The 288358-nt window shown below is 41.3% G+C and overlaps 4 protein-coding genes, 1 long non-coding RNA gene and 1 pseudogene across 16 annotated transcripts; 3 read left to right on the forward strand and 3 right to left on the reverse strand.

Annotated features, from left to right (window-relative positions):
• Positions 1-25198: 25198 nt before the first annotated feature.
• LGALSL (galectin like) lies at positions 25199-32466 on the forward strand. Its single transcript, XM_032653527.1, has 5 exons — positions 25199-25629; positions 26402-26473; positions 26614-26702; positions 27364-27541; positions 29387-32466. The coding sequence occupies exons 1-5, from the start codon at positions 25594-25596 to the stop codon at positions 29528-29530; spliced, it is 519 nt and encodes a 172-aa protein (XP_032509418.1). The 5' UTR covers positions 25199-25593; the 3' UTR covers positions 29531-32466.
• LOC116764702 lies at positions 29590-35119 on the reverse strand. The gene is made up of 3 exons (XR_004352980.1): positions 34910-35119; positions 32898-33074; positions 29590-29722 (listed from the first exon to the last, which is right to left on the reverse strand). It is a non-coding gene; the product is annotated as an uncharacterized LOC116764702 (long non-coding RNA).
• Positions 35120-47568: 12449 nt separating this feature from the next.
• On the reverse strand, positions 47569-81026 carry LOC116764552 (insulinoma-associated protein 1-like). 7 transcript variants are annotated; one of them, XR_004352928.1, is made up of 4 exons: positions 62671-70098; positions 61676-62330; positions 49120-49320; positions 47569-48366 (listed from the first exon to the last, which is right to left on the reverse strand). XR_004352928.1 is itself a non-coding variant. In XM_032653259.1 (2 exons), exons 1-2 carry the CDS (start codon positions 79933-79935, stop codon positions 76382-76384), a joined length of 612 nt encoding a protein of 203 aa, XP_032509150.1. In that variant the 5' UTR covers positions 79936-81026; the 3' UTR covers positions 70340-76381. The 7 variants fall into 7 exon arrangements, 1 of the variants encoding a protein (XP_032509150.1); XR_004352929.1 differs by lacking the exon at positions 47569-48366 and having other exon boundaries at positions 49049-49320; positions 62671-62895; positions 65617-70097; XR_004352927.1 differs by lacking the exon at positions 47569-48366 and having other exon boundaries at positions 49049-49677; positions 62671-70100.
• LOC116764551 lies at positions 57236-58925 on the forward strand (annotated as a pseudogene).
• Positions 79412-143652, forward strand: AFTPH (aftiphilin). 5 transcript variants are annotated; one of them, XM_032653258.1, is made up of 10 exons: positions 79477-79705; positions 106599-108562; positions 119006-119157; positions 120964-121090; positions 121496-121552; positions 124432-124554; positions 130138-130198; positions 131722-131805; positions 135679-135802; positions 142513-143652. In XM_032653258.1, the coding sequence occupies exons 2-10, from the start codon at positions 106631-106633 to the stop codon at positions 142655-142657; spliced, it is 2805 nt and encodes a 934-aa protein (XP_032509149.1). In that variant the 5' UTR covers positions 79477-79705; positions 106599-106630; the 3' UTR covers positions 142658-143652. The 5 variants fall into 5 exon arrangements, 4 of the variants coding, with proteins under 4 accessions (XP_032509145.1, XP_032509147.1, XP_032509149.1 ...); XM_032653254.1 differs by lacking the exon at positions 131722-131805 and having other exon boundaries at positions 79422-79705; XM_032653255.1 differs by lacking the exons at positions 79477-79705; positions 131722-131805 and adding an exon at positions 95674-95801.
• A 29659-nt stretch (positions 143653-173311) lies between these two features.
• On the reverse strand, positions 173312-287261 carry SERTAD2 (SERTA domain containing 2). Of its 2 annotated transcripts, none has more exons than XM_032652651.1 (2): positions 286580-287261; positions 173312-178562 (listed from the first exon to the last, which is right to left on the reverse strand). In XM_032652651.1, exon 2 carries the CDS (start codon positions 178556-178558, stop codon positions 177623-177625), a length of 936 nt encoding a protein of 311 aa, XP_032508542.1. In that variant the 5' UTR covers positions 178559-178562; positions 286580-287261; the 3' UTR covers positions 173312-177622. The 2 variants fall into 2 exon arrangements, with proteins under 2 accessions (XP_032508542.1, XP_032508541.1); XM_032652650.1 differs by lacking the exon at positions 286580-287261 and adding an exon at positions 195142-195484.
• Between the last annotated feature and the right edge of the window lie 1097 nt (positions 287262-288358).

Genomic DNA, 288358 nt, shown 5'->3' on the forward strand with positions numbered 1-288358 from the left:
GGTCACCCTCATATTGTAGCCACATGGCCTTCTCACAACATGGCATCTTATTTTTTCAAAGCCAGCAGGAGAATCTCTCTCTAATTTAGGGAAGACCTGACTGTCCTTTAAAGGACTCACCTGATAATGTCATGCCCACCAGGGCAATCTCCCTTTTATTAACCCAAAGTAACTGATTAGGGACCTTAATTACATCTGCAAAATCCCTTCACCTTTGCCATCTCACGTAACCTAATCACCCCAGTAAAATCCCATCATATGTACAGGTCCCGCACACTCCTAAGGGGAGGGACGTGTACACCAGGAGGCAGAATCTTGGGGTCCATTTCGAGGCCATTCTTCCTACTACATGATTCAAGCAAAAGTGTAAGCTTTAACATCCATGTGTTACACAAACCTTACTACAAATTCCATCTCTGTCTATAAATTTAAACCACTAGGACTATAAGTGGCAAAGAAAGTGATGGTGAATGTGGAAAGAGAGGTAGTAGATTGAACTTTCAAACACAGCTGTCACAACATAGTGAATGTTCACTACACTTAATACATATTCACTACATTACTACAGTAGAGTACATAGTACACTACAAGAGTGCACAAATGCACACACACACACACACACACACACACACACACACCACAGGCTGTTTTTACAATAGGACATTGAACCCTCCTCCTAATGTGTAGTGGGGTCTATGTCACCCCCTCTTGGACAGAATTTTGTAACTGCCTTGGCCAGTAGATTATGACAGAGTAACACTAAATGACTTCTGAGACGAGGTCATAAAAATAATATGCACTTCCACCTTATCTCTTGAGACGTTCTCTCTTGGAACCCAGCCACCAGGCTGTGAGAACACCAGTCTCATAGAAAAGCCACATGAAGGCGTTCCGGCCAACAGTCCCAGTTAAGGTCCCAGCCAACAGCCAGCAATAAACAGCAGACATGTGAATGAATGAGTTTCGGATGACTCCAACCCCCAACTGTGGAGTCACCCCTCACCTTCAAGCCACCCCAGCAAGTGCCATGCTGAAATCCCAGATTCATGAGCAAAACAAATGATTGTTGTTTCAAGCCACTTAATTTGGGGTGACTTGCTAAGCAGCAATACAGAACTGGAACACACGTGGAATGGCAAGCTGGACCCTGGCCGCTCTGTACACCCCCAGAATCAAAAGGAAACCCTTCTGTGGCCAGGAAGGTGGAGGTGTTAAAGAGTCTGATGCCCAGCATCCTAGCAATTATAAGCCATTCTAACCTTCCTTGCTTTAATCTGGGGCCCCCTCCACACAGCAGATTACGAACACTGAGCTGCTGTCACAAGGAGCTTGACATGCTGTTCCAAGGCAAAAGAGGAAGAAGGGCGGCTGGAGAGATGCATGAAGAACAAAAGAACCAGAGAAAGAGATGCAGAGGAAAAAAGAGGCTGACTTTTAAATTGGAGCCTGAAATGCAAATACACGTGTAAATGGGAGAAAGACAGAGGTTTTAATGTAAGATACCCCCTCCACACACACACACACACACACACACACACACACACACACACACACACGCCCTTAGCTGCCAGCAAGAGGTAGCCCAGCCTCTACCCTCTCTCGTCCTCTCAGGTTTGGGAAAAGGAATTTGGTTTTCAAACACCAACTGAATTTTTTATTGCCATGCCACGTCCCTGGTTCTCTACAAAGCATGTAATTCCAGCTGTTTGGCTGCATCTCAAGAGGCAGTGGAATAAGAAAGGCTTTTCACATGTGTTCTTGCTTATTTGGCTGGGTGTGGGAGACAGGGTTTCTGAAGGATCTGGAAATCTAGCATAGATGGGGCAATGGGGGGTCACTCTGGACAGCAAGAGTAAATAGTGCATGACACACCAAACGCACACATACTGTACACACAACACACGCACATGGCACACATAGGCCACATACACACAGCACATATACACTACACTACACCCACACTACACGCACATACGCACCACACACACACAGCCATTTAATCTTTGGAAAGAGAAACACAGTGATATGTAGGGTTTGACTTAAACACTTGTAAGAACCTAAGTAAAATTACAAATCCTAGAATTATAATATTTTGCAATCATTTAATCCAACCTCTCTATTTCACAGGCAAAGAAGCTGGGGTTTAGCCAGAAGTAGGAGGCTGGAGCTTTTTCCTCCCATCTCAGTGCTAGGGAAGCCCTCACTGTGCCTCTCCTAGAGTTTTAGAAAGATCCACTCTGATTGAGACTTCAGCCGCAGTCACGCACATACACTTATCTGTGCGACTGTTGTTTTGACTTAAGTTTAAAGAAAAAGAAAGGAAGGAATTTGTTGCTTCCTCTCATTACCCATGCAGAAAACCATGGGCTTCCTTTTGCTCCCAACACATGCAGTCTCGTCATTTATTTTTCAATTTGAGCACCAAATCCAGATCCAAAAACTCCAAGGATAAAGTTGCTGTGACAGCTGAGGCGCAGAGCAAAGTGAGAAAATGTAGGCCACAGGAAACCTCTCATCACTCAGATGCCACCCTTCACTTTGGGGCCCAAGAGACAGTGTCTGAGCCCCTGAACCACATATCCAGGAGGCCGGCCTCTCATTGGATCCTCTACCCAAGGCATCCTGGGACACCTCAGGAAGGCAAACCCATGGGTCTCTCCATGGATGGTGCCGCTCAGAAGCCCTGCCAGTCACTGGCCATTTCATCACCGGCTCCTCCCGGCCGCCCTGAGTCTGCTTAGACAAGGCACGTCCACATCAAGTCAACTTTTGAATCCTGGGCCCAGCGAGAGAAAGAAACCAATTTCCCCTCAACCTCGTCTCCCAGGAGCTCGGGCTGTTTCACAATCAGGTTAATCATTTTCCATAGAGACGCAGCTCTGCCCACCAAGAGAAACTTCTGCACCTGGAACCAGGAAAGCTCCCCCCAACTCCGTCCCAGCCCAGTCCGGCCCCACCTCAGTTCCTCTGATGGATCTTCCTCTCCACACCATCCTCACCCCTCTCAGGGCCAAGGACCTTCTGTTGTGGGGGGACTTACAAGCGCCCCGGGCTGTTGTTGAAGGAGTCTGCCGAGCTGCGGATGGAGCTCAGCAAATGTCTTGGCCATGGGAAGTCTTCTTTTCCATGGTTGATGGGAGACCCTCGCCAAATAGCAGGTGCATTAGTCTGCTAGGGCCACCATAACAGAATACCCCGACTGGGTGGCTTACACAACAGAAATTAATTTTCTCACAGTTCTAGAGGCTAGAAGTCCAAGATCAAGGTGTCAGCGGGCCTGGTTTCTCCTGGGGCCTCTCTCCTTGGCTTGTGGATGTCTGCCTCTTCACTGTGTCCTCACGTGGTCCTTCCTCTGTATACACACATGCCTGGTATCTCTTTTTGTGTCTGTGTTTTCTCTTCTTATAAGGATGCCAGTCAGATTGGATTAAGGCCTACCTTAACGGCCTCATTTTAATTTAATCACCTCTTTAAAGGCCCTATCTTCAAATTGAGGGCTTCAACATATGAATGAGAGGAGGGGACACAGTTCAGCCCAGAATAACGGGAGAAGACCTGCCTGGCACACAAGTGATATTCCCAGTCAAATGGTGCAGGATGGCCCTCGTAGCAAGGCACCCCAGCTCTCTCCCCCTCCAGGGCAGGAGACCCCCGAGTAGTCTCCCTGGAGAGTAGGGGGCTGGGCAAAGGATGGCTTCCCCTTTCTCACCTTTCTTGTCTGTGCCATGGCATAAACTCTGTGCACCTAGGCCCTCAGAGCCCTGTCTTTTGATTTGCAAAAACCTGATTTGGAAGTTTATAATAACCTCAATATCAGTATTTTCTTCTTTTTGTATTCTTACTATAACAAGCCCACTAAAAGAAGAACCCAGAATGCAAGGGGAGAAAGAACAGCACAAAGATTAATATTTCAAGACCCCCTTGCTTTGTACTTTTTAATGTAGAGCTCTTCAAGATTCATGGTCCTAATTTGGGGGGCTAATTTCAGAGCATTCCCATTATACTTTTCTTAATGACGACCAAAGACCTGAGAAACAGGAGGTTGGAAACTTTGACCAAGACTAACTGTGAGAATGAAATCAGATAATGGCTGAATATCAAAGTGCCTGGCACAGAGCAGTACCTAAATCTAAACCTCTCTGCACCAGATTTGCTCATCTGTGAAATGGGGATAATTATTAGGTACACAGGTTATTTTAATGCAGAAATCTCATGCTTCACACATAGTACATGCTCAGTAAATATTCATTAAACTTTTAAAACCTTCTATTGTTTCAGGACTCTGAATTATGTCCAGTAGTGTCCAGATTTAGAGCAATGATTACAACAGCAACACTGTAATTCCTTGGGGTTTATAGAGTGTATAATTTCTCCTTTCCCTGGAGGCCTTAGTATCAAGTCTTCAAATCAAGTACCACTTGGTTTTTTTTTATATATATATTTTCCTCTTTCAGCCTACAAAGGCAGAAGTAGTGACTCCAGAATTTCTATATAAGAGGTGTCAATTGTATTAAAAAGAGATTAGTCCAGGGGACTTGAAGATGCATTTACATAAAATATAGCTGTTTTACACATTCATATGCAGGTTTTTGGGTGAACATGTCTTGATTTCTCTGGGATAAATGCCCAGGAGTATAGTTGCTGGATTGTATGGTAGCTGCATGTCATTTTTTTAAGAAACCACCAAACTGTTCTCCGGAGTGGCTATGCCAATCGACTTTCCCACCAGCAATGAGCAAGGGACCCAGTTTTTTCATATCCTTGCCAGCATTTGGTAGTGTTGTCACTACTTTTTATTTTAGCCATTCTGATAGGTGTGTAGTGATGTCTCACTGCGGTTTTAATTTGCCTTTCCCTAATGGCTACTGATACTGAACATATTTTCAGATGTTTATTTGCCATCTGTATGTCTTCTTCAGTGAAATGTCTCTTCATGTCTTTTACCCATTTTCTAATTGGATTCTCTGTTTTTTTTTTTTTTTTTTTTTTTTCGGTACGTGGGCCTCTCACTGTTGTGGCCTCTCCCATTGCGGAGCACAGGCTCTGGACGCGCAGGCTCAGCGGCCATGGCTCACAGGCCCAGCTGCTCCGTGGCATGTGGGATCTTCCCGGACCGGGGCACGAACCCGTGTCCCCTGCATCGGCAGGCGGACTCTCAACCACTGCGCCACCAGGGAAGCCCGATTCTCTGTTTTTTTATTATTGAGTTTCAAGAGCCCATTATATATTCTAGATATTAGTCTCCTTTGTCAGATATGTGGTTTGCAAATTTTGTCTCCCACTCTGTAATGTGTCTTTTCATCCTCTTCCCAGGGCCTTTTGCAGAACAAAAATTAATTTTGATGAAGTCCAGTTTATCAATTTTTACTCTTATGAATTGTGCTTTTAGTGACAAGTCTAAGAACTCTCTACTTAGCCCAAGATCCGGAAGCTTTTACCCTATGTTTCTTTCTAAAAGTTTTATGGTTTTATATTTTACTTTTAAATCCATGATCCATTTTAAGTTAATTTTTGTAAAAGATGTGCAACTTAAGTCAAGGTTCAATTTTTTAGCCTATGGATGTCCAATTGCTACAGCACCATTTGTTGAAAAGTCGATCTTTCCATCATTGAACTGCTTTTGTACCTTTCTCCAAAATAAGTTGGACATATTTGTGTGGGCTTATTTCTGGGTTCTCTGTTCTGTTCCTTCACCATTATCACATAGTCTTGATTACTGTAGCTATATAATAAATCTTGAAATCAGGCAGACTGAGTCCTCCTACTTAATTCTTCTTTTTCAAGATTATTTTAGCTATTCTAGTTCCTTTGCCTTCTGATCTAAAATTTAGAATATTCTTGCTGTATCTATAAAAGCTCCTTTTGAGATTTGGACAGGAGTCACGCCAAGCCTGTATCCAGTTTGGGGAGAATTTACATCTTTACTTTGTTGAATCTTCTCATCCGTGGAAGATGGCATGTTTCCATTAATTTAGATATTCTTTGATATCTTTCATCAGTGCTATGTAGTTTTCACTATAAAGTCCTGAATGTATCATATCAGGTTTACACTTAAGCATTTCTCTTTTTTTGCGCAATTATAAGTAATATTGTATTTTTAATTTCAGTGACCATGGTTCTTATATTTCATATAGAAATACAATCTATTTTTGCATGTTGTTTTGCATCTTGTATCATGTGCATCTTGTATTCTGTGACCTTGCTGAACTTACTGCTTCTGGGAGGGTTTTTTTGTATAGATTCCTTGGGATGTTCTACACAGTCACTCGTGTTATTTGCAAATAGGGACAGTTTTATTTCTTCTTTACTGATCCATATGCCTTTTATTTCCTTTTCTTGCATTATTAATTTTTTTCCTTCCAGTCTATTTCTCTCTGTCATTCAGACTGGGTAATGTCTATTGTTCTCTCTTTCAATTCACTGATTCTTTCCTCTGTCTCTTCCATTCTGCTGTTGAGTGCACTCAGTGAGTTTTTTGTTTTCATTTTGTACTTTTCAGTTCATTTGTTTCTTCTTTGCATGCTTCTATTTCTTTTCTGAGACTTTCTATTTCTTTGCTGAGGTTTTCTTTTTTTCTTTTTTCACTTTTTTCAAGGGTGTTCATAATTGCTGTTGAAATACATTTTATCATGGCTGCTTAAATCTTTGTCAGATAATTCTAAAAATCACTGTCATCCCAGTGTTGACATCTATGTTCATTCAGTTTGAGATCTCCCTGGTTCTTGGTACAATGAGTGGTTTCTGATTGAATCTTTGATGTGTTCATATTATGTTATGAGACTGGATCTCATTTAACCCTGTTTTAGCCAGCTTTCTCTGACACAACTCTAGCAGGTGAGAGAGGAATGCCATCTCATGACTCCTGGGTGGAGGTAGAAGTCCAGGTTCCCTCACTCAGCCAGTGAAAAGGGAGGGCAGTGTTCTTTGTTACTGCTGGGCAGGGGTGGCAGTTCCAGGTCCTCACATGGTCATCACTGACACTGTGGTGGGGATGGCCTCATCACTGCTGTGTGATGGTGAAAGTCCTGACTCTTCTCTAGGCCTCCTCTGATACCACCCCAGCAAGGAGGGGGATGGGTACCTAATTATAACTAGGTGGAGGTAGAAGTCCAGGCTCCCCATGTGGTCTTTATCCAAGAACCCATAGTTAGTAAGTTGTGGAGCTGGGACTCAGGCCCAAGTATCTTAGTCTCCAGAGTCCAAGGTCTTAACTGCTCCATCATAATGCTAGAAACTGTGATTATAACTTTACACAAGTACTTTTATATATGGCCAAAGACTGGGGAGTTATGGAAGCATGAGAATAGTAATTCTGCTGGAGGGAAATATGATGACCCTTTTTATTTAAAACATATTTTAAAGTACTTTTGCCTCCAGGGAAATGGAGTAGACATACTGTTCTCTATTCCTCCCACTAGGTACTTCTGGATATTATATGTAAACCAAACATGAGAAAACTCTGAAAGGTATAGAGAAGAAGGCAAACAGGCTAGGCACCTCAGGGCCTGAGGAGTGACAGTGGTGTGTCCTCTGGTTTACGCTTAGTCTTCATAAGCCTATATTTCCTCATCTATGAAATGTATATACTAATAGTACCTCATGAGGTTACGAGGATTCAGGGAGAAAATTAATGTTAAATACTTGTCAGAAGGGTTTGGCCTGTAGGAAGTGCTTAATGTTAGAACCATCACTGTTATTAACTGTCATATACACCTGTGGGTCCAAGCATTGGCTTTTAATGCAAGGAAATCCCTGTTGCCTGTGAGTTGTTTTATCATTTTCAAGTTTTCCATTTCCATTTGGATCGATTCCACTAACATCTGTGAGGTTGTAGATTTTGAAGCTTTTTTCTAAAGCTTTTGTTGTCCAGCTGCTCTAAATGACAGTCTACTGGCTCCATCAGAATGATCTGGAGCCCTTGTTACAATTACAAAGTTCCAGGACCCATCAACCTACTGAATCAAAAAGTTTTTGGTAGACTCAATATAATCCCTTTCATTCTTAACATTCCTGGACTGTTTCCCCTTTGCTTATCCTTTTGCTTTCTTACTGACTTCTATGATTTAGAATGCTTCTTTCTTACTTGTTTCTGAAATTCTGGTTTGATAAAACTTCCTTCAAGTGAAGCATAAATTCTCCTATCCAGATTCCTTAAAAACAAATCAAGTAATGGCATTAACATTCTGTTTTGTTTCCATTTGAAGCCTTAATTATGTAAATTAAATGATTTTTAATAACATTCAAAAGTTGAATTAAGTGAGACCTCAGATCCATCATCTTGCATCTATTTGTGAAGGTTCATATTACTGGCCACTCTAAAACTTCTTAATGCCATAATACCTGTGCTGAATATTTTCCATTTGTCCTTCCATATCCATTCACCTCTCTTTCTCATCCTGCTGAGGGCTTCAGGAGATTGACCTTTACAGATTGCATTAACTAACCTCTGGCTGTTGGACTGGGTCAGTGGGAAGCACCCCAGGAAATCAGAGGGTGAGTAGAACTCATCAAGGTCAGGATATTCATTTCCTGTTCCCTTTCTGCTGGGTCACCATGGATTGACTGTGTCTCCCTTTGAAAGGTCATAGCTCTACAAATGGCAGGCAGCCATTTCCTACAGCAGTCTCTCTGGGTTCTATCTGGGTCCCCCCTAGAAATGGCGCCATTGTTGCTAGTCCTGGGTACTACACCATGCCCTGTTAGCTTCCCTTGGTACATCACACCTTTGAAAATATCCCCTTTATTAAGCACTCCTGACTATGCTGAAGAGTAAAACCTTGACTGACATAATATCCTACCCAATTCTGTGTTTTCTTTCAACATTCCAAGGGCGACTTCTATAAGCTTTTCATTTTAGAAAGTGAACAAATGTGTGATCAACAAGTTGACCTTTAAACAAGTATCAACAGGATTTCTCTATGAGAGGAGGTACAATTAGTAAAGTGAGCATGTGGAACATATTCAATATTTAGCCTCAATTGTTATCAAAACAATAAGCAACAATGAACTTTGTTTTCTGCTGGTCAATTCCCATTATGCTGGCAAAAATATAAAAGATAATGAGATTACTAGTTCCGGTGAGGATGCAGGGACTGGTACACTCATACTTTGTTAACAGGTATAACCCCTGGAAACTGTGTTAATTGATACAACTCTCACAAAGCCACTCAGCAACATATTTTGAAAATCATTCACTGTTCATACCCTTTGACACAATAATTCTGCCACTGATAGTTCATCTAAGAGGAGATAATTTATAAAAATTAAAGGGCTATATTAATGTTTAAGTTACTTAATTATTTAAAATAAAGCAGAAAACAAGATTGGAAATGACTTAGATGTCTACTGATTGAAAAACTGTTGAGTAAAGAAAATGATAATTAAGAAAATTAATGATAAGAAAATTAAAAATGAGAGGAAATTCTTAGGGTATAATGCTAAGTTCAAAAGCATACTTCAAAACTGTAATGATGCTATAACTATGTAAAATGATAAATACATGTGATCAAGGACTAAAATGGAACAATTAAAATAAAAAGAATTGATTTTTAAGATGATAGAATTATGGTTGAGTATTTCTTCATTTCACTGATTTTGTCTATATAACTAATTTTTAAGGGGTCAAAGGATAAAATAATAATATATATACAATATAGTATGTATTGCAGTAATATAATATACTCTATTATACACCATTATATACCATACTACATGGTATTACATTTGGCACTTACCTATAGCATGGATGCAATGTAATCCTCATTTCATACATGAGGAAACTGAGGCTCTGAGAGGTTAAGTAAACTGGCTCAAGAACACCATGAAAATAAGAAGTGGAGCAGAGAGTCAGCCACAAAGCCTGCAGTAGCACTGTTTGCTACAAGATCTGGCCCTGACCCAATGCACCCTTCTACAGGCTTTCTTCCCCTACTTTCATAGCACAGTTCTTGACTGTTCTCCTCTGACCGTCCCTGTTGAATCCCAAGAGCATGAGCCTAGAATGAAGGCATTTCCAAAGTTCTATTCTTGGCTTTCCCCCTCTTTAGACTTCATCTGTTAGAACACTGAGCTATCCCTAGAGCTGTAACTCCATTTCTCTGTAGATCCAGACCCCTTCGTTCTCTTGCATTTGAAACCTGAATTTCCAACTGCCTGGTAGGCCTTCACATATGTTGGCATCTCAACCTAAACACATCCAAGACCAGAGCATCCTCTACCTTCAAAGTACTTTCTTACCCCCCTAACCTTCAACCTCCATTATGATACCATCATTCTCCCCAGTGACCCAGGTGTAAAACCTCTTTGAATTCCTCCCTGTTCCTCCCTCACATTCCATCACTTGTCAAGGCACGTAGATTCTGGCCTCACTTTGCTTATTGCATCCTTCCCCACCTTTCCTATTCCCACTGCCTCTCTCCAAGTGCTGGTCTCATAAACTTTCAACTGGACTGTCATAATCCTCACAATTCGTTTGGACTCATAAGTTCACTAGTCTTTGCATCAGAAGTACACATACACACATATTCCCAGGCCCAAGGCACACCTACTGAATCAGAGCCCTTCGAAGTACAATAAAGTTGGGAATTTCTTTTTAATCTCCAAGTGATTCTGATATGTAGACAGGTTGAGGTGCCCCTGACTTACTGATTCCTTGCCTCTAGTTTTTTCTTGAAGCACCCTCTTCCCCAAATATTGATCCAGGTTGTACACGGCTTTCAGAAATGTTTCTAAAGCATCTGCTTACATTATTCTTTTCAAGAACTCCAATGGCTCCCCACTGCCCCGGCAGCACCTTCCTGCTATCAGGTGTTATGACGGAAGGAGGGTGGGAGGAGTCCTGTTCCTTTAAAGCAGAACTTCTCAGCCTTTAATAAACAATTATACATTGTGAATGTTCAAGAAGGAGAGATATATGTATAGTTCCCAAATTTATCTGACCATGGAACCTTTCTTTTGCAAAACATCTCATTGCTCTAGGGTTCTAAGAAAGCCTTTGGGAAAGGCTAGCACGGGATAAATTCCAAACTCCTGAACCTGGCCCAAGTCAGCCTGTGGTCAAACGCAAGTCTGCCTTTCCAGCCTTGTCACGCACAGCTTCCAAATACCCTACCCAGAATGAACCATTCACTCTTCTATCAACACATCTTGTTCTTTCTCTCTTGAGGTAGAAAGGGCTTTATCATGACAGTCAAACAGAAGTCCACCACTCTGGGTTCTTGTCCTCTCAATCACAGGCCCATTTCTACTTACCAAACTAAAATGTATGTTTATGCAATTTAAACTGACCTTTAACTAGAAAAAAAAGGCCAGGTTTCCCTTCTATACCTAAGAATGGTATCCACGATGCATGTGTACACACGCTCAGGTGCACGTTCACAAATGTGTACACACTAAGGAAGTCTTGATTATTTGGTGCTGCAGGGTATGGAACTGACTTTTGTCCTTGATATTCTTATTTGTTTACTAGAGAAACTTATTGGATTGTTGGGAAATAATGACATAAATATTACCAGGAGTTACTCAGACAGACTCCATAAAGTTATCTTCTTCCATTCAATTTCTGCAAAGTTGAGACCATCAGACAAATAACTCCTTGACTTCTGGGTCACAGGGACCACTGAAAACAACTTAAGGATTAAAAGAGGAATTTCAGAGTTTTCTTTCTTTCTTGTGGTTAATCAAATCCTCAGGATATTTGAAATTTGATCTCCCTCAAACCCTAAATGCAGTGACTTCTTGGGACAACTGAGTCACCCTTGTTTAGAACCAGGCTCCTTAGATAAGCACCCATGATAAGGAAATTAGGCAATGTGTATGAGTGCTTCCATTGCGTGAAACAGAAACCAAATTACAGTGCCTAAAACAAGCAGCTTATTTCCCTTACATAAGAATTGCGGGGATGGCACTCCAGGTTAGCCATCCAAGGGTCCTTGATTCCATCAAGGACCAGATTCCTCCTAACTTTCTGCTCTGCCATGATTAGCGAGTAGCTTCTGCCCTCATTATGTCCATGCTCCAGTAAGAAAGAAGGAGGGAGAACAAAGAACTAAAGGCACTGGCCAGCTCTTTATGGGGAAAACAGTGGCTTTTCTGAAAGCCCCATCAATGAGGCTTCCACTGAAATCACATGGACATTATATGACTACCTTGACAACAAGGAAGTCTGGGGAATAGAGCATTATAGCTGGCAAGTAGCCGCTCACCTCAAATAGGTTCTTTTTGTAAGGAAAGGAAAAGAAAGGGGGGATAGATATTAGGTAATCAGTGGGAAGTGTCTGATGTAAAGGAAGCACCAAGCTACCTGCACCAGCAGGCAAAGTCCTTGTAATTTCTATATGGATATAACCCCAAAAATCAGGCATCTAAAAAGCATCTAAATAAATGTGTGGTTCTGTTTACCTGCCTGTATTGCAATGTGCACACACACCCAGCTTGTATTCAGGAGTTCCTTCTCTATATATAACATTTAGCAAATTGCTTACGTAAGGATTACTGAACATTCCTGAGATCTCCTAGTCACTAAACATTTAAAATAAACTTTCAGCAAACGAAACATAAAGCATAGTGTGTTCTGAAAATTGAAGTTGTTATAAAAGCTGATCTGGGGGCTTCCCTGGTGGCGCAGTGGTTGAAGAGTCCGCCTGCCGATGCAGGGGACACGGGTTCGTGCCCCGGTCTGGGAAGATCCCACATGCCGCGGAGCGGCTGGGCCCGTGAGCCATGGCCGCTGAGCCTGCGCGTCCGGAGCCTGTCCTCCGCAACGGGAGAGGCCACAACAGTGAGAGGCCCGCGTAACGCATAAAAAAAAAAAAAAAAAAAAAAAAAAAAAAAGCTGATCTGGAAGAACTCCTTTTGCCCAGGGACAAAAAGATTGATAGACATTTGAGTGACAAGTTTTTTAGTGAATACCACTAATTCATGCATTGACACACAGCATGAAGAGGGGAAGAACTGTCTTCCTTACCTTGCTGTTACTGAATCCACTATAGTTTTTTAGTAGAAAATGTTTTAAAAGAGTCCAGTGTGAGCTGACCATGTATTAAATGACTTGGATTTAAGAATTTGGGCAAGCTTCAGACATAACTTCCTAACAAGGCAGACAAAAGAAATGTTAACAGCAAATAACTGGGCCAGTGAAAAGGAACGACTCATTCTTTCTGTAAAGATCCAAAAGAAATAATCATTAAAGACACACTCATTGGGACTTCCCTGGGTGGTGCGGTGGTTAAGAATCCACCTGCCAACACAGGGGACCTGGGTTCGATCCCTGGTCTGGGAAGATACCACATGCTGTGGAGCTACTGAGCCCGTGTGCCGCAATTACTGAGCCTACGCTCTAGAGCCCGCAAGCCACAGCTACTGAGCCCGCGTGCCTAGAGCCCATGCTCCGCAACAAGAGAAGCCACCGCAATAAGAAGCCCGCACACCGCAAAAAAGAGTAGTCCCCGCTCGCCACAACTAGAGAAAGCCTGTGTGTAGCAACGAACTGTCACTGTGTGACCCAACGCAGCCAAAAATAAATAAATAAAATTTATTTTTTAAAAAAAAGATACAATCATTTTCCAAATTGCTTTATTGCAGTTTCATGCAAGGCTTTCAGGAGCTTTGCACTCATGTGGTGTGACAGCCAAGCCCAGAGAATTGAGTTGGCATCCTTCTCCCTCTGTGACTCAGGCCGGGTAGCTCTTTTCAACAGCACTTGTTAATCTTGTTAAATGATAAGTGCCTCTTGGTTTTATGAACCATGCTCACTTTCCCTTCCAGCACTCACTGACCTTGCTTTGTGTGGCTTGAATGTCATCTCATGAAAGAGGTGTACAGTTAATTCTAGGACAATACCAGGCCGAAGAGTGTGTGTGTGTGTGTGTGTGTGTGTGTGTGTGTGTGTGTGTGTGTGTGTGGCTTGCATCACAGGGGAGAGGCACAGGGCCAAGGGTCGATATCAGATGCCCATCAAATTGATTTTAGATCTATCTGTGACCAAATATCTTTTAGAGATTGAATTTTGGTGACCTGGATGTTGCATTCTGTCTTTGTTTTTTAGAAGAAGAAAATAAATTTATCCTAGGGTTGGTTCAGCTGAGTGGAGATGCACCACACATGAGAGCAGAAAATGTATTTAGTTGGCCCAGCGGCACCTATAAAACTGCTAGATGCAAGTACCCTATAATCAAGCAATTTCACCTCTAAATAGTCAAATGCTTTGATTTTTCACAAGAATGTGTCCTGATTTTTCTGGTGAGTATAGTCTACGAAACAGATCACTTTTTGATACTGAATTCAGCTTCTGGAAGAGACAGATGTCCTAGAAGAAGTGGATTCCAAATGCAGTGTCCAAAGATTGAATACAGGCACCTCGATGTCCTAAAACAACCCACCTTCTGAGTGCTCCCTAAAATAGGGCTTATTTTCATCGGGTCCCAGGCACGATGCCCAGCTGAGAAATGACCACAGAAAGGCAAGTCAGAATTGTCAAAGGGTCAATAGGGAGCATGAAGAATTCCAAAATATCTCCTCTCCCTCCCATCACTCCAGTCCCTACCACTCAACGGTGACCTTCCACACTTATTCCTGCTTCTACCTTCATAAAGCCTGTTGCGTATGGGGAAAACGTTCTTCAGTAAAATCCTGGAGTTCAGAAAGAAGTTATTTGTCCCCCGACCCAAATACAAACCATTTAACTCCAGGAAACAACTAAGTTTCTCTGAAACCATGCTCATTTTCAAGAGGATGGCGTTAGAAATATACTATGCTCCAGATACAAATCCTCCCAATTTGGCACAGTGTAATAGATGAGTTTGAGTATATGTACTCTAAGCAAGAACCGTACTTGGCATCATGAGTTCTCCTGAAGTTGTAAGTTACTGTTTTTTTTTTTCCTTTGGCTGAGCCACGCGGCTTGTGGGATCTTAGCTCTCCAACCAGGGATTGAACCCCGGCCCGTGACAGTGAAAGCACCTAGTCCTAACCACTGAACTGCCAGGGATTTCTCCTGCAGTTGTAAATTACTTTTTAACATCTACATATTTGCTTTGCTTTGTGAATTATTTAGAGCATTGTTATTCTGTGGGCTGCAGAGTAAGTTTCTAAGATGGCTTTACGTGTTACGAAAATGGGCAAACTGTGTTGAAATACCCATAGATAGAGTATGTGACATGGGAAAAAAACCTGTTAACATTAAGGGTCAACAGTAGCGACGTAATCAGTTCAGCAGCCAGAATGACCTTTATTCATATCCCAGGTAGAATCCTTTAATCCTTCTGGCTCAGGGGACACATTTGGTCTGCTGGGAAGTTTACATGTCCTGTTGCTGAATTTTATCCCTGCTGACTATTTTTGCAAAGGGCCCTTAATACCAAGATGTTGTTCCAGCCTTTTGGAACATGTTTTTATATACAAATAAAGATAGTGAGGGGTTAAAACAGAATTTCTGTATTGTGTTTAAAGAGGGGATTTCACCAAACTTCAGAAAAAGAATGTGAAACCAGTTAATCCCACTGGAATGAAAAGTCTAAAGGATAATGACTTCTATTGCCTGGACTCTTACAGACAAAAAGAGAATTGCAAACAGGGGGAAATATGTATTCTACATCATCCAAAATAAAACTTGTCATCCTTGGATTCCTTCCTTATCTAAGCCTGGTCTTTAGAACTAAGAAATCTAATTATGTAATGTGGGAAATGGTTTTTAAATATCTTTAAAAGATCATGTATATGTATAAGTCCAAAAACAGTGATGGAAAAAATGTTCTGTTGCCACTGGGTTTTCTCTTTCCCTTCTAGGAGCAGCCTGGACTCCTTTTACCTCCTCTTCTGCCCTCCTGGTTCTTCTCAGTGTTGGACTGTCTTCCAGACCCTCTGAAGAGCACTCCGGGCCCACCCTGCTCACATATGTTAAACTCCCCTCTCCTTCTTTACCTTCTTCCCAAGGTGTCACCTGATTTTCCCTCAGGCCCTTATCTAACTAACACCTCGCTCCTGTGACTAGCAGAGCACAGAACTGGTTGGCCTTGCCCTGTATTTTATAGCCTTTCTTCCATCTACTCAATTCTCTTGACCTAAACTCCAAAGGGGTTGGCCTTTTCCAGGCCAACATGAGAATTTCAGCACAGGCTACCTTGTACTGGAATTCAAACCCAGTCATTACGTCTCAGCATCTAGTCTGGATACTTAGATTTTTACAGGCAGGATTTCATATTCAAATACGGTAGGCAACCCAAAATTATCATTCTTTTGATGCTGTTTTTAAGAAATGCACCAATACAAGGCAAACACACGCACACACACACGCATGCACACACTACCTTAGAAATAACTAAATAACAACCAATATTGTCACTGTTATTATTATTAGGCTATCATAAACAGTTTCTATGAAGCAACAGCTAAGACAGAATAGCTGAGCAGTTAAGAACTCTGATTCTGGAGCCACACTTCCAGGGTCAAATTTAAGCTCTGCTACCTGACCTAGTTTGGCAAGTGAACTAATTTCTCCATGCCTCAGCTTTGTCATCTGTAAAATGGGGCTAATAAAAGGGCCTACCTCTTAGGGTTATCACAAGGGTTAAATGAGTTAATATTTGAGCAGACCCAGAGGTGCACTTCAAGGGAGAACTTGCTGCCCAGAAGCAGGGAGGATGGGAAGCAGACAAACTCCAGCTCTCAGCAACTCCAGTGTGCCTCAGCTACACAGCAGCCTTGGCCAAGGCCATGCCCTTCCTGGGGGAGCCCACATTTGGTGCCTGAACAAGGTGGGGGTAGAAAGGCAGGCCATTCCAGTCCCATGCAGGACACTCTGCCAGGCAGCACATGCCTCAAGTCCCTGCCTGGTTCCCAGACTCCCTGAGCCTGTAGTGCAGTTTGACTTCTTGCTTTCTCTGCCTCTTCTTCAAAGGTGTTAATCCCTAATAAGCATCTTACACCCCAAACTCTGTCTCCACTATAGCTTCCAATGAACTCAACCTGAGACAGCTTTTGTCAAGTATTTAGAAAGGTACCTGGAGCTTGATGAACATTCTACAAGTGCTTGTTAGATAAAATTAAATAAGTAATCGGGAAAGGCAGCACCTTCATTGCTCACCCCTCTTAGAGAAGAAGCTATAGTTAACGTTCAATATCAGGTTACTTTAAAGAGCCTAAGCGTCTAATCTAATCAGGATGAGGAAACAATAATACTGCTAATAAAGCTACTGACATTGCTTTGTGCTTTGGGATTTTCTTTTTTCACTATTATCTTTCCTGTACTTGATCTTACCAATTCAACTTTTCATTGCTTATAAGTAACATTTAAACTTTAGGTTCAACAACCTTGCCTAATGTCTAGGACGAATTTATATGTAACCCATATGGCATCTAGAATCAAGACTTCTCAGTGGTGGAAAAGACATCTCAGGGCAGAGTCTTTATATGTCAACCCAAAGAGGATTGTTCTCAGGCTGTGTAACAGGGAAACGAGTGGACTCTGGCCTTGGGACTCTGGAGTCCTCAACAGCTCTGAGGTTTTATTTCATCTGCAGACGTGTGGCTGTGCATTATTCATTAACTAATTCATTCACTCATTCATTCAGTCAATAAATCTTTGCTCCCAATTTCATTTCACTTCATGAATTAGAAAGACAAGTGTCTGCTCTCAAGGCTCTTACCCTCTGATATGGAAAGATCACACCAGGTAATAAACAAGACAATTAAAGATTGAGGTAAGATGTGGAGAAGATGAGGATGCGCTAAAAGAACCCTGGCAGGGGCGTATATTAGGGAAGGTGTCTCGCAGAAGGTGACATTTGAGTGAAGAATTTAAGAATAAGAAACCAAAAAAGTGCCTGGGGAAGCACGCTCCCAGCAGGAGGACCAGCAAGTGAAAAGACCCTGAGGAATGAGTGTGCTCTGCTGTTGGGAAAACCCCACGGAGGCCAGTTTTGGCTTAAGAGAGTGAGCAAGGGAGAGGAGTACGGCCTCCAAGAGAAGGTGGAGAAAGAGGGCCAGACCCCACAGGGCTTTAAAAGCCATGGAAAGGAATTAGGGTTTCATCCTAAATACCATGAGAACCCACCAGGTGATTTTTTTTTTTTCCTTTTTTTTTTATGCGGTACGCGGGCCTCTCACTGTTGCGGCCTCTCCCATTGCGGAGCACAGGCTCCGGACGCGCAGGCTCAGCGGCCATGGCTCACGGGCCCAGCCGCTCCGCTGCATGTGGGATCTTCCCGGACTGGTGCACGAACCCGGGTCCCCTGCATTGGCAGGCGGACTCTCAACCACTGTGCCACCAGGGAAGCCCTGATTAATTCTTAAGTTTAAGAGTAACACTGAGCCAACCAAGGCCAAGGTTATGAATGAATGAAATGTGATGGGTTTAATCAGTGTAGATTACCAATTTGAACTTCTGCAATTTAAAACATTTTCTTCAACTCTTTAATTAATCTTTCTCTATGGAATAAATTAATCATTTGGAGGTGGAATGAAACCAGCCTCTGAATTCAAAACACTTTATTTTTATTTTGGGGGCTATGCTACCACGTTGGCAGTGGAGCTCTTAGACCCATTCTGAATATTGTCAGATGGAACAGGCAGTGTGCAGAGAGGAATCTACAATATGAGGAAGTAGAGATGCCCTGAAGAAACTCATATGGAAAAGGAGGGCAAGTATTTTAAGTACAAATATGTATATGGTTGTTTGGGCCTCTTTTAAGAAAGTAAAAAAGATCATAATCACAACTAAAACGGAGCCCAGCTCAATAAAGAATTGTTGAATAAATAAATGAAGTCTGTTTTCTCTGAATCTCTTTGGTTAGTCAAATTTGGATGCCCAGTTTAAATTCCCAGGTCCCTCCTGGATGGTGGTTTGTTCAGAAGCTGTCTGTGTTAATCCCTGCTCTGTGTGGTTCACCTTTTAAGAAATCTAGAAATCTGTGTCACTCAAACACATTTCCTCTAAAAATCAAATGACCACCTGGCAGCCTGACTCCTGAGTTTTCCTGCCCATTAGTCAGGATTTCCAGCAGACTGTTAATTCTGAATCTTCGTCTCCTTCCACGCAGCCAAGCCACACGAGTTTCCATGAAACTACCAAACTAAGAAATCCATTATGCCACTTGACACCAAGAAAGTAAAATCACAGAGGCAATAAAAAGGAGGACTATAAACCAGCAGATGAAAACAGAAACATCAAGCATAATGAGAAGAGTGAAATGAGGCCCGGGGCTCCGCCACATAGGCCTGTCCCATTCCTTACTGGTACAAGGCTGGCTGAGCACAGATCTGCCTCTTGGAATTGCTGAAAGGTAAGGCTGGAGAGGAGGCACAGAAGCACATCCTTGGCTCTCAGTCCCAGCACAAAGCCCTGTATCTTAAAATATCTTTCATTCATGCTGCCAGTTCCAAAGACTGGAAGCAGCATTCTTTTGTGCTTCTTTCTGGGCGAGGGCTCTTGCTACCTTCCACAGGAGTGAGCCAGCTTGGGGTGCACTCCTACGACATCTCAGACATGATAAAGGGCCCACAGTGACATCCCCGGGGTAGGAAGCAGTGCATACCTTTGAAGCCCTGAACTCCTCCTGGGAAATGGGCTCATTATTACCCTTTTCAGTCTGGAGGTTTTCTGCAATCAATCCTTCCTGCGCTAAGTAATTAAAACGCAAGCAGGAGTCTGGTTCTAGCTTCCTCATAAATAAACTGAAAATAATGAAATGTTAGCTACTGGCATTGACTGCCAAGTTTTATGGTTGTCCCCTAATTACACTGGTACAACACAAATTTTTGTGTGTGTCTAAAATAATATTTGATAACCGTGACCATAGTTCCTAGAATAATTAAGAACTTTAATCATGTACTGAAATACAGAAAAATAGCTTGATAACTATTTGCCCTCCTACCTAACGAGGTAACCAAAGAATGCTGAGTTTGTATATTTTCTGCCTACGTGAATATTTATCCTGAGCAGGACTGGCCTGACGAAAACAATTATGAAGAGTTGAAAGCCTGACCAGCCTGTAAAATGGTACATTAGCTTTTTCCTCAAAGTGGGCTGCAGCCACCTTTTGGGGTCTGGGGCAGGGAGGGAATCAAGCCACAGGATGAACAGGGTAAACATTTAGATGCTTTAATTTTGCTGTATTTATGGGTGTGGGGAGCACATTATGTTTATATCAAAAATAAACATGGCGATACTGTTGAACAGAGTGCAAAAGTCGCACAAATTTCTCAATATTACAGACATTTTGAGCTGCCAGCTACATCCACAGGGGTCCTCACAGGTCCTCCTTCATTGTAGGGGGTTCTCTGTGGAACCATTTGTAAAGTGCTCCCGTAATATCAGGAAGCAATGACTTGCCAAATAAAAAGGCAAATGTTTCTGATGTACAAGTTTCTACTCCAGATTAGATCAGATGGATTTCACATCATATATATGAGTAACAGGAATCTTAAAGCACCTTTTAGATAACTGGCTCTCCACTGGGGGCAAGTTTTCCCCACCCCACTCAGGGACATTTGACACTTGTCAATGTCTGAGGAATTTTTGGCTGTCACCACTTCCGGGGGGCAGCTACTGGCATCTAGTGCTCAACATCCTACAATGCACAGGACAGCTCCCTACCACAAAGAATTTCTCAGCCTAAAATATCAATAGCGCTGAGGACGAGAAACCCTGCTCCTGCCAATGTGTATATATACGCAGAAAACAAGTGGTCTGAAAGTCAAAGGCAGGCCTCGGGGATCGGGGCCCACAGTCACAGTGTAAAGGAAGAAGGCACATATCTACCCGGACCAGGGCAGGAGACAAAACCAGCCTCTGGAAACAGGGGTTCAGCTGGTGACCAGACCAGACGGAGTGCGTTTAGAAATCGGGCCACGAATAGAGCTGCTGTGCAGTCTTTGCAGACTTGCTTTGGTGGGATGGTGGAAGGGGCTGCCGTGCTTGTGGTCAGAGATGTGCCAGCTCCTCCAGACAGCTGCCTTAATCCTCCCAATGGGAGTGACTCTCCCCACTCAGTGCTCAGGTTGTAGATCTGAGGCCTTTATTATCTTACCCACTGCATTCTACATTGGACCCCAGAGTGAGTTGTGAGCTTCTTCAGGACAAGACCCATGCATTTTCATATATCTCTTCTTGGTCCAGGGTATCACAGCACCTAGCAATGCTCATAACATGGCTGCTGAATTGACGTCAATGCCATATTCTCCCCACAGTATTAGAAATTCTGCATGCCTACATTTGAATAAAACATATTAAATGGGAAGGAGAGAGAAGGACGTGATCTACTATTTTCATCTGGGAAGATCATTTAGCAAAGTCTATCTTCAAAGACCTGTGTATATTTCTTTTTCGATGCTGACTTTCTTTAGCCTTTTTAGTAGTTTCTAGCAGTAATACAGTTCACTGTTGCATTTCATAAAAGGGTCACAATCTTGGTTAATGTTTTTTAGACAAAAATGCCCATAATCAAAGCCCAGAGCAAAGTTTGCCTGTCCTTCTCTCTACAACTTTTTAAAAATTCAAGCTCTATAATTCATTTATTTGCTAATGAATTTCCCTGTCAGGGGTAGTGTGACTCTGCTCAGCTTTAATTATAACAAAAAATTCATTTAGGCTTTCTCCCTGCTCTCCATATTGGAAATGAACTGTTCTATAGAATGACTGAGAAGGAACAAAGCATTTTTGGAATAAAAGGCAATTTTCCAGTTTAAAATGTTCTGGGCAGGTTCAGTACCTTCCTGTTCTTTACACTCCTAAAATGTAAGAATTTTAGGAATGTAAAGAACATCTCAAGCAATCCGAGTATCTTCAACTCCACTGACAATGTAAATCAAAGGGTTATTCTTCACCCTACAAAACCACTTATTGAAAGATTCAACCCAAGGTTATTTTCATTCAGCAGCACCTACCATTTAAATTTAGATGGCCTTTACACAGCTTTTTTGCAGTACGCGGGCTTCTCACTGTTGTGGCCTCTCCCGTTGCGGAGCACAGGCTCCGAACGCGCAGGCTCAGTGGCCATGGCTCACGGGCCCAGTCGCTCCGCGGCATGTGGGATCTTCCCGGACCGGGGCACGAACCCGTGTCCCCTGCATCGGCAGGCAGACTCTCAACCACTGCGCCACCAGGGAAGCCCCAGAAGAACTTTCTAAGAGCTAAGAAGGAATGATGAATGAGCCCAACCTCTTAATTTTGCGGTGAGGAAACTGAGGCTTAGAAGTCAATTTGAACTCTCAGAGCTATGTAATGACAACGGCTAGGACTTTTCAAGGGCGCACAGCTTCTCTTATCTTCATCATTCCCACCGTTGTCTAAGCCACCATTATATCTTGCTTGGATTGCTGCAGGAGCTTCGTAAGTCCTGCTTCTACCTGCCTCCTACACACTGCCCTCCTCAGAGAGACCACTTCACACAGCAGCCAGAGGGATACATCCACAACAGAAGGCAAGCTATGTCACTCCTTTGCTCAAAAACTTCCAATATCTTCCCACCTCTCCCAAGGAAAAGCCAATCTTCGCAGTGTCTACATGGCCTATTCCATTTCTAATTACTTACCTCTTCCGTCTCTGCACCCCAGCTGCACCCAACACTTTCTTCCCTTACTCCACCCTAGGGACTTTGCCCTTGCAGTTCCCTCTGCCAGCAACCTCTTCTTCCAGACTTCCAAATGCCTCCCCCACTCCCTCCCTCCCTTTAGGGGTCCTCAAACTCACTCTACCATAGGTGGCTTCCCTGATAACACTGTAAACAGCATCGCCCCACCTCCTACCTCTCTCTTTCACCTTACTTGCTTTACTATTTTTTTCTAATACTTTTACCACTTGACATATTATATATTTATTTGTTTATTAACTGCCTTTCGCCATTAGAATGTAAGATCAACAAAAAAATCCCCACTGAGGTTCCTTAAAGAACTAAAAATAGAGTTACGATATGATCCAGCAATCCCACTCCTGGGCATATATCTGGAAAAGATAAAAACTCTAATTTGAAAAGATATATGCACCCCAATGTTCATAGCAGCACTATTTACAATAGCCAAGACATGGAAGCAACCTAAATGTCCATCAACAGATAAATGAATCAAGAAGATGTGTTATGTATATACAATGGAATATTACTCAGCCATAAAAAAGAATGAAATAATGCCATTTGCAGTAACATGGATGGACCCAGAGATTATCATACTAAGTGAAGTAAGTCAGACAGAGAAAGACAAATATCATATGGTATCACTTATATGTGGAATCTAAGAAAAAGATACAAATGAATTCATTTATAAAACAGAAACAGACCCACAGACATAGAAAACAAATTTATGGATACCAAAGGGGAAAGGGGTAGGGAGGAATAAATTAGGAGTCTGGGAGTAACAGATACACACTACTATATCTAAAATAGATAAACAACAAGGTCCTACTGTATAGCACAGGGAACTATATTCAATAACTTGTAATAACCTAAAATGGAAAAGAATCTGAAAAAGAACAGCTGACTCACTTTGCTGTACACCTGACTCTAATACAACATTGTACATCAACTATATTTCAATTTAAAAAACAATTTTAAAATAATAATAAAGTAGAAGCACACAAAAATGTCCCCCCTAGATTCCCCAATGCCTGGTACATGGCAAGCCCTCAAGATGCTTGTAGATATGAAGAGTAGCGCTTACTAAGTGCCAGCTACTATTCTAAGGAAGGTACAGGAACCAATTTACCTAATCTTCCCAATAACACAAGATAGGCACTATTGTCATCATTGCTGTCATCTCTGGTTCACAGATGAAGAAACTGAGGCACAGATAAGTTTAGTAACACGTCCAAGATCACCCAGCTAGTCAATTGTAGAGCCAGGATTTGAACCTAGGGCACACATTCTTTAACCACCATGATGTATTCTGTCACTCTTAGCTTAGCTAATGACAAAAAAAGACTTCAATGAGTGTCCCCTATACCAAACTCTCAGAAATTGAGATATATCAAAGTGTGCTTTCAAAATGTCAGTTGTTTCCTATGACTGCCTAACATTTTAAAATAATCTATAAGGTATGATTTTGAGCTAAGACTGGTAAACAAGAGCAAAAGTGTGAGCCACAGTTGTGCTGCACTTCAGCCTCAAGTTCAGAGCACACAAAGGATATGACTTTGGTTTACAAGCGTGTGCAGGTAATTCTCCCTACTCAACTGAGATTACCATGATTAGCTCTGGTCCATAAAGGGAAAGCTAAGACACAAAAGCCTCAGTGATGTTCCAGGCCACACAGCCAGCAACAGTGGCAGGAAGGGAGCCTCTGAGGGCCCCTCTGGGATTGCAGCAGGTCACACATGCTCCCTGCTTATTAGTATAAAACACCAGGGTGATTCACACAATGGAATGTTTAAGCCAAGATGTCACCTAATAGAGGTTATGTTGATACAGCTTTACCTGAGAAGTTACATAATCGTCCTACTGTGGAAACGCCATAAAGGAATTTGTGCCTTGGAATAAAGAGAGGTGGACCCCCTAGGAATTACTCCACAAAGGATATCAGGAGATTTTCAGTGTGAAATTCACTAGCCTAGACTGGACAGGTGACTTGTCAAAAACGGCCCAATGAAGACTTTCTGAGAGCGGTCACTGTGCCCAGTTCAATTTGGTAAGACTTAACCAGACCCCTGCCTGAGAGAGCCTCCAGGGACCCCCAGACTTGCCCATCTTTCCACAGGGGAGGGAGGTGTGCTCTGTACATCTCCTGTATAAATATAAAAGTCCCTACTGTGAGTCCTCTCTGCCTCCTGCTTTTAGATCAAATATTTATTTATGCAAGCCTAGAGGCCTTTCATTATCTTTCTACCCTAGAAAGCCGAATGAATCTTTCCTCGCTCTTTGTTGGCATTCTCTGAAAGAAATCTCGAGCTCTGGAATACCACCTCCACCTCCAATCCTCCCTTGACCTCGCCCTCCACTGTCCCACCTGCCCCAAGACACAACCTGAGAAGGAAGGCGGGGAGGTGGCTGGAGGGGAGGAGCGGTGATGTCACCAGCACCTGTCACCTGGCAGGCCCCAGCCCCACCCACCCAGCCGCCGAAGAGTGCCGACCGGGCGCCCGCCCTCCCGCACGCCCCGACCCTGGTAGGCCAGTCCCTCCCGCCCCAGCCTCCTGCCACCGTCCAATGGCCGAAGGGCAGGGCAAGCTGAGCAAGCCGCTGCAGCCCAGCCGGCTCCCCGCCCTGTTCCCGGTTCCCCAGCCGGGCTCCGGCGGCCTTTAAATGCAGCCCAGAGCCAGCACGGCGCACCCTCGACTCCTTTTTCCTCGGGCAGTAGCACCCCGAGGAAGAAAGCAGCCTCGACTCGGCAGCGCGGTCCGGGCTGCGGCGGCCACCTCCGACCTCTGGGCCAGCGCCGCCTTCCCGGCCTCCGCCTTCTCCTCCCCCTCCCCCCGGCCCCGCCAGCCGGGTCGGCGCCGGGCCCCCGGGAGTGCACGCCCGCGCGCCCGTGTGTGTGTGCGCGCACGAGCCAGTCTCGGACCCGCGCCCCCGCCCGGCGCAGGACCGCCTCTGAAGCCCAGCCCGCGCGCCGTGTCCCACGTCCCCCACCGCCCGGCCGCCAGCCGCGCACCCCGCCGCGCTGCGCGAGAAGATGGCGGGGTCGGTGGCCGACAGCGATGCAGTAGTGGTGAGTGCGGCGGGCGCACGCGAGGCGCCCCCTTCCCGCAGCCCGCACGGCCTCTTCGCCGGCTCCGGCTCGGCAGAGGCCCAACCCCGCGCCCCACGCGTGAGAAGGCGCCCCAGTACCTGGTAGCGGGAGCCGGCTGTGCGCGGCGGACGTGAGGGGCCGGAGGGCTGCCCCAGCTGGAGGGCCGCTGGCCGAGGGGAGGTGTTGGGGGCGGCCCGCGGGGTGGGGGTGACCGACAGTCCCCTCCGCGCTGTGCAGCCTCCGGCCAGGTGTGTGCATGTTGCACGTGTGAGTGTGCGCCTGTGTGTGTCCGGCGCGCGCGCCCCGCGCCGTTCCGGGGATTTCCCCCTTGGAAATGGGTCCGCGCCAGGGGCTCGCGAGAGAAGTTGAGCGCGGCCGCTGCACTCCAGCCATGTCCCCGAGGACAGGCCTGGGCGACGGCGGTTCCATGGGCGTTTGCGGTTGGAGAGGGGCCTTCCCTCCTTCGGCGCGGGGCTCTGGCTCCCCAGTGGGCCTCGACCTTCATTTTGATCTAGATCTGAAGGGTCTGAGGATCATCAGAGGCTTAGCTACCTGGTGGAAAGGACGGGTTTTGTTCCGGGAGTTTATGCGGTTATTCAGTGGGCTGTGAGGTGGGAGCTTTTGCAGAGGCTTCCTGTGTTCTATGGAGGACTGCTGGATTCCTCCAGATTTGTGTAGGTTCTTCCCCGCTCCCTCTAACACCCCCCTCCAAAAGCTTTTGGAAAGCCAATCTGTGTGCTTCTATTTTTAGAAACTAGATGATGGGCATTTAAACAACTCCTTGGGCTCTCCAGTTCAAGCCGACGTGTACTTCCCACGACTGGTAAATGATTTTGTTCTGTGCTCTGTGTCTGCCTGTACCCTCTTCTTTCTTCTTTCCTTAGGTCAGGTCCTAAGGATCTGAGGCCTTGGCTCTTCCCTAACAGGCTGTAAACTTTCTGTCTCTCCTCTCATCCTTTGCAGATCGTGCCATTTTGTGGGCACATTAAAGGTGGCATGAGACCAGGCAAGAAGGTATTAGTGATGGGCATCGTAGACCTCAACCCTGAGAGGTAAGGCAGAGTCCTTGTCACCTAGACCTATCAGGCAGTTACAAGGTCCTGCCCACTCCTGTTGTGGTTTACTGCCCCTCCTCTTCCCACCCCTGTGGCCAGTGTTGCTAGTTTGAAGTGCCAAGAAAGTACTATGTTCCCATGAAAAGAATGTGTATGAATCCCATCCATCGTTTCTCTAGACAGCTATTTATATCAGAGATTATAAATATAGACCCACATCATTTTCTCTTTGACCCTTAGGGAGGCTAAAGGATTTTTTTTTTCCCAAACATGGTGTTTGGAGTAAGAACTATCAGTATAAATGAGAACCAAACTTTACGAGATATTGTTTCCCCTGGTCAATTAATGGGGCTGTTTTTGAGTCTTCTGAAATGGATTAAGACACAGATGTGTGAGTAGTTTGGGGTATATGAAATGTCTACAGTTAGTTATTTTCATCTCCACTGAAGTTTTCACCAGGGCCTCCTCTGGGTAGCAAACCAGTTTGATTGTAATCCTATTTCTCCATAGTCTAAACCCCCCAACGCCTGCCCCCATATGAAGGGTAGTGGCCCATTAAAAGCTGACAAAGCCAAAGAAGAAGAAGGAAATGGGAGCCTGGGTCATTGTTAATGTTGTTTTGCTCAACCGTGAGTAAATGAGATGATTTTCTTTTCAGCTTTGCCATCAGCTTGACCTGTGGTGATTCGGAGGATCCTCCCGCCGATGTGGCAATTGAACTCAAAGCTGTGTTCACAGATCGGCAGCTACTCAGAAATTCTTGTATATCTGGGGAAAGGGGTGAAGAACAGTCAGCGATCCCTTACTTCCCATTCATCCCAGACCAACCGTTCAGGGTGAGTGCCTCGAGTGCTTCCGCTCCAACCACTGGCAGGATGGTGATGTTCTCATCTAGTATGTGCCAAGAACACTTTTAAGCAGCCAGAATTTTTGCAATTCTATTTAGCCAATACGTGTAAATAAACCCATATTTACATGTCTAGATTGTTAAAAATAAATACTTTTCTATGTAGTATTTAACATAGTACTAGGCATATAATAGACACCTGTCCCAAAATATATTTGATTAATAAATAATAATAAGTATCTAGAATTTTCCTCATTTTTTTTCTCAACCTTTAAGTAGCACCAAACCATATCAGTTATGTCTTTTTTAAAGAATCTAGTTGATTATCATTTTATTTTCTCTTGTTCCCTTTGCTAGTGAGGACTTAGTCATGTCCTTGTTTCCCTCTCTGGGTTAAGTAGCCTCAGTCTGTTTCACTGTCACAGTCTCTGTGGCTGACAGATTCCTTCCCTTGGGCCTGGATGAGTATAGATTTGCTCCCCACTGTCTGTCAGGCAGGAAACACAGCCCAAATTTCCATTTCAATCCAGCAGCATTAGCAGCACCTTCCTCTATGAAGGACAATACCAAGTAAGAGATGCAAGTCAGTAATGTGTTAGGAAAGGATTTACTGACGTGTCAGACCTGGTGATGAAGTGTCTACATTACGCCTTGTTAACATACATCACACTAATGACAACCCAGTTAAAAGCTCCCTGTTGCATAAACACCTAACAAAGCAGAACTACCCTTAACCTGTTGCTCCTCGTCTAAAAATTTACAGGGGCCTATGAATAAGTCATAATTTTTCTTCCCATCTTACAGTCTGGGGGGAAAGCAAGAATCCGTGACTGTCACATCAATGGTAGAATAGAGACTAATTGCCCTTCTAATTGTAGCCTGGGGAAGATACCCCTACCCTTCTCTAGAATGGTAATGACCCTGAGGCTCCCCTGAACTGTGTCAGTTTCTTACTGGTGAATCTTAATGCAGAGCTCGTGAGTGTGAGTAACCAAAGCTTCTGCCAGGAGGAATAGTGCTCCCCAAGAACAAAACTGAAATGAAATCACCCCTTCTTGGTGATATAATTTTAGTAATAATATGAATTAAATGTGACTGATATACGGAGTCTCTCCTTGCATGATGAATACAAATGCTTTTAATAAATACATAGCACAGGACCAATGATTAAACTCTATGGTGAATTACTTAAGTTTCAAAAAAAGAGGAAGAAAAAGCTTTTACCATATGGAATCAGTATTTCTGTTTGGCTTAACAAAGCCTTGTTAATTACACATCCTTGGTCAAATGGTAATTACTGTGTAACCTTCTCTCTGCTTAGTGTTTAGGGGTGTCTAGACTATTATTACATGCTACTAATGGGTACCAGTTCTGCTTTGCGAGGGGCCTCTCTGAAGGTGGGATAGAATTGTCCAGGGGATGAGTATGGAGGCATTAAGTGCCGTATAAATAAATCTCTGCCACTTTCCATCACTTTCTGGCATGCAAGGAGAAGGGAGAAACTAAAGCAATTTTAAATCTTTAAAGGACATTGAATGGTGTAGAGCAGTGCTTCACAAAGTGTGTTCCTTATTCTAGCAACACCAGCATCATCTTGGAACTTGATGGAAAAGCACATTCTTAGACCTTACCCTAGCCCTACTAAGTGGAAATTTTGGTGGGTGGCGTCCAGCAGTCTGTGTTCTAACACGCCTTCTGTATGATCCCAGTGCACTCCCGTGTTTGAGAACCACTGAGGATGTTGCCTTTCTCCAAAATGAAGTACTGTTTGTTCGTTTTCCCCAGCAGGGTTCATTGAAATTATGAACTGAGGTTATTTTTTTGTTTCTTCCAGGTGGAAATCCTTTGTGAGCACCCACGTTTCAGAGTGTTTGTGGATGGACACCAACTTTTTGATTTTTACCACCGCATTCAAACGTTATCTGCAATCGACACCATAAAGATAAACGGGGACCTCCAGATCACTAAGCTTGGCTGACGTTGTTTAAACTGCGTCTGTTTCAGATAGCATCAGGTGCCACAACTATATGACTGTTGGTCTGGAAGAAGTGTCCTAGCAAGATCTGAAGACTTAAAAAGAAAACAAAAACGAAAAGGGAAACTTCACCGTCTCTTCTTTCTGTGCGGTTTAAACCCAAAATGACTTCAACAGTGGTTTGCCCTTAGGAAGCTGTCGGAACAAAGACACCGAGCCATTATTTCCAGAACAAAGTAATACGCTTACGCTGGATTTTATTCAGACTAAACTGAACTGGATTTGTGATTTGGTAGTAAGTTATTCATCGTTTCAAAGCTGATGTTTAGAACAAAAGTGCTAAAGACTTAAAACAACAAAGACGGTACACAGCAGTCAACTCATTTCTGCACTGAAGTGTGTAGCACAACCGACATTTTAGTCAGGGTATTAACATAGAATGTAGGTTGTTCAAGGTTTGTTTTGTTTTGTTTTGTTGCACAGCATAATGTTAATTCAGATTTTTAAAGCTTTCTTGTAGTTATTTATTTCTACTCAGTGTATGAGAGAATGATTAATGTCTCAAGAACAGCAAGTTACGAACTTTTGAATGTACAATTATCTTAGGTCTGGGGGGAAAATTACCTATTCCATCATGATAAAGGTGAATTTCTACCTTAAAGAGTTGAGTCTTATCCTCCATACCCCTAAACTTAGGATATCTTGATATAAATTGCTGTAAGTGCTTTTGGGAAAGCTTTGCAACGTTTCGTAAGACTGCTTTTCAAGTTATTGATGATTATTTACATTGCTTTTTCTCCTTACTGTGAATTAGCACAGTATTGGCTTCCTTAAGACTAACTACTTTTCCCTAGACCTACATAATAGCTCATTAAGTTGTTATTAAGCTAATTGAAAACACGTAAGAAGTGATTGCATAGACAATTTTTAAATGACTATTATATAAACTTTTGAAAGTACAGTATGAAAATGATTCTGGAATGCAATGGAAAGCAGAAGCAAATGGCCCCAAATAACTTACCCGGAAATAATTTATATCAACTTAAGCTGTTAGCTCATTGTATCCCTTTTATTATGTGACCCTCACTGATATCCCTAAGCAATGCCTTTGGAGCTTCGGAGTAGAGGGTGCTTTCTACTGTGTTGGCTCTGCTGAGATATTAGGATAAGACAGGATCCAAATTAGGAAATGATCCAGTTAGTTTATCTGAAAAATTAACTCCCAGGACTCTAGCTCTTTGAGTCCAGCCAATAGTGTGAATGCTCCTAATTAAGCTTTAGGTGTTTCCCTGTACTTGTGGAACTGGTTAGACAGCAGGGAGTCTCTAGGAGAAGCCTGCAGTGATACAGATGTCACCGCACAGCAAGGGATAGTTGGAGTCCTGGGTGCTGGATTTCACAAACTCTACTGGCCCTGGAGAGAAGGACCCTTGGCATTGCTTTGGTTAGCTGGTGGGGAGAAGAGGGGGTGCTGGGGTGGGGTGTGTATTTATATATAATTTAGGTTTTGTCTGTAGAGCATACTGCATCTTGTTATGACACGTCCTTCTCCTGCTTTGCTTTTGAGTTTCTTTACACAACATGCAGAGGCACTGAAGTGACCATGTCATATTCATGTGTCGAGAATGTAGACAGTGTTTCAGTACCAAAGTCTAAGAAAAAGCAAACTAAAATCATGAATTTTTTATAGGTGATATATTTGGATTCTTCTCAACTTTTAAACTGTTTAGCACAGTTCCACTGTGTTATATAAGAAGATGCTTTATCCAACAAGGCTGGCTGAGTATTGAAAAGCTAATATGTACCAGCTGAGTTAAGCAGCCATATTCAGCCAGGAGGGCTGTTCTGTGGCTCTGGCTATTTTTGAGCCTGTGATTAACTTGTAGAGCCACTAGGTTTTGATGTGTGTTTGTAGAGAGACTTAGAGGGCACCCTGAAATATATTGGTAGGGGTTTTGATTCTCCTTATGGTGGAAGACCCCCACAGGAGGTTTCCTTTGAGTGGCCATCCATTCCCACCCACTGCATAATTCAGCAGAAACTAGAGGAGTTGGGAGTATAACTGTTTGGAACTGACACTGTTCTCTCTACCTATCAGCTAACTGGTTAGCAGCCAAGCCCTTAGGCAGCCTAGTGTAAAGATTCACTGTTAACCCTTCATTTCTGTATGGGGAACCTCTTGGTTAAGCCTACTGGAATTAATCTAAATGATGTGATGATTTGATTCAGGTATAGTTAAATTAGCAAGGGGCTAATCCAGCTGTACTAATCATTAGCTGTAAACTGGAAACAATGTTCACATCCTCTCATCAGCATGCGAGGTCTAAGGTGGGAATTCAGGATGGAAAGTGCAATTTTAAGCTTCACAGGAAAGCATTTCGGTATGTAAGGTGTTATTTATGACCAGAGCCCTAATTTTGCAATATGACCAAAACCAAGGAACATAGATAACAATCAGGCTCTGGGGGAATAATAGGCAGGCTTTAGACAATCTGTTCATTTCTGCATCAAAATTGGAGTGAATGTATATATCTACTTAAAAGTTAATAGAAGTGATTTCTACTTTCTGGGCTATCCCAGAATTGTCTTAATTTTTTTTTTTTTAATTTGAAACCCCATTTCATATCTTGCCAACCTCAGTTCAAAACCTCCTAAGAGATGACTCTTAGAATTATTGGTGATTTGTTAAAATGGCAAGTCCTTTCATTTGTATTAAAAAGCAATTATCCAAAAAGAGGGAGAGAGCCCTGTTGCCTTGGGAGAAACAGCCTTGGCATTTTCCAGCTACATTATTAATGTAGAAATAATGTTCCTATGATGACATATTTTTGAAGAAACACTTTCTTATTTACTGCGTGGTGTAAAATGTTGCTAAATGTGTTCTTACATTATTATGTCACTGCTGAAAGTTATTTGCACTATAATAAAGGAATTTTCTACAAAAGGGTTTCCAGTTTATAAGGTGCTAAATTTGGCACGGGGTGTAATGTACTTAGCATGGACCGTATGGTAGAGCAATCCTCCCTCACTTTCACACACACACTCCAAGACCACTTGTTTGTGGGTTGCCAACATTGATAAACTGATCAAGGGAAGGAAAGTGTCTGAACCCCTCAGAGACCTAATGAGTTCATGTTGTGTGTGCAATGGGTTCTTTTAAAATATAATTTGCATACAGTAAATTCACATTTTTCTTGGTGTGCAGTTTTACGAGTTTTAACACATGCATAGACTCACGTAACAATCACCTCGATCAGGATGTAGAATCCTTCCATCACCCCCCAAAAATTCCCTTGGGCTACCCCTTTGTAGTTAAACTTGCCCCCCACTCCTAGCACTAATCAGGCAACCACTGACCCATTCCACCTACCTGTAGTTTTGCCTTTTCCTGAATGTCATTTGAAGAGAATTATACCATATATAATCCTTGGAGATTGGCTTCTTGCGTAATGCATTTGAGATTCACATTGTGTGTATCAAGTTTTTCCTTTTTTATTGCTGAGTAGTATTCCATTGTGTGGATGTACCCGTTTCTTTATTCATTCACCTGTTAAGGATGCAGAGTCAGTTCTTAATAAATCATTAACACAGTCTTATTAGAACAGTGTATATACAAAAGCAAGATTGCATTTCTCTTGCCTTCTCTTTCCTGTGGTTTGAATGATTAGGAAGGAAACTTGATCCCTTAGCTATTTTGACTACAAATAAAACTGGCTTATAGAATTTTGCCTAGCTTCAGTTATGGGTGGTTTAGCGGAGACAATTTACTCAATATGCTGGATTTAGGGTACCTACTTATACCTTAGTTGGTTTTATTAATCCTTTATTTTTTTTTCATTTTTATTTTTTAAGGAAGCAAAGCTGTGAGGCCAGTCTTTGTCACGGCTTTTGCAGTGAAGTATAGGCAGGGAAAGTCCTGTCAAAGTGGGGACAATTTGCTTAGACTGTTGGGCAGAGATAGGAGAGCTTCCCCCACCCCTGTGGGATATAACATTATACTTGTCCTATGACAGCATTTTGAATTAGACAGTCTGGAAGATATGTATAACTGGAGCCTCCGAGTGCCACAAACACTTAGGACCTTCATTCATTCAGAAGGTATTTATTGAGCTCTGTCAATTGCCATTCTAGGTACTTGGATACATCAGTGAGTAAAACAGACTCTGGTGCTTTTAAACTTTAGTGTGCTTAAGAATCACCCAGGAGTAGAAGTCCAATCTCACCCAGGGAAATTATGTTTCAGTAGGTCTGGAGAAGGTCTCAGGAGTTTGTATTTTTAAGAAACACCCTGTATGGTGTTGGTGGTCCCAGATCCCAAATTAAGCAGCTCTGACTTTGGGAATTCCAGAAACATTCACTGAATCAAACTTGAATTGTGCCAGGCTGTGGGATTCTGATCTGTGGATATCTTTCTGTGGGAATCTCATTTCAACACTGGGGCATCCTGCTCTGCCAAAAGACAATCATGCAACTTTCATCGTAACTTTACAACCAAGTGTCTTCACCCCTGATGTAACCTCTCCTCACTCCCGCCCCTACCTCAATACAAACACTGTAGTAAAAGGAAGTGCCTTTCAGTCGAGTTTTGTAAAGAATCCTCCTTACTGGGGTTGGTTTAGGACCTCAGTAGAACCCTGACACCTATTGTAAGTAGTGGATTCTCTGAGAAAGATTAAGGTTCGTAAGCATTTCAATTAGGTATTCGTTTGCAGAATCACCACGGTGGTTCCCAAACATTCTGCAAGGCATATACACAAGGTGGCTTATAACTTGTGAAGAGGGCAGAGGGCAAGTGGTAATGGCCCAAATGAGCTTTTCACAGCATTTCAGAAATGAATTTCAAGTCTTCCTTTCACTAAATGCAGCTGAGTTTGTACAAGGTACTGCATGCCTAACTTGCTTCCTAATCACCATGTTAATTTCACGATGATTTTTTCCTAAAAAAGGAAAAGTCTCCTGCAAAAGGCAAAGAACTGTCTTGCAAGGCATATATTTCATAATGAATTTAAATGGGTATATACAAGGTGCCAAAGCAATATTCAACCGAGAGAGAGAGAGAAGGGGAAGAAATAGCCGTTGACAATTTCTCTTGCTTGGATATACATTTCCATCTCCCAGGGAAAGATGGTGACTAGGTGAGCAAACACAGAAGATAAGGAGGCATCGTTGTTTGACAGGACAACACAGACAGTTCTAAATAATGGGCTCCGGGAAGTGGCAAGCCAGCCACAGGCCTTGGGGATGATACGGGGTTTGGGGGACCTTCCAAGCTTTCATGAGTAAGAACAATAATAAACATTTGTCAGTAACTCTAGCACCTCCCTTTCTGTCACTATTCCGTCATTAATTCTAAAAAGACAGATGCAAACAATCAAAGCTTACCTGCACAGTTGGTCTTGAAAGGGGAAGAAGAGAAGCAGTGAGGCTGTGATAAGGTGAGAAGGAAGAGGCACCTGGGCCTCAGGGATTTGTTGTGTGTGTTCAGGCAGGCACTTAATTTTTTTTTTATTTATAAATTTTATTTATTTATTTTTGGCTGCGTTGGGTCGTTGTTGCTGCGCACGGGCTCTCTCTAGTTGTGGTGAGCAGAGGCTTCTCTTGGTTTCGGTGCGTAGGCTTCTCATTGCGGTGGCTTCTCTTGTTGCAGAGCACGGGCTCTAGGCGTGCAGGCTCAATAGTTGTGGCGTGCAGACTCAGGAGTTGTGGCGCACGGGCTTACTTGCTCCGCGGCACGTGAGACCTTCCGGACCAGGGCTCAAACCCGTGTCCCCTGCATTGGCAGGCGGATTCTTAACCACTGCGCCACCGGGGAAGTCCCAGGTGGGCACTTTAAATCTCCAGTCTTAATTTGCCTCCTGTGGGAAATGGAAATAATGAAACTTGTGACGCTGTGTTTGGAGAGCCATAGGTGACAACGGAGTAAAACATTTCTTACAGCTGATAAGGCCAAAGTTAAAATAATCATGATACCAATTTCTACAATACTCTTCCATGATTTTGTAATGAAACAGCATTAAAAGAGTTAATCCTTGAGATTGTGTCTAATCCATTGGAACATGCTTTTCATATCATTTCATTGAAGCCTATTTTATTTAAAATCTAGCCAAAATTAGCAGTGTATTAGGCAATATTTAGAATGATGTTTGTAAAACGTACTGAGGGATTTTTTACTCTGAATTATTACAGCTGTTCCAACATTGGAAAGCATGGGTTTCTCCTAATGCAATAAAAATGATATTTAGTTCAGCATAAAATGATTTTTAATGTTAAAAGGTGAACAAGGAAGATATGCACAACATGATGAGAAATTACTGAAAAGAAATAATTTTTTTAAATGAGAATCTTCCTGGAGTTGTGTGGTCTGTTACTCTAAGATTCTAATTAATCATTCATTTATCCCGCATTTTTTTAAACCCTCAAATGAAAAAAACAAAACAAAACAAAACAAAAAACCACATACAAGACCACAGTCTCTTTCTTTGAGAAGGTTAGAAACAGATCTGCTTTTTTGGTAAGGCTTTGATTAGTGGCAAATATTGAGGTTACCTCACCGTTTGGGGTTTTTTAAGGCAACTAACATACTCTTTGCTTTTGCAAATGATATAAATTCCTGACTTGGGAACCCCCTTGCAATCCTCAACTTCAAAATTAAGTAAATGATTTTAAAAATTCAGCTTCCTAAGTTGAAAGGGCAAATACTGGCCTTTTCTTGTACTTGGTACTCTTAAAGCATGTCTATAGAGTTAGTTCATATCCTGAGAGAATCACTCATAACTGTTGCTCATGAAGCTACATAGGAATGGAGCACTTTTATATGAAGGCACCGTGTTAGACACTGTGGGTTATAAAAAGAGATAAAAGACCTATGCCATCTGCCCTTGAAAAATTTATGATCAAACTGGAAAGACAGTTGTATGTATAAAATATACACAAAGATGACTGTCAATATATAGGACCAGACCAAGCGGGCAGAACATTGCACCTTACAGGAGTTCCCGGGGACACAGCTTGCCGCTTGCTGGGGTGACCCAGGAGGGCATCTGGGTCTAAAGGATTTTAGCTGGGCTTCCAAGGGCCTGAATGCCCCTTGCCCTCTGTGCTGCCCCCAAACACCCCAGTATATAGAACAACTTCAGGTTTGATCTGAGGGCCAGTGTTGTGTTTTCCAAAGCTCAGTGATGTAGTTGAAATTCTGGCCTCCCAAAGAAAGAGTTTAAGGAGAAGCCTGGTGTTTTTTTTTTTTTTTTCGGTACGTGGGCTTCTCACTGTTGTGGCCTCTCCCGTTGCGGAGCACAGGCTCCGGACGCGCAGGCCCAGCGGCCATGGCTTACGGGCCCAGCCGCTCCGCGGCATGTGGGATCTTCCCGGACCGGGGCACGAACCCGTGTCCCCTGCATCGGCAGGCGGACTCTCAACCACTGCGCCACCAGGGAAGCCCCCCTGGTGTTCTTTAACTACAAAACACATGGGTCTCTGGTGGAGAGGAGTCCCTTCCTTTAACCAAGCCCGCAGCAAAGAACGGACGGCCTCATGGAATGTGTGTGGGGAAATCGTATTGTAAATACGTTTAACGTACTCAACTTCACCTCTACACATTTGGCACCAAAGCATAAAACAAAAAACACCATATATATATATATAAAAAATATATTAATAAAATATATATTATATATATATATATATAGAGAGAGAGAGAGAGAGAGAGAGGACCCTTAAATGCTGTGGGCAATTCCACCTGTCATCCCATGGAAGTAGCAGAGAGCCTGAGAATGCAGATGTGATTCAGATGTGCCTTCAGGTGCTTCTGGGTCTCTCACAGTTGAAGGCTAGCTCCCTGCGGTGTCACACCAGTGTTCACAGATACCATTGATCTTTCTTGTGCATTGCTCCTAACTACAAATCAGATCCTTCTTCTTCTGCTCCAACGCTGGATGAAGTACTGCAGTCTTGAATTTACTGAGAGCTTGTCTCCAAAGTGACATTTTCCTAAGGGATTTTTCAAGGGAAAATTTGACATGAAGCCATTTTTGCCTTATATGCTGACTTTTGTGCCTAACCCATGAGTGAGACAGACTTCTGTTTATCCCTAGTGAATAGTTTTCTTGTTTACACATAATGGTCAGTTCTTTGATAGCAGAATCCATTTTATGAGCTCTGGCTCTAGACACAGGTCTGTTGAATAAAACTGTGGTGTTGGAGAGGTTCTATCTATAATCTGCACTGTCCAATATGGGCTATGAAGCACTTCACATGTGGCTAGTGCCACTGAGGAACTGAATTTTAAATTTTATTTAATTTTCATTAACAACTTTAAAGAGCCACATGTAGCTCATGGCTACCATATCGGACAGTTCAGGTCTAGAACATCAGGCCCTGTTGGGCTTATGTTTGGTCTAGATCTCCAGGGAGTATTGTAGTAGCAGAAGTTCCTGTTTGAACCTAAGCCATGTTCCCCCTCAAATTCAGGAAAGTCTAGGCACCTCCTCAAGGCTAGTAGAGTAGTGGAGGCCTATTCATAGAAGAGACCAAGGTGCCCTTGGGAAAGAACTCACCCCAGGGGAAAAAAATGTCTACAAGGTTTGTTTCAAGAAGACAGGCAAGCTTCAGAAGAAAGTGGCAGCTCTGTGGTCATTTCTGTGTTGTCACTGACATTGTCCCAGGCCCAGCTCAATGGAGGCATTCCTGAATCTCAGAACAAGGGGCTGCAATACACACCCTGCACCCCGTGATCCCCACTCCCTGGAGCATTGAAGGACAAGGCAGCGGCAGCGCAGGGAGCATTCAGTCACCCATTCGGCCAACATTTCCTGAGCTTCTCCTAAGTGCCAGGCATGGTGCCAGATGCCAGCAGCGTTGACAGCTGCTGCAGCACCTGCCTGGGCCTCAGCCTTCAGCAACCTCTGTACAGTTGTCAGCAGTGACACTGATGCCACTGACGAGCATCAGGGGCACCGCTGTCCATTTCGGAACTACAGTGATGATCAGAAGCATTTTTTCTTTTTATGATTAACACCACTGTGTTTATGTGTTTGTTTAACCTGTAAGTGGCTGGTCTCCTGTGAACAGCCTTGGGTTCACCTGAAGTCAGTCTTGAAGGAAGGCACATTCTCCTTTGTCTTATCTTCAAAAAGCCAACCTACTCCAGAAAGCATCAGAAAGCAAGAGATTTTACTGGGAGGAAGAGCATTTTACCACACATTACTTGAGAAACAAAGGACTAAAAATCCCTGTTAGATATTTTTTCTCCCCAAATTCTTCTTTAGCTTGTAGCCTTCTCCAACCCTCTCCTTGGCTGCTTCTTAAATCTCCCTAATTTCCTTCCTATGCAGAGCTATTTGACCTGTACCAGCTCTCCCAGGGGGATTTTTAAAGCATTCATCCAGCAAAGGTCATTTCCTCCACAGGGAAGATTCTGCCCCTAAGAGAAATAAGAATTCTCTATCATTTCAATTTCTAGTTTCTTTAACACCCTGTGTCATTTTCCAGAAGAACTCAAGGCAGCCAAAAAGTGAGGACATCAAGACGGGTGGGGAGGAAAATGCCAGAACCTTCTGGCTCTTTCTATCTTCAAGACTCAGGTTTAATGTTTCCTCTGCAACTTCCCCAACAACTTAATTTTAAAGAAGATGCCTCCTGGCTCTCAATGTTCTTTTACCTGTTTGTCTCCTTGCTTAATGTTCATCTCTCCTGCCAAATGATCATTTCCATCAGGGCGGGTACCATACTGATCGTGTTCACTACTGCATCCCAAGCACGTAGGTTGGGGCTTGTCACAATAAATAATGAATGGATGTCTGTCAGATGAATGAATGGTAGACAGATGCAGTATTCGTTATCTACTGCTGGGCAACAAACTATCCCAAAATTTATAGGCTTAAAACAACAATGAACAATGATTATCTCATACAGTTTCTGCTGGTAAGGAATCTAGGAGCAGCTTTACTGGGCGTTTCTAACTCAGGGTCTCTCACGATGTGACAGTTAAACTACCTGCCAGCACTGCAGTCATCTGAAGGCTTGGTTAGGGCTCCATAATGAGTGCCTTCTTTGTATCTGGAAACATTTTTTAGGGGAATCAATTTCTCTTTACTCAGAGGTACTGTGCAAAGGAAAAGAGCATTAGGACAGACAGAAGGGCCTTACCAACTCTAAGATCCCACCACTTACCAGCTCTATGATCTCTTTGTATAAGTTTTGACAAGTCTGACCCTCATTTTTCTCTTCTGTAACATGGGGTTGCACAAATCTTCTTTGCAAGACACTCGTAAGGATTAAGCAAAAGAAGGCTCATAAGGCAGAGTGCCCGGTGTGTGATAAGAGCTCAATAAATGGTTGCTGTTAGAACTACATCAGAGTGACGTCTCCCTCACCTGATGTTTTATACTCTGGACCTCAGCTTAGCAGTTCTGAGGCTACCTGAATAGTGGAGCTGGCAAGGTTCTCTTGTTGCCGATGAGAAAAACAAGTCCAGAGCACTCAGGGGGCTTGTCTTCACTGCTTGCTGCGATCCTGAGCAGGGCTCTCCGAGGACACTGGGCAGGAATCATTTCAGGAAGGGAGGGTCACCAGCAGCTACTGCTAGAGGCAAAACAACCACTTAGGCCTGAATGAGCTTGCTCGGCTGTGATTCTGGGGAATCCTGAGAGCCTTACTAATCATCCCGTCTTGTTATTGTTGTTGTTTGGGTTTTCTAGGTTTTGTTTTGTTTTTTGTTTGTTATGGTGTTTTGTGGGGAGGGGGGTTGTTCATTTACATTTTTTACGGTTTTCCTCACTGGGCAGGCTCCTGCTTTGATTATTCAACGAGGCTGTCACATCCTACTTTCTGGGTAGACGTTCAGCCACTTGCAAATGTGAGACTATGAGACGGTTTGCATTCGCCGGGGTTCAGACTGCCTTCCATTCACCTGAATGGCTTCCATCTTTAACCCAAAGAGCACACACTTCTATTCTGAAGCCATTCTAGAACCTATGACAAACCACCCAGGGCTCTAGAGGAGAAAGGGGCCAGATTTTCTCTTTCCCAGAAAAAGTAACTCCCTGGAGTGAACAAGGAACAAAGCACTGGACACTTTTTAGGTCAGAAGGGTAGGATGGAGTGCTCTGAACAGGCTTTTATGAACAACTCTGTATATGAGACACCACCATGAAAGTTAAAGAGAAAGTTGATCTGTGTTCACACTGCAATAGGATCAAGGTCCAGCCCACTCCACCCATGGCCTAAAAGAGGGAAAACTACTTATGCATGAAGTTGTACAAGTGGGGTGTCTATACCAGGAGAGCACCACTGAGACTAGCAAGTTCTGGGCGGCTGCTTGTTTGTAATGAGTGGTGGACACCACAGAATCAGGCTCCACAACATCACTCGCCCACCTGATGCAGGGTGTGCTGTTCCCACCAGGAGAGTCACTCTGGAGACGCGGCCCTCCCTCTAGAAGGCACCTGGGAAGAATTCAAAGAAAATGTCTGGAAGGACAGCATATTCGCCCTGCAGGACTGGGACTTGGAAGGCTGGTTCTAAGGTGAGAGAGGGAACTGACAGCAGGCATAGATCATTCTTAAAGTGATCTGATATTGCCATTTTAGAAAACTAAGGCCCAGGGAGATGAAGTCAACTGCTTAAAATCACAGTTTGCCATAATCCTGCTTCCTAGGCCAGGACTCTGCAGGAGAAAAACCAGGAGCAGGAGAAGGCAGCATGAGAAGTAGAGGTGAGATGGGAGTTTCCGAGGCTGCTGGAGAGGCACTGAAAGGCAGGGAGCTGGGCACTCCAGATACTTCATGTGTTTTCCAGGGATTATCCCAGTTTAGAGAGGATAATGAAGACAACCTTCCAAGAAATTGATTTTGCTTCAAGCATAAGGAAAAAAGATGCAGGGCTTCCCTGGTGGCGCAGTGGTTGAGAGTTCGCCTGCCGATGCGGGGGACACGAGTTCGTGACCCGGTCTGGGAAGATGCCACATGACACGGAGCGGCTGGGCCCGTGAGCCATGGCCGCTGAGCCTGTGCGTCTGGAGCCTGTGCTCCGCAGCGGGAGAGGCCACAACAGTGAGACGCCCGCGTACCGCAAAAAAAAAAAAAAAAGATGCAGACATAGAGAAGGGCCTATTCAATTTAGTTAGATGCCCAAAAAAGAGAAGGGCTGAGATGAAGTACTGTCTGGTGACCTTGGGAGGCTGTATGCAAATACAGTAGTCTGATGGAAGAATTGCAGGCAGTTCAGATCCATAGAGCTGTTTCCAGCAGAAAGTATGTTTTAAGTGAATAGAGATAAATTGGTCATCTGTGGTATCTAAGAATGACATGGTTATCCAAAGACAGGTGCCAAAGGCCAACTTTGCCAGGCATGCCCACCACCCACACTCCCAACAGCCATTGGCTTGCAGGGATGACTCACCCATGGGTCCTGAGATTCTCCACCTTGCAGAGGACTGCTCATCCCTATGAAATGGGGAAGGGCAAGAGTCCCTAAGGGCCTCCATATTAGGTCAGCAAATGGGAATATGGACCATGAGAGGAATGGAGTGGGGACAATAAGGAGGATGAGGATGCTGGACCCCAAGTTCCCCTAAATGTATTGGGATCGCACTCATACGCTGAAGCAGGTACCTGAACAGTCCATGTGGAGGAGGGACAGTGCATGTATTTGGCTCCCTGGCGGGCAGGAAGCTGAACTGAGGCTGAACTGCAGAGTCGAGCCTGCGGCATCTGTGACCATCACGAAGGCTGAGGAGAACAGAGAGAGGGCACTGATTTCTGCAAGGTAGACTTGGTTCTGCGAGGTAGACTCTTGTCCTCACAGCCAGACCCTCCAGTTTCTGGCCTCCTCTTCACCACCACACGCCCAAGAGGATGAGCGTCCTCCTTCCAATAACAGACCAGTAATTTAATGTGGGAGTTGTGGGTAGTAGTAGACACCAAGGCCAAGTGGAACCTGGCTTGGCTCTGCTGCTAGGGAACTTTCTCTCCATCCAGCCCACCCATTCCCCCGGCCCTCTTCACTTTAGACCGTGTGCTGCAGCCATAAACAGCCCTTGAGTTTTAGTGACTGAAAACACAAAGGTTTACATCATGCTCATCACTACATGTCTCTCTCAGGTCGGTGGAGAGTGTTGGGCTCTGCATCATCTTCATTCAAAGATCCAGGCTGAGGGAGCCTCCATCGTTTAGAAAGTCACCAGTCACCCTGGCAGTAAGCACTCAATAAATGGACCTAGCGTTCTCATTCTGGAGTTGGTTCTGTTGAAGATGGTGTAATCAGGGATAGAGAGGATGAGCATATTCAGCACAGGGCAGTGGGAAAGCCAAACAACAAAGGTTCAGGAGACTGATTCCCCCTTTTGAAACTGCCAGTTTCTAGCTGTGTGACCTAGGACACCTCATACGTGTTATGAACTGTTTCTGTGGCCTTGATTTTGGTCACTGTGATGATTAAATTATCCTCAGTGTGAGTGTGCATTAAGATGTAGGCTTTGACCATAAAAAGAAATGAAATTCAGTTATTTGTAGTGAGGTGGGTGGACCTAGAGACTGTCATACAGAGTGAAGTAAGTCAGAGAGAGAAAAACAAATACCGTATGCTAACACATATATATATGGAATCTAAAAAAAAAAAAAAAAAAAAAAAAAGTTCTGAAGAACCTAGGGCAGGACAGGAGTAAAGACGCAGACATAGAGAATGGACTTGAGGACACAGGGAGGGGGAAGGATAAGCTGGGACAAAGTGAGAGAGTGGCATGGACTTATATATACTACCAAACGTAAAACAGATAGCTAGTGGGAAGCAGACACACAGCACAGGGAGATCAGCTCGGTGCTTTGCGTCCACCTAGAGGGGTGGGATAGGAAGGGTGGGAGGGAGACACAAGAGGGAGGAGATATGGGGATATATGTTTATGTATAGCTGATTCACTTTGTTATAAAGCAGAAACTAACACACCATTGTAAAGCAATTATACTCCAATAAAGATGTTAAAAAATTATTTTTAAAGATGTAGGCTTTGTCATCAGGCATAACACATTCTGGCTCTCAGTTCATTGGTGATTCTCAGGTCATTGGTGATGAGCCTGGTCATCTAGAGCTTTGGCCCAAGCAGGACTCAGGCTCACCTCCATTCCCAGGTGGGAAGGAGCCAGGTGGCAGCCTTGTGTGGTCCTCGGACTCACGCTACACTCACTTGATCAACGAGAAATACCTGTAGCCATAGTATCCTGTGGCCTCTGGTCTCAAAAGGGTTCAATTTCTGCTGAAAACACTGTAAAAAGAAATCTCTCTGCTTGTCAAACAACACTTTGTAAGCTTCAGAGGGTGTGGACACTGAGACTTCCTTTCTTCTGTTCCTTTTCTGAAATGCAAAGGGCAGCTGATGGGCCAAGAGGCTGTTCCAGATCAAAGCCCTCCTGACAAGCTTCCCACGGACTTGCCAGCACACAGCCTCCTGAAGCACCAAGATGCCCGGGCCAGTCTTTCCAGTCAGGAGTCTCACCTGGACAGGAAGAACAGACAGGCTTCCTAAAAGCATTTGATAAAGCAGAAGAGAACATTTTTTAAAAATCAGACCTTTAAAAAGAGACACTCTCAAACAGCGCTAGGAGAAGCGTGCATTGGAGAGCCTGGATGGCAAGACGTTTGGCAAAAAGCATCAAAAGCATCAAAAGTGCATCTGCCATTTGAGCTGGGAATTCCACTTCCAGGAACTTACCCCAAGGAAACAGTCTAAGATATGCCTAAAGACTGAGATGCCAGGGAATACATTACAGCCTATTTAGAATAGGGAAAAAGCTGGAAACAACTTAAAGGAGAGCAGCTTCAATAAATAAGTGTGATCATAAGAGGAATCTTACCTAGGCTGCCACTACAAGTGATGCCCCAAAATATTGTAAAATGAAAGAAAGGAGAAAAGAAAGGTGGGGGGAGAGGAAGAGAAAGGTTTGTAAAAACGTATGAAGGACACATTTCAAGAGGTAGTTGTGGGATTATGTGTACATTTTATTGTCTTCCTTTTGCTGCTCAGTACGTTCTAATTTTTCTTTTCTTTCTTTTTTTTATTAATTTATCTTCAGGAAACATAAACACATTCAATCTTTCAACAAATATGTATTGAGTAACTACTAGGTATCAAGGGCTGTGCTAGGTTGGTACTGAGAGCTAAGATTCCTGCCCACCAGAACTTTTGGTTTATTAATACTTGTACAATTTTTTAAATTTTTAATTGTATTATTTAGTACTATAGTACAAATAGTACTAATCATACTACTTAGGTAATTTTCAGTCTAGAGTCCAGAAGGTGAGTTATACCAGAGGCTCTCCAAACGTTTTAGTCTACGAAGCACCTTGCAGTGCTGAAACCCGTGGCCCTCCTGCCTCTTTCTCCCACACCCTATTCCTGCTTGTCATGACAAACCAAGCAAAAGCTTTGGCAGGGCAGTAGGGAAAGCAAGACCTGCTTTTGGAGAAGGCTATACTTTTGTTAAATATCAAAAGGCATTACTAATTTGTGTGGAAAGCAGGATACCTGTGGTGAGAGATGGAACAATGGGATGAAGAGAAAGGGTGGCTGTGGTACCAGCCCTGCTGAGGCGTCTGGGTGGCTTTCAGAAAGTCATTAACGTCTCTGTGCCACACTTCCCTTGTGGGAACGTCTGCCCTGCCTGTATGTCTAATCGTATGAAAAGAGGAAAACATACCTGCCCTGTCTACCTGCATGGGGAGTTGCCCCAGGATGGGCCGTGTTTATATCCCGTGGCCAGAGCTGGTTGGACTGGGAGTGGACACCACCCTCACCCAGGCACAATCAGACTTCCTCTCCTGGGATTTTAGAATAAGCACCAGGAGGTTCAGGCTCAGTCTGGGTTGATTTTTTTTTTTTTAAACTTTACTCTTTTTATTAATACATCCCAACCTTTTTATTTTATTTTTTTACTGGAGTATAATTGTTTTACAATGTTGTGTTAGTTTCTGCTGTATAACAAAGTGAATCAGCTGTATGTATACATATGTCCCCATATACCCTCCCTCTTGGGGCTCCCTCCCACCCTCCCTATCCCACCCCTCTAGGTGGTCACAAAGCACTGAGCTGATCTCCCTGTGCTATGCTGCTGCTTCCCAGTAGCTATCTATTTTACATTTGGTAGTGTATGTATGTCAATGTTACTCTCTCACTTCGTCTCAGCTTCCCTTCCCCACCCCCACCACATCCTCAAGTCCATTCTCTACATCTGCATCTTTATTCCTGTCCTGCCACTAGGTTCATCAGAACCTTTTTTTTATTTTTAGATTCCATATATATGTGTTAGCATACGGTATTTGTTTTTCTCTTTCTGACTTACTTCACTCTGTATGACAGTCTCTAGGTCCACCCACCTCACTACAAATAACTCAGTTTCGTTTCCTTTTATGGCTGAGTAATAGTCCATTGTATATATGTGCCACATCTTTATCCATTCATCTGTCAATGTAAGGCCAGACACTATAAAACTCTTAGAGGAAAACATAGGCAGAACACTCTATGACATAAATCACAGCAAGATCCTTCTTGACCCACCTCCTGAAGTAATGCAAATAAACCCCAAAATAAACAAATGGGACCTAATGAAATTTAAAAGCTTTTGCACAGCAGAGGAAACCATAAGCAAGATGAAAAGACAGCCCTCAGAATGGGAGAAAATATTTGCAAATGAATCAACTGACAAAGGATTAATTTCCAAAATATACAAGCAATTCATGCAGCTCAATATCAAAAAACAAACAACCCAATCCAAAAATGGGCAGAAGACCTAAATAGACATTTCTCCAAAGAAGATATACAGACTGGCAACAAACACATGAAAGGATGCTCAACATCACTAATCATTAGAGAAATGCAAATTAAAACTACAATGAGGTATCACCTCACACCGGTCAGAAAGGCCATCATCAAAAAATCTACAAACAGTAAATGCTGGAGAGGGTGTGGAGAAAAGGGAACGCTCTTGCACTGTTGGTGGGAATGTAAATTGATACAGCTACTATGAAAAACAGTATGGAGGTTCCTTAAAAAACTACAAATAGAACTACCATATGACCCAGCAATCCCACCCCTGGGCATATACCCTGAGAAAACCATAATTCAAAAAGAGTCATGTACCACAATGTTCATGGCAGCTCTATTTATAATAGCCAGGACATGGAAGCAACCTAAATGTCCATCGAGAGATGAATGGGTTGATTTTTTTAAGGAAGAAATGAAAAACCTTAGTTTCTGGGCTTGGCCAGAGAGGAAGCTGGCCAGAGAAGAAGCTGGGCTACAGAAGAACAGAGCAGCTTGCTGGGAGAGGCAGAGCTGAGAGACAATCCTGATGGATTTCCAGTTCCTGAACCCTGGCCTGGCCTGGCCTGAGGCTAAGCTTTATGCCTATCTTCAAGTCTAAGGAAATGCTTTTATCTTTTTACCATAAATTCCCCAATTTTACTCATGCTAGCTTAAATGGTCTCGGCTTCTCATAACTGAAGAGCTCTAATGAATACCCTTGCTCACAAAGCTTCTATGAAAATCAGATAGATTCATTTTACAGAAAACATTTGAAAACTCCTTTTAAAAGACTCCTGAATTTGCAGTTAGGGCACGATCTCAGGTTCTGACTGTTTTTTTTTAATCCCCAAATTCAAAAAATTCTGCTGATTTCAATCCCACCCTCACCACAGGTTCAAAAGTGCATGTTGTATTCAATGTCTGGGTTTTCAGAGGGGAGTTGCTGTACCACAAAGTAACATGATCCTTGGATTCTGTATTACAGTTGATAACCCTGGCTGCTCTATCAACAGGCCCCCAATTCTCAGTGATTTGCAAAATAAAAAGTTAATGCCCACTTCCTGTCAAAGTTCAAGGGTGTTGGCAAGAAGCTGTGCTCCACCCCGTTATCTGGGAACCTAGGTTTCTTCTACCAAGTGCTCTTGCCACTTGGCATACCTTACTTCCAGAGTCTCAGAGTTCTCCACCGGATCCTCTGTACCCAGCCAGCAGATAAGGGAAGAGCAAGTGAGAACACAGAGATCTCCTGGGATGTTGTTAAGAATCCAGGCCTGAAAATGGCAGACTTTATTTCCATTCATATGCCACTAGTATTCAGAACTCAGTCACGTAGCCCCACCTAACTATGAGAGAGGCTGGGAAAATATAGGCCACGTACATGTCCATAAGGAAAAGGAAATGCTAGTGAACATAGCAGTCCCTGACTCCATTGTTCAGCCCTTCTTCCCCAACTCCTGTTTGGAGTTGTCTCTGGCCTGCTGTCATGGAACCAATAATCCAGAGACTGGCAAACGTCCTGTGGGTTAAATCCAACCCATGCCTGTTTTTGTAAATAAAGTTTTATTGGAACACAGCCATGCCCATATTGTCTTTGGCGGCGTTCCTGTGATAATGGCAGCGTTGAAAAATTTTGACGGAGCCCACAGTAACCCACAATGCCTGAACCATTTACTATCCAGACCTTTACAGAAAAATTTGACAATTCCTGCAAAAATACATCAGCTTTCCAAATTCCAAAAGTGTGTTGATCTCTCTTTCCCCTTGCAGTGCAGCATGCTGTGCTGGGCAAACCAGTGGATGAGACCACCTCTGGAGAAGGGTTCCGATGTGCTCGGGAAGAACTTGGATGCTCGCTTATTCCTCGGGTCATTGGGGCATTTTGGTCATTTTCGTAACATTGCTGAAGTTTTCCATGTTTTTAGGTTTAAGGAAACTTTCTGAATTCAATTCTTTTCACTTATTCAACTTCCAAATGAAGTTCCCGTATCACTTGGAAGTTTTATATGTTTTCAAAAATGGAAGAGAAAGCAGACAATGTGACTGTGGTAAACTAAATGACAAAAAAAAAAAAAACAGGGTTATAGGAAGAGCAAAAATTGGAAAGAGAGCTGAGAAATGTTATGGCAAGTCTCACAAACTGCAACCCCAACTCTACCCTGTAAAATCATTATTGTTGCTACTGAAAAAAAGATTAACTGCAAATATGATTTATTGCATAAGTTGTGCTATCTTTGTAAATTCAAAGATTATACGTCCCTTAGGTCATTTTTAACTAACAATAGCTATATGTTGCTTCATTTTCCTTTATTATATATAACGTTATTAAACTTTGCTCTATGATCAAGGCCTCTTGGATCCTTTATTTAACAAAGATTTTGAGACTTCAAAAGAGCCTGCCTCGGGCTTCCCTGGTGGCGCAGTGGTTGGGAGTCCGCCTGCCGATGCAGGGACGCGGGTTCGTGCCCGGTCTGGGAGGGTCTCACATGCCGCGGGGCGGCTGGGCTCTTGGGCCATGGCCGCTGGACCTGCGCGTCCGGAGCCTGTGCTCCGCGGTGGGGGAGGCCGCGACAGTGAGAGGCCCGCATACCGCAAATAAAAAAAAAAAAAAAAAAAAAAAAAAAAAAGAGCCTGCCTCCCCTCTCTGATGGCCTCTTCTTCCCTGGAGTTTCTGTGATTCACTGCAGCACCATCCAACTCCTGGCTGCTCTGCTGAGCCCTTCTGCGGTGTTTCTAAGGACATAGGTTTGGTTTCTAAAACACCAACACCTCCCCGCCTCTCCCAGTGCTCAGCAAAAGTTTCCACCTTCTGGTTTGGGGCTTTGGCCAGAGCCCACGCCCTGTTCGCAGATGCGCCGGAAGAGAGCCCAGGCCCTCTGGTGGAGGTGCTGTCTTCTCAGCCCATGGAGTGGCTGGTGGGAGGTGATGTGGATGCTGCCTCCCGAAAGTCACCGGGAGACTCTGGAGTTGGGGCTGGAAGATTTGCAGACTCTTCTCTGGCCTCCACCTGAAAGAGAAGTTCTAGGCTATGAAGCTTGTGACGACTTCTTGTTTCCTGCTTTGTGAGTCTTTTTCACTAATCCCCCTTTTTCATAGATCACAGGGCCACCTGGGATCAGAGCATCCCAGCACTCCAGCTGAGACCAGGGGAAATCTCTCTCTCCTCTGCCCCCAAAGGGTTCTGGTAAAATGTAAGCTTCATGAAGACAGGGACGTTTGTCTCTTCACTGATGGATTCTAGAACAGTCCTAGTACCTATTAGGTGCTCAATAAATATTTGCTGAATGAATGGCTCTTAGATGACTGACCAAATGGCACTTGGGAATGACTCTGTGTCTGCTTACTGATGATTCTTTTTTCATTTCTTAGACAAAAAACAAAAGCAAGAAAAAAAAACAAAACACAGGTTTTACTCAGGTAATATTTACACACAAAGAAACGTACAGGTCTTCAATGCACAATTTGATGAGCTTTGAAGATATATATTCCCTATGCAACCAATATTCCAATCAAGATTTATAATATTTCCATCATACCAGAAAATAACAGTGCCTTTTATTAATCAGCTTGGGGTCCTACCTTATATTATGTATTCCCCTTTAGAGTTCTCATTTCATTGTATCTTATTATACGAACTCATGTCAGCCTTCACCTACCAAAGTATAAGCTCAGTGAAGTTGGGGACACCATGACTCATCACGGCCTCTCCAGAGCCAGGTGGCTAAATAAATGTTAAAGAATGCACTCCTGGATAATCTGAAGATAAGGCTTACAACAAAGATGCACTGGGGTGCATGTGACCTATTTCTGAGTGAAGTGCTGGGTGGAGAGCACAGAGAGAAAATACAGGGTGGAGGAGAAGGAAAAGCCAGCTAAGTTGAAGACAGAACAGAACAGAGTTCAAGAAGTGCCAGACAATGGGACACACAGAGACCTCATAATTTTGTCGCAGGTCAGATCTACTTGCAAGCAAAAGGATTCCCTTCCCAATCATTCAATGAAAGATTAGCATGCTTCATCTCCACACCAAAACCCACACCCCAGGTTTGCTAGTTAACAGTGCTTTGCACCCCCAGTGGATGTTCAACACTAGCTTCTTCAATAGAATTTATTGAATACCTGTCTTATCCCACGATACAGCTGTACCTGACCCAAACAACTAGGACCCAAAGGACCCTTCAGGAAATGGACTAAGATCTGGAACCAACCAATAGCATCATGGTGCAGAATAGGGGCTTTGGAGCCAGTTGACTGCATTCAACTTCCAGCACCACTACTAGATTTGCGCCTCTGGGCTTGTTATTTAACATCTCTGTTCCACAGTGTTCGCATTTGTAAAGGAGGATGACCAGAGGGACAAGCTTCTTGTGAGGATTAATGAAAACAAAGTACATAAAGAGCTTAACACAGCCTAGCGTATACTAAGCGCGCAACGACGGTTCTCATTATTAGCAACTCTTGGAAAGTGAGCCTGACAAGAACACCCCCAGCTGCAGGAGCTGAGCAAAAAGTATCTCATCCATTCTGGGGTCAGCTACAGTATTGAGAAGATGTGGCCTCAGCAGGTCATAGTCCCAGCAGAGAGGGGACCTTGGAGAATCTGAAGGAGGCAGCAGAACAGCCCAACGAGCAGGGACAGAAAAAGCTTGGAATTCAGGGGCAGTGGAGATGGAAGATGAGCCTGGGAGAAATACTTAAAGAAAGGGTGGAAACTGAAAATGAGTGACTTGTCCAGAAATGTGGAGGCAGTTCTGCCTTCAAACCTAATACATCCAATTCCTTCCCCCCATGTTTTTCTAATTAGGCTACTGGTACACAGAAGGTATGTGCTCAACACTGGTACACGCACAAATACATCACGTGTTTGTCATGAGGAAAAGATTATGGTAATTAACACAGAATATTGAAAATACAAATGGAGGAAAAAGAATTTGTGATACATTTCCACGTTAGTGGTTCCCTGATAAAACGTGACTCTCAGCTCTATAAATCAGACTGATGATGAAATGCAAGTGTAAGTTGGTAAGGACTGGTGAGAGCTGGGGTCTGGAAACTTGAGCTAAGCATCACTGCATCCCTAGATCAGAGCAAAGCAGGGAGGGAAGAGGCATGTCTTGGATGAGAAGCTGGTTCCATGTAATTTTTTTCCTTTTTAGGCCACTTTCTCAATATCACAATTATTAATTATCCATTTCTATACTCCCTATTAGAAGGACTCCCTCCAGGGAAAAAGCAGTTGATGTTTAAAAAAATGTAGTTCTTTAAAGGCTTAGGCCTATGACTGTCCCCTCTGTGATGTTCTAAAAATGCTTCCCTTGGCAGTTCAGCTATGACTCACATGGCTCAGAATGGCATTTCAGGGAAATTGTTTTTCTCTGTCTCTGAAACTAGGCCTACAGTCTAGTCTCTGTTCTTGGTTTCTCTTGTTCAGCTGATAAGGCTTTATGGTGCCATCTTGGTGAAGGAATCAGAGTTATATCTGCAAATAGAACCCCTCCACTCCATCATGTGTCCCATTTGCTGTGGCAGAAGCCAAGGCTGAGGGCTCCCGCTTCTTGGTGAGTAGGCCTGGGACAATCTCTCTGGGCCCCAAAATTCCTGGTTGTCCTTCTCCACTGGGGTGGGCTGTTGCAGGCACCCGTGGGAGCAGGTGGCACTGCATCCTCCCTGGCACATTCAACTTTGGCTTAACACAGAAGCCATCTGACTTGGAGAATGAAGAAGGGATTCCTTCCCCAAGGGATTTGTTTAGCTGGCAGCAGTTCTGGTTAGAAATTTACCTGTTGGCACAGAAAGAAAAGAACAGAGTAATTCTGTCAAAGCTGTACAATCAAACTGGTCAGCCCTCTCTGAATGAAGGCCTAATGTTGGAGTTAGCTCCGTGCCCCCAGCAGGAACAAGTGGACCTATTATTGTATAAGAACAATTACCTGCATGCCAGGAGGCAGCGTGCTGCAGTGGAACCAACATGCTTTGCTTGTGTCCCATCACTGCCACTTTCCTGATAAGTGATCTTGAGAAAGTTATGTCAACTCTCCATGCTTCAAGTTTCTTATCTATGAAATAGAACTAGTAAAACCAGCCTCATGGGGTTTGGGGAGATGATTAAATGAGACGAGTCATGGAAAGTGGGCTGCAAAGTGCTTGACACATAGTAGGCCCTCATTATTGTTAGTTTCTCAACATATGTCTCTTCCCTGTTCCTTTCCCTTTCCTGCTGGCTCTCACAAAGGCAAGGAGAATGGAAAGAAATAAAAGTTACGAAGAATGAAAGGGTAACACAGGCAGGCAGGAAGACAGAGCTGGCAGGAAAAGTCTGATAAGGAAAGCTCAGGACATTCAGAAACCAGAACAATGATGGTGTTTTGTGTACTAGTAGGTTCTGCAGCGGATATCTGTGTATTTTTTCTGTCTGCTGAATGTCCTTCCTCCCTGTTTAAGTTTTCTGTTGCTGCATAACAAATTACTCCGAAACTTAGCAGCTTAAAGCAATGTACATTGATGACCTCACAGTTCCTATGGGTCAGGAATGTGAGTGTAGCTTAGCTGGATCGTCCAGCTCAGGGTCTCTCACAGGCTGCAATCAAGGAGTCGGCCAGGGCTGCCCTCACTCAAGGTTCAGGTGGGAAACATCCACTCCCAAGCTCTGTCAGTGGTTATTGGCAGGACTCAGGTCCTTGTGGGCTATTGGATTGAGGGTCTTAGTTCCTTACTGGCTATTGGCCAGAGGTGGTCCTCAGTTTCTTGCCACATGAGCCTTTCCATAGGGCAGCTTATAACATGGGAGCTGGCTTCATCCGAGTGAGCAAGGGAAAAAGGGGGAATCACAGACTTCAGTAAAATAATGTCAGAAGGAATATCCCATCACATTTGCCATATTCTATTCATTAGAAGTGAATCGCTAGGTCAAGCTCACACTCAAGGGGAGGGGATTACATGAAGGCCTAGACATCAGGAAGTGGTGATCTCTGGGAACCTAGAAGGCTGATTACCTCACTGCCCTTCTGGTGAGAGCAACCCTCCTCCCTCTATAAAGGCACACATGATTCTGGTAAGATCACTCTCCTTAATACCTGCCATCCCCACCCCACCCCACACTGGGATAACATGAGACCCAGGTCATCAATCATCACCACACATCCAGTTGGCCACGTGATTGGTCCAAGAAGTAGCCATGTGACCCAAGCTGGGCCAATCAGAGTCTCTCCCTGGGATTTATATATACTGAAACAAGGAGACAGAAGTTCTCTCTTTCACCTGAAATCACTAACATGGAATGATGTAGCCTGGCCATATCCTCTACCAACCATAAAAAAAGAACTCCAGTTGTACCAGGAACAATTGAAGACATCACATTTTGAAGCAGAGACAAAAGATCTGAGATTAAAAAGAGCACAAATAAACTAATGACATTTGTTTTTCACCCTTGAAGCTAGTTCCACCCCTGAAAGCTAATGTAACTCCCTTTTTCACTTGAGATAGTTTAAATTGGGTTATGTCTCCTGAAGCAAAAAGAAACTTGGTTAATTCAGCCTCAGTTTTTGCATCTGTAAAATCAAGGATCTAAACCAAATGATCTCCATGGCTTTTTCCACGTTTCAAATTCTAAGATTTGGACTTGAACCGTCTGATCATTTATCAAGAAACAGATTCTTCAGAAATGGGGAAAGAGTAGAAGGAGCAGCCTGAAGGAAGAGGAGTGCATAAGGGGGTCAGGGGCACTTCTATGACCTATGGAATCCAAAGACCAAGTCTTCCTTCTTCATAATTTAGCAAGGCTCCAAGTTTTAACTCAGAACCTTAAGAATGCCACCAAAAAGGACTCATGCCTTAGTGATCTAGGGTAAGACTCAGACATTTGCTTCTTTCACATGCTGCTGGAGCCATGATAATACTGTCTCAGGGACATGGGCTTTAGAGGCAGTAGCCCTGGGCTTAATAATTCTAATAATAAAATAATAATATCTAATGATTACTGAGTGTGTACTACACACATGGCAATATCTTACATCCCAGCTTCTTGACTTACTAGGTATGTGACCTTAGGCAAGTGACTTACCCTCCAGAAGCCTCTGCTTCTTCATCTGTAAAATGGGGGTAATAATAGTTCCTCTCACAGGGTTGTTGTGAGCACTCCTATGAGTCAATGGAGGTAAAGCACCAAGCACAGTGCCTGGCATGTGCTGTTCTTCTTCAAACGTTCTTCTTTGCCTTTTACACCCAGCTCAAATATCCTCCATTCCACAAACTGTCCCCAGTTGCCCTCCACCTCCTCTGTGCTCCCACAGCACTTTACTTCTGCCTGCTTTTCTAGCCCTATGGCCCTGCAATATATTCACCTATTCACCTAGTTATCACTCCTGGCCGACCATACCTTATTTATCTTTGGGTTCCTGAGGTCTAGATCCATGCCAAACACACAGTAGGATCTCAACAGATCCAAATGGGTTGATAAGCACAATATATATCAGCCTCTCAAGCAGAGGAGCAGACAGTCTGATTGGGAGCAGGACACACCCAACCAGGACACCACCTCGTTGGGCATTTAGGATTTTTGTCAGGCGAAATTCTGATGTGTGTCTGTAAAACTACTCCAATGAAACCACAATTTCTCAAGTGAAAAGTAGTAATTCCTCACAACTGGCAGGAGAACCCGTCAGTAGCCAGTGTGGAGCCCAGTGTTAACCAGGTGTGGTGCAGCTGGTTTGGAAGCCTACCAAAGAGACAGCAAGTAAACATGACGGTTGCCTGGGTGCACAAACACCAAACCAGCTTCTCATCACCTCATCCCTGAGACAGTCCAGTCTTCATCTGTGACACCCACAAGTGGTTACTTGTCAGCTCCTGTCAAGTGCAGCAGCAAGGGCCAACCACCCCCAAAATGCAGATCCTAAGGACAAAAACACAATAACAGCAGTTTTTATAGGAAGCTAAGCAGTGTGTGTGTGTGTTTGTGTGTGAGTGTTCAGAAAAAGTGGTCATTTTCTAAGGTGAGTATAAGACAAGGGACTGTGTTAAAAGAGGAAATATTTCTCCCCTTCTAAGACCACATTCTTCTCTCTAGCAAGAGGCTAGGCAGGGCTAGAAGGGAAAACTGGTTAGAATTTTGCACCCGCCCAACTAACTACAGAAAGACACCCTGGGGGACAGTCTGCTAGGCTACATGGAGCTGACCACATGGCACTTCATTTCTCACTCATGTGGGTCTCAGGGAAGCAGTGTGAAGTGCTCTTGGAATCTATAAGAAGAGTGAGGAAGGAAATTGGAAGCATGCCTGGCTGGGGTGGCATGAATAGAGGAATAAAAGATTTTAAATACAATTTTATCCCCTTGTGTGGATTGGAATTCAACTACAGGGCACAGTAGAGCTTACAGGATTACAGTGGGTGGTCTCCCCCATGACAGGAATTCAATAAAACTCTCTTACCCCCAATTCCTCTTCCCCATCTCTTTGTTTCTATTCATTCACTCATTCATTTATCTATACCCTGCCTGGTTCCCAAAAGCAATGCAGCCTCATATTCTACAGGCCCTGGGGAGCTACCAATGGTTTTTAAGCATGGGAGCTCCATGATCAAATATGACCTTTAGAGCATCTAGAATCAGTGATGAGGATGGAATTAGAGAAGACAGAGGCCAGCAGCCATCCAGATGTGTACTAACTAGTGGCTGTGGAGGAGAGAGGATGGAGATTATTTGAGAGGATAATCAGGATTTCTTGGCTGGGCCAGAATGTGGTTGGTGGAGAAAGAGCAAAAAATAACTAGAAAATTTCTTCTTTAGGTGATTTTGTGAATGATGACACTACCAAAGAAGATTGACAATACAGAGGAGGAGAATTTTGGAGAAGGGGAGATAAAAAGCACGAGGAACCACTTTAGTGAAAGATGCCATATAATGATATGTCCTGTTACCAGTGCAGGGGACAGATAATGTTGCTAACAGGGTCATTTTTTGCTCCAATGATCTGTTGTGGGTTGACCTCCAGCTGCATCATGTGAGGTTGCTCTGGTCCACATCTACAGCTGGTCTTAGATGCTGATCGTGCCCCATGGTATGATCACTATGGTCACTACAGGAACTTTGAGAGTGTAGGAATGGGGCAGTACAAGCCTAAGCCCACCCCTTAGAGACCACCCAGAAGACCTCTTTTACTGACAGTGGTCCCTGAGTGTACCACTTCCACATCTAAATATCTAGAGGTTGGACAGACATCCACTGGTAGTGGAAAACTGAGTACACAAGGGTAGGTAATCTGACTGTTGTGATCGTCCTCAGGCCCTGCCTTGAGTCTCTGCTCAAATCTGACCTTCTAGCCTGAAGGATGGAGGGGGAAGAGGAATCCTTTCCAAGCAGCCTAGTCTTCTCTCTTTTCCCCCCAAACACCTTCTGCCCATCTCAGAGCCCCTGCTCCTCCTTCCTTGTCCCCAGAAAGCCTTCCTTTTCCATACTGGGCAAGTCTATTAGCCGGGCAGCTTCCTGAGTGGGAGAGTTGTTATCTGTTGGAGCAGTCTACCTCTGGACTTGGTAGGCTGTCTGTCTCTTTGCTGCACACATAGAAAGCTTTCGTTCAGCTTGGAAGTTTTTTTGTTTGTTTTGTTTTGTATTGCTTATTTATTCTCACTTTGTTTTAAATAAAAGTTTGAGGGCTTCCCTCGTGGCGCAGTGGTTAAGAATCTGCCTGCCATTGCAGGGGACACGGGTTCGAGCCCTCATCTAGGAAGATCCCACATGCCGCAGAGCAACTAAGCCCATGCACCGCAACTACTGAGACTGTGCTCTAGAGCCCGCGAGCCACAACTACTGAGCCCACACATGCCACAACTACTGAAGCCCGTGCGCCTAGAGCCTGTGCTCCACAACAAGAGAAGCCACCGCAATGAGAAGCATGCGCACACAAGGAAGAATAGCCCCCGCTCACCACAACTAGAGAAAAGCCGGTGCGCAGCAACGAAGACCCAATGCAGCCAAAAATAAAATCAATTAAAGGGAGACCAGGCTAGGCGCGAGGACCTCGCGAGCTCCTCCACGTGGGCTCCCCTCCCCACTGCGGTGACCCCCGCTCCCACCGACTGGCCCCGAAACGGTGGCGGCGGTTTGTGGTCGTTGGTCCCAGGCATTTAGGACCAACAATTGAAGCCCCGAGGGGAACTGCAACTATGAATGAAGAAAATACAGATGGAACAAATGGATGCAGTAAAGTCTGAACTGGCACTCAGAATGAAGCAGCATTACTTACTTTGATGGAAAAGACTGGATACAACATGGTTCAAGAAAATGGGAAAGGAAGTTTGGTGGTCCGCCCCCAGGTTGGGAAGGTCCAACTCCACCTAGAGGCTGTGAACGTTTTGTAGGAAAAATACCTCGTGATATGTATGAAGATGAATTAGTTCCTGTATTTGAAAGAGCTGGGAAGACATACGAATTTCGACTTACGATGGAATTTAGTGGTGAAAATTGAGGTTATGCTTTTGTGATGTGTACTACAAAAGAAGAAGCCCAGTTAGCCATCAGAATTCTTAATAATTATGAGATTTGACCAGGGAAGTTTATCGGTGTGTGTGTAAGCTTGGATAATTGCAGATTATTTATTGGAGTTATTCTGAAGGAAAAGAAGAAGGAAGAAATCTTGGATGAAATGAAGAAAGTTACAGAAGGAGTTGTAGATGTCATTGTTTACCCAAGCGCCACTGATAAGACCAAAAATCGCAGTTTTGCGTTTGTTGAGTATGAATCTCACAGAGCTACTGCTATGGCTAGGAGAAAACTAATTCCAGGAACCTTCGACCTGTAGGGCCATACCATTCAGGTAGTTTGGACTGACCCAGAGAAAGAGGTTGATGAGGAAACCACGCAGAGTTAAAGTTCTCTATGTGTGAAATGTAATGATCTCAACTACAGAGGAAACAAAGCAGAATTCAATAAATTCAAACCTGGTGCAGTTGAATGAGTAAAGAAACTTAGAGATTATGCTTTTGTTCACTTTTTCAACCGAGAGGATGCAGTGGCTGCTATGTCTGTTATGAATGGAAAATGCATTGATGGAGCAAGTATTGAGGTAACACTGGGAAAACCTGTAAATAAAGAAAACACTTGGAGACAGCATCTTAATGGTCAGATTAGCCCCAATTCAGAAAACCTGATTGTGTTTGCTAACAAAGAAGAGAGCCACCCAAAAACTCTAGGCATGGCACCAACTCTTCCAGCTTGTCTCAATGGCCAGCATGGCCCAAGCCTCCCTGAAATTGAAAGATGCGCTTATCCATTTTTTCCTGGAACAAAGCTTACTTCAATTAGTATGTATTCTTTAAAATCCAATCATTTCAATTCTGAAGTAATGCATTTGGATTATTACTGCAACAAAAATAATTGGGCACCACCAGAGTATTATTTATATTCAACAACAAGTCAAGATGGGAAAGTACTCTTGGCATATAAAATCGTTATTCCTGCTATTGCAAATGGATCCCAGAGTTACTTCATGCCAGACAAACTCTGTACTACGTTGGAAGATGCAAAGGAACTGGCAGCCCAGTTTACGTTACTTCATTTGGACAGGGAACAAAATCTCTTCAGCCTGGACTTATGTAGAAGAATTTGGAGAAAATAAACAGGTCCTTTCTGATGTTGCTTGAGCTTATTCTCCTGCAGTTGATCTCATTCCTGTTGGCTTAATATTAAGTCCCATGACAACACTAAGTTAACATTCATTTTTAGCCCTCATTTATAGCACCAGGAAAATATAGAAAAAACTTTACCTGAGCATTAGATGACCTAATTTCTTCTGTTCCTAGAAACACTGTACATTTTATAAGTAATCACTTCATAGTCATTTTCACACCCTTGGCTTACACTACACCAAAGAACATAGCTGAGTTTTTGGAAAGTACAGGATTTACAAATTTGGTCTTTAGTACTCACACACATCTATAAACATTATAACTAATGAAGCAAGAAATTATTGATACGTAAAATGAATGTTTATTGTGGAACAGTAATATTTCAAATGTTGGTTTTTAAAGAAATAATTTGGTTTAATTTTTGGATTTTTCTGTACTGTAAGTTGATAATGGTTTCTTGAAGTTTATTTTATAAAGATGATTCATTTTACTGTTTTATGGTACCAGTAGGATTCTAATGTTAAATTGGTTTATTGGATTGTATAAATGTTTACATTAGTATTTAAATAATGAAATATTTGAGAGTTTTTGCAGTCCAGGGGTAAATGTTTCTGCTGGCTTGATACCTAATACAGTTTCAAAAAAGAAGCAAATATGAATTCACTGCTTATATCTTTTCTTCATGGATGACCCCTTAGTGTCAGTACCAAATTTAAAAGGAGCTTCATTGTGGATAGAGCAAGAGAAATCAGAGATTCCCTTTTTTGGTGATCATAAAGATACAAAACAATTAACAGATATCCAAGAAACAGATATCCAAGAATGCATTCTAGCAAGATCTCTGAAGCATTGTGTCAGTGAAAATTTACTTAATACTGACTGATGAAACTAACAGGATTTGCAATGCAGTGAATGCTGAAACAGTCTTTACCAGCAATATAAGATTATCAGGATTTTGAATGTTAGAACATTATGTGATTATAGTTTTAATGCTTTGTCTCTTTGAATTAAATTTGTAACCATAAAGATGTGAAGCATAATTGTTTTGCATTTATTTACAGACTACAATTTCTGTCACAGTTCAGTAAATAGTCTTTCCCCTGTTAGTGCTACCCTCTCTTCTGGGACTCCCAGTGTGCTTCCTTACACTTCAAGGCTTTATTCTTATCCAAGCTATCCTTTGTCACCAACAGTATCACTTGTTAATGGCAGCCATGTTGGACAGCGGCTATATATCTCCAATCAGGCCTCATTCTTCTGAAGAAAATATTGTAAACAGGAGTATGAAACTTTCCTTGTAAAGCATGCAAATTAAAATACTGTTTTATTTTAGAATCAGGTTTGTACATTTGGTTTTAAAATGATAATTATATATCTATTTCAACAGAGTAAATATCAATCACAATTCAGAATAACCTACTGTTGTAAAACTTGTAAAAATGCTAAGTTTTAAAAGTTACTCAGTGATTTCTCTTGATAAAGGTATAACAAACTGCTGTTCTTTTTAAACTTTTGGGATTTTAAATAACTTCTGATTCCTGAGTGGTCAGTAGAACCCAGAAGTTTACATTAAATTTTTTCATTATAACTTTGCTAAATAGAGTTTCACAAGTATTAAAGCACTTGCAGACACTGGTTACACTAGATTTGATTACCAAGGATCACTATCTGTATTAGCAATTAGAACAATTATATAAACGGAAGCATCTAATTATTATGTAGGAAGTAATGAAGTGCAAAAAGATTAAGATGCAAATTTTATGCAGTACTAAAGAAAAAGCAATCTACCATTGTGGTCCTTGAAAATAACTATAAATATTTTAGTTAATAATTGTTTGTTGTAGAAATAATCATAATTTTCCTGTTAATGTATTTAAGGTTTTTATAAGTATGCTCCATTTGTGTTTTTGATATTCATTGTCTAGTTCTTTGAGTAATAAGTGTTATGGTTTTTAATGTTGAAATCACGTGTTGTTTAATTTTTGTACTTGAATTCAAATTCTTTGACGTTAAATATAGGATGCTTCTAAAAAAAAACAAAAAACCTTTGTTTTAAATAAAAGTTTGAGGCATCTCTCAGTACAGTGGGTTTTTAAAAAAATAAGAGCAGAGGGACTGGGGGATAGCTTGCTTAGGGCTAAAAGCCCACGGAGCAAATGCAGAGTCTCCCCCTGCTGGCTGGTAGGAGGGAGAGGTACGCATCCTGAAGGCTGCAACCCTGGCTGGCTGTGCTCCACCTAGGTGACCTTCATCTCGGAGGGCTCCCCCAACTGGGCGATGCTCCCAGTGATGCTCAACACGTGATCCCCAGACTAGCGGCAGAGGCCACACTTGGGAACTCGTTAGAAATGTAAATTCTCAGGCCCCACCCCAGTCCTACTAAAAGGCAACTCCAGGAGTGGGACCAGCAGTCTGCTTTAGCAAGTCCTCCAGGGGATTCTGATGCACCTCAAGTTTGAGAACCACTGGTCCGGAGATAGCGGTGTGGCCACCTCTGGGGGCCCTACTTTATGGCTTGGCTTCATGAGACTCGGCACCTCCTGCCTCATATCAGCCTCAGAACCACAGCATTTCAGAGGTACCTACTGCAGACCCCTTCCCCTTAAAATGAGAACAATGAAGTGCAAGGGTGTGGTTTGCCCAAGGCAATCCTGTCTGGGAATTCTTCCCCAAACCTCCCAAATTACACGAGAGGAAAAGAAGGCCAGTAAATGTGACCCTCCCGGGGTTCCTCAGACCTACCTGCTCCGGGTTTGGGGGCTCTGCCCAGCGTCTCCTGCGGGTCTGGCTCTCCCATGCCTGTGCCTGGAGGACTCGGATCTCTGGGCCCTTGGAACAGAGCCCCTCCCCTTCCCTTTTCTTCCTTTGAGCCATGTTCCATTCAGTCTTCTTTTGTGGTACGCAGGCCTCTCACTGTTGTGGCCTCTCCCGTTGCGGAGCACAGGCTCCGGACGCGCAGGCCCAGCAGCCATGGCTCACGTGCCCAGCCGCTCCGCGGCATGTGGGATCTTCCCGGACCAGGGCACGAACCGCGTCCCCTGCATCAGCAGGCGGACTCTCAACCACTGCGCCACCAGCGAAGCCCAGCCTTCTCCTTTTTGATCACACTGGTCCTGCTTGCCACTCGGAGATGGAACAGGAAGGGCCCAGCTGTGAAAGGATCACCACAGGATTTGGTTTTGGTCAGTCTCCAGCGTCTAAAGCTACTTGTCAATCAGAGAGAGAGAGGAAGTCACTAGAAAGACAGGAAACATTCAAAGATGAAAACGCGTCCCCCTCAAGCCTGGTCCTCGGGCACAGATGTCTCTGTAGATGAGCGCCTGGGTCTTTTTGGGGGGCTGGAATGAAGGGCGTGCTCTGCCTGTCTCTCCTCACAATGTTCACAAGCCTTGGTTTTCTAGAAGGGAGATGAGGGGAGGGAAAAAGGAGAAAAGAATAGCATCGGTATTAATATGAGTATGTTTGTTAACATCATCAGAGGGCTTGGGTCCCCAAGGGAAGATTATACCTTGAAGACACAGCTTTCTCTCGAAGATTGGAAAAAACAATCAGCCCCCTTTCTAAATGCTGCACTCAGCCACAGAGTGTCTTGATACCTCTCCACTTGTTATGGCCTTTGCAACAGGTCCAACGCTCCTGTTTCAGAACATCACCACACACACTCTTCCACCCCTTACCCAGTGCGCAGGGTGGGTAGTGGAGGGGACTTTATAAAAAGGAAAAGCTGTCCTTCTCACCAAATGTGGAGGAGTCATTTTTGCAGGAGGCTTTAATTGAATGCTGCAGCTGAAATTATTGAGGAAACACTGGGGGAAATCCTCCAGTAATAGGAAGACAATCCTTTTTCACGTTTGCCGTGAGAGCTCCACTCCCTCCAGCCCTCTTGGGAGGTGGGCTTTGCGCAAGCCTGTTCCATTCAGAGGGGCTTCAGCAGGTATTTGTAGCATGGCTGGACTTGGGAACTGGAATTAAAGGAAGAAAAGAGACGATCTTGCAGTGGTGTGGGAAAGGGAGCTCAGGGTATAAAAGGCACGTTCATTACAAACACACTCACACTCAAAGCTAATTCTGCTTTGTCTTCTGGATACCCCACCTCCTCATTCCAAGGAAGTGGCCAATCCTTATATTTCTTAGCCTCAAGAGCACTTGCTAAGTGGAAAGGTGGTGTTCCCAGAAGATCAACTCTTTTCCTGGCCTAAATGAAAGCTTTAATCTCCTTGAGGATATTCTATTACTCTGGAAGTGGGCAGTGTTTAGGGAAGGGAATGGGGGGTGAGCAGAAGGAGGAGGGAGATTCATGGGTTCATTGAGGATTGGGACCCACACTGTACTCTCTTAATGCCCCAGGGATACAGCAGGGCCTCTGGGAGGAGTGATGCACCTCAGGAGGCTAGATGGGGGTCTGGGGGTACCCATTTCACACAAAGTGGTTAAAAGAAATCAGGTGGCCTGGGCTTAAACTCAAGCTCTACCACTGGCTGGCTATGTGCCATGGGATAGCTGCTTCCCTTTATGTGCCTCAGTTTCCTCATCCATGAAAATTAAAATCACATATTCCAAAGCATTTATTGAACTATATGCTAGGTACTGCTCTAGGGGCTTGAGAGATAGAAATAAACAAATAAAGATCCTACCCTCTTAGAGCTTACATTCTACTGGGGGGAGGCAGACAGAAAACACTATTAGTATGTAAATCATATAGCCTAGAATGTACTATGGGAACAAAAGTAGAGCAGGGAAAAGGGATGGCGAGTGTAGGGGATGAGGCACAGAGGCAGGTGGTCAGGATAGGCCTCACTGAGAACATAATATTTGGCAAAGACTTAAAGCAGATGAGGGAGAACTGTGAGTTATCTGGGAAAAGTATGTTCTAGGCCAAAGAGCAGTTGGCTCATATGAAATTATTTTTGTAAAGCACTACTGAGTCCCTGTCACTTTAGTAACATTCCATAAACATTGTTGTTGCTGTTATTGTTATTATCATTTTCATGCCCAAGTGTGGTCCAGCAGCTACCAGATACCAGGTTGCCATGTGGGCTAGGAAAAGAGCATATCCACAGTAGCCAACTTGCCCTGAACTGGGGGGACCCCTCCAAATGTTTTGCTCTGTATAAGAGCCCCAAAACTTTTGCCTGACTCTAGAATGAAGGGAGGTATCCCTAATAATGATGAAGACTGAATTTCTCTCCAGCCCTGCCAAATGGGGACCCAGAGGCAGACTCTATGACGATTTAAAGAAAATAATGTAGCTTTCTAACCTGAGTTGATAAAGTAAGCTTCCTACCCATCCCAGAGGAGCATGGAAGGAGGCAGTAAAATGGAGAACAGTCTAGACACACAATAGGGCATGAAAGATCTAAAAATGTCTGAATGTTGCAGATTAAGTAAACATGACTTTAGTGAGGCATGGGACAAGAAAGGGGAAAAGACAAATAAGAGCTGGGGTCAGGAAGAAGAAAAATGTGTCCACAAGGATCATGTTGGAGGACATATCTGGAGATACTAGAAGGACAATGCATGTGACTCTACCAACAGGAGCAAGTCCTGAACATGTGACCAGAAAAACCAACCCCCCCAAAGGAGGTAGGAGCAATAGACAGTCAGAGGGGCTGCTGGTAATGGGGGCCAAGAGTGGCATGTGGCTCCAGGGAACCAAGTTTGCCCACAGTCAAAAATGTCTGGGCTCCACAGATCAGTGACCTTAAATGTGTCAGAATTCTGAAATGTTAAAATCCTGGAAAGGGCTCTACTGCTTATCTAATCTGACCCCATCCGTTTTATAAGTGAGGAAGCTGAGACTCAGAAGCATGAAACAGCTCGCCCAAAGTCACATTAAATTTGTCAGGACTCTCATTCACGGTGACAGAAACCCAACTCAAACCAATTCAATAAGCAAAAGGGAATGTATTGGCTGGTGTAACTATGGGAACCACGACTCGTCCCCACACCAGGACTGAGACAGAAATTTGGCTGTGAACAATTCTAGGATTTTGAGCAGAGACAAGATGAGAAATAGTATTCTGTGAAAATACAGGCAGGCATGGGACTCCCTGGAATTTATAAGACTTTTCCTGAAACTCCTTGTGTTTTATTTCCCAGAACAAAATAAATCAAACATCTACTTTGTGGAAGGTGGGAAACTGCTTGCAGCTCTAAATGGTACTTTTCTCCAAGGACTTCTCAGTAAGGGTCTAAAACAGAAGTTGTAAACTCATGACCCATGAACTAAATCAGATCTCCAGCTATGCATCATCTGACCCACATACTGGCTGTTTTTAAAAATTCATTTACTTAACAAATAAATGTTGAGCATTTTCTATGTCCCAGGTACTATTCTAGGCACTTGACATACAAAAGTGAACAAAACAAGACAAAAAAATCCTTGCCTTCATATACTTTGATCATAATGGTAGAAATGTGCAGATCAATCAATAAGTTTTCTAAATTATCTATTTAGAAGGTAGTAAATAGTATGGAGAAGAAAAAAACAGGGAAGGAGGAGACAGTATAAGGTGGGAGGGAGAGTGTGCTGTGGTCTTAAAGAGGGTGGTTGGGAAAAGCCGAGAGGGTGACATTTGGGCAAAGGTGTGGGAGAAGAAGAAACAAGCCTTGCAGGTGCCTAGAGGAAGAACATTCCAGGCAGAAAGGCCAGCAAGTGCAAAAACCTTGAAGCAGAAACATACCTAAGACATTTAGGAAACAGCAAAGATGTCTGTGTTTTGGTTTTTTAATCCGTATGAACTGCCAGCATTTAAAAAGTTGGGAGATTTTGGGGCTTCCCTGGTGGCGCAGTGGTTGAGAGTCCGCTTGCCGATGCAGGGGACGCGGGTTCGTGTCCTGGTCCGGGAAGATCCCACATGCCGTGGAGCGGCTGGGCCCGTGAGCCATGGCCACAGAGCCTGCGTGTCCGGAGCCTGTGCTCCGCAACGGGAGAGGCCACAACAGTGAGAGGCCCGTGTACCGCAAAAAAAAAAAAAAAAAGTTGGGAGATTTCACATCAACATCCAGATTCCCAGCTTTTCTTGAGAAAATATTCAGTTAGGATCTGGCAATGCTGGCTCCAAAGTATCCCATAAGAGAATGAGCTAGATCTGAGCAGCAGCTCTTCCCCTGTAATGGGGCAAGCTTACTCCCAGAGTCAGGGTAGTCCCCTCCCCACCCGAGTCCCTGCTCTCTGTTAGGCTCTCAGCTACTTCATTCATTTCAGTTGCCTCCTGGTCAGGCCCCTGCAGGCATTTAAGCTCTTGTAGCTACGTAGACCAGGCTACAGTCATAGGTAAACCCCGACAGCTCAGTGGCTTAATATAACAGAAGATTTATTTCTTGTTCACACAAAATCCAACAGGAGTAGAGTGATTCTTCCAGGCATCTATCCTTTGTGAAGTGACTCCAGGGGCCAACTTAGTTCCATCTTGTGGCTCTGCCGTTTCAACTTGTGGGAGCCTAAAGTGTTTTGACTTTTACAGCACATGCAACTGATGAGCCAGTGGGAGAGAAAGGCGAGAGGCATGAAGAGCATGGTGTTATGGAAACCGTGGTAAGAATCCGAAGAAAGAGAGAACATCTAAGTTGTCTTCCACTCCTGGATATAGTGTTGGATTTGGAGTAACTTGGGTTCTTTAGATTAGATAAAGCTCACTTGGGGTGAGCATGAGCAATATGCCTAAGTCCATAAAGTAAGGGGAAACCTCCCTGTGGGCTCTGGGATGTCTGTTCAAATCCCCAAAGCAAAAGCCACATGGCCATTCCTCTGCCCAAGCAGTGCTGAACCCAAGCCCACCAGGATGGACAGGACCTTCTGTCTGGCTCTGACAGTAGGGCCTGGGAGCCAACACTGGCCCCTCTGACCCCACAAAAAGAACAAAGCCCAAGGGCCTGGTGTGTTCGACTCAGCTTTACCTCTTCAATGACTGCTTGCAAAACAGCCCTTCCCTTCCGGAATCTCATTTATGTGCCTCTCACTCTCAAATCTTCACTGTTCCCCTTTTCTAAGCATGGCTCATAGTCAGGAGTGTCAAGGACTGAGGTCATTGGATGTGCTATTGATGACTTACGATAGGCCAGTTTTAATAGAAATTGTGGTTGCAGATAAATTGACTAGAGCCTGGATTCTGATAGGGAAGCATAGTCATGCTATAGGTTTTTGCAGTCAAGACATCGGGGTATGTTTTCAATGAGCTAGAAGAGAACAGGATCTTGAAGATGCCAGAAATAGGGAGATAATGGTTGATGGAGGTGGAGATGGGGAGTTACTGGTAAAATCAAGAACTCCAGAAAAGGTTAGCTTTGGGAACAAAAATAAGATGTGGCTTCTCTGAAAATATGTAGAAAGAATGAAGGAAAAAAGCAAAGGATGGATGACAATGCAGATCAAATTGAGAGAGTGGAGAGGAGAGCTGAAGCCTTGATCCCCTCAGTAAACTAGGTGTGGAGGTCATCTATGGGGGTGGGAGAGGTCAGAAGTTCTTTGAGAAAAATGAAAAGGATTTGGAACACCTGCCTTGAAGAATTCAATATAAAGTTAAGAGGAATAAAAAGGCTACTCTGACAACAAAATGACTTATGAATTGGAAAAACAAACATGCCTGGATAATGCATTGGGTACAGATTGATTTCCTCCAGAAAAGTCTTTACAGGTCTCTGCTGACCGTAGTGCTGGTTCGAACATCTAGCTGAATGTCTAAGTCTGATAGAAATCTTTGGCAGAATAACTAATGGCTGGGATAACTATTAGCCTGCACTTCTCAGTACTTAGAGAAATGAAATGCTCCACTCACAGTAAGCTGTTAAAATCCTAATTATTCCCTTGGAGACCAGCCATCCCCATTTCAGAAACTAGCTCCTTTACAAAGGAAAGAAATCTCTGTCTCTGTCTCTCTCTCTCTCTCTCACACACACACACACACACACACACACACACACACACATACACGCACACATACCCATTCATACACACCATGACTAAAATAAATGGATCTTCATTTCCTCATCTGGTTAGATACTCTAAGTCACTCCTTGACGTGCTGACATTCTGCTAACCCTATCATTGATTGTTCCAAACAAAGTAAGCTTTCTCCCAGCTCCAGTGACAGCAGCGGCTGTTTTTTGTGGGAAGATGCATTTATATCAACACCAGACAACTTTTACTCCTTCATCACACTGTGGCCCATTATAAACGAAAGGCCAGTTCCTTTCCTCCTGGGCTTTTGTGGAGAGACTGAGAAAATCATTTCCTGGGGAAATGAAAGCTGAAAGCTCTGGCAGGGAGGGAGATAGGTCTGCAGAGAGGCATTGGAAAAGGTTGGCAGGGGGAGAGACGTAAGAGACTGATGCCAGAAACAAGGTACTGAATGATGACAGCACCTTCTTCCAAGCCTTAAAGGGCTTCTCCGTGGGCTCAGGCTTTTCAGCAAATAGCAGCCTGTGTGAAACAGCAAAGAGAGTTGCCTTTACTTGGTCCTAAGAACAAAGACTGAGTAACACAGCCTGCGAAACCCCAGGTCAACCAGAAGCCTCATGGCAGGTTGCCCAAGGGGGAACCCAAGAACAGAGTGCAGGTTGGAGGAGGTTTGGGAAGCAGAGCCATGCTTTAACCAAAAGGTGAACAACAATAGAAGGAAGGGGAATGAAAGCCCTCCTATGTGGTCATTCCTGCACAGAAGATTGAATTAATTAAATTAAAGGCTCCAGTAATACTCTACAAAATTTAGAATTTGCAGCATTTTGTTATTTGGGAACTGGTGTTAGATTGCGGTTAGACGTGTAGTTTAGTATATACAGATCATATGTGTTATAATTATTATGAATCCACTGATGGTAAAAAGAAAGAAAGAAAGAAAAAGAAAGGAAGGAAGGAAGAAAGGAAGACAAAAAAAGAAGGAACCAGCAGGGCTATAAGGAGGGAAGCTGCTATGGGGACATACTGATGGACAGTTAAAGAGTACAAAGAATGTGGAATTAAATGAATAGAATGGGGCTACCCCTGGGAGATAAACAACTGAGTTGAAGCACAACCAGACAGGTCATATATTGTGTTCTTTCCCAAGGCTGGCTGTTCTTTAATTGTGCTGTTTATCTCTTAAGAACACTTCGGTATTTGCAAAGTCAACTTCTGACCTGAGAACTGAAGAACTGTAAGTCCACTTACAGCCCCCCGATTGCTGTAGACCCCTTGGTGCAGAAGTAAAGGCCCTCCATGGATTGGTCTTAGCCTACCTTTCCAAACTAAGGCATAGAAGAGCTAGTTGGTAGGGCATTAGGTTGGGAAAAGATGAGTTAACATGGGCCTCTCTAATACCATGTTGGTAACTGATAGAAATTACTGGTTGCCTAAAACTGAGTGAGAGGGTGGGTGGGTGAGCTTGCCCATGGGTCCAGGCATTGTCCCACCTCCTCTGCTGCCCTCTCCACTTCCTCCCTCCTTCACTCTCACCCCATTTCCAAGGCATCCAGTTGCACTCTGGAGGTGCTTACCATCACATCCAAAACTAGGCTTGCAGCTCTTCGACATCCTCCAGATTACTACCCCCTTTCCTTCCACTTTCTGCCCCACTCCCCAGACAAATCCACCAAGAAATTATGGCATTATTTGTCACAGCAAAACACAGCAGAGACACCTTCATGCTAATCATCATGGGAATTGGTTAAAAAAATTATAGCAGCATATTATGGAGTACCATACCGGCATAGAAAGGGGAAAGCACTGTGTAAATTGATGGGGAAATGTCCATAATATATTGCTGAGTTTTTTCTTAGAAAGCAAATTTGCTTACATGAAATTTCTAAAAATCTTATATGCTCTAGTATAATGTTATAAGTCATAATTCTAGTTATTACTTTAAAATTTATATCTCAGAAATAACTAAATTTCCTTGTCAATTGCATTATTATGAACTTTCATCGAATCTTTAACCGCGGTCATTTTTAAGTCTTTTGTCATTTACGGACAGTTCTGGATGTACTCTGACGCTTTTGCAAAAATGTTCCTATAAAAGGGTTTCATCTTCAAGGAATTCATGGAAAAGACTCTGACAAGTACAGGTTTCTGGTATACTGCTGAACTGAATGAATAAGCGTTTTCAGAACTCTAACGGAAAACTGATCAATTCATAAAAGTGCTAACAAAAGATCAAGATGAAAAAAAATTAATTACATGGGACTGAATGAACTGATGATTATAATTTTTGTGACTTTCTGTTTGAATAATAATAAAAAAAAATCCCACAAGGACTCAGAGGCAAAAAATATACAAATCAATTTTCACTGCAAAGTAAAGGAGCTGTTACAGTGGAGGATTACTGGACTGAATGTCAATATTATGACATAGTATGAGTGTGTTTCGTGTCTGGTAATTGCAATCATTGTTGCTTTTGTTGTGGTCATCCATTTACAATGCTTGGTGTCAGTCTGTTTATCTCTTGTAAAAATAAAATATAGTGCGTGTGTGTGAAAAAAATTATTAAAAAAAAAGAAAGTCAAGGCTTTATTTAACATCTTAATTTTGAATATTTATTATTGGAATTTGCTACAGGTACCTTGATTAAATAAAACCAGTGTGGTTTGTTTAAATATAAAATTTACTCTTAATAGTAAATATTATTTAAATCATAAAAAAAAAAAGCAAATTTGCCCAAAAGTATGTCCGGAGTCAGATGATTCCATCTTTGTAAAATAAATAAAACAAAACAAAAAATGTATAGATAGATGTCTTGAGACCCCAAGGGTAAGCTTGAGGAACAGCAGATGGTCTGCTTGGCGAGAGCCCAAGACTCACCTTGCTGGGTTGGGTTACACACACTGAGTGGATCTAGAGGTGGAGGTGGTGGAGAACCAGAGTCAGTTTTCCCTCTGAGAGGTTACGAGGAGGTGGGTTTGGGAGGAGGATGGGCAGGAGAAAAGAAAGGGCTAGAGAGACACCATGCCATAGGGAGAGGAACTACTTCAGGGATGTCCTGACAGTTACTCTGCAAGTCATCAGGCCTGTGGTGTGATTGCCACTTTCTAGAGTCAGTTTCTCAGCTCAGATTTTTTTTCTTTTTTTTTCACACTATTGAAAAACAAAACTCCTCACTGGGTTTTAGGTTTATAAATTGTCAGAAGAACTTTCATTTACTCATTTTTAAACCACTCAGAAGGAAGACAACGGAGCTGGTGTTTGCTGCCTCAAACACCAGAAATCACACTGTATGGTGTTAAAGAAGAAAAACCTGGAGAACAGTGAGAAAGGAGGAGAAAAATGCTTTGAATTTAATGGAAGTTCATGTCTATATTTCCATGTGTTAATAATAGGCAATGTACAAACCATCATCTCCTACAATTGTTTTATTACCTTCCATGCCTCTCTAAGCCTTTATCACAAGCCTTCGTGTCCACACAGATGTAACAGGTTTACATTTTTAGAAAAACCATTTGACAACGATGGCAGTTTTATCCCTTTATAAGTAATGAGAAAATGTGTACCTTGATGGATATCAGTGCACAGACACATTTATTCTAATTTGAGACCTTCATCACTATCCCTGTAAGTCAGCTAACAAAGGTTTTTGGTTTAGTTCATTGGGTCTTCACTTCAGCTTCCTTATCAGCAAAGAGCAGGGCATTTAAATACAACATTGAATAAACAAAATATTTTAGATCGAAGTGATTTTTTTATAGATTCCATTTAATAAAAACTGATTCACGAAGGTTGGACCTTCAAGATGGCAGAGGAGTAAGATGTGGAGATCATCTTCCTCCCCATAAATACATCAAAAATACATCTACATGTGGAGCAGCTCCTACAGAACACCTACTGAACGCTGGCAGAAGACCTCAGACTTCCCAAAACGCAAGAAAATCCCCACATACCTGGGTAGGGCAAAAGAAAAAAGAAAGAACAGAGACAAAAGAATAGGGACGGGACCTGCACCAGTGGGAGGGAGCCGTGAAGGAGGAAAAGTTTCCACACACTAGAAGCCCCTTCACTGGTGGAGACTGCGGGTGGCGGAGGGGGGAAGCTTCGGAGGCTAGGATAGGTTTTTATATATTTGCATGGAAATAGGTACCCAACATGATTCCATAGGAAAAAAACAGATCATAAAATAGTATTTATAATATTATCTTACCTTTATTTTTTTAATGTTTGTGTTTATATAGGTCAAAAGACCTATAACTACCTATCTCGCCCCCACAGGTGTGTATATATTAGCAAGCTGCTAACACTGGTTATCACTAAGGAGGGAGAATTGTGGAATTACAGTAGGAGACACTTCCCCTTTTTCTGTATTTCCATTATAATGTATTATCTGATGAAAAATATTTCTGGATGTTTTTTGCATTTTTATAATTTTTTAATTTTTAATTATGTACATAAAGGTACAAAAATTACAAATATATATTGTAGGGACAAGAAAATTTGACAGGCGCAATTTAAACACAAGCCTTTGCTATTTATAAGAACTGCATTGCCAAAAGAAAGGAGGAGAGGGCTACAAGCCAGTGGCTGGGAACCACCAACCCCAATTCCTTAGTGCATTGATTTTATAGGTTCTCTTTTATACTCAAGTACCACCCAAGATTCAACCTGTCCCCACACTACTCTAGGAACTGCTCTGTGAACCACAGGAAAGGCCTTGTGACACCTGGAATATGGGTCCAAACAAAGCACCTGCTGTGAAAACATGGGCTATCCATCTCTGGCAAATGCCCAACCTGAAGGATAGAAGTGGGATAACAGAGACCCCTTCTCCACCCATTCTCAGAATTGGTGGACAGCATGGGACACATGACTCACCTATTAAAAAAACTTCAGACAGTTATTTGAGAGGAGAAACTGAGAGTATACATTTGAAAATGAAGGGAGTCACAGTACTTGTTCAAAGAACAAGAGTCAGTAGGACAATAAGGAACTCTGTTTTAACTTTTAGAACATGTAACATGAGGGTCTGTGATTATGGAAGCGCTGATTCCTCATCACAGATGCCTACTCATTTTTGAGAATATGCAGATATTAACATTTTGCCTTAATTGCCACTGATATTTCTCTGTTTAGTAAAAATAAAATGTCGCTTCTCTGGAAAGATGTAGAAAGAATGAAGGAAAAAAGCAAAGGATGGATGACAATGCAGATCAAATTGAGAGAGTGGACATACCAGTTAATGTTGTTAAGTGGTTAAATAATAAGTTAATAGCCAAAAGAAAAGAAATGGTCCCTTGTCTTAGTAGTTCTCAACTTTTGGTGCATTTTGCCATCACCTGTGGAACTTCGACTGACACAAACTGACGCAGAATTTTGATTCGCTAGTTAAATTTTTGACCATGCAAATATTTTCACTCACCTTTAACCCTATGCTCTTCTCAAATGAGAACATGTTTGCTTTGCTAAATCATAAGGTTAGAAGCTCCATGATGTGTATCTATCAGCTCTTTGCTTCTAAAATGATTTTTCTTACACAACTCTTCCTCTCAAAAACTTAAGGTACTCTAGGGAATATCCCTAAATGGATTTTTTTTTAGACCTACACTTTCATCATTTTTATATCAACAAGAATAAAAGTAATCATTGGAATAACAATGAAAATTTCTCTGGCACTTCATAAAAAGGGAATAGTTACTAGGTTGAAAAGGAATCCATTAAGATTATGGATATAAGTAATATCTAAATAATTTATAGGGGTATTTTATAAAAGCAATCCTTTAAAATTTGCTCTATTTTTATTGTCAGTAGAACCTTATCAATGTTCTATTATGACAAGCATGTAAATGGTTAAAAAAAAAAAGAGAGAAACTTTGAAATGATGCCTATTTGTGTCCAGAGCTGTTTTAACATACTAAATTTCATACCATCAATTTCATTCATTCAATTACTCATCCATCCAATAGCTGTTAGATGAACACTACACAAGGCACTAGGGATACAGAGATGAAAAATACAGTTCTTTCCTTTAAAGTTGTGAGTTTAATGGGGTAGATAGTTTAAGAAATTGGAAATTACAATGCTTATGATCAGAACAATATCATGGGTATACACGAGGCACTGCAGGGGCTTAGAAGAGGAGCAAAACCTTTGAGTAGGGGGCCCAGTACAGAGAAGATATCAGTAAAGGTTAGTAGGAGGAGTAATTCTTGATCTTTGAATTTTATCTTAAGGGAAAAAGAGAAGCCAGCTGGTTTAAAAGGAGTATCATACGTAATAATACTACTACTAACTAACTAACTAACTAAATAAATAAATAAAAGGAGGACTTCCCTGGTGGTCCAGTTGTTAACACTCCACGCTTCCTCTGCAGGGGGCACAGGTTCGATCCCTGGTCAGGAAAGTTCCACATGCCGTGCGGTGCAGCCAAAAGAAAAAATAAAAAAGCTGTATCATTCAGAGTTATTAGTCACAAGCAACCGAAATTGACATTGGCTGATTAAGGAGAAAAGAAATGTATTAAGATGATAGTAGATAGCTCACGGAACTTCCTGAATGACTCAAGAACCAGGCTCAGAGTCCATGCAGCCAGAAACATCCCCCCAAATCATGCCAGAGATCTAGTCCAGTGAGGATGCAGCTGAAGCTGGTATTGCCAGTGCCACTGGCCCTGGACATTCAACAGCAACTAGCCCCTGCTGCCTCATAAGTTCAGTCTTGCTGCAACTGCTACCATCACCATCAGCAAAAGTTCTCCACATTCTTTTTACTGTGTGTCATGAGCTCCTAAATGAAAGTCTAGAGAGAGGCATCTGGTCAGCAAAGCCTTGGTCACATGCTATACCTAGCTGCAAAGGAAGCTAGGAAAGTCAACATCTTCCTGTTTTCTTTACCCACTGCTGCCTAACAAACCACCTCAAAACTTAGTGGCTTCAAACATCAACAACAATTATTACAATACATCCCAAGATTCTGTAGGTTGACTAGGCTCAGACGGACAGTTCTGCTCCAAGTAATGTCTGCTGGGCCTAAAATCATCTGAAGGCTCATCCAAGATGGCTCACTCACATGGCTGGCTGTTGGCTAGGAGCTCAGCCAGCCATCTAATATTATTTTAATAAATTTATTTTCTGCTTAATTAGCCAATTTGATTGGCCGAGCATTACTTGATTGAGGAAAAAATAAGACTGAGGAAGAGATGGAACTGTAGCAGGTCAGTTCTCCTCAATGAGCCTCTTCACATAGATTGGGCTTTCCCACAGCATGGTGCTCTCAGAGAAGTTGTACGTTTCACATGGTGTCTCCCTTCAAAGTGGGAGCATTCCAACCAGCAAAGTCAGAAGCTTCAGATCTCTTAATGCTCAGCCTGAAAAGTTACACAGCACCGTCTCCACCACTTGTGTTGGTCAAATCAAGCCACTAGCTAACACACACTCAAGTAGAAGGAAGATAAACTCCATCTCAAAATGCAAAGAGGGGCAAAAACCCTGCAGCTGTCTTTAAGTCCCCATACTGGCACTTTCAGCTCTTATACTTGGAGGAAGGCTTTGCCTCCCACCTAGTCTCATAAGTTAGCAATTGTCTCAAACGTATGAAAAGGGGTTCAGATGCTGAGCTCTCAAAAAAAAAAAAAGTTAACTGACCACTGTAAGAAGCAGAAAGAAGGGCATTCCATGCGGAGGGAACAGTATTGGAAAGTCAGAGAGAGAACTTCAGTTGATACTGCCACTTAAATAGTGCAGTACTCATGATAACATAATTCTTGCTGTTTTCTTGCTAACGCTGCGTTAGAACTGCTCCTTGTTGAACAGAATTGTAATTCTACCATATTTGTGCATATTAGAGGGTTTAAAATAATTACAATTGATTTGGGAGTTGCAGTCCTTGCTTGTTTTCTCCTTTCTATATCTTTAAAACACTTTACAAGATCACTGTTTACAAGATCTGCTCCAGAATCAGAAATGTGTTTGACAATGATTGACTAGGGTGTGCAGTAATTTGGAAATAAATGTAAGGGAAATCCAAACCTCATATGCTCAGGCATTTTTAAGTCTTTTCTTTTACTTTTCATTATGAAAGTATTCAAAATAGAGAAAAGTAGAAAGAATAGTACAAAAAACACCAAGATATCCACCACCTTGATTCAATTCAATAATTGCTAGCATTTTGCCATATTTTCCTTATCTCTATGTACATGGTCTTTTTTTCTGAACCATTTTAAAATAAATTATACTTATTATATTTTAGTCACTTCCAAAAAGTAGGGAAATTCTCATACATGTCCATAATTTCATTATTATATCTAAAAAAGTTAATAATAATTTCTCAAGAGGATTTCATGGCCATCCACATTCAGATTTCCTCAGTTACCCCCAAAATGTCTTTTATAACTGCTTTGTTCAAATCAGGATCCTATTAAGAACCACGCACTATATTTGGTTATTATTTCCCTTGTCTCTTTTAATCTAGAATATCCCTTTTGAAGAGACCAAGTTATTTGTTTTGTCCAATAATCCAGGTACTAGATTGGTATGACTGTGTCTTTGTAGTCCTGTTCAACTGGTTCCTCCAGCATTTCCTGTAAAATGGAACATAGATTTAAAGGCTTATTTAGATTCAGGCTAAATATATTTGGCAAGAATACTGTGAACTTCTGTGATCTGTATGTTTCATCTGTGATCTGTGTACTTCACATTGCATCATATCAGCAGGCTCATTGTGGCCAATTGTCTTTGTCTTTTAGTTTGGGGAGGGGAAAGCAAAAATAATATATGCCAGCTTCATGAGGCAAAATAGTCTAAGACAGGGTCATGGCAGGACTAAAGGTGTGGAGAGGAATGATAACCAGCCCACAGGGATACTGTCTGCTTCTGAGCCCTAAGCTTCAGGCTTACTTGCTCACCTGAGAGACACTCATCTTGATGGTATTAATGAAGGGAGGAAAAGACCCTCTCTGGGATCTGAAGACAAGTCCTCTTCTCTAGCTTAGAGAAGAGAAAGATCCCAGCATAGCCCCTGAACAAGTCTTTCTTGCCCCATCCTGGGAGAAGTCTGGCCTGATTTTCTAACAAGGAAAGCAGTACAGCAACATTTACTTCATGGGAGCTACAGAGTTGTGAGAATTTAGGGTCTGGTGTACTTAAGTGGGCCCAGAGGCCAGAACACCAAAATTATTGTCTCTGTCAGCTCTAACACACCAGAAGAAGCCCAAAATGGCAGTAAGGAATCCTCTGGAAAGCTGGTGCAGAAATTTGGCTCCTGGAGTGCTTTTAAGTTTTTAGGTGCAGTAGCAGACACTTGAGGGGCCCAGGACTAACAGGCCCAGTGGACAGAATTAGCCAAAGCAGTACAGTAGCACCTGGCAGCTTCAGGGTGGCCTGGAGCAGGATTTCTCAACCTAGCAACTACTGACATTTTGGACTGAATAATTCTTTGTTGTGGAGGCCACCTTCTGCATGGCAGGATGTTGAATGGCATCCCTGGTCTCTACCCACTAGATGCCAGTGGCACCTCCACCCGAGTTGTGACAACCAAAAGTTTCTCCAGACATCGCTGCCGGTGCAGGGGAACTCTCAACCACTGCGCCACCAGGGAAGCCCTGGTCATAACTTTTAAAAAGCAAATAAAAACAATACTATCATTGGATGCAAATACAATGAATGTTAATGTTTTCATCATCTTCAAAACATTCAGAGATATTTTCCTTTTGTAATACAATTTCATAAGCATTGGAATGCTGTCTTCAGAATTATGTGTAAGATTACCAATTACAAGTTGGTTGATTGCTCACAAGTCAGCTGGCCAAACAGTGACTCAGTTTCTATATACAACGTTGGACACTGATTTCTGTATTGTTGTCCTTAAGTTAATAGAATTGGTTCCTGCATTTATTTGACAAAAACCATCATTTTGTAATCATATGTTATGTAAGAAATTAGGAAGATATTTTTCTGAACGCAGTTTTCTTTTTAATATTTTGATGTTTAAATTTATTATTTCCGTTTAAACATTTTCTTGATGTAGGGTCTGCTTTAGGATTTTGCCATATGCTTATTCTGATATTTCTGTTTAGCTGAGCTATCAAATTAGAACAAGCATGTGTTCATCTAAAATCAATTCATTTCCAGTATCTATACACACACACACAAATATTTTTGTTTCTTTCCTTCCTGGTCAATAAACACTTATAGCGACATATATATCGCGTATATAGCATATATATATATATATATATGGTTGCACACAAGCAAAACCAGCAGGGGGCGAAATACAATAGGATTAAATTTGACAAACTATATAGATTTTTCTTGCTTTAGTGACTGAGCAATAACAAAAAATCCAGCACCTCCACAAAACAATTGGTACTCCAATTTAAAGTGATGCAGTCTCCGTATATCTTACAGCGACTGAGTTGTAAAGAGACAAATGCGTGTCTATTTTAGCGCTCCAAGTTGTCTAGAACATTGCAGAGGCGGGATCAACCCTGATGAACTGCTTTTGTCCTTATCTTTCCCCTGATTTGTATAATTCCTCCACTCAAAAGGTGGCCACTTCCCTGTGACTGAGGGGGTGTTTTCCAACCTTGTTTCTTTGCGTAGCTGATGAGCTTTGCTATTCCGGAACGATTTTAAATCATTCAAATTGCCGGTGCAGGTTTGGCAAAAGTGAGCAGAATGAGCACGCGGTAGGGCTCAGGATTGCAGGAGAGGACCCCCGGGCTCATCATCCCGGACGATAACAATAATCCTTGCAGCCTGGCGGTCTGGTTTTTACAGTGGCCGGTGTTCTACATTACAAAGGAAGGGGAAAGGTTGTAAAAATGCAAATGACCAAGACTGAAGATAGAAAAATGTTATGACCGCTGTTAAAGAAACGCGGAAGTTGATTTGATTTCTTTAGTTTCATCGAATAGTCTTCCGCAGCATCTATGAAAAATGACCACCGTCTCAATACGTTAGCAAAATCCCCAATTTTTTTTTGTTGGTCTCGAAGACGATTTGTTAGTTCGGCAGCTGCTTTCCCTCTTGTTTTCCATTTTAAATTTGATTTAATTCTTCTTTGTTATTTCAATATGTCAGCTTCCTCTTCTGTCAGCTTAAATTAGAAAGAGGAAGGGACTTAGACGGTGAACGAAAAAGTCGTTTTTGGGGCGAAAAGGGCAAGCTGATAAGTGCTCTCCAGTAGGTTTTTGGTGGAGAAGATAGGGCTCCGTATTTCAAAACCTTTGCAATTCTTACTTAGAGAGCAAGAGACTTAACTCGGTCCTGAGCTGAACGTTGATGTTAGCCGGCTGAGGAGCACCTGTCCCTCTCCCGGAGCGCTGCTTCAGGAGCCGCGGAGGGCGAGAGTACTTCTTTCCCCCTCACAGCTCGATGACTCGCGAGGAAGTCAAGAAAAAGGGCAGCTTGCCCGCACCCAAAATGGCGGCCGGCGCTCTGAGCGACGGCGCCTGCGCAGGGGTAAGCGTGCAGTGACACTGATTCCCCCAGAGTGTCCTCCCCTCCACCCCCCAGCACTCACCAGCGCCCGGCCCCGACCTAGCCACCTGCGCCCGGAAGTGACGTGTCGGCGGCAGCGGTTCCCCCGCTGCATGATGGGAGAGTGTGTGGAGTGGGCGGGGGGTCTCCGCGGAGGAGGAGGTGGAGGAGGCGGCGGTGGCGGCGGCGGCGGAAGAGGGCGGAGGGTAATGGGATGGGGGTCTCGCGGCAGCGCTGAAACTCCGGGTGGGCGTCCATGGCGCTGCTTCGCTGACAGGGCTGAGAGCAGCCTGCCTTCCGCTCTCACCAGCTCCGCGTCCGAATAACCGGTCCTTCTCCGGGGAGCCAGTTCCTCCTCGGGCCCCTGAGCCATGCCCATCGAGGCCGCCCCGGACGAGCCAGGTAAGCGCCACCGCTCCGTTCCCCCAGCCGCGCGGGGGAAAGAGGATGGGGGACCCGGCCCAACTCACCGGTCGGATCCTCGCCCGGGCCGGGGGCACCTGCCGCGGAGCTGGGGGCTGCGGGGACGGTGCCGGCTTTGCGGGCCTGCGCGCTCTGGGCTCTGTCCTCTTCCACGGCGGGTGCGGGGACGCCGGCGGCGGCGCCCGAAGCACACGGCCCCTCCTTGCCATCCCGGGCACCGGCCGGGGAAGTGAGAGCCTTTCCAACGTCCCCGGCCGCCACCGTCTCGCCCTACCCCGCAGCTTCCACCTGCCCACAGCTCCGTACCGGCCGCTCCCTCCCTGGAGCTTGTTGAGAAGTTTGGGGCTTTGCTCCGGCTTCCTCTTTCTATCTCTCCCTCCCTCGTGACAGGTGTAAACACTGACTGCTTCGCCCAGGCCCTAGGCCAGCCTCGACCAGAATGTGATGCTTCCTAGGGTCTCTGAAGCAAGCGGATTTTGAGTCCTCCAACAGGCAGAGGAGACGGCACCAAAGGTCCATCATCCCTTCCTGAGAGGACCTTTTCTGCTTCCTTCTTGCACTCCTCAAGAAATAGTCTGCGTCCCCTCCCCAGACTGCGTGCGAAAAGTTGGACCATTATTCTTTTAAGTGTCCTGTTTGGCACGTGCTACGTCTTGCTTGGGCAGGGGACGGAGTATAGGGTGAACGGTGGTAGGATCCTTTCACCATTAGGAAAGTGCTGAGAATGACTAGGTTTTTCTCTTGTCGGTTAATTCAAGTTACAACTTGGTTTCCCACTGAATCTTCTATTGGGGCCGAGGGAGGGACTAACCCATACATGGAAATATTTTACTAGGGAGCAAATGAAACAAAATCAGTAGTTCCGTTTCAAAGTTCTCACTTTAGGAGAAGAAAAGTAAAACTTTACTTTTGAACTTTAATCTTCCCTTTCACCAGCTACGTTTTAGTTTTTTTGGTAGGATGGGAGGGGGAGACAGTTTAATCCTTGATGTTACCTTTATTTGTTGCTTTCTGTTAACCTTTTAGACGTGGACATATGCTGAACTCTAAGGGAAACAACTGTTTCAACGCTACTGTGTTGACATAATCTACACAGTTTCTCTACATTTTATATGCTTTGCCAACTTAAATATTGGCTTTTGTAGTACTCATTTTTAATTCTTTGCAGAAGTAGATGTGTTTAAACAAAGTATCTAAGGTAGTCTTCTAAATTTTGTCCACGATGATATTTCACATGTATTAAAACGCATATCCTGTGTAAAACATCTAGGCAAGTAAATGTTACCTATTAAATGCTCATTAGATCAAATTCCTCTGTTTATGTATCATTATATTATTAATCTTCAAGGCATAGACACCCTTTTCTAGATATCTATTAAAAGCATAGATATTCACATAATATGTAGGACATTAAATTTTAGTGTTTTCTGGTCTTTTGACCTAGAGACTATTATAAAAATAATCCTATAATCAAAACAAAGAAAATGTATCCACAATTGCATTGATAAATTTTGCAGAATCCAGTTGTCTACGAAAATCTTGTAATCCAGGTGAATCCTATTTTAAAACATCATTTTAAATTTTACTTTTTTTCTACTTACAGGAAGTTAAAAACTTGTTCAGAAAAATAGTGAAATTTATCAAATAATGTTTTATTTTGTGTGAAATTCTAAAGTGCCTCCCTTAACAGTCTAAGAAGTCTTTGAATAGCATCTCATTGAAGGATTACCCTACCCCTTCTCTCCCAAGCCTACCCCCAAAAGCTCATAAAAGGAGGACATTAAATTTTTAGGCATTTTTAAACAATCATACATTATTTAAATCAAACGTTGATATTCTGATTTAATTTTACCTACAATTTGTAAGTTAAAAAAATACCCTTTTCCTTATGCTTAGCACTTTCAGTTCCTCTTTAAGTAGGCTAGTGAACCTTTCCAGCCTGAAATTTATAAGTATTTCTAGTTTTTACACAATTTTGGAAACATCTGGTGTTATATGGAGTATATATACATTTCACTTTGATAATTAATCTTTTCTCGATCAGTATATATACACATGCCTACATACACATACACACACAATCACAGATTCATTTGCAACTTTATATGATAGTTACTAACACTGATATACACTACTTCCTGTGAGCAAGATACTTTTCTTTTTTTTTTTTTTTGGCTGTGCCATGCGGCTTGCAGGACCTTAGTTCCCTGACCAAGGACTGAACCCAAGCCCTCGGCATTGAAAGCTCAGAGTCCTAACCACTGCATCGCCAGGGAATTCCCAGCAAGATACTTTTCTAAGTGATTTATATGCAATATATTAACTCATTTAGTCCTCACAACAACCCTGTAAGCTAGGAGGTGGTATCCCCACTTTTCAGAAAGGAAACTTAGGCACAGAGATGTTAAGTAAGAGCCAAGATATAATAGTTTTGTTTTTCATATTTATATACTCTTTATATAGTTTTTAAAACATTCCAATGCGATATATTTTATGGGAATCGTATAATGTGTAGCAAAAGTATGAAAACATGCATTGGAATGATAAATTCCAAATCAGTAAAAGTTACCTCCGGAGAACTGGAGAGGAATAAGGGATCTAGGAAGAGTCCATGGTTTTTCAGCCCTAACTGTACTGTCTTTAAAATAAATCTGAAGCAGATTTGGTAAAGATTAAGATTTAACACAGCCAGGTGGTGTGCACTTGATCATTCACTGTGTGTATTTTTCTAAGCTTTGTTGTATGCTTGAAATCATAATAAAATACAAAGTTCAGGTTTTTCATTTAAAAACAAGGATCAGGGGGCTTCCCTGGCGGCGCAGTGGTTGAGAGTCCGCCTGCTGATGCAGGGGACACTGGTTCATGCCCCAGTCCAGGAAGATCCCACATGTCGCGGAGCGACTGGGCCCGTGAGCCATGGACGCTGAGCCTGCGCGTCTGGAGCCTGTGCTCCGCAACGGGAGAGGCCCGCGTACCACACACAAAAAAAAAGGATCACTCCTATCCTTCAGCAGTGTATATTTAAAAAGAGGACAGGAAGGAATTAGTGTTATTTTGTGTTGATTTCCTTTATATAAGGAGCTTTTAATTGAAAATATTTGAATTAAGAATTGTTGCCCTCCCAGGGGTCCTCTGCAGTAACTTCCCTTGCCTGGGCTCTTCTCTAATTGCTGCCAACCATCTCAACAGCCCTGTATCACACTTCTAATTTCTATTTCTGCCCTTAGCCTAGGGTAAGACTTATAGGTCTGGATTAGATGTATTCCCTGGGAAAGAGAAAAGGAAGACACTATATGTGGGGAAGAAGCAGGGAAGTAAGGAGTTTTGGAAAAGTGAAAAAAGAGGGAAAATAGGAGATTTAAGACTCCATCCTATCATTCCTCAGTCACCACCACCCCTATTCCAAATAACTAACTTAAGTAAACTTTGCAGAGACAAATTGCTAATAAATTAAAGGTTGTCTGTATGCTCAAAGCTTAATTTACAAGCACTATTTTGGTGAGTAGTTTCCATAGGAAAATTAAGTAGTAAATTAGAATAAATTCACTGCATGTTCTATTTATGTAAATATTTACAATATGCCACAAACCATTTCAATTAAATATCTACTAACATCATGGTGTTTTCTTCCTTTCATTCATACAGCAGATACCTATTGAGCACTCACTATATGTCAGGCCCTGTTCTAGGTGCTAGGGTCACTGAAATGATCAAATTAAAAAAAAAAAATAGCCCTTTTAGAACTTCACTTTCTTGGCATTTGTATATGTGTGTGTGCACATGCATGTTTGTGTATTGGAATCAGAAATTTAGAGTGTGAGAGGGCAGTGTTGTAGGGCTTTGTAAAAATTCTAATGTCTTTGGTTTTTTACTGTGTGAGATGGGAAGCTGTTGCAGGGTTTTTGAGTAGAGATGTGACATAATCTGTCTTTTAAAAGGATCTGTCCCGGGGCTTCCCTGGTGGCGCAGTGGTTGAGAGTCCGCCTGCCAATGCAGGGGACACGGGTTCGTGCCCCAGTCCGGGAAGATCCCACATGCCGCGGAGTGGCTAGGCCCGTGAGCCATGGCCGCTGAGCCTGCGCATCCGGAGCCTGTGCTCCGCAACGGGAGAGGCCACAACAGTCAGAGGCCCGCGTACCACAAAAAAAAAAAAAAAAAAAAAGGATCTGTCTGTCTGCTGTACAGTAAGTAGATTATAGGAGTGCAAGAGTGGAAGCAAGAAGATTTCATTAGGAGTTGGTGACTGATACAGCTAAATGATCATTTTGTAATGAATACAAATGTCAAATCTGTATGTAGTACCCCTGAAACTAACATAATATTGTACATAAACTGCATTTCAATAAATAAATAATACATCAAAAGTTAAAAATAAATAGATGAGGGCTTCCCTGATGGCGCAGTGGTTGAGAGTCAGCCTGCCGATGCAGGGGACACAGGTTTGTGCTCCGGTCCGGGAAGATCCCACATGCCGCGGAGCAGCTGGGCCCGTGAGCCATGGCCGCTGAGCCTGCGCGTCCGGAGCCTGTGCTCCGCAACAGGAGAGGCCCCAACAGTGAGAGGCCCATGTAACGCAAAATAAATAAATGAATGAATGAATGATAGTAGTGGCTTGAACCAAGATGGTAGCAATAGAGATGATGAGAAGTGGTAGGACAGTTACTAGAATTGGAACCTCTAAGATTTTCCCCATTGCTAAACTCAAAAAAACTCAATTGGAACCTCTATAAGATTTTCCCCATTGCTAAACTCATTGCTAAACTCTTTAAGATTTTCCCCATTGCTAAACTCAAAAAACTTCAGAGGTACATACTCCCTTCTGAAAAGTCAAGGCCCACACAGCCTACTTTCCCAGCATACTGCCTACTCGCTTCATATATCCTACATTCCAGCCAAACTCTATGATATGACTTCCTGCTCTTTGACAGTTGCCCCATGCTTTATCTTTAGCGCCTGCCGTTTCCTCTGTTAATTAAAATCCTTTGCATTTCAAATTCTCTTTCATGAAGTTTTTTTTTCTCATTTTCACCACTCTTTCCAGTCAAGTGAGATCTTTTTCTTAGAATCTTTAAAACCACATTTTACTTTATTTGGTGTTTATATTCTGCCTTGTATTAATTACTTTTACTGTCTTCCTATATTGGTCCTCATGATTAATTATAAGTTTCTTTAAGGTTGTGGCTCCATTACTCAGTCCTACCCCTTATAGAACCTATCGTATGTAGCAGATGCTCAGTAAGGTGCGTGTGTGTGTGTGTATAGTTTAATTTTTTAAAAGTCATTACAGAAGCATACAGAAGCATCGTAGAAAATAGTCAATCAAAAAAAAAAATTACACTCCCATTACCCAGGAATCCCACTGTAAACAGTTCAGTGCGTATCTTTCCACACATATATTTATGTACGTGTACTTTTTTACCAGAATGAAATCTTATCATACAGACTGTTATGTAGGTTGTTTTGATTTAGTCAGTTAGACTCCCTTACCACTTCAAGAAATTTTCATCTAAACTAATATTCAAGACCATATTCAGATTCTTCCCCAGTTAACTCAAAAATGTCCATTTACAGCTGACTTGGCCAAAACATTCACTCCATATTCTTCTGGTTATTAAAATTATGAAAGGGTAATATACTTTTACTGTAGAAAATTTGGAAAATGTGGAAAGTGTAAAGAAAACTGGTATGCCTCTTAGTGGCAAATATCCATCTGTTTTAACACTTGGGACAGAGTAGCACTCAATAAATATATATATTTAAAGGAATAATAGAAAAATATGTCAGTCATCACACTACAAAAAGATAACTGTAAACATTTTGGTTTACATTTAGTTTTGGTTTTTTCCCTGTGGATATACGAGTGTCATACATACATACATGTATGAATGAATCATATTGTATCTCGGTGAACAGGTTTGTAGGTAATTTGGTTATTTCCATAGGACTGAGTCTTAGAAGTGGAGTTATTAAATCAAAGGGAAAACCAATTGCTTTCTAAGAAGTTGTAATAAAATCACTCCTACTAGCAATAGTCGAGAGCACCCATCTTCCTGTAACCTGCTCAGATGGTCAATAAATATGCAGTTTTTAAATTGTTTACCTGAATTTTTATTTTGAATTTGGGCTTTTCAGTAGCATGGAATGTTTGCATAATTTAAAAATTTTTGAAGGGTTTAAACATGAGACATATCCTTGTTGATAGAGGTTAAAATTGTTTAATGTCATGCTCTTTTAAAAATAGCTCTGATTCTATTTAAGTACAAGAAATAGGATATTATTTTCTAGAACTATGTTGTGCAGTATGGAAGCCAGTGGCCACATGTGCCACTTGAAATAAAGCTAGTCCAAAGTAAGATGTGCATTAAGTATAAAATACCAGATTTCAAAAACTAATGTAAAATATAGATGTTACATTGATATCATGTTAAAATAATAATATTTTGGATACTTTGGGTTAAGTAAAATATATTAAATTAATTTCACCTCTTTTTAAATTGGCTACTGGGAAATTTTAAATTGTATATGTGGCTTTATTGTATTTTGGTTGGACAGTGCTACTCTAGAGTATGACATTTTTACCTATGGAAAAGAAATGCAAGATAACTTCATTGTTCTAGAAAGTAGTTAATAGTGTTCTTAAAGTTACTTCCTACATTTAAGCCTGTCAGTGTGTTTTTTCCAGTATACTCAGTTTGCACATTTTTCAAATTATGTTTTTTATTACAGACTATAACTTATTGCATTTCTTATGCTCTGAAAGAAATATGTGTAGTAGGTTGGGGGAGGGTGTTAGGAAACTTACTTGAGGAATTGATACCTCTTCTAGGAATTGAAGCATGTGTGGGCATGTTTTATGCAATAGGATTGTAGGTGCAAAGGCCTTGTGGCACAAAAGAATGTTAATTGTCTGACTCAAAAACTGAAAGAAGGCCTAGTTTAGAGCATTGAAAACTGTAGGGGGGAGAAGGAATCTGTGTTGGAGAGATGGGAATGGCTTAGACTTTATTAAAGATTTTTTAAAAGTCTTTATCATAAGCAGGGGATTGATGTGAACAGATTGACTTTTTTTTTAAGTTTATTTGTTGTGATTGTTTATGACATATTTTTATATATATATATATTTTTTAATTTATTTATTTTTGGCTGCATTGGGTCTTCATTGCTGCACTCGGGCTTTCTCTAGTTGCAGTGAGCCCTGGGGGCTACTCTTCATTGCAGTGCACGGGCCCTTCATTGCAGTGGCTTCTCTTGTTGTGGAGCACGGGCTCTAGGCGCGCGGGCTTCAGTAGTTGTGGCTTGCGGGCTCTAGAGCACAGGCTCAGTAGTTGTGGCACACGGGCTTAGTTGCTCCACGGCGTGTGGGATCTTCCCGGACCAGGGCTCAAACCCGTGTCCCCTGCAATGGAAGGCAGATTCCTAACCACTGAGCCACCAGGGAAGCCCAAATTGACTTTTTAAAAGATTACTTGGGTTGGGCATGATTGAATACTAATCAGGGAGACTAGTTTAGATAATGGAGGCTTACCAGAATGGAGTCAGGAGAGTTGGAAAGAGGTACAGGTATTCCAAAGTTGAGAGATTCATGAGATAAAAATAATTCTTTAGAGATAGTGGAGGGTGGGGAGCTTTGTCAGGAATGGCTCTGAAGTTTCTGGCTTAGTGACTGGGTGGGTGGTGGTGCCATCTGCCCAGGGTTAGAGAGCCCTGGATGAGAACCAAGTTTGAGGAAGAAAAGCTTGGGTTCTGTTCTTCTTAAGCCCAGTTCCAGGTCTTTGAGGACCTCAAATAGAGAGGACTGTAGAGAATTGGCTTGACTGGACTGGGTTTCAGGTTTGAAGGCTGGGCTGCAGGGAAAAATCTGGGAGTCCTAGAATGTACTAATTAAACCTTAGGTGGATGAGATTGTTTGAGGGAGAGTTGAGTAAGAACAGTGCCTAGATGAAACCTGGAAGAACTTATGCTACTAATTTGAGTATGTTCAGTACTTATAAGAAAATATCAGTTTGTTTTGAAGCCTTGTAAAAGTGAAAGTGAGGAGTAAGTTGGATCAAATAAGTTAAATACTTCTGTTTGACTTATATGTATTTGAATAGATAATCTAACACAATTCTTATTTGATTATTTGGAAACATACCTTTTTCCTGCAATAGAAAACAAACTGGGCTTCCCTAACATCAAACAAGCTGGGAATATTTATGAATAAGTATTGGTATTTTTGCTACATTAGTAGATCTAAGGAAAAATTATGTAATTACCTCCATAAATACTGAAAAGTCACCTTAAAAACCCATCTTCTGATTTTTTTTAAACAAAGCAACTTAAAATAAGAATTATTAGAAAATTCTGTAATATGATAAAACATATATACCTCAAACCAAAAATCAGTACCTTAATTCAGTATCCTAATTAAGGGGAAATACTAGATTCCTGCTGTCACCACTACTACTAAATCTGGTATTGGAGGCATTAGCCAGCACAATCAATAAGGAAAAAGAGACATACGAATTGGAAAGGAAAAGGTCAAACTACCCCAATTTGCTTATGATGTGATGGTATACTGTACAAGTAACAAGAGCTTTCAATTTTATAAACAGTACTCAGCAGTTAGAAAATAAGATAAATGAGCAGAAGAAAAAAAAAAGGTAAAGTCCTTAACAATAAACTTAATAATAAATGTAAAAACCCTACATAGCTGTTTCAGTTTTATTAACAATTCTGTGTTTAGGTAATAGAAATCATTCTAAGTCATATCTTCTTATTCTTTAAATGCTGACTTTAAATGATACTTTTCAAAGTAAGACTTCTAGGAGTAGGATCTTTAATATTTGTATACATCTTAATGAGACCACAGTTTTTTAAATGGATGAAGTGAATAACATTCCTGCCTCACCCACCCTCCCAAGTGGACATTTTTGTTGTTGTTTTCTTCTTGGTCATTGCTTATGTTTTGTAGTATTTTCTGTTTTGCTGTGATTTATCATCTCGCATAATAATTGTTTATTGTGTGCATGCAGAAATGTTGACCTGGAGTATTTGCAGATAAAACATGTCTGCTATAGCAACACTCAAAATCTGAAGCATTGATTAATTTTCTCTCTTAAAGCTTTCATTTTTAGTAGCTATTTATAAAAAGTAATGAACCTATCATTAAGAAATAATTTAACTCTCTTTTTTTTTTTTTTTTTTGGCCATATGACACAGCTTGTGGGAATCTCAGTTCCCCCACCAGTGATCTAATCCGAGTCATGGCAGCGGAAAGCCCGGAATCCTAACTACTAGGCCACCAGGGAACTCCCTAACTCTTTTTACACTGAATATTTTTAATAGCATCTTTGTTCCTTAAAAAAAAATTATACAAGAGATTCAGGTATCAAATTCAAATTTTCTCTTAGCTAAAGCCAAACAGAATGTTTGACTATTCATTACTTTTTACTTGTAGTTAAATCACGGTTTCTTCTTACTCCTTTGCATATTTCAGACTCCTCCCTCTATATCATAATGAGCCAGCAGATGATAGCGTTCTGTCTCATTAAGTTTCAGAAGTTTACTTGAAGCACAGTACAAGTGTTACACCTGAATAAAATGTACGGATTTTAATCAGATAACCAGTGAGCTTGGTTTCTGGAGGTGGAGAAAAATTTCTGTAGTTGCTGCTGTTCACATATTCATTTCTTAGTGTTCAGCTGCAAGTGAAACTGTGATTAATTTTTTAAATGTGGGGTTTTTTCCCCCAAGAATTCTATAACATTTAAATTATATAGATAATTATAAATGTTTCAAGGATTAGTGCAGTAATTTAAATTTGATCCTTTAAGGAACTTTTCCAATATTCATTTTTAAGAAAAGTACTAATTTATCGTGAACTCCTTGTTTTTGAAATCTTAAGAGAGTTAAATTTTGTAGTGGTATTCTCGTGTGTGTACTGACAGAACTTTAAGAAATATTTGTACAATCAAATCACTGTAAGTAAGGGAAAACTTTTTGTAAGAAAAAGTACTATTTCATTGATTTACCTATATTAATGAGTTCAGCAGTGAAGTTTAGAGATGTTTATGTTATCCCCAGAGTTATAAAGTCCAGTAATATTTATATTCTCTGGAAGCGTAACACAGTGGTTCTTAACCTTAGCTAACCATCAGAATTATCTTTGAAACTTTTTTTTTGAATACAGATATTCAGGCCCATCTATTCTATTAAAAAAATACTTAATACAAAGCTAAGATTGAGACACATTGGTTTATAGCCTACTAGAGGAGAAAAACATGGAAATAAATTTGATTCACTTTGTTAAATGTAATAAAAGAGATAGGTCTAAAGAAGAATTAATTCAGACACGCAACCTGACATAATGAAAAGAACACTGATTTTTTTAATGTTAGAGTCCTGCTGCATAACTCTTTGTGGGACCTTGAGCGGATTTTTTGACCTCTCTGAGCCTGTTCCTTTATCTAAAAATGGATGTTTGAGATTAAATTGGATAGTGTACGAATAAGTACCTTGCACAGTTCCTATCACATAATAACTTGATAAATATTGGTGATATCACTTCACAGAAAAACTCTATGCCTGAGTAGGGTTTTGAAGGCTTAGTAAATGGGTTTTCTGGACAGATAGGAATAGTAAATTAGAAGAAGTGGCATATGTGACAACCTAGAGGTAACGTAGTGCCAGTGGAGAACCGGGGGGTAGTGTTGTCTGGCTGGAGGAAAGAGGGAGTGTCTTAGCTCTATGGCTAAGATAAGGAGTTTCAAGTGGACTACAGGAATCCTGGCCAAAAATAATGAGGCCCTGAAATACGATATTGGTCTTGGGATATTAAATACAGTAAGAGTTGTTAAGGACTTAATTTGTGGTTCATTTAATTTGAGGGAGGGAGATGGCAAAGAGGGAGCAGTCAGAGGTAACACTCAGATTTTCAGACTTAGAATTCAGAATATTATAAGAACAAGTGGTTTCTGTTTGTTCTTTGAGTAGAGGTTGACTTCAGTTTGGGAATTGGAGGATATGAGTTGTATTTGGGACATCCAGGTAGAGAGATTCAAAAAGGCAGTTGGGTAGGCAGAGGTTGGGCAGCCGCAGATAGATAGAGGTTTGGCCATAGTGAACATATAATTATCAAACAAAATGGGGAAGAGATAATATCAAACAAAATGGGGAAGAGATCTCTCAGGGATAAGAATATGAGGAAGCCAAGGCCTGGGGAACATGGACATTAATGAGGCAAGCAGAAGAAACACATCCACTGAAGGAGGAGAAAGAAAGGATATGATAGGTAGGAGCAGAATCAAGAGAGAATGCCTCTTCAGAAAGGCTTTTTCACTTAAAAATGTGTTTTACACACCTTTCCCTATTAGCAATATAGCTTTATCTTTTTAAAAAATGGTTACAGTTTCTATTTACCCTAATTCCTTATTGATAGATATTTAAGTTGTTTTCAGTTGCTTCTTTAAAAACAAACAATGCAGGAATTAACATTTTGTGGAAATATCTTTGCATACTTATATGAATGCATCTGTTGAATGCATTCTTGCAGGTGAAATTGCTTAGTCAAAAGAATATGCATTGTAAAATTTCTGATATATTATAAATTGCCTGGAATATATGAACCAATATATACTCCCACCAGTAGTGTCTTTAATTTTATCTTTAAAGTGGCTTGCTTCCTAGATTGAGGGTAGTATGAAATTGAAAAATAATATTTTTTATTTATTACTTTTATGTAAAATTCTGTAAAGAGAAAGGGAATACTTTGATTTTATCAAATTACTTGGTTCATTCAAATAACATAATTTAAGAATGCATTTTGTCCTTGAATGCACCAGATTAAGGAGTTCTTTGTTTTAAAAGAAGCTCTGTTTCCTCTTATATGCTGGAAGCAATAATTGGATTTAGAGGAGGTGGATCAGAAGGAAGGAGAATGATAAAATTATTGTGAGGTGAATTAAACTTGAACAGAGTTAATGGATGCAAACAGTTCTTGTCATTGTTGTAGACATAATGACATAACCAACACAAATTCTGTGCTAAGATTTTAGACAGAAATATTTTGATTGTTTTTTCTTCTTATATAGACTTTAAGCAATGGCCCCAAGACTGGAAAATGAGTTATTCTTATAAAGCTGATCATAGGCGAGTCAGTGCCTTAGAAAATACCCAGAAATACTGCAGAAGTTTTAAGTTGCCCTAAATTGTACTGCTTACATAATTTAAAGGTAAAGACTATGGACAAATTTCACAGCTTGTTTTTATTTTGTTTAATTACCTTACATTGTTCATAGTACCAGTATGGAACTACCCACTGCCTTTTCCTAACTTCAGTGATGCGAGCAATATTAGGGGGAAATTGAGGTTAATTTTGGTCATTTTCTCTAAACTCTTTAGTATCCTTTTTGTCAGACTTTTTTTTTTTTTTGCACTTTGAGTTATGACCTGTTTCTGGTTTGTAAAATCCACTATAGGGGATCATGACCAGCTTTTAAGAAAAAATGCAATAGAACTAAAAATGTCAAGAGTACACAGTAAGAGTAAATACTGAAACTTTTTTTTTTTTTTTTTTGCGGTACGCGGGCCTCTCACTGTTGTGGCCTCTCCAGTTGCGGAGCACAGGCTCCGGACGCGCAGGCTCAGCGGCCACAGCTCACGGGCCCAGCCGCTCCACGGCATGTGGGATCTTCCCGGACCGGGGCACGAACCTGTGTCCCCTGCATCGGCAGGCGGACTCTCAACCACTGCGCCACCAGGGAAGCCCTGAAACTTTTTTTTTTAATGTATATATTTCTACTGTGAGTTACAGAGGGGAAATTTTTGAAAAATTCTGCTTTATACAATAGGCTAATTCTCAAGTCATTTGTAACCAAAGGTATAATAGTACATTGTAAATAATATTGTCTGTTTTTTGTTTTTTTTTCCTTTTTACCCTTTAGTCTTTCTACCTCTTAGGAGAAAGTAAAACTTTAAACCAAGCAATAACACCACTAAAAGGTCAGCTAGCTAGAAATTTGTTTGTAATGGGAATTCCTTCCATAGTTTCCATGAAGTTATCAGTACAGGTAGATCCACTTGTGGTAGTACCTGTATATCTCACACACACACACACACACACACACACGAGACACACACATACTCATGAGCACTGTTTTGGAATGTGTTTACATCTGATTTTTCAGATATACAAAGCTTTTGTTTTATGATAATTTACCCCAAGAATGCCATTTATGTTATTGTCTGTGAATAATTTATGACTATTTCTAAGCCTGGTTTATTGTCTGGTTTCCTTCTGTTACCTCATGTGTCTCTAGGTCATCTTCTTCTCAATTGATGGGTGGTCAGGGAACAAATTAAAGTAAAACTAGTAGTACTTGGGAAAGACATCATTTGTGAGGTAAATCTTCTGTTACATAGGTCATAGTTTAAGGCCAAATTTGTGAGTTTAGATTATCTAGGACATTGCTTTCTTTCTCATTAGCTCAGATAATTGAATTCTAACTGCATTTCATTGCAGTTTTTTAACTTTAGCTAGATGCTTTTTCCTCCAAAAGGTGAGTTGCTCTCATGGTAGGCGTTGTGATACAGAGAGTAACACTGTCAGGAGAAGGGCAGCTGCCAAGAGCTTCACAAGGTGTACAGATTTTAGTTACAGACTAAAATGATGTCTTTAGTTTTGAAAGCCCACAAAGTATGGTTTGGGGGTTGGTTGGTTTGTTTTTCCCAGAATACCCTGGGCTCTTGAGGTTTAACTTACCAGTCTTGACCAGAATGCTAATTTAAAACTTTACAGCAAGAAATATCTTTCAAAGTATGTCAGCTGTTCATGTCAGCTGATTGCAAAATCTGTGGGAAGATTTACATGAAGTACTAAAGAAGGTTGCTGGGAGCGGAGAACAAGAGCAAGGGAAATTAGTTGACTGCCCAGAGTAGTATTACGCTCTGGTGACACTGGTTGACACCTCCACTTATGCAGAGAAACGGCCTCAGATTGAAGCAGATATTTATATTATTTGGTCTATTAAAAACACACGAACAGGGCTTCCCTGGTGGTGCAGTGGTTGAGAGTCCGCCTGCCGATGCAGGGGACGCGGGTTCGTGCCCCGGTCTGGGAAGATCCCACATGCCGCGGAGCAGCTGGGCCGTGAGCCATGGCCGCTGAGCCTGCGCGTCTGGAGCCTGTGCTCCGCAACGGGAGAGGCCACAACAGTGAGAGGCCTGCGTACTGCAAAACAACAACAACAACAAAAAACCACACAAACAAATTTTTGTCCTTTGGCTGTTTTTTTCCCATAGCTGCATGTGAGTACTGTTCCTCTCCACACATTCTTTCCTCAGACAGGTTGCAGCAAAATGATTGGATTTGTTTTCTTTCACATGTGTCGTATTTCAGACCACCCTCTCTCAGATCACACTTACCTTGATTGAACTTAGGTATTTCCTAACTTCAGGTATTTCCTCACTTCTTTGGGTGAGCACGAGGAGACCAGAGCTAGGATTATAAGAAATCCAGCGAGGGCATGGAGGAGGTGGCAGCTCAAGAGGGTCAGTGGACCAAATGCCCCAGCAAGAACAAAAGTAGTGCATTCAGTTCCTGCTGTGAGCCAGGCCCTGAGGATGCAGTGGTCAACAAAAGAGGCCTGTGCCTGCACAACCTTTCTAGTCTTTTGAGCTCAAGTAGAGTCCCTCTTGGAAGAGCAGTTTCAGTGGAGTGGTAGGGTGAAGCCAGATGTGCTGGGCTGAGGAGTGAGTATAGGAGGTTAGGAAGTAGAGGTAGCGAATAGACAGGGCCCTTTCAAGAAGCTTGGTGGTGAGGAGGAGGAGGTGAGCTAAAAGGGCACAGAAGGGAGGGATTTGTTTTGATTTACTCTGATTTGTTTGAGGGTGGAAGATTCTTGAACATTGACAGGCTGATGAGAAAGCATCAGTAGTAATAGAGAAATTCAAAAGAGGCCCCTGAGCAAGCAGTTGAGAAAGAAAACAGAAGGTCCAGGGATTATCTGTAGACAATACTGTGGATGTAAGCAAGGTTTTAGTGAAGGGGCATGAAATTGAAGTAGTTTCTGCTTTTAGATTCTATTTTCAATGTAAAGTTTCAGGGATATTAGGGTGGAAATTTAGCGTGGCTAATTTATTCTGCAGCTATGTAAGAGCAGAGGGTACTAGGGGAAAAAATGGTTTTCTGAGGGCTAATGCATCTGTCCTCATTGCTGCTTCTGTTTCATTGCCTTTTTATCAACAGTTATCCAGTGTCATTTATTCAATTTTAAGTTGAAGTACCTTCTGGGAAAAATAGCTAGTAAACTCTCAAATATGGTCAGTTGATATTACAAGTTAAAAGTAAAACAGTTTCTAATGTTTTTATTTATCTTCAAGTTTTACTGTGAAACTGTACAAATAAGTAAAATACCTTATGGATTTGCATAGAAGGTTAAAATATACAATGAAAGAAAAGCTCTTTCTTAGGAATTTTTGAAAACCAGCTTCTGTAAAGTAATAACTTTTATTGCTGTTTAGCAACATTCATTGAAGAGTGAATATGTGCTGCTGCTCACATTGTCATTTACCTTATATATAGTATATTTGTACTTTTGTGACTCATCCTTATATTGAAACCAGGGAAGACATAATTTGGTTGTCACTTTTGGCAGTCTGGCCTTTTGAGGGTGGTCAACTTAGGTATAAAGATATTTTGCTGTTTATTTTCATTGTTTACCACGTTTTTACCACTGTGTACATTAATATTGAAACAAATTCACTTCTTGGCATTTTTGTTGGTTATACTTTGTCTTTTTTTTTTTAGGTGGGGGCTGCATTGGGTCTTTGTTGCCGAGAGCAGGGGCTATTCTTCGTTATGGTGTGCGGGCATCTCATTGCAGTGGCTTCTCTTGTTGCGGAGCACGGGCTCTAGGCGCGGCCTTCAGCAGTTGTGGCTCGCGGGCTCTAGAGTGCAGGCACATGGGCTTTGTTGCTCCGCAGCATGTGGGATCTTCCCGGACCCGGGTTCAAACCTGTGTCCTCTGCATTGCAGGAGGATTCTTAACCACTGCACCACCAGGGAAGCCTGATTATACTTTCTTCATCTTAGCTCGTAAGCACCTTTTTTTCTCCTTCCAAATTGTTATGGAAGTTTCAGAAAACTTTTAGGGAAGATTCTTGTAATTCTAATATTTGATGTCAGTGATTTCTGCGATAGGACATTCTTCAGATATTTTTATTAGCTTGTGACTGACTCACCACTTACTAGTTATACTACTGTGAGGAATTATTTAACCTCTTTAAGCTTTTATTTCTTCATCTGTAAAATGAAGATAATCATTCTTACCTCATACTATAGTGTGAGGAATAAATGAGATAATTCACGAGTGCTTTTCACATAGTATTGACACATAGTTAGCGCCCAATAAATATTAATATTGTTATTGATGGAAGCAGAGAATTAAAGTATGTGGAATATACTATTTATTTAAAAGATATTTTAAATAATATTGCATATTATTGATACAGTTGATGTCAGTGGTATCTTGGGTTTTTGTTTTTAAATTGGCAAGTTCTAAGGAATTCTGAAATCTGAAAAATGCTCAGCTTTGAGATTGTGGGAGTGTGATTAAGTAGCCTTAAAGTTTGTAGCCTATGTTGACAGGAGGATGATAGTCCTAAAAACAAACAACACCATCTTGCTCAATTCTTTACTAAAAACTTTTATTTTTAGGGGCTCTCTTTTTTTTGTTAGCCGTGAGTGAGCCAATATGCTGAGGACAAAGCACTCAAAAAGAGAAAAAATATTATCCTTTCGTAGATTCTAAATATTAGAGGCATGAAAACTTTTGTGACATCATATTCCAGTCATCTTTAGATGTATTGAAAACCAAAAAGTTAACTAAATTTAAATCTTCATATGGCTCAGAAGAAGGGCTTTCCATTTTGTTTCTTTGTGACAAGACGACTCTTAAGCAGGAATATGGGCAGGGCGGATTCATTTACAGTGCATTTTGATAGTGATAGTATCTTAAAACTCCCATGAGGATATTCCAGTAAAGATTTGAATAATTTGAACTACTGCAGTAGCAGGCAACATTTGTAATGCAAATTGATGTTGTTATTTGCTTATGTAATATTTTCACTCATTTTTCTAAAGAAAATACAGATTTTTTTTCATTCACCCAAATGATTTAACAAATGATTAATTATAAACCTCAAACATATTGTGGTAAAAAGGTAGTGATTTTGAGATTGTGTGTGTCTGTGTGTGTGTTTCATTAAATAAGGCTTGTTAGTGTGGTTTGTTCTACCTAAGTCAGTAGCATAACTTCAGATACAATTGTCTTTCTTCTCCCTTTTCTTACCACTAACCTTTCTGCTTGTGTTCTTCACCACCACCACCCACTTCTGTCCCAGTCCCTATAAAAATAAGTTTGGAGCGAAGGGTCCTTAGTAAAGCTGGATTGTATCATCTAGAAGTACTATCTGGCCTTGAAAGTTGATGTACACATTGATAAAGCTGGGCTGATGTCCTGTAAAAGATGGGAATTTCTCTCTGGTGGGTTTTTAGCTTCTCTGGAAGGAACTCTCAATGTTTGATTCTGGGAGATTCCTAGAGGGCCTCTTAGAGACCCCACCACTATCACCAAATGTGAGCCCAGGGATCTTTGGGGTAGTTAACACTTTGAGTAGATGATGGAGGGTAGAGGGTTGGTCGAGGATTAACTCTCTCTTAGAGGAATATGTGGAATCCTAATCCAACCAGGCACCTTCTTAGAAGCTTTTCTTCTTGTGGTCGTTCCTCTAACTTGAAAGTATCCACAGCCGTATAATTCAGGGTACTACTGGTGAGAACTTCTGGGTTGCCTTGGCCTGTTCCACTTCAAAACCTCCATCTTTTAACAGACTACTATTGGTCCCTTGAGTTGGTTCAGAGGATATGGTCTCAGTCCTTTATCCTTGGGCATTGTTTCCTATTTTCTAGGGATTGGTTATAGAAATTAGAAGTAAAGTCAACTTCATGTATCTTTAATGTGGTTAGTAATAGTTTTCTTTAATGATTTATTCTTTCAGTGACCTATAAAAGTATATGCAGAGTCATGTGAATGTTTGTGCCAACTAAGCAAACATTGGCTTAGATTTTGTTAATGGTAGACTATGATTTGAGCCACAGACTTGGTGCAAGTTCAAATGTGATGATAGTTTATAACTTAGTGCACAGAATGTGCCAGGTACTTAAGGTCTGTTATCTTTAATACTCATAACAGTATTGAAAGGTAGGGACTGCTAGCCCCTTTTTATAGATAGGAAACTGAAGCTCAGAGAGGGCAAACTAACAAACATAGTAAACGGGGAAACCAGAATCTGAACCTAGGATCTGCCTAACTCCAGATCCAACATCTTTCCCCCATACCATACTACCTCTTGAAGCATACATATATAGCCTTAAATCCCAGAATAAGGCAAGGTTAAACAAGCACTTTTTTTTTATAGAATGGTATATTTTTAACTCTGATCATATATTCATTACTTGTAACATAGCTGCTGTTAATCTAAGTATGTTGATTTTCTGAGAAACACTTTTTGACGTATAGCATACACACAGCAAAGCGCACAAACAGTAAATGTACAATGGGGTGAATTTTTACAAAAGTATGTACCTGTGTAACTACTACCCAGGTCAAGAGATAATAACATTATCTCTATTAGCATCCAACAGGCTCTTTTATGCCCCCTTCCAGTCAATACTCTACCCCCTCCCCATAAATAACCACTCTTCTGAATTACCACCATAGATTAGTTTTGCCTGTTTTGAAGTTCATAGAAATGGACTTACACAATGTGTATTTTGTGTGTATTTATCTGGTTTCTTTTATACATTATGTCTGTGATAGTTATCCATGTTGTTGCATATAGTAATAGTTCTTTTCATTGCCGTGTTTGTCTATACCATGGTTTATCTTAACCATTCACCTGTTGATGGACATTTGGGTTATTTTCAGTTAAGTTGTCATGAGTCTTGTGCATGTCTATTAGTGCATATATATATATGTGGGGTATAAACCTGGTATAGTTTTAGTAGATACTTCCAAAGAGAATCCCAGTTGCTCCACATCTTTGCCATCAGTGGCTATAGTTTAAATTGTTCTAATTTTAGCCATTCTGGTGGGTGTGTAGTTGTGTTTTGTGGTGTGTTTCTTTATTTTGGCTGCATTGGGTCTTCATTGCTGCATGCAGGCTTTCTCTAGTTGTGGCGAGTGGGGGGTTACTCTTCATTGTGGTGCACAGCCTTCTCATTGTGGTGGCTTCTCTCATTGCAGAGCATGGTCTCTAGGCGTGCGGGCTTCAGTAGTTGCAGCCCGCAGCCTCAGTAGTTGCAACACATGGCCCCTAGGGTGCACAGGCTTCAGTAGTTGCAGTGTGTAGGCTCAGGAGTTGCGGCATGCGGGCTCAGTAGTTGCAGCTCATAGACTGTAGCGTCCAGGCTCAGTAGTTGTGGCACATGGGCTTAGTTGCTCCGCGGCATGTGGGATCTTCCCAGACCAGGGCTCAAACCCGTGTCCCCTGCATTGGCAGGTGGATTCTTAACCACTGTGCCACCAGGGAAGTCCTTCTTGTTGTGGTTTTAATGTGCATTTCCCTGATGACTTTTCAGATGCTTATTGACCATTTGGACATCCACCTTTGTGAAATACTCTTTTGTTTAAATATTTTGGCCATTTTTCTTTTAGGTCGTCTCACATTGATTTGTAGGAATTTTTTGCATATTCTGGATATGAGGTCTTTGACAATTATATGTATTGCAGATACCTTCTTCCAGGCATTGGCTTGCCTTTTCATTCTCTTAATGTTGTTCTTTTGATGGACAGAAGTTTTTAATCTTACGTCCAATTTATCAGTTTTTTCTTACATGAGTAGTGCTTTCTGTTACTTGTTTAAAACATCTTGTCTTCCCTAAAGTCATGCAAATATTCTCTTAAGTTATCTCCTAGAAGGTTGATTGTTTTACCTTTCACATTAAGGCCTACAGTCTGTATGGAGCTGGCTTTTGGGTAAGATGTTAGGTAGAGTCAAAGACCTTTTCCCCAGTTGATCTAGCACCATTTGTTGTAAAGGCTGTTCTTTCCCCCTCACACTGCATTGGCATCTTTGTTATCATGTGGCCATATAGCTTTAAACTGAGGCTTGGTACCTGGTAGGTTAAATCCTCCAATTTTGTCCTTCTTGAGAAACTATTTTGAAATGGCTTAGATAGTCTTAGATGATAGCCCAATCCCTCTTCATTCCTCTGCCTTGTCAAGCCCACTCTGCCACTTAGCCCCAGAGCTTTCAGCCTAGAGACTCACCATCTTTTTCTTCTAAGACTATTTCAGACTTGAGGCTAGAACTCCTTAAGCAAATGTGGCTCCTCTTCTTGTGAGAGATTAATACTGAATCTCCTTCACTCATTATATCCCCTGTCACCTTGGCTGCTACTCTGGCACAGGGCTGCTCTGACTACCTTTAGGACTACCATTACTACTCAGTCATGAGAGCCTTGTGTATACTATGACTTGAATCTTTCCTGGATATCCCCATTACTTGTTTACTCTCCTCTAACAGGTCTTGGAATAAGACAAAAAAATGGCAGGTTGAGCACACCCCCTTCCCTGCAGACACACACACACACACACACACACACGTACAAGTGCTTGTTCAGGTTGTAAAGAAATTGGATGATTGATTAGGACTCCTTGTGTGTGGTGTAAGTAGTTCATTAAGGATGAAGAAACATTTATTGAGGTGGTTGTGTGCCAGACACTGTATTAAAGTAGCTCATCTATCTTTTTCTTTTCTCTGTTAAGTAGAAATAGCTACTTTAAAATCCATATTTTCCTGTGGTTAAAAAAAAAAAAGTTAAATTTGTCTAAGTCAGACTTAATATGTAAATTCATTATACAAATAATACTTCAGTTAACAATGAACAAATATACTTCAGTTAACAAATTTTACTGAATTGCCCTGGGCACAGAAGAATTTTCTGAAAAATTTCAGGCCTCCTCCACACTGGCTGGTTGGCATTCTTGGCTGAAACTCGTGAGCAGTGGCACTCTCTTAGGTTTCTGAAGGGTGAGTTGGGCCAGAGCCAAGATCTGCTGAAGGGGAATGTGCAGCCCACGTTCTTCCCATCGATAGGTGACACAGATTTGAGGAATGTGGAAATGTTCATAGTCTGGGGGGCTGATAGAGCCTGTTGCACCTAGGAGAAAGAGAGTACCTTGCCAGGGTGTGACAGGAAGAAAAAATACTTTGTGTTGTTGGATTGGTTACAAAGTTCCTGATTTCAGATCTTTATATTTGCCTTAGCATCTGAGTTTGAAGTAAGCCTTGAAATAATAAAATATTTTATTTTTCAAACAATAAAAAGTTTTAGAAAAAGCAATAGATTAACCATGAACAGATTCTACTTAAACATCACAGATGGTTCTTTAAAAATATAGTATTATGAGAATATAAAATGATACAGCACTCTAGAAAATAGTTTGGCAGTTTTTACAGAACTAAACATGCACTAACTGAGGACCCAGTGATTATACTCTTGGGCATTTATCCCAGAGAAATAAGAACTTATGTTCACACAAAAACTTGTACGTAAGTGCTCTTAGCATCTTTATTATAAATACTATTTAAATATACTATTAGTGTATATATTATTAATGTAGTATATATACTATTTATAATAGTAAAGTATAGGAAATAACCCATATGTCCTTCTGTTGGTCAGTGGTTGAACAAACTGGTATATCTGTACAGTGGAATACTACTCAACAATAAAAATAATTGGCCTACTGATGCACGTAATAACCATACATTGGACCTTAAGGGCATTGTAGTGAGTGAAAAAAGTCAACCTGAAAAGGTTACATGCTGTATGATTCCATTTACATAACATTCTTGAAATGATAAAACTATGGATATGGAGAACAGATTAGTGGTTGCCCAGGGACAGGAATGAGGTAGGGGAGTCGGGGCAGTTCTGTTTCTTGATAGTGGTAGTTTCATAGGTCTGTACGTGGGATAAAATTGAACTATACACAAACACAGATGAATGCAAGTGTTTTGCGTTTTTTTTAATGGTGAAAACTGAGTAAGGTCTGTAGTCTAGTTGATAGTAATACCAACATTTCCAGTTTTGCTATTGTACTAGAGCTGTTTGAGATGTCACCATTAGGAGGAACTGGGTGAAGGGTGTACAGACTTTACTATTTTTGCAATTCTGTTCATCTATTATTATTTCAAACTAAAAAGTTTTAAAAATAAGGTATGTTGTACACTCACATTCATGGCAGCGTGATTCACAATAGCCAAAAGGTGGAAGCAACCTATCCGTCTGTCGACAGATGTTAGTATGTACATACCATGGAATAATATTCAGCCTGAAAAAGGATGAAATTCTGACTCATGCTACAACGTGTATGAACCTTAAGGATATTATGCTAAGTGAAACAGGCCAGTCACAAAAGGACAAATACTGTATGATTCCACTTACATGGTTAAAATGGTAAATTTTATGTTATGCTTATCTTGCCACAATTTTTAATAAAGCATTATTATTGTATAAGTAACACATTTTTTATAAAATAGGCATATTTTAAATGCAAACATAAATCTCCTGGAATGCTTTTAATCTTTTTCATTTTGCAGTGATCACAAACTTATAAATAAGTTGCAGGTTCGGTACAAATAAGATTTTTTTCCAGAACAATTTGAGACTGTTGCCAACCTGATGCCCCATCTCTTTCAAATATTTTAGAGTGTATACCAAGGACATTCTCTTATATAACCACAATACTACCATCAAAATCATGAAATTAGCATCAATGTATTGCTGCTGTCTAATTCTTGGGCTCTTCAAGGTTCAGGGTCATCCCAATAATGACCTTTATAAAAAGGGGAGCCAGTTGAGAAACAAGTGTTATATTTACTTGTCACTTCTCTTTAGTCATCTTCAGTCTGGAACAGTTTTCCAGTTTCTTCATAACTTTCATGACATTGATCAATACTTTTGAAGATTATAGGCCAGTTGTTTTGTAGACTCTCTCTCAATTTGAATTTGTCTGAAGTTTCCTCATGAATTTATTCAGGCTATGTATTTTTGGCAGCAATATTCCAGAAGTGAGTCTGTGTCCTCATTGCATCTTGTCAGGTGATGCATGATTTCGATATTCCCATTACTAGTGATGTTCACTTTGATCACTTAAGTGTCAGGCTTCACCACGGTAAAGTTAACACTTGTTCCCTTTGTAATTAAGTATGTTGTAGGGATATTTTGAAACTATGCAGTACCTTGTTCCTCATCTAACTTTCAGTTTATTTCACTTATATGTTTATATCCGTGAGGACTGATAGTTTATTATTTTATTCAGTGAATTATAATCTATCATCATCTTTATTTTGATGCTCAATTTGTCCCTGATTTAAACAGCAGTAACCCCTTCAAGCTGGTTTTTGTGTCCTTTTGACATGCTCCCATCATTATGAATGCTTTTAAATTTAAAAAAAGGAATTATGATATTAATGAGTACATAGTATCCTATGTAGCATAATTTGCTTAAGTAATCCCTTTGGAGCATTTTGTTTTACTTTAAAAACTTTATTTTTATTTTTTAGTATAGCCAGATTGCCTTCTGGAAGCCTTGTAACAATGTATGCACCCACCAGTAGTATATGTGTACAAGTGTCCCTTTCTCCACACTTTCATTAACAATTGGAGAGTATTTTTAAATACTAGGAACTTCATCATTAAAGGGAAACTGTCAGAGGTCAAATGACCCTGTACAGCCAGCATTAGAAGGGGTATTCCTGCTCTAGACAAGGGAAGAAAATAGGGTTTATGTGTATCTTTTACTGTTTGTTTGTTTTTTTTTCTCTTTAAATCAGCAGAAAAGAAGGTGTCTTAGCACTAAAGCAGTTATTTCCTTCTTTATAATGCTGATTTTATAGGTAAACAATTTAAAGTAGATATGTTACAATGGAATGTTTTTTTCTCATGACTCCCTTGTTTCTCTCAGCAGCTGACCAGTCATTGACCTAAAGATCTTTTCTAAATTCTGAAGCCATTCTCTATTAACCAGCTGTATTGACTGTATTAACCAGCTGTATTGACTGTTGGTAAAGTTGCTGACCAGTAGGCCTCATTTTCCTCATCTCTGAATTAAATTATGTGGTTTCTAAGGTACCTTCTCTGTAAAACTGGAAGATCTTATGAAATTTTATCCTGAGAGTCGGAAGAAAGTTTTGTTGTTGTTAGCTTGCAAAACTGGTTGAATTTTGTAGTAAACGTTTTCCTTATGTGTCTAAGGACAACTGTGAATTGCAGTAAGTATCAATTCATTGTTTATGGGCTGTTTTTGTTCTAGGACTTTGATGTTAATCTACCCTTTGCTTTTAATGTTAAGTTTGTCTTGTGACACTTTTGACTGTTTAATAGAGAGGACCAAAATAACCCAGACATAGATTTCATTTAAGAATTAAATGTATAGAAAAAGAAGGTATCAAACTGGTGGACATGGGAAGGATTATTCAATAAATGGGATTATGATAATTGCTAGTCAGAAAAAAATTCACTTAGACCCTCCTTGCTTTAGACCATATGCCAAAATAAATTGTAGATGTATTAAAAATTAAATGTAAAAAAACCCCTCTAAGTAGAAGAAAATAAGTGAATATTTATTCAGTTTTAAGCTTATATGATAGCAAAATAATGAAGAAAATTACTAATGGAAAATTAACCAATTTGACCCCTTAAAAATTAACTTGGGAAAACAGTTTGGCTTATAAAGTTAACCACACACTTACCATGCGACCCAGCATTTGCACTCTTGGGTATTCATCTTAAAGAAATGAGAGCTCATGTTCACAGGATAATCTGTACACAAATGTACATAGCAGCTTTATTTGTAATTGTAAAATACAGAAAATAACCCAAATGACTTGAATGGAGTAAATGGAGAAACAAACTGTGGTAACATCTATAACATCCAACATCTATATAATGGAACACTACTTAGCAATAAAAAAGAATGAACTGTGGACACATGCAACAACATGGATGGATCTTGAGGGCATTAAGCTGAGTGAAAAAGCCAGCTTCAACGGATTACCTATTATATGATTCCATTTAGATAACACTCTTGACATAGCAAAATTATAATGGTGGAGAATAGATCAGTGATTGCCAGCAGTTAGGGTTTAGGGAAGGGCATGACTGTTAAGGGATAACACAAGGGACTTTCTTTATATTGATGAGTATTATTGAACTATTTTTACAACAGTTCTAATCCCCAATTGTAGTGACAGTTACTGAAATCTAATCTGCACATATGATCAATTTCATAAAGCTATACAGACACACACACAAAGAAAAAAAGTGGTGAAATCTAAAGAAGGTCTGTGGCTGAGTTAATAGGTTGTACTGATGTCAGTTTCAGGGTTTGATCATGTACTATTGTTGTTTACTGTATTATTGAGGGAAACTGGGTGGGAGTATACATGGGAACTCTCTGTACTATTTTTGCAACTTCTTGTGAGTCCTAAGCAATTTCAAAATGGAAAGTTATAAAAAATTAAATAAACTATGGTACATCCAGACAGTGGAACATTATTCAGTACCTAAAAAGAAAAAAGACCTATTGAGCCATGAAAAGATATGGAGGAAGAACCTTAAATACATAGTGCTCAGTGAAAGAAGCCAATCATACAGTGTGTACAGGCTACATACTCTGTGATTCCAATTATACGACATTCTGGAAAAAGTAAAACTATGGAGACAGTAAGAAGACCAGTGGTTGCCAGGGCAGGGGAGAGGGAGGGATGAATAGAATAGGTGGAACACAGGATTTTTAGGGCAGTAAAATTATTTTGTGTGATACTGTAATGGTGGGCACGTCTTTATGCATTTGTCCAAACCCATAGAATGTACAGCACCAACAGTGAACCCTAATATGAACTATGGACTTTGGGTAATAATGATGTGTCAATGTAGGTTCATCAGTTGTAACAAATATACCACTGGTGGACGATGTTCATAATAGAGGAAGCTATGCATGAATGGGGGTAGGAGATATATGAGAAATCTCTGTACCTTCTGCTCAATTTTGCTGTGAACCTAAAACTTATTTAAAAAAATAAAGTCTATTAAAAGAAAAAAATTGGGCTTCCCTGGTGGCGCAGTGGTTGGGAGTCCGCCTGCCGATGCAGGGGACACGGGTTCGTGCCCCGATCCGGGAAGATCCCACGTGCCGCGGAGCGGCTGGGCCCGTGAGCCATGGCCGCTGGGCCTGCGCGTCCGGAGCCTGTGCTCCGCGACGGGAGGGGCCACAACAGTGAGAGGCCCGCGTACCGCAAAAAAAAAAAAAAAAAAAAAAAAAAAAAGAAAAAAATTAACTTGGGTCAGAAATAAACATTGAAAAGTAAAGTGAGGAAAATATCAATATTCATAGCCATTATTAGAGATAAAATTTTCATGTCTTTTATTTATAAAGAACTCATACAAATCCATAAGGCAAGGCGTGAGTCCCCAATGAACTGGAAAGAGAGCTTAAGAGAACAAGCAAGTGCCCCAAGAGAAACTTTTGTACATATACTTTTGTAACTGTTTATTTGAAATTTTCTGGAATCCCCAGATTCAGTAACGTACTACCAATGCCCATGGAAACATACACTAGAAGAGAGTGTTTTTCTTCTTCTTTTTTTTTTTTTGCCATTATATTATAGCTGTGTAATCCCACCTAAGATAAAAATAGTTTAAAAGATAAAAAACAGAGCACTGTAAATTTGCATAGTTTTGAAGTTTCTTTGAGAGAATTTTGAAAGACTTTGTTCTATGTAATCAGTTCCCTAAAAAAAAAAAATCTTTTTTTTTCAGGTGTAAATTAATTATTTGAAAGCAATTGAACAATGGAGCCAGACATCATTCGAATGTACTCTTCATCCCCACCACCACTAGACAATGGAGCTGAGGATGAGGATGAGGATGAATTTGGGGAATTTGGTGGGTTTTCCGAAGTTAGCCCTTCTGGTGTAGGGTTTGCTGATTTTGATACACCAGATTATACTCATCCCAAGGAAGAGTTTGTACCTTCAAACCATTTTATGCCAATTCATGATTTCTCAGAAAATGTAGATAGCCTTACAAGCTTTAAGTCCATCAAAAATGGTAATGATAAGGACATCACTGCTGAACTTTCTTCTTCTGTGAAAGGACAGTCTGATATTTTACTTTCTACCACCAGCAAAGAAATAATTTCATCTAAAACTTTAGATACTTCCATTGATGGCATAGAAAGTCCAAGAGATTTAAATAAAGTAGTGGAGCAGAGACAGAATGTTGGAACACCTGACAGTTTCTCTCCAGGAGATTTTAGAACTGATATGAATGTTGTTCATCAAAACAAGCAGTTAGAGAGCTGCAATGGTGAAAAGCCTCCTTGTCTGGAGATTCTAACAAATGGGTTTGCAGTATTGGAAACTGTAAATCCTCAGGGAACAGATGATCTGGACACTGTAGCTGATTCAAAAGGACGAAAGCCTCTTAGCACTCACAGTACTGAGTATAATTTAGACTCTGCACCTAGTCCTGCGGAGGAATTTGCAGATTTTGCCACATTTTCCAAAAAAGAAAGGATACAACTAGAAGAAATAGGATGTGCAGTTTTAAATGATAGAGAAGCACTTACCATTCAGGAAAACAATAAAATTAATAGAGTCAATGAACTGAATTCTGTAAAAGAAGTGTCCTTGGATAGAAGCATTGGTGATAAAGGAGACAGTGCTGGAGAGGATCAAGTTTGTCTTTCAGAAATAAGCATGGTGAGTAATGGAGCTTTCACCAGTGAAAAACAAAGCCTTCCAACATTGCAACAGGATGAATTTTTAAATTCAAGTGTTCAATCAAAGGCTTGGAGTTTGGTAGACTCAGCTGAAAATTCAGAAGCCAGTAGGAGAGAACAATGTAAAACTGAGGAAAAACTTGATTTATTTACTTCTAAACGTGCTGACCTGTGCATGGATTCTACTAAAACTTATGATGCTGATGATGAAGTTGGTTCTTCCAAAGAAGAAAGTAGAAAGTTTACTGATTCCCAAAGCCTCAGCATTGATCCTACAGAAGAAAATGTTTTGGATGATTCTATGAGTGTAAAAAACGATGATAGTAGTAATGACTTTGTGACTTGCAACGATACCAATGAGGATGATTTTGGTGACTTTGGCACAGCCAGTGGCACGACTCCACCTTTTGTTACTGGTACACAAGATTCAATGAGTGATGTCACTTTTGAAGAGTCCTCAGAGCACTTTCCACATTTTAGTGAACCAGGTGATGACTTTGGAGAATTTGGGGAATCAAATGCTGTCTCTTGCCCAGAGGAAATTATATTTACTGAGTCAGTTCTAAAACAAACTTCTGATAGTTTATCAGAGGGATGCAATTTGTCAAGAAAATCTACTGGGACAGGCACTGAACCTGTTTCAGAACTGAAAATTGGGCAAGAAGGTGAGTTTGGAGATTTTGATTCTGTGCCAAATATTCAAGATGACTGCAGTGATTTTCAGGACTCTGATGATTTTGCGGACTTCAGTTCAGCTGGTCCTAGCCAGGTTGTAGACTGGAATGCTTTTGAGGATGGGCAGAAAGATAGCTGCTCTTGGGCTGCTTTTGGAGACCAGCAAGCTACTGAATCTCATCATCGAAAGGAAGCCTGGCAGTCACATAGGACAGATGAGAAGATTGATACTCCAGGAACCCCCAAAACGCACAGTGTCCCTTTAGCAGCCTCCAAAGGAGCAGTTGCTGGTGGTCATTTACAGGAAACAGCCACTTCAGCTCAGGTATTTACTCATTTTCTCTATTTTGTATGACATATTAATTGCTATGGAGGTTTCTAATTCAGCTTTTCAAAAAGTATTTTTTAATTGGGTACCTGTTAAAGGCATCTCTTTATGATACACAATGCTTGCCAGATTTGGTAGATTAGTTACATGTTTCACAATCATTTGGTTAACGTTAAAGAGACATTCTTATAATAATGCTTGGTAAGATTTTTCTTTATCTCAGTAGGTTTCTTTAATATTTACAGAAATATTAAATAATCATAATCATCAACTTGGTTTTTTGATAAATATAAATACCACTTATGTAAAAATTCATTAATTAGTGAACTATTCCAGCAAATCCTACAGTTTTTACCTTTATAGTGATTTTAAAAGGTTAAACTGAGATTTCAAAGATTTTTTTAAGCTTCAGAAAATAATGTCTCTTAATTTTGTCTATCAAAGACCTAGTTTTGATTACAAAAAAGAGCAAGCAGAGTTTGAAACCTCAATCTGTGCTGAAGGCTATAGGGACTTGAAGGATAGAAAAAGAATTTGAAAAAAGCGGATATGGGCCTCATAATTTAACAGCTAATAAAAGGCCTGAGGTGAGGGTGTCAGATGGATTAAGGGTTAGAGCTAGAACATGCAACAGCCATAGTTGACTTAGCCATACTGTGACCATTTATTTGTTTATAATTTCTTGCAAATATATATTTATGTTTACTCTTAGGAAGTAGGATTGTCAGGAATATTTTTACCCCTTAGCCCTTGTACTTTATCCTTTTCTGGTCCAGATTCTTTCAGAGAAGATTCATTAAGATTTATTTTGACCTAAAGTAGCCCCTAGAGGTGCAGTTTGAGATCCAGATTGTTCCCCAGTCCTGAGTTGTACCTTGTGCTAAATTTAACCAGGGGTATGGAAGAAAGCACTCCCTTGAATATAACTGCTTTTTATTGATATATGTAACACTTGGTCCACAGGCCTATTTTAAAAATACTGAGAATAAAATCAGAATCTATAAACTTTGCTTCTCCAATTATCTTTTGCTAGGCAAACCATTTTCAATTGGAAATATTTCCAGAGTCTGTTAATTAAAATGGTTATACATCATTGCTTTGATATTGCTGATACATTAAGGTATTGTAGAAATTGTGGTACCACCAGTTGGAGTGCACAGCTAATCACTTTTCATTTGACATTGAGTGTCTGAATAGCTTAATTTGCTAATTCAGTTATTACATGGTTTGGCTAATGTGTATTATTCCTGTTGAGTAATTCATTATTGAGGCAGAAGTTTACAATTTTAAACAAGGAATGAATTAATTATATAATGCAAAGTGAAGACTGTTGGTTTTTGAGCTAATCATTTCCCTGTTTAGTTTCATCTTATTAGAGTATAGGGTGACACTAGGATAATCATTAATTTATAGCCTTAGAACTTTTAACATCATCATATAATGTATTTTTTAAAGTATGACCACTTCAAAAAGGAATTTTTTGCATCATATGATTGAAGTTATTTATGTGTAATCTGATAACTGGATATAGGAGGAAATAAAGTACAAGGGCTTTATGGAATCTTACAGATCTGAGTTTGAATCTTGACTCAGAGTCATATAAGCGTTATAATTTTGGACAAGTTACTTCTGAACTCAGTTGTCTGTAAAAAGGAGGTAATATCTGTTGCAAAGGACTTTTGTGAAGATAAAATGACAGTAAATGTTAAAACGAGTGAAAAAAATCTATTGAAAAATAAGAATCTTGTAGTATGATTCTGTTTTGTAAAAATAAAACAAAAACTATATGGATTGTGTCAAGATGCTTTGACTTCCTGAGATATGTCTGGTTCAGTCCTCAGGCTTTTCTTTTTGCTGAATGGCTATGCAAAATGAGCAGAACTTGGAGATGCATGTTGGAAAGGAGAAACTGCTGGAAGGGGGCTAGAAGAGAAGTTTGGAAGGAAATTGAGGTGGGGAAATGGAAAGTGACTGAGCTGGAAAGTGACTTCCATTCTTATCCTTCTGTTGTAAAGGAGGGTTGTGACCTGTAGTTTCTTCCTTTTCCAGAATCTGCTGGAAATGCACATTAATCTAGTTCTCTAGGAGAGGATTAGATTTATTAACATTTTTCTTAAAATGTTTCTCCTAGTTGCTACCATTTTGGGGACAGCACAGAAATCCTCACATATTAATGACACTAAAAGTTAGATCTTTTTAATCATAAAATGATTTATCCCTGTTGAATCTTACCTGGATACAACAATTCTGTCTTGAACAGAGTGCCTGCAAATTGTTTTGACAGAATGTTGTGAGAGTCTTTTAGAATTCAGAGCTCAGTTAATGCAATTAAGCAAACATGGGGAACAATTCTTTGTGAAGTCAGACAAATGGTATAGTTGTCATTTCAAATTTCTTTGACTTTTTTGCTATGTATGTGACATTGTCCAGGTCCCTGTTTTTTTAGTACTTTCCTTTTTTCAGGCTACCAGAAGGATATCTTAACATTTTAATAAAATATATGTTCCCTGGGTCAAGAGACAATCAATTATTGTAACTTTATTGCTATAATTGGTTACTTAGGGAAAAGTCAACCAAGAAGAAATCTTTGAAACTTATAAAATGTTTTCAGTTAAGCCAGTTCTCAGATGGTGAGTCCAGCAAGCCTCAGAGGGTTCAGGCCTTGATGTAAAAGCCATAATGACCATTTATTGAGAAATAGTCTTCCCCTTCAGTGAATATTTTTTTCTGAGAATGCAGAGTTCAGTTTATTTCATTCTCCTGTTAACATTCTTATAAATTGTAGAGAAAAGCAAGTTAGTGGTATCTCTACTGTAGAAATTGGAAAAAGGTCAAAATTATTCTTCACTTTTGGGGCTGAGATTTAAAACAAAATAAAATGACAGTAACAAAAAACAAAAATCTCCTTACTTTGAAAGCAGTTCTTTTTCCAAAAGACAATTATATGTATTGTTTTAACAGTTTTTTTGTTTTTTGTTTTTTTTTAACCTGTTAATGTTCCAGAAAGGAACCTTGATTGAAATAGCCAAGATGCCTTTTCTTTGGTATAAGGTAAAGGAGATAATGTCATGAGCACTGAATTAAACTCTGAGCTTTTGTAAAATTTTCAAAATATTGCTCTGGGTGTTATTTGAGAATTTAGGTAATTGGTAAGTAATCTCCTTATATTAATTGGCTATAGAAAAGGAAGCTATGAGTCATTTTCTTTTATTAGCCATCTAGTTGATAATGCTACTGGGAAAATGTTATTAGAAGATTTATCTTGAGAGCTTTAAAAATTGAGTATCACAAAAAGGAAAAAGAAGAGAATCACTAATACTTTGGCCTATGTTATTTTGAGATTAAGTTATTGTTCACCAGAAAGTCAGCATTCTCAAACTGAGTGTAACTACATTTTCACCTTCATTTATTTAATCACCTGCCTAAGATTTGTGCAGGTTTTCCTTAATGTGGGTGAACACCTGAACTTATGACTGAAAACATAAGTAAGCAACAAAATAAATAAATTAAGTGGTCAAAAGGTACAACCTTCCAGTCATAAAATAAATAAGTCCCTGGAGGTACAATGTACAGCATGGTGACTATTGTTAATAATACTGCATTGTGTATTTGAAAGTTGCTAAGAGAGTAGTTCTTAAAAGTTCTCATACGAGAAAAGAAAAATTTGTAACTATGGTGACCATTTTGCAATATATACATATATTGAACCCTTACATTGTACGTATGAAACTGATATGTCAATTATATCTCAATTTAAAAAAGAAAGAAAGAAATGGAGATTTTGGCCGTATAGCTCTTTGCTTGCTTGAAGTATTTGGACAGCAATTCCTTTTGTTATTTTTCCCTCAGAAAATTTGAAATTCTGTCTTTAATTCCAAAATAGATAGAAATACTTTATTAGGTTTATCCAGAAACTGTGCAGAAGGGGCAAACTATCTTTTTAGAGCATAGTGAGTACTACAATTGGTTACTCTTCTTACATAGCTTGAAACTGGGGATTGATAAGTATACAGTTGTAGACTGTACTTGATATCTTACTTAATATTTAATGGTGGTAAGGCATAAGGTATCCTCTTAAATGGAAGATTAAATTGCCCAGTGGATTTTATGTTTCTTCTAAACTTCCACTTAAGAACAAGACCTAATTCTATCAATATTAAAACTATTGACATTAATCAACTACTGTTTATAAGGGAGAAAGGAAAACTAACTAGAAATATGTTGAAGGAATTTTAGAAATTACCCTAAAATCAAGATACTTTAAAGGGGATATGCCTTTGAGTGGCCTCAGAACCAGTCTAGGATCCTCAGTGCTGGTCTTATACACTCCTTTGGAAAACTGAATGAGAATTTCAATACACAATCTTTTTATATTCTACTGTAGTCATTTACAAAATAGAGGTGTATTAATCATGGTTCTCCAGAGAAGTAGAACCATGCATGCATGCATGCATGCATGGAGAGACAGACAGACTGACTGATGTATTATAAGGAATTGGCTCATGCAATTATGGAGATGATCACTAAGTCCTAAGATCTGTAGTCCGCAAACTGTCTTCAATTGATTGAATGAGGTCCATGCATACTAAGGAAGACAATCTGTTTTACTTAGTCTACTGAATTCAAATATTAATCTCATCCAGCAACAACCTCACAGACATATCTAAAATAATGTTTGACCAAATGTCTGGGCACCCCTTGGCCCTGTCAAGTTGATGCATAAAATTAACTGTCACAAGAGGGAACACCAAATATCCATATATAGCTTTCAGGATTTTTGGAAGACCTGTAACCTGTTTGTAACCGAGCCACGTCAGTTGAGAAGCTCCGCATTAGATAATATGACTTTATTTGCACCAGTGTATAAAATGAAAGGGTTTTCTTCCTCCTAACCCAGACATGGAGATAGGACAGAACTGGGAATGAGTATAAGTGAATTCATGCATAGTGCTTTGCCCTCATTGATGAATTAAAACATTGGGTAATCGTTTTTGCTTTTCCAGAAACACTGTATGGGTTGAAAAAAATAAAATATAGAGGGATTCAGGTAAAAAGGACCCTGATAGGAAAACAAATATATGAGAAATGAGAAAATTGGGAAAGATAGAGAAATCCTATAAAAGCCAGTGTACCTTTGGAGAGTAGTATAGCTAAGACCACATAAGACTTTTGTGAGCCCCTTCCCCATAAAATATATTTAAAATTCTATTTTATAACTTGGTATAAGGTTGAGTATGTTAATAGTAACTATTAAAACGTTTTCATGAACCCCTAAAATTACTGTGGACCCTAGGCCCTGTGCCTACTGCATAAGTTGACCCTGATTATAGTATAGTACCTAAAAATCAAGGCTCTGGAGTCACACTGCTAGATTTAGATCCAGCTTTCAGCACTGACTTGCATTAGCCACTTCTCTGAACCTGAGATTTAGAGAATAATAATAGTACTTACTTCAAAACTCTCATTGTGAAGATAAAATGAAATTGTGCATATTAAAGGTGCTTAGTGCAGTGTCTTGCACATAACTAGTGCTCAATAAATGTTAGCTGTTACTGAATAATCTCAGAAATGCACTTCTTAGAAAATGGTCTTCAAAGGTGCAAGAGGGCTTTCCTGGTGGCGCAGCGGTTGAGAGTCCGCCTGCCAATGCCGGAGACACAGGTTCGTCCCCCGGTCAGGGAAGATCCCACATGCCGCGGAGCGGCTAGGCCCGTGAGCCGTGGCCGCTGAGCCTGCGCGTCCGGAGCCTGTGCTTTGCAACGGGAGAAGCCACAACAGTGAGAGGCCCGCGTACCGCAAAAAAAAAAAAAGGTGCAAGAAATAGTGTTGCCAACTGGATTTTTTGGTGAATAGCAAAAAGTAATAGGGAGATAAATGAGAATTTGTGTGGGAGTACCCCTAGTTCAGCTGTATACTCACCTGTCAGACTATTTGGAGATCAACAGTGCTGCTTCTGGCTAGTTTACCTTCTTAGAATAGTTTTAACAGGTAGGAACTCGTCTGAGCCCAAGTGTGCTTGTCTGCAAGTAGCACACCTTCTCCTTTGGCTTCGTAGCGCTGGAAACGGTAGAGAAAATAAAAAAGGGAGTCTGGTACCTGTCTGGAAAAGCATTTGCCTTTCAACCCTGCATTTATCAGAGCCCCCTGTTCTTAAAATGTTTAATGGCCGGATATGCTGCTGTTTGCAGGTTTAGAATTTGATATGTGTTTGAATTGACAGACATGGCTCAATCACCAGTTTCCTAATTCCAAATACAAGGGAGAACTGATGACTATTTTTCCTCTTTGACTTTGAAGTTGAAGGCATTTGAAATTCAAGTAACTGGAGTGAATATTATTTTATTTAGTTTGCTATTTAGTTACTGTTGTAACCTCAGCTAAATATTTAATATGCTAAGTGTGTGTGTACTTATTTTGTTACCCTCACATTAATTTAGAGTGCAGCACTGGCTCTTTAGTAAAAATTTACTATTTGCTTTGTTGGAAACTATGAATAGTAGTGTTAGATGATAATTTGCATATGTACAGTAGAATAAATCGAAGTTTAAATAATATTTCACTTTACTGACTTTAAGGCTATTGCATGTGTTAAACTACCTTGGCTGACAATGTTGAGGAAAAAATTGAATATATTTTAAAACAATTAAAATTATTTAATAATCTTCAAGAAACAAAAAAACCCAAAACCTTTACCAGTATCAACCTTTACCTTTTTTATTTATTTATTTATTTATTTTTGGCTGCGTTGGGTCTTCGTTGCTGCATGCGGTCTTTCTCTAGTTGCGGTGAGCGTGGGCTTCTCATTGTGGTGGCTTCTCGTTGCAGAGCACAGGCTCTAGGCGCGTGGGCTTCAGTAGTTGCAGTGCGCAGGCTCTAGGGCGCACAGGCTTCAGTAGTTGTGGCGCGCCAGCTCAGTAGTTGTGGCTCCCAGGCTCTAGAGCACAGGCTCAGTAGTTGTGGCGCATGGGCTTAGTTGCTCTGCGGCATGTGGGATCTTCCCGGACCAGGGATTGAACTTGTGTCCTCTGCGTTGGCAGGCAGATTCTTAACCACTGTGCCACCAGGGAAGTTCCAACCTTTACCTTTTATCTCATGCTCAAATTTTATGAGTTTTTTAAAATTGAGTGTCTGATTACAGTGTTTTGGGAAATCTGTTTTTTTGAAAGAAATTTATCTGCTTGGTCATAAGAGAAACTATTCTTGTGGTAGGTTAGTTTCTCTTCTTCTGAGTGTTAATGTTAGTTATATTCTTGTACCTCTTCTACTTACCAAGTTACGTGGGCTATGTTCCATCGTATGTTTGAACTTTATTGTGCTTCTTGGGAAGTAAAGCATCTTAACACACCTCATGTGTGGTTTACACTCTTTGATTTTCATAATGTGATCAAGATTTAAGTCACAAATGCCAACAATCAACCAAAATGTTCACGAATTTTCAAAATTTAAAATCCCCAAGGGGTAGCAGTAACAGGTTCTCATTATATAAGCAGCTCTTAACAACAGATATTTTTTAATTAGGTCCCTTTTTCCCAACTTGATGGGAGGATCTTGGGGAGGATGCAAAATATTTGGATTATTTAATTTCTTGATGTAATATGTTAGAAATTGATGTAAATTGAGACAAGTATTTTCATAATGATTTAGAATGCTAAATAGTGGTGGAGAAATAGCCTTAGTGAGATTTGAACCTGGTTTTGACATTTATTCCTTGGCAGGCCACTATGTCTCTATGTATCATCTATATAATAACAACAGTAGTGATAAAAGCTACCACTTCTTGAGCACACACTGGGTGTCCAGCATTTACTCCTCTAATTTATTATTCACCTTGTAAGGTAGGCCCTGAGAGCTCCAGTTTATAAATCCTGAAACTGAGTCTCAGCCCCTTGGGTCCACAGTCCTCTATTGAAGTGTTATAATTACATCAGCTATTTACTTACTGGAATTAACTAGTAGTAAATGAAATTTGGCATTATTTACTACCATGAACAAGATAGTAGCCCTTTTAGCATCAAACTGGTCTTGTAGATAGTTGGAAATTAATATACTTTAAAAAGTAAAATGTTAGGAAATTTAATTTTAATCAAAATCTTTGTTAATTCTATTAGCTGCTTTCTTGTTGAATTGTTGAGGAGTTCCTCCTTGTGGTGAGTGGTGCTGGTCAGTTAGTGGATTCTGGTTGTTTGAATATTTATTAAAAAAATTTATATATGGCTCTACCTCTGGGGTCAGCAAACTATGGCTTAGCAGACAAATCTGTCCTGCCACCTGTTTTAGTAAATCAGGTTTCATCGGAACACACCCACACTTATTTGTTTATGGATGGCCTGCAACACAAAAATTATTCACTATCTAGCCCTATAGAGAAAAATCTACCAACTCCTGCTCTACCTCATTCAGCAAAAGATTTGAAGCAATTGACTCTAATATCTAATCCTAAAGACATATGGAACTTTCTTTTAAAATTTCCATGTTATTTTATTCTTTATGAGAAAAGGTTGGGAAGAAGTTTAAAACAAAGTTTAAATGTGATTGGGTTAAAATAATGTTCTATTTCCTCAAGTACATTCCACTAATTTGAGAATTTGCTCACTGGTATACCTAAGACCTGGTAGTTATGTGTAATGATTGATCCAAATCATTGAATATGTTTTGAGGTCCTTTCTTTCATCCTTAGATAAATGTTTTTTTCTATCCCATTAAAAGGATAACAAAGAGGATACAAGAAAGATTCTGTTTTAATTTACAGAGAAATAAAATTTGGTCATATGTGAGTTTTTGCTTACCCTCCCTGCCCAAGAGGAGCCAGTGCTTATTATGTTTCCAATTAGATGGTTATCTGATCCCTTTAAAAGTAATGTCTGTCCATTCCCTCTGTTGAAGTGAGTTAAGTATGGGTCCCCTTGATGCACTCAAGTTTCACAAGCCTTGGGATCTTGAGTCTACTCTTTACTGTAGGTTTCATAATTGATACTGAGAACCTTTTCCCATATCACATACATAAATATAATGAAGGTGTTAAACTTTTGTAGAGATAGCAGAAGAGTACACTGAGACCAATTATGCAGTTTCAAGTTTTTTGCTCTGATACTGCTTCCAAAAGAGATTTTGTTTTGGAAAATACGTATATGAAAATTTTTCCTTTTGTTACTAATTTTCCTGTTTGCTGACTATACTAAACAACAGAAATCAAGCATTAACTTGTTTTGTTACTTGGCAGGAAGTACCACCATGATGTGGCATTTTCTTGTACACAGGATGTCATTTCAGTAGTACACTTAATCTTCCAACAAGTTTTGACTTAAAAGGTTGTATTCCTAGTTGATGATTAAGTAGTAAGGTGAGCTGAGTTGAAAATATTTTACATGTATCTGAAATAAAGTTAGGAAAGTGGGAATAAATGTTATTGTAGGTTACACATGTAGACTAAACCTACTAGTACCCCCAAAATCTAAGTTAATCTAAATCCAACAAGTTTTAATTAATAAAAATACTCCAAAAATGCCAGTGTTCTCAGAGAAAATACTCTAGGGGATATGCAGGCTTTGCTTGGAGGAAAGGTAGTGTACTATTCAGAAATACAAATATGCACACCATAGAAGAGTAGAGAAATGGAATTTCTGAAAGATAGCACAGATCATCAAAATGATAAGCCATTGAATTTCTTGGTAAAAATTGAGACATTCTTTCCTACTTTGGTTGCTTCTATTAGCAGATATTTCTAAAAGGTTTTCACAACAAGGTCATTCTGTATAGCACAGGGAACTATATTCAATATTCTGTGACAAACCATAATGGAAAAGAATATGAAAAAGAATATATGTATAACTGAGTCACTTTGCTGTACAGAAGAAATTAACAAAACATTGTAAATCAACTATACCTCAATAAAATTTTTTAAAAATTAAAAAAAAAGGTTTTCAGGATTCACGTGTTCATATCCAGGTTCTGTTCAACTATAATAGTATAATACTTTTTGCAAGCATCCAATCTTATTGTTCTAAATATAGAGTATGTGAGTGGTAGTAAGAAACACCCCAGTGTTATGGAAAGATTATGAATACTGTCTGGTTTTTTTGGGTTTGTTTTTGCTTGCAGATTATTCAAACTTTGAGATTGCTTTCTCACTGTACAATGGGGTAGTAATTTCTTCTTTGTAGAATTTTGTAATGGATTAAGATAACGTTTGTAAAGTGCCAGGCATGATGCTTGGTGTGTAATGACATTTATTTGTCATTACACAATTATTTAAAGCTGTTCTATGAGTAGTTATTCTTCTTTCACTTAGTGTTTCCTGTATCTGACTGGTAGTTCCCCCACCCCATAGTAGCGGACAGGGTATTGTTGTATGGGGGGGGTGTGTGTGTAGTAATGATAAAGCTATGACATTATTAAAATTACAAAAATGAAAATAAACTTTTGGGGGGTGTTTTGATGCAGACAGCTTTACTAAACCGCCTGGAGCGAATTTTCGAAGCATGTTTTCCTTCCATATTTGTCCCTGATACTGAAGAAGAAGTTACTTCGCTGAAGCACTTGCTGGAAGCAAGCACCTTGCCAATAAAAAGAAGAGAGGCCTTAGCTGAAAGTGGGTAAGTAGTAGACACTTTTCAGATAGCATGTATATTTGTTAGTTTCAACTGTTCTAATTTATAAGGTTATCTAAGGTTATCTTAAACCATTAAGGTTCTAAAATATTACTGTGTTTAAAAAATTATATTGTGCTAAAAGATATGATTTTAAAAACTCTCTACTTGTCCATTTTTGAGCTTTTTTAAAAAAAATTCTAAATCGATATTCTAATCAATTTTTTATATTATTTTTTGATTTCCTAGTATGATAGATGAAAATTTAGATCTTACATCTGCTATTCTCTTCTCTTCATCTTCCCAGTATACTTATATCATAGTTTTTTGGTTAAATTGTTATTTGGTACTTTCATTATTACGATCATATATATAGTGTTCACAGCTAAGCCACTATTTTCTTTATAGTATACCTTTTTCCTGGATTTAATAATTGCCTCTCTTTTTCATTTACTGAGTCTTTCCCTACCCTCCAACAGCCTGTGAATATAATTTTACTTGTGATAAGACCTATCAAGCTGACCATTCCATGTTTTACCTGGAGTCCTCCATCTTCCAGTTCCTTCCAATCTGGAATGGATCAGTCTGGGCCCCCTAAACACATGTTGTCTTGGGACTTCCCTTCACTTAAATCCCATTTTGGTGGAGCACATCCTCTAATAGCCTCCTCAGAGAAAAAGGTACACAGGAGGTAAAATTTTACTTTATTCTACCCCTACATCAAATTTATAATTTAGGGTCTTTTGTTGCTGGTGTTCTGAAATTTCACAATGAAGTATCTCGATATGAATCTTTTTTCATTCATTGGACTGAGTACTAGGTAGGAACCTTTCAATCTGGAAGCTTCTGTTCTTCAGTATTGAGCAATTCTCTTATAATGACAATTACCTTCCTCCATTGCCTCTGTTTTCTTTCTGGAACTCCTATTAATTATTAGATGTTAGAGGGTCTAGAATGACTTGCTAATTTTATTCTTATTCCTGGATAGTTCTGTTACATTTTGTTACTCCCCACCTCTGGAGGCAGCATTTCTTAATTTCATTGAAGATGCAAATTATTTCTGCTTCTTGACTTTTGTTTTGGGGTGATTTCTGAGAACAGAAGGGGATAAAAAAGTTGATGTTTTGCCATCTTTAAACTGTAAATATTTTTTTAAAATACGCTAGCTGTACAGATAGTTCATACTCTTAGACCCAAGAGATTCATTCTCAGGAAATAACACAATTCTGCAATAACACACACCATAAAATACAGGAAGATATTCTTGTACTACTAGCAATAGGAGCCAAACAGTAAGAACAACTTAATTAAAACTGTATGATGATTGTGGCTAAATAAATGATGATGCATCTGTCTAATAGAACATTACACAACCACTGAAAAAGATACATATGTACATAAGGAAATGCTTAAAATCTGAAAAAAGAATACAGAATTTTAAATATGCTGTAATTGCAACTGTATTTGTGGGTCAAGACTCAAGGAGAAAACATATTAAATAGCTCCAGAAAGATGGTGGGATGCTGGGTAGTATCTTTCCTCCTTTTAAATATTTTTGCCTTAGAATTTAAAAAGAATAACAAACAGGCCAAATTTTTGCTTGATTGTTTCAAATGAATTTAACTTACTTTTCTAATGACTAAGTGTTGGCTGTTTATTTCATTCAGATAGTAGTTATATACTCATGTTAGACACAAGATTAATTGAAATGTATATTTCACAGTCACATTAAAAGTAGAATTCATGGTGAAAGCTATTGAGTAACCCATGAAAGCTATTGAGTAACCCATGGCTTCATCGTGACCTTTGCAGGGAACTGCTGGATGTGTGGGCTGAGCTACAGGACATCCATGATGCACATGGCTTGAGATATCAGTGGGGTGGCTCCCATAGCAACAAGAAGCTCTTGTGCTCCTTGGGAATAGACACCCGAAACATTGTGAGTTTATTAGTACCTTGGAAAATCCTTTAATCAACCTATGAATGTTTTTAAATTCTGTCACACTTCTGTTGAAACTAGTTCCTCAGAAAAATAAATATTAGTTGGTTTAACATGTTCATGTATTTTTGAATATGCCAACTTTTAAGCATAAATCTATCTAGATTTTTCTGCAATATTTCTTATTTTTAGGAAAAGTTGTTCTAGTGTTTTTCCTTAACTATAAAATGAAGGAATTGGGCTAGGAGATCAAAAATATAACCCCATAAGGGCAATTCAACAATTTCTTCAATTTACCATTCACGATGTATGTAATAAAGCATTACAAGCATATTTTGGAAACTTTCATTCTATGACAGATCATTCTCTAAATATATGTTCTTTCTCTCTAACATACGTATATAGCTCTTCACGGGCAATAAGAAGCAACCTGTTATAGTGCCCATGTATGCAGCAGGATTGGTAAGTACAAAGATGTCTTTGCATGTGTTTATCATTGCTGCATTTATTCTATAAAATCATCTTGCATAGCACGACATGGAAAGTGTATTTTAAGGGGCGTTTACTGTGGGGCCGTTAAGAGAATAAATACAGTATCCTTTTTCGATCTCATAAATCCCTTCAAGTCTTGATCTGAGGATATTTTTCTGTATTAATTATAGACACTTTTGTTTTAGATTGAAAATTATTTTTTATCATAGTAATATTAGTGCTCATAACTTTTTGTAAAATCCACCTTTGGAAGTCTCTCTCTTTTAATTTGCTTTTAAAAAGAAGAAGCTGAAGTATCTGAAGCCTTAGCTATCACCTGTTTTAATGCATTTGCGATTATTTTTAAGTAATGCAGTATTGAAGCCATGGATGTATATCAAAGCTTGGAAATACCAAATTATAACAAATGAAAATGAGTCAGAACCCATAATTGGTATTTAGTTTTTCCATTAATGTTTTAAACGTGTTGAATTTTGTTTTTTCAGATATGCCAGGTAGTCCAGGAAAACTGAGGAATTTTCATTCTGTACCTTATCAAGACTCAGTCACATTTTAAAGTTTGACTTGTTTGTGGTTTTTGGTGTGTCTTTGAGTTATTGGTGCATAAAAATGTCCTATCAAACTAAAAGTATTTTAAAATTCTTTCACCAATAACTTGAAAATAAGAAAAAAATACTGTGTTTAAGATAGAGAAAAAAATAACTGAGGAACCCTTGGTATGGCGTTTAAGTTTAAAAACCCTTTATGTGCATGTGAAAATGAATTTGCTGTGGAACTTGACCTTTTTTTAATCTGCAAACTTTTCCATGAATAAGCTCTAATTATTGTTATTGAATTGTTTGCTTTGTTTTGTTTTGTGGAATTGCACAAAAACTTCTGTGCTTGACCTCTTTTTAAAAAATCAGTTTCTGCTCCTTTGTGAATGGTTATCTTGTATTTTCAAAACACCTTGATCATCCCTACTCTCTTTTATGTTGTAGGTAAATGTAATCCAGAACGTTTCTTTAACTTTCTGGTTATGTGAATCTCTTTCCTCAGGGAGTAGCATTCTAGAGATTGTTGGTGGTGTTATTGTCACATTCTGAATAGGAAGTAGGAATTTAATTTGTGGGCACTTTTCATTCAGCATGTTGGCGACAGTAACCTACTTAATGCTCTGTGTTAGGGTCAGCACATTAGCCAATTCTTTAAGTTTTATGTGGAATTAGAGACTAATGTCTATGCTTTTTTTTCCTATCTTAATTACAACCTTTTATTAGTAATGTAATTTTACCATTTTTGTAAGCTTTTTAATACCAAAGTTGGTTTAGTGAATGTATCATCTCCTCCTCCATCTTTGTGATGCCTTATATTTAGAAACTTCTTCATTTTCATATCTGGTTTCAAATTTTAATGATACCTGAATTTTTCCCATGGTACTTTACGCACATGAGATGTTCAGTATCTTTTGATCTCATCTTGAGGAATAGTACCTGAAATTGTCATTTAAGTCACTGGCTCTGAGACTTTAATGTGCATTGGAGTGGCTTGGAAGACTCGTTAAAACACAGAATGCTGAGCACCACCCCCATAGTTTCTTATTCGGTAGGTCTGGGGTAGGGCTCAAAAATTTGCACATTTGACAAGTTCCCAGGTGATGGAGAAGCTACTGATGGGGACCACTTTGAGAACCACTGACTTAAGGGAGAGTTCATATTAGAAAAGTTGGCTAAGACTAGTAATTGTTTGCCAAATGCATGGAGCCTTTGTAGAAGGGCACACTAGAAAGCCTGTATAATGTGTATGGTATTGAATTAGACCATGAATTTATTTTCATTTTTCAAGCTGCTAGGTTAAAGCCTTTCACATGCACTGTTAAGAACTAAATCTGTAAATTGCTTATTTAGCTTATGCTTTATTTTATGAGGGTAGGGGGATTCTCCTGAAAACTTGGTTTTAGAAATGCATAGATTCTAACTATAAGATTCCTGACTTAGCAGCTTTGGGTTTTTTTCCCCAGTAGTAAAGGGAGACTTTTATTTGGTTGATAACTATTCAAGAACTTATCAAGTATTATTTTAAAATTTGTAAAAGCTTGGGCCTTTTTTCATGCCAGTAACCTTATTACCCATTATTTTTAGTGTTTGGTAGAACATTAATGCAAAATGCTGATTTTTTTTTCTTCTTCTTTGTTTCTACATCCATCTTGAATGTTTTTCTCTCTTACTCAAAAAGTGTGTTAGATTCATAGTGGAATATGTAAGATGTTTTCCCCTCTGAAATGACTGTCTCTGCTTTGCCAGTCCAAAGAACCAAGAACTAAGGTTCCCGTCTATAGTGGAGCAAGGATCAAACACTAAATTCACATTGAAACATGTAGACGTCATCACATTATGTGGTGTGTTTTAGAATCAGCTCTCACCTCTCCAAGCACCACCATGGTGTAATGTGTATGAAGAGTGCCCTTTCCTGCAGTTTCAGATCTGAAACATCAGAATAATGTTGGATTCTTAGGGCATGGATGTGATATACTGTTCTGCTTGCCTCTTCCCCGCTCCCACCATCCCATGTGCTTATGCTTTTGTGTGACAGTGATAACCAGGCACTTTACAACAAATCCAGTTCAATTACAACGTCTTGCTTCAAAAAGTTTGGATTCCAAAGGTATTATTATGAAACATTTCCCATTATGGTGCTGTAAGATTTTCACGAAGCAAAATTTAGGACTAGTTTCTTTTTGTCTTCAGTTCTTTTCAGATGACCTGTTTTCTTTCTGCTTTCTGCTAGGTTAACTTGCTTGTAAAAAAAGTTTACAAAGTTTATGGGCTGATCCTTCCCCCCCCCATTAATGGCTAATATGCCTTTTTCAGGGTATGTTAGAGCCCACCAAGGAACCATTGAAACCACTATCTGCTGCAGAGAAAATCGCTTCCATCGGTCAGACAACCACTGTGTCACCAGAAATGAACACATGTACATCTGACCAATTCCAGGTAAAAATATCTGGATGTATATAGATATTTTTATGCATGTATATACACGTATGTCCACACACATTGTTGTTTCCCTTAATATATAACTTTTAGTTTTTGAAATATTTTTAAAATTTAGTTTCATGACAGATGTGATTTCAGTTACTTATTAATATCCCTTGAAATATAATGAGCAAATTCTCTTTAATTTAAAAAAATAGAAAAGGCCATTTGAGAACTGGCTGGTTATGGGTAAGTCCTTTAAACCTATCCAGGACTTAGTCTTTTTACCTATAAAATGAGGACTTTGAAGCAAGCATCTCTAAAAATCCCTTACAGCTTGAACATTGTATGATCATTATTACTGACACACAAATCTGGTAAGTGCTAGATTTCAAAAAAATGGAAAACACTGCATTTATACCAGCTCTTCAAGTCTGCTGTAGTGTGTTTTTCCTGAAGCCTGCAAAAATTTTATAAAGTAATAAAATTTGGGTGTGTTTATTACATCAAAAACTGTTGTTTTGAGAGTTTGAATAAAGCTGTTAAGTTAAAAATGATGTAGCCTTTAGCAAAACATTCTATGGATTAGGAAAAAAAGAAAGCTCTCTTACCTTTCTTATCCTTTACCTCCTTGGGACATTTAAGCACAAATCGTATTTCAGTCTAATATGTTTAATATCAAAGCCTTCCCTCTTACTTTTTATCTGGGAGAACATAGCCACTTTGGTTTGCTTACTTTTTCGACATCGAATTGTTTTTTAAAATATTAGTATTCTTAATGAACATTACTATTTCTAAAACATATTCTTGCTGTGTTTGTCATTTCTTAACCTTAAATATCATCTTTGATTATGTCTAACACAGTAATGTATGTTTGGACAGCCTTTTCCAAAATGTATGTTCCATTGAACACTAATTCCCAGAAATGCTCCACTAAAGAAGGGTTCCATAGTGAAGTAAGTTTGGGAAATATTTCATATCATACCCTACAACCACCCTTGGAGATTCACAACCCACACATTAAGGACTCTGAAGAATCTTGCAGTGAATAACCCTATTTAATTTTACTTCATTTTCTCAAGTTTACTTGGCCACACGACCCTTTTCTGAAGAACATACTTTGGAAAATAATTTTGTAAAGCAAGGTCCTACTTTTTCAGGTGTGTTTCAAGAAACATCTAATATTACTGCTAGGTACCACTGTGGTTTATACTTGGGCTTAGCTTAAACATCCCTCTGAAGCCAGTTTATTACTGGCACTGAATTAGTGGGCAAGGGGACCTAATGTGTAAAATGCCTGGCCTTATTGATGGTTGGGCAACAGGCAAGGTTCCTTGGGCAAAATGTCTCAGTAGGTTGAATCTGTCCTTAGCTCTCTTCTTTTCATTGGCCTTATATTGCCCTCTGGCTATCAGTTGCTCTCCCAGGCCTGCCATGTCTATGCAGGTTCCAAAATTACTTCTCCCACAGCACATTCTCACTTCTGCCCCAGTCAACATTCGTATTCCTACAATGCTAGGTATTAGGAAAGTAATTCGAGTAACTGCCTGGTATGTTTTCTGGAAATGGAGCTGTTCTTACTTGAGGCCACTTGTTGCTACTTTTACTTGCCTCCTTCTCCTCTTCTCCTCTATCCAACCACTTCCACGTGTTACAGCCCCATAAGTTATTGCTTATTTTATCAGAGTTAGCTGTCACCTGTCATTTTTGCCTAGTCATACCTCATACTTATCATCTTTCTTATATAATTTAATTATAGACTTGATTAAAAGTCTAGATAACCTAAAAAAAGCATGTGTGTTAACAGAAGATTTTTAATAGAAATTAATGTGTGTTAATTTAATGGAGGTTAGTTGCAGCTCCATATGTATTCAGCTGCTGCCACCTCTGTGCATACATATACACCCCTATGTACTTGTAATCAAGGGACTCTCTCCCTATTTACAGGCAAGTGTAGGAATTTTCAGCAACATTTAAGCATATCTAACATTTTTGCTGGAAGATGGAACTTGGTCTCTTGCTACTTATATTTTTTAAAAGCTCTTTTTAAGCAAATATGTCCTTTTATTCTGTTTCATGCACACATTTCTCTTTTTAAAAAATACACATATAAATAATGAATTAACAAGTTTATTCTGTACTTTTTTATGGTAGTTTGTGATCCTCACTGGCTTTAGTTTTTAGGCTTTTGGGAAACCAGTGAAAATAATATTTCCCAGTGGAAATTCAAACTTATTTCTGAATTGACTTGAGCCTGTGTAGGTCTGCATTCTAACATTCAAATTGAAGATTTCAGCATGCGTATCAGAATTTTGTGCTGAGATGCCTAACCTCCATCACTGGATTGCATGACCTTTGCTTGGCTCCATACTTCTGATTCAGGTTAAGATACTTAACAAACATCTGAAATGCATTGTAAAGATTCTCTATATAAAGTGATATTTCTTACCACTATTCTTTGGCATGCAATGTATATATTATATATACATTATATAAACATGTATATATTTTTCACTTAACATTTTGGCCATGCAGTCTTTCTCCTAGTGATAATTTTCAGATTAAACAGCCATTAGTGCTAGAAGCTTAGCAAAATGTGTCAGGAAAGACCTGTTCAATACCTAAATTTCCCCGTGCCCCCGCCCAAAGCGTATAGCAGACCTTCCTCTTATGTTTTAGCATCATTGAACAGTGACTTTCAAACTTAGCATAGTTGTATAATTCTCATTATGACTGCATTCTTTTTGGCCTGTCTTTTCTATTTCAGTTTGGTACCCATTGAATTTTTATCTTCCACATCAGTTTGTACTCATCAGTCTTATAGCCATTGCGTCTCTTGTTTAGGAATTTAATATTTTACTAACAAATGTTAATGTTTTTTAAAAGATACTTTTACCTGAGAAAACAGTTTATAGGTAAAAAGCAGTAGTGATACTTTTTGTTGTTGTCGTTTGCATCTTTATCCACTGAATTTCAAGGTCACACCATTCACGGTGCCATTGATTCCCCTCTAAGATCAGTACTTTAACCATACTTTATTCACTGCTGAGTAAAGTCAGCTCTCTGGCTATCAGTTATCCAGCTAGTCACCACTAGCAAACTTCTTTTCTTAGGCTACTTTATGTTGCTATTTCAGTTGTGAATCAGAGTTTTAGAGATAGAAGAAAGAAAAAATGACTATCTAGCACTGTACTCTCTTTTTACACTTAGAAAAACATATTTGGAAAGACTAAGTGATTTACCCAAAAGCACACATCAGTGCTATAGCTAGGACTAGAGCCAGAGTCTCCTGTCTCTAGTCTTTTCTTTCCCCCTCTTTTTATTATGACCTTGTCTCCTTTCTTTTGTCTCTGCATTAATCATTCATGCCACATTACTTAAAGTTGTTTGAAAATGTTTCATTCCAGTGCTTTCTCTTTAAGTTGCCTACTTGTCTGTGCCTTAGTTAGCCTATAATTATTTAGGTATCTGTTTTTCATCTTTCTCTTTTCCACTAAATTTTGATTCATGATTTAGCACCTCATTATTATAATATTGGCTGTGTCTTCAAAATGCCATACACCTCTGTGAGAAGCTAAAATTCCAGAAAATCACTGAAATATTTCAAAACATCCAGCTACTTGACATCATTTAGGTAAAACATGTTAATGAAAGACCTTTGCTCCATATACCCAGAAACTTTGTTATTATGTAAATCTGGGTTTGGTCCATCCAGTCAGTGTTGAATAGTTCTAAAGGTGTTTCTGATCTAGAAGTAGAATAATATAAGTTGAATCTGTTAGAATGCCTAGAGCTTTTTGTTTGTTTTTGAGATCAGCTAAAGAAAATCTTTTCTAAATGTTATTTATCGGTCTTGCAGGTAGGTTATAAACTAGATTTTCACCAGGATTTTTTTTAATTTTATTTGAAATAATTATAGATTCACAGGAAGTTGCAAAGGTAGTACAGAAGAGGTGCCTTGTGTCTTCACCAGTTTCCCCCATGATTACATTTACATAATCATAGTACAATATCAAAACCAAGAATCTGACATTTGTGCAATATGTGTGTGTGGTTCTATGTCATCTTTCCATGTGTGTGACTACCTCCACAGTCAGCATACAGCATTTCTTCCACTTCCACAGCCAAGCCCCCGCCCCACCCCACTCCAGCTCCCACAACTCTCTCTCACCCCTGGCAACCACTAATGTTAGTGTTTTATTTTGTTTATACCTAGCCCCTCCACCTCCAGGCCCGACTTATATGGGGGAGACTAAGTGCTTATAGTAACATGCCTATAATTGGTTATCAAAGCAATTGTATTATAATGTCATGGGATTGAACTTTCAAAAATAGCCGATTCATGTTCCCTTCCTACAGGGAACAACATCTTTGTCTACACAGATAAAATGATTATAAAGTTATTGTTTTTTTAATTTATTTTTTTATATTTTATTCATTTATTTTTGGCTGCGTTGGGTCTTTGTTGCTGCGTGTGGGCTCTCTCTAGTTACGGCAAGCAGGGGCTACTCTTTGCTAAGGTGCGCGTGTTGCTCCGCGGCATGTGGGATCCTCCCGAGCCAGGGCTCGAACCCTGTCCCCTGCATTGGCAGGCAGGTTCCTAACCACTGCACCACCAGGGAAGTCCCGATTATAAAGTTTTAATAAGTGCCTACCTTACAGTAAAGCATGGTGGTGAGCAATATAGAAAAAAAAAGATGGCAACATGTTGATAGTAAGAGTCTAATAAAACACAGGTTATTTCAATAATTGTTGCCAACACCACCCTCAAAATAAAACAAGAAAATGAAAAAAAGGCATTTTTTTTTCTTGTCAAGAATATTCTTAAAATAAAGCAGTGATCATTTTTAAATGTTTTGTACTACCTTCCATCTTCTATGTATCATTTGCTCATTTTATCTTTATGTGTTTGGTAGTTAACAGAATTTTAAAACCTAGAATACTCAAATGAGTTCTGCGTATACTTTTCAGTACATTATTTTAAAAATTAAATTCTAATATTGATTATAAGTAATTTCTAAATTAAAGAAGATGATTCATTTTTTTTTAATTTTTATATATAAGGAAACCAACTAAATTAACCATACATGTTTATACAATAGTTACTTAGTCTTTAATAACCCAAATTGCCTCACTTTCAGTGGTACCTTCTCTATTGCATTATATTATCTATTAAGAAATTTTAAGTGGATAGTCATTTAAAATAAAGTGGATAGCTCTTTAGTGAAAAAAAAATCAGTGATGTTTTTAAATATTTTTATTGTAATCAAGCCAGTAGTTTAAATCATGATTTGAGAATGGATTGAAATCTTGACATAGGATCAGTCCATAAATTTCTGTTTGAAAATGTAAAGATAATTCCATTTCTCAGATACAACATTTTTAATGTCAACAAGCTGTACTGTTTATAAATTTTGCAATTTCAGTTTGTGTTAATATTTGTAGATAACCTTCTGAAATTGTAAATTATCCCAATTTTGTCTTTAGGTATCTTATTGCCTAATGATCTTGCTATAATAGTGTTTCGTTTTATTTTTAAGGATTCTTTATGTTGCTACAACCTATACTGATTAATTTTGATTTTTTGGTTTTCAACTCTAGGAGTCTCTACCACCCGTCCAGTTTGACTGGAGTAGCAGTGGCCTTACTAACCCTTTAGATGGTACGTCTCTCCGTAGAGCCTCTAGCACCAGAGCTAGAGTTAAGAAAGCTACAAAGTTCAGACAGACTTCTCTCTGCTGACTTCCTTTTTTGTTTGAACATAACTTCTTATCTTTGGAAATTCAGGCTTTCTTTCTTAATAGTGATTGCTCAAGAAACCAGCTGTTACTAGTATTAACAGTATTAATGTCCATATATAGGTAGTAGTAGCCAGATAAAATTTTAGTTTCTTTATCTCAAGACAAAAACAAGCTTCCTTATTTTTCACAAATATCTAGGCAGTTTAAATGATATTTTAGGTAAGACCAATTTACTTGAAATTTTTTTTTGTAGTCTTAGTTCATGGAATTTTCTTGGATGCAAAGTCTTTTGTGTAGAGGCTGCTTTAAAGCACAAAGCACAATAATTTAACCAAAAACAATGTGCAAATAGATCCATATTTATTGACTCAAAGTAGTTTTCAGATTTAATAATATTTTATAGTGCACTTATATGCAAAGGAAAAACGAATGATTTTCATGATCCTTTTCTAAAACTTATCTCAAAATACTAGTAGGTAGTTCCAGAAATAATTGGTTTCACTTATGGCTTTAAAAGAAAATCCTGAAAAAGGATTAACTGATTCCAATAAGGTGGGGTTTTTAAGTAATACAAAATGCTAGTTTTCCTGTGTGTTGACATCACAAGTTTTAATTGGACTCTGAGGTATAATTACTCTTACTCCTTATACTTCATAAGTTGTTTGAGCCATGGTCTAAAACACCTGCTATTCTATCAGCTTTGCCTTAGAGTGGGGGATCCCAGGATATCTGGAAAGCATCCAATTGAATATCCGTGCTGAAGGAAAGCCTGGATGCACCTTCTGCTGTTGTCTGGTGTCTTATTCAGTCAAATCATCATGCTTTTTATTAACAAACAACTTCTTTAAAAATGTATACTATTTCTGATTACTGTTTCAGAGTTAAAGGGGAACAGTACAGCTTGAGGTTGCACATCATAGGGCAGTTATGACATTCCTTATTATGTTATTTTATTTTAAACTAAGTTAATGTATTGGTGCCTGTCCTGAAACTGACAACTTTGTCACTTTTAAAAAGCATTAATTAGAAACCAACACTACTAACATAAAAGATTTATTTGGGCATGTACAGTGATTTAATGTTGGGTTGAGATTAAAGTATTGTTTCCCTTTAACGGGTATACTTTCCCCTTGGTCTTTCTGGTATGGCTTCAAGTTTCAATTGAAAGAACCGAACTCCTAACTAAAACCTTACTAAGTGTCAAATTATTTACTTTGTACATGAGAAAATGTACATTGAATTAAATTGTTACTTTAGAAATGTCCTTAGCAGTGAAAAACTAATACTGTACACATTGTTTTAATGTTGATTTAAAAATATGTAATGACTACTAATTATAACCTGCATGTTCAAGTGTGTGTCTTACCCCTTTTTACACATAACCCCTCCTCCCTTGGCTTACCTTCTGTGTGGCTGCCTACCAACACGGTCACTGAATTTCAAGCTAGTGGAGGTTCCACTCTTCTGAACCTTGATTTCTTTGGGCCCGTGGATGACAGTAGCTCTAGCAGCAGCACCACAATCCCAGGTCAGCAGAGTGTTAAAGCCATAATTCTAGTTTATTTACTAAAAGCATGACCACATCACTTGACTTTCCTATAAACAAGGAAACAAGTAGATTGTATTCTCTATAATGTCTACTACTTTTCTTTCATCTAACTACTGTTATTTTCTAGTAGTGTAACTATAACAAATGACTTATGTGAAATGTATTTTAAGGAAAGCTTTGTCAGAGTATAATATTCAGAGCTGAAAGTAGTTTCTAGATATAAAACAGCCCTAATGTCCTTACACAGTTAAAGGCAGGGGTTTTTTTTCCCCTTGTAAATAGAAAATGTGATATTTTATATGCTTATTTTTAAAGCATATTCTACAAAGCCATTTGAAAAAATACAAATTTAGAGATATAAGAATATTTTAGTACACAAAGGTGACTTTACATTATAGTGTCTGTGATAATTACAAATTCTAGCATTCAATTAGTTGTTCATTAGTGCTGCTAAATGTATAATTAGGTTCCAAAATGTTGGAGTCTAGCACTTAGTTATATAGTCCCACATAGAATTATTACTGTTTTTATGTAGCTCTTGAATAGAAAGTTTACTGTTTTCCATGGAGGAAAAAAAAATGTTAAAGATAATAATAGAAAATAATTGCTATGAGATACTAAAAGCCTGTTTAGTATACTAAAAGCCTGGAGTGCCTGTTAAATTAATGTTCAGCCTGGCAAAAGTTCAGTTCATTGACCAAAGGCCTAATGTACTTTGTCATTTTCTAACTGAATAAACGATTAAAATATAATGGCATTTTTATGTTTACATTTTATTTAATATGATTTTAATGGCTCCCTGTCATCCCAACTTGTGATCTGGTAATCATGCCCATTGATACCAGATGGCTGTTGAGGTGCTATATAGATGCTGATGCCCAGAATGCATAGGGAGGGTCCCTCTCAGTCCCCACTAGGATCAGTTAGACAGCCAGCCTGGTTCCTGAGAATCTGCTGGTTTTGTTCAGCTAGATAACCCTGCCGCCCACTTCTAGCAGTTTAGAAGCCATGATGGGAAATGGGGGAGATAAGACAATCAGCTAAGGGTGAACCTGGGACCCAGAATGCCCTTCTCCAGGAGCTGGTTATGGAAATCTGATCGTGCTATAAGGACATTCCAAGGCCGTTTCGTAGAATGACTGGATTCCGCAAATCTAATCCCCTGGTTATCATTTTCATTGTTTCCAAGATTTTACAAGCATACGAAAAACTAATGTGTCTGGTTTTGACTTCAAAATATTTCACTATTTAAATTACTTCGAAATACATGTGAGCTATGAAATGACCTGGGTGAGCTAATTAGTTTTTAATACTTAATGGGGGGAAGAAACCCAAAAACTTGTGTATCAGTTTCCTTATTACTATAATCTCAAGAATGAATTACAGAGCTCCTATTTCTGATTTGCTCTCAGCTTTGTTTTGTCATGGAATGTATCATAATTTAAATGAGGTCACTATTTTTGGGTGTCTAAAAACCTGGTTTAAATTTAATTTTTGGTTACATTTCAAACTCAGTTAAAAATCACCCATAAGAGCACAAATCATCTGACCATATAAAGAAGTACAGAAATGACCTGATAAACCAGGCTCAGTATACATACACAGCTTTGAGAAGAGCAAGCAGTTTCAGAAGCTTAGAGCTGTAATGGAAATGAAATCAGCATGGTCAATGGCGGGCCTCATTACTTTGGAACGTTTTAAATATTTTCCTTCCGTATTTTCATTAATATACTCTAGCTGCTGTGTAAACCTGATTACTATAAATTTGCTTTGGCTTGTTTTATTGCTATTGGGTTTTGTTAAAATTTACCATCAAGCTACAGGTGTCAACACTTTCCTGAGTATTCCATTTCACCACTTGCTTGCACTTTTTCTGACTTGTTTCTGGGAAAGTCATTTTGTCTTAGCTTGCGATTATTTAATTATTTTGTGTTTGAGACTTAGGAGGTTGGCATAGAACTTGGTTGGCTAGCTTTATTTATGTAACTAAACTATGCCTCATTAAGGTTCTGTTAAAAAAAAAAACTCTTCCATTAAAAAATTACTCTCCAGTTTTTTGTGTAGAGTAAGTAGTTGTCTTGTTTTTGAAAAGTATAAAATATAGCCATAGTACTTTTTTTGGTGATAATGGTTTTGGGGGGGTTAGGGGAGGTTGAAGGGTTTTTTAAAAAATCTCCCACTTCACTGTTTGACGGCCAAGTTGTCAGTATTGTATAAACCCAACCAAATTTTTACTAGCACTTTCCTGTTGCCAGTCAGAATGCAATTGTTTACTCTGCATTGTGCATTCACCATCTACTTAAATTTTGTGGTTACTTGGAATCTAACCTTTCATAGTGGAGGAAGGAGGTGCTTTGGGTTCATCTGGTCCCTTTACAGGCATCTGTAAATTTTTACATTTTAATTGCAACCTTAATACTTATTATAGAAATACAAAGAAAGGGCCTTTTAAATTATATTTTGAAACTGTACCTTAATGAAATACTAAAAACTTCGGAGAGTCAACAAACATTTTCTATAGCCTTCCTCCCTTGTTGGACATGGTAACTGTGGAAGCCGCTTGTGCTAGTATGATTTCTGTAAACATCTGAGATCTGTGTTTACATCTGCTAGTCAGCTACAAAGTTGGTTAATAGAAGGCAGTTCCTGATTTTTTTTCTTAACCTAGAAATATCCTAAAGGAGGAAACTTGTTTGTTAATATCGATATGGTACATGTATATATAATTTTATCTACGGGTCTTAGGGCTTTTTTAGAAATAATAAGTAGAAGTTGATGAAGCTATAAGACATTTGTACTTACAGTCTGCTTTTCTATTATACCCTGAAACTACTGAATTTGCTAAAACCAAAGAGTGTAGGATTAAAAATTTTTTATCTGATTATCTTTATTTTCCAACACTTAGCTTGAGTTGAAAATATTTAATTGTTCCTTGTTTTTTGTAGTCATCATATTTGATATAAATTAATATTCAAGAGAAGTTTTAAAATATGTATGTATATTTTAATGAAGTCAGATGGGAAGGATTTTAATAGATCTTACAATAAATCTAATTCTCTAACTCAGCTTTGTTTTGAATTTTTCTAACAAGATATTTGAACTGTTAGCCACTAGATTCAGCTGTGAGACAATAGAAGTATAACCCTTGAGACAATTTTCATTTTGTTCAAAAGTAGTGCTTTTATCCACTTTTTCTGAAAATATTTTACCCTCCCCACTTCTTACCTGAAGAAAGAACAATGCGGTATATAACTCTAGTAATAATTTGATACTTTGGGTAATATTTCATGTCCTCAGGTAGTCAGAATATATTTAAACTAACCAAATTATGTACTGTATCTGAGACTTTATATTAACTTACAACTTTGGGGATATGGATGAAAATAATGGAGGATAAATGGTCAGGGAGGTAAGGGAAAAGGGAGGTTCAAAAAATGAGGTTAAATCAGTCAATTTAAAAATTGAGGTGTCATATTATGTAACAAATCATGTGCATTCTATTTATAAAACATCGATAACCTTCATATCACAAACAAATACAAAATTTAGGGAGTTTTCTATAGCAGATAGAATTTTTTAGAAGTATTTTGATGGTATCGTCTACATAAACGTTAGATTAATTAAGGCTATATTTATACCAGAGTGGAATTTTAAGAGTATTTTCCTACTTTATAAAAACTCCGAAGAGTGGAATTTATAATTTAAAAACTAAATGCAATATTATAGTGTTCTAAAGATGTGCTGTGCTTATAAAGACTCAGATGTTTACAGAGTAATTGCCTTTTGCATCTTGGATTGTGGCTGAGTACCCATTGCAGCTTGCCATCACTGACTATCATTTTATACTATAAGGTGTGGATCCAGAGTTGTATGAGTTAACAACTTCTAAGCTGGAAATCTCCACCTCAAGCCTCAAAGTGACTGATGCATTTGCGAGACTCATGTCCACAGTAGAGAAGACAAGCACATCTACCAGGTAAAAGCTAGTGCTCATTACACCCTAATTTTGAATTCTGTGTTAAACCAAGTAGCCCAGATGGGAAAGCACATAAGTTGGCAGTATTTCAATATATTATATTAAAATTCACTTTACATTTATAAAACCAATAGATGCCTAATTCCAGAAGATAGTATCAAATTATGTTTAATTATGGATTTACTAGAGCGGAGCTATTTCATGAGAGACTGGAAAGGGCTGACAGATGTCGTTTTCTCTCCTTCCCTACCCCTACACCCAACTTTGTAGAGAAGAATCTGATAAAAGAATTGAGAGCATGAAGCCATTACAGAAATGCTCCCCCTTTTCTTTCATAACTACTGAGATGATCATCTTTGAGAACCCAGTTTCACACTCCCAGAGTCACCTAGGCTGATCCTTTCACCTCTGGGCTAAGAGAGAGTAGGGAATGGCCACTGTTTTATTTTCTGAATTTTCGCTAATGTGTAGCACCTCTGATTTGGGTCGTGAAGCCTTGCTTTTTTTTTTTTTTTTTTTTTGCGGTATGTGGGCCTCTCACTGTTGTGGCCTCTCCCGTTGCGGAGCACAGGCTCTGGACGCACAGGCTCAGCGGCCATGGCTCACGGGCCCAGCTGCTCCGCGGCATGTGGGATCCTCCCAGACCAGGGCACGAACCCATGTCCCCTGCATCGGCAGGCGGACTCTCAGCCACTGCGCCACCAGGGAAGCCCGAAGCCTTGCTTTTAACAAGCTTTCTGGGAGCCCTTCAGGGGCAGGGCCTTTAGAAAAGCAGTTATCTCAGATACAGGAATGTCATGTGGGCGTTGTGTGCAGGATTCAGGAAACCTTTAGTTTTACATAATTAAGCACTGGAATAATCCATTGCTTTGACATGTTAGCCATAAGAATAAGGCAGTTTCTAATAAGAAGGTAAGCATTATGAACCGGGAAGTCACTACTGCAAGAGCAAATACTGGTTGATCGGCATACCAACTCTGCTGTACCAAATCTGTCATTCATCAGCACTTTAAAGTGAAAATATTTACCTGTTTTTGCCCAGTTAGGTAGAGATATTATAGCTTTTCCCCCTATTTAAATACATTCTACTCACACATCAAACTCAGATTTATCTTTTAAATCAGTTCTTCTGTAGAAAAACATCCATTTAATAAAGCCGTGTTTTCCTTGCAAATAATAAATGCTTACCTGTCTTAAAACTTTGGCTTGAATTATCACATCGCCTTTAAAACTGTGTTTGTGCTTAAGTACCCATTCAACAGATATTTATTATTACTAATACAGTTAATATTTATAATCATGAAAATCCATTATTATTTGTTTTATAATTAAGGCTACCCTGAACTTTTCCCGGGAATGGATTTGTAGTCTGCACGTTCTTGTTTAGCCACAGATTCTCTCCTTTGTTCTTATCACCCCATTTCTTTGTAGTAACACTACCTGGCGCTGTTAAAGCCTCCTATTAAGTGAACTTGCTTGTAAGTGAAGCTAGTGTGGATTTTTTGCTTGCTTTCTAATTTCTCTTTCCAAATCGTATTTTCAAATTAATGTTCTCCTTATACAGATTTCTCATCCATTTTTTCTATATATGTTAACCAAAAGCTAATGACTTTTAAAACAGACAAACAAAAAACGGACACTTTTATCGTTTGGGCTTTCTCCTGCTACTTTTTGGACAACTTTTTCTAAGGACAGTCCTAGTGTTTCCTCACCTTTTTCCCTCTGCAGTCTCACTGAGTGAACTGTAGTGTTCAAAGTCCCGGTGGTGAGAATTCATTCTTTGTGCCAGTAGGAGGAGCTCTAAGCCACATTGTTAACTTGCTTGCTCTCCTAACTTTTCAACTCACCCTTAAAACATTCTGTATACTAGGGCACTCTTCCAACTCCTACCACTTGAAGTTATTTTCATTTTTTCTCTTATTCTGTATTATTATGGAATGAACTGAAACTATAGTGTGTATCCTGGGGTCAGTTTTGTAACTGCATTGAATTAGTCTCTGGTACCTGTCCAGCTTCACATTTAAAACAAAATAAATTGCAAAGAAAACAAGTTGTCAACTTTGTGTTTTCTCTTTGGAGGAATTAACTATTTGAAAGTGGTGAGAAGTGCAAATATTCACAAGTCTTATAATTAGAAGGTAATACTGTAAAGTGCCCCCATGAGTGATTCTCAGTTGTACAAGGGAGAGAAAGGTGGGGTGGCGTAATTCCAAAGGAATTTTAAGCATCTTTGTTGTTTTTGGGTTTTGCTTCATTTTTTGTTTTTGTTTTTGTTTTTGAATAAAATAAAATTTAAAGTGTACACCTCAGCAAAATCTTGGCTTTTGTCAATACACAGAAGATGGAGTGAAAAAGCACTGAGGAACTGTAGGGTAAGAAAAGGTTAAGAAACAGTGGTCTAGGTAGAGGAAATTTGCCATGTAACAAACAACATCCCATACTCTTTTCCAAATGCCTTTGCATATGTAAGAGAAAGTACATGTGCTCTTCACTTTCTAAACATAGGTTGTGAAAGTGACTTCTTATTTTAAAGAAATGCAAGTTCTTAGTTTTAAAATAGTTCCATCTTCTTGCTTACCTTTTCTAATACAGAGAAAAATTACTTCCTAATCTTAATCAGTGGGTAGCCAGCTAGTTAGTAGCCACAGACCTCTAACTGAAGATTATACAGGCCAGAGGACTAGTTGCCAAAAGGCATGCATGGTTTTTCTTTTCTTTTTTTGACCTTTTAATTGAGATATAATTCACATGCCATGAAGTTCACCCATGTCAAGTGTACAATTCAGTGGCTTTTAGTATATTCGCAAGGTTGTGCAACCATTACTGCTAATTCCAGAACATTACTATCTAATTCCTCCAGAACATCACTATCTAATTCCAGAAGATTTTTATCATCCCCCGAAAGAAACCCCGTACCCATTAGCAGTCACTCCCTATATGCCAGTTTTCCCAGCCCCTGGCAGCTATTAATCTGCCTTCTATCTCTGTGGATTTGCATATTCTGATTATTTCGTAACTAACAGAATAATACATTGTATAGCCTTTTGTGTCTGGCTTCTTTCAATGAGCATAATGTTTTCAAGCTCAGCCAAGTTGTTGCATGTATTGGCACTTTCTGTTCCTTTTTTATGGCTGCATAATATTCCATTGTGTGGCTATACCACATTTTGCTTATCCCACTAATCAATTAATGGACATTTGGGTTGTTTTCACTTTTTGACTGTTATGAGTAATGCTGCCATGAACATTCATGTACAAGTTTTTGTGTGGACAAATGCTTTCAATTTTCTTGGGAGTGGAACTTCTGGGTCACGTGGTAACACTGTTTAATTTTTTGAAGAACTACCAAACTGTTTTCCAAAGCAGTGGCCCCATTTTGCATTTCCACCAATAAAGTTTGAGGGTTCCAATGTCACCACATTCTCACAAGGCTTGTTACTGTCTTTTGGTTATAGTCATCCCAATGGGTATGAAGTGATATCTCATTGTCATTTTGATTTACATTTCCCTGATGGCCAGTGATATTGAGCAGTTTTTCAGGTGCTTATTGACCACTTGTATCTCTTCTTTAGGGAAGTTGTTGTTGTTGTTAAGAACTCTTTACATATTCTGCATACTAGACCTTTATCAGATACAGGATTTGCAAATATTTTATCTCATTCTGCAGGCTGTTTCTTCACTTTCTTGGTAGTGTCCTGTGAAACACAAAAGTTTCTTAATTTTGATGAAGCCCTATATACATGCGTATATGTGTATATATCTCTATATATAGATATACATATATGTGTACATAAATATGTACATATATATTTCATTGCTTGTGCCTTAGGTGTCATATCTAAGAAACCATTGCCTACTTCAAGGTCAGGAAAGGTTACATCTAGGTTTTCTTTTAAGAGTTTTAAAGTTTCAACTCTTATATTTAGACCTTTGATGTATTTTGAATTAATTTGTGAATATGGTGTAAGGTAGGGGTCCATCTTCATTCTTTTGCACGTGGATATCCAGTTGTACCAGCACTGGTTGTTAAAAAGACTGTTCTTGCCCCATTTCCCTCTTGTTGAAAATCAGTTTAACCATAAATGTATGGGTTTATTTCTGAACTCTTAATTGTACTGCATTGGCCAAAAGGATAAATCTTAACTAGGAAGAGTATAAATCAAAATTAGGTCACTGCCTTTGGCTTCAAGGAAAGGTCATGATGTAACTTTTTATTTTCAAATTCCCCTCAAGCATTTTCTTCTTTCTTATATTCTAAGAAAACTAGATCACATCAACGCATAGCGACTACAGATAAACGCACAAATTATGAACTACATAAACTTTTTTTTAATTTTTAAATACACCTTCAGACAGCCTTCAAGTAGTGTCTCTGAAATAAGGCAATTGGTAGAAACTCTAGAATAATATTTACCAACCATTCCTTGGGTGAAAACAACTTCTTTGTTCTCCTTCCCCACACCCCAACTGCACTCCACAAACGAGAAGTCCATTTAGGTGCAATTTTACTGGTTACTGTTTTTAATAATTTTTTATCTTTACAGAAGCAGTAAGAGTAGAAAGTTAGAAAATAGACAAAAATTTTTTCATGAAAGTATCACATTCTTACCAGTCAGATCACTATAACTCCTTAGTGCATATTCTTTCAGATCTTTGTCTTTGCAAATATACCCATATGAGTGTTGTTTTAACCAAAAAGGAGATTTTATAGTCTATACGGAATTGAGCCTTCCCTTGCAGTCAGTGGTCTCCATCTCCTGATTTCAGTAAATTTTCATTTCATCTAATACCCAGGCTATATGTATTCAAATTCCCCAACAATGTCCTTTCTCTCTGCTTTCTCCAAATCAGCATCCAATCTAGGACTATTGTACCTAGCTGCTATGGCTAAGTCACTTTTAACCTAGTATATCTACCCCCATCCCTTCTGTTTGCTTTTCAGTTTACTAACGCTAGCTTGTTGAAAAGATCGGTCCACTTGTCCTGCAAAACGTCCCAATCTCTGGATTTGTCCATTTGCTTCCTTCAAGTAGTTTTCAAATATTTCTCTATTCCCCTTATTTCCTGTAAACTGGACATTATATCTAAAGGTTTGATGGATTCAGGTAAAACCTTTTGGCTGGAATACATCATAGGTGTTGTATCGCATCAGATGACACATAATGTCTGGTTGACCCCATCGTGAGTGATGCTAAGATCATGGTGAGAGGCTGCCCTTTCCCATGTAGTCTTCCAGTTTTCTATCTGGTTTTATTTTGGAATGATGCAGATGGGCAACTTCCCATCAACCATCCACTTAATAGTTTTACCATGATTTAAGTGCAATTAAAAATGTAGATTTTAATCGGAAAAAATTTGGAGTGCTATTCCATTCTTCTGAGTTGATCTACTGATGGTTTCAGTGTGCCTGAAGCTGACCCCCATATTGAAGAACTTTGGTCCTAAAAGTCTGATGTTTGATTTTTCAGTCTTTTCGTAAAACCTTTTTATTTCAGCCTGAACAACAGAAAAGTCCAGGTTTAAAACAAAGACCTGCATCTATCTTTTCTTTCTTGTTTCATCTCCTGACCTCCTGCACCTCATCCCAAGGACAAAGAAAATACTTAGGTGGAAGAAATAACTTGTGTCGCAGGCTAATAGAGTACGAACTATCATTTACTGTAAAAGAGGATTGGGCCTTTTAGAGTCAACAATTTTAAATTACTTTGATCTAAAATTAATATCATTATGACTGCAGCTATCTTTCAGTATATTTAACATCCTAGAAAACATAAAGATTGGATTACAATCATGTGCTCAATTTGAGCCACATTCGAGGCTCAATTGGCATTTTCTGTGGCTCACCTGCTGGGAAGACCCGGGTCAGCAGGAGCTCTTCCTCTCTGTGTCGCCACGCTGATCACTTCTTATATTAGGGGCATTTCATCTATAGGACCCAACAGATTTCGAGATTTTCCCTCTCCCTGAGTCCTTCCTGCCCATGTGCATTCTCGGCATGAGTAGCTGGCCCTAGTGCTGCGGCCTTTGAACCTACCATCTATCTGCATCCCAGTGGGGCAGAGGCTGGGTGTTTTTGAGCTGAGGGCTTTCTGTCCTGGAATTCCCCTTTGGGGTTGAAGAAAGCCTGAGGTTAAAATGACTTACAAGGACCGTGCCAGACATACTTTGCTTTATGTTGAGGCAACGTTGGTGGTTTCTCAGTGGGGAGGGGGAAATCCAGTTGGGCAGAGTGTTATTAACTAGGGCTTCAGCATTATATTTCTGCTTCGTAACTTTTTCTTGGCTGCGCCACACAGCATGCAGGATCTTTGTTCCCCGACCAGGGATCGGACACGTGACCCCTGCAGTGGAAGCACGGAATCCTAACCACTGGACCACCAGGGAGTTCCCTAGTAACATTTTAAAAGTATGCCTAGGTAGATGCTTCTAAGCTTAAATAGAGCTGCGAGCTGTGCATAGGTGCACGTGAATGTCTATGTACCTGCCTAACTGTAATGAACGTACATAAATTCGGTGTGAATCTTCGAAGAGATTTGGCCTCTGGCACAGGAAGCACTCAACACAAAGGTATTATGAGGTTCAGGGACTGGCAGAGGGAAAGATAACTCAAGTCCCCACGGATTGCTGTCTACCTTGAGAGGAGATTTCCTCCCGTTTGACCTACAGCAGGTGTCACTTGAACACACATCTCTTTTTTCATTTGTCAACAGGAAACCGAAAAGAGAAGAGCACCTGAGTGAAGAAGCCATCAAGGTGATCGCCAGCCTTCCTGACCTGACGTTCATGCATGCCAAGGTGTTGATGTTCCCAACCACCTTGACACCTTCCACAAGCTCCCAAGAGAAGGCAGACTGATAACTGATGTGAACTGGACGGTTTCAGTTGCTTTTCCTTCCCTCCAGCCCTTCCCCACCATCAAAAGCATACCTGCTCTAATTAAAAAAAAAAAAAATTAAAGTTCAGCTGATTTGTTGGTAAGCCGCACTAGAAAGGTATACATAGTAATGTATATTTATTTACATACTGAAGTCCTAAATTTATATTAGAAACAAATGTAAATAATCGGGGTGAACATTTTTGAAGATTTATTCTTTTTGTGTTGCTGGGGTGTATACATTTATGTCTTTGTGAAATACACTGGTGGTGTCCTTCTTACAAAACTTTTGAAATAAAAAAATGAAAACTAAAAAGTCAAATCTCCACTGTCTGTGAAATCCCCTTCAGTCTTTTCAGATTGCATTGACTGTCCTATTAATTTTTCACATCATACACTGAATTACTTTTGCTCTCATAAATAAGCTCCAAGTCCCTGTTTAAATTTTTTTTTTTTTAAATTTTACGTGTGGTGGGTTTGTTTCAGATCTGGCTTTTGTTACCATTTTTGTGCTCTTGTTTAATCTTTTCAGTCTGGCCTGTTACTGTTTGACCTTTTGCAAGGTACTTTCATCGATTGCTCTTTTGTTCTAGGGTATGGATCATTGTCAGAACTTGATTGAAGGGGTTTAAAGAGATTGTGCCTGTCTGTTTTAAATCAGTTTGGTTTAGAGAAGGACCAAATTACATGAATGTCTTACCATGAAATTTACTTGTTACTGATTGTTTTGTTCTATCATACCACTATTTTTTGAGGATTTTGCACAGTGTAAAATGACATAATCATAGATTGCTATGGTTTAGGCTGTATATACAGTAAAAACTATGGGTTTTAAATGTTTGGGGAAATTCCTATGGAAAAAAAGAGACATGTAGAGGAACCTCTAACAAGGTTAACGTGCATGCCCAAGGTCTTTTGAGATTTCAGTGTGTAAATTTCCTTTTAGCTTACACAAAAATAAAATAATTTAAAAGAAGTTTAGCCTGGTGTCTGTACTTTGGTATCTGAGGGAAAATGTAATGAATTTGAACGTTAAGTTTTATTTCATCTTAATGTGTTTCAATCCAGAAGAAATCATTTGGTAGGGCTTCCAGTTTATCAAAACCAAGAAGAATGAGATTCTCACCCATAAGAATTTGAATCAACCCTTTAAGTAGCGGAGCTGTTTTTATGTAGAACATGAGATCATACAAGAAATTCCCATGATCATTATATCTTCATCAGAATTGGCAAAGTTAAATAGGGATTTGTAGGGAATTTTTTTTCTTCCCAAGGAAATATATGCATGAAATTAAGGTGAGCAGAAAATTTCTTAAAAGCACTTTTAAAATATTATTAGATTAGATGTTGCTTCAGCAAAAAGTCACGTGATGTATTTCAGTAAAAACAGGCAATCAGCCCAGCAGCAGTCCACCTCATCGGCTGTGGGAATGTTCCATTGGAACTCTTCTGCACCTCTGTCATTGACAGAGATTCCTGTGTCGCCAGGTTATTACACGGGCCATTGGAACAGTTGCCTGAGTGTAATTTAAGTAAGGCCTGGAGCAAGAATGCTTATCCAGTCCATCTCCTGCCGTTTCCCCAACTTTTTTTTTTTTTTTCCCAGAGAAGGCTTTCCTTCAGAATAGTCACAAGTCTTCAGTGCCCAGTGGACCTTCTGAATGGAAGGATAAAAGTATTCCTCAGCAGACCTTTACATGTTTCAGTAACTGAAGCTTAAAGGGCTGCTTCTGCAGTCCATTACAACTAAATGATAATGGTAGCCTTCATCCACCTAGGTTCAGAGCCCGTTTATTAGCTGTGTGTGATACCATGAGAAAGTTAATCAACCTTGTCTGAGCCACAGTTATATTATCTTTAAAAATGGGAATGAGGGGCTTCCCTGGTGGCGCAGTGGTTGAGAGTCCGCCTGCCGATGCAGGGGACACGGGTTCGTGCCCCGGTCCGGGAGGATCCCACATGTCACGGAGCGGCTGGGTCTGTGAGCCATGGCCGCTGAGCCTGCGCGTCCAGAGCCTGTGCTCCGCAACGGGAGAGGCCACAACAGTGAGAGGCCCGCGTACTGCAAAAAAAAAAAAAAAAAAAAAAGGAATGATACCACCTACCTGTGAGGTTGATGTGTTAAATAATAGATGTAAAACATTAATCACATGAGGAGACCGTCAATAAACGATAGCCAGAGCATAGAATCCGCAAAATCTATAAAGGCCCCTGGTGTCCCGGTAGATTCAAGAAGCAGTCACAGGAGATAGGATCGATTAAAATAAGTTATTCTGTTATAATTTAAAAGTAATCAAGTGGACATTTCTCATGAAAGTGCCCCTGCTTTAATGACACACAAAGTGGATAGTCCATCTTATAACCACTTTTCAATAAGCCAGATTTCCCTTTCCCTTTTGTGTGTCATATTGGCCTTTGATGTTTTAATCACTCAGTTAAGTTAATACTGGGTTGTCATAGCTTAAGTTCAGGGCTCTAGTGCTGAGGACCAAAAGTGCTCAGCTTTGCACCAGGTCAAGGCTCAAATTACACTGGAAAGCAGTAGCGGGGCTGGTGCGGGAAGAGCCATGAGCATCTCCATGCGAATCTCAGCTAAGGGAGAGCCTGTTGGTTGCAAGCTTGTCTTGGTCATCAGCTGCTTCTGGCAGCAGCTGTCATTTGTCCTTCTCAAAGTCAGCCAGGAGGACCCTGCAGAGTTGGGGAGAAGAAACCAAGGAGTCAGAGACCCTAAAACCAAGTTACACACAATGGAGACTGGCTTAGCAATCCCCTTTGGGTCTTTGACATCGTAAAACCAGCCCACTCATCCCCTGGAGTCTCATCTCACTTTATGGCCAAATCCAAATAGCCATACATAATTCCCCAGTTAATTCAAGCCAGACTGTGAAGTTATGGGAGAATCTTCCCTAAATTGAGTCATGTGTCACTACTATTTCTATGAGTCATTCTTTTATAGAGACTTGTTCTTCCCTCTACATGATTGTCATGCTCTTTATTTAGAACTTGTCTTTTTGCTCCCTCATGTTTCTTGAATCAGGATTAGGCTTGGCTATGAGTAACAAAAACCAAAAATACTGCGTTTCATGTAATAAGACTCATCCTTTTGCCACATTTGAACTTCTCTGAAATTGGAATGGGTTAGCTGGATGGGGTAGCTGTTTAATTTGGCAGTGGTTTCTTTTTCTTAGTGGTGTATGAAATAACGCTGTTCTTACATTCAATGACAGAGTTGAGGGAAGATGGTTAACGGTGGCTTCAACGTTAGGAGTTTATTTCTCTTGCCTGTAAAACATGAGGAAACAGTCTGGGGCTGGTAAAGAGGCTTCATAAGCTCATCAGAGATGCAAGCTCTTACCATCCTGTTCCACCCTTATCAACACGTGGTTTCTAGCTTATGGTCCATGGTGGCTGCTGGGGGTCCAGCCACCAAGTCTGCATTCCATCCATCGTGGGTGAAGGGCATGCTTCTTCCTGCTACGGACACTTTCCATAAGTCTCTCTAATTCCAACCTATTGGCCAGAACTTAGTTGCAATGCCATATCTAGCTGCAAAAGAGACTGGGGAATACCTTTATTCTGGGTGGCCATCTAAAAGGGACTCTAGCAGTAAGGAAGGAGAGAACAGATCATGTAGGACAACCGGAAGCCTGAGTCACTCCTGTTTTTCACTTCCCAGTCCATACAGTATTTCATGGAGCTAAAGTAATACACAGTGAAATGAAATCTGGGATCGTTGTCTCACGCTGCAGCAATGCCTCAAACAGGATCTGTTGCCTTCCTGGTGGTGCTTTTCCAAGGGGGGAAAGAATCAATAGGGGGCAGCTCAGGTTTACTGGGACCTTCTAGGGGCACAGACGCTAAGACAAATCATGGGTGGAAGTAGGGAGCCTCCTGGTGAGGTAGAAGGGGCAGCGGATCAAGCTAGGAGTTGTGTGTTCTAAGTATAGCTCTGCCACCAATCAGCTGTAAGATCTTGGATAAACCCCATTTCTAAGTCACAGGTACTTGATGCATAAAATGAGGGGTTGGAATCTATAGAATCAAAAGCTAAAGTAGGGGGCTTCCCTGGTGGTGCAGTGGTTGAGAGTCCGCCTGCCGATGCAGGGGACACGGGTTCGTGCCCCGGTCCGGGAAGATCCCACATGCCGCGGAGTGGCTGGGCCCATGAGCCATGGCCGCTGAGCCTGCGTGTCCGGAGCCTGTGCTCTGCAACGGGAGAGACCACAACAGTGAGAGGCCCGCGTACTGCAAAAAAAAAAAATGTACTCCTGAGACTGGGTCAGATGTTGCTTCATCACTAGCAAGGGGCTCATATCTAATTTAATTTCAGACACTTTTTTAAAATTTAGCCTACAATTACATTATTGTATAGGGCAATAATGTTGCCTCTTTAAATTGTGTAAACAGCCTTTTCTCCCATAACTGCCATCAAGCCAGATTTTCTCTATCATCTACTTGTGTACCTGAGTTTTTAGATCTGAAAACAGAGTTCTACATTTGTCCTTTTACAACTTTATTTTGTTAGCTCTGGATGATCACTTCAGCCTGTCCCTCTCATCAAATCTTTATTGTACCATCTAGCATGTAGTCTCTCCCTCCTTCCTCAGTTTTGTCATCCACAGATTGATAAATAACCTTTATGATCCAGATCACCGACCCAGATGTTGACCAGTACGAATCCTTGCAACTGCCCTCGCAGAGAGCCAGGAAGACTCAGCACACACCTTCCCAGCACAGTGACACCCACGTTTCTCTATCGTGCCCACGGATCCTAAGAACAGGCGAAGCCTTGCCGAATCCCTCACACTCTGCCTGTGGCAATTCGTGGGTACCCTGAGCATTTCTACACACGATCTCCAATCCCTCATCCAGCTTGATAATGTCTGTGCCCTAGTGCTCCCAAAGAAGCATAAGGGTGATAAAACTAGTAGGAGATAAAATGACATCTACTCGGGATGCGAGGTTAAATGAGGATAATCCATAGAGTCACTGGCACATAGTAAGAACTCAATAAATACTTTTGTATTATCATCACTCATCCAGGTCAGTACTCCATCACTGATGATGCAGATAAAAGGCTGATGGTGGGAAAAACAACTGTCTTCCTGTAAAGTCAGAAAGTCCACCCAACGTCCACAAACCTCAGGTTGCCCTCCGAGTATCTCATGCCTCAGGTGTCCGTCACTTGACCTCATCTTTTCAGGGGGACTATCTCTGAGGATAGCATTCATATCACTTCATACAATAATATTTTATTTTATTTTAAATTTACCTCTTTCAAGAACTGTTCCCTTCCTTCAGTTTTCCAAAATCAGGATTTAAGGACGACAGACCCCTTATCTATACCCTGAACTTGACTGTGAACGGTGACATTGGCTCCTTTGGCTTTCACCTCTGGACTCACCTTTGGACCACGCTCACGTGCCTCTCTGGTGTTGTCGTCTCCCTCCTGGGGGGTCAGTGACGAGGGTCACGAAAAATCACAAGGGTCAGCGGGTGAGAATGTCATCAGTGCTGTGTCTGCCGCAGGAAAGGGGCCACTCTGGTCACCTACATAGTGTTTCCCATATGGCTCCTCAGCCCAAACAGGTAACAAAGAGTCTTGCTGGAGATCCTTACCCTTGCCCCTCCCCCAGCTCTGCACCAGGATTTGATGGCCCCATCGCCCCCACCCAGATGGCCCACAGACCCCTGCACGGAAGCCCGTGTGCCACACAGCCCTGCGCTCCCCTGCCTCCACACCCCCGCCCCTGGCCTTGGTGGCCAAACTCCACGCTCGCTCTTGGCCTGCTCCCCTACCTTACCCCTGATCCTGTCGGTTCTGGAGTCCTACCAGCGTCGCCTCCTACATCCCCATCTCCTCCGTCTTCAGGGCCCCAGAGTCTCTTACGTGCCCACTGTTACAGCCCACGCTGACCCTCCCCGCCTTGCCTCCCTTCCCATCTAATCTTCTGCTGATGGCAGAGTGCGCTTCTCCTGTCAGAAAGCCTTCCCGGTACCCCTCCACCCTCCCGACAAAGTCTTAACTCCTTGGCACGTCACAGAGCACCTGGGGGCCCTGTCCCCTGCGCAGTGGGCTCTGCCGGGACTGCCGGCTGCTCTCCGGGACCCAAACGCCCCCTCCCAGGGTTGCTCTGCCTCGCCGTGCGGCCAGCGTCATCCTCTGGGAGCCCTTCTGGACCGCGCCCCTGGCCCGCCCCGAACAGCAGACGACTGGTCTCCAGCCACCCTGGGTGCTTGGCAAGCTTCTCTGATAATACTAGGTTTACATTATTATCATCAAACCAGCTTCTCTGCATTATTAGGAGCACCACCGTGGGCCAGGCACGTGCTTTGCACACGCTCAGTCTCTGAATCCTCCCTGGAACCCTAGGAGGTACCTGAACACCCCCAGTTTGCTGCGGAGGAAACCAACACCTGGAACATTGTGCAATTCCCCAAGATCACTCAGCCAGGAAGCAGAAGAGTCTAGAAGCCAGGTCCGTCTGACGCCAGAGGCCGAACGCTTCACAGAGTGATGAGGGCTGCCAAGGCACCTGTGGCCTTGCTTCATGACCGGTTTGCTCCTTTCTCCCTCAGGCCGTGAGCTTCTTGAGGGTAGGACTGTGTCTGGCTCCGGTTGGGCCCGTGGTCTCTGGCACAGGACCTGGCAGGTGGACGGACTTTCACCTTGTTTTCTTCCTGAACCTGTGAACGCTGAACCCCTCAGTGAAATGGAGGGATCCTTCCAGAACCTGTGCCGTGTGTGCCTTTGCCTGCAAATATTATGAGCCCTACCTCAAGTCCTGTCTGAATTTTTCCGAGATACCCTATGCCATTCATCACCAACTCGATTCTCCAAGCTCTGAAGCCGCGCCCCAATGCCAACACCAACCCCGTGGGGTTTCCATTTTGCCCAAAGCTGTCTGTTTTGTTTTGGTTTGGCCTCGATTCCTGCCTTGTGCAAGCAGCAAGTACGGACTGGACACGGGGGTATCTCGGCCGCCCCTGGGGCACAGCTCACACCGCCAGGTAAGCCCTGTTTGGAAAGCACACAGGTCTGTAGGAGGTTCCCAAACCCAGAATCCCAACCTTTCCCCAGAGGGGGCCCTCAGTGGATGGTGCCGAACAGTCAGCCTCTGAGCAAGGCCTGGGCGTACTCAGAGGGGCTCAGAGGACCACACTGAGGGGTCATCAGACAGAGCTTGATATCCCTGAAAGGGGGTGTCACGCTGATAGTTACTGAACTCAGTGGCACGACAAGGGAACCTGAAGGTTTTCTCCATGTTGAAACCTGCCCAGCCGGCTCTGGGCTTTCAACAGTCCTCCCACTCTCCACCCCTCTTTCCCTGTTCTGTTCTCCAAAGCAGTGCTTCCTCGTTGCGTCTGGAGGTGGTGTGGTCATGGCAGGGGGAATTGCTCTTGACTTTTCCGCTCTGGGCCCAGGCTCCCCATCGTGGCCCCAGCACCCCAAACCCAGCAGGATTACTGCCAGAGACAGCTATGCCAGGGGCTCTCCTCCCATTATAAATTCAAGCCTCCGCTGAATGAAGACATTTCACTGAAATCAGTATTTTTACTCAGAAGGAGCAGAGAAGTGTGACTCAAGGGCCGTCCGACTCCTGGCTTCGTGCTTTGGTCATGAGAAGCCTGGTTTGCATGGGTTATAATTTGTTTCACTTTATCTTTGCTGAGTTGCCTTGGGAGCCTGAACTTTGATCTGGGTGGGAATCACTAATTCATTGGCGCAAGGGAAGACAGAGACCAGTGTTCTACCTCCTGTCAGAACAAGCTACTTCCCCCTTGGCTCAAGGAAGCGGCCTGAACACTGTCCCCAGCACCCTGGCCCCATCCCACCCACCCGCCAGGCTAATCACCTTTCTTGGCTGCCTGGGTCCCGTCAGTGCCACACCAGCCACAACCAGAGAGCCGGGAGGCGTCGTTTCCCTTCAGCTACTATCTTGTAACTCCCTCTTGATTTACAATCTGTTTGCACTTTCAGATGTTTGGAAAGAAAATTCCTTAGTTAGCACCCCTGAAAAGCCTCATTTTCAGTGAAATCTGGATCCTTCTTTCCCACCCCAGTTGTTTTTTTTTTTTTTTTTTTTTTTTTGGTTTTGTGGCTGGAACCTAACATCTGTGAGGCAGGCAGGACCTCATGGGTCCTGTGTCACCAGACACCTGTTGAGAGGATGCATTCAGGGGAAGAAAATCGAGGCAGAGCCCACCAGTGACAACTGGTCTTTATCTAACATCAACTTCCACTGATGGGGAGATGGATGGGCAATCGGCCCTGAGAGAGGAGCAAAGATGAGAAATGGTCTATCCTAGCTCAGATGCTAGTGGGGACCCGCCAGGAACCCCTAATGACTGACAAGAAAGCCAGGGGACCTGAACATTTTCCTGGCTGAAGGGGAGTGTCTGCAACCAGGGTACCTATACCTCTGCAGGCTGGCCTCTGGGAAAGGGTCCTCCCAGGCACTTCCATAAAAGGTGACACATCAACCTGTCTGACTTTCAACCATCCTGTGGGTTGCCTCTGAGGATTGTGAAAGAAGGGGCATGAGCTATTATTCTGGATAATCATTTCAACACGGAGCTTGGACGGGAGCAAACACAAGAACCGGAGTTGCAGCTCTTGGGCCCTGGGGGCTCATGGCTTTCCCAGCTGTCCTCAAGCATTCACCAGCCCCACGACTAAGGAACCCTGAGCCTTCGAGGACCACAGAAGATGTGGCCTAAACGTTGTTCCTGGGAGAGAAGCAGGAATGAGGCAACTGGAGTTTGAATCCTGGTACTGCCACTTCCTAATTGTGAAACTAGGAACCGGTCTGCAAAATGGGGGTCAGAATTAAAGTAAAAAATACCAAAACAGGCTTCTTAGGAGAATTAAAGAAAGAATTTTGTTAAACAGTTAGCATGACACTTGGAGATAGTAAGTGCTGAATAAATGTTACATATTATTTTTTTATTAATTATTATTATTATTTAGGATACCAAGTTCTTATTGGGTACCTACAATGTGTCTCACCTGACTTGAGAGCCTTAAAGGGAACAGGGCTGTTTACCATGCAGCACCTGATTCGATGACATAATTAGGGACCAGCAGGCCAGCCGTTCATGATTAAATGATTATGAGCAACTGACTTTTGACCTGAACGGTGGGGCTACAGAAGTAGCTGAGCTCAAGGAGGCCTCCAGGAGATGCTGAAGGGGCTTGGAGAGAGGTGATGGCGGCGATGCTTGGAATCATCCAGGGAGACCTCAGAGGACCCTACCAGGCACTTCCCTCAAAGGTGATCCTTGACAGTCTGCCCATGTTTTTAATTGTCTTGTTTTGAGTTTGAAGGACAGTGGATGTAAACGTGGGAGGGGGGGTGGTGATCAGCCAGAACCTATCCTAGGGAGGGGTAGGGATGAGGAAGAAACAGCCCTGGGGGTGCTTTTGGCTTGGCAAGGAGGCCCAAGGCCACGGCCAGGAAGGACCTATGTGCCCCAGGAAAAGTTCCAGCAGAGGACTTGGGGCCTTCAGCAAACTTGTCATCCAGAAACCCCCAGCTGTGGGAACTGGTCCTGTGAGTCATTAGTCCTGCTGAGCTGTCCCAACCCAAACAAGACTGGCCACCTAGTGGGTGGCCCTCCTCCCTTCCTGGGACCCTCCCCAAACCTCACTCCTTCAGGCCTCTGCTCTGAACACTCAATAACATAGTGCCCAGCCCTCTCCAGCCCCCACCTGCTTTGACTTTCTTCTCAGCACACATTACCACCCAACATCTATTTATTGTTTATTTTGTGTTATCTGCCTCTCCTGCCAAGACTATAAACTTCATTAAGACAGGAACCTCTGTTGCCTTGTTCGTGGCTGTATCCCGGGTGTCCGGAACAGCTTCTCATATAAAGAAGGCACCTAATAAACCCTGAATGAATGAATGAATGAATGGGCACCACCCACAGCAAATAGCCCAATTCCAAGCACATAATTGGCCTCAAGGAAACAATTGTTTGAAGTTATCATTTTCCCAGGAACATGTACTAAAATTCCGAAATTACACTTAACATTAAGCGGGGGAAAAATACCCCATCGTCTGTGAACAACAACAATAAAATCTCCCCCTGCCAGTGGTCTGATCTCCCGGCCCTGGGTCGCCCCTGCCCTCTCCACTCTGCTGCCAGAGTTTGGGCAACTCCTGGATGGCTCATCTCGGTGAGTCCAGGGCCTCTTGGCTGTAAATATCATTTAGTCCCACTCAGTGAATAAGAGCCCCATGAATTATGGTGTTTGGCCTGGAGGATGATTCCTTCTGTCTGATTTTTTTTAAAGTTGAGTCTGTTTTTTTCTTTTTCTTTTTTAGCCCTCAAATGCCGAACAGGTGCTGTATTCAACTCCTCTCCAAGGTTTGCGGCTTGGAGTGGGCATTGAGCCAGGGGGCCTGGGGTGGGGGGTGAAGGTGGCTGGGAGCTGGGGTACCGCCCACTGAAGGGTGAGGGAGGAGGACCAGCTTTTGTTTTGTTGGAGTAAAACCAACAAATGAGACATGGGAGAGGGTGTCATCTAGAGAGGGGCTTCTTGCCCTGGTCCTCAGCGGGAGTCAGGGATCCCCTGAAAGTCTGTGCAACACATTGTGATGTTTGCTTCTGAGCACCTTTCTGGGGAGAGGGTCCGTAGTTTCCAACAGTTTTCACAGCCACCAAAAAAACACACACACACAAAAAAAAAAAAAAAATGAAAAAAAGGTAAGAAGAAAAACCCAGAGATGGCACCTGGCAGCTTTTTGGATACATGAATCAACCAAGTTGTGTCAAACTCCTGCTGTTCCCCCATCCCATCCAGGAGCTCAGGCTAATTGGGAAGATAAGGCCCAAAGGGAGAAGGCAGGTTGGGGTGTTTTGGTTTGGGTTTGGGTTTTTTTTTTTTAAGTTATTTCTTGAGGACTTCCTATATGCACAGTACCGTGTTAAACCCTACAACAACAATAATAATAATGGCTGGCTGTTACCTAGCACGTGGTAAGTGGCAGACACTATTCAAAGAGCTTTCTGTGTATTAGCTTGTTTAATCCCCCCATAAGTCCTATGAAATAGGCACCATTATTCTTCTCATCTTACACATGATAAAACTGAGGCCCAGAGAGGTTAAGTAAGTTGCCCCAAAGCCCACAGCACACCAGATCTAAACCCGGAGGGGCTGGCTGCCCTTCCATGTGTCCATGCGACGCCCCCAAGCTCTGCCATCGCATTTGAGCCTCACAACCCACCCCCTGAAGGATCTCCTATGTTATCTGCATTCTGCAGGTGATGACACTGAGGTTGGGCAAGTGGCCCAAGGTCGCCCTGGGTGTCACACACCTCCTGCTGTGAAGGCTGAGAGCCAAGGAAGAATCGGGGGAACTGAGAGGGGCGAGAGGTTACGCTGGGCAGGGGCAGTGGGAATCTAGAAGGCCACTCTGCTCAGAAGTATGTTCCAAGAGCTCGTGGCGGCCAACAGTCCGGCCCCATCGCACTGCCTCCCCTCTAGAGCCCCAGCCCGGAACGGTGGCCTGTGGAAGTGGGGATGGTCTCCAGGATGACACTCACTCTCGTTCCCCGACTCTCGTTCCCCGTTCTGCATCAAAGTCACAGGGGTTGTCCAAGGAGTGCTTTCTATAGGTAGAGAGAGGTCAACGAGGCGGCATGTCCAGCCTGTCCCCACCCCAGCCTCCTCCTTGGGCCTTGACCAGGTGCCTGTTTGCCCTTCTGCAGGAGAGCTCTCCCTCTCATGGGGAGTCCCCGTGGTGCCAAAACTCAGGCCACATGGAGACCGGGCTTATCAGGGCCACACGCAGGGCAACTACAAGACAAGCCAGGCCTGCTGCCCCTGACCCCTCAGCACAGATGGCACCTAAGTGCCCACAACCAACCAGGTAGAGGTGGAAGTGTGATGATTCCCACTTCATAGATGAGAAAAGTGAGGGCTGGAGGCCATAGGGGCTAGGTTGACCGGCAGCCCCCTCAAAAGAGACATCTCCCCCAAATTTTTGACTATGATCTCATTTGGGAAAAAAAAAAAAAAGTCTTTGCAGATGTAATTAAGGAGCTCAAAATGAGACATCCTGGATCAGGGTAGGCTCTATACCCAATGACAACTGTCTTTGTAAAAGAGGAAAGGATGTGAAAGTACTTAATGCCTTTGAACTATATGTTTAAAAGTGGTTAAAATGGTAAATTGTATGCTATGCATATTTTACCACAATAAAAAATTAAATTCAGGGGTTTTTTTTGTTTTTTACTTTTTGGCTGCGCCACGTGCAGGTCCCCGACCAGGGATCAAACCCGCACCCCCTGCAGTAGAAGCACAGAGTCTTAACCACTGGACCACCAGGGAAGTCCCTAATTTAGTTTTTTAAAAAGAGGGAGAAAAGGAAGGGAGAAGTGATGCACTGCGAGAAGGGCATGTGAAGATGGAGGCGGAGACTGCAGTGATGTGTCTTCAAGCCAAGGATTGTGTGGATAGCCAGCAACCAGAAGAAGCCAGGAGAAAGGCATAGGACTGTTTTTCCCCCAGAGCCTCTAGAAGGAACCAGTCCTGCTGACTCCCTGATTTGGATTTGAGGCCTCCAGAACTGTGAGAGAATAAATTTCTGTTGTTTCGCGCCCCCTAGTTTGTGGTAATTTGTTACTCAGTCGTAGGAAACTACCACATAGAATGACACTGGACCAAGGTCACATGGCTCCCCTTTCATGGAGGTCTGGGGCTTCTAACTACAAATCCAGTGCTTGGGCCACTCTGGGGATGTTCCCTGCTGCTGCAAGGCAGGCCCCAGTGGTTCACAGGGCAGGTGGGGCCTGAAGCAAGGCTTCCATCTGCGTTTACCACAATGACCAGTGCACCCCACCTTGACAATGCAGTGTGACCCCCAGAGAAATCAAGTCACCGTACCATGGCCGGTGGCTTCCATGAGGCCATGTGTGTGCAGGTACCTCAGGAAGCTCTGTTTCTAATCTGTTTGTAAAGATCACCTGGTTGTCCTGAATAACGGGAATGCCTCCAGAGCCACACGCACTGTGCACTGCACAACTCCAGGGGGCGCCTTCACAGAGTCAACAGCACAAATAGCACCTCCGGAGCTGCAGTGCACAACCCGCACCACTGCACACAGTGGCTTTGACCACTTCTGCTGAACAGGGCAAATTCTCACGTGGCCACCCCTTCGGGGAGGCTGGCCTCACCCTGCTGGTCCCAGCTCTCTGGCAGAACTGGCTGGTGGGTGCCAGCCTGAGAATTGTGTGGGCTTCATCAGTCCTGGGCAGTGGAGGTCCTTGTATTTTGGAACCATTACCAGGAAGTAGGCTCCCCATGCCCCATGCAGGCTCAGGTCTAAAGGAGCCTCTCCCCAGACCCAGTGCGTGGTGAAGTGGTCTGGGCCTCTGGCAGACCCTTCTCAGATAGGTTTGCTAAGGATCTCCTCGCTCTAAGATTTTTGGAGAAAATTTGCAGTGAGACTTTAAGTTGTTAAGCTTGGGAGCTGCCATCAGAGAGTCCTATCACATTCAGGGCCCAACAACATCCCTGTCCTTCCTACCAGTTTTTAACCTTTATTTAGACTCTGTGAGCCAAATACACATACAAAATACTGTCTATACTTATATATTTTATAGGTGCATATATCTTTAAGCTACTTGGAGAGGCATTTCTGCCACTTGCAAACAGACTTACATACTTCTCTGAACCATCTGGACATTTTGTGGGCGCTTCCCTTTCTGCAGAGGGGAGCAGGGGTGGGCTGAGGAGGATACGAGGTCTTCGGGTTAATGTGTTGGAAGCTGCTGCCAAGGCTGTAAATTAAGAACTCTTAATTTTAAACATCTATGAACTCATTGAGTAAATCTGTACAAAGATGGATTTAAGTTGAAAATAATATTTCCACACAATCTCGGGAGCACATGTGTGCGGCCTCAAAGCTAAAAGCTACTAGACTTTTGGCTCAGGAGCTCTCAACCCAGTGGCAGCTGTGCCCCTGGACGGGGCTCCCCAGGGTCCAGCAGGGCATGTGCCGTGGAGACAGGGCCAAGCAAGGCTTCAGCCTCCAGTGTGAGGTACAGTCAGGGCTCCTCCTGCCCAGCTGGATTTTCCAGTCCAGCCTGCACGTTCCTTCCTGTCCCTTTCCTCATCCTCTGGCAAACAGTGACTGCAAACCAGGCACCCAGCTAGCGAGGGGATTCCCGTGGGTGTCTTCCCTGGGTAGGGGCTCTGCCAGCCCGCACTTGGAGGCCAGGACTGAGGGTGGGCAGAGCTTGCAAAGGTACCTGGGAGGCCCCCTCCCGCTTCCCCTCTTCCTTTCCTCCACCACCTCACAGCCCCTACCCAGCTTCAACCATGTTCTCCCTGCACCAGACCCCATCCCACCACCTGCCACTCACAGGTCAAGGTGGATAGGATAGGAAGTTCAGAAACATCCCCCTCCAACCCAGTTGCTTTACACCAGGACAAACCGAGGCCAGGGAGCTGAGGTGAACTGTAAAGGTCACAAGGCTGTGAGAAGCCACTCTGGGGATGGAATCTGGGGCTCTAGACGGCGGCCTCTGGTGCGGGGCGGGTAGTGAGAGTAGCGACTGCATGTGGAGCGCGCTCTCCTGCCCCCGCCCCCGCCGTGGGCAGGGAGGAGAGCCCAGCGCCAATGACAGCCATGAAGGAGGAAGGGTTTGAGAAGCAGGGGCCCAGACAGTCTGGACATTCAGGAGGGACGCTCCAGTTCCGTCCCCCGTGGTGCCTTTGTCTCCCTTCCGGGCGGTGGGCGCAGAGGCCCGGGAAGCCGCGCGGGGCGCCCCGGAGCTGCCGCGTGGCCGGGGAGGGAGGCCGGGCCGCCGCGCCCTGGGTGGCCGGAGGGGTCTCCCGCCGCCGCCGCCAAGGCGCCCGCCGCCCCCGTGTCACCCGGACCAAGTCGCCGCGCCGCCGCCCGCGGTTCCGGCCTCCGCCGCTTCCTTCTCGGGAGGCCCCGGGCCCGGCCTCCGCGCCCCTCCGCCCCGGGGTGCCCCTGGTTCCCTCTCTCCGAGCTCCCGGGCTAGCGTCCTCGAAGTGTGACCCTGGGACCAGCAGCCTCGGCATCCCCCCGGAACTTGAACTTAGAAATGCAGACTCTCGGGCCAGCACTGGTCTCTGGACCCAGCAGGCTGTGTTCCCAGGTCCTGCCAGAGACCCGCACGTTCGCGAAGGTTGAGAACCGCCGCTCTGGAGCACGGACACCGCCCAGCCCAGCTCGGTGGGAGGGCAGGCTGAGCTCCTTGAGGACGACGATCCTGCCTGGGTTCCCTCAGTTAGTGGGCTGTTCTGCGCAGCCATCCGCCTCTGCTGAGTGTCGACTGGTGAGGGATTGGGGAGGCTGTCCCTACAGGCAGCCCTGGGGTTCTTTAATAAAAATTGTCTTTCCTGGACGATGACCAGGAGTGACTTGGAAATTGACACAAATTACCTCAAAGAATTGACCCACTTAGAATCTCTTTAGATTAAATCCCAAATTGTTTACAGTGGAGCTGGAAAAGCACTCTGGCTGTATTGGCCATGGCCTCTGAGGGGCTCACGGCACCTGGTGGCTCATATATCCAGCCCTGTGCTAGAGACCCATGGCCATTGCTCTATGGATGTCATTATAGGCTGAATGAAAATCTATCCAAGAAAGTGTTGGATACTTTTGAAGATACTGATCTAAAGGTTCACTAGAGGTTATTTCCCTTTCACAGAGACTACTTCCCTGACCTAGAAAAATGTGGGAAAAGGGAAAAGATGTAGGCATGATGTTTTGTCTTTTTTCCCCAGAGTAATCTTTAATATTTTTACATAATATATTCAATAAAATTAAAAACATGCATAACTTTGTAATGTCCCAATCCCTGAGGCCCAAGTCTCGGCTGTTAATCTAGTGACTAAGAAGATCTGCCTAGTGGCCATGGCTTAGTGGGAATGTCTCCAACTAGAAGTCCATTGTACAACCAACAACTTTTGAGTCACACTGCCCTTAACCCAAAGGAGTAATTCTGATGATGGAGTGCAGATCAGAGAGGGGTAGATTTGGGCATCAGTTGGCCAAGTCTCTCAAGTCCCATCTCCCAGGACCCTCCCACCTGCTTCTGACCATTTGAAAAGGCAGGGGGAGTCGAAATGAGAGAGGGGGCCCTAGGGCACTGGGCCTTCCAGCTAGTAGGTGAGTACATCTGGGTGGGTGGGCATGGAAGAGGGTTTGATAGAGCAGGGCTTTGTTCAGAGCCAACTGTAATGTGTCAAGAGCCTTGGAAATATCCTTTCTCTTTGTCTCAGCAATTCCACTTCAGGTATTTCTCCTCTGGGAATAATCAGAGAGGCTGTAAATGAACCACATTTGGAGTTGTTTATGGGAGTGATTTAAATAGGAGGGGCACCGTCATAGGAGAGAACAATCTACAGCCATCAAAAAACACCATTTTCAAAGAATTTCTAATGATGTGGGAATTGCTCATGATATAAGGTAAAAAAGCATCACAGGGACTTCCCTGGTGGCGCAGTGGCTAAGACTCCGTGCTCCCAAAGCAGGGGGCCCGGGTTCGATCCCTGGTCAGGGAACTAGATCCCACATTCATGCCGCAACTAAAAGTTCCCACATCACAACTAAGGAGCCCGCCTGCCACAACTAAGACCTGGTGCAACCAAATAAATTAATAAAATAAATATTTTTTTAAAAAGTCAGAAGCAAAGAGTACTTAAAAAAAAAGCATCATAGAAAATGGTATTGTAAGATGTCTCCTTTATGCAGAATAAAAACTATATACCTATAAATACTATATATAGAGAGAGAGACTGGAAGGAAATTTGCCTAAATATTAACAATAGTTTTCTCTGGGTAGTGAGATCATAGGTGATATTTCTTTTCTGCTTTACTTTTTCTGTGTTTTCCTTTTTTTTTTCCTATACTGAACACGTTACTTTAGAATTAGAAACATAATTTAAGAACCTACAGTGTTCTAAGCTTTGTGCCAGACTCAGAGATGAAGATACAAAGACACATTTTCTGTCCTGGGGGAACCCATGGTCAAAGGAGATGAGAGGTACCCAGAAAATAGCAAGGCAAGGCAGGGTGGGATAAATGGTGAAGAGGGAGCAGAGCAAGATGCAGTGGGAGCTGAGGGGAGGGAGAGAGAACATCTGCTGGAATTTAAGCTCCTTGGGGCAGGCACATAGGCAGTCAGTGTATATGATACCAAACACAGCATGGTGGCATGAGAATCCAGCTCTGTTCCCTAATGCCCTGTGATTTTACAAAGAACTAGTCTGACCTTCCTCATCTGTAAAATGGGGTAACAAAAATCTTCCTGTGAACAATTAATAAGGTAATGGAGTTGAAGCTTGGTCCCTGGCACAAAGTAAGTGCTCAATAAATATTAGGTTTACAGTATGTGTTTTAGTTAAGTCTGGTCAGGAAAGTGCAAAGGCATGGGATTCTCAAGGAGATGGTAGGAGAGAAGGCAGGGAGGTTGGGCGCAGCCTGGGCACAGGCGGAGGGGTGCAGCTTCCGGGGCAAGCTCCGCTCAGCGCTGGGAGCCTGGGGACCATGTAGGCAGGGCTGCTTTCCCTGTCCCTAAGAAATGGAATAAGTGCGGGCCATGGGGATGAAAAAGGGGATGGAGATTCCCGAGCTCGACTGGAGCCCTCAGCTCTGACAGGCGAGGGTAGGGAAAGGGTGTGGAGGGGCAGGCACAGAGAGGTCCTGGCATTTACTGAGGACCTGCAATGTGCCACATACCGCTTTTTTTTTTTTTTTGCGGTACGCAGGCCTCTCACTGTCGTGGCCTCTCCCGTTACGGAGCACAGGCTCCGGAGGCGCAGGCCCAGCAGCCATGGCTCACGGGCCCAGCCGCTCCGCGGCATGTGGGATCCTCCTGGACCGGGGCACAAACTCGTGTCCCCTGCATCGGCAGGCGGACTCTCAACCACTGCACCACCACTGCGCCAGGGAAGCCCCACATACCGCCTTTTTTAGTCCTCTCGGCAGCCCTGAACATCAGCATCCAACTCCATTTTACAGATGAAGAAACAGACGCTTGGGTTCACACACAGGCACCAGGTGGGCCAGGGTTCAAGCAGAGGCACGTGTTCTACCACCTTCGGGCGCGGCGGCGGCGGTGGCGGGAAGGCTCACGTTTGCTGTGCTCCGTGTGCCCGACCTGGAGTGGCACCAAGCCAGCCTGGGGATTTCCAGGGACCTTCCTGCCTGATTCACCAGAAAGACCCTTTCATCCCATCCTGTCCCCCAGGTGGGACCTGTGCGCCCTGCACTATGGTGGAGGGAAGGGGACAGAACCTTTGAGCTTTAACGGTACTCAGGTTTGTTTTGAGCATGTCATAACCCCCTTGAGAGGACTAGAGGTGGTGGAGGCAGCCCCTGCACCGACCCAGGGATCCGTCCCATCCCCAGGGCAGGCCTGGGTGCCAGGGGGATGGCTCCCTCCTGAAGGACCTGATTCCTCGGTTGCACTCCTCCTGTCTCCTGCTGACATCTGAAAGGAGATGAAATGCCTCAGATAAGACTTTAACTCTACACCTTGAAGCCCCAGAGAGGGCAAGATTGCTGTGCATCTGAAGGCAGATGCAGTAGAGAAGCAAACGTGTTCTGAAGAACACCAGCTTTGTCCCCTCCATTTAGGGCTCAGGCTGTCTTCAGGGAAAGTCTAATTGCCTGAGTGAGCATTTTTAATGCTTGTCAGAGAGCCTGACCGCAGTGTCTTCCTCACCCTCTTTCCTGAAACTCCAGCCTCCTCGATGGGATTTATAGAATTTGGGATGAGGGTGCTGTGTTGCTTCCCAGTTCTGCTGCCCATTTTTCACAAGAGAAAACTGGGTGTCAAAGAAATGAAAATAGATTCTGCGATGAAAGCATTTGGAGCCAGACAGTGGGAGAAATCTAATTTATAACAAGGGTCTCAGCCATGGCTGCAAATTAGAAGCACGAGAACACTTTAAAAAATATTGAAACCCAGGCTCCACCAAATATTTACTCAGGGATGGGGCCTTTTCCCTTTCTTCCTTCCTGCCCTTGTCATTCTTCCCTCCTCACTCCTCCCTCCCTCCCTTTTTTCTTTCTTTGTTTAAAGTCCTCCGGGTGATTCTAATATGCCAGGGTTGAGAACTACTCACCTAAATAGGACAACTGTGCTAAAAAGAAGCGTATCCAGTAGAAAAATGGACAAAGGACATGAACGGGCAACTGAGAGAAGAAATGAAAATGGCTAATAGGCACATGAAAACTGTTGACCCCAATTAATAATGAAAGAAATGCTAAATAAAACAATAATGAGATAGTATTTCATGTATCAATTTGTCAACCTGTTTTTTAAATGCAAGAATATTCCAGAAATAGCAACAGTGTGTGTGTGTGTGTGTGTGTGTGTGTACGTGCACGTGTGTGCGCACGCACGCACGCTTGCGGGCACTGGGGTGGGGCAGGGGCAGGGGTCTCCGAATACGAGAATAAATGGCTACAACATTTCCTGAGGGCTCTTGGGCAACACACACACACCTTTTGACTCATTAATTTCACTTCAATGTTCTACATAAGGATGTACTGAGATTTTAACTCGAGCTGCTGATCACAGCAGGAACAAAAAGTAGAAATTCCTAAATACTTACCATTAGGAGATTAGTTCAACGAATTACGGTACAGCCGTAGAATACAATGCCACACAGCTGTTGAATATGATATAGTGGGTGAATAAATATGTCCCTACTTAGGAAGATGTTTAGATAAATTACTGAGTGAAAAAAAATAAGCAGTTTCCAAATAATAACATTTTTACTCTGTTAAAAATATAGTGTGAAAAAGCATGTGCGTATATGTGTCTGCACTTAGAAAGTGCATATTGACAAAATATTTGCATATTGACAAAAATATATGCAGGGTTTTAGCAGTCATCACCTCTGAGTAATAGAAAGGCATTTTACATTTTTATTTTTGTGTCTCTGTATTTTCTGGCTTTGCTTTTGTTAAAAGGAAAAAAAACTTTTCCTTTTAAAATTTTACTTTCAAGAGCAAAATTTGCTAATCTGTTTTCTTCTGAGAGGAGAGGGGTCATCCTGGAGCAATAAAATCTCCAGATAATCTCCTGACCACTCATCTTCTTCACTGCATCTCATCTTTGACCAAGAGGCCAAACTAGAGGCTCAAACTGGATTTTTCCTCCTCTCCCAGGCCTTTTCCACATTGCTGGGCTGTGAAATGGCTGAGGGAGGTGGCCCTGGGGAAGTAGAAGATCCAGAGGTCTTGGGGATCCCCATCAGAATAGAGTAGAGCCCAGGTTTTGAAGTCCTGGCTCCACCTCCATTTAGCTATTTGATCTTGGGTCAGGCCCTCAACTTCTCTAAGCCTCGGTGTGCACAGCTATAAAGTGGGAATAATAATAGTGCTGACCTCATGGGTGGCTGCAAGTCTTCACAGAGCTAATGCAACGTAAAGAGCTTAGCATGCCACCTGGCATGTGGCACTCAATAAATGGCACTTCTGATCATTACTGATTTGGGAAGCCAGACCCTTCCTGCCCCAGGGGTGGGCAGATACACACAGGGAGCCTCTGATGGTCGTGACCCTCACTGAGGTCCTGTGACCATCTTGGGAGGAAAACTGGAGAGAGAAGCCGAGCCCCAGAGCCACGGAATGCAGAAGGGCCTGCCTAGTCTCTGCGCCAGGACCGATGACCTGTGAGCCGCACTTGGTGAGGTCTCCCGACCCCAGCCCTTCTCCACACCCCATCCTTAGATGCCCGCAGACCGGTACCCATCTTGACCTTCCCCCCATAGTAGTAACCCCATTTATCGCAGTCCACGTGCGGCTGCATCAGTGCCGCCCAAGGCCTGTGGACTCATCTTGCCGCCCCCAACCCCCGTCCCTTACAATGTAGGACAAAGGGATTAAAAACCACTTGCAGTCACTGATCCTCTCAACCTCCATGACCATCTCTGTGCCTCCAAGCCCCTCGCTGTCAACCTGGCGGGAAGCTCCTGTGGACGGGACCCAGTGCAGAGCGAGGTGTCCCCGGGCACGGGGTTTTGCAAGCGGTGCAGCAGCTGGGGTCTGTCACCCAGCCTCGGGGAGCCTCCTCAGCAACAGTGCAGGTGCTCTCTGACAAAACCGGGAATGGAGTGGCTTTCTGGCTTCCAGAAGGTTCCATCCCGGAGTTGGAGGAGCTGCGCCCGCTCCCTGACCCAGAGGAGGCCGTTGTCCTGGAGGCAGCACGTGGCCCACCTATTCTTCAACTCGCCTCTGGAGGGGGGCTGCCGGAGACCAGGTCCACCAGAAACAGTGCCAGGAGGAGAGAGACTTTATAGCACCTGTGAAATCCCCTTCCCCAAGGACCAGGAGAGAGTTGGGAGAACATTTGGGGTTTTTAGTACAGAGGACCTGGTGGGCCAGCCTGACTTCACCTCTCCTGAATGAGTGAGGGGATGAATGAACGAATGATTTGAGTTCACCCTTTTAGTTCTAGAGTTAATTAAGGTAGACTAAAACATCTGTGGATGTGCTAACAACCACTAGAAAATCATTCATTAAGCCCGGAACCTTGGTTGTAGCAGGCAGCTACATTTTGCATCTCCTGCCCAGCAGCTAAAGCAGAACTTGGCCTGCAGAGCAGTACTTCAGTCAACTACTGAATGAACGAATGAATATTACGAGACATCTCAGATAAGGTAGAGAAATGCGGAGGAAGCTCGGGGTATGTCTCCGCACCACATAGAGTTAAAACAACTTGTACTTCACTGTGTCACCCGACAGCTCCACAGCTCGGTGAGCCTTTGGGGTCAAACAGCCACAGATGGGGAGCGCATTTTAAAAAGTGAAATTCACAAAGCAGGAGGGGCAGGGGCAGATTGGCGGGTGGGGTTCAGTTCACACCTCAGACCACTTATTAATCTAGTAATGAGAGCAGAGCTTCTGCTACATAAACTAGTCAAATAACACCTGCCTGGGGCGGCAGGTCTTCCCGCTCAGAATTACTGGACATTCTAAGACACACACACACACACACCATGGCCCTGTCCTGGGCTATTCTGAGGGTTTGATGCCTCAGCCAGAGTTAAGGTTTGTGGGGACAGGAGTCCCTGGAGGCTGAGCATCTGGCCGGGACCATGTGCCCAAGGACTCCTCGGGAGAGCCGGATCCAGGCCACTAGGCAGCCCAGTGCCTCAGGCCCTCTGCCTTTATTGCTGTGTGGTTGACTTGGCTGGGGACTCCTGGGGACTTTGAGGCTCTCCCTGATCTGGACTCAGTCCCTGGGGCTTCAGCCTTCTGCCTGCTCCCTATTTCCTGTCTCCCCCATCCTGGACTTCCCTGGGTAGTGGGCTGCCCCAGTCTGAAAGAGGCGGTACCGGGGCAGGGCACAGGCCCTGTCAGGCTGGGGCCGAGACCCAGACAGCATCTGGAGTGGACAGCAGGCCCGTGAAGCTGGTGTTTTTCTCCTGGGGAGTGGCCTCTTTTGTGACTCAGACCCTGGGAATTTGGGAGCCCTGCTAGGCTCTGGCTGAAGTTGGGCTCCCAGGAGCCCTCACCAAGCTCAGAGTGAATGCACTTGGGTTTCTTAGCTCCCCTGGCCCCCTCCCATTCCCCTCAGTGGGTTCCTTTTGTTGTCACTAAATCCCCTCCAATCTCCCCTTCCAAAGGCTGGCAGATCCAAGTGGAATTCAACACCCAAACACTCACACAAAAGCTAGGATTAATAGCTGGCTTTGTCTGGGCACAGATGTGCAGCAGCTTGGAAGGGTGGGGGGACATTTTTCCTGCCACTTTAGTCAACTCGGCTGGCTCCACACTGGGGGAGGGAGAGGAAGGGAAGGAGGGACGGCTGCATGGACCCCTCTCCAGGGCACTGTGGCCCAGCTTCCTGAGCTGGTGTGCTCTTAGGGGTCTGGACCCACCAAGGAGGAGACAAAGGTCCTCTCCCACTGGGAGGCCCCTCAGTCTCCCCTCCTTCCCCTTCCAACAAGTCATACTCTGCAGCCAGCTGGCGCTCACACTCCCTGGACTCAGTCCCTGTTCTTCTGGAGCCCGAGCTCTGAAACAGGCCCCAGCAATCCTCGAAACCCCATGAGCTGAACAAACTAATGTGGGGGGGGGGGGGGGCGCACAGGAGCCTGTGAGCACAGGCAGTCAGGGGAGCTTCCCAGAGGAGGTGTGCCTGAACTCCAGAGGATGGGAAGGGCCTGGGAGGTAGGGAGGAGAAGAGGGTGTCCTAGGCAGGGGACTTTTGGAAGAGTCAGTGGGATGCGAGAAAGCAGGGCCTCGAAAGCCTGAAAAGGGGTTTGCATATTTCCTCATGGCAATAGGGAGCCACTAAAAGTTGTGCATCAGAGTAGGAGCTGAGGGGACATGGTAAGTGTGAGGAAAGCTATTCTATTGTTACGGGGGGACAGGCTGGAGGAGGTGGTAGCTGGGGCAAAGCTGGTTCCCACCCAGTCCTCTCTGCCTCCAGCCTATGCTGCTGTTCCACTCTACCAACGGAGGAGGCTTTGAACTTGGCCCTCAACCCATAAGGGGAAAATATCATGTTTCCCTATTGTTCTGTCAGGTAAATCAGGCTCTGTTCCCAACCAGAGAGCTGGCTGGAAATATGACATCAGTCAAATTTCAGGGGCAGTGGGGTAGCTTCCCCCTCCCTAGGGTGGTACAATTATCTGGGGTCCCCAGACCATCTGTTCTCTGAGAAGCTTATTGACCAAGACAAGGTCCCTACTGTCAGGAGGTTTATATACTACAGGAGAGAAAAAAAGAAGAAGAAAGAAGAAGGAGAAGGAGAAGGAGAAGGAGAAAGAAGAAGGAGAAGAAGAAGGAGAAGAAGGAGAAGAAGGAGAAGAAAAAGGAGAAGAAGGAGAAGGAGAAGAAGAAGGAGGAGGAGGAGGAGGAGGAGGAGAAGGAGAAGGAGAAGAAGGAGAAAGAAGAAGGAGAAGAAGAAGGAGAAGAAGGAGAAGAAGGAGAAGGAGAAGAAAAAGGAGAAGAAGGAGAAGAAGAAGAAGAAGAAGGAGGACGAGGAGGAGGAGGAGGAGGAGGAGGAGGAGAAGGAGAAAGCAAAGGAATAAATGAGATAACCTCACATGGTAATAAACGCTACTAAGAAAATAAAACAGAGTGATATGCCTAGTTGGGAGTAGGATGGTCAGTCAGGGCCACTCTGAAGAGGTGGCGTCTGAGCTGAGATTTGGAGGATGAGAAGGAATAAGATATATTAGGAATCCTGATATTTAACCTTTTTTTAATCTACAAAAATAGTCATTTCATAGGGTTCAATGAAATACAAAGATAGAGGGGAAGGGAACAGTAAATGCAAAGGTCCTGAGGCAGACCAGAGCTTGGGGTGCTTCACCCAAAACTCTGTTCTCAGAGAGTTGATTCGGCACTGATGTACAGAGAGGCTGAGCTTTCGGCATCAATAAACCACGTTTTGTTTATCCATTCACCTATTGAAGGACATCTTGGTTGCTTCCAGTTTCTGGCAGTTATGAATAAAGCTGCTATAAATATTTGTGTGCCGAATTTTTGTGTGGACATTATATTTCAACTTGTTTGGATGAATATCTATGAGCATGATTGCTGGATCACATGGTAAGAGTATCCTTAGCTTTGTAACAAACTGCCAAACTGTCTTCCAAAGCGTACCATTTTGCATCCTCACCAAGAATGAATGAGAGTTCCTGTTGCTCCACATCTTCACCAACATTTGGTGTTGTCAGTGTTTTGGGGTCTGTGGTGGTACCTCATTATTGTTTTAATTTACAATTCCTTAATTACATGTGATGTTGACCATCTTTTCATATGCTTGTTATCTGTATATCTTCTTTGGTGAGGTGTCTGTTCAGATCTTTCGCTCATTTTTAATTGGACTTGGACTGTTTACTTTGTTTTGCTAAGATTTTCTCCCAGTCTGTGGCTTCTTTTCATTCTCCTAATAGTGTCTTTTGCAGAGCAGAGATGTTAAATTTTAATAAGGTCCAATTTATAATTTTCATGGGTCACACTTTTGGTGTTTTATCTAAAATGTCATCACCAAACGCAAGATCACCTAGATTATCCCTTGTTATCTTGTAGAGGTTTTAAACAGTTTCGCATGTTACATGTAAGTCTACGATCTCTTTTGAGTTAATTTTGGTGAAGAGTATAAGGCCTTTGTCTAGATTCTTTTAGTGTGTGTGCGTGTGTGTGTGAATGGCCAGTTGTTCCAGCACCATTTGTTGAAAATACTATCCTGTCTCCACTGAATTGCCTTTGCTCCTTTGTCAAAGATTAGTTAACTGTATTTGTGTGTGTGTACTTCTGGGCAATCTATTCTATTCCATTTATCTATTTGTTTATTCTTTTTCCTATACTGTGCTTTCTGTCTTGATTGCTGTAGCTTTATAGTAAGTCTGGAAGTTGGGTAGTTAGGCCTCCAACTTTGTTTTTCTCCTTTAATATTGTGTTGGCTGTTCTGGGTCTTTTGCCTCTCTACGTAAACTCTAGGATCAGTTTGTCAATGTCCACAAACTAAGTTGCTGGGATTTTGACTGGGACTGTGTTGAATCTATAGGTCAAGTTGGGAAGAGCTGACCCCTAAACAATATTGACTCTTCCTCTCCATGAACATGGAATATCTCTCCATTTATTTAGATCTTCTGTGATTTGTTTCATCAGTGCTTTGTAGTTTTCCTCATATCAGTTTTGTACATATTTTGTTATATTCATACCTAAGTATATAGTGCTAATGTGAATGGTTTCATATTTTTAATTTCAAATTTCAAATTCATTCTAAACAGGAATCAGGCCACTTCCTGGCCCTCCAGCAACTTCCCATTGAACTTAAACTCCCACCTCCTTCCCTGACCAGTCCTGCCCTACCTCATTTTTCCAAAGCCCTCCCCAGCTCAGGGCTCTGCTACTGCACTAGAAAGGACAGAACAGAAGCTCTGAGTAACTTCAGTTCCCATTGAGTCTGTTACAAAGCTCCAAGGGATTTGTAACTTCTAGCTCCATGGCTGGCTGTTGACCATTATTTTTCATAATTAAGTTTCTGGCCAGTTTCTTTAAGCTCTGAAGCACCGGAAGGTAATAAATTTAGGAGTCCAGGGCCTGGGTCTGCAGCCCTGCCTCTCTGTGTGCCTCAGTTTCCCCAAGCAAGCTCAGCCTCCCTCCATTGCCACCCCCTCCAGAGTCGTCCCAAGAATCAAACAGCACAAATGTATGTGAAATGCTTCCTGCACCATTAAGCTATACACAAATGTCCAGGATCCCTGGAACGTCTCCAGGCCCAGGAAGGCGGTATTTCCCATGAGCGCGTGGATTGGACTGACTTCGAACAACACCATTTTCAAAGCACTTGGCCACCTGGCACTGTTTTCAGCGCTCAGCTGGGAGACAAGTGACCATAAATCCTTTTCTAGAGGCAGCCTGACGCAGTAACACTAACACAAAAAAACAGTGACACGCACATCCTCCAGTGATGACATCCCGGGAAGACAAGTGTGAAAAAGTCTGCTGGGGGCGTTTGTGCTCCAGCTTCTCCAGGCAGCCAAGCCCCCTTGAAGACATTTCCCCAGCTCGGCCCGCCCCTCCCCCTTTCTGTCTCCAGCCCTTCCCGGGTCTGGGCCCCTGCAGCCATTTCTTGTCACTACTGAACAATAGGCCTTGCTAGCAGCTGGCAGCTTGGCTTCCCCGCCTGCCAGGGGAGGGAGGGAGGGAGGGAGGGAAGCAGGGGCAGGCTGTGGGACTGGGACAGCCAGCCTGCCGCAAGGGGATTCCCAGCTCCAGGGATGGTGTGTGTGCCTTCCCGGTCTTGCACACCAGCAGCCGGGAAGGCTGGCGCTGGGGGACTTAGAGCAGCAGCTCTCCTCCCACCTGAGCGATTCCGTAAGATCCTGAGGCCTAGGGCTCCGTGCCCAGAGATGCTGGCGGAGGCCCCCATGCTTCCAGCTTGCAGCCAAGAAGAACCATGGCCCGAAGCATGTGGCATGCGTGTGCCTCCTTCCTTTGCCACCCAGCCAACTGAGTCCCTGAGAGGGGAAGCAGCCGACCCAAGGTCACACAGAGACTTCAGCCCTGTAAGAGCAGTCCCAGCTCCTGGTACACTGCTGGCCCCACTGGGACATCTTCCTCTCTTGTCCCACTGGCTAATGCTTCAGTGTGCCAGGAGGGAGCCGTACCCCTGTGGAGAAGAAGAAGGGTGAAGTGGCTTGCCCAAGGTCAGACAAGTGACAGAGGTGAAGCTTCGATTGGGACACCTGCTCAGCCTCCAGCCGGCAGCCTGCAGGTGGACTTGGATGACACCAGGAGCGAGGATGGGTGATGGGAGAGTGTGCTGAAGGGGTTATAAGGGCCAGAGAGGCCTGGCCTGCAATCCCAGCTCTGCCACGTGCCAGCTGTGTGACCTCTGGGCGGTTACTTAGCCTCTCTGAGTCTGGACTCCCTCCTCTGTAAAGCAGAGGTGGTAAGATAAACCTCAAAGGGCTCGGGCAGAGTCCACGAGATCCCATACACGGCACTTAGTGGTGTCTGGCTCATGTGAGTGCTCGGGAAGTGGTAATCCTGAATCTCCCCATTCAGTTAAGATTCCTTTCCAGGAGGAGCAAACATACATTAAAAGCAAAGACAGAGGAGACAATAGGGACTCTGGGACCCCAGATTGCCACACAAGCTTGGCGCACAGTGTCCTCAGTAAATACATAGCTGAGAGTCATGACCACAAGCGTGGAAATGGTGGTGGTCCCACAAAACGTGCCCTCCACATTAAGATGCCCCAGGTTTGCTTAATGGCCCAACCTAAGACCCCACACCAAGTGGAGGCCGGGATTTTAGCCTTGCCACTCTCAGGTTAGCTAGAGCTAACATTTGTGGACTTCTTGTTTTAATTCCCTAGAACTGTTATAAGTGCTTTACATGTATGGACTCCTTTAATCCCTATCATTGCATGAGATAAGCTCAATTACTACCCTCATCTAACAGATGAGAAAGCTGAGGCATAGAGAGGTTCGGGAACTTGCCCAAGGTTACAGGCTATCAATGATGGAGCCAGGCTTCAAACTCAGGTGGTCCAGTTACAGAGCCAAACTCTGAACCTCCATGCTATGCTCTCCCCCCTTAAACAAGAATCACTTCCCCTCTCTGTGTTTCAGCTTTCACATCTGTAAAACGGGGCCCTTTCCTTCCTAGGTGTTAAGCGCTGTGAAGATGTCCATCCTCGCGGGGCTTTTCTGGCTCCTCCGCCGTCTCGGACCCTCGCATCCCCGCCTCGCACTCTTTGTCCTTGGGATCCCTGCCCTCACCTCTGTACTGTACTCACTTTCCAGACCCCTCTCCAGACGTCCCAGTCTGTGTAAGCCCCTGAGCACAGCAAGTCTGGCCTGGTCTCAACTATGGTCAGACCCTGTTCTAAGCATTGCATGGTTTGCAAAGATCAAGGTTTGGTAAACTGTTTCTGTTAAAGGCCAAAGAGCAAACATTTTAGACTTTGAGGGCCTTACAGTCTCTGTGTCACTGTAGTAGGACAACAGCCATAGATAATACACACATAAATGAATGCGGCCGTGTTCCAATAAAATTCACACAAACAGGCAGTGGGCAGGATTTGGCCCAAGGGCCGAAGTTTGCCGACCTCTGACAAAGATGAACATCATGAGATAAAGTCATGGCTCCTAAATCTCTTTGAACTGCTCTCTAAAGAGCAGCAGCAGGGGGGTAGCACAGGAAACAAAGTTGCACAGCTAGCCAGAGACATGGCAAGGCTTGCTAAGTGCCTTTGCAGAGGCAGAGCCGTCCCGAAGAAGAGGAGGCTTCATGGACACACTTGAGCTCGGCCCGGGAGTGACGGGTAGAATATCTACAAGCTGAACTGCGGGCACAAGCAAGGGCATGCAGTGTGCTGGCAATGGGGGGCGTCCAGAGGGCCGGACGGGAGTGGGCCTGGGACCCAAACAAGGAAGACCACGCTCTGTGCTTCCCTCCTGCTGTAGAGGAGGAACCACAGGGGTTTTTTGTTTGTTTTTAATTAAACAAATGTTTTGAGTGCCTACTATGCACTAGGTGCAGTTGGAGGCATGTGAGGAGAGACGACATCCACAGCTTGTGCTTTTACTGCACCGTCAACATGTTCAAAGAGATTTAGGAGCCATGACTGTATCTCCTCCTCACAAGCACAGAGAGATTGAACGAGTCGCCAAAGCTCTCTCTCTAATTAATAGCAGATGCTCATATTCCAGAGACAAACCTCTCCAGTGAGCAACAGCTTCTTATTTCTAGCGGCCTAACGAGCATCTCCATTGGGATGTCTGGATTGAGCTCAGCCTCTTCTCCCCCGTGTTAGTCTGCTAGGGCTGCCGTAACAAAGTACCACAGAGCGACTTAAGCTATAGAAATAGATTGTTCTGGAGGCCATAAGTCGGAAACAGAGGTGCCAGCAGGGCTGTGAGGAAGAACTCTTCAGCCTGCTCCCCTGGCTTCTGGTGGTTTGCTGGCAGTCTTTGGTGCTCCTTGGGTGTAGACATGTTACCCTGATCTCTGCTTTCATCTTCACATGGTGTTCTCTGTGCTTGTATGTGTCAAAATCTCCCCCCATCCCGCCTTTTTTTTTTTTTTCATAAGGACACTAGTCATTGGATTAAGACCCACCCGAGTAACCTCATTTTAATTTCTCTGTAAAGACCCTATTTCTGAATTAAGGTCACATTCTGAGGTCTTGGGGGTTAGACCTTCAACAGATCTTTTTCGGAGGACACAATTCAACCTATAATACCTCCCCAACGCTCCCCGATCTGCCACCATATTCCACTGCTGACTGATCGGAACCCTCATTTTCCAGCCCCATTCCCTCACCAGCTAGTATCGTGGCCCAGAACTGCCTGGAGGAGGTGAGGCTAGATCACACGATGCCCTCAGAGACGGCCCCGCTGTCAAGGAGACTCCCCAGGATCTCCTCCACGACCCTGTGGAAGATGGTGGGAGGGGTGGGGAGCCGCACTGTGGAAATGGGGGTCGGGCTGCTGGAGGATGTGCAACAAATTCGTGAACCACCGGTGCTGTGGAATACCAGTGGGGGGCAACAAGGATGCTAGAGAAACAAGCAGGTGGCAGTGAAGAGCAGGTAGGAAGCAGATGCAATAACTGGAGGCGAGGGGGGAAGAGGGTCCGGGCTGCGGAAGAAGCTGTGGTAAGTTCGGAAAGGAGGAGGCGGAATCACACCTGGGAGAAGGGTGATGAGGCCAAAGAGAGGCCCAAAGGGGAAGGCCCAGCCCCGTGGGGGGAACGAGGCTGGTTTAGACCCACTGAGCGTGAGATGGCAAAGCTTGGCAGATACCAAGTCCAGAGCCTGGGAGAGAGGTAGGGGCTGGAAATACGTTTTCAGAGTCCTGAGTGGATTAGGAGCCCTCGGGAAAGCAAGCAGGAGTGGAGGCTCAGCAAAGAGCTGGAACACACCCCCCCCACCCGCCGCCCAATGTTTAGTAAGAGTTGGGGGAGGAGGTCCGAGAAGGGCCCAAGAGGCAGGGGGAGAACCGAGAGAGAAGAGTGCTCCCGAGAGTGAGAGACAGGGGGCGGGTGACAGCACCAACTCCAGCAGAAGCCGCGGGCAGACCGTTCCCTGACGTGGGAAGACGGTGACACATGAGCTGGCTGTGCTCCGGGCAGAAGGAAACTGCAAACACGCCTCTCTCATCTTTTAACTGTTTATTGTATAATATAAAACTACAAAAGTAAGACTGCTCATTTCCATGTACATTTAATCTGTCCAATTGTTTAGATTACAGCCCAAACCTACATGTGAATACAACCATCTGGGTTCCGATGTAACGTCTAGTAATATTGCATAGAAAAGGCACAGCTCTCAGGTCTGTGGGGGAAAGGTTACACCTCCTGTTTGACAAAAGCCCTCCTCAAAAACCATGCACCAAACATGTCACTATGTACATCTTTTCCAAATCTTGGTTGTTTGCTCGTATGGACCGACTTCCCTTCCAAACTTGTTATCCCCAAAAGACGTCCAAAATTTTTATTGGCTTTGCTTGCAAGAGCATTTGATCCTGGCTAATTCTCAAGAACCATTCAGACTCATTCTTAGAAGCCCTGAAAACAACTGTACATAAGCAGGACGCACACACCTCACTGCCATTGGCAGTTACTGGAAGTCAACCATTTCCAGCCGAAACAGGTTAAATATGCTCTTTTCAATTATTTTCAGAAAGCATATAAAGGTCCAATTTGTAACAGCAAGATTTTGAAATTAAGTCAATTCATACAGAGAATAACAATCGCTGCACGAAGTAGAGTCTCTCTCTCTCTTATTTTTTGCACCTGTCATTTGAGAAGGCTGCCCTGCAGATTCATAATTCATTGTTTACCACAAAGGTGGTTAATAAATTTAAGCTTTAAAAATGATCCGTAAGTTGACACTTTGGCTCTTTGGAGTTTATTTATTTAAGAAATTTCCTTGATCGATCTCAGGGCAGCTGGGACACTCCAAGGGGCTATGGCAATAAACAGCACAATTGAGAAAGACACTCCGGTGGAGGCGGCTGTGGCTAGCTCTCACCCTTTGGTGTGAGCGAGGGCGTCGGTGTGGATGCCCCTTCTGTCATAAAGAGAGAAAGTGCGACTAAAAAAACTTTAAAAAATATCAACCCTTTGATGCTTGATTTTCTTAAAAATTTGGAGGTATTAAAACATTCCTCATCCATACCTTTTGCATATTTCAAATCGACCCATATTAGAGGAGAGAGTAAAAATGAACGTGGACTGTGCATACGATGAGAAGACCCAGGGGTCTGGCTCGGACCCCCTTTTAATACAGATTGACATTCCTACAGGAGAATAAATTCCTACATACATTCTGCACATGTTACGATCCAGATGTTGTTAGAGCTCCACAGTAAAATAAATATATTTACACAGAAAAAAAGGAATAAATAACTTATGAAAAAAATCACTTCAAATTCAAAGCTCTTATTATTCTGCTCTCATCTTGTCACTTCATTGCACATCACTGTCAATAATTGTCCTCTCCCAGCCCCACCCAGCATGTCTCTCTGTCCCTCTCGTAAAGGCACCTCAAACTGCCTGCCTGACTCTGAATGCCACAGGATGTCCTTTAGACACAGGAAGGCACTGCTGCCGGGTGGCATCTGGAAGCACGTCCCACACTCAAGCTGGGACTTGGAGATCACACACAGGCTCACGTTCTTCCCTGTCGGGACATCACTTTGTAAAAATAAGACACAAAGATAACTGGAACACTTGATGGTTTTGTTCTTTTGAAAAAGGGCCACTAATTCCCCACGTCTTCCTCATTAGACCTTGAATATCAAGAATTTACGGTGAGGGTGTCCAGAGAATTAAAAAGCATTTGCGTGCTGCTGTTGGGGGTTTTTTGTTTTTGATCCTGAAGCCCAGCCTTACAAACGCGGGAGAGTCAGAGAACCACGTGTGGGCAACACTTCGCTGTGCTTATTTGAACTGCTGCCCAACATATGGGATTTGTTTAAACACACGATTTGCTAATCCAACCGAAGTACAGTTGTTCTAAGTTACTATCAATCAGTTTTTAACAATGGCAAATCAGCCGCCTTACCCTGTTATTGTCCGGATAATCAACACTATTGTGCATGTACACGTATGTGTATGCGGGCGGCATGTGGAGAGTCTGCCAGGTCCTTGAGTTAGCAGAAGCATGGAGTCTGGGCGGACTTGCTCTCTACAGGAAAAGGAAGCCCTTCAAACGGACAGGCACGGTGACACCGGAAGCATCTACCACAACCCTCACCTTAACTACATGGTCCCTGGTCCTATCAAAGGGAATGACACATCTGCAGTAGTAAGAGGTGTCCGGTGGAGGGTGCTTGCTGGAGAACGGTGCAGTTTGATCGGTTTCTCACTGCTCGCCTGATTTGATAATTAGCCTTTAAAAACACATTCAAGTTGGCGGGAGGGGGTGGGGGTGGGGAGTAAATCAGAACGTAGAAAGATTTAATCATATCATACACGAATCTTTTGCTTAGATGAGCAGTTCCTTCATCAAAATGTATTTGCTTTGCCATGTGTATTATAAAAATAAAACTATCTATGGCTTGTTTAAAGTGCCATTTTATAAAGCTGTCTTTTTTAATTGGCCAGAAAGACTCAATTTTATCCATGGCAAGAAGTGAGCAGAATTGGTGACTGAATATTGACAAATGACCAACAACAAAGACAACAACAACAACACAAATCCCATAATTTAAAAATTCTTAAATAAATATAAAAGTTATTCCTAAAGAAGCCACCTGCATTTCAACAATATAGGTTGTAACCAGCTAAAGTACCATTGGAAGGAAGAAAAAACTGAAACGGAAAGGCCATTAACAATTTCGGCAACAAGCATGATACATTGCAAACGTTTTAAAATTAAATGTACACCGCTAGGAATAAAAAGCTAGTTCTCAAGTTCTCCTGGCAGAGAGAGAATGGCAATGGGGGAGGAGGGGAACATGCATAGAAAGTCCTATCTGTGTATTTGGGTAAAACAGCCTTGTAAAGTGTAGTTAAAGCAGTTGATTTAAGAAAGCAACCAGATCGGAGGCCGTGACGTAATGGGACCAACTCCAGGTTCAGGAGCCATGCGTGTTACAAGAGTGCATCCTAGGCTGGGCCGAGGAGAGCTGGGCTCACTGTGGTGATCGTGAAGATGCCATTTTCAGCACTTAGCAACAGAGGGAAAGAAAGCTCTAAGGAAGGGAAGCAGGAAAAGACAACAGAGCGACATGATGGATGCCTTCTGGGGGAGAGTTCCTTCTTGACGAGCCCTAAGCGTCGCAACAGGGTTTAGTTCCATGAAGAGGTCAGTTGCTTTTCATAAAATTTTGTTCGTGTGTAAAATTTCAGGTCTTCATAAAAATTATGCCAAAAAGGGAAAGATCTGGGGTTTTGTTTAAAAAAATAAAAACAATTAAAAGCGCAGACTTGGCATAAATACAATGAGTACTTGGTAGCCTTCCCCTCCAGAGAGAGCTAAAGAGAACCATCACTTAAACCCCGAGCTCCATGGCCACCTCCCGCCAACCGCTTAATGCAAGTTTGATGAGCAGACGTGGCTCTGGCTTTGGAAGTCACAGTGCTGGCGGGTGTTCATGCCAGGGGGGGTCGGTGCTTGTGAAGTTTGGGTGTGATATCTCCTGGCCCTTCTTAAAGCGCTGCGTGTGTGTGTGTGTGTGTGTGTGTGTGTGTGTGAGCGCGCGCGCACGTGCGCGTATCTGGGGACATCGACTGCGGATTGATTTGATCCAATTTTCTCTTTGCACCAAACACATATAAAACATTACAACTCTATAAAAGTACAAGTGCAACTTGTACATCTGAAGTTTGCAGGAACTATGTGAGCAAATCCTATCAAAATAGCTATCTCATATGTATAAACAGCATTTGTTTTTAGAAAAACAATATCATAAACTGCGGAATCTGTACAAAAATATAAAATAAATTTGGGCAGCAGTTTCTAAACAGCCATGTAAATGCAACACTTACGAGGAGTAGTTAATGCCTCTAAAAAGGCTGAATTGCCAAGTCAACCTATACAGGGCGAAAATGCCGGAAAAGGTACTGAGATTATCTAAATAATATATATATATATTTTCTTTTTTTACCTCTTGCAATAAAACTTATAGAAAAAATAGACAAATATGCACATGCAATTTACAGCTTTTCCAACCTATTCCTTGTGCTTCACTTGAGCTGTTTATTTTTGTCATTCCACATAGTGACATTGTCTTCAAATGTATTCTTTCCTATTCCCGGGGACTAGGTCTCTGAGGAACCACTCAAAAAAGCATATTAAAAGTGGTCATACTTGGATGAAGGCACTCCAACTCTGCTCAAAGCAAAAACTAGTGTGATCCTTTTGTAGAATGTTCTTTTCCTCAGAAAAAGGCAAGCAAGGGTACATGCACAGTGCGGAGAGCTGTCGGGGTGCGGGGTGCAGGCGACGGGCCCCGGGGCTCAGGACCCGACCAGCACCTCCATGATGTGGTCCAGCTCCGTGAGGTCCATCTTGAAAGGCTGGCTCGGGGCGACGGGCTGGCTGCTGTAGGGGGCCAGCGTCTTGAGGAGGTCGTCGGCCGACACGGGGGACATTTTTGAGGATGTCCCCGACGCGGACGTGCAGGGGTCAAAGTCGTACATGGACGTGTCAATGTCGGCAAACAGGATGTCGTCCAGGGTCAAGTCTGTCAGGAAGCCCGTGGACGTGGTGATCTCAAAGTTGCCGGGCAGGGAGTCCATCAGTTTCGGGTCGTCGGGCCGGCCGTCCTGGAGCCCCTCGGGTCTCTGCGCGCCGGGCCCGCCGGAGTCCCCTTTCGGGTCATCGGTGGTGGCCTCCGCGGCCTCCATGGAGGTAGATGTGGGACAGAGCTCCTCAATCTCGTCCAGGGCGGAGGAGAAGCTGTCCTTTTCCGGCGGGAGGGCAGGAGGTGCGAGTCTGGCGGGGACCGCAGGCTGCGCGGCCGGGGAAGTGCAAAACGTGTCCTGGTCGTCCTCGAGCAGTGAGGCGGGGGTGAGGCAGGCCTCCAGGGGCGCAGCGCCGCCCAGCTCGCAGGGTGCGGGCGCGGGGTGGCTGAAGGCAGGCGGCGCCTCCCGGTAGCTGGAGCCCAGCGGGTCGGCGGGCGGCGAAGAGGCGGGGAACGCGGGCCTCAGGCTGCCCTCCTGCTTCAGCTCCTCCTGGATCCGCCTCAACATGTTGTTGATGAGCACGGTCTTTTGCAAGCTGGGCTCTGTGAGGGGCCTGTGGTTGTAGAGTTTCATAAGGGAAATGTTGAAGATAGTCTGGCGCTGTAAGGTGTAAGACACCTTGGACGGACCGTCGGAGGGGGACACAATTTTGCCTTCCAGCCCATCTTCATGCTCGTCAAACTTCCGTTTTCCTCCTTTCCCCAACATATATCTGCCAAGGAGAAAGGAAGGAGATGGAATCAATCCCACAAAAAAGAATTTCCACCGTAAAAAAAGACGTGGATTCAGAGGTCAGGACCTGGACTTGAGTTCCCTGCCCAGGGTTGGTTACAACAGAGGAATTCATTGGGAAATCTATCTTTGTGTGCCGGTGGAGCAATTTTTATCACTGGGTAGTCTGTTGAATGTATTTCTTGAGAAATGTGTACAACACAGACAAGTTAAACGTTACCATGGAAACCGTGATTTTGACTTTGTGCTCCTGGGCTTGCGTTCGCATGCCTACGGCGTTACCATGCAGGTTCAACTTCCCTCCCCCAAACAGATCTATTTTTAAAGCCCAAGAAAACACTGACAATACTATGACCTAAACAGGTAAAGGTATCATAGATTACAGCTTGAACACACCTAGAGCGATGAAAAGAACCCAGTTGGAGAAAAGGGAATATGTACAATTTTGGTAGAACCGCGTGTGCTTTCAAAACGCCCTTTCCTTCCTCATCACACATAGAGCCTTTCTGCCTGTTTGGTGACATGTGGCAGAGGGCTTGGACTGTGTTAAATGACCACAGTGATTGAGCTGCCACTGCTTTTCCGTCTAGAATCAAGTGGAGGAAGGTGGATTGCCCAGCCCAAGTTTTCCCACGGCTCAATTTCATCGCATGCAGCCATGCTTGAGTGCAACCGGACTAATTTAAAAGAAATTTGCTCTGATTATACGCATTGCTGTTTGGGTACTCAACACATTTCCTAAAACAATACCTACTGTGGTTCCAGCGGGGATTTCAAAGAAACAATGACCTCCTATCTCAGACCTTGAGCACTGGGGAATGGGTTGGATTTTAACTCCCGCCTACCTCGCCTGACACGCACAGCCTCGGAGGTCTCCTCGTGTGCTCTGGCCTGAGTGGAGACGCCCTCAGCTGTCTGTGCCTTCAGGAGAATGGCCCTTTATCTCAGAACTTCTACCAGCTAAACGGCAATCACAAGTCCACCCGCCTTTGACTCAGAGACCTCACTTTCCAACCAGTGAATCAAGAAAGCTGTCCTTACTTACGCCGTTGTTCAGACCAGCAGACATGCTTCTAATCAAGCCAGGCCCATGCTCACTCCCTATGCCCTCTACACCACTTACCCACAGGCATGTGTTAATGCTCTCCTCAAGGCCACTCACTCTTTCTGACATCGTCACACGCTAGAAAGTGCTTTGTAGTTATCCAGTTTTTCTTCTAAAGGCGACTTGCCTTTTACTGAATGGCCTCCTTCAATCCTTTAACTCATCCCGCATCTACGCTGTCTTGGGCACTCGGCCAGAAAGTGGGTAGTCCTGCACAGGAATAAAGGCTGGTCTTCAAGGGGCTGAACATCTTCGTGGACACCTCATTATCATTTTCAATTAGGAGTCTCATCCTAAAGGAATAAGGCTAACCATAATAAAACTTCCCAGAACTTCCTCCCAAGGCTTTGTGAAAGAAGGCCACGCTGCCCCTCCAGGCAGACGGACATGCAGGTGGACACAGAGCCTGGTGCACAAGTCCCACTCCGGGTGACTGCCTTCACGTGCCTCAGTCTCCAGGAGAGAAGGACGAAGACAGCTGCAAGCCATCAAATCAGAATCAGCTTGAGAATTTGTTAACACTCATAAAGAATGTGGAGTTGCTTGTAGGAAACACTTTCTCTCACTCTGTAAACATTAAGAAAATGGCTGTCTATCACTAGGACCAAAGACCAGTCCCATAATTAACTGTTCTCTGAGGCAAGGAAGGTATGATAGTAACAACTCCCTTATCTAATGCTTCACATGACAGAAACATTTCCTACTGTTCAGTGCTAAAAGCCTCATTTGTATATACACTTTGCACAGAACATTTCCTATCTAAAGTATCTGTGCCCATTTAAACTTGAGTGTGAATCAGAGAGGAGGTGACTTCATTTCACACTACAAAACACTTTCTACTTTATGCTTTAGAAGTATTACCGGACAACTGTGTTTTGAAACAGATAACTGTATTCACATATATGCCATTTGTATTTGTTTACAATTTAAGCATTTAATGTCACTTCTAGAAAAACTCCATTTTTACCAAAGAGCTCACCAAATGCATTTAATTATCATATAAAGCTGTTATATAATCTACGTTATATGCTGTAACTTGAATGTACCCAATACATCCAAACGTGTGCCAGAGTACACAAGTACACACGCACACACACTCTAAAACAGTGCTTCTCAAAGTGTGGTCCATAGATGGAACCAGTCTGTAAACTGTTACTAGTTCATGATGAGGTAAGTAAAGATACTGTATTGTTTAGAAACTTTTATAGCAGATTTACAGAGTAATTGTATCTCTGTAAATACAATTTTTTAAAACGAGGCTTCTATTTTTACATTTTTGTACTCCTATTTCATTTTTCTAGTAATTATTTTTGTCATGTTTTACTAAAGTATCAGTCTATAAAGGAGGAAAACACAAACAAGATCGTCCTTCAGCACAAAAAGTTTGAGAACCACTGTCCAAAAATGTAAACCAAATACACAGCTCAAAACAAATTAGTAAGCTCATCGCCACTTAAAATTCTTACTGGTTTTCTGGAGAAGTAACCCTTAGAAAAGACAACATAGACTTTTCCTTTCTTTTTGTCATTCATGCACAGCTGTCTTTTAAAGACTTGTTGACAGGAAAAAACAACAGGGCTTTTTCAATAACTCATACTTCTCTAGAAATAATCACTGAGCACATAGAACTTAAATACTTAAAAAGCACGTGGTACTAGAGGCATTTAGCAGAATTCCCATTGCTGAGGGAGATCTATGGAGATACTTTTCAGAGAGATTTCAACATGAGAAGTGCCTAATTTCCAATTAGAATGATCTAGCTGGTCATAGCTGTGTGATAATCTTAATGATTTAGGGAAAGCCTGGTAAGACATTCGTAATGCTCTCTGGAAGGGGACAGAGGAGGGCCCGTGTAAGCAAAATCTGTGAGCGCGAATAGGCAAGACGAATCGAATCCTGGATGCTTCTCAAATGTGTAAATAAGGACTCATGATAGAGTATGGCTCCAAGCAGGTTTGCCTTCATTTTTCTATTTCATTTTATGAGGCAACACTGCTCTACACACCCAGTAAGATTGCAAAATGCACACAATCCTGACTTGTAATCTGAAGTCTATCTACATTTTTACAGAAAGGAGTGAAAAACAACATAGTAAAATCTAATCCACACTCCTACTTAGAACCTTAACGTTAAAAAAAGTTTTTTTAATTTAAAATTTGTAAAAAAATTAAAGTTTTCCCAAAGTTTGCTTAACACACTGTTGAGAGTGCCGTCTGCCCACGTCAGAAGAGGCCTCCAGCTCCTGGCCTCCACCTCCTGAGAAGGACCCTCGCTTGGTGCTGTGTGAACGCCACACCTTGGAGCAGACACAATTCAAAGACAAGACGAGCTTCGCAGGAACCCAAGGGCCAGGCTGCCTGAAGCCTTTTCCTCGGGCGCGCTAAGACAACAGCAATAGCTCTTCAGGCCACTGGAGAGGCAGGTGACGTTTTAAAAGGCCTCACTTGGCTGCAGCCTGAGGATGGAGCAGTGGCTGGAGCTCATTAGGGGCTTCAAGCTGACAAGAGGGAAGGGGGTGTCTGCTGTTCCTGCCCGAGAGGCCCCTTGGCGGTGGACCTGGACACCAAGGTGGTAGCCTGTAGTTCACCAAAGGGGGCCTGTGATAAGTCGGTTTCCAGGCCACCCCAAGGCTTGGCGCCCCACTTTGCCTCCTCCTTTGGCTTGAGAAGACCCAGGCCCCAAAGCTCATGTCAAAGTCAAAGGCCCAGAAGGGGCCCTGAGCTTCAGGGCTGGTTAGAGATCCCCACGTGGGGGAGTGAGGTGGGCGCTCCCTCCCTTTCCTGCCCACCCAGAGGGGTCTAAAACTAACCACAGCCACTCTTTTATTGAATATTCACTGGCTCTTAATATAAGGGTCCAGATAAAACACCCTCCCTCCCCAAGAAGCTTGCTAGAAAGAAACTCCTAGCATTCTGATTTGCTTAACGTACCATTTTGGCAAGTAGTAACTGCAGCGATCTAAGTTTTGAAAATAGAGACCAAAACTCAAGGGTAGCGATACAAATGGACATTTCTCTGCCGGGGTTTTCCAGGAAGTTGAACAGTGAATAAAACTCTCCAGATACTAAACCTGGCTTGCAGTTGTGCCGCTTTCATTAGGAAGGACCCTGCCCTCAAAAGCTACAATCCACTTGGGCAGATAGTCAAAAGTAACATGTCACTGGGAGATTCCTCAGAAGAGAAAGAACCAGAGAAAACAGGAGAAGGTATTACCTGTTTGGGAGTCTGCAATTCCAGATTCTGAATGGCTCCCACAGCAGGGAGTCTGAGAGATTAGTACAGACTGAGGTGACCAGGGGACTTCCGAAGGGGATAGGATCTGAGGTTTCTGTTTAAGGCAGGATTGTCTCTCAATGTCCGTTTCCCACCCCAGACGGTAAGCCCTCTGAGGGTTTCAGACCGTTCCGTTCGTCTCTGTGTCCTCAGGTTAGGGCAGTCCCTGATACACCGAAGATGCTCCAGAAATGGTCACTGGATGAATAGTAAATGGAAAGAATGAGAAAAGACACTGAGGGACAGCCAGAGAAGGACTGTAAAACAAAGACAGAGATGTGTGTCTTTGGCTCTGACTGTAAACTTGGCATGGGAGGGAGGGTATGACAAAGGGGAAGGTTGAACGAATCTCAGAGGGCACAGCTGCACAGGGCAGACCCTGGGTAAGGAGATTTGTCAGTATCCGAGGCACAGCGGGTGGGCAGGGATGCCTCCCTCCATCTTTAGTTCCCAAACTTGGGGGAGCATCAGACTCACCAACGGGGCTAGTTAACACAGAATGCTGCCCCCTCCCCCCAAACACACACACACTATCCCAGATTCTCATTCAGTCCGTCTGGTGTGGAGGCCCAAGATGTGCATTTCCATCAAGTTTCCAGGTGATGCTGGTCTGCGGACCTCATTTTGAAAACCATGACTTCCTTTCTTCCCCATCCAGCTATTTCATATGTAAGCCTGAGAATATCTTTACTCAATTAAACTGGAGCCTAAAGGGCTTCCCTACTTGTGCCTAAGCAGGTAAGGAAAAAAAGAATGAGCAGCGTTTCTGTGATGGCAGCTGACATTAAAAAAGAAAGACTCCATGCAGAATTAAGATGTCTTCAGCTCAATTCTAATGATAAAGCTCAGCTTCTCAGACTGATATATCAGATCCCGACCTGCTCACTGGGGCCTAGATTCTGCTTGCTGTGATCACAGAGTGAATGGCAGTGAGGCCTTATGCCCAATGTCCAAAGAGAAACTGGAATAGTACCTATGTGTTAAAAGGGAGCATTTTGTAGCTTTTATATTTTTTAAGGCGTTATGGGGAAAAAATGCAAACATTAAAAGAAAAACACAAGCAATCAAAAATGTTCTTTTAAACTCAATGTTTTTCAACTGTTTAAAAGCTATGCCTTGGAAAAAAATTTTAAATCACTCTCCTTTAATGTTATCTGAGCTGTCAAAATAAATGTTATGATTTTTAAATTAAGAATATTAAATCTACTTTTGTAAACCACCACTTCTGTCATCCCCACTAACAACAACAAAATCCACTGCTTTAACCTGCAGCCCTCTGTGGCCACTAGTGCTTCCTAGAGGCCCAGAGCCTGGTGGCCGCTGATTGACAGGTGCACGGAGGGGGCTGTGTGGCCCCTGCGGGCAGCATCACTGCTCGGGCTTGTGAGAGGCCCAAACTGGGAGCCCTCCTCTGCGCATCACTAGGGCTGTCTTTCTGACTCGCTGCGGGTCAAAAAAAGATGCAAAAGACTGCATTATGCTTCAACTCAATTCATCCCCCCAAAGAGTGATCACCCCAGATAGAAGGAAAACCCTCCATCTCATCCTACTCAGTATCTAAGGGAATTAATGCTACAAAAGGCATTTAAAAGAAGGTCAAAATTGATAGCTTAGTTCCAATTTCTGAAGGGAGGAAATGACTGGGGAAGGTATGACTGACCACATGATCAAAGAGGCAGCTGAGAGCAGAGGCAAGTGGCCGGGGAGGGAGTGGAAATGGCTCCCAGCTCAGCCCATCCATCCAGGCGGAGGGATGCTGGTCCACACACAGAGGTGGGGCAGACAGGGGAGATCCCAAAAGACTCACTCCAAAACACCTCAAGGCCCAATGGTTTGTACTTCGTGTACATTTTCAAAAGCTTGTTCCAATTTCCTTTTGGAGTAGTAAGTGACAACTAGAAATCCAGGGCTTTCGAGTGTAGCAGGCTTAAGTGACGTATTGTCTCAACGGTCAGTTAACGAGGCAGAACTCAGCCCTGGTGTCTTCTGTTGGGGAAGGGTAGTTACTAGTGCGGCCCTCGGCTCCCAGAGAACTGGTCTTCTACGTCCTCACCACCAGGGTGAAGACCCTGGTGCCTGCTTTGGGATGAGTCACTGGTCTGCACACTTATGTCTGCGTCACTAAGTTAACATCTCTCAAGTGAAAGGCTCCTAATCCAGAGGGTCCCCAATCTCCTCAACTACACCATCCTGTGTGGTCACTGGTGTGATTACTGGTCGCTGAGGAGTCCAGAAGTGCCCATGCTGACACTAAAAATCATAAAAATGAGGCATTTATGGTAATGCCCATGATTCAGAATGATGATTTTTCCTCATGGATCTAGCCAGTTTGAAGAAAAAAGAAGCTAAGACAAGACATGTGACGAGTGTCTTCAAACAGGCTAGCAGAGGCTATTTCCTCACTCTGACATCCTGAGCCACCAAACCCAAAGTCCTGTAAGTGGAAACACGTTCTTTCAGTTTCTTTTGGGGGCCGTAGAAGAAGAAAGGAGTGCCCCTGGCAAAACTACTGAGTGTGCGACAGTCTTCCAAGAGCAGAAGAGAGGCTGGCCAGAAATGCTGGTGAGACAACTTCTGAAACAGAATATTCTCATCTCTCCTCTCCTCACCCCATACACCTGCCTTACAATGCGCTCTGGATCCTCAGAAGAGGTGGTCCAAATGGAGAGCCTCTGCTCCTAACCAGGACACCTCCCACCAGCTGTGGGCGAACTCTGGGAAAAGGCTCTTCTGTCAGACAGTCAGTCACACAGCAGCTCCCAGGAAGGAAGGAGAGGCCCCAACCCCCTTCTACGGGGAGAAACCAGGTTTGCTCAGACAACTTTCCACACTGTTAAAATATTACACCTTAAAAAACACCCAGGACTCAGAAATCTGATAACACCTATGCTTTTAACACCCCTCCTCCCCCAAGTAACAACAGAACCCACCAGGAGAACAGAAAGGCCACCCTGAAGGGACATGCTAGGTGGTGGTGCCAGCAGATCGGGGAGAGAGCTGACAGAAAGGGGGGTAAACCTGAAAGGATCTCCCAGCAGGGGTGTGCCATGTGCTGTGGCCGGTGCAGTTCCCCCAAAACCGGGGTGGTGAGCCTCCAGGAGGCGCTGTGGGTCAGCACTCCTGCAGACCCCAAAGTGATTGCCTCTGGCCTTAGGGAACGGCAGAAACACGGGCAAAATTCCAACGGGGAGGGCTTCCCTGGTGGCGCAGTGGTTGAGAATCCACCTGCCAATGCAGGGAACACGGGTTCGAGTCCTGGTCTGGGAAGATCCCACATGCCGCGGAGCAACTAAGCCCGTGAGCCACAAGTACTGAAGCCCGCGCGCCTAGAGCCCGTGCTCCGCAACAAGAGAAGCCACCGCAATGAGAAGCCCGCGCACCACAACCAAGAGTAGCCTCCACTCGCCGCAACTACGGCAACGGCAACGAAGACCCAACGCAGCCAAAGATAAGTAAAATAAAATAAACAAACAAAAAAATTCCAACAGGGAGAAAGCCTCTGCGTGTTTACAGACAGGGTGAGGACTCCCAGAAGACAAGGGAGGGTTAGTAACTGAACACCTAAAGCTGCCCGGATCGGGGAAGCTTTTTTTTTTTTTTTTAAACCCAAGCTCATCCAGGATGAGGTCCCTGCAGTAACATCCATGCTAATTGGTAAGTAAGACAAAGCCTTCCCTAACAAATCAGCAATGTAATTATGAAGCCAGTCACTAGATCAAGCCAGTTAGGCGCGCTCGCCGCGGCTCCGAAGCTGTAACCCGACACCACTGTTTGCCGCGGCGCCTCCCCGGGCTCTCCGGGCGGCGCGGGGGACACGGGCTCGGCCGCAGGCACTGCACGGCCGCGTAGCCGCGATCAGGCTCTGCACTTGGACCCGGGGCGCCGCGAACAATCCTCCTTGCTTTCTTGACAGCGCCTTAAAGCCTGGGAGACAAACATAAATTAAGCCAGGAAGGCAACCTCGAAGTCAATTAAAACAACAACTTTTACGGTTTGGGGATGTCTTCCTCAAGTCTACATTTTAAGAAACTCTAGCTTTCCCTCTCAGGATTTTTACACACTTCTATTAAATTGAAGACGGTTTCTGACGCTGCTGGTTTGTCATACATCATATTTTCTCTTGGAAAAAGAAAAGGACGTTTAAAAAATGTTGACAACTAATTTCATTTAGTAGGCAAATTCTGGGAGAGTGTGTTTCAAATGAATATTTCTTTGGAATAAATTACAGCCTTGTTAATAAACATCTGGAAAGAAACATGGGCTTTTTAGAATGTAACTGTTAAGTACTAGAAAATGTTTCTAATATCCTGTCTTACTGGTTCCTCCGCCAGCTGGGAATTTTAGGTTTTAAACCTAACTCTTAGGAAGCTAGGGACACCAGTCACCTCTTCCAAAGATACTGAGAATGCCAACAATTCTCTTATTTTACCTAACAATTCTGGCTAAAAGCACTGCACACCTAAAGTAAAAGATTGAGCCGAATTATACAGTTTCTAAACTTAAGTTTAACAAAAACATAACATGATACGATGCCTGGAATTTGCTTTAAAATGTTCTAGAAGAAAACGGCCGTGAAGATGAAACAAAACTGACAAAATGTTGATAACTGTTGAAGCCGGGTGATAAGCACAAGGGATGCATTGTACTCTTCTCTTTAAAGTTTGAGTGTGTTGGGAATTTTCCATAAGAAAAAGGTAAAACACACACACACACACACACACACACACACACACACACCAATACATACTTTTAAAATTCTACAAAGTAAAAAATCAAATAAGCACGATAAACTATTTACATCCTTAGCGAGAACTATTATATTAACTTGATAGGCTATTTTACATAGAAGAAAGCTATAAATGCTCTATGTAAACAAGCACGCCCAGTACAAGTGGAGACTCCTCTTAAGCTTTGAAAGAGCATATCACATCTAACCACGAGGGGGCGCAGCAGAGCAACAGGCACTCCTGAAGTCTGGTTATTCACTGCAATTTCTAACTAGAGATCTCTCAAAGCACGCACATTTCCAAGATTGTTCCCAAATTCAGGTCTCCATAGGACACTGCTAAGCAAGCCAAGAGCCCCGCAAAGACCAAACTAAATTATTTTATGCTATGGTTCAAAATCTGGAAATACTACATGTAAAAAAGGTTGTTGTCTGTATATAAGTAACACTGACGTTTCCAAAACCATGGTTAAAAAATCCATGGAGGACTCCTGAAGTGAGAACAAACACACAACAACAAACATACAACCCGAGTGATAAGATGTGGACTGGGAGAAGCCAGCAGTTCCGAATTTCCAGTGGGGGCATCCTAAGGTGATTCTCAAGGTTAGCAGTAGGAATTTTACTAGGATAGAAAAGCCTTCAATCATCCTATTGCTTCTTAATAACAGGAAATTACCTCCACACTGAACAGAAATGGCTTCAGGCAGTTATGTGGGAAAACTTCATAAAGAATATTGGGGAGGAGCCGTTTAATCGTAAAGTGTAACTCAGGTAACCTCAAAGAGATAATGAAGCAAGCTGATTGTATAACTTGCTGGAATTCTTCCTATTCAAATTACAAGTTGAAGTTCTATGATATTGTATGTTCAATACAGTGTTCATAAGACACGAACTATTACCACCAATCCTTCCATATGAAACTTGGCAAACATGAACTATTATAATGTTATTTTTATAAATAATATATTGTTGTAGTCATTAAAATTATGACGCTAGTCCACACTAATTTGGTGTCAGGAACACATCTTTAGCATGCTGAATCTAAAGCCTCATTATCATTAAGGGAAGGAATTCTTAAGATTTTAATTTCTTTCCCTTAAGATTATGTGCCAGTAAAGGCTAGCCAGCCTCACCCCACCCCCATTCCCATGCATAATGAAAATATTTTTTTCTCCAGTACTTGTAATTGCCTGGATTGGGATTCTGGTGTCAACCCTCCTGTACCATCTTTTCTCCAAAGATACCTTGTTTTTCCTCTCACACTAGAGACCCTTCATAAACAAGGTCAGGGGGAAAAAGCTTAGGGTAGAAACCCAATGCTTTGCCAAAAGTATGTGGCAGTGTTTTGGTTTTTTGTTGTTGTTGTTTTAAAGAGCGCTCTCAGATACATAAAACAGTCATACTAAAACAGGTAAATATAATTTTCTAGAACAAATCTGTGAAAAATAAAATTGCATCTTAATTAAAACAAAAGATTACCATCTAGGTTTTGTTAGCCAACTAACTTGCCACTGAATAAAACTAACAAAAACGAAGTATGGTACATCGGGAAGTGTTTTTATGAAAGTGTTCCTTACAGGTTATTATTAGTTTTTAATCTTCTTTGTTTTCAAATTGGGAATACTTTATTACTGTGAAAAATCACTTAAAAGAAGACATGCTTTATATTCCTCACAAATACAGAACATATTTCTTTTAACTTTCACATGCAATCTAAAGAGGAAAACCAGATAAATATTCTTTATTTACTTATTTACTCACTGAGTAAATCTAAACACTGTACTGTATGGTCTAAATCTGGATTCCTTAAAAGAAAACGATCACATTTTTACAATATGACATATGGGTATAAAAATTTAAGGTACATGATAAAAGACATATACTTAAGAGATGCATAAAGGGGAGGAGATAACTATTCTACTATGTAAATATCTGTTTCATATAAGCAACGTACATATTCAGAATGTTTACTTTAGTTAATTCTAAGAACTAGGCAGGCTCCTAGTTAAGGTTTTACAAAGACAATTTAAACTTTATATCATATACTTGAATAATTCACAAAGTAGAAAAAGGAAATGAGGATACAAACTATGCTTGAGGGCAGTGAATGATACTTAGTAAAGATGGCAGCCATTCAGTTTTAAAAATAATTATTTTGGGGCTATTTTGAGATAAAAGGTATTTCTTCCCAAGGACTTCTGGGTATTGATAATTAATGACCCACAGAACTTCATTTACACAAAGTCATTTAGTCAAATACAATAAAATTAATCAGAGCACCACACTGAATGTAATAAATATTTATTTTCTAAGGAAACTACCTGTCAGAACTTCAACTTCTATGATCTTCAAGGACCTTTAAGGAGACCTGCCTCCAACCCACCCCACTGCCACCCCTGAACATCCTGCCTATCTTTAGGGGCTTCAGAAGCAAGAAGGCAGGTGTCACTTGAGGAATCCACGCTATGAATTTGTTAACCAGCTACTGTTAGACAGCTAACAACCAACACCAGGTAAAGTCTATTTTATTTTATATTTCCGGCCATAATAAAAATATTTTTAAAAGCAGTCAGCTTAAAAAACTGTTCAGAAAAGACCATCACCAGGTTTGTGACAAGCACAGAGGCAACGCAAAAATTTCTTCATCAGCTACGGACCACGCATGGTGCTCAAATTCCTCCGCCAGTTGGGTTTTCTACGACAGCAGAGAAGACAGAGAAGTACACACATACATGGAGATTCCCTCCTCAAAAAGGGAAAGAAATCTGAAAAGCAAATCTGTATCATGTATTGTAAAATGGGTAACCACTAAGGGAGGATCAGATTAAAACAGTCACCACCTCGTTATCTCATTGGTGTGGCTAGAATTTTATGCAAACCTGTTCTGGTGCAGAGATGACCTTGGGACTTTCAGATTCCCAGAGTTTAACTCAACACTTCTAAACACCAGGGTGGGGTACTCCAGCAGGCTTGCCTGAAGCCCGGGAGCTGCGGCTGGCGTGGAGTGATAAGCAGTCAGCCAGGAGAGCAGAGCAAGGGGCTAAAGGTTGATTTGCAGCAAGTAACGCTTCATTATTTAATTTTCTTACCATGGCATGATCAAGTAATACTTTTTACTTTTGTTCAACAGGTTCACACAGACAGCTAGAAACACGAGTGAATGAGTGTGTGTGTGTGTCCTGAAGAGCCAGAATTCCTTCCCCTTCACTATTCTACATGAAACTCCTTAGAAGCACAAAAATGCCTGGTTTAGCGTCTTGCTTTCATTTAACCACCTATGAAGGTTTTTAAAGGAAAAAAAGCTTAGAATTAAATAGCAACTCTGCAAAGCTACAGGTTTTTGCAAAGGGACAGAAAGATAGTAATTCAGACATGAATTCCTTTTAAGAGCTGAGGTTTGCTGCTACCTGGAGTTACTGGAGAAACAAAGCTGCCTTTGGGCACCTAAAACTAGTCAGACCTGCTGTAGCAGCTGCACGGTCGGCTCCAGAGCTGTCCTCCACTCTTCTCCCTCCGGCCCCCACCCCGCGCATCCGCATTGCTCACTCCACTCGGGGCGGCGCCGAACGGGCACACTCAGCCCTCCTCTGCCGTCCCTGCTCAGGGGCAGGGCCAGCTCTGGACACACGGCGTGCAAGTGTAAGAGGAGGCCAGACAAGAGAGCAGATGCTGACTCCATTCTGAACTGAAAGCTGCAGTTGGTGCGGAATACAGCTTCTGTGTTCCCAGGTTGCTAAGATAGATACATCAAATTGTGGGGCTTGCTTCAGTGAATCCTGGCAGGGATTCCCAATTAAGTTGAGAGGAGGGACGGGAGATCTTGAGAGGAGACGAAGGAGGCTTTCCAGCTTCAGCAGCCCTCAGACCACAAAGACAGCAGAATTTCCTTCCAAAAGGGAGTTCTCATTGTCTCTATGTGGTGCTTGTTTAAATGATAAGCGTCTGTTATGTCCTATTAGGAATCATATGTTTTCAAAGATATTGCCATGTTTTTATTTTGAAATTTTTATTTGTATTTCAAAGAAAATTTTTAGACAGCCAAGCATGGTTTTGTTTGTCTCATGATCTTCAAGGAAAAACAAAACAAAACAAAACAAGGCATCTATTTATTACCCAGAATAGGAATGTCGTCTTATTGGCCTGACATATGCCATTCACAGATTCATACAAAGAATGAACTGCCACACAGTGCTCATGGAGAAAGACGCTGCTCCACACAATGAGTGATGGGCGCTCCGGGGGACAGGGCTGCTCACAGGGTTTCCCAGCATCTGCACGGAGGGCACAAGTTTGCCTTTAACACCAACCGCACTAGCCATTGGAGACAATAATTTCGTTTAAAAGATACGCTAACTTTGGTTAGTTGCTCTTTCCTTCAAGAATATTGAAACTAAATTACACATCCACCCATTTCTTAAGCAGGAGTCCTAGCTTGGGGGTTTCAGTCAACTGTTTAAGGAATAATTATTAAGTCAGTAGAAAATATATGATATGTGCATATGCAGTGGCCACTGCATTTTTAGATGTTCGTGTTCTGCTGGTCAGTGTTGATTAATGGAAAGACCTATGAAAGTAGCTGTTACCCTTATTTCAAGGCCATTTTCACTTAAAAAATGGAGCTTGCCCTCTGGTGCCTTGAGCATACACCTGATCTTTGCACTCAGCAATCAGAGACACCTCTCTCTCGTCTCTCTGCCCCCTCTCCCTCTCTCCTTTGGCAAGAAACTACTGCAACTACAGCTATCTCCTATAGGATAGGCCGTAATAGTAAATATGAAATTTCTATAGCAACAAAATTTTAAGAAGTTCTACAAGTGAATTAAAGTTCACACTCCTAAATGCCATATTTATCTATACATTTTAAAAATCTCTGTTGTAATATTGACAAAGTCGTCTTGTTTTTTATTGATATAAACAAAATATAAAATAAAGCTGCGTGCTTTTACTAGTGTTCTCTAACAAGGAACCACAGCAAAAGAAACCTCTAAGGGTTTCTGTTGTAACTTTTAACTTTCTTAAATAGCTAAAGTGTAAAATATTTTGACCAAAGGCAAACTTTTAGTATAATTTGCTACTGATAATTTGAAGTATGCTTTTATTTTTATTTATTATTTTCTGTCAGTTTAATTTTTGACAGAAAAAAATCTTTATGTATTTGTATGTCTGTATATATGTATATATCTTCAACCTCCCCTTATATGTTTTTTATCTGTTTTGTGTGTGTGCGCCTTTCTAAGTAGCATTGTAACTTTTATTCTGTCATTGGAACACTGTTTAAAATAGCATATGCCAAAAGCTATCAGCTGCTACACAAATTTGAGTTTTAAAATATCAAAATATATACTAAGTATCTCACTATTAATAATTCAGTGCATGGCAACTGGGTAAAATTTATATTTCAGCTTCTCAATTAAATAAAAAAGCTTTCAAGGGGACAATTCAGCAAATAGAAGTCTAAAGGTTTTCTAAATCTGAGTTAATATCCCTTTCTAGTTTTTTTAAGGGAAACAGGCCGGAGCAGCTGTTACCTAAGAAGCTGTGACACTCGCCTGACAATAAAACTGTTCCCTAGGACACTCGTGTCGTACACTTGGTTGGTATTATAAAATGTGAGTCTTCTCTCCCACCTATTGTAAAAACACAAGGAACAGAGCTGAATGTTTAAGAAAAAGAAAGGCTGTCAAATCCATTTCATAAGATTTCTCACCTGACAGCAACATGGTTATGCACATTTTAATTAGGGGAGAGGAAAGAAATAAAAATTATGTTAAAGGGCTCCAAACTTGATGAACAACATAGACAACTTTACATTAACATATGATATTTCCAAGTAAATCAATAAAGCTAAAGGAAAATTTCTAACATTTAGCTCTCTTCTTGTCATTTTTCCACGAAGAAATTGCTAAAATGAACAGGAAAGCGGAGATGCATGAACGAGCTCTTCTTGCTCGTGCCAGAAGCAGGGATCTTAGGATGGGTATTTTCATCCTCAGAGCACACCCTACGACACTCAAATCAGAATAGACAGCTATAAAAAGGGGGAGGACTGGGAGGAACTCTAGGGGTGAGATACGCCTTCTGAGTAGCTGAACAACTACCCCCCCCCCCCATCAGCAAAACAACCCAGAGGCAATCAGGTGGACTGTCCTCCAGGGGTTGAGTGCAGCCAAGAGCCCACTTCACTCTTGTCAGAGACTAGTCCCTAATTATAAAAGGCTACTTTGAACACTTAAGGCCTCAGGGATCCTATTGGCTACTATAACTTCTAGGCTCTTTACACACATTATGGACATTTCTTAACATATATTGGGAAATCAAACAGTATATTTCATGAACAAAGCTTGAAAACATATACTGTCTTCCTTAAGACCAAATGAGGCTGCCCAACTTGATTAAAATTAAAACCAGTATAGTCTGAGGCTGGATGTCTCGCCCTGCTGATTGTCCTTCCCCACTCAGTGCCTGTAAAAACTTCCTTTCCACCTCCTGAAACATCCTGAAATTAACCAGCTTGAAAGCAAAAAGTTATTCTAAAACAAATTATATCTAATCTTTTTGAGAAATTTAAGGATAAACACAGAACTCTAATCTCAATCTATTACTATTACTTCTGCTAAAAGTAAGATAACTCATGGCCAAGGGGGAAAAAAACCAATTTATGATCTTTCTCTCGATGCAGTGGCCCTCTGACGGCACCCTGTCTTAATGGTACAAAGTCCAGGGCTTGGGACAGCTGGCTCCCCTCAGCCCCCTCCCTTTCAGTCATAGGCGGTCACGACCAAGATGACTTGTAGATTTCTAACTTAAAAACCAATGAGACATCAAATTTAACATACATACACATTCAAAATCAATTCACTTGGGCACGGGCGAAAAGAGGGTGGAGAGGTACGTTTTTAAGCTAAAACACAGGGAAACTAACAGAAACACACTAAAGCAAGTTGGATGCAAACCCGGCCACAGAACTCAAAAGTGAAGCAGCCTTCGCGCCAGCAATACGAGCCTTAAAAAAAAAAAAGTCTCGCACGTTCACAACAACACAACCGCCACAACACGCACACATATCCCAGCTGTAAAAGCGACAGCTCCAAGCTCCCTCCGCCCCACCGCTGGGTTCTGGTTAGCTCCCGACCCCCTCCTGACCCCGGTCCGTGACTGCCCGTCCCCTGCCCTTCCCCCAGCAGATCTGCCCGCGAACGCTGGGGGTCCCCGACGCTGGCCCCGGGGGTCCAAGGGAGCGGGGCAGGGAAGTAGCCGGAGGGAGCGCTCCTCCCGGTACCTGCTCCAGCCCAGGTCCCTCCCGCCGAGGCGCCCGCGACCCTCGCGGCCGCCCGGGCCCCTCCTCCGCCCTCCCGGCTCAGCCGGCCCTGGCGAGGTCCCAACGCCGCCCCCACCCACCGGGAGCCCAGCGCATCCAAGAATCCCCTCCAACCCGGCGCCGGGAGAACTTACCACATGCAGCTCCACCTGGGAACTAACACATCAGGAGGGGTTTCTGCCCACTCCTCAAGCTACTCCCGCTCCATGCGGAATCCCCCGCTCCGGGGGCCCGAGGGTGGCTCCGAGGAGCGGGCTGGAGGCGAGACCGAAGCTAAGACTCCGCCGTCCTCTGCCTGCGCGCTCGGAGCATTATACAATGGTGGAGGAGGAGGCGGCGGCGGCGGCAGGCAGCGGAGGAGGAAGCGGGAGGCGGGCGGAGGGGGCGCCCTGACCGAGCTAGCGGCAGCTAGTGCTCCAGCACTCGCTGTGCAGGAGTGACGTGCGTCCAGCGAGCCTCCCGCGAGCTCCGGGCCCTGGGCTCAGCAGGCCCCGCCCCTCGGCCCGCCCCGCCCCTCGGCCACCAGGCCCCGCCTCTTGCCGGGCCCCGCCCCCTCCCCCGGAGGTCCCGGGAGGCGCGATAAATGCCTAGCGGGGCCCCGGCCGCCCCAGGAGCAGGAAGGGGCAGGCGGAGCACGCGAGACGCCGGGTGGCAGCGCCGCCCACGGCTCCCTTCCCAGCCGGGGCGTCCTTGATTTTCTCTTAAGGGAAGGCTTAAGGAGCAGGGGAGAAGAAAAGAGACACTCCGGCCAGGGGACCACAACTAACCACCAAGAATCCCCTCACACCACTCATGCAAATGACGGAGCCGCTAGTGACAAAGGCGGCGGCGAGAGCCGCGCGCGCACAGCCCGCTGAGTCGCGCGACCGCAAATATGACAAGCATCTGAGCTATTCTGCAACTTGGGGCCGGTTAGCCGGGCAGGCAGGGTCCCGGGGGGAAATGGGGGGAGAGAAAATCAGACCCCAAGGCGCGGCGTTTACGCTGCCAGCGGAGCTTTCGAGACAGGCGTTCCCGGAGGGCGGGGGCGGCGCTCCGGCAGCTGAGACCCTCTCCGATGCCCCAGTCTCAGGACGCACGAGTGGCCCGCAGAGACGTCCGAATGACAGGATGGGTGGGGGCTCCAGCTGGAGCTGGAGACAGAAAATTCCCTTTGCGTGCAGTGGCCTCAGCCCAACACTTGAAATGGGTCACCAAGTCAACAGTACCTTCGGAACAGGACGGAACCGAGTTGCATCCTTCGTGGCAGGCCGCGGCCGTGGTGCAGACCCGGCAGCCGGCCGCCTACCCTGGCAGAGCCCACGCAGGTAGGCAAGCCAGGCTTGGATACGCAGGGGATACCAAGGCGCAGTTTCACATTGCTAGCCTTTTCTCTCTCCTTTCTTGAACTACTCACATTTAGCAGGTAAATTTATACTAGTTGGGAGAGGTTGTGCGTATGGTAAGAATTTTAAAGCCCTAGGAAAGGAGAGCTCCCCTAGAAAATTAATGATTATTTTAAAAATTACATGCGCGTTCAGTGTAAAGATGTTACAAAAAGTAATTCAGGCACCTTAAAACTTTGGCCGCCACCCCAATCAATATCGTCTCAGATCTCTTTGGAGCGTAATAGTCCACTATACTAGTTATGTTTAAGGATAATAAAGCTTTAAGACCTAACACAAAGGTGATTATAGGGCTTCCCTGGTGGCTCAGTGGTTGAGGGTCTGCCTGCCGATGCAGGGGACACGGATTCGTGCCCCAGTCCGGGACGATCCCAAATGCCGTGGAGCGGCTGGGCCCGTGAGCCATGGCCGCTGAGCCTGCTCGTCCGGAGCCTGTGAGAGGCCCACGTGAGAGGCCCGCGTACCAAAAAAAAAAAAAAAAAAAAAAAAAAAAGTGATTATAAGTCGTTAACATCAAGACAAGTTTACATCTATTGGAACTGTTCAGTAATGATTTGTTATCAATCAAATCGACGATCTTATTGAAATTAAACCTGGGCTAAAATGTTGGTAGACGGAACAATGTTTCTTGTTTTATCTTTCAAGGGAATGAAAAAGGTTTTTACTGGCCCCTCAATATAATTAAAAGGTTACACAGATTTTTCTTTAAGTATAACCAATGCCAGAAGCTAATTATTTGTGGGTATCTTTGGAAAGTTGCATTACAGTGGCATTCCAAATTACACATGGTGGAAGTAGTGCTCAGGGTCCTCAGCAAGTCCTGTTCAGTTTGTGCCTGGGTGGCATAATATTCAAACATTTTGCCGTGAAGCCAAGATATTTTTCATTTCTAGAGTTCTGCCTTTCAGAGAGGACACTACCTACCAACAGTTTCCTAACAACCCACTCACTTATACTTTCAGCGCTCAGTTTAAGGAGAAGCCATTGAAATAGAAGCTGCAGTAATCTCTTCCTGTGATATCTCTGTAGCAGAGGCCAGAGGCTCTGTTGAAATTAAAATAAATTGAAACTGTTATTCATGAATTGAAGTGAGCAGCAAGTTAGACTTGCACAATTTTTGTGACGCTTGGATATTTTCTAGCAAATGAATTACCAAAAGAACTAAGATCAAAGAGACAATTTTTAAGTCTTCAGAGTGGACACTTGATTCTGCTAAAGTACTGTATTCTGTGTGCGCTCAGTAAAGGTTTGAGTTCTTAGGAAAGCAATCTAAGTTATGGGGGAAAATGTTTTTCACCTTTCCACACTTTTGAAGGTAAATATCTTATCAGTGCACATGTTATATATAAGTCCCACTTCCCCCCCTTCTAGATTCTGGCATCTTGTACCAAGAAGTCAAAGGATGAAGTGGCAGCTTCAACAGCTGCTGATGTAGTCCCACACCAGGTGGTTCATGGCCCCCTCCCCTGGGGCCAAGTCCCCCACAGGCCAGCAGAGCAATTTCTGCCTGGTCCTGGGAATCCAACACCATGAGGCTAAGGAAAGGCCCTCCTTGAGCTTTTGAAGTCAACTCCCTTCAGTATGCATGATTAAAAAAAAAAAAAAGTATGTGTGTATATACACACACACACACATATATATACATATATATATATATACACACACTCATACATACATATATATATATATATATATATATAGTTTATTCCTAGCAAATGAACAAGAAGTGCTTAGTGAACACATAAGTGTGGTTTTCACACTTTCACTCTGGAACATTTAAAAGTCCATTTACAATAATCCTACCCTCAGGATTTAGAGTTAGGAGCTTCTCCCTCTCACTTTCACATACAAGAAATTAGGCCAGTCATCCACATTTAGCTATCAGGAACATACCTGTTTAGGGAGAAAAGAAATATTGCTTTTGTAAGTATAGAACTGTGATGGTAATTTTTAAAAATACTCATGAGTTTAATTTCAGAGCTGTACTTCTCAACACTGCTTTGTAGTTCTGGGTACTAGTTTGCACTTCACTGCTTCTCTTGAAAGTTTCTGTGCCCTCACATCTTGCAAACAACCAGACTACTGCACTAACTGAAGGCCACTTTTAGCACTTAATTAGTATGCACCAAAGAACTGACACAAGGACAAGCTGTCTACATAAACTGAGAAAGACTTTAGGACAGTTTTCAAGCTCATTCTTTCTCCTTTATTACATTTTACCTTTTAAGTTCCACATGAAATACTGGTAATAATCATCCATCTATATACCTTGGAAATATTGGTCTTATGCCCCTACCCCCTCAATAAATGTTTCAGTTATTAAACACATTATATACAGCCAGCTGGGCTAAATAATCTTTTCGTGGAAAATGCAGAGATCCTAACTGAATGTGGACTTCCCATTCACTGATCACTGAAATCTATTAATAAATCTTCAAAATAAAGTCTGCACGTCTCACATCACCTAACTGATTATCAAAGAGTTGATACAGGATATGATGATTTGTTAAACTAAACACTCTCACAAAGATGGCATGGACAGGTTCAGTACTTTTCAGCCACTAGCAAGTTAAAACTTCACAGTACCAAAGGAGCCAGTTAACTTCTCTACTACTGCAGATTCTTCTCCATCTCTTTGCCCTACGTGTGTCAGGTTTTTTCCTGCCTCTCCCTGAAGTCACGCTTCACAAGAAGAGAGCTTCAACTCTGGTGAGGGGCTGCTCTTGCAAAGCTTCCCTCCTTGTTATTGGACTGCTTTGCAATGACTGCCCCTTATGTTCTGGGAGAGGGTCATTTTTCTGTTAGCAATACATGCCTTTTTCTCTCTTAAATATCTGCTAGTATTTAAATCCTAATTTGCAAGAAAATCTTAATGATAATATTGGAAGAAAATGCTCTTAAAACCATTTTCTTTTTTCCGGCATTTTTGATTAGTCCCTTCTAACCATTTCTAGAGGAGATGGCATCTGTTGAGCATGAGCTTCCTCCCTACTTCATTTGCCACTATTCTCCGGTAAAATCCTCAGATAAATGGTGAGGTCCACTGCAGAGCGGCCCTCCTTAGAGACTCCAGCTCTTGCTTTCATCCTCTCTCAGCTGGAAAGCGAAGGCCTTGCCTGGTGACAACTCCAGTGCTCCCTTCCTGCCAGATGCCACTCCGTCAAGACTTGGTGGGTGTTTCTCAGAAACCTCTCTCCTTGTCCCCAGTCCCCCACAGGGCACTCCTCTCCTGGTGGCCTCTGCAGGTTGACCCTGTACTTCCTGTCTATAAACCATTCTCCCTTCTTGAGCAGTTCACACCCTTCTCAAGGTACTCAGCACTCCGGGCTCCCCTAGAAAACTTCAATGAATGTTAGAAATCATGCAGCCTCCAGACCATCCTTGTCCCTGGGAACCAGCTTGGTGAGAGGAAGAGTCCTGGAGTAGGGGTTTGAAGATCTTGTACAAATAAATCTCTTAGCTATGATTAATCATTGACTTTTTAGTTTCTTAATCTGCTATGTCACAGATTTAGGATAAGCACTGGTTCCGGTGAAAAGAACACAGGTGGTTGGTCAGAAGATCTTGGGTCTAGTTCCTCAGCCAGTCAGCAGTGAAGCTGAATTAGGGCCTTGACATCATGGGGCCCGCATCCACACCCCACAAAATGAGGCACTAGGGCTCAGGGGTTTCTGTAGCCCCTTCCCAGAACTAAGAGTCTATGAAAAGGTGACTACAATGGGGACTGCCTTCACGGAGGAGTTTAGAAGAATATAAAACCAACTTCACATCCTATTTTCTGTGATACACATTCTCATATCTATTGTAGAAACGATCTAAGATTGTGTACCTTTAAATCACCTGTGAGTAAAGAGGTCATTTAAGAGAAGTATGATGATTTCGGGAATGTAAATAACGTATTTAAACCACTTTTTGAAGTCTCAGCTGTAGAAATTCTACTTTGAGGAGTTAAAAAAAGTCAAAGCTTTAATGTGTATAGATGCCCAGGAAATACCTCTAAGTTCAGGCTATGAAGTATCATTAAAAATAAACATGTGGACAGAGAACACAGTTTAAATGGAAATAGCGCATACAACAAAAAATGAATCAGCTCTTTGCCACTGTGAATTTTTATTGGTTTTCGGAGGAGATGTAACACTTAGGTAAGACTTTATCTTTTCTTTTAGTCACCAACGCAGAACTGTTCTTTAAAGACCTGTTGCCAGAATAAACAAGACTTTTTCAAAATTATCCAACTGTCCAATAATACTTGCTTTAAATTGAAAAATATGTATTTTTCAATTTAAAAAATTTTATATTTAAAATTTCAGAAATGCAGAGTTAAAGTCAAGTAGGAAGAAACTAAGGCAAACATCTCAGATAAACACCAATGCTATATTAGATACACTTGTGTAACTAGTCAATTGTTTTCCTAAACATGTTCTAAATATTGAACAAAAGATTTTATCTTGCTGAGTAATATTTGTTTCAAAACTGCTTTCTTAGAGAAGTCTTGTTTGAGGTATATGAAACTCCTTAAATGGGCAATCATCAGAGAAACTGGCTTTTAAGGAGAAAATAATAGTGTGAATGAGCTATATGTAACTTCCCTTTTTAAAAACAGAAGTTGAATCTGTAACACCAAATTTAGAAAGGAGAGTGGATGGCAGCAAATACCACGAGAATATCATCTATAGCATAGACGCCCACTGCCGTTCTGTTCTGTTACAAATAAATGTACACTCTACAAACTCGAGTTTGCTCAAACAATGCATGTATTTAATTGTCCCTAAAGATGATTACTTTCAAAGAAAACATACATATGAGTCACATCAAATTTAAAAGACTCATTTAAAAAGTGCCAGATTCCCTGACTTTGACTACAGTGATTCATTTGGCCTCATTACACAGAGGACAACATAGTCCATACTGGGACGGCTGATAAATAGCTTTTGTGGGAGTAGTATTGGTAATTTCAACACCATTTATATTTCCTTTTACTTTCCTTTAAGTTATTAAAGCCCAAATTATAGGGCTTCCCTGGTGGCACAGTGGTTGACAGTCCGCCTGCTGATGCAGGGGACACAGGTTCGTGCCCCGGTCCGAGAAGATCCCACATGCCCCGGAGCGGCTGGGCCCGTGAGCCATGGCCGCTGAGCCTGCGCTCCGCAACGGGAGAGGCCACAACAGTGAGAGACCCATGTACCGCAAAAAAAAAGTCCAAATTATAAAGGTTGAAAAGAATTTTAATGAATCAGACATTCATTTTTAATCGATCCTGATTTGTTATCACTTTAGAACTGTTAGACATGCTCTTAGTTTTAGTGATGAAAAAAAATAACAGCTATAAAGATAAAGACTCCAGAATTACTATTTTCACATTATAGCCAAAAATGAAAAGTGAGAAAATAGAAACCTTTCCAAAAGTTCATCAGATGAAAAGAACAGAATTAATGGGGAGATACACCATTTAGGGACAAGAATACTTAATACTATATAAATATCAATTCTCCCCACAACTCATCAGTAAATTAAATATGATTCCAACTCAAATCCCAATGCTCCCCTCTCCCCACCCATGGAACTTTAAAAGCAAATCCAGAAATCATCTGGAATAGCAAAGGGCAAAAGATAGCTGTAGTAAGTTTAAAGAACAAGATGGGAGATGTGTCCCATCAGATATCAAGGTTTATTATAAAGCTCTAGTAATTAAAACAGACTGGTGCTGGCAAGGGATATATAGATCAGCAGAATAGAATCGAGTGTGCAGAAACAGACCCACACATATACGGAAGCATAAAATATGACAGAGGTGAGGTTACAGATCAGTGGGAAAGAATAGGCTATTCAATAAATGACTAAAGGTCACCCGGTTACCTGCATGGAAAAATAAAATTAAATGAGGTACCTGACATTTTTAGAAAAAATACATTTCAGGTGGACTAACATCTAAATATGTGAAACAAAACATTAAAACTTTTAGGAGAGAATATAGGAAAATATGTTTATAGGCTCAGGATAAGGAATGTGTGATTTCTGTCTGTCTCCTAAGGTTCATTCTCTACTTGCCTCTGCTTTGCCCCGTACCTTGAAATGTTGACCCCTATGGACTAAGCTTCTTTGCCAACTAGCTTCCAGCTGGATTCTTCAACAGGAAGGCACCAGAAAGAGACCAGTGGGTCAGAGCGGAGAGAGGCTGGGGTATTTCTTCCCTGCTCCTTCCTGCTTTGGGCCCCTGTTATAGCATCACCCATCCCTCCAAGACCACAGCTTCTGCAGGCAGCCCCTTGTCCAGGGTGCCAACTCTCACAGATTATAGCAACACCATTTCCTCCCCTTTCCCCTTTAGACCTAAAGATAATAACAGCTTCCTACAGTTCTTGGTCTTCCATGCCTCAACCTTTGTCTCTCTGTCAAAAGTACTTTTTCATTAAAGTCTCTTTAGTTGAGTCACTTGAGTGGAATACTGTTTCCTGCCGAGACTTTGATTATTAAGAAACAAGACAGCCAATGCACAGACTATAAAGAAAAAGACCAATAACTTTGATTATATTAAAAATTAAACATCTATTAAACAAAATATACTATAAAGATAAAGGCAAGCTAAAGACTGTTGAGTGATATGTGATTCATATAATCAACAAAGGATTAATATTCAGAATTAATAAAGAACTGAATCAATTTTTAAAAAGTCATATAAACCCAATAGAAAAATGGGTAAAAGAGGAAGCTCAAATATCCAACAAATATGTGAAAAGATACTCAATCTCATCAGCAATAAGAAAAATGCAAATTATAAAAGGTTAGTTGGCAGCTATCAGATTGACCATTTTGGAGATAACGTGGCATTATCTAGTGGAGTTGGAGATGCACACACCCTGCCCACATACGTGCAGTCTTTCTCAGCTAGGGTTCCATAAGAAAATAAGCCCTACAGAAAAGAATTCAAGTGACTGTTTCCTCAGATCTCCCAAGGGTGGTATAAAGGTAAGAACCAGTGGTGTGCTGGTAAATGTTTAACCAACTGGCTGGCGTGTGGGTGGGGAATGGGGAAAGAAGGAAAGAAGCCCTTATTTGTAGAATTTGCTGATTTCTGTGGTGCAAATAACCCACCATGGCTGATTTCAAGCCTCCCAACTGAACTGAAGAATTAGAAAGATTGGCGTAATCGCTGGCTCTTAGGAGCAGGTATCAGTCTCCAGCTCCAGTCCAACACGTGAACCATTCTAGACAGAAAATAATTCATTACATACAATAGTTGGCTTAGGGGTTTAATTCTCTGGAAGAATTCTGGATGAGAAGGGCTAAATCTAGAATCTAGAGAAACTCTTGTTTTTATTCCCCATGGAGACATAGAAGAGTGTTTATTGTAGCTTTGCTTGTAATAGCTAAAAATCAGAAACAACCTTAATGTTCATTAAGATGAGAATAAATTGATATACTTGAAAGCTATGGTGGATAAGAAGTACTAAAGATACCAAATATCAACATGGTTAAATCTCAAAAACACAATGCTGAGTAAAATAAAGCAAGCTGTAAAGTATGTACAGTATAATATCATTTATATAAAATATTTTAATACATGCAAAACAATACTATATATTGTTTACCAATACAGACGTATGCAATTATAGAATAAAAACATTACAGACAAAAAACATTCATGAAAGTGGTTGACTTTCGTAAATGGAGGAGAATACTGGAATCAGGGAGAGACACTATAAAGTTTAACTTCTTTTTAAAAACATGTAAAGCAAACAAATATGTTGTAATAAACAATTTAAATTTATTGTTTTAGATTTCATCACATTAAAAAAATACATTTTTTCCCTTTCTTCCATATGGTTCCCATGAAGTAGAACTTCGTAAGGTTTTTTCCCACAATTTCTAATATCTATTAATAAAGCATTGGGTAATATTTATATTTCATGCATTTATTTATCCCCCATTATTTCAGTAATAACTTAATTCCTTTTACTCATTTGATATATTGTCCGTCTTCTCTGTCTCTTAATAATAGACTGCAAAATTCAATGATGATGCTACCGTAACCTAAAGTTTTTAATAGGAAGCCCAGCTGACAAGGCAGGTATAAGAGAATAATTGGTTTAAAGCCAGTATTTGGGGGTATATTTCTCACCTGACTAGAAAGGATAAAAACTTCCTCACAGAATATGTAAGGCTTCCTGTTACTTCCTTAATATACCAAATAATGCATGTAGCACTGAAAAGTGAAATCTTGTTTTCTGTTTTAAAAAACAATGGAAACACACTTTCCCCGTGAACTATCTTTCACTTGGTGTTCAGGTGACCACTTACTGCTACACCAAATGCATTCTGCTTCTCTCTTATTTGTGTCCCTCGATACAGGGTTATAGGAATAAAGCCCACACACTCTCTTGACCTTTGGGAATGTGATGCTGTCTCAGTGCACGGGTAGTGTGACTTTTTTTCAGAGATTGTCTTGAAATAAGCCTATGTTTTCAATACACACTTTTCTTTTTGCTAGCAGGCATTCTGAAGCTAGGTGGTTCTAAATAAAGAACTCTAGTCAACAACAGGAAATAACTCCCACAGAAAAAAGGGGCAGAATACAAACTCTCACCAACTCTTGTACACAGTTCACAACGGCCTTTTGTTCCATGCACATTAAGCCTGAAATCTTTACTCTTCAGAGCATGTTTGGGCCTTTGCAGAGCAATTAAACCTTCCTTTTCCTTTCGCTGGTGTCCTTGCCTTCTCTCCGAGAAAGTTAACCTTACAACGGACTTCTTACTATGAGGTAGCAGATCAGAAAATGGAACAGTTTCTATTCTGAAACTCAACATTTTTTTCTTAATGGAGCTTCTCAAGGGGAAAAAAAAAAATCAACTCTCAGTGTAAAACTCACTTTTCCTTCTAATACATAGAATACCACGTAAACACACATATATACGTCCCAAAGGAATATGTTCATCTGAAGTGTATGTTTCTAAATCTATCAACAAAGACATAATCATATCAACCCATAAATCTAGTGATGGGTTATCAGCACTTTGCCAGTGACATTTCAGCAAATCAATGCATCTAGAAGATACATTTATGTTCTATTCAAAGGCACCCATCTTGAGTCTTTAGTGAAAAAGAGGTTTCGAGAAAAATCTAGGTCCCAAACCAACCAAATAGACATGTGAAGGATGGTTTTTAATGTCTCAGTGACTCCTACTGGGACAGAATGGTGGCATTCAACCTACAGCATAGGTACTCCAGACAAGAAAATGGGGCTGAGTAAAACAGCTTAAATATGACTGCAGACTGGTATTTCTTCCTCTCCTATACACTCAGCCTTGCCCTCTCTACTGGCTCCGTCCTGCAGTCAATAAATTACAGACTCAATGTTCTCTCTCTTCACTTATAAAACAAGAAACAATCCTACCCTGCTTCAATGTTGCTGGCTACTTCTGTCTTTACCCTTCACAGCTTTAGTCCCACCTACTTCCTCTGGTTTCTGCAGAAAAACTATATTGATCACCCCCAGAAAAGAGCACCAGTGCCCCCTAAGTGCCAAGCCAATGGACATTTCTGAGTTCCTCTCATGACTGAGCCTCTCTCTCTATAGCATTTGACATTAATGACCACCTCCAACCATTTCTTTCAGTAACTCTGGCTGAACTACAGTCAGTCTCCTGGTTCCTATCTCTGTCTACGTGCAGTTTCCTTGGCTGGCTCCTCTTCCTCTGACCACCCTATAAATCTACAGTTCTGCACTTAAAAAAAAAAAAATCACCCCCTATTGCAATTTGGGACCAGAGAAGATTACAAAGGTGATTGGGGAATGGGGATGGTTAGTTAGGATATCAGAATCTTCAGGAAAATTTGGAGACGTGGGTGTTTTGAAAAAATTTTACCAGTTGATAATCACTATCTAAATGTTTGTATTCCCTATGGTTCTGTTTTGCTCCCTCTTCTCTTTTTCTCATCCTATAAATTCTCCCTGGGCAACCTCACCCACTCTCAGGGTATCTGTATGCTAAAGATTCATAAATCAATAATCACATTCCAGACCTTTCTCTTTGAGGTTCATATCTGACCTTTATATATATGAGAGACCATACATATTGTCATTTGTCAGGGTCATTCCTAGTATATGCTTGTCCTGGCATAATTAGTAATAACACCCTGCTTCAATCTCAAAATGGTCCTGGGTTGAACAATAAAAGTATATAATTAGCCTATTTCTATCCCATTGCCTATTAGACATCTCCACTGGGTATCATAAGGGCATCTCCAACTCACAGCACATCTAAAATTGTCCTAATTTTATCCTCCTTAAATCTGCTTCTCCTCCTGAATGCCTAAATATGGTTAAGGTACCAACAAGGTACCCCTGATGTCTAAGTTGGAAATTTAAGATTCAAAGTATCTTCTCTCATATTTAATGAGACATAAAGTCCTGTCAATTTTCTCTCTTAAATATTTTTCAAATATGTCCCCTTCTCTCCATTTTTACCACCACTGCCCTAGTCAAGACCCTAATATCTTTCACTTTGATTATTGCAACAATCCATCTCCCGACTTTCAGTCCTAGATATTCTCCTCTAATCCATCTACACCACCTACTGTGTGACAGGTAGCATGCTAGGTACAAGGAATACAAAATGAACAAGAGATGTTCCCACTGAGTTCACAGGGTAGACTAACTCATCACTGTGACACAGTGGGTTACGTGGCAATAGAGACAAGCGCAGGGTGACAACAGACACACACGAGTGGCCACAGAGCCTGGCCAGTGTGAAAACAGGGAGGTAGTGATGGATTTTAGGGTAAATGGGAGTGAGTCAAGGTCATTAAAGGCAGATGGAGCTGCAGAGATGGGGAGGTGAGAAAAAGCAGAGGATGTGGGTGCGGATCTGAAGCGTAAATCGCAAGCAGGGAATAACACTAAACAGGCCCAGATAGTCTGACTGGGCACGTCTAGGAAGGCCTTGGATACCACATTAAAGGGTCTGGCCTTTATGTTCTGAAGGTGGTGAGGAGTCATTAAAAGATTTTCCGGAGACTTCCCTGGGGGTCCAGTGGTTCAGACTCCGTGCTTCCACTGCAGGGGGCACGGGTTTGATCCCTTGTCGGGGACTAAGATCCCACATGCCACATGGTGCGGTTGAAAAAGAAAAAGAAGACTTCCCATGGGGGAGAGGTACAGTATGATTTTTATTTTAGGACGTTAATTCCACATCTATTCCTGAACTTAACAGAATGATCCTAAAATTTATTAAGAATAGCCAACAAATGAAAAAATAAAATAAATTTTAAAGAAGGTAGTAAAAAGCTGTAATAATTAACAGAGTTGGGTTCTGGCAAAAGAAAATTATAAATGCACCTACAATTGAAAAACTTGAAACAGACCTTAGTATAAAGATTTAGTATATTCTAAAGATAGCGTTGTTAGTGCAATAGTTTATGATTTAAGGGGAAAAATGGATGTCAGATTCTCGTATTGTCTCGTGACAATATGAAAAAACACAAGAGATTAACTAAATAATAGAATATATTTTTTAAAATGTAAGAGAACTAAAAAAAATTACAGATGAATAATTGATCTTAGAAGGAGACAAGATTTTTCCAAACACAAAGCAAAAAAAGGACTATAAAATTAAAATGGATTAAAAACCTATACATCAAGAAATACCATAAGCAAAATCAAAGGAAAAATGACAAACTTGGAAAAATATCTGCAAACCAGATAACAAAGACTTAGTAACCTAACCTAACCTAATTTTATGAATCAAGTAGAAAAACACCAATACTACAATAGGAAACACTGAAATTAAATTAGCAAAATGGGCAAAGGACAAAAGCTGATGATCACCAAATGAAGACATGCATGAAAAAACAAAGACAAATGCACCTAATCAAAGCAGTACAAATTAGAAATATAACTGCTACACACCAAGCTGGCTACAGGTGTGTTAAAACTGATAACAATGTGAGGACACAGTGGACAGGCTGGGCCATAGCCACTGATGAGAATGTCAACGAATTCAACCTTGGGAAGGCAGGGTTTGGACATCTGTATCAAGAACCTTTTAAAATGTCCATATCCTGTACTGTGGTCATTTCATTTCTAGGAATTTACCCCATAGAACTAATCAGAGCTGAGTATAAAGAATATATTCATTCAACAAATATTTATTGAATGCCCACTGTATCCTAGGTTCTAGGAGTTGGGAATGTGGCAGCAAAATCCCTGTTCTCGCGGCTCTTACATTCCAGTGAGGGGGAAGAGAGAAAATAAGATAAATTAGTAAATTACATGGCGTATTAGAAATTAGGTGCTCTACGGAAAAGTAAAACAGGGAAGAAGGATGGGGAATGTGTGCTTGGGTGTGTATGTGTGGGGTGGGGGCAATTCTGAAGAAGTGGTTTAGAAAAGCCTCGCAGAGAGGATGACATTTGAGTAAAGATCTGAAGGAGGTGAAGACTCAAGCCAAGCACAGTTTTCCTGGCAGAGGGAACAGAAAATGCGAGCAGGGCTGGAGTTGGGCATGTGCCTAAGGTTTCAAAGACATCAAGACAGAAGGGAGGAGTGGGGGGGGGGGGGGGAGTGGGAGGAGAGAAGGTACAGGGAGGAGGGGCAGGGTGTAGAGGGCCTCATATGCCAATGCAATGACTTTGACTTTGACCTTAAGTCAGATGGGAAGCAATTACTGCAATACTCTTGGCCCCTAACCGTGTATCTCAAGATACTGGCCAGTGATCCTTTTAAAACAAAAGTCAGGTCACATCACTCCTCTCTTAAAACCCTCCGGTGGTGGTGACTATGTTGTAATGATTGACTTGTTTAGTGTTGCTTTGAGTTTTTAATCTCTTCAAGTGTGCCCCAAACGCTAATATTTGAAAATGTGCTACTAACACTACACGACAGAGAATCACTGTCTGGGTCAGTGTAATGGTTAAGAGCCTGAGCTTTACAGTTAAGGCAGATCTGCCACTTATGAGCTTTTCACTTGTGAACCTTGGGCATGTTTCACAATCTCTGATTCTTAACTGTAAAAAAGGGGAAACATTACCCACCCCACAGTGTTATAAAGATTAAGAAAATGCTTTTTTTTCAAAGGGAAGGGTGCCCACTGGTGGCACATGAGGTGATTTTAAAAGGCATCGATACGAAGAGAACTGGCACTAAAGGATCATCTTTGGAGGGGGAAGGCACCAGCTAGATGAGAGGTAAGTGTTGTCTGAGGGATGCGAAAGTTTCCCAGGAGGAGGAGAACAGGAGAGCGTTTTGAGACAGTACTCGAGGTGTCCTGCCGTCTGGCCTCCCTTGATGGGTGATGCAGTTCCAGCTAATTGGGTAGAAGGGGAAAGTCTGCTGGGAGCCCTGGGAAAGAATTTTTCCTCTCTGATTAAAAAATGAGGGACTCAAGAGCATGCAGGAAGAGCTCTTTTTCTCTCTCATGGCTGTGTGAGGATGTGGTCCCTGGAGCTACGGTAACTATCCTGTGTGCATGTTAGAAGGGTAAGGACTGAGGGTGATGGGGTAGAAGTCAAGGTGGAGCCTGGGTCCTCGAGGACATCACTGAGCCGATGAGCTGATGAGAACAACTGGCTCTAGGGCTACTCACCTCCAGACTTCCGAGGGCAACAACAGATGGCCTTATGAGTCTGTTTGTAACCACAGGTGAGGTCCGAGGACACAGGCCACGCAATCACCAAGGGAATGGTTTAACCCCACATCCTTAGACCCCGCCCAGCTCTGCTAAAACAGTATCTTTGTGGGAGGGCTTAAGAATCTGTATTTTATACTTCCCAGTTGTACTGGTTTCCCATTGCTGCTATTTCCTATTACCATAAACTTAGTGGCTTAAAATGACTCAAATTTATTCTCTTACAGTTCTGGAGGTTCAGAAGTCTAAAACTGCAGTGTTGACAGCTCTGCATTCCTTCTGGAGGCTTCAAGGCAGAATCTGTTTTCCTGTCTTTTCCAGCTTCTAGAGGCTACCTGCACCCCTTGGTTTGTGGCCTCTTCTTCCATCTTCAAAATATACCATCCCAACCTCTGCTTCTGTCGTCCCATCTCCTTCTTCTGCCTTTGACCTTCTTGCCTCCGTCTAATAAGGACGCTTATAATTATATGGAGCGCAGCCAAATAATCCAGGATAACCTGGACAACAAGGATCTCAAGATCCTTAATTCAGAAACATTTGCAAAGTCTCTTTTACCATGTAAAGTAACATAGGTGGGTAAGGAGGGCACTATTCTGACCACCACATCAGTTAACTACAGGGCCATTAAAAATCATAAATTTAAGCCACTATTTGTTGACCTGCATGTGAAAGCATCTAAATAAATCACTTGCTGGTCATAAAAACTTGAGCCGGGCTTCCCTGGTGGCGCAGTGGTTGACAGTCCGCCTGCCGATGCGGGGGACGCGGGTTCGTGCCCCGGTCTGGGAGGATCCCACATGCCGCGGAGCGGCTGGGCCCGTGAGCCATGGCCGCTGAGCCTGCGCGTCCGGAGCCTGTCCTCCGCAACGGGAGAGGCCACAACAGTGAGAGGCCCGCGTAACCCAAAAAAAAAAAAAAAAAAAAAAAAAAAACTTGAGCCAATGGTTCTGAGTGGGAGCAGAGGTGGTGGAAGGGTGTGGAAGATGGGGAAAAGGGTTGGGGAAAGCTATGCATGTTAGAATTATTTGGGATCTTTTTCCAAAATATAACCTGGGTCCTGCTCAGACCTATGGAAATAGGATATCCAGGTAAAGGGAACATGCATGTCTGGGTGAATGAGCCTCCCTGGGACATTCAGCTACAACCCCCGGCTAAAATAACCTCCAACTATGCCGTAGTTTTCTCATCTGTAAAATATTTTTAAAAATATATACACACACACACACACACACACACACACACACACACACACACACACATCCTGCCTATCTCTCATGATCATGTTGAAGGGATGTTGAAGAATTTTTTGGCCACATGGCATGTGGGATCTTAGTTCCCCCGACCAGGGATCGAACCCGTGCGCCGCCTGCAGTGCGGAGTGTTAACCACTGGACCACCAGGTAAGTCCCTTGAAGAATTTTATAATTGGTAACGAGCTAGATAAGTACCACTGGTGATTATTAGAGGAAACTGATGCAGACCGTAAATGGTGGTGTTGGGCAAAACGATTCATTCCGAGAGACTCCAGTTACTCAGAACCAACAAAGCAAGCAGAAATAAATCCTTGAGAAAAAAAGGAAGAAATCACAAAGCCCATGCACCAACCTCATGCATTATCATGTACTTCCTGAGTGTCTATTTAATCTTAAGATGATTTTATTGATTTGTTCCCCCAAACCATAGACTGTAAATGGGAATTAGAGGGGAGAATGGATTTAAAAAGAAGCAAATTGATACTAGCACAAAAAAAAAAAAAAAAAAAAGAAAAAGGCAGCTAACAATTAGAAATCAGGGTTGGGGGGATTAAAAAATGTTGATACAAGAGCTCAAAAAATTTAGTGTGGGAGATCATTTAGAGGCAAATAGCACTATGCCCCTCGCTAGCCCTGCCCTAAAGGGCTCTGTATTCCAACAGAATACCTAAGCAATCTAAATGATCCTGAATCATGAAGAAAAGGTACCATTATGCTCAATGTTTTCTGTGGGAAAAATGTAATAATAAAACAACAGTATAGGGAAATGATACAGGGAAAGATTTTTATTGAACAAGCTTACATTAAACAAATTTGGGTACTTAAAGAGAAACTTCAAACATCTGTATAAAAAAGGTACATGTATAGAATTCCTGTATGCTATATAAAAATATGCCACTGCATAAACCATAGCTGCTGTAAATCTAAACATAAGCTCTGCTGATGTGAAGGAAGTCCTCACACAGCATAAGAGCTCAATAAATCTGTGTTGTCTGAGAGACTAAAATAGACGTTGTCACCTGCCTGGATGAAGGATGGTGTTAGATTGGTCCATCTGCTGGCTGTGGAGTATACAATAACAATACCGCACCTTTGAATCTGTATAATTACTTATTTATACACATGATAAAGCACGTTGACATCACCATCTTAGTTGCTCCCCACATCCTAAAGCCCCAAGTAGCCCCAGCTACTACTATTCTGTTTTACACTTGAGGAACTGAGGTTCAAAGAAAACTTTCTCAGGATGCCACAATGACCAAGCAGCAAAGCCTAGATTCCAGATCCAGTTTTTATTTTCAAATTTACATTACTGCAAATACCACTTCACTTAACCATCTAATGAAGACTCTCTGCCAAATCACATTTCTGAAAATAGATTCAGATGGGAACTTTAAGCATGGTGATCTATCTATCCATTTATTTATCTACCTACCTATTTATAAAGCAGCAAATTTTTAACATATCTTTTAAAAACACATCTTATCTTTTTCTTTTCAATATGCCCACACACTGGCTAAGTTTCTATAAACAGCTTTAGGTCAGAGTGAGATTTTATGACTGAATCTTAAACGTTAAGTAAATAGAAAATACTAAGACGGTCTAAGTTAATAAACAAAATCATTAGCTCTAAAAACAAAAAGCTCAAAATGTACAGATTTCACAAATATTTGGTTGCTATATGAAATGCTGCAGTTATTCCAAAGGTGTATTTTACTTTTGTTTATATTTCTTGTGGACTACTATGCTTCCATGCAATTTCAACCCACATATGTTGATGACACACAGGGAGCTTAAAATACGACGATGCCTCAGGCTGCCACAGTCATGCAGCTCAGTGATATACCCATCGGATGTGAAGCTGAACTCTGCGTAATGTACATTCACGCTCTTCTGCCCGCACCAAGCATTGCTGTAACTCCAGCAAAGCATATTCATCCACCTCCAACCCACCCTCCCACTTGAAGGAGAGTGCACGCTGTGAAGCTGAAGTAAATAGATTATGTAAAGCACCTTTTGTGAGAAGTCATCTTTTCCATATTAACAGTAAAAAAGTCTTCTCTATGAGTTAGGCCGCTTTTATACCATTATCTTTTGGCTCTTTGCAGAGAAACCAAAGTACAAAATACAGAGTCTTTTGAGATTATTTAACATATAGTTAAGCAAACTATAGTCAAGATTTTCTGACATGCCTAAGAACACTAACTTTGGAGTCAAATAGTCCTGAGACAGACAGGGTTTCAAGTTCCAGCTTGACCGTGTGCTGGCGATCTGACCTTAGGCAAGTTGCTTAAGCCTCAGTTTTCTCAACTGTAAAAAGGAGACAGAATCAGGACCTGAGGCATGGTGTTATCATGTGGGTTAAGTGAGATTATGCATGTAAAGATGTTAGCACAGCCTCTGAAAATGATAAAGAAAGGTAGCTCTTTTTGTTATTAATAATTACTTAGATAATGCTCATTAAATTCAATACTGGGCAGGCGATTACTGGTGTTGCAAGGAGAGCTCCCTTGTTCCTCCCCAGCATCGCTGCCAAGTATGGTGAATCTTATGTACAGGTTTGGGATACACACTGGACATTAGATGGAGCTCCACTCACTTCAGGCATTAGGTAAGACTGGAGCACAGGAAAAGACATTTTTATTGAATAAATCTCATCATCTGACTAGCATTCAAAATGTACCTCTGTCCCTGCGATTCAATATAAATCCAACCCCACCTTTTTTTTTCTTTGTCTAACAAACATTTGCTGACTGTCCACTGTGTCAGGTCCCAGGCTAAGCTTAAGAAAAGAACTGGGAGAATGTAAGATCTCTGGATTGTTAATTATTTGTAATTTCCTCCTCCTTGTCACTTTGCTTTAATTATATTCTTCTGGGAAGATGTGTACATAACAAAGCATAATAAAGACTAAGAAAGATCAGCTACTTTCTTCAATGGCTTTAAAATATAAGTAACAGAAGCAAACAGCATGTCTCTTCCTACTTTCATTGCTATAGCTAGGCTATAATACTTTCTTTTTCCACATAAAAAAAATGCCATTAATGTTTGGCAAGTGAGCCCAAAGAAATGGAGAATGTACACAAAAAATGTAGAAAGCTTTAAGTCTCATTAGGAGTAGAGGTACCCATCTTTCTTTAATACCCATTATACCTCTATGCAACTGAAACTCAGATCTCAAATCTCAGTCTCTTGAGTTGCTCTGAAAAATGCTGGTGCTCATCACAGACACAAATATCTCCATTGGCCACGCTTCTATTCTGTTTCATGGATTATGGGCTTGAATGGTATATTAGGATTTACACTTGGCTGTGAGTAAAGAAATGCTAACAGTGTGAAATGACTTAGAGTTTATTCTTTGTTCTCATGAAATTAGAAGTCTAGGGTTGGGCAGCTCAGGACTGGAAAGATGGCTCAAAGGTACCTGTTCCACCATCCTCATGGTGCTGAGGGTCATAATAAGGCTGCTATCCACCAGCTATTTCATCTACATTCTATGTAAGAATAAAGTCAAAAGCCTTGTCTTCATGAGGCTTTGTCTTTTTATTCAAGGCATGTTCTCCCCAGGGACCTCTACCCACATCTCACAGACCAGAACAGAGCAGAACGTAGCCATCTCATCTAAAAGGGTGTCAGAACATCAAGTATTTTAGCTTAGCACAGAACTACCCTAAATAAATTCAGAGTTCTCTTAAAACAGAATGAGGAGGAGAGGATTCTGGGAAGATGGTAGAGAAGGAAGCACCAGGAATCTATCTTTCCACCTAGACAACAAATGGGCTGGCAGAATCTGAATGATGTAACTATTTTGGGACTCAGAAGTCTGTTGAAGGCTTGCAAGTTCCAGGGAAAGACTAATATGGTAAATTGCAGTAAATTCTGGTTACTTTCAGCCAATTACAGCTCTTAGCACAGTAGCAGCTAGCCACCCTCCTACCCCCAGCTATGCACATGATCCTGGAGCAGCTTGCAAGCAGCTTACAAGAGCTAGGGGAGCAAAAAGAACCCTATCCTCTAAATATTAGGGGTCTGCGCTCTTATTGTTGCTTCTGATGACATTAGTGCAGACAAAGAGGTGGCAACCATTGTTGCTGCACCTGCTCCCCCACATCCCCACCACATTGTCACAAGCCTCTCCCCCTGAAGTGACTTTCCAGGGGATTTAAAGGGCCAGAACCTACCCCTCCCCACCTTCATTTTTCACTTACCCTAGACATTAAAGACTAGGACATTTAAAAAAAACTGTAATATACAGGGAAAATAAGAACATAACCATGTACGCCCAGAGAAAGGCTCAGAAAAGACCTGAGAAGACCTTAAATTTACACCTCAGGCTGATCTTGGCACAGAGACAGCCTACCACATTCTAAAAAACAAAAATGATAAAGCAAAATACAGGAAACCTTGAGGAAGAGGGAGAATCTGATTTCCAGAGTCATCACATTATTAGATTCAAACGTCCAGTGTTTGACAAAAAAATCACAAGGCATTCAATGAAATGGAAAAATATGACCCATTCAAAGGAAAAAAAAATCAACAGAAACTGTCCTTGAAAAAGACCTAATGGAGATATACTAGACAAAGACTTTAAAACAGTGTTTTTAAAATGTTCAAAGAACTAAAGGAAGATGTGGAGAAAGTCAAGAAAATGATGTGTGAACAAAATGGAAATTTCAATAATGAGAAAGAAAACCTAAAAGGAAACCAGAAAGAACTTCTAAGGCCAAAAAGTAATATAACTTAAATCAAAAATTCACTAGAAAGATTCAAAGGCAGATTTGCATAGAAGGAAGAATCAGCAAACTTGAAGACGGGACAATGGAAATGATCAAATCTGAGAACAGAAAGAAAAAAAACATTGAAGAAAAGTGAACAGAACCTAAGGGACCTGTGGAGCACCATCAAGTGGACCAACATGTACATTGTGGGAGTCCCAGAGGAAGAGACAGAGAAAAGGTAAGAGAGAATATTTGATGAAATAATGCTGAAAATTTCCCACTTTGATGAAAGCCATGGATATAAACATCCAAGAAGCTCAAGAAACTCCAGGTAAGATGAACTCAAAGAGACCTACTTATTATAATAAAACTTTCAAAAAGACAAAGAGAGAATCTTGAAGGCAGCAAGGGATAAGCAAATCATTACATACAAGGGATCCTCAATAACATTATCAGCACACTTCTCATCAGAAATTTGGGAGGCCAGAAGACAGTGGGCTGATATATTCAAAGTGCTAAAAGGAAAAAAAAAAAAAAACCTGTCAACCAGGAATCCTATATCTGGCAAAACTGTCCTTCAAAAGTGAGGAGAAATTAAGACCTTCCTGGATAAACAAAAGCTGAGGGAGTTCATGATGACTAGGACTGTCTTGGAACAACTGATCAAGGGGGTCCTGCAAGGTGAAATGGAAGAACACTAGACAGTAACTCAAAGTCATATGGAGAAATAAAGATCTCAATACAGGTGAACACATGGGCAAATATAAAAGCTAGTGTTATTGTAAAAATGGTTTTTAATTGAACTTTTTCGTTTTCTACATGATTTAAGAGACTAATAGATTTAAGAAAAAATAATTATAGTGTAAAAGTTAGTAACTGTAACTTTGGTTTGTAACTCCAAATCTTGTTTTCTCTACAATTTAAGAGACTGGTGCATTTAAAAGAATTATTAGTTCATGTTTGGGGGCACACAATGTATAAAGGTAGAATTTTGTGACATCAGTAACTGAAAGGGGTTGGGAAGGAGCTATAAAGGAGCAGAGTTTTTGTATGTTATTGAAGCTAGGTTGCTATAAATTCAAATTAGAATGTTATAACTTCAGGATGTTAAATGTAATCCCCATGGTAACCACAGAGAAAATAGCTATAGAAAATACACAAAAAGAAATGAGAAGGGAAGTTAAACATTTCACTATAAAAAAAATCAACTCAACACAAAAGAAGACAGTAATACAGGATATGAGGGACAAAATCTGTAAGTCATATAGAAAGCAAATACCACAATGACAGAAGTCCCTCCTTTATCAAGAATTAAACTGGTTGCATTTCTATAAACAAACAATGAACAATCTGAAAAAGAAATTACAAAAACAATTCCATTTATAGTAGTATCAACAAGAATAAAATACTTAGGAATTAACTTAATCAAGGAGGTGAAAAAGACTTGCATAACGGAAACTACAAAACATTGCTGAAAGAAATTAAAGAAGGCATAAATAAATGGAAATGCATCCCATGTTCATGGATTGAAAGACTTAATATTGTTAAAATGTCAATACTACCCAAAGTAACCTACAGATTCAATGAAATCCCTATCAAAACCCCAATGATGTTTTCTGCAGATACAATACAGAAAAATCATCCTAAAATTCATATGGAATCTTAAGAGATGCTGAATAGCCAAAGTGATCTCGAGAAAGAACAAAACTGGAGGAACTTGCACCTCCTAATTTCAAATTTTACTACAAAGCTACAATAATCAAGACAGTGTGGTATTGGCATAGAGACAGGCATATAGGCCAATGGCATAGAATAGAGAGCTCAGAAATAAACATACACAGTCAAATGATTTTTGACAAGGGTGGCAAGACCATTCAATCTTTCAACAAATGGTGCCGGGAAAACTGGATATCCACATGCAAGAGAGTGAAGTTGGACTCTTACCTAACACCACATACAAAAATTAATTCAAAGTGAATCAAGAACCTAAAAGTAAGAGCTAAAACAATAAAAATCTTAGATGAAAACATAGGACAAAAGCTTCACAACATTGGATCTGGCATTGATTTCTTGGATATAACACTAGAAGCACAGGCAAATAAATAAAAGGCAAATTGGACTTTATGAACATTTTTAAATATTGTGCATCAAAAGACACTATCAAGAGAGTAAAAAGGCAATTCACAGAATAAGAGAAAATATTTGTAAATCATATATCTAATGAGGGATTAATATCCAGAACATATAGAGAACTTCTAAAACTCAACAACAAAAACAAAGAACCCAATTCAAAAATGCACAAAGGACTTGAATAGACATTACTCCAAAGAAGATATATGAATGGCCAATAAGCACATGAAAAAATGCTCAACTTCACTAATCATTAGGGCAATCCAAATCAAAACTACAAGGAGATACCATCTTACACCCATCTGGATGGCTACTATCAAAAAACAGACAAACAAACAAAACCCAGAAAGCAACAAGTGCCAGCAAGGGTGTGGAGAAGTTAGAATCCTGTGCCCTGTTGGTGGGAACATAAAATAGTATAGCCACCGTGGAAAACAGTATAGTGGTTTCTGAAAAATTTTAAGTATAACTACCTTATGATCCAACAGTTCCACTTCTGGGTATATACCCAAAGAATTGAAAGTCAAGGTCTCAAAGAGGTCTCTGTACACCCATGTTCATAGCAGCATTTTTCACAATAGCTAAAATGTGGAAACAACCAAGTGTCCAGCAACAGATGAATGGATAAGCAAAATGTGGTATATACATACAATGGAATATTATTCAACATTAAAAAGGGAGAAAATTCTGCAATACGCTACAACTGGACAAACCTCACCCATGGATGATCACATTATGCTTACTGAAATGAGCCAACTGCAAAAAGACAAATACTATATGCTTCCATTTATATGAAGTACTTCAAACAGCTAAAATCGGGACTTCTCTGGAGGTCCAGTGGTGAAGAATCCACCTTCCAATGCAGGGAACGTGAGTTCGATCCCTGGTTGGGGAACTAAGATCCCACATGCCACGGGGCAACTAGGCCCGCACGCCGCAACTACTAAGCCCACGCACTCTAGAGCCACGCGCCACAACTAGAGAGCCTGTGCGCCACAACTACTGAGCCCATGTGACACAACTTGAGAGAAGCCCGTGCCACAAGAAAAGATCCTGCACGCTGCAACGAAGATCCCGTGTACCGCAACTAAGACCCGACACAGCCAAATTAAAAAAAAAAAAACAAAACAGCCAAAATCATAAAAACAAAGTGTAATGGTGGCTGCCAGGGGCTGGAGCTGGGGGAGAATGGAAAGCTATTATTTAATGAGTACAGAGTTTCAGTTTTACAAGATGAAAAGAGTTATGGGGATGGATGGTGGTGATGGCTGCACACAATGCGAATGTATTTAATACCACTGACCTGTACACTTAAAAATGGTTGAGATGTTAAATGCTAGCTTTTATATATTTTATATATATTTATATTTTACCACAAAAACAAAACCAAAATGAGGGAACAGGGGAATAGCTATAGCATAGATAATTAATAGAATTTGCCATAAGTGGTAAGAGACTGTGGCTTAAATTTAAAACTTCACTGGGGGGAAAATAAATTAAAATGTCGAATGATTATTAACAATTAAAACGGCTTTGTATTGGTTGGTAATTAATAGTAATAACCACAATAACATCTTGGACTTATTCACATAGCACTTTTCTCTGAGGATCTCCATATGTTTTCTATACATATTAACTTTTCTCACAAGGTTAAATGAGAAATTTTCCAGGGAATATATGCATAAGGTAAAGGAAAGAAACAGAATATAGAACTACAGAATGAGTTCTTGTGCCCAGTACTCTGCTAAATGTGTTACATATGCTGCCTCATTTTCTCCTCCCAGAGGAGATTCAGAAAGGTTAGGTAGGCTTTTAAGGGCTATCCATGAGAAATGCAATCTGAGTCTAGTTAGGTTCACCAAAACTGAACGTGCTGAACCGAACAGACTCTTCATGAACCCAAGACTCACCCCTTATCAAAGAGATTTGCAAGCACAGCCCTCGTGAGTAGCATGTACAGTGAAACTAAAAGAGGTCTCGATATTTAGGTCAACGTAGTCAAGTTGTCAGTGCTAGACCAAAAGAGGAAGGGAGGGAAAAATGAGGGAAGGGGGTGAAAGGTGGAGCTTAGATTACTATGAAACAACTCCCAAGGATTTAGATGAACTAAAACCATGTCACTTAAGATATGATTCCCTTAAATTCAGATGTAAGTTCACAGATGGGAGCATTGTCCCAAGGAAATTAAACTTTCAGAGAACATGTATGCAACATATTCAAGTCCAGAATATATTAAAACTTGGTAGGGTATCATATAGCCATTAATTAATATTGTAATTGCTCCTGAACATACAGAGTTTCTGACTCAATCAGAGCATATTTCTAAATTTTTAACCATGCTGTAGACTAAAAAAAGAGTAGTATTACAACACTATTAATAAGCAAAATACTAAAAATACTAAAACACAATGGAAGCTATTCTCTGCTGAGCACATACACAACTCCCATTGTTATTAAGAGAGCTGAGTGCACATGCGTTTGGAGGAAAAAAAAAAAAAGAAATACACCGTAATGCCTCAGGGCTATTATAAGTGATGCATTAGCTTCCTAAGACTAAATAAGAAAAGCAGAGACTGGTTAGATTTACAGTTTTCAAATATGTACATGTCCAATCAATTATCTATTTCATGTTAATTTTAATTTAAAAAATTACCCCACATAAAATGGTTGCATCACTGATGTATTAGATCATAACACTCTTTACAGGAAAGCAAAGATAAGTTTAGTAAGTTTAATATACTAAATAAAGGTTCTTTTTCTCAGCCGAGAAAACATGTGAGTTGAAATCAAGCATGGGGAGTTCTGGAGTCAGTTTCATAATTACTTATGACCCCACAAGTAGTAAGAGCAGAAGTTCTTTACAGGAAAAAAAATGGTTTTAATTCACAATTAATTATGTGGTTGGGTACATATTCACCACTAACTATACAGATCATAAGGTCTCAAAAGCAAATTAATACGCGCTCTCTGTTTTGAGATCTTGGTCTTTCTTTGAAGAAGAATGGGTGTGGCAGTGGTGGGGAGGGCCCCTAAGCTGGAACTGGCCTGGGAAGTTCTTCCAAGACTTTCATTTTAAGAAAAGATAGATAACAAACCAACATTGGGTCCATTATTGAGGAATATTTGCCTGGTTGCAAAAATGAATACATTTCTTTTACTGCGGTGTGTGTGTTGAAGAGGTTGACATGATTTTTAATTGTATATTACCAAAATGGGCTTACAACACTTTGTGTCTGTTTTAAAACTAAAAAAAAAAAAAATTTTAAGTAAAACTTTTTACCCCAGTGGACAAAGACTTGGGCCCTCTAATGGCTTCATACGAGTTGGTTTTTAAAACCTGGAAACTGATTGGGTGACATTTAATCTCCGAGATTAAAATCACTTAGTGAATATTGTATTGTTCCACTGTTCTCACTGTCATTTTGGCATTTGGGGCCTCGCTCTGCTGCTTCTGCTGGCGCACTTACCAGCTAATGAAACCTAGCCCAGGAGCAGCTGCCTGAATCTATGTCAAACTGCATCTGGCACCCATCTATCTTCCAGCCATCTAAATTCACCTCTGAAATCATACAAAAGCAGCGCAGAACTCCCTGCAGCCACACCAACACACCAGTCTTTGTTTCATCAAGGCTGTAAAGCAATTTCAGACTTTTTTTTTTTTTTTAATTTGCCACATATTTTAGAGTGGCAGCTTTTGAAAGAAATAGGGGAAAGTATTTTTTTTTCTTTTTAATCATGAGAATATCAAGTCTTAAAAATATCCTGTTAAAATCTGGTAGATCATCATTAGTGCAGTTTTGGCTGAAATAGTACATTTAAGGGCTTGCCAGGAGAGACACACTGGTGCCGACAGATCCCAGACAGGGAGGCGAGTCTGCTTAAAATTCTTGAGTTGTCACGGTTATTAAATACGCTGTGCCACAAAACCTTCCCGTACTCAAGGTTTTCTCCATATCACCTCTGCTAAATTATCAAAAATGCTGGTTTTAGCAGGAAAATTATTTACATGTGCATTCAAGGAACATTGTTTTCAAGAACCATTATGTGAGAGAAAGAAAAAGGTTTTACTATATGAGGGGGATATATATATATATATATATATATATATATATATATATATACAGACACACACACACACACACACACACACACACACACACATATATATATATATTTCTTTTAGATGAACTCTTTTTCCAAAAATTGTAATTAGTTAGATCACTCTGTAGCAATTGACTCTTCCCCTGCCCTTCTGATGATAATGACCTTTGTAAGAGGACACTAGTTTCTATAACTGCAATGGCTAAGGCTTCAGCCATTAAGAAAGGACTGTAACAAACATGTACTAAAGGATCTCAAAGGAAAGTCAAGTCATAGACGATGCTTAAAGCAAGCTTAGTTCTTAGATCAGAAGAAATAAGTTAAAAAATAGCCTTTTTTGTTTTTTTGCTCATTCATTGATTTTATCCACCTATATATACCATCAGTTTCCCTTTAGACAAGTGTTTTATCTGCATCCTATACTTTCTTTTTATTGTGGTATTTACATTTACCATTCCAACCTTTTTAAAATGTACAATTCAGTGGCATTAAGTATATTCATATTGTTGTACAACCATCACCACTATCCATTTCCAGAATTTTTTCATCATCCCAAACAGAAACTCGGTACCCATTAAACAATAACTCTCCATTCCTTCCTGCCCTCATCTTCTGATAACCTCTATTCTACATTCTATCTATATGAATTTGACTATTTTAGGTACCTTATATAAGTGGAGTCATACAATATTTGTTCTTTTGTGTTTGGCTTATTTCACTTAGTATGTTTTCCAGGTCCACCTATGTTGTAGCATGTATTCTAATTTCATTTCTTTCTAAGGATGAATAACATCCTATGGTATGTGTATAACACATTTTGTTTATCCATTCATCTGTTGATGGACATTTGGGCTGCTTCTACCTTTAGGTTACTCTGAATAATGCTGCTCATGAACATTGGCATACAAGTATCTGTTTGAGTTCCTGCTTTCAATTCTTTTGGGTATATACCTAAAAGTGGAATTGCTGGATCATATGGTAATTCTTAACTTTTTGAGGAACCAAAAGTAGCTTTTTAAAACAAATCTTCTAATACCTAATTTTGTCCTTGAAATGAGCCATAGATTAATGACTAAAATTCTTCTTTGATGTACAGAGGTCATCAGTTTCCTCATGCACATTTAACCTGGCAGCAAATCCTGTTGTCTCTGCCTTCAAAATCTAAACACAAATGGATTATTTCTCAGGACTCCACTGCTACTACCCCAGACAAATCACCGTAGCTTCCTGCCTGGAGTACTGAAGTAGCTTCTGAAGTTCTCTTCTTTGCTTTTACCTTGTTCTGCTACCGTTCATTCTCAACACAACAGCTGTTAGGTCAGGTCATGTCACTCCTCCACTCAAAACCCTCCAATGCTTCCCCATTTCATTCAAAGTAGGACCCAAAGACTGCAGCACCCTACACGGCTCTACATGTCCTGCACTCTTGTTGTCTCTCTAACTTTGCCAAACTACTCTCCCTCTCTCATTCTTGTTCCTCCAACACTGGTTTCACTTCCTTGCTAGTCCTGAACATGTTAGACACCTTTCTAACTCAGAGCCTTTGCACTGGCTGCTCCTCCATATACCTACATGGTTTTCCCCTTACTTCGTTCAAGACTTTGCTCAAATGACACTGTCTCTTGGTATTTAAACCCTGGCTAAAATTACAAATTGCAACCCACTCACTTCTGCAGTCGTTTCCATATCCTCGGCCCCTAAACGTTGCTTAAAATTACTTTTTTCTTAGCTCTTACCACTTCCTAACATATATAATTTCTGTATTCTGTTTACTGTCTTCTGCCCCAGTTAAACTGTAAGCTCCATGAAAGCAGGGGTTCCTTCCCCACCCCTCAATTTTGTTCCCTGTTGTATCTCCAGCACTTAGAAGATGAGGTAAGGTAGACGCTCAATAGTTTTTAAATGAACAGTTCAGAAGAGAAATACCCTTCATTTGGGGGTGTGCTGTCAGTTATGGGTGCTTAATATAATTACATTCATATGTTCAGCTTCTCTCCCTTAAGGGTACCCATAAAATATTTTCAAAGCATCTTTCATGAGGCAGGCACTGTACTAGATGCTGGTGAAATACAGATATTCCTTCCCTCAATGGAGCTCACAGTCCAATGGAATTCTGAGGACTTCATAATTTTTCAGTTAAACTTTTAATTTTGAGATAACTGTATTTTCACGTGTAGTTGTAAAAACCAATATGGAGAGATACTGTGTACCCTTTACTCAGTTTCCCCCAAAGGTAACATCTTACAAAACCACACCACAGGGTATCGACATTGATATAGTCAAGATACAGAACTTTTCCATCACCACACAGATCCCTTGTGTTGCTTTTTTATAGCCACACCCACTTCCCTCATACTCCTCCCCACCTTCCTTAACCCCTGGAAATCACTAATCTGTTCTCCATTTCTGTAGACATGGAATCATATGGTATGCAACCTTTTGGGATTGGCTTTTTTCACTCAGCATAATCCATCCAGGTTGCAGCATGTATCATTACTTGGTTCCTTTTTGTTGCTGAGTAGTGCTGAACATACCATAGTGAGTTTAGCCATTTACTTATCGATGGATCTCAGTTGTTTCCAGTTTGGTGCTGTTACGAATAAAGCTGCTACAAACATTTGTGTTTGTGTTTTTGTATGAACTTAAGTTTTCATTTTTCTGGGATAAATGCCCAGGTGTGTAATTGCTCGGTCGTGTGACAGTGACATGTTTCTTTTTAAAAGAATCTGCCAAGCTATTTTCCAAAGTGCCTGCAACATTTACATTCTTACCAGCAATGGATTGGTGACCCAGTTTTTGGCATCCTCACCAGCATTTGGTGTTGTCACTATTTTTTATTTTAGCTATTCCGATAGGTGTTGTACATATCTCACTGATTTAGTTGGCATTTCCCTAATCTAATGATGTTGAACATCTGAAAAATGTGTCTCTTCATGTGTTTTGCCTAATTTTTAATTGGATTGTTTGTTATTTTTACTCTTGAGTTTTGAGAGTTCTTTATATAGTCTAGATACTAGTCCTTTGCCAGATACATTGTTTGCAAGTATTTTCTCAAAGCCTGTGGCTTGTCTTTGCATCCTTTTAACATAGTCTTTTCATAGAGCAAACTTGTAAATTTTGATGGTCAATTTGTCAGTTATTCCTTTTACGGATCACGTTTTTCATGTGTAATACATTTTATTTTGTAATGGACCTGGGTCTTAAATGAGTAAGAATTTGCCAGATTGAGAAATGGGAAAGAACATTCAAGGCTAATGTATCAGAATGGCAATAGTAGCTATGATGAGTTGGCTTTAAAAATATGAGAACTGGAGAACTCTTTGACAATCCTACACTAATACTCCATGTGTAACCAGAAAGTTCTGCACTCTTTACAGGATAGTGGGGATGGGGAGTAATTGCTTTGTTTACAATTTGAAATATATGGCGATTGGCTAATACATATACTTTCTTTAAAAACAAAGAAATCACTAGTGTCAACCACTTTGAGACAATATACAATTCTAGATACCAGAAATGGAACTCAGAAAGAATTTTCCTATACAAATAATGTGGTGGTAATTAGATAAGATGAGGAGTATGGTGAGTAGAAGGGCCTCTCCTTTATTTGCCAGGATCATTTTTACAGAATGTTCTACATAAATGAATTTTCCAGACAGCTGATGAAGCTTACCTCTTTCAGAGCGCCAAAATGTTTTTTCTTCTTTGAAAAACAATGGAAGACTCTGGATCATCACAACTAAATCTAAGTATTTTACTTGGTGGTGATGTTTTAAATGAGCACTGCCTCAGGCTACTAAAGTTCTGAGGACTGGCTGCCCCTCTATCAAATCCCTCTGAACCGCCAGCTTAGTCTTTGCCTCAGCCTTTTGTATGTCCATATTTGTTACTGAACATTCTACTCTCAATTTTTGCCTGCTTCTCACTATATTTCCTCCTAATCTGCAGTGGTTTGAGAAGTCCCGTAACTAAGCTAATAAGAATTCTGTCTGAATTAAGAGTAATAGGCTCTGAAAGAGGACATTTACTCACCTCAGTGAAATGCATTAGTGCGTGGCCAGGTGAGAGCCATTTGAATGCTGTTGAAAACTTTGGCCAGAGGCTTCTCCCAAATATTCTCCCCTTCTTCAGGGATTTTTATTCTTATAAAAATTATAATAGCATAATTTTTAGTTGAGCCCATGACTGCCCAACCAAAGACTAAGTTTCCTAGCCTCTTTTGTAGCTGGGTGTGGCCATGTGACTATGTTCTGGCAAATGGGATATGAGCTGAAATGAGAGCTGCTACTTCTGGGCTGTACCCATCATCCCCCTCACTCTATTTCCCCTTTCCAGTGGCTGTTTTAGTGAGTGCTGAGCCATCCTGGGCAAAGGTTAATGCTCCAGGCATAGTGGAGCAATAAGATAGAAAGTGATATGATAACAGTTCTAGTGTACTGTTCCCCAGTCCTTTATCCATTACACCTTTGAGCATCACTAATATTTCAAGAGATGCCATAATATTCTTAGCAAAAAATAAATTCTAAGCCATAATACATATTATGTAGACCCTTCTGAGAGGAATGTTGTGGTAGGCAGCCTCTAATGCGTGCCCCCCACCCCCCAATTCCTGCTTCCTGGTATTCATGTTCTTGTGAAATTCCCTTCCCCTGAGTATGGACTGAGCTAGTGATTCACTGCTGACAGATGATACAGCAAACGTGATGGGATGTGTCTTTCAAGATTAGGTTTCCAAAAAGGCTGTGGCTTCCATCTTGCTCACCCTCTTGCTCGGCTGTTCTGATGGAAGCCAGATGCCATGCCGTGAGCTACTCTAGACAAAGGCCCACGAATCAAGGAACTCCTTCCAGCAACCCATGAGGCACTAAGGCCTCCATTCCAACAGTCTGTGAGGAGCTGAGTCCTGCCCACAACCATTTGAGTGAGCTTAGAAGTAGATCCTCTGTCCATCAAGCCTTCGAATGAAGCGGCAGCCCTCCCTGACGCCAAGAAACCCTGAGGCAGAGGCACTCAACCAGGCTGCAACCAGATTCTTTACTCACAGAGACTAAGATGATAAATGTGTGTTGTTTTAAGCTGTTAAGTTTGGCGGTAATTTGTTATGCAGCAACTGTTCCAAAATATAAATATCAATGATAAGAGATCGTAAGGGCAAAACATCACACATAAATTTCGTTTCATGGTTTTGCTGCTTTTATACATACCAGAAATTTGTAGGTAGTGCTTATGTGAAAATGAAAGAAATACATTATCCAGAGTATGAAAATAACTTTGTTCATAGCTATACAATTTGGACACTAGCAAATCAGTCTTTGAAGATGACCAAATAATTAACTTTATTAAAACTTTTAGGACTAATGATTTAATATCACAGCAATGATCTATATTACAGAGCCATAATGATTTCTTACTCTTTTCTACCAAAATAAAATAGTACCTTGATTATAACATAATTTAGGATTGAATTCTAATTGCGACACTTACGAAAAATTATAAAATTCATGAGAGATATCAATAATAACAAGCAAACTTCTAAATGTTCAGATTTGGAAATGTTTTAAGTATTGGTAACATAAATATTCACATCTTGGTAATTCCAACCTCCTGAGTAAACTCTGTCTTGCACAGAGAGTAACCAACTTTTTTTCTCCAGATTCATTTTTTTAAAAACTCAAATACAGCAGATAACTTTTTTAACAGCTTTATTGAGATAGAATTCACATACCATACAACCCATCCATACAAAATGTGTAATTCAATGACTTTTAGTATATTCATAGAGTTGTATACCAAGTGCTTTTTGCACTTGGTGTTTTAAGAGAGCAGGATGGAAAGAAAGTATAAAGAAAGGACTTTTACAGAAACAAGCACCTTTTTCAAAGGCTAAAGTCCCATCTTTCAATGTTAACCTGCAGGCATTTTTCCAAAGCTTGTTCTCCTTCAGACAACTGACTAAAATTCCTAGATTCCTTTTCAGTCTACCACCTCCTCAGGGAACCTGGAAGGTAAGTGCCACCTTCTTTACCTTGTTTGTCAACACATCCCGAGACCAGCACCATGCCTGGCTTATTCCAGGTGGTAGACAACTTGGCTGAATGACTAGAACTCACACTCATCTTCTTATGCAATGTGACCCAATAACTAAGGGTGCACTTTTGTCAGACTCTGCAGAATTACAAAACCAATGGAACACAAAATCGTTGTCTTTAGTCTCCTGGGATTAACTGATCCTTTTCTGGGGACTTCTACGATCTGGTATTTCTCAATTCTGCATTAAATGTATGCATAAGAATTCATTTAATTTAACAAATAGTGAGTGGCTGCTATGATAGAAAGCCATCTTACTGGGAAATTTACAGATTTCACAATACTCATTTTTTTTTTTTTTTTTTTATGCGTTACGCGGGCCTCACTGCTGTGGCCTCTCCCGTTGCGGAGGACAGGCTCCGGACGCGCAGGCCCAGCGGCCATGGCTCACGGGCCCAGCCGCTCCGCGGCACGTGGGATCCTCCCAGACCGGGGCACGAACCCGCGTCCCCTGCATCGGCAGGCGGACTCTCAACCACTGCGCCACCAGGGAAGCCCCACAATACTCATTTTTAAAAAACACTATCTGCCAAATAAACCTTGGTAAGAAAAGCGAGGTTCTGGGAAGGGCATGCCTTCTTTGTTTTTGCTTTTGTTTAATGTACGGAAGAAGTTCTGAGAAGAAATAATTAAGAACTGCCTCACCCAGGAGGCGACACCTAAGAATAATAAGAAAGACTGAAAGCATAAGTGGAGAATTTGAACTCAGAACAAGGAAACACTCATTAAAACAAATCAAAAAGAAAAACAAGCTGAGTGTGGATGGTCACATTCATTTTATCTCTCTTTTGTAATCTATGATGGATTTAGACTTCATACTCAACAAATAAATCTTAGAATTCAAATTTGCTTGGTGTTTATTTCCCACTTAAAAAAAAATAATAAATACAGCTCCATACAAACAAAAACAAACCCTCCTATTAGGGAGTAAAAAAGAGAGAAAATTAGAGAAAACACAAAGTTACAGCTATAGCACATTCTACTATTTATTTTGAATTATAAAAACACCACTGATGCACAGCTGTCAAATACAGCAAACTCAAAAAATGTAGGAGGACATGCATATAGGAAACATGAGTGCAAACAATTCTCAACAATAATGGGTATAACTATTACTCTGTCACCCTTAACCCCTGGGATTCACAGCATTTAAAGAATTCCTGGTAGCTGAAACTGTACAACAGGCAGGAAGAATGATACTCCTGTCCTTAAAACTGGCTCTTCTCTGGGCCAGTCAAAAGTCTCCTTCTAATTCTGAGCATTGTACCCTATCTAATCAATCCATCAAAATCCCCTCAGAAAAGGAATCCTTATCAAGTTTTCCTTGAGTCTGCCCTATCAGTCTGTTAACTATAAATCTTTTTTGCCTGGGGTGAAAATTCATACTTAAGAAGGAAGATTCTCAAAAACAGAAAGAAACTATTCTTGAGAAGCAGGTGGACAGCATATTACAAACTGAGATGATTAAATGAAGCTAAAAATTAGAGTTTGAAATTGAATTCCACCTACGATCCTGAAATCCCAGTCTTGGTTGTTTTATCATTGTGTATCCTTCCTCCACTCCCACCCCACATGAAGAAAGTTTTTAAAAACACTATTAGAATGTAGCTGGTTTGGTTTTAAGTATTTCTTCCTGTATCTGGGAGGCTCATAATCAGTGAGGTGTTTCAAAAGATGAAGAGCAAAAGGAAACCGAAGGAGGGAGCTGGATTATGTCACTTGATTCTAAGATTTTATAAGCAAAAGAGAAAAGCTGTATAATCCATGAATAAAACTATCAGATAATGAATAATCAAGAAAGAATATGAATTTACCAAATATCCTAGTGATTAAGAGAATTTTACTTGATTTTATTTTTTCTTTGGGCTTGTATTTAGTATTTGCTGAACAGTAAAGTGGTTTATTATCTTACAATTCGGATAAAATTGAATATTTAAGATCACTTTCACTAAGGACAAAATTAGTCCTTATATGTTTTTACCTTGCTTCATCTTTTGTTTCATCAAAATTCTGTCACATTGGGCTTCCCTGGTGGCGCAGTGGTTGAGAGTCCGCCTGCCGATGCAGGGGACACGGGTTTGTGCCCCGGTCCGGGAAGATCCCACATGCCGCGGAGCGGCTGGGCCCGTGAGCCATGGCTGCTGAGCCTGCGCGTCCGGAGCCTGTGCTCCGCAACGGGAGAGGCCACAACAGTGAGAGGCCCGCGTACCGCACCAAAAAAAAAAAAAAAAATTCTGTCACTGAGTAACACTGCAAATAGTGGTACAGATTATTTATGAATGGGTTTGATAACTGAAGCAGTCAACTATTCAAAATTGTACCTCATTTGCCATGCTGGTGGCTTAGTCTCTGTATACTTTTATTTCTTTTGGCAGGTATTGGTTAATCTATAGTACTGAATAACACCTCACAGTAAATGTGTACTGTGAAAGCATGTTTCTGACAAATGAAATCTACAAACACCCGATGTGTGTTTTTCAATATCTTTAACTGAATTTTCCTGGAACTTATATTATTACTTAAACTTTTTATCACCTGCTTTATATACTTTTTTGTTCAAAACAAAATACAGAATTTAACAAAAAAATTGTGGAGGTTCCCCCCCCAAATACTATTTCTCCCTGAGTATAACTAATTATCTTTCAAAGAAATCTTTCTGAAATAAATACAATCAATCATAACTAAACTTGTAACTGACAAATATGTTTTATTATAGCTCAATACCTAGATATCAAAAAAAGGCCATGTATCTCAAATAAAAAACAATTAAGGAGACAGCTTTTTAGTTTTTAAAAATTCATTTTAACAGTGTACTATATGTTTTTAAGACTGCAAAAAGGAATCACTCATAATATACTTAATAATAAATTTAATTGTGCTTTGCAAAGAACCAATTGTTGTTTCATAGATTTTTAATAGTCTTTGCCCTTTTTCTATTTTGTTGACTGATTTCTCTTTGTTATTACTTTCCTTCTACTTACTTTGGGTCTAATTTGCTCTTTTTCTTGTTTATCCAGGTAGAAATGTTAAGTCAATGATTTTGGACCTTTCTTCTTTTCTAGCATAAGCATTTAAAACTATAAATTTCCCTCAAGCACTGCTTTAACTGCATCTCACAAATTTTGAAATGTTGTGATTTCATTTTCATTCAGTTCAAAATATTTTCTATTTTCCTTTCTGATTTCTTCTTTAGGCCATGTGTTATTTTTAAAGTGTGAAGTTTAATTTCCAAATATTTGGGAGATTTCCCAGATATATTTCTGTTATTGATTTCTAGTTTGATTCCATTGTGGCCAGAGAACATATTCTCCATGATTTCAGTCTTTTAAAATTTACTGAGACTTTTTTTTATAGCCATGAACATAGTCTCTCTTGCTGAATGTTCTATGTGCACTTGAAAAGAATGTGCATTCTGTACTCCTAGGTGGAGTATTCTATAAAAATCAATTAAGTTAGGTTGGTTGATGGTGCTTTTCAAGTTTTCCAATTCCTCTCTGATTGTGTGTGTGTGTGTATTTATTCCATCAATTAATAAGTGTGGAGTGTTGAGGGCTTCCCTGGTGGCGCAGTGGCTAAGAATCTGCCTGCCAATGCAGGAGACACAGGTTTGAGCCCTGGTCCAGGAAGATCCCACATGCTGTGGAGCAACTAACCCGTGCACCACAGCTACTGAAGCCCATGCGCCTAGAGCCCGTGATCCACAACAAGAGAAGCCACTGCAATGAGAAGCCCGTGCACTGCAACGAAGAGTAGCCCTCGCTCACAACTAGAGAAAGCCCACGCACAGCAACGAAGATCCAACGCAGCCATAAATAAATTTAAAAATAAATAAGCTTGGAGTGTTGAAATCTCCAGCTGAAGGAAATTATTATGGATTTGCCTATTTCTGCTTTTAGTTCTGACAGGTTTTACATTATATATTTTGAAGCTCCATTATTAAGTGCATACAGATTAAGATCTGAATATCTCCTTGATAAGTCAACACCTTTTATCATTCTATTAGCTCTATTACTGTGTAACAAATTACTTTAAAACAGCAGCTTAAAACAACAAACATTTATTTTTGATTCTCATACAGGTTCTGAGGGTCAGAAATACAGAGGCAGCTTAGCTGGGTGGTTCTGGCTCAGGGTCCCTTAGGAGATGGCAGCTAAGATGTTAGCTGGGGCTGCAGTCACCTGAAGGCTTGACTGCAGCTGTAGGATCTGCTTTCAAGATGATCCCTCACATAGCTGTTGGTTAGATGCCAACCAACCATATGGACCTCTCTTCATGATGTGGCAGCTGACTTCCCCCACAGTGAGTGATTAAATAGAGTGCAACCAAGCTGAAAGCCATACTGTCTTTTACCTCTTCCACCATATTCTATTCATGAGTCACAAAGTCCAACCCTCATTCAAAGGGAGAAGAATTAGGCTCCACTTCTTAAAGAAAGGAGTGTTAAACAATTTGAGGACACATTTTAAAACTACTACAATCTTTATGAAATGACTTTATTCCTAGTACTATTTCTTAGTCTGAAGTCTACGTGTCTGATGATACAACCACTACAGTTTTCTTTTAATTAGTGTTTGCATAGTTTATTTTTCTCTATTCTTTTACTTTTAATCTCTGTCTTTATATTCTAAGTATAGATAATATATAATTGTAGATGGCATACAGTTGGGCCCTGTTTGTAGATAGTGTATACAGTTGAGTCTTTTAATCCAGTCTGACTCCTTTACATTGGATTGTTTAAACCATTTACACTTAATGTAATTATTGAAATAAGTTGGCTCTAAGTGTAGCATCTCATTTTTTGTTTTCTATTTATGTCATTTGTTCTTTGTTACATTTTTTCCTCTTTCCTCTCTTCTTTTGGGCTGGCTGTTTTCTGGTATTTCATTTTATCTCTTCCATTTGTGTATTAGCTATTCCTCTTCACTTAATTTCTTTATTAGCATTTGCAATATGCATTTTAAACTTTACACATTATACCTTCAAATAATAGTATACAACTTCACATACATTGTAAGACCTACTCTCAGTACTATTGATGTCATTCATTTTACTTCTACATAAGTTATAAGCCCCAAAATACAATCTATTTGTTTTAAATAGTCAATTGTCACTTAAAGAGTTTTTTTTTTTTAATGTTAATGGAGAAATGTCTTTCCTCTTTACCCACACATTTACCACTTCCACTGCTCTTTATTCTTTTATGAACATCTAAGTTTCCATCTGGGATCTTTTTCATTCAGCCTGAAAAATTTTCCATTACATTTCTTGGTATACAGGTCTGCTGGCCATAAATTCAGTTACCTTTTGTTGGTTTAAAAGGTCTTTATTTTGTCTTCATTTCTGAAGGATTTTTCACCTTGTATATAATTTTATACTGGCTCCTTTTTCCTTCAGCATCTTAAAGATGGGAGATGCTACTGGCATCTAACAGGTAACAGCCAGGAATGCCACAAGGCACCCTGCAATCCACAGAACAGCCCCTCTACAACAATGAATTCTATGGCCCAAAATGTCAGTAGTGCCAAGGTTGAGAAACCCTGCTCTAGACCCATCTAACAACTTAAAAACAAGCCTAGAAAGGGTCAAGTTGATTTGCCTATTGAACAGTTATATATCTGCAAAGGACCAGCTACCCATGGTCACCAATACTGATTATCTCCCTGTGTTACCATTATTTACCAATGCTTTCTTTTATTCATTTAGTCTATCTCTTGATAATTGTTTTGGCTTTTTATCCATACCTCATTGAATAAGACCATCTCCTAGCCACTCTGTCCCACATGCCTGTTTACTGGAATCTCATTCATTTACTTGTTTTAACAGCTATGTATTAAGCACCTACTCTTAGGGAGCCTAGTATAATGGTTAAGAGCATAGGACCTGTAACCAGGTTGCCTGAGCCCAAATTCTGGTTGTTATTCTTACTAGCTTTGTAACCTTAGACAAGGTGCTTAAATTCTCTGTTCCTGTTTCCTCATCAGTTAAACAGATACAATAGTATTTCCCTCATAGGGTTGTTATGAGGGCATTTGACCTTCTCAACAACCCTCTGAAGGAGATACTGTCAAAACTTCTTAGAATAGTGCCTGACGCAAAGGAAGATCTATAGAGCCCTTACTACCACCAGCACCACTGCTACTACTCATAGTGCCAAGTGTTAGCGCACATGTTGGAGAGAAGTGAGTAAGACATAGCTCCCCTTTCCTCCAAGGAGTTTAAACCCGGCAAAGGGCACACAACAAGAAGCAATACAATAATGTGTCAGGAGTTCAAATAATCATTGTAAGAAAACATTTACTGAGCACTAAATAGCTTTATCTATCACTTAATCCTCATAGCAACTCCATGAGTTACAGACTATTATTACGTACCTGTACAAAGAAGGAAACTGAGTACTTGAAGGTTTATGTAATAACCCAAGGTCACTCAGCTGCTATGCACCTGGGATCTGAACTCAGGTAGTCTAGCTCCAAGCAATAGAGATTTATTGGCTCACCACAGCCAGTGGTTAAAAGCATAAGCTCTGGAGTCACAGAAAGAAGTGCTATTAATTCTGCCTAGTGGAGCCAAGGAAGAGATAACATTTGGGTTGTGCTTAAAGGATGAACACAATTTCACCTGGCAGAAACAGGGAAAAGCAACCACAAAATGAGCCAATTTTGACAGGGGAATGAAACAGCCCAGTGTATTTAGAGTACTGAGACTTGTTTGATGAGATTATAACATAAAATGCACTTGTGGGGAACGAGAGGAGCTGAAGCCAGAAGTCAGTTGGGGTCATCTTTGGCACAGTGTTTATGGGAGTGCACATTTTATCCTGTAGAGCAATACTTTCCAAACATTTTCAAATCATGCACACAAAGAAAATATGTGTAGAGCAAATATACGTGAAGGGATGCCCCTGCTGGTTGCTGGATTAGTTCACTGGGGACTGGTGCTTCGGGCCACGCCCGAAGAGCTGAAGCCGAGAGCTGAAGGCATTGGACGTGGAGTGTGAGGAAGAGCTGGGGTGCAGTTAAGATGATAAAAGGATGGAGACAGATGCCATAGGAGACAGAGAATTTAAGAGGGTAAGCTAGAGGCTGGGGAGAGATAACAAGTTTGACACAGGATATGCTGAATCAGGGGCCTACAAGACATTTAGAAGAGCACTTTGTAATACCTTATGGAGATCAGGAGCAAGGTCCTACCCATTATCTCCTTTTCTCACCTTAATTAATTATTACCCTTGGTGCTGTTTTCAGACCACACGTCCAATGTCTTTTGGATGTACAAAAAAGAACACTATTGAGTATGTTTGGAGAAATGTGTCTGTGAGTTTGGGGAGAAAGTAGAAGGGTTAGAAGAAGGAGCTGGAGTGAAAATTATCAAATTTTTAGAAAAGGTGCCAAGTTCACCTTCTGGTATACTCTTACAATAAGAGCGCAGCCTATAAACAGTTTTTAAAGTCAAGGAAATATGTAGCAGCCAAACAGTTAGATTTACTAGGTATTAGGGAAGGTAGAACGCAATTGTGCAACACTGGAATTTGACCAGGCCATTAGGGTCAAGTAGTTAAATGTAAAAGGTGCTTCTGATTGCCTGGAACATCAAGTCTGTTTTCCTATTCATTAAAACAGAACTTCTAATCACCCTGATTTTCAGTTCTTTTCCCTTAATTCTAAAAGTAATTAATCACACTTTAATAAGTGGTACAACTGAAGGAGAGAAAAGATGATACCCTAAAAAGTATATATGAGAAAAACCCTTCAATTAATGATTTTGAAATAGTTTAATGTGTGTATTAACAACTGTTGTTCTGTAAAAAGAAACCATGTGGAGAATATACCAACGTTTAGTTTATGTTTTCACAAGTATATGCTGACTGTCTCATAATTAAGTACACAGAGCTCAAAACAGCCAACACTGCAGAGAGCTTACACTGTTAACCATTATAGAAGTGGTTGAGAGATATTTGCTAATGACTACCATAAAAGGAATGGATGACTAAGAACAGAGAGGATGTGTGACTAAAAAGTCCCACTACAGTTCTTTGAAAATTCCCTGAATAACTAGGCATGCCAAATGTGGTCCGTCATGAAATTATTTGATGCTAAACTCTGTAGTTAGACAGCAAATAAAGGATAAAGCCTTTGTATAAATCATTCAATTGCAAAGTGCCGAAACAACAAGGTCATCATTAAGTGAAAGTGTTAATCAAATTAAAATATGGCGCGGAGTTCAAATGCTGCTGGGCCAGACTGGGCTAACTCCACAGATAATTCATTCAATTCCTAGGGTGCTGCACCACAGTGCAGTAACCAGGCACTTCGAGTTGCTGCTGTTCCTCCCTAGACCTGAAGATGTACAGGATGTTTCTCACAGATCTTTGAACACTAGAAAAAGCCAAGTAGGCACATCACAGCCTACCTTTGGCAAATCGATCTTTTCACCCCAAAGGCTTACCACAACTATACCTAAACTGTAGGTATCAAAAGAAAATCCCAGTACACATGTGGAAATGCATCATATTTCTTTCATATACACAACTGTCTCTGAATTTGCTGACACAATGGATTTTCCAAAAGAACGTTCCCCCCAAAATAATTCTAAATTGCAATAATAATGGTAATAGTTACTGTTGTTATATAAACTGTGTCATTTAATCTTTAAACTCATGAGATAGATATTACATCATTTTTCAGATGGGGATGCACGCTTAAAGTCACATCATTTAAGATGAGATTGAAACTCAAGTTCGGCTGACTCCAAAACCCTTCTTTGCTTCACTACCCTTCATTTTTTTTGATATTTTTCTGTTTGTCACTGGCACTCATGGGAGATAATACATTAAGCAAGTACTGACTCAAATGGGGAAACAGTTTTGAATGACTGCAAAAATGTCTTGTAACACACAGCAGTGACTTTTCATGCAATGTGATTGAGGGTACTGTATATGTATTTTTCTTTTCTGTTTTATATTTTTGGCTTTCCTTGTATATGCTACTATCTGGACCTCTAAACATATTTATAACACTGTATCAGATTTCAGTAACATGGATTTTTAGTAAAATGTACATCTCCACCATGTATGAGTCTTGCATCTTTAAGAATCCGTGTTTTATGTATACAATAAAAAAGGAACAATTCTTTACTCCTCTGTACAGCTGTCTTTTTCTTTTTAATAAATTTATTTATTTTATTTATTTATTTTTGGCTGTGTTGGGTCTTCGTTGCTGCGCGTGGGCTTTCACTAGTTGTGGCGAGTGGGGGCTACTCTTCGTTGTGGTGCGCAGGTTTCTCATTGCAGTGGCTTCTCTTGTTGCCGAGCACGGGCTCTAGGCGCGTGGGCTTCAGTAGTTGTGGCACGCAGGCTCCATAGTTGTGGCTCGTGGGCTCTAGAGCACACGCTCAGTAGTTGTGGTGCACGGGCTTAGTTGTTCCGCAGCATGTGGGATCTTCCCGGACCAGGGCTCGAACCCGTGTCCTCTGCATTGGCAGGCGGATTCTTAACCACTGTGCCACCAGGGAAGCCCTATACAGCTGTCTTTTATTCAATATAATTGACTCAAAAATGAAGGATATAAGTTACTTTCCTTATTAGGATTTTAATATTTCCTCTTCCTAGTGACTGATGTACAATGAGAAATAACTAATTTAATAAAAAAACATTTTAACTTTCTGAAGCAATAAGTTACAAAGTGGAATTTTGCTCTACTGGAAGAATGCAGAATGCAGTATTATTGAAAATGTCAAATACCATGATTACGGAGGACATCTGTTAGCTTTGTTGCATCTGTTCCTCTTTTTCTGTAACAGCACCCCGCTTTTCTTTGCGAACCATCCCTCCCTTTTTTCTCAATCCAGCTGATTCTACTATCAGTACCAGGGACGGGCACCTGACCTACGCCTGGCCAATCAAAGCATTCCACCCCTTTTGCCACAGCGACTGGTTCACAGATACATATGTGTCCCAAGACAGGCCAATGAGATTCAATGCCAAGACTTCTGCACAAACAACTGGTAAAGAAGTGCCCTCGGGCTTCCCTGGTGGCGCAGTGGTTAAGAATCCGCCTGCCAACGCAGGGGACAAGGGTCCGAGCCCTGGTACAGGAAGATCCCACATGCCGTGGAGCAACTAAGCCCATGCACCACAACTACTAAGCCTGCGTTCTAGAGCCTGCAAGCCACAACGACTGAAGCCTGCACCTAGAGCCTGTGCTCCGCAACAAGAGAAGCCACTGTAATGAGAGGCCTGCGCACCGCAAGGAAGAGTAGCTCCCACTTGCTGCAACTAGAGAAAGCCTGTGCACAGCAACGAAGACCCAACGCACCCATAAATATATAAATAAATAAATAAATAAATAAATAAATAAAATCTATTTTAAAAAAAAGAAGTGCCCTCTTTCTGCTAAGGATGCTAAAAAGGTAAGGCTGTCACTTCTGGCTGTCTTTACTACCACTGGAGACAATATACCTAAGAATGAAGCCACCATGGGCCGGGGGTGGGGAGGAATGAGGAATGAAGAAAAGTAAGAAAAGATTACATATTCCTGACACTATTATTTTAGCAGTAGCAGGTTCAGGATGAGAAAGTTGGTCTTACCAATCTATCCTTGTCATGTGGCCTTACTCTGCTGCAGGCCACCCACCTCCTCTTGACTCCTTGTTTCCAGCTTTCCTGGCAATTCTGTGAGCACCTGATACCATTTTTGGCTTAAGTAAAACAGAGTCAGTTTCTGTTTTTGCAACCAAGAACCCTAGCTAGTCCAATGAGCAAACAATTTTATGACCTTAGGGTGGAGAAGGCCTGCCAAGAAAGATAGATCTGACTACATAACAATCTAAAAATAGTAATAAAATAAGAAAAATTTACAGAAAAAATAAGTTTGTAAATATGCAATTCACAAAAAAGGAATACTAGTCAATATTTACTTTAAATATTCAAATTAATGAGAAGAAAAGAAATGAAGATTAAAAAAAAGCAAAAACAAAACAGATGCTAGTCTCCCCAAACAAACCCTGTACAGTTTCTGTACTGTTTTTTCACTTTTTAAATTTTTTAAAAATTTTATTTATTTTTGACTGCGTTGGGTCTTCCTTGCTGCGTGCGTGCTTTCTCTAGTTGTGGCGAGCGGGGGCTACTCTTCATTGCGGTGCGTGGGCTTCTCGTTGCGTTGGCTTTTCTTGTTGCGGAGCATGGGCTCTAGGCATGCAGGCTCAGTAGTTGTGGCTCACGGGCTCTAGAGCACAGGCTCAGTAGTTGTGGCACAGGCTCAGTAGTTGTGGCGCACGGGCTTAGTTGCTCTGCGGCATGTGGGAACTCCTCGGACCACGGCTTGAACCCTTGTCCCCTGCATTGGCAGGCGGATTCTTAACCACTGCACCACCAAGGAAGCCCCTGTATTGTTTATTATTGAAACTTTAGTATACCTTGGCATGTAGTAAGCACTCAGATTTTATTAAATAAATGAATCAGTTAGGAAAGAAGCAAATGGGTATAATAAAACAGACCTTCTCATGCCCTGTTAGTAGGAGCACACACTGGTACAAACATAGGAGAGCAAATCGGCAATATTATCAAATGTTTTAATGTGCTGCTAGACTCAGCAAACCTACACCTACAAATTTATCTTATTGAGAAAAATGGAAAAGTGTGCAAAGATGTAAGTGTAAGTGATGTTCCCAGGAGTACACTGCTTCCAAGAGAACAAAAGAAAAACAATACAAATGTCTGGCAATGGTGGTTTACTGAATAAATTATTACATATCCATTCACATTGGAATATTATGCTGCTATTTAAAAATATAATCTATATTGACATGGAAAGAGTTCCATGACTGAAAATAACAAAAAGCAAAACAGCATCTATAGTATGGCTTTATTTAATAAAGTTATTTATTTCTATTTATTTCCTGGGGGAGGGATTAAAAGCTTATTCATTAAAATGATGTCAGTGGGGCTTCCCCAGTGGCACAGTGACTAAGAATCCATCTGTCAATGCAGGGGACTTGGGTTCGAGCCCTGGTCCGGGAAGATCCCACATGCTGCGGAGCAACTAAGCCCGTGAGCCACAACTACTAAGCCTGCACTCTAGAGCCCGTGAGCCACAATTACTAAGCTCACGCGCCTACAGTCCGTGCTCCGCAACAAGAGAAGCCACCGCAATGAGAAGCCTGCACACCGCAACGAAAGAGTAGCCCCTGCTCACCGCAACTAGAGAAAGCCCACGCACAGGGGCAAAGACCCAATGCAGCCAAAAATAAATAAATAAATAACTAAACTTATTTTTAAAAAATGATGTCAGTGGATTCTGAGTAGAGGGATTGGGGGGTGGTTATATTTTTACGGTTTGGATCGCTTGAACAAACATCTATGCTCTTTATAAACATACAAAATAATAAAAACAACATGTACATATACAGAATTAGTACAATTTCCAAAGGACTTAAATTTAATATGTAGTCAGATAAGACATGAGAGAATCTTAATTTTTTCATTATGGCAATGTAAACTTAAAAATATACCAAACTAGCCTCATAGGGAATAAAACCCCCCCTTTTCATTCTAGAGGTGTAAAACCCAAGGGAAAGACAGAGGCTAGAGCAGTTACCCAGGTAAAGCATCCCAAGAAAAGAATTTGTTTTATCTTGTAAATGATGCTCTTCTGAATTAACACAAAAAGCAAGGAAACTGAGGGAACGAACCAAGGCCATCAGTTGCCCAGATGGCACTCCATCAGTTCTGACCAGTCAGAAAACCTACACTAGAAAACACGTCCAAAATGCAATGGAATTCCTTTGTTCAGCACCACCAGAATGTCTCTTATTTTGCTACAAATTCAAAGATATTCACCCACTACTTATCTCCAACTCCTCAGACATATAATCAATTTTAAAAGTAGTTAAGTCAAATGCCTAGCATGTAATATGGAAGGCAAGATTGATACCAGGAAGAGGTAATGTAATACAAACTGTCAGTCTATTACAGTAAACAGTACAACCAGCGTAACTGAAAGTCTTTTTTTAAATAATATTTTTGTTTCTGTAATATTCTGAAGTACTTAAATTCTCGAGAATTCCCCCTTTGAAACAGAAAGCTCTCTACAGGGACCATAACTTGTACAATAAATTCAAGTTAATATTGTGAACTCTCTCCACTTCTTTAAAAATGAAGATACATGGGGAATTCAAGCATGTTAAACTCCCTCTAAAATTTGCTTATTCAAATATAGGCAGTCTAGCATAGTGGTTAACGTCCCGGAGGTGGATCGTATGAGTACAAGTCTTGGCTTTGCCACATACTAGCTGTGAAACTTGGGCAAAATGAGACCTGTTTTAAAGCTGTAAGGATTAACTGAGCACTTATAACATATAAAGCACTTAGAGCAGTTCCTGACACAGAGAATGCTCAGTAAGTAATAGCTATTATATGACTGAGGCATAAATGATTCCAGTACTCTAATATTGTGGGGTAGCCATGGAACTATCCAAGGTAAATTTAAGTTCTAAGGCATTTATAATTCAACTTATTATGGTTCTTTTTAAAAAAGTGAATAATTAAATTCTTTGAGGTGCTTTAACACTCTGCGTTAACTAAATGTTATTTATAAGGTTATATAGTATTACAATTGTTTCAGAGAGCTCAGAGGCTTAGTCTAGTTATTTATTTTGAGCCAAAATATGGTATTATTTTTTTCAAATAAACGATTTCTGAAAGTGGTTATGTTTATGAGTTGCAGGTCTTATTCTGAAAAAAAAAAATCTCTGCAAACATGATACATATACTTCAAAGAAGTGGTAATGAGGAGTTTTATGCCAGTAATTACCACAAATTTGAAAGGGATCATTGCAAAATCCAACTACAGGAAAAACCTAGTACTAAGAAATGCTCTAATCTTAGATGTACATTTTTCCCCTCCATTCTATCAAAATGATGCTTCTTTCTTTTTACTTCTTTATAATTCCACTTTTAGCCATTCTTTAATTTCATTAACACATCATCAGACTTCATTTCATTGTCCCTTTTCAACAGGGATGCTCTTTTAAAATAAATGTTTCTCCAACTTTGCAAAACATCATAAGGCCTAAAATTTGGCCAACTCATCATATTATTTCATGTAAAAGAGTCTGCCTTTAACACATAGCACTGTTGGTTTTGATAGAGATGATCTATAAAATTTACATTTCTAGAAATCTAACTACATCCCAACATAGTTGTCACTTACCTTAGTGCAAAGACCAAGATTTTATGTGTTCATCAGTGTACAGACCATCTCTGACTTCCAATGGTTCAGCTTAACGAATTAATGGTTCATCAATCTTATGATGGTGCGAAAGTAATACACATTCAGTAGAAAACTGGTCTTCAAATTTTGAATTTGGACCTTTTCCTGGGCTAATGATATGCTGCACAATGCTCTCTCGTGATGCTGGGCAGGGGCAGCCGCAGCTCCCAGACAGCCACGTGATCACAAGGGGAAACAACCAATACAATTACAACCACCCCAGGACCCTGTAACCATTTTGTGTTTTTCAGTACAGTATTCAATAAATTACAGGACATACTCAACACTTCATTATAAAAGGGGCTTTGTGTTAATCGATGATTTTGCCCAATGGTAGGCTAATGGAAGTGCTCTGAGCACATATAAGGCAGGCTAGGCTAAGCTATGATGTTTGGTAGGTTAGGCGTATTAAATGCATATTTGACTTCCGGTATTTTCAACTTACAATGGGTTTATCAGGATGTAACCCCATTGTAAGTCGAGGAAGATCTGTATTTGTTTAACTGTGAGATTTGAGAGAGACCCGTTTGTAGCAGGTTTGATTATTTAAAAGTCATAAATACAGCCCCCTTTCTTGGTAGTAGACATCTGAACTTTGCCAGTGGCTTTTTCACCTGGTCCTTGACTTGAAAGGCAAAGATCATCTCCTGGGCCACAGTCTAAGGTCTAGTAAAAGTCTGACCTTGTCATGTAAGTTGTAGTCCAAATCACACTTATGAATCAGCATACGCCATTGTTATTAAGACTCACAATAATAATTTCTAACAGTACTGGGTGCTTTCCATGGATCGACTTATCAGTCCTCACAATAAACCTATGAGGTAGATATTATTTTCATGCTGACTTTATGAATGAGAAATATGAGAAGAAAGATTAAGCAACATGACCAAAGTCACACACGTTGTGAGTGACAGTGACATGGTTTGAACCCAGGTCTGAACCAGGGCCCACGTTCTTAACCACTGTATTATATTCCCTCAAGATGATTTTGGACAAGCGAGAAACAAAAATAGAGTGGTGTGAGTTGCATCATCATATTTAATTTATACAATGTCAACTATATGTGCTCAATTAAAAAAAGAAAACTGGAAAATAACAATTTAGGTAGTATAGGCAATTCCACCTATTCTACTCATAGTATGCTCAGGACAGAGATGGGAAACTAATTGTTTTGTACCTTTAGTCCATTTTAGTACTTAAGTACTCCTCCTTTTCTTTTCTTTTTTTTAAATTTTCCTGTTTTATTTTTAAATTTTTATGTTTCTTTTCTACTTTTTAAAAATATTTATTTTATTTTGGCTGCATCGGGTCTTAGTTGCAGCATGCAGGATCTTTCGCTGTGGCGCGGGCTTCTCTCTAGTTGTGGCGCACAGGCTCCAGGGCACGTGGGCTCTGTAGTTTGCGGCACGCAGGCTCTCTCGTTGAGGCGTGTGAGCTCAGTAGTTGTGGCACACGGGTTTAGTTTCCCCGTGGCACGTGGGATCTTAGTTCCCCGACCAGGGATCAAACCTGCGTCCCTGCATTGGAAGGCGGATTCTTTACCACTGGACGACCAGGGAAGTCCCTTAAGTTACTCCTCCTTAATGACCCAAGGACTTCTCCTTAATGAGAATATTTAGTTAAGCTGAGTGTGGTTTTAGAGTAAAGAGACATTTTTAAATACACCGTTAGTTATATACAAGTCAACTATTTCATCTGGTGCTCAGTGGAAGAAACAGTGATTATTCCACTAATCCTAGGGAAAACTGGCTCTCTGAGGAGATGGAATGTCAGTCCCCACTGTGCACCTTCCTAAGGGATTTACAAGACCCATTTTGACCAAATGCAATTTTTGTTGCATGTGTTACTTCAATAACCGTGAGTAACAGAGGCCAGATAATTACAGAATGCAATTCACGCTCATCTAGGCCATTACTGTGGCTTTGCAGTCTCTTATATTCCTCAGAGCATCTGTTCAGTTTTTTTCCCTACTCTGCACAAAATCTCAAATAGATCCACACCCCACTTATAGTTAGTAGCTGACAACAACACTTACTTTATAAGAAGATGGGGGCCATGCAGCATCAATTCCCTCCATTTACTTTACTTTTACCACAAAAACTCTGTATCCTCATCCAGCCCCTCCTGCTACAATTTGGAATTTAGTCTCGTCATTTTAGTGAAACTGCTCTCTCAAAAGCCACTGATGACTTGGTTGCCAAGTCCAGTCACGTCTCAGTCCTCATCATGTACTCTCTCTATAGCAGTGATTCTCAACCTGGCTACAAATCAGAAGTACAAAGAAAATACTGATGCCAGAGCCCCACCCACAGATTCCAATTTAATTGGTCTGGGGTTGGCAGAGGGCTGGGTACTTGCTTAAAGCTCCCCAGGTGATTCTACAGAGTCAAGAACCACAATCTACAGCACTGACTCCATTCATTAACTCACCCCTTCTATTTGAAACTCTTGGTTGCCACAATATCATACTCACTGGGTATTTCTACTTGCTCCTAATGTTCTTCAATATCCTTGTCTGGAGTCTCTTTCTCTGATTCCATTTGCTCTGCCAACTGTCCCTTTTCCTCTCAACCCTTAATTTAAAGTTTCTAACAATCCCAAATCTCAAATCTCCATATCTAATCTTGAACTCAAGCCTCAGCTCCGGACCCTCACCTCACACAGAAACTGTGCCTCTGAATTCAGACTCCACGGGGCCAAAATCCTATACTCTTTTAGTTGCCTTGCTCTCCATTCCACATAGTAGCTGTTTCAAACTTTCTGCATTTTTCTCAAACCTGTCATTCCACCACATCTCTCCTTATTCATAGCAGAAAACCTTGCTCCTACTTCACAGAGAAAATAGAAGCCTTCACAATCTCTTAACTTGACCCTTATCTGACAAAGTCACCTACGTATGCACTCTTTCTCTGCACTCCAACCCCTCCGGGGCTCTTGTTCTCAGGCACCCTGGAGACCAGGACTTATCCATTATTTCCTTTTCCCTCTTCTGGATCCTTCCTATCAGCATCTAAGTAAGCATCTTCACTGAGATGAAGTCTTGCCCATTTTCAAAAAAGGAACTCAGAAAACTATTCAGCTTCATAGTCTCTTAGGTACCACCACTTCTCTCCTCTTTGCGGTCAAAATTCTTAACCAGTTCTCTACATTCACCTTTTCTCCTTCCCATTCGCCGCTCAACTCACTACAACATGCTTCCACACTACCACTCCATCCAATCGGTACTTGTCATAGTCAGCAAGGGGCTCCCTGTTACTAAGTCCACGGAAACCTTTCAGAACTTAGCTTTCCTGATCTCTTTGTAGTACTGTACACTACTAACCGTTCTCTCCTTTTTAAATGCTCTTTTCCCCTGGCTTCCAAAACACTTCACTGTCAATGTCCTCCTACTTCTCTGGCCACTCAGTCTGTCTCTTTGGAGGATTCTCTCCCTCAAGCTATTCCTGAGGATGCTGTCCTCCTTTGCTGTCTTATATACACTCCCTGTACACTCTCATCTACTCCCAAACATCAATTGTGGGCTATCTGCCTCACAAGTATTTCTCCACCCAGATCTTTCATGAGATTCAGATTTATAAATTCAAATGCCTAACTCTACTTCCTCTCTGAGAAGTCTTCTGGGTTTTTTAAATACAACATGTCCAAAACTGAACTCATCCTCTTCTCATGCCTCTCCTCAAACCTGCTGCTCTTTCTTTTTCTTGGTGAAAGGCATCATCATTATCCATCCAGTTTCCCAAGCAAGAAACCTGGGCATCTTCCTTACCTCCTCCTCTTTGTAAACCTACCACATTCCAGCAGGTACCAAGTTCTGCCCGTTCCACCCCAACTGTTTCAGTTCAGTTCAGGCTGAGACTATCTCTTGCTTGAATTCTACTGGAACAGAATCCTAACTGGCCAGCGTTACCTCTTTACAAATCTGATTATGTCATTCTGCTGCTTAAGACTATTCAAGGTGGTGCATTTTATATAAGCATGGGAATAGACAAACATATTTATGGGATGAAATAGAGTTCAGAAACAAACCCAGAAAAATAATTTTATATATGATGACATTTAAAGCAGCACTTAAAACCACTGGAAGAAGATTCAATTAATGGAACTGGGATAATTGGCTATTTAGTTAGGAAAAATGAAAATGGTATCCTTACCTCATATAATGAATGGGAATAAATTTGAGATAAAGATCTAAATGTAATAAAATAAACCATAAAAGAACATAGAAGAAAATATATGAAAAAATTTGTAGTAATCTAGGGATGAATAAGGTACTTGAATAAAAGGTCTAAACTCTTTAGAAGGATGTATGAGGACCTTTGCTTACCTCCTTAACATCATTTCTCTCTACTGCCCCTGCTACTCCTCTCCAGTAAAGGGCATCTCTTGCTGGAAAAGATGCACCATACATGTCTCTCATCTGAGGGCCTCTGCTGTGTTCTTTGTTCTCTCTCTCTAATTTACTGAAAAGTCCATCCTCTTCCCTTTGATTATAAAAGCTGTATTTATCATATATTCAATTTGGTTCTATGTCTTTTTTCTGGATTCTATTCTGTTCTGTTGATCTCTTCCTATGCCAATGCCATGAAGTTTTTTTTTTTTTAACATCTTTATTGGGGTATAATTGCTTTAAAATGGTGTGTTAGTTTCTGCTTTATAACAAAGTGAATCTGCTATACGTATACATATATCCCCATATCTCCTCCCTCTTGCATCTCCCTCCCATCCTCCCTATCCCACCCCTCTAGGTGGCCACAAAGCACTGAGCTGATCTCCCTGTGCGATGCAACTGCTTCCCACTAGCTACCTATCTTACGTTTGGTAGTGTATATGTGTCCATGCCACTCTCTCACTTTGTCCCAGCTTACCCTTCCCCCTCCCCGTGTCCTCAAGTCCATTTCTCTACGTCTGCGTCTTTATTTCTGTCCTGCCCCTAGGTTCTTCAGAACCTTTTTTTTTTTTTTAGATTCCGTATGTATGTGTTAGCATACAGTATTTGTTTTTCACTTTCTGACTTCCTTCACTCTGTATGACAGACTCTAGGTCCATCCACCTCACTACATATAACTCAGTTTCGTTTCCTTTTATGGCTAATATTCCATTGTATATATGTGCCACATCTTCTTTATCCATTAATCTGTCAATGAACACTTAGGTTGCTTCCATGTCCTGGCTATTGTAAACAGAGCTGCAATGAACACTGTGGTACATGACTCTTTTTGAATTATGGTCATTATGTTTTAATTACTCTAGATTTGAGGTAGATGTTTGTACCTGGTAGGATTATGCCTTTCATTCTTCTTTATTCAAATTTTGAGAAATGCTGGAATTAGCTTATCAAATTGTATTAAAAATTCCATCAGGACTTTGGTTGTAACTGCACTGAATCTATAGATTGCCTTGGGGAGAACTGGCATCTTCTCACCTAGGAATATGTTTCTCTACATATTTAGTCCTTCAGCAAAAGAAAATTTTTAAAGTCTTACAGAATTATTATTAAAAACTGTTCCTAGGGACTTCCCTGGTGGCACAGTGGTTGGGAATCCGCCTGTCAATGCAGGGGACATAGGTTCGAGCCCTGGTCCAGGAGAATCCCACATGCCGCAGAGCAACTAAGCCCGTGTGCCACAACTACTGAGCCTAGAGCCTGTGAGCCACAACCATTGAGCCCGTGTGCCACAACTACTGAAGCCCACGCACCTACAGCCCATGCTCCACAACAAGAGAAGCCACTGCAATGAGAAGCACATGCACCCGCAACAAGGAGTAGCCCCCTCTCGCTGCAACTAGAGAAAGCCCGCGCACAGCAACAAAGACCCAACGCTGCCAAAAATAAATAAATCTATTAAAAAAATTATTTAAAACAAATTGTTCCTATATATTTTATAGTTTTAATTGCTATGGTGATTGGGACTTTATTTCATTATATTTTCAAATATATATGTTTTTTCATCATTATATTTATCTTATTTCATCGTGATCATTGATGATGTATAGGAGAGCTACTGAATTCTGTGTACTTCACTTTGCATCTGGTCACCTTATTGTATTCTCTTGCCAGTTCTAACAGTTAGTACTCTGGGAGAGCAAATGAACATTAGGTTCCACAGGAAAGAAAAAAGGTAGTTGAAGCAGGTTTGTATGCAAGATAATGAGGTCCAAATGAGACAGGTTGAGCTTAAAGTGACAATGTTACACTTAACTGGAGATGTCCTAATAAAAGCATACAGAAATACAGGACTGGAGCAGTGGGAAGACATGAGGACTGAACAAACTGTAGAAGTCAACACGTGCATACAGGTAAGAGCTAAAAATGCTCCTTAAGAGCAATGTCAATGCCAGGGTTGCTGAAGAAAAAAAAAGTTTCTCTATTCCAAAATCTGCTACTAAAAACAAAATAAAAGATATTTTAAAAATTGTGTGGTACTTTGATATTACAATTATTGAGTATAGACCTGGAAAATGTACTTTTCCAGAAAGAATTTCAGGAGACCAAGGGGTGGGGTCTCCTGACTGTGGGTCTGACTACTACATTACTACCGTGGGATTCATGTGAAAAAGAATCCTGATGATCAAAAGTAAAGGCAGGAAACGGGTGGAGGGAAAGGGAAATGCTGAACTACAAGGTCATGGTCAGGAAACCAATTTGGCAAGGCATGTGGAAAACCAAGGCATACAGAATCAAGTACCACATACAGTACTGCACAGTCCAAAGCCAGCTTTGTTTTCAGTAATGGGACTCAAACGGCAGGGTGAAGGCCGGTGCCTGCGATCCACAGAGGGAACCACCTCAAAATTCCCTATCGAGCTCACTTTCTGTTAGCCACTCGTACTATGGAGACAGAATTCCAAATGGAGCTCGGACAAAAGGCTGCCTAGATTCCAAGAAATGCATTAGTAAAAAATGCCTAATGCTGATTGTCAGCAATGTACACAAAGTCTGCCTTTCATTCATTGCCATTATTTTCCTAAACAAGTCAAAGAACGATACTTCTAAATCATACAGTAAAAGAAAATTAAGAAATAGTATGTAGAGCCACATGCTAATTTTATGAAGAACATGTGTCAAACTATTAAAAGTAAATATCACTCAATACCAGAATGCAACATCATTTGTATGTTTTAACTTATTCTTTTCTGCACTTTTACAGTTTTCTACAATGAATATTTACTGATTTTGTAATAAGAAAAATACAACAGGAGGTGTTATGAAAAACAGAAATCTAAGATCCTGATAAAATTTTAATATCAAAGAAAAACAATCACAACTATAATACAGGATTTCAGATTACTCAAGAAATAGCAATTCTGATTAAATCTCCAATCAGAAAAAACGTAATAAAATAAAGGAAGATGTACACCTAAACGTCTCCTTTGGAGAAAGCTAAAAGAAAAGGGTCCTAAGGAGTAAGTGTGAGATCCATAGAAGTAAGTGTAGCAGCATGAAAGGAGAACGTAATTGATACTCTCATTATGTCACAGAATGGGAAAGAGGTCAGAGGAGACAGTCACCTCAGAAATGGCCCCTTTGAAACAGCAAGTGAAAACAGGGTCACACTTTGGGGAAATGAATGCAACATCTCTCAGAAACCGATGAGGTGTAGGGTTAACTGCAGGAGGGAGCTTCTTCCTTGGCACAGTCTCTGTAGAGGGGAGTCATGGGGGGCAGCTGAACCTGCCTTCCCCTGAGATAGCTGTTTTGAGCCTGGCCTCTTACCTCCCAGCACCCCGACAAGGCTGCCTTCCAGGTGCCTAGTCCTTCCGGAGAGTCCCTACCAAAATCTCATGACCCATGACACATCCTCCCCTCCTCAGAACACAAACTTTTGAAGCTCAGAGGGAAGAGGCTGGGAAAGCAGCTAAGTGGACAAATTAGAGTCTTCTGACTTGTTGGCTGGAAGACGGTCTCTGCCAGAAGACAACTGCCTGAAACCAAGAGTAGTTTATTTGTGGCCAGATGTGAGAAATGAGTATGTTTATTATGCTCAATTGAACACATGTTTGTTAAATATCTTCTACAGATGAGGTACTTGCTAGGTGCTGTAGGGGATATAAAGAAAAATTACTCACTGTCCTAAGGGAGCTAGTATAGATAGAGGAGGGGGTGGAGGAAAAATAAAGTAAGTCAATAACAATGCAATATAATAATGAGAAGAAACACTGCACAGTGGGTGAGAGTGGGCTCTAGAGTCAGGGGAGTGAGTCCAAATTCATAGCTTCCTAGCTGTGTGACCTTGAGCAAATTACTTAACTTCTCTGTGTCTTAGTTTCTTCATCTGTGAAATAATGACAATACTGGTATCACCTCATACGGTTCACAGGAAGAGTAGTTAAAACATAAAGAGCTTACATGCTCTCATACCCTCTCCCTTTCTTCACATTGGCTTGTGAACTTCTTGTCAAGTGATTCAGTTGATTCATGATTGTTAAGTTTCTTCAAGAATATGTGTCCCTGTTTTGAAAATAAAAACTGAGGTATGCTAAAAACAAACAAAGAAAACATAAAGAGCTTAGAACGGTAACTGGCATATAATAAAACATTTGCTATCATTTTGTGCCTACTATGTAGCAATGTGCTGATATTTCATATCTCATATTAAATAAGGGAGGCATTATTAGCCCTATTTGTAGATGAGGAAACTGAGGGTCAGAGAATAAGGTAATTTGGATAAGATCTAGAGAGAGGAAGAACAGAGTTGTAAGTTGAGCCCACATCTGCCTGAACAAAAGCTTACGATTTTTATTACTACTACTGTCACTATAAAACAGTAGTGGCCAGTATTTCTTTAGTACTTACTCTATACCAATCGTGGTATGCGTAATTGTGATTATTCTCACAAAATACAATTTGACCCCGTTTTACAGAAAAAAAGAAGAAGGCCTAGGTGTAGAGGCCGGCACCCATACTGGAAATCCCTGGGCTGCTAAGTGGCAGAGTCACGATGTGAGCCTGTGTCTGCCCTTTGCTGGTGCCAGAGTGCATCCCCCCCTGCCCAGTGGTGCTTCATTCAACTGGGGGGCTTTGAAAAGAGAGAGATTTCGGAGAGTCCCACTCCTAGAAGTTTTTGATGAGGTAAATCTGGGGTGGGGAACCGCGGCAGCACACTAATCTGGCCAGTGGTTCTCGTGAACCTGCAAAGGCATGTTTTGTCATGGGTCTTAAATGCCAAGGTGAAAAGTTTATACTCAATTCATCTAGAAATGGGGAGTCAATTAAGGTTTTCCAGTGAGGTTTTTCAGTAAGCAGTGTTTTAGGAAAATTAATCCGGGAGTAATGAATAGGATGGACTGAAGGGGGAAAAAAACGTGTGGCAGAGACCGACTGGCAAGGAGACTATTCTAAGCCACAAAGCTTATTTTAGTCTTAACACAGCTATATATCAGACACACAGAAAACAAGTCCTTGGAAAAAGACCTACCTGACCACAGATGACTTGCAGCTTGCAGAAAAACATATTTTAATATTCCAGACTGATATCTAATAACTCAAATAAAAATTGGGTTTTTCCTTTTTAAAATTAACAAATGTGTGCATACACAAACATCGATTTTTTTTAAAGCAAACTCTGGTACCTACTAGGCGTATAAATATGATTGAACTGACCTAGCGTATTATGAAAAAAAGAAAAATTAGGATTTTATAGGGATTTATAGTTTTAAAAAAACAGTAATATAAACTTCCTGGAAATACTGAAGGAAAGAGAAGATAGTATGTGGGATTTATTTTATATAATAAAGGATATATCTTATTTTGATAATTATAAATTCATGAACTGCATTTATTTTTAATTTATATTACAGATGTAAATGTATTTATGAGATGCTAAATTTAAAGGAATAATAGTTTTTTTCAATTTGAGATTTAAAAACTGAAATCAAAACTGTGGTAATAAAGAAGGTTTTATAGTTTCTAGGTTTATTATCATTAGAGTGTTAATAAGCAGATATAGAAAGTACTCATTTTCAGAAAGGAACTGAGACAAGCACCATAAAGATATTATACTCTTTGACTAAATAAATCTACTCTTAGGACTCTGATTCTAGGGAAATAATTGAATAAGAGCAAAAAGGAGCTACACAACACAGTGTTTCTCTAGTACCTAAAAACAAGAAACAATCTAATGATCCAGCATTAGAGAACTGCTTGATAAATTATGATTTATAAACATAATAGAATATAATACTAAGTAAATTTCAATGATAAAAATGCTATAGAAATACAAGAAAATGATTGTTATATTTTAAGTACATATTCCCAACCACATCATTGTATAGATATTATTTATACCTATATATAAAGCATACATACATGGAATAAAGCAAATGTCAAAACAGTAGTTCAATGCTTACAATTAGGTGTCTTTCTTAAAATAACTTCTCATATTAGTCTATTGTCTTTTTATCATCTTTATATCTGTATCAATTTTTCAGTTTCTTTATAGTGAATTAAACTTCATAAGAGAAGCCACCTCCCACCCGCAATCTCACTGATTAAAACTTCTCTCATGTATGGTTTTGCCTAATTAATCTGATTTCTAAGGCAGAACTAACAATAGCCTTTCTTCTCATTCTTAATATTTATATTAACTGGAAATAACATAAATCACTGCCCCTTCTCAGGATTCTGAGACCAGGGCTAATCCAGGCAAATACAGGACAGGTGCTCCCACACCCACACTCCTTCCTTAATTTTTGGATACGAGCTCTCTGCAGCCTTGCAACAGGCTTGCAACAAAATCCTTCCTATTTCTAAATAAAGTATTTCTCTGTGCTCATAAGTGGAAATGCACTCAGATTCTCCCAAAGAGTTCATTTTATCTGGGCCATTAGATAAAGAATGCCTGACAAAGGGAGAATGGGATTCAGGGAAGTGAGAGCTGCAGATGGTTTTTCAGAGAAGTCTTTCTACTGCCAGGTTTTTAGAAATAATTTAGGAAGAATCAGCAGTTATGAGCAGGTTGCAACAGAAACACCTTAGTTTAAACAATTTCTCCAATATTCTACACTCAATTTCAGAAAAAAAAAAAACTGCAAAAAAAGGGTAGCGTTCAAAAAATTTTTTTCCAGCTTTTTTCTGTGCCTTTGCATCCCTAGGTAAAATCCAAAGTGTGGTTAGAGATGGACTGACATAGATCTCGCAGAATAACAGACAGACGTTGGGCAACAGCAGGGCCAAGTGAAAGAATGAGTTTCCTCTCTCATTCCAGCTGCCAACCCTCCCCTCCCCTTTCCCATTCTCTCCGTGCCACCCCTCCCCCACTGCTCACTGTTCAACTCTATGTCTATGTTCAATTCTACAGGTCTTTGAAAATACATCCATTTCCAGTCCTCTCCCCTCAGGGTACCATTACCGTCAGATCCAGCTTCCTACAGACAGCTCCATCCACACCACCCTCCTCTTCAAAACCTGCACTAACTTGGCAAATTCCTTAGCACAAGCTTCAACTTTCTCCCCAACTGGTCCACCTATTGTTCCTCTATATACCTTGGGCTTCTCCATCTCCAAGTCTTTGCTCACAACATTCCCTCTCTCTGAAATGCTGTTCCCCTTTTCATCCTCAATGCTCCAGATTGTCCCTGCTGGCACTAATGAGATACTCTGTCCTTCCTCTGAACTGTCATCCTAATTTAGGCCTCTGTTACAGCATTCATGATATCTTGGAATTTTTATAGTTATTCATGAATAAAGCTTATTTCTCCACTTAAAAGTATTGACAACAGCATCTCTTCTACACTCCTCATGATTGTTGAATCAATGAAGGACAAAGATTTCTGCTGAAGTTAAGACTGCATATGTAGATTCGTGTGTGTGTGTGTGTATGTATGTGTGCATGTGTTTGTGTGTGGAAAGTTCCCACTTGTTTAGAACTTGGAATGGGCAGGTTTCCAGGCTAGCCTTCACAGGTATACTTAACCCCTACGTAGCTAAAATGCTTCCCCACCCTGGATGCACACTGGTTACCTGAGGTGCTACTGGGTCTCACCCGCTAAGAAATTCAGATTTGAGGGACTGGGGCAGGGCCCAAGCATGGTTCCTTTTTAATAAGCTCTGCAGGTGACTGAATGTACAGCCAGGGGGCAGATACAGTATTAACAGTCTCAGCCTGAGTTTGGGGTCCTAGCAACAATGTGTATGTGGTTCAATAGGAAGGAAGAAGAGGAAGAATTCACCCATTTTCTGGGGGAAGAATGTACCCAGTCTCACCTTTTAGTCTTCCTTTCCCCACTTCCCAGGGCCTTATGATGTTCCACATCTCCTGACTTTCTCACCTTGGCCTGCCCTTTTCCCTAGCATATCTATGCTAACAGTGCCCTACTGTCCTACCCCTCTCAGAATGTCAGCTCCAGACAGCTACATGTAAAAGGATGAAATTAGAACACTCCCTAGCACCATACACAAAAATAAACTCAAAATGGATTAGAGACCTAAATGTAAGACTGGACACTATAAACCTCTTAGAGGAAAACATAGGAAGAACACTCTTTGACATAAATCACAGAAAGATCTTTTTTGATCCACCTCTTAGAGTAATGGAAATAAAAACAAAAATAAACAAATGGGACCTAATGAAACTTCAAAGCTTTCGCAGCAAAGGAAACCATAAACAAGACAAAAAGACAATGCTCAGAATGGGAGAAAATATTTGCAAACGAATCAACGGACAAAGGATTAATCTCCAAAATATATAAACAGCTCATGCAGCTCAATATTAAAAAAACAAACAACCCAATCCAAAAATGGGCAGAAGACCTAAATAGACATTTCTCCGAAGAAGACATACAGATGGCCAAGAAGCACATGAAAAGCTGCTCAACATCACTAATTATTAGAGAAATGCAAGTCAAAACTACAATGAGGTATCACCTCACACCAGTTAGAATGGGCATCATCAGAAAATCTACAAACAACAAATGCTGGAGAGGGTGTAGAGAAAAGGGAACCCTCTTGCACCATTGGTGGGAATGTAAATTGATACAGCCGCTATGGAGAACAGTATGGAAGTTCCTTAAAAAACTAAAATTAGAATTACCGTATGACCCAGCAATCCCACTACTGGGCATATACCCTGAGAAAACCATAATTCAAAAAGACACATGCACCCCAGTGTTCACTGCAGCACTATTTACAATAGCCAGGTCATGGAAGCAACCTAAATGCCTATCAACAGACAAATGGATAAAGAAGATGTGGTACATATACACAATGGAGTATTACTCAGCCATAAAAAAGAATGAAATTGGGCCATTTGTAGAGACGTGGATGGATCTAGAGACTGTCATACAGAGTGAAGTAAGTCAGAAAGAGAAAAACAAATATCGTATATTAATGCATATATGTGGAACCTAGACAAACGGTACAGATGAACTGGTTTGCAGGGCAGAAATTGAGACACAGAAGTAGAGAAAAAAATGTATGGACACCAAGGGGGGAAAGCGGTGGGGGGTGGGGCTGGGGGTGTGATGAATTGGCAGACTGGGATTGACATGTACACACTGATGTGTATGAAATGGATGACTAATAAGGACCTGCTGTATAAAAAAAATTAAATAAAATTCAAAAATTCAAATAAAAAAAAGATCCACATTGATCTTTAGTGGATGTGTGGTTATAAGTCTAGTGTGAAAAATAAAGATACCTTGAAAATGATGAATTAAATTAAAAAATTATTTCATAAAAAAAAAAAAATGTCAGCTCCTCCGGGGAGTAGAGTTCAGATAGATATGTGGAATAAAGCCTTGTCTTAAAAATAATTTATGCTGTAGGGAACATGAATGAAACTTTCGTCTGCATATATGAAAAGAGCTACCATCTATTGAGTGCTTACTATCAATACAGCTTAGGCATGGGGTCATGTATACCATATGCATACAGGTCATAATATAATCCTACAGTAACCCTGGGAGGTAGGTACAATTATTCCCATTCACAGAAGACAAAACAGACTCACTAGGTGGGGTAAAGCAACCTGCTCAAAGGCCACACAGCTGGGAGGTGGTAACACCCAATTTCAAGTCTACAGTGTCAGACTCCAGACTCATGCTCTTATTCTCCTTGCTATAGTTTAAAGAAGACTGCTGCTGGACTTCACTGGTGGCGCAGTGGTTAAGAATCCGCCTGCCAATGCAGGGACACGGGTTCGAGCCCTCGTCCGGGAAGATCCCACATGTCGCAGAGCAACTAAGCCCGTGTGCCACAACTATTGAGCCTGCACTCTAGAGCCCGCGAGCCACAACTACTGAGCCTGTGTGCCACAACTACTGAAGCTGACGCACCTAGAGCCCATCCTCTGCAACAAGAGAAGCCACCGCAGTGAGAAGCCCGTGCAACAAAGAGTAGCCCCCGCTCGCTGCAACTAGAGAAAGTCCGTGCACAGCAAAAGACCCAACGCAGCCCAAAATTAATTAATTAATTAACCAAAAAAAGAAGACTCCTGCTAATCCACACTTGTTACTCTGTCCAATGGCACTTGATGAGGATAAGTAAAACAAATAAGTCTGGTTGTGGACAAGGGGACAGGAAACTGCCACAGTATGACGGCACAGGCTCTGTTCCTGGGGTCTGCTCCCCAGGCACTGTTTCTTTAACTGTCCCTCCTTCCTCCACTCCCACCCACAGATTCTCTGAGCACTGACAACGCGCCTTCCGTGGCAGCCGCACCTGGGCCTGGTCAGAAGGGGAACAGTGGGGCAAGAGCAGCAGCCATTTGTGTGTAGGGGTTGCTTATAATTAGACTCCCGTATTTGAAATGCATCCGGAAAAATGCAGTTAGTAGATTCATTTCTAAGACTTCTGTTATATTTCACTTGTGAAAGGCTCGATTAAGACCTATATCTCAAAAATAACATCCTGGTAGGAGTTAATGAGAAAAATATTTACTAAATGTAGGTCCTGGTTGTGAAATACAGGGCCCATGATATCCATTTATATATAATATCTATTTATCCTGGGACTCTAACATTAAACAAAGGTAAACATTACTTTCAAAAAAGAAAAAAGATTAACCTGGACAAACTGTAAAAAGAGACTTAATTTTTTTCTAATTGCCTCACTCTGTTGCCAGAGATTCTGTTGCCACTTTCGGGAAGACGTCACATGTCCGTTTAAGTCAGAGTTGGTTCTATGGGCCATTCTCCATATCCTCCAGAGCCCAGGAGCTCTTTGCCTAGGCTCTTTGCCTAGTCTGTTGCAGCCAAGCTGGGATCATTCTTTTCTGTTAGGGCATGCACTCTTGCACATGCAAATCCCACATGTGTGGACCTCGTCCAAGGAACAAGAAGACAGTACTGTTGGGAGATCAGGTACATCTGAAAGTGAACTGGTTTTATCTGCAGTCCAGCTCCACCACCTTCCAGTCACTCTGACAGCTAACAAAAGGAGCATAAACACTCCTCTCACTTATGGCACGAGGGTTCAGGTTGAAGGCCATGATTAGTAGCATAGAACACACACCTCAATGGACTCAGTTTCTAACAGACAAAATTGAAATTTAATTTAGTCTTTGTGGTTTTCTAAATGTTTTCATTCCAAGTGTCAGAGCATAAGGAAGCATGGTAGGTGGTGCTGATGTACATACAGAGCACTGACTGATGTTCCTGACCAAGAGTGGAGGAGCTCGGCTTGTTAGGAGAACTAACGAGGCAAAGACAAAAATGCCCAGGTTTTGATGACTATCTTGAATTCCTTAGGAGTCATGAAATCTAGAGTAGTCCTGGCTTTGCTACTGAATTAATTCACAGATCTTTTCTGTGCCTCAGTTTTCTTATCTATGAAATGGAAGTATTAGTACTTGCTGTGCTTAATTCAGTGTTATGGAGATAAAATTAGACAACTAAAGTGAAAGTGTTCTCAAAGCATGACCATAAGTAAGATAATCCAGTAATGCCAAAATCTTATTACGACTTCTTATTTCATGTATGGTCACCATAGTTTTATGATTTAATAACAGCAAAAGAAGAAATGGTTTTACTCTGCATTTGTGTCCTTACTCGAGTTACTTTTCATTTTGTTCTCCTTCCAGAAAATAAGAATATGGGAATAGCTTCTATGGTAAGGTTCCTAAGTCTCAAATAACTAAGCACTATATAAAGTTTTCAATTGAAAGAAAAAAAGCTTCCTCATAATTTTCACTGCCTTAGCCACCTCAGAAACGATGAGGGGGAAAACACGCTAGAAGTACTTGAATTCCTACCTCAGCTGTAATATAACCAAAAGAACCACAGCCCAAAATGCAGAAAAGGCTGGATAAATACATCCCATACACAATACAAAGAGGGGAGCACTGGAGGGTGGTTCCTCCCTTCTCAACACCCTTTATTTTGCTAAACCAGAGACGAACACTAACAATGCTAGTGAAAGTCAGAGAATCAGACTTGTAAATAAAAGACATAAAGAGAAGTACATAAATAAAAATGGACAGATTCACATATCATAGAACAAACACCCCCACTCAGGCCAAGAAATAGAATACTGTCAGCATCCCAGAAGCATCCTCCTCACCATACACCTCTCCTTGATCATACGCCCCCCACCCCGCCACACTCACATTCATGTAAACCTGATGGATCCTGTGTATCCTGGTGCACAAGAGTTGTGCTTTCTCTAGGGAACAGTTCTCAAGTGTGGTCCAATTCCTGGACGGGGAGGGGGTTCTAGGACCCCTGGGGATCTCCAGGCCCCTGCAGAGGGTCCACAAAGTCAAAAGTATTTCATAATAATTCTAAGATATTATTTGCCTTCTTTTTTTTTTTTTTTTTTTGCCTTTTTCACTATTGAAAAACAGTGAAAAGCTTAGATGGATTCAGGATGACATGAACAAAGGCAGTAGCACCAAACGGTACTAGCAGTCATTGTTTCCCTGACCTTCACCCACGAAAGCAGAAAAAAATATTAATTTAATTAAATCTCAACCCTCAAGTGCATGTCTTTTTAATGTTCTGTGTGACGAAATGGGAGAGTACACATAAAGCACTTCTACCACATACCAAGGGACGAAGGTTGCCTGGAGAAAGGGCTTGGGCAATTGTTTGCCTTTGAGCTGACGGTAGCTGCTTGCTTCATGGGACACCATTCTCACTGAAGGAATGACAGTCAGACAAACTGTGGTTATTCAGACTTGAGTATCTAGCAGACAAGTGAGCCAATCAGTTCGAGAAAAACAACAGATTTTTGGTGCCAGTGATAAAATTTGGGCTTTCAAGTGAAAATTAGAATTTTGGAAAACTTGTTATCTGCCACTACGTGCTTGACAGCTTCCCAATACTTAAACACTTTTCTGATGATATCAGTAGTAAAGTTAAAGAATGTGACATTTTAATATTGTATAATGAAATGTGTCAACAATGAAAATATCTGCATAACTCAGTGAAACAATATTTTCCAAACAATCAATGTATGATGTTACAAAATCAGGCATGAGTGAAAAATCTACTCAACAACATGCAAGGTAAACTAAAAGATTTTAAGTAAATTAAAGTATATTGATATGGTTTCAGATTTTACAAAAGTGAACATCTACAATTGTTTGAAAAGGTTATTAAAATATTCCTCTTTTTTCCAACTACATATCTGTGGAAGGCTACATTTTCTTTGTCTACTTCAACCAAAACAACATACCACAACAGATAAATGCAAAAGCAGATAGGAGAATCCAGCTCTCTTCTATTAAGCTAGACATTAGATAGGTCTGCACAACTGTAAAACAGTGCCAGTCTTCCCACTAATATTTTTTGCTTTGGAAAAATTTAGTTATTTTTCATAAAAAATAAGTTATGTTAACACATAATGGTTTTTTTAATGAATAAATAAATATTTTTAAAAATTTAAATTTTCTAATATGGTAGCTATCAACAGATATAATCCACATAAACAAAAGTTCTTTGAGGTCCTCAATAATTTTCAAAAGTGTAGAGTGAGATCAAAAGGTTTGAGGAACTATTGCTCTAGGTTATAAATCTAGTAGGAGTGAAACTGCTGAATCACAGGGTATCTTATCTTCAGCTTTACTAGACACTGCCAAATTTTTCGTAACATGGTTCTACCAGTTTACACTCCCATCAACAGTTCTTTATATATTCTGAATATCAGTCCTTTGTCTATTATATGTGTTCTAAATACTTTTCTCAATCTACTTTTCCCAATCTTTTTAATGAGTAAAAGTTCATCAACAGTAGTCAAATTTATCAGTCTTTTCCTTGATGGTCAGTACTTTTTGTATCTTGTTCTATGAAATCTCTCTGTATTCCTAATTCTATATTCTCCAATATATTCTTCTAAACATTTTATGGCTGTGCATTTCACAGTAAGATTCACGGCGCTATATGCTAATCAGTTGTTATGTAGGATCTCCATGGGCTTTTGCAGGAAGGAACTCTACTACTCTTCTCTGCATTTTCGTATGTCTCGTTCAGGAGTCACTCCTCTGTTCTACTGCTGTTAAGTTTCCATCTGAATTTCTCAATTCAACTTAAAAAGTAGAAGGCTGGGGATTCAAATGTTTCAGTAGAAAATAAAAAACAAGAGGTCTTAGTTTTTCAGCTGACTCTTGGATAAGCACAGATTTCATCCACCCTTTTACAGTATTACAATGATCAGGAAAGCTGCCCTTCATGCTGCCACAACAAAGTTTTCAAGAAAGTGGTGCTGATGTTTTGTTTTAAGAGAGAAGTGAAAGCACTTTGGGAAATTTTCTAGGTCCAAAGGATTTCAGTATTTCTCAGCAAGAGGTAAGTCCATAACAGAGTGGAGTGCAGCTGATTGCATATGGCACTCGTCTTGCTTACTATACTTTACAAAGGGCTGGGAAAGCCTCCAGAATATTCCTCGGTAGGAAAAGCACAACCATATCATCCACCATGGAAACTGGAAAAGGCATTCATGTCACATATTTGTCACCCTATGAGACCCCAGCATCTCTCTAGAACATAAATTATTCAACAAGACTGAATAAATATCCACGTGCAAGTATCTGTTTGCATGTGAAATTATCTATCTGCTACTTTTAACATCTAGCATAGTATTTTTCAAACTACAGATCTCAATGTCATGAAATCAGTTAGGTAAATTATAATCAATATTTCTTAAAAATGAATTATAATAGAATGTAATAGAAAGTATCAGAATGCCTTGTACATAGGGTAAATACTGTTTCACAATTTTTTTTTCAATTAAGTGTGTGTGTGTGTGTGTGCGTGTGTGTGTGTGTGCTTAAATGTAAAACGTATTTTTTACTATGGTTTTCTGTCAAAACATTTGAAAGGCACTGGTCTGACATGTTATAGTGAGCATACATGCTGGGGAATTTTCTTCCCAACAAGCATGTCTTACCCAGGGCAATACCCACCTACCCACTTTTAGTCCTATGGGTAAACACACACGTGTCACCATGTTTCTACATGACCCCCACCTCCCTAACCCTGCTGAATGACCCAGAGATGGACACATGACACACAATGATCTGAGTTTCTTGCCTATGATTTTTTCTTAACTTGGCATTCAGAGAACTTTTCAGTGACAGAAGCTATAATAAAAACTGTTGGTGGCCATGTTGCCAGCCATGAGAAGGAATGAAACAAAAATGCAGAAAGAGACAGAGATGAAAGACGGAGAGAGTCCTAGCCGCGTTCAAGCCGACTGCGGTACTGCTCCTCCCACAGTCTGGTGGCCCAGGCCTTTCTCAAATTCTATAAGTCAGTAAGTCTCCATTTTCTAAGTTAGTTTGATAGGTTTCTGACACTTTCCGTCAAACAAATAGACAGGCAATGCCTGTTTTTCTCCTAAAGTCTTGGGGGCTGAAGTGATGAACTGAAAATTTAAATAATGAATTGAATGAATAATGAGTTGGGTTCTTGCCCTAAAATTTATGGAACTCCCCTTCACCACCACCATTTATCACCTAAGAGGGAAAACTGGCAAAACCCACAAAAAGCTATAAATATTCATAGATTGTTAATGAAATTCAGCTTTGGTCTTCACTACCAAAATGAAATGAGGGACACTTTTGGGCAAACATGGTAAGTGAATGTAGGACCCTCATAGCCTCTTCAGCAAAGTTTACATATGTACCATTTACAGTATTTTACGTCTGTCTTTGGCCTGATTTGAAGCCAGTGAGACACATTACGGTAGAAAGGTACTACACAGACTGTAATCAATGGGGTATCTGGTTATTTTTTTAAAGCTAACCCCAAATCATTCTATCCACTTCTTAGGCCCTGGAGAATGGAGTGAGGACAGGACCACCTGATTATAAGCAAGTACTGCTGAGTGTGATTCAAGAACCTAGAGGCAGGAACGTGAGAGCCAAACCTGGAGCTGACAGAGGTGAGCACGATCCAAGCCAAGAGACTGGGAAATTGAACGCAGCTCTTAAATTAAAAAGAATGTTCTCTTCCTCTAAGAATATAATATAATATAGCTTCTTCATATATCTGCTTTACTGGAAGCTAGTTTGGCCTTGAAATTTATAATCCAACTGCCTTTGTGTATACCTGAACATGTCATGCAAGAAGAATACTACACAAACTGACCCGTTTACACAATGAAGTTTGTTCAGCTTTGGAAGTAACTACCGAGAAAGACAAGTTTAATTCTGGTGCAAGTTAGGTCCTATAAAGGCATTCCCTGAGCATTTTTGTTGGCAAAGTTTTACATAATGGAACTTGTAATTATTCTGATCAGTTCTGCATCCCCTATCAACTCAGCCTGACTTGGAGACTGCCCAAATTACCAGGGGGTTCAAAAAGGCTCTCCAAGCTCTCGCTCGCCATCAGTTCTTTGAAAATGTATGCCAAGGAGTTAAAAGGTATTAGCAGAGCTTTTATAACAAGGCACAAATAATATATGATTTTCTCAGTCAAAACTTCTAGGGACAATGCCTAAAGAGAAATCCAGGGCTAACAATCACAATTTGATTTGCTTTTAATCTTCATACTTCAGCTTCTTAGGGATAGGCAGCGTTCATTATTCTGAAACACTCCTAAGTGGCCACAGTTGTCATTTTTCTTACAAATAGAAGGTCATATAAGAAAGGGCTTCTTCATAAATGTTTTCCAAAAGACTGAGACCAAATGTGAGTTATCCATGAATCTATCCATGACCTTTTTAGTCTCTTAAATGACTGAACGCTTAGCACTGGGGCATTTCACCCTGGAGTAAGTCTCCCCCACTAGATCCTAAACTCCCACAAGCCTGGTTCCAGCACAAGGTTTCGCAAAGGGTAAATGCTTCTGCTGGAAGCTCAAGTCAAATTAGCTCCTGGGATGAGGACTCTAGCCTCTGTTTAAGGAGGTGTCCTTTTTTTTTTTTTTTTTTTTTTTTTTTTTTTGCAGTACACAGGCCTCTCACTGTTGTGGCCTCTCCCGTTGCGGAGCACAGGCTCCGGACGCGCAGGCTCAGCAGCCGTGGCTCACGGGCCCAGCCGCTTCGCGGCATGTGGGATCTTCCCGGACCGGGGCACGAACCTGCGTCCCCTGCATCGGCAGGCAGACTCTTAAGGAGGTGTCCTTTTTAAAAGAAAACGCCACCTGGTCTGAGGCTGGGGAAATGGGCTCTAGTCCTCTGCAATTAACTGGAGTTTCACTTTCCTTATGGAGGGGGGCTTTACTCTGGGTAAAACAATGTGTATTAAAACCAAATGGTCCCTATGGTTCATTGTGCACTACTCTTCTAATCCTGCGTAAGAAATAACAAGTCTTCTCTTTTTATTGGATTATTAACTTCAAAGTCAATCAAGAAGCTACCCTTTGACGATACAGTTTACTGTGAGCAACAGGAACCGGTCACTAAGCTCGATTTGCTGCCTGTGGTTTTCTGCACAGATGCGAGAGCAAGAGGTGGGAAGACCATGAAGCTGGGTGTTATCAAGGTGCTTGTTCCCAGCTCGGTGACAGGAACGCTGGAGTCAAAGGACAGGGATTCCAGTTGAAGCCCTAGTACTGCCTGCTAGCTGGGTGCCCTTTGACCAGTCATAACCTCTCAGAACTCTGTTTTCTCATTTATAAAGGCGAAGGGCAGTACCTCACGAGGTGGTTACGGCTGCACGTGTTAAATAAAATAATGCTCACGAGAGTGATTATGAACTGCAAGGCACCATACAAATCCAGGTGGCACCATCATTCGTACCAAATCTGCCAAAATGGTATTTTCCAACTCTGAAATGCTAAAATAAAAAGCTAATGCTTTTATGGAGGGCTAAAATTCAAATCCCACCTTGTTTTCTGCTCATATGTTACTCACTGTGGAACACATAGCAAGATAATTACTTAAAAGTTAAAAGCTAAGGCCAGCTTGGCTCTCTCACTGCTCTCCCACTGACTTCACTTATCTAACATCTGTCCTCTGCCCTTACTACTATGTGCTTACAATTACAAACAGCCGCTTGCAGTGATGAGAAACTCCACGCTGTTACTTGACAGACTGGGACACTTTAAGCATCAGTTTATTAACTTAAAGCTGGGCTGGGCAGACCCCCTGCAGCCTTTCCTGTAACAAGTGGGCATGGGCTTCCCCCAAGGGCAGCGCTGGGGAAGCCCCGCACTGGTATGCACACTGCACCAGTGGCACTGCCCTCACTGCTGGGGCGGCTCACTGCACTGGCCACTCCACTTCCCCAGCATACCCAGACTTTGAGACTTCGCTGCCCAACAGAAATGACGGGCTCTGACTGGCAGCTGTTACTTGCTCCTTATTCTTTGCCATAGACAGAAGCAAAAGATGGTGAGAAGGTAGTGACTTGTTTTCTTTGTTAAAGTAGATTTGATGTACTACCCTTCTATTCCTTCAACCTGCTATAATTTTTAAAACCAGCAGTACTGTCTTTTAAAGGCAAAGCTACTTTTTTCCATTCAGTGAAATAAAAAGCAAAATAAACAGCTTTTTTGGTTCATTTTAAGTTATGCAATAAAATATGTTTCTTCCACCCCAAACACACTTTTTCTCCTTAGGTATATCTTTAGTCAACTACTATAATAGATGCTAGCTTATTGAGGTTGCTAACATAGTTAATTTCTGATTATCACAGTTTCATTTAAAGTTCCTTTTTGAGTGCCTACTGTATACCAAAGTGCAGTTTTAGAAAGCAGTTTCTTTTTTTAAATTATATTTGCCTTTTTAATACATAGGATTTAAACACATTTTCTGTCAGGGGTAAGCTAAAATCAACATTAATTTGCATTCTCTAAACATACACTTCAAAATCAGGGGAGCTGGCTCAAGTTGCGGCATTCAGCAGAGAAGTTAAGGTCTGACTAATTTACGGTGCGTAGTCCACACACACCTAAACACCCTTCTACCTATTCTTCAACGTCACATTGAAAAACCGACTCAGAGTCAAAAAGAAAACCAAGTTATCTACAACCTGAAGTATTCCCAAACCACATACACAACTATAAATCATGAAAGGTCATTGTAACTGCCTGAAAATAAACTAGAAGTGGGTATGTGAGAAAGACAACTACTTATACAACAAATAAGTTATATTTTAACCAGTAGCTCAACTCTCCCCTCCTTCCCAATAAAATTCTGATTTCTAACTAATAGAACAGCCCCTTCATGTTAGCTTTGTCTCTTCCTGTTAACAACACAAAAGAATTACGATCTTCCACCCTCTCGATTTTATGTAGCTTTCAGAGGCCAAATGAAGAACAGGATCATCTTGTTAATAAATCTTTCCAATTAGGCTGGTGAGTGTAGACTTATGCTAGATTTTTCAAAAGGCTCTCTCTGAGGCAAGGAAGTGGGTTAATGTATTGTCTGGGAGTTTCCGAATGCAAGAAGACTGTATCTGATTTTAACGCACAGATGTCTTGACTGGGAAAAAACTCATAAATCATCATCCCACACATTTTAGTTCAGAGAGGAAGTAACAGAACAATTAACAATTACTAAAGAAGTTATTTAACATAGTAAAAAGAGACAAAACAGTGTTTAGAAGGCCTAAATTTCAGTCATTTCACCACTGGCTAACTTTTTAATTCTCTGGACTTGAGTTACCTTATTTCTAAAATAGAAATAACTACAATTCTCCTGCTCATCACACAGGTTTCCCATTAGGATTATATGTGAAAATTCAAGGTCAAGTACTTCACAAACCATTTTAAAGGGCTACACCAGTATTCCTGACATTAACGAATTTCTCTGTACTGCATTTATTCAAGTGTGAGTGAAGATGATCAAAGCCAGTGACAGGCCTTCAGCAGATCTGCCAGTTGAGAATCTCTAAAGTGGGTCCACTATCACTGCTGCAGGGGGTGACGTCAGGCTGTTGTTTACAGGAGAAGAAAGGCTGCCAATTTCCCCTGAGCAGAAGACTGCAGCGGCCAGCCTCCTTGGCTGCGTGTGAGCAAGAATGGACTCTTTATGTGAGGCATGTGTGGACATGCAGTGGTTCACGTGCGGGGCACCAAAACAAGAAGACTGCTTGGTGTGTGCACACCAGCACACGCTTTGCGCCTCGAGTTGTCACTAAGAAGGCTGAGCAAAATTGACCAAAATGCAGCTTTCACTTCTGTTACTCTGAAGGAAAAAAACAAAAACAAAAACCTGCCACTCTCAGAAACTTTGTCCTCAGTTTTTTTTAAGTATTTTTAAAGCAGAACGATCAATTCTTCTAGTTTTTACAGACTCCTCAAGTTATACATTCACTAACAAAAGGAATTTTGAAGATCTACATCAAAGCACAAAATATATTCAGACTGCAGTAACTAAGTTTTATAGGAACAACTTCATTTTCAGAGTGGCTGGCGTTGCTTCCCCCTGTAAGTTCAGGAAGTACTAGCTCAAGTTTAACACACTCTAACTGAATCCACTTTGGGGAGATATTTTGTTAAGTTTATTACTATAAAAGAAAAAAAACTCTGGCTTATTAACATATGCCCATTCATGAAATTTCCTGGTAGAAAGCAACCTTATATTAAATCAAATTTAGAAGGGCAAAAAGAAAATAGGGGATACATTCCTTATACTCTTTCTTCCGCTATCTGTCACCTTCTGGGATAGTAGTCAAATCAGGAATAATATGGGAACAGATCGTGTTTATAACTGGCACTGAAACTTTACTTCAGACAATAAATCTAGTATAAATCCTAACACTGGAACACTGAAGAAGAGATGTGGGAAATATTTTTGGAAACTGGAAATGTATTTTCTTTGGTCCTGTTGTAAGTATATGTATCTGTAAAGTAGAGAAACTATTGCTCGGTAATAAAATGAAGTCGAGGAAGAATCCCGCATTCTGTTTTTGGCACTGCGGCTGATTATAGTATAATCCTAGGTCAAATACTTAGCCAAAATATGCCTTGTTCTTAGTATCTGAGAAATGGGGATGATACTAGCAAGTATTACTTTCCAAATTTTAGGAAAAAAGATTTTAAGAAATCTTTTTTAAGAAAAAAGATACCGAGTGGAAGCCTTATGCAACATTGTTACAAGAATTATAAAATAATAGAAACATGGGCTGGGAATCTTGCCTGATATTGGCCAACTCCTTGGAGAGCTGGGGAGGAAAACGTGCTAAACAAGTAGGAAGTGTTATTAGCACTTCCTTCATTTTATAGTTAGACATAACAGTAGCAAGAAATATATGGCACCAGTTCAACTTTTCCAGGGCTGGTTCCAGCAAGTAACATTGACCGCATATTCTTAAACACATCAAAAAACCTGAAGGGCCATCCTGGGTGCCTCCTTTAACATGAATGCTAAAAAAGGATGCCAGAAAACCTTGCAGAAAGATGTGGAGTAGATTAAACATTATACATTAACATACACCATTATAAAATGACTGTTGCCAGTTTCATTCCTTCATGTGGTGAAAGACACCTGATCACACAAGTCAATGATGATGCAAAACAATGATAAAATGGCGGCACGTAGTAGCAGTGCTAACCTGACAGTCAGGGATGTTTTAAAAGTATAGGAATTTTACTGACTGAACAGAGCAGTGATTAAAACACAGCATCACACATCCTGAGTCAGTACAAAGTTCAAGAACTTTTAGTTTTAATTTAAAAGAAATAAAACTTTACATAAAGTGAAGCAGTCAACTTGTCAGTCAAGGGGATAAGCAAGAGGAACAGTAAGAAAAATCAAATTGATGGTTATCCTCACAGTTAATATGTTCCCCTAATACAACTTACTTAAAATTCTAAAATCAACTATTTGGACTTTATTTCTGTTACCCTTTCTGGTTGTCAAATTGACAGGATCACTTTAAAGCAATTACAAATACACACGAAGAAAATGAGAGCATATGAAGAGTAGAAACTGATAACTGGATTGACCAAGTGCCTGAGCTTCTACTTGACACCTCGTGGCGTAACTGCTGTGCTCCAGTATACCAAAACATCATCTGCTCTATATAGCACGCTAGTCAGAAAAGTCACAATATACTTACTCACTATACATTTGCTTCACAAACTGCCTCCTTGGGAGTACAAACGTTCCCAAGAACTCACTACTCCAGTGCTCACAGATGACTACTGAATCATTTCAACTTCAAAGACATACATAATTGGGCTTCCCTGGTGGCGCAGTGGTGGGGAGTCCGCCTGCCGATGCAGGGGACGCGGGTTTGTGCCCTGGTCCGGGAAGATCCCACATGCCGCGGAGCAGCTGGGCCCGTGAGCCATGGCCGCTGAGCCTGCGCGTCCGGAGCCTGTGCTCCGCAACGGGAGAGGCCACAATAGTGAGAGGCCCACGTACCGCAAAAAAAAAAAAAAAAAAAAAAAAAAGACATACACAAAAGAAAACTCAGCTCCATTTCAGTAACTGATTGAACAGGACAAAACTTCTCTTTGCCAAGAACTGTTTCCTAGTCATAAACATGTCTTTTTTTTTTTTCTTCATCACATAATGGCATACTGAATTTGTACTAATACCTGCATCCAGTATTCAAAAGTTAAAGGATAAGTAGTCAAAAGTGCATCTCCTTTTGTATTCCTCAAATAAGAAGCAGGAATACTGCGAGGTAGAATGCCAACAACTTGGACCGAAAAACAACTTGAAAGCTTTCAAAAGAGGAATTCTCACACCAATAATGTTTATAAGCATACAAATATAAGATGAAGCAGAAGAACAAAAGAAAAGGCTTCCACATTTATTTTATTTTTTCCCCAAGGGCATGGAGCTGCATTTTTTGAGCACCCACTGTTTGTCTCCTGGCCTCCAGATTTCTCAGCCTGACAGCAGTCCTTTCCCACTGTATTTTAGGAAATAGGAAATCTGTTTTTAAAAACCCATTTTCTTTTTTTTTTAATTAATTTTTTATTTATTTATTTTTGACTGCATTGGGTCTTCATTGCTGTGCGCAGGCTCTCTCTAGCTGCGGCGAGCGGGGGCTACTCTTCGTTGCAGTGCGCGGGCTTCGCATTGTGGTGACTTCTCTTGTTGCGGAGCACAGGCTCTAGGTGCGCGGGCTTCAGTAGTTGTGGCACGCGGGCTCAGTAGTTGTGGCTCACGGGCCCTAGAGCACAGGCTCAGTAGTTGTGGCGCACAGGCTTAGTTGCTCCACAGCATGTGGGATCTTCCTGGACCAGGGCTCGAACCCATGTCCCCTGCATTGGCAGGTGGATTCTTAACCACTGCAACACCAGGGAAGCCCTAAAAACCCATTTTCTTATTCTTATTTTTATTCAAAAATAAAAATCACAGTTTCTCCAAAAGAAGTAAAACTTGTCACCAGAACAGTTGCCAGAGACCATATGAAATGATTAGTAGATTACACAGATAGACAAAAAGTGGTAGCAACATGCACCTCTCTTCCATCACCTCCCCTCAACATCGATTCTTTGCCCATCTCCCCATCCAGTAATCAGGTGAGAGCAAAACAGAAAAAAAAAAAAAAAAAAGGTTAAATGCTTTATATCTCTACTGGTGATCCTAAGTTAACCCAAATAGAAAATGCTTCAGTTTTCACCATGTTGTTCTTATGATGCATAAGTACTGCAAAAAACAAAACCAAAAACTTATGACCCCTGTTGATCTAGTGCACGTACCACTCAGCAGTCACTACATTAGCCACAACATGTGAAATGGGTTGAAGTGGAACATGACAACAGTGCTGAGAAGACAGGAGGGTCCCTGTACCAGAACGTTTTCACACTAAGTTAGGACTCTGCATCTCCAGCAGAGTCCATGACTTGGTCCACAATAAAACTAAATTTATGGCTAATTACAGACAAATTTTCTAACAATCAAAATTTTCAACCATAATACAATTCCATTAATATCCTCAAACTATCGTTTGTCTGCCTGCAACTTAAAAAAAAAAAATTCTCAAAACTCAAAGTTGACCAGTAAGTGTCCCCAAATGCCTCATGCTCAAATATATAGCATATAATTAAAGATGAACAGACTGAATGGCACGAATGGTTAATACAGCAAAATAGATTCATGGCCAGAAAATTTCTCCATGGTATATGGGTCTTTCAGAAATAATAATCTTTAAGTATAATCTCTTTTCCAAATAGTTTTTTTAAAGCTACTGTAAATATACTTTTCTTCGCTGGTCAACAATTTTTTGTTGGTCATGCTGCAATTTTTCAGCCAAAATAAGAACTTCTTACGGAAAATGAAGACAATAAATGGCCTGGGACAAAAGCAGTTTGTCCTTAGAATCCATTCCACACAACTTTAGACCCCGCCCATGAGAAGCTCCCGAGGCAACACAGAAATGATAGAATCAAGAAAGATAAACAAAGCTTTAGCAATTATTCTATCATTAGAGTATATAAGTCCTGGGTAATAAGAGGCAGATAATGCACTGCTCTCCAACCCACTGTCACTTGGACTTTTGTTCCATTCTCTCAGGGAGACGAAAATGTAGGGGTAAGAAGCATAGTTGAAACATTTCTCTGTAGGGAGGCAAAAAAGAAGTTGAGTCAGTCCCAATGCTTAGCCTTGATTGGTTTTTACCTGCCTGATTGAGTATCTGAAGACAGAAGTACATCCCAATCGAACTACTAATCCCAGCAATCAGTATGGCCAACTGTTTAGCTATTAACAAACGTTTCCTACGGATGACTTTTCACATCATGGCAAAACCAGCCTTATTCTAGTTAGGAAATTAATTTTTATTTATTTATTTTTTTGCGGTACACGGGCCTCTCACTGCTGTGGCCTCTCCCGTTGTGGAGCACAGGCTCCGGACGCGCAGGCTCAGCGGCCATGGCTCACGGGCCTAGCTGCTCCGTGGCATGTGGGATCTTCCCGGACCGGGGCACGAATGCATGTCCCCTGCATCGGCAGGTGGACTCTCAACCACTGCGCCACCAGGGAAGCCCCGGAAATTACATTTTAGTTTGAGCTTTTGGATCTTGATCTTTGCTTTCTTTTCATTTCCTTTTTTAACACTGGGTAGTGGAAATAAAAATAAAATCTAGTATTAGATGGGAAACAACAGTCATTTCACTTTTCCTTTCAGCCTCTGAGCCACTGGTAGTAAACCTTAGCTAAATAGTAAAAGCATTTGTTACACAGCAAAGGGAATCTTGTCCACTAAACTTTTCTGCAAGGTACTAAAATTAAAAATTTGCCCAAACAAAACCAAGCTTCACAAGTTACAGTCTTATGTCACCCTTTTTAAAAGTAACCAACAGCACTTTGAGGAAATGCAATACAAAGTTCTAACTTTTTTTCCCCCAAACTCTAGCACTTTTAACTAAGATTATAGCCACAATGTCCCTTCTCTGGCTTCTTTAATAAAATACAATTTATTTCAGAATTCTGTTTTCATTGTGCTGCTTCGTAATTTAAAGTTTACAGAACTTTCATTTGAGATGTATAAAAAACATCAAAACATACGTAAATAATTCTTATTTTCAAAAATTTATTTTATTTTTGGCTGCGTTGGGTCTTCGTTGCTGCATGCAGGCTTTCTCTAGTTGTGGCGAGCGGGGGCTACTCTTCATTGCGATGTGCAGGCTTCTCTTGTTGCGGAGCACGGGCTCTAGGCGCACGGGCTTCAGTAGTTGCAGCATGTGGGTTCATTAGTTGTGGCACATGGGCTTAGCTGCTCCGCAGCATGTGGGATCTTCACGGACCAGGGCTCGAACCCGTGTCTTCTGCATTGGCAGGCGGATTCTTAACCACTGCACCACCAGGGAAGCCCTTAAATAGTTCTTTTAAAAAGTATTCCTCTGGCTCAAAACAATTCATGCCAGCAGAAGCTTTGAATTATGGATGGAACCATTCAAAATCTGAGTATTTTCAGTATTCACAGAGCTTACTAGAGCAATAGGTACCTCATCAACACTAAGCCTGAAAATGAAAGACAAAGTAAAAAAACTGTAACTGAAAATTTAGGGACAAGCCAAGACTTAGCATCTTCCAAGTCAAGAGAGACACAAGACTTTCACCCTTCTTCTGTTCTTTCCATGGAGGCTGGCAGGAATCAAATAGTCTACTTGAGGGGTCAAGAAGAATCAGTAGCTCTCCTTCAAGAGTGATCCCATCATTTAGGAAGAAAATTTTTAAAAACGGTGAAGATCTTCCCACGTGATTGGGTTGTGACAATGTTGCAGGCTTCGCAGGTGATTCAGGAGTGCTTTAGAAATTCCATAGGGGGAAAATATGACAACCCTTCTCTACGTATTTTGAGAAGGGCATGCGTGAACAAAGACCCACCAGTGTGCACACATACTGGAAAACGCGTCTTTAAAAGACTACTTTCTCACGGTGGGTGAGAGAGGGCTCAAGATCAAACAATCCAGAAAAGACTGACTTGTAAATCAGACACAATTCTATTTAGAAAGTATGTTCTAGAGAAACCAGACTGGCTAAACTGCCATGATAGGCCTGGCTAACCTACCATGATAAGACTAGATATTCCCAAGATATCAAAGACCCGGTCTATCCCGGACAAATAAAGTACTGTGTTTCAAATATAGTACTTTATTTTGCTGACTTTTCCACAGGTCATGGTGTATTTCTTTTAAATAAAGGCAAAAAATCTATTTCAACTCTGTTGTTTTTATGAATAGTGAAATTAAAGAGATTTTTGTTCTCATCTGATCTGTCTCTTGATGAATATGTGCACACTGGCTTCCCTTCCCTTCCCTGGCTTTGGAATAATATAAAGTTGAAACATATAAGAAAAAATAAGAAGGGCCAAGATAGATTAATGGAGGGTACCTGACCAAAGTGTAAAATTCACATAAAATGCTATGCCCTAGAGCTTCCCTGGTGGCGCAGTGGTTCAGAGTCCGCCTGCCAATACAGGGGACATGGGTTTGAGCCCTGGTCTGGGACGATCCCACATGCTGCAGAGCCGCTGGGCCCGTGTGCCACAACTACTGAGTCCGTGCGCCATGACTGCTGGGTCTGCGCACCACAACTGCTGAGGACCATGCGCCTGGAGCCCATGCTCTGCAGTGGGAAAGGCCACCACAGTGAGAGGCCCGCGTGCCATGGCGAGCAACGGCCCCTGCTCGCCGCGGCTGGAGAGGGCCCACGCACAGCGGTGAGGACCCAGTGCAGCCAAAAATAAATAAATAAAATGAATAAATTTATTTAAAAAAATGCTATGCCCTAGATACTGAGGTTAGAGGACAGGTAAAAGACCAGTTGAGAGAATCACTTACATATACTTACTAGAATGGAGTGTAGCAGTATCAAAGGAAGAGAGAATTTTCCATAAGATGAAAAGGAGAGAAGAAAAAAAGGAATTAGCATTTATTAAAATCAGCTGTGTATTGTTGCTTTACCTGTTGTATACCATTAATAATCATAGAGGTAGATTATCACTGTTGCTATTCTATAGCGAGGAAAACGGAGACTTAGAGAGGGGTAATGAACACTGTTAGTGGTATACCCGACATCCATTCCTTCCTTCCTCTCCCTAAGAGAACCCCAGCCCTCTGGTCCAGATGTGGGCAGAGATGCCCAATCAGACAGAAAGACTGACAGTCCACACCTGTGGAGGTTTCTGACTTCCTCTGAATGTCATAACATCAGCATGTGAACCAGCTTGAGGAAGGAGCCAAAACAGACGTGGGAGCCAGCAAGGAACCCAGCTGAAAGCCAAAAGACGCTAAGAACCTGAGCTACAGAAATGACCAACCCTGGAGCCCACCGTAGCTCTGGATTTGTTGTGAAATAATAAATTTCCTGATGATTCCAGCAAGCTTGAGGGTGGTTTCTAAAAGCATCCTGATACATGAATTCAACTTCTCCAAGGTCACCTGCAGTAAGTGGCAGAGCAAGAATTTGAACCAACATCGTTCTGGCTCAAAATAGGGCTTTTTTCACTAAACCACACTGTGGCATGAACTTTGATAATTTTTTTTTCTCATGATATGATCATGCAACGTTAGATCTAGAAAGGATCTTACCTCGCCATACATAAGAAAAGGCATTTACCTTACAAAAATGTTTGAAGTAGTGGCCTTACTTGAAAACACAGACAAGAAACATATCTTTAGCAAAAATACCCAGAATTTCATATTCTGCAGAACTTCTCACTTCATATGCATTTAACTTTTAGCAGAATGTGAATTCATACACCTTTAATAAATGGAATGAGCTCTTGAAAAGCATTCCAAGTTATTATTAATTTTCATAGGTGTGATAATGGTACTGTGGTTATGTAGGAAGATGTCCTTATTCTTAGGAGATGCATATTGAAATATTTAATGGTAAAGAGTCATGATATCTAAAACTTACTTTCACATGGTACAAAAAATTATACATATAAAGAAAGGGAGACAGAGAGTCATAAAGCAAAATAAAGCAAAAGGTTAATAATTACTGAATCTAGGTGGAGGGAATATGGGTCTTTGCTGAATTATTCTTTCAAGGTTTCTACATAGTTGCAAAGTTTTACAACAGAAAGTTTGGGTGTGGGGGAATATGGTGTGAGATACAGCACTGCAGAGCACAGTGTGGCTCTACATTGGAATAAGCTGAGGACTTTCAAAAATACTGAAACCAGGGCCTCACCCTGGGTTGTGGCCTGGGGATGGGTGATTGTAATGTGGCCCTCTTGTATGGTAGAAGGAGCCTGAGCTTGCAAGGCACAACTCATTAATACCCTGACAGTCCCAATCCCAAAAGCACAACTCAAATTTTTTTTCTGCAATGTTTTTTATTCATAAAAAATTGCCGTTTTAGGGACTTCCCTGCAGTCCAGTGGTTAAGACTCCACGCTTCCACTGTAGGGGGTGGGGGTTTGATCCCTGGTCGGGGAATGCTATGTAGCGCAGCCACACACACACACACAAAATTGCCGTTTTAAAGTTAAGCATTAATTCCAACAATGAAGAAATTTCTCTGAAACACACATTGGGTAACATAAGGAATACTCAATTAAAATTAGACCAGGACTCTAACAGATCGATAATGAAGCTTTCTGTGCTGTGCTCAAGATCACGAGGGCAAGAAGAATGGAGCAGACTCGGTTATTCCCTAAACAAATCTATCCATAGACTCTATGGTCCAACATGCCAAAATTTAATTTATAAAAATGCAATTTAAGGCTTCCCTGGTGGCGCAGTGGTTGAGAGTCCGCCTGACGATGCAGGGGATACGGGTTCGTGCCCTGGTCCGGGAAGATCCCACATGCCACGGAGCGGCTGGGCCCGTGAGCCATGGCCGCTGAGCCTGTGCGTCCGGAGCCTGTGCTCCGCAATGGGAGAGGCCACAGCAGTGAGAGGCCCGCGAAATGCAAAAAAAAAAAAGCAATTAAAAAAAGGAACAATATTTAAGGAGAAGCATTAAGCCATTTAATCTCTTTTTTAAAAAAATGTCCTACTAAAATCATGCTCTTTATTCCACGCCAAAGATGAGTCACAATCTGTTAAACTATAAGGAAAGAAGAATTCCTTGAAAAATACACAACTCCAATTCTCCAAATTCAAATTTGTGCAAATTACTTAAAAATACTCTAGTGAGCATTACATACAGTAGAAAGCTCTCTAAGGTCCTATATCTAAATTTCAGCTGGCACGTGAGTCTCTGCAGTTCCATTTGTCTTTCTTAAAATATATGTGACTGGGGTATGAGATAGAGGTAAATAAACAGTAGATAAAGTTTAAAAAGAAATAAAAAATAAATGACAAACTTTAAAAACATAATCTTACAATAGAGATTTTATCTTGAAAAATATACCTTACAACCTAGGTGGCTTTTTCTTAAAGTTTCACTGATATCCAATAAATGCATATATTTAAAATGTATAATTTGATAAGTCATGACATATCTATATACCCTTGAAATCACCAGCAATCAAGATAATGAACATAACTATCCCAGGTGGCCTTTAAATCAAATAGATATGTGATGGTTCTAGCACAGATACAGTTTCTCAGAAAAGAAACAATTAAAAAAAAAGTCTCCATACAAGTGTCCAAATACTTTCATCCATGGCTAAAATAAACATTAAGGCTTTAGAATTTTTCCCCTAATTTAAATCTAACAGGCAAGCATATATTGTGTTATTCTACCTTAGATTTAGGTCCAAATAAACAAATATACTCAAAAAACAAAGAAATCCTTAATATTTTTAAATGTACAGGAAAATGAAAACAAAAGCCATAGTCACATGGGATTATATTTTAGAATTTAAACACACACATATCAGGAATATCAGGAATCTCGGCTAACTGAAAAGCAAAACAATTTAGAAAGATCATACCTACATATTACAGCAATATATAGACTTCCTAAGTTTGGCATATTAGACCCAGGGTAAGCCCATCTCACAGGCAGGACTGCTCCAGGCAAAACTGAGGGAAAAAGAGTGTGTCTTCAGTAGCTATCAAAAGTCTCCATCTCCACTTCTTTCCTCCCCTTTCAGTGTTTCTTCCATTTTTCAGGGAACTCCCCTTGTGTACAGGGCCCTCATTGATGTACCAGCCTTCCCAAAGCTCTGGAAAAATTTTTGTCTTCAAGAACCCAAACCATATCCATTGTGTGCCCATACAGATCTTCCTCAACTTACAACAGGGTTACATCCTGATAAACCCATGTAAACTGAAAATACTGTTAAGTTGAAAATGCATTTAATACACCTAACCTACCAAACATCATAGCTTTGCCTAGCCTACCTTAAACATGCTCAGAACACTTCCATTAGCCTACAATCAGGCAAAATCATCTAACACAAAGCCTATTTTATACTAAAGTATTGAATATCTCATGTAATTTATTGAATACTGTACTGAAAGTGAAAAACAGAATGGTTGTACGGGTACAGAATAGTTGTAAGTGTATTAGTTATTTACCTCGTGACTGTCATCACGAGTGGATCGTGTAGCATACTGTCAGCCCAGAAAAAGATCCAAACTCAAAATTCCAGCTCCATTTTCAACTGAATGTATAGAACTTTCACACCATGGTAAAGTTGAAGCATTGGAAGTTGAACCATTGGAAGTTGGGGCATTTGTATTCTGTTTTCAGTTCAGAGTCCCTGCTTTCCTCGGGAATAGCTAGCAAATGTATTGATAATAAATGGCTAGGGTGTGTACTCCATTTCCTTTCCTTCCTTGCTGAGCAGTTGCAGTAGCTAGAAAAGGGACTGTTCTACCCTTAAGTGCCTAAGGCACAAAGATGGCAATCTTTCCCAAACTTAAAAGGATTAAAAACAAAAACAAAAAAAGGAAGAATGGATTCCTATGAAGGCCATCCAGGACTTCCAGAAGGCAAGTCCATTTGACCTTGCTTACCGTAGTGGCCTACACCAGACTTTCCATCAAGTTAAATCTCATATTGCCCAGCACAAGAGACAATTTTCATGTGGGGATCTTTTGTCTCCCCAACTGGACTGTGAAAACCATTATGGACAGGTGCCATGTCTATTAGTCTCTGATATCCCCAAGCACTTGGGACATGTGTTAAATATTTATGAACAAAAATAAAATAATTAATGAAAATCATTATATTATATCATACTCGTGCTATTTGTACCACAAAAACACATATATCTTCTTTAATATTTGAGGTGGAAATGTACACTAAGAGTTTTATTTGTTTAGGAAATTACATAGTTTTTACAATCACAGAAACAAAAGATTAGTTCTTTATGTACACTAGACAAAGGAAACTTAAGATTTTCTTGTTAATTGTGCCATATAGCTGAGATGACTACATTTCCATTGTGCAATTTTCAGTGTTACACATGTTTTTCAGGCTCTGTCACAAAGAAAACAAAGCAAAGTGAGAAAACAACTTCAAAGGTGTAAAGAAAAGCTAGGAGAAAAGCTAGGAGAAATTTCAGACCATGTCCAGTGTAAGGTTTCCCAGGGTTCATAAACGAGGATGATTTCATGATTTCTGGTGGAAACATCAGCAACATTATAGGTTTTTAATATTTCAACTCAAACTCAAATAAAAATTGTCCATTTGAATGCAGTTTTGTTTCAGGACTCAGTTTTAGACTTTTGTACCAACTTAAAAGGTATAAAATCCATATGAAGAAATCTTGACTTTTTTTTCAAACCATTATTACACAGTGTTTAGTTATCACTACTCAAAATAGTAGATAACAAGCTCTAAACACATCAAAATAGTTTAGAATGTAATTTCTACAAGGACAATAATATTAGTTACTTTTCTTCACTACTATAATGTATATGCCTCATAAGAGTAGCTGGCACATAGTAAGTGCTCAATAAATCTGTTGAATGAAATGAATAAATGAATGAAGTCAGGAATGGGATATAGGTTTACAAAAGAAAAAAGAAAAGACCAAGCTTCTTCCAAGAGGCATAGATTTTACAAAGTACAATTTCTAGAAAGTCTCTTACATAATCAACTCCAAAATGAAGTTTATCTAACCCTATATTTGAATTGTTTAAATAAAAAGTAACAATGGACTGTTTGTTTTGTAAATCAAAAAGGGGATTCATTTCATTTAATCAAATTGAAAGGTTTTCTACTACCAATGTCTGAATAATGTCAAGTATTTTAAGAAACTATTAAACTTATAGGTGATTCACTTTGTTATAGAGCAGAAACTAACACACCATTGTAAAGCAATTATACTCCAATAAAGATGTTAAAAAAATAAGAAAGAAACTACTAAACATTCTCTCCAAATTAATGGATTTGAGTCCTTAGAAAATCGTCTTACTCAAAGGATTTTTAAGTAAATCTTTTTTGTTTAAAAATACATATTCATTTTCATACCCTTTGATTTTCTCAGTGAAAAGAAGTCTTAAAATCAAAACAAAATTAACTTAAAGGGATACATTTCATTTGAGCTGAGGCCACTGGAAGACAATAAAGCTAATGGTTACTTCACCAGGAACATTAGTCATTCAACAATGGCGAACCCTGGAAAACCTCACAGTGGACAGAGTCTGAGGTTCTGTCTGGTTTTACGGAGTTAAAAACAAAACAAAGGACCTGCTCTTCATGTCTAATGTGCTGTTCTCAGGCCCACTCACCCCCCACGTGGTCAGGTGGCCACGGTCATAGCTCAGACTGCCGCCAGGGCTCGCCCAGCACTGGGCGCCGAGCAGCACAAAGCCTGGATGTTTGAGATGTTTCAAGGTAATGTGGACAGAAAAAATTCTGTGGTTAACCCCCCCAAAAAAGAGATTAATAGAAAAGCAGTAAATAATAAACATATCGTTATTGTCCCTTTTTACCACCTCACATGAGTTAATACTTGGTTTTAGGTTTACAAAATGGCCCCTTAAGTTTTGTGTAGATAAGATGATCAGAGAGCTCATCTTCCAAAATAAGGCAAAGCAAATTTTCTATATGGAAGGCCTTTGCCTCAGTCTCATAAAAGCAGACTGAAATAGATGAAAACCCCTATTCCATGCCTTAAACAGAGGCAAAGGCAAAAGAGGGGCAAAGGAAAAAACCTGTCATAATCAAGGAAAAAGACCAATGTGAAAAGAAGAGCAAAATGAGAAAGATGCCGCATTAAAAGAAACACAAATTCAAGTGGTAATATTAAGAAAACTGAACAACAATGGTAGAACAAAGGGAAGAAGGTTGTGAAAATCAGATAAAATTTAAATAAAAGGTGGACTGTTTTGGTCATTTTATTTAATATGTTAAAAGTAAACATTCAATACTACATAGTTGTACATAACATCACACAAAACTTTATAAACATCAGTGTGGACTATACATTAAAAAGTAGAAAAGAAATCTGATCGTTCTGAGTTTTCATCAATTGGATGTTGAACAATAAGGACAAAAGGACAATACACTTTTAAAAGTTGCTTTCTGCTTAGCAACCTTGCATTTGAGGATCACTGTTCACGATACTTAATGTTAGTTGGAACAAAAAATATTTCTTTGTATGTCCCACTTGTTTTAACAGGTCTTACTCTGAGTACACTAGAATTTCATTTCCACTTTAAAAAGTGATAATATCATAAGGTTGTGACAACTCTTCTGTTAATAACCACAGAGAGGGAAAGCTGAATTCAAAGAAACTGACATAATGTGCTAACGCTGGGCTTTTTGACTTTTAAAGACTCAGAACTCATTTTTAGGGACAAGAGGAAAAAAAAACTAGTTTCTTAAAATACAGTCTTTCCCTACCTGTCTTCACTCACCTTCCTAAATAAAAGATTCGCTGGAGTAAATAAAATCCTTCAAGCCACTATATTCTGAAATGTGCACATTTCACTGTATTCAAGGTACAAAAATAACTTAGTGTAAGAAGGGGTCCTCTAGCCAAGTAATCCTTTTGAAATTTAAAAGTAAATAATCTAATTTTTCTCTTTGAATATACTGCTAACAAAACATACATCTAAACATTTTTTCCTGCAACACACGTGAAAGTTTTACAAGCTTTAAGTTAATAAAATGTATTATCTCCTAGATACATAAAGTTTGTTCTCACAATATCAACATCTGCTATAATCTAGGATATACCAAAACTCAATGTTAACATTTAAAATCCCTTTCAAAGTTTCCTGGCTCTTTTAGGTACCTTATACTTTCTTGTGAACATACCAGTAAGAAGTCTCTACAAATATAAAGTTAAAAGGAAAAATGCCCTTCAGACAAAAGATCTAAAGTCACAACTTTTTAATAATGACAAACAAATGTCCATTTCTAAATGCAAATGTTTACTTTGTATTTGCTTGCACCCTGTCCTTCTCCAATGCTTTTAAAAAGCACTTACAACTTATCCCTACAATGTCCTCTGTGAGTGAGGGCAGGGTAAATGCCTTCCCTCTTCCCACTGAAAGGATAAGAACACTACTCAGCCATAAAAAGGAACGAAACTGAGTCATCTGTAGTGATGTGGATGTATCTAGAGTCTGTCATACAGAGTGAAGTAAGTCAGAAAGAGAAAAACAAATACTGTATGCTAATACATATATATGGAATCTAGAAAAATGGTACTGATGAACCTAGTGGCAGGGCAGGACATAGAGAACGGACTTGTGGACACGGCGGGGTTGTAGGGGGAAGGGGAGGGTGGGACGAATTGAGAGAGTAGCATTGACATATATACACTACCATGTGTAAAATAGATAGCTAGTGGGAAGCTGCTATATAGCACAGGGAGATCAGCTCTGTGCTTTGTGAGGACCACAGGGGTGGGATGGGGAGGGTGGGAGGGGGGCCCAAGAGGGAGGGGATATAGGTTACATATAGCTGATTCATTTTGTTGTACAGCAGAAACTAAAACAACATTGTAAAGCAATTATAATCTAATAACGATGAAAAGAAAAAAAAGGATAAGAACAGGGAGAGTCCTGGAGGTTAAGTGTAATGCTCAAGGTCATGTGCCAATCGGTAGCATGGTTCAGTCTAGAACTCCAGGGACTTTAATTCTAAGTTTATGTCAATAGATAACACAAAAATAATTTTCCTCTCCTTTTGATCACTGACAGAGTATATATATATATTTTTTTTTTTTTTTTTTTTTTTTTTTTTTGCGGTACGCCATTCTCTCACTGTTGCGGCCTTTCCCGTCGCAGAGCACAGGCTCCGGACGCGCAGGCTCAGCGGCCATGGCTCACGGGCCCAGCCACTCCGCGGCATGTGGGATCTTCCCAGACCGGGGCGCGAACCCGTGTCCCCTGCATCGGCAGGCGGACTCTCAACCACTGCGCCACCAGGGAAATCCCCCAGACAATTCTTCATCAGAAGCTTCACTTTTTTTTTTTTTTTTTTTTTTTTTTTTTCTCTCTTTTTTTCCTTTTCTCTTTGCGGTACGCGGGCCTCTCACTGCTGTGGCCTCTCCCGCTGCGGAGCAACAGGCTCCGGACGCGCAGGCTCAGCGGCCATGGCTCACGGGCACAGCCGCTCCGCGGCATGTGGGATCCTCCCGGACCGGGGCACGAACCCGCGTCCCCTGCATCGGCAGGCGGACTCTCAACCACTGCGCCACCAGGGAAGCCCAGAAGCTTCACTTTTTTAAAAGTTGAAGACAATATATACATCTGTAAAATATCAATAAATACTCAAATGTCTTCACCAAAACGAAAAATGTTAAATGAAAGAGATATGAGCTACAGAAATAGTCATGCTGAAATGTGTTAAGCAAAAACTCAGACCTTTCATCTTGCAGACCAGACACTTAAGTGTAGTTTCTAAGTGCCTATAAATTAATTTTTTAAAGTTTCATTTTAGATTAGCTGCTTTAAAAGTGTATGAACAAAAAAGGGCGACTTTTAAAAAGTTAATTGTTTTAGCCAGTGAAAATGCAATATATTCAACTAAATTGGATAACTGATGATTTGGTTAGACAAAAGATTATATATACAAAATTACCCACATTGTACTAGATAGTTCACATATTTGAAAAGTTTTAACAATGTTATGGAACTCTGTAACACTTCTGAGTAGATTAGTTTTCAGATTTTGTTACTGAGGATATCTCTTTCATGAAAGATATTTCTTGCATTTTTATAATTTCAGAGGGCACAGTAATTAAACTGGTTTAATTGACAAGTAAAGCAGAATGATTCTATAAATGAAGCGGGTGGCACAGGCCCGATCAATTTTCTTATTTAAAAAGATACATTACCCAATTGTGTAATGCCTATTAAGTGTGTGGTGAAGTTAGTTAAAGTGCTTTATTTGCTAATTACATATACCTTCTTTATGATTCCTATTACACTATTTACTACGCCTATTTGAAAAGCTAATTATTTATTAAGACTGCTCAAGAGAAAGAATTTCACTCTTGAATGGAAAGAGAAATAAAGCTTAGGTCCTTAAGGAAATGATATCGTTTTATTTCCACAGTGTTGGTTTGATAAATTCTCTTTATTATTATTGATTCTGAAGCCAATAATAACATCACATCATCATTTGGGACATTCAAAATCTAATTTGTATAATTTGTATTAATTATAATAACATCCAACTTAGTTACAGGAAGTTTGGGAGTCAGAAATTCTTTCAGTAAAAAAAATGGCCACATCAGGTATTAAAAGAAGACATTTGAGGGCTTCCCTGGTGGCGCAGTGGTTGAGAGTCCACCTGCCGATGCAGGGGACACGGGTTCGTGCCCCGGTTCGGGAGGGTCCCACATGCCGCGGAGCGGCTGGTCCCGTGAGCCATGGCCGCTGAGCCTGCGCTCCGTAGCGGGAGAGGCCACAACAGTGAGAGGCCCTAATACCACAAAAAAAAAAAAAAAAAAAAAGAAGACATTTGATATGTACTTTTCAGAATATTTTAAGTTCAATCTTCAAAATGAAAAATATTTTCCCAATAAAACATGTTATAATTCCCTCTCTATTTCCAAAAATAGTAATTGAGAACATAAAAATTCAACTCAACACCACAAATAATAGTATGCTCCATAATATCACTTACAATGTCATTCAACTACTCGTAAACAAATTGAGAATAACATTGTTTAATTCATTCTACAGCATTCATTAAGCCTACCTATGTACCAGGTACTCTGCTGGGCACTTGGGATTAAATTATGAATGAAACACTATCCTTACCCTCAAAGAGCTTTCTGTTTAGTAGAGAAGAAAATCACATATAACAGCAAATATGTGATAGGTATCGTTATAATAGTGGTATATATATTTGGTTATGCAAGTTTAAATGAAAGAGTGATCAACTCAACTCATCCCAATAACTAACTTTCATAAAAACTCATATAAACATTGAAAAGTATAAATCCCATAAATCATCATGCATATGGATAAGAACTCTGCTTATTTCAATGACAGCAATAATTCTTTATCTTTACAAAAAGTATAGTTCTAAAAAATATAGTCACCCATTGTTTCAAGACATACCAGGAACAAAACAGAATTAAACTTGAAAAGACGTACCAAATACTAGTCAAACTCATTCCGACCTCACAGTAACCCTGTGAAGTAAATTTTTCTATTATCCCCGCTTTATAGATGGGGAATCTGAGGTTACCGCGGCCAAGATCACAAGGATAGCAAGAGGAAATGCTGGCACTTGAACCTACAGTCTGGTTGTGGAGGTCTCCTTAACCACTACATCACACATCCTCTCAGTGGAGGATGATGATGGTGATGATGATGATGGGGCAGCTAACAGCAAGTACTCTGTGACTTGTGCCCTCTCACTTATCCTTAAGGCAACCCTTAGATGAAAAGTCATTCCTCCCGTTTACAGGAGAAAACCCTCACAGGCCAGGTTTGAAACCTGCCTAAGGTCAGTCAGCCATCCAGGGATGGTGGCTAGATTCAAACTCGGGCAGCATGGCTCCCCTCTGCTCTGAGGCCTCTCAATAATTCAGTCTTACACTCAAGAAAAAGACCACATGATGAAATTTATTAAACAATTCAAAAAGACTTTGTATAAGTCTTCCTGAAACACTCTGCAAGGTTTTGGGGCTTATGATAAGCATTTCCTTATGACAGCACTTACATTTGAGTCAACTTTACTACTTTTGGCTGATCATAAACACATTTCTCCTCTTTAAAAAGAAATCTTTCTGTAGAAACTTGGCAGATTTCAGTACAGGAACAGTCTATTCTTTACAATTAAATTTATCAACAACTTATTCTGGTTAGTCTGAAAGAGAAGGAGAGAATGAACTACTAAAAGGCCTTTCCTGTACTTTAATATTTCAAAACATGTTTGGTTTGGCCTAATTTGAATCTTGTGGACAACTAGACCAGAACTTGATTCAAAAAGAGGAATACCATTTAAAATAGGCTGAATTCTCAAAAGCGACCTCAGAAGGTGATTCAGAGTAACTATTTCTCATAATTTTTTTTTTCATAATTTTTAGTTTTATCTCAAATTAAATATTAAAGATGCATAAGGCAAGATTCTCATAAAGCATATATGGCCAAGTATGTGTACTTTTGAACAGCCAACAACCAAGAGACCAAATTAAATTTTTGTTCAAGAGCAATCAAGTATACAAAAGAGAGATATCAAAAGAAAAAAAAAAGCCCTTTTTGTCCTTAGCACACCCCACTGTGCCCAGTGACAGAGAAATAAAAAATTCTGTGCTTTAATTTCTTGCTAGAATAGAGGTGAGCTAAAGATGAAGTGTCAAGCTGGATTTGCATCTTACCTTGTTTTCCTCCAACAGGTTCAAAGACTTCATAACCTTTAAGTTAATACTGAATTCACGTTTTTTTTTTCAAAAGGGAACCTAAAGAACTATTTTAAAATAAAAATAGTAAGCCATGCCACAAGGCAACCTGTCTTCTCTTGGTCTATCTCCACACATTCAAATTAGAAATACCTTTTACTTTGCCTTTATTGAATAAAAGTTTAACTTTGATTTGGAGGAAAACCTACCCATTAGCCGTTTTGCACTTTTTGCAGGTCATACAGTCTATCAGATCACATCGCTGACTATGACCACTCACTAAGAAAGCATGCCATTACAGCTCATTTTATAAGCATTATAATGCCCCGATGGTGGAAGTCTGGCAATACCTAGAAATACAGCAAGGCTGGTGAATAAGGAGTCGAGGGGCGGGGGAAGAGGGAGAGAGGGGGAGGCAGTCGCCACCTCAAATCCACGCCTGACCGGGAACCTCCAGCCCACAACGTGATCCCTGCCCTCCCCAGAGTGGACCGGCTACAACATTTTTCTAGATTCTCCCCCACCCCTCCGCCAACCCAACACGGTACTCACCCTTCTGTGAAGTCGGCACCGGGTCCAGCCCCGAGACGGGTCGGGGTGGCAGCGAGGGAGGGGACGTCTGGGCTGTGGGCGGAGGGTGTCGCTGCGTCACTCGAGTGCAGGACGCTGAGTTCGAGGGGTGGGAGCGGAGAGGGGCAGGAAAATCAAGTCACGGCCGCAAAGGGACAAGGAGAAACGGGGGGGAGGGGGGAGAGCCCCTTCCCTAAAATAAACCCACCGGCCCCTGCGACCCCCCTGCCCCAGGGAGGGAAAATAAAATCAGGGGAAATTAAAGACTGACAAATAAATCCCTAAAACGACGAGGAGCGAGGAACAGACTTTAATTTAAAGGGGGGAGATTGAGCGAGGGCTGGAGGGGAGAGAGAAGTGGCTCTAGGTCTATCCCATGCCTTTGCAGTCCCCAAGCAGAAGAGGAGGCTGGCTGAGGGGAAGTTGCAGCGGCTCCTGAGGAGGAGGCGGAGGAGGCGGAGGAGGAGGTTACACCGTAACAAGTACAGACAGCCATGGATCAGAGGGGCGCTGCGAGAAGGGGCGGCCGCGGCTGGGCGAGCGGCGGCGGCGGCAGCACCGCCTGCTCGGCTCGCTCAAGACATTTAATTGGATTGATAGGTTGTGCAGTGACTCACAGACTTTACAGAGTCGTACAGCAGTCCCCGCCCAGCTGGACAGGGGAGACGCGGCGGGGACGGGAGGGGAAAGGGGGCAGTGGAAGAGCCGGGAGGGGAGGAGGCGACTGAGAGGGCGAGGCTTTGAGGGGGGCGGGGAGCGGAGAGAAGCCACCCAGTAGCGAAGCCTGCCGCTCCGACGGGCGTGGGCGTCGGCCAATGACGGCGCGGCTCGATAGGCGGCTGGCTTCGCCCCTGGCCCAATGAGTCTTCTAAGGACACTGCCGCGAACTGGAGGAGGGAGGGGGAATGGAGTGGGGGCTGGGGAGAGATGGGTGGACGTTGAAAAGGGGGGTGGAGGGAAAGATGAGGCGCCGGAGACCAGCGGAGTCACTCTGCCCTCCTCGCCCCGAAGTGCGCCTTCTGCCAATCCCGGGGCCGCGTGGAGGTGATGGACGCAAGTGTGTGACCAATGAGGAGGAGAAGCTGCCGCAGAGAGCCAGAGCGGAAGGAGTGGGCGGGCCAACGCCCTCCCCTCCCTCAGGCGCCCAGGTCCTCCCTCCTGCCCATTTCGGGTCAGTCAAGCAAATAACAGTGAGAGGGTTGGGGCCGTGCGGGGTGGGGTGGGGTGGGGGGCGGAGGGGCCGCGCTGCTGGCGGCGTGACAGCGATAGGGACTGGCTGTGCTGCCGACTACGCGCCGGCAGGAGGAGGAGGCGGCGGAGGCTGGCTCCTTACTCAGCCTGCAGGCTGTTACTGCTGCTGCTGCTCAGCCTCTGCCTGGTGCTGCCGGGGAGCCTCTGCGGCCAAACCCCACTCTCGAGTGGCAGACAGTTTTGGAGCGAATCAGATCAAAACTTTGCCTCAGGTCGGTGCAGTGCCCACTCTTGGAGACAGCTCCGTGTGACGCCTTGTGGGGCTGTGCTCTGGGAGCTGAGGGAGCTGGACGCCAGAGACCGGAGGCTTGGCAATGGCATTTGCCTCCTTGCTTGCCTGTTTTCTGGGGAAGTCAGGGTAGGGTGTGGACAGGTTGAAACAGCTCCTGAATGCATACCATTTCTTTATTGAGTTTCTGGAAAAGGCACTTCTTAACCTGGCATGAGTGAAGATGTATGGGCTTTGTGCGTGTATATATGTATTAGCCACCTCCAGCCCTCTCTCCCGCA

This window comes from Phocoena sinus, chromosome 13 (genome assembly GCF_008692025.1).
Source record: "Phocoena sinus isolate mPhoSin1 chromosome 13, mPhoSin1.pri, whole genome shotgun sequence".
In the NCBI taxonomy this organism is placed as follows: domain Eukaryota; kingdom Metazoa; phylum Chordata; class Mammalia; order Artiodactyla; family Phocoenidae; genus Phocoena; species Phocoena sinus.

Bases quoted from the DNA above. Each gene is read 5' to 3' on its own strand.
- LOC116764552 (XM_032653259.1), bottom strand. From the start codon at position 79,935: ATGGCAAGGAGGGGCCGTGTGCTTCGGGCGCCGCCGCCGGCGTCCCCG. The intron at 76,405-79,346 runs GTGAGTGCTGGG...TCCATTTTACAG, and splicing joins TAGGTCGGGGCCGGGCGCTG to GAAATGCTGGAGGAACCAGT.
- SERTAD2 (XM_032652651.1), bottom strand. From the start codon at position 178,558: ATGTTGGGGAAAGGAGGAAAACGGAAGTTTGACGAGCATGAAGATGGG.
- LGALSL (XM_032653527.1), top strand. From the start codon at position 25,594: ATGGCGGGGTCGGTGGCCGACAGCGATGCAGTAGTG. The intron at 25,630-26,401 runs GTGAGTGCGGCG...TTCTATTTTTAG, and splicing joins CCGACAGCGATGCAGTAGTG to AAACTAGATGATGGGCATTT. The intron at 26,474-26,613 runs GTAAATGATTTT...CATCCTTTGCAG, and splicing joins ACGTGTACTTCCCACGACTG to ATCGTGCCATTTTGTGGGCA.
- AFTPH (XM_032653258.1), top strand. From the start codon at position 106,631: ATGGAGCCAGACATCATTCGAATGTACTCTTCATCCCCACCACCACTA. The intron at 121,553-124,431 runs GTAAGTACAAAG...TGCCTTTTTCAG, and splicing joins CCATGTATGCAGCAGGATTG to GGTATGTTAGAGCCCACCAA. The intron at 130,199-131,721 runs GTACGTCTCTCC...CTGAATTTCAAG, and splicing joins CCTTACTAACCCTTTAGATG to CTAGTGGAGGTTCCACTCTT.